We start from the raw sequence: 284,751 nt of genomic DNA on the forward strand, positions 1-284,751 counted from the left end.
TCGCAGTGAGAAGTCCGCAGGCTCTGTTTGAATGCCTCCAGCGACAGAGCTCACTGACTCCTAACAGGAGGGTCTTCTCAGTGGCCCTTGGGAAAATGTCTGCCCAGAGAACCAATTTTAGCCAGGTCAGGCAACCTCTCTTCCACTCACTCCATGCCAGTCTCAGGGCCAGGCACTGTGCATGCATTAACTTCCAAAAGCTCCATTTTCCAGAGGAGAAAACTGAGGCCCAGAGAGATCATGTGACTTCTCAGTAAGGTTGGAGCCAGAACTGGGGCCTGGTGCCAGAAACCAAGAATGTCTTTGTATTTATTTTTGTTTCTTTTGTATTTTTGGTTGATACTGTTTATTTAGAGGCGTGACATAGGTTCCCTTTTCAGATAAGTTTATGTTTTTTAAAAGTGAGTCAAAATATTGAGTAAATACTATTTATTTATGTATTTCATGGGTTGGGTGATACGGCAAAAATCATGGAGGTAGCAAATGAATGGAGTTTAGGAAATGCCATCCTCTGTAAGAAATTGCAGGTGAAAGCACCCAGCACTGGGCCTAAAACATGGGAGGGGCTCAATACTTGCTCACAAATGCCAAGGAAGGGTTTAAGGATTCCAGGAAACTTAAGATGGTATCATCATCAGTGAGCCAGGGGCAAGTCCCCAGGCATGGAAAATCTGCCTGTTGCTTGGACAGAGGCTGGGAGGCAGAGCCAGAGGGAATTGGAGGCACCCATTGCACCTATCATGGGGCCAGCACCCCTGACTTTTTTTTTTTTTTTTTTTTTTTGAGACAGGGTCCCACTCTATTGCCTAGGCTGGAATGCAGTAGCATGATGTCAGCTCACTGCAGCCTCGACCTCCCGGGCTCAAGTGATCTTCCCACCTCAGCCTCCCCAGCAGCCAGGACTACAGGTGTGCACCACCACGCCCGGCTAATTTTTGTATTTTTTTGTAAAGAACAGGGTTTTGCTATGTTGCTCAGGCTGGTCTCGAACTCCTGAGCTCAAGCGATCCCCCTGCCTCCTTATCCCAAAGTGATGGGATTACAGGCATGAGCCACCACACCCGACCCTATCCCTGACTTCTGATCTCCCCAAAGCTATGAGGGACGGGCACTTCCGGTTGAGCCACATGGCCAGCATTAGGTCCCCTGTGTCTATGATTTGCCCTCAAGTCCCTCCACCTCGGGATTTCAGGGATTGGTTATCAGCAGCAGGGACTATACTGCTTGGCCAGCCCTGCCACCTTCCACCCTCAAACCCTCTTACTCTGCTCCTGGGCTGGGTCCCTCAAGGAGAATTCAACTGAGATGGGGCATCCAGCAGCCCTTGCCTCCCCTGCTCCCCGGGTGCCCCTCCTCCTGGCTCTGTCAACACAGTGGAAAGGAGTCCTGGACCTCGAACCAGGAGACTCCAGTCCATCCTCCAGCTCTGCCCTGGCTTGCTGGGGAGCTGAGCAAGTCACTTTTCCCATCGAGGTTCAGATTCCTTCTGGCCTTTTGAACTGGACAATCTCTAAGTGCAACCCAGATGCCACGATTTCAGGACCACTCAGCTGGTGGCAACAGCTCATTACATTCGATTTCTCTCCATCATTGTCCCTGGGGCACCACTTCCTTGTTGAAAACTAAGCATATTGGATTTAACCTCCAAGCTCCCTGTGCCTAAGAGCTAATGATGTCTTTTGAGTCTCACAGCAGTATCATAAGGTGGGCAGGGCAGGTGTTTACAATCCCCACTATAGATGGGGTACGCCAAGGCCAGAGATAGTAGTTACTTACGGGTCAGGGTCAGAGCTGGGTTTGGTTACCAGGTTTACTATTCCCAGTCCAGGGCTTTTTCCATTCATCCATTTATTCCGTATTTGTTAAGTGCATGCCATGAGCCTGTGCCGCAAGCTAGACCTTCAAGTTCACTAGGCAGGCCAGGCATGGTGGCTCACGCCTGTAATCCCAGCACTTTGGGAGGCCAAGATGGGAGGGTCTCTTGTGTCCAGGAGTTAGAGGCTGCAGTGAGCTATGATCACACCACTGCACTCCAGCCTGGCCGACAGAGTGAGACTTTGTCTTGGGAAAAAAACATTTAAGAGGTTCACCAGACATTAGAATTAGAAGCTAAGTTAGGCTGGGCGTGGTGGCTCATGCCTGTAATCCCAGCACTTTGGGAGGCTGAGGCAGGTGGATCACCTGAGGTCCGGACTTTGAGACCAGCCTGGCCAACACGGTGAAACCCCATCTCTACTGAAAACATAAAAATTAGCCCAGCAAGGTGGCGCACACCTGTAGTCCCAGCTACTTGGGAGGCTGAGGCACGAGAATCGCTTGAACCCTGGAGGCAGAGGTTTCAGTGAGCTGAGATCACGCCACTACACTCCAGCCTGGGTGACAGAGTGAGACTCTGTTTCAAAAAAAGAAAGGAAAAGAAGAGAAAAAATTAGAAGCTAAGTTAGAGATGAGGCCAGAAGCCCAAGAGCATAGGGTAGGGTGGGGCAAGGGGACAGCCAGGACCTCAGTAGACAGAGATAAAGGAGAAAGAAAGGAGAGAGACAGAGAAAACAAAACTCTGAGGTCTGTTCGTGGAGAGGCAGTGAGGAGTCAGCTGTGGCCTAGGGCTGGAGAAAATAATCCCTGAAATCTATTTAAAGGCAAGGGAGCCTGGAAACCTTGGTCTGTTTTGATGCTTGGACTAAAGGGGTCATTTTATCTCAAGCCCAGGCCTGAGCACAAGTTCAGCCATTTGATTCCCAGTGCCACCTACAGCCCCACCTTTAACTCAGTTAAAAAATGAACCAAAAGGCATGAGGTGGAAGAGACTACGACAGCCGAAGCAGCATCATTAAACCGACAATGCTGCCGTGGCCAGGGCAATTGGACGCTAATAAAAGTAGGGACTTTTATTCTCTCTTCACGGATGAGGAAACTGAAGCATATATGAGCTATTGTTGCTGGGGACTCCCTCTGTGTCTGCAGCCTGATGGAAAGATCTTTATAGGTGAGATTTAACTTGCTCCTCCCTGCAACACCAAAGCACCATCACTGTTGTCATCGTCACCTTTCCAGTGAGCAGGCTGTTATCCCAGGCAGACTTGGCAACCTTATTCATTCAACAAATGTTTATTGGATGCCTGCTCTGCACCAGGCACCCTTCTAGGAACTGGACATACCAGTGAACAAAACAGAATGTTTATCCTCACGGAACTGACACTTTAGTTGGGAAGGTAGATAATAAACAACAAACATTAATAAGTAAGTTACTAAGATAACAGGGGCCGGGCACAGTGGCGCACGCCTGTAATCCCAGTACTTTGGGAGGCCAAGGTGGGCAGATCACTTGAGGTCAGGAGTTCGAGACCAGCCTGGCCAACATAGAGAAACCCCGTATCTACTAAAAATACCAAAAAAAAAAAAAAAAATTAGCTGGGGTTGGTGGTGCACACCTCTATTCTCAGCTACTCAGGAGGCTGAGGTGGGAGAATCTCTTGAACCTGGGAGGCAGAGGTTGCAGTGAGCCGAGATGGTGCCACTACACTCCAGCCTGGGCAACAGAGGGAGACTCTGTCTCTAAATAAATAAATAAATAGGCCGGGCGAGGGGGTTCACGCCTGTAATCCCAGCACTTTTGGAGACCGAGGCGGGCGGATCACGAGGTCAAGAGATCCAGATCATCCTGGCTAACATGGTGAAACCCCGTCTCTACTAAAAATACAAAAAAATTAGCTGGGCATGGTGGCGCGCCCCTGTAGTCCCAGCTACTCGGGAGTCTGAGGCAGGAGAATTGCTTGAACTGAGGAGGTGGAGGTTGCAGTGAGCTGAGATTGTGCCACTGCACTCCAGCCTGGGCAACAGAGCGAGACTCTGTTGTCTTAAAAGTAAACAAATAAATAAATAAATAAATTTAAAAAGACAATAGGAGTATGGATAAGGAGTTGGAGCAGATAAGGGGGACAGGAGCACCAAAGCGGAGCAGACTGTGGCATTAAATAGGGTGTTCAATGGAGGGAAGCTGAGGGGATTGAAGATGAGGGAAGTAGGGGCTGAGGTGAAGACCACCCAGATAGCCAGGGAAGAAGGAGGGATGGAACCCGGGCCGCCTGTGTCTGACGCCTGGGCTCCTGAGCAGTGTGTGACATGCCCCCCCAGGACCAGTTCTGACCCTCAAGCCTTCCCCCAGTCCCGGGCTTGTTCCTCTAATCCTGCCCCAGCTCCTGACCTCATCCTATCTTGACTCCAGTCTTTGCTCCAGCCTCATCTTTTCTATCTCAGTCAGTCTCCTGTTCCAATCCACCGTGTCCCTTCACACCCACAGCTCCATCCCCAGGCCCCAGGTCCCTCCTAGCAGTCAGCTCTGAGCTCGGTACCCTAACAGCCGGCCAGCCCCTGGCCCGGGTTGTCTTCCAGCTCCAGCTGCCCTTAAAGGAAGTCCTCCTAACAAAGGCCTGCGGAGCCTGCCCTGTGAGAAAACCCCATTGTCTGGCAAACAGTGTCCTCATTTTGTCTCTTATTTCTAAAGGGACTTGTGAAGAAGTGCCAAGCTCACAGAGAGCATGTTGCTTCCTATTCTCAGCCCTGGAGAAGGCAGCAAGCCAAGAGGAAGGGTCAAGGCAATGTGCTGGGGGCTGGATTCCAGAGGCCAAAACAGATTCAGGCAGGCCCCAGCCTTAGCAGTCCATGGTATTTTCCAGAACGGAGGCAGGAAAGAAGCTATCCCTGCCAGGTGTAGTGGCACATGCATGTAATTCGAGCTACTCAGGAGGCTGATGATGTGAGAGTATTGCTTTTGATCCCAGGAGTTTGAGACCAGCCTGGGCAACATAGTGAGACCCCATTTCAAAAAAAACAAAAAAAGCCCTTGCCCTCCCCCTCCCCCTCCCTCTCCCCACGGTCTCCCTCTCCCTCTCTTTCCACGGTCACCCTCTGATGCCGAGCCGAAGCTGGACAGTACTGCTGCCATCTCGGCTCACTGCAACCTCCCTGCCTGATTCTCCCGCCTCAGCCTGCCGAGTGCCTGCGATTGCAGGCGCGCGCCGCCACACCTGACTGGTTTTCGTATTTTTTTGGTGGAGACGGGGTTTCGCTGTGTTGGCCGGGCTGGTCTCCAGCTCCCAACTGCGAGTGATCCGGCAGCCTCGGCCTCCTGAGGTGCTGGGATTGCAGACGGAGTCTCGTTCACTCAGTGCTCAATGGTGCCCAGGCTGGAGTGCAGTGGCGTGATCTCGGCTCCCTACAACCTCCACCTCCCAGCCGCCTGCCTTGGCCTCCCAAAGTGCCGAGATTGTAGCCTCAGCCCGACCGCCACCCCGTCTGGGAAGTGAGGAGCGTCTCTGCCTGGCTGCCCATCGTCTGGGATGTGAGGAGCCCCTCTGCCCAGCTGCCCAGTCTGGGAAGTGAGGAGCGTCTCTGCCCGGCCGCCATCCCGTCTAGGAAGTGAGGAGCGTCTCTGCCCGGCCGCCATCCCGTCTAGGAAGTGAGGAGCGTCTCTGCCCGGCCACCCATCGTCTGAGATGTGGGGAGCGCCTTTGCCCCGCCGTGACCCCGTCTGGGAGGTGAGGAGCGTCTCTGCCCAGCCGCCCCGTCTGAGAAGTGAGGAGACCCTCTGCCGGGCAGCCTCCCCGTCCGGGAGGGAGGTGGGGGGGGGTCAGCCCCCGCCAGGCCAGCCGCCCCGTCCGAGAGGGAGATGGGGGGCGCCTCTGCCCGGCCACCCCTTCTGGGAAGTGAGGAGCCCCTCTGCCCGGCCACCACCCTGTCTGGGAGGTGTACCCAACAGCTCATTGAGAACGGGCCATGATGACGATGGTGGTTTTGAGGAATAGAAAAGGGGGAAAGGTGGGGAAAAGATAGAGAAATCAGATTGTTGCTGTGTCTGTGTAGAAAGAAGTAGACATGGGAGACTTCATTTTGTTCTGTACTGGGAGGGGTTCTTCTGCCTTGGGATGCTGTTGATCTGTGACCTTGCCCCCAGCCCTGTGCTCTCTGGGGCATGTGCGGTGTCCACTCAGGGTTAAATGGATTAAGGGCGGTGCAAGATGTGCTTTGTTAAACAGATGCTTGAAGGCAGCATGCTCGTTAAGAGTCATCACCACTCCCTAATCTCAAGTACCCAGGGACACAAACACTGCGGAAGGCCGCAGGGTCCTCTACCTAGGAAAACCAGAGACCTTTGTTCACTTGTTTATCTGCTGACCTTCCCTCCACTATTGTCCTATGACCCTGCCAAATCCCCCTCTGCGAGAAACACCCAAGAATGATCAATTTAAAAAAAAAAAAAGTATGGATAACACAATCCTAAAACGAAGGGCAGTCCTCCCAATTAACCAATTAACGTAGATAAATGACCTTCATTGAAAAAATGGCTATCATGAAATGACACTATTTGAGGACAAGCATTTGGGAAGAACTGGTACCAGTGTAAACAGATTTCCAAGGACAAACACCCAGGGAATGCTCATCTTTAAGTGCTCATCGGAGAAGAAGAGTCTACCAAAGAGACTTAAAAGCAGTAAATGGAGAAGTAGAAAGTAAATCTAGGGAAGTATGACATCCTAAAGCCAGAAAAATGTTTCAAGAAGCATGCAGTCAACAATTCAGATGTCACTGAAAGCCAACAGACATATTAACAGAGAGTCTGCTGATATCCTAAGTAAGAATAGTTTTATACTAAAATAATATGATGTGAAGACTTCACTTCTGGGCTGACTCAGGCAATACAACAAATTTTGTTGAGACTTCTAAATTCAGATCAATAAGTATTTGCTGAGCACTTAGTGTGCCCTGAACTATTTAACAAAGCCCCTGAGCAGTTCAAAGATTAGTGACATATTTCCTGTCCTCAAGAAACTTGTAGTCTCAGGAGAGAGATAAGAAAGTAACTCCATGAGCTTGTCCTTAAGGTACTTCATATAAATGAAATCACACAATGTTTGCCCTTTTGAAATTGATTCATAATAGATATGCATATTTTGGGGTAAAAACAAAACAAAACAAAACAAAAAAAACAGAAAAGAAGCCATCCTTAGTAAGTAGGACAAAAGCTTGGCTACACCCAGGACGTCAGAGAGATCTCCTTCACCTCTGACACAGGGCTTTCATCAACTCTGATAAAATCTTCTTAAAGATTCATCCATCTTCCTGCCTGTACCTCAGCCTGCCTGTCCATTTCTTTGTCTTCTTCTTCTTTTTTTTTGTTTTTTATTTTTTAAGACCCAGTCTCGCTCTGTCTCCCAGGCTGGAATGCAGTGGTGTGATCTCGGCTCACTGCAACCTCTGCCTCCTGGTGATTCTCCTGTCTCAGCCTCCGGAGTAGCTGGGATTACAGGTGCGCACCACCATGCCCAGCTAATTTTTGTATTTTTAGTAGAGATGGGGTTTTGCCATGTTGACCAGGCTGGTCTCGAACTCCTGACTTCAAGAGATCCACCCACCTTGGCCTCCCAAAGTGCTGGATTACAGGCATGAGCCACTGAGCCCAGCCATCATCTCCCTGTCTTCTGTGGATACAGCTGATATAAGCCTTGGAGATGCTTCCCCTGGGATGCTGTACCATTTTAGCATCCCGCTTCCTGTTAGACGCAAATTCAGGGACCTAAGGAGGCTTTAGGGCCTGGGCAATGGCAGGCTGGTGTTGGCCACATTGGGGATTCTTTTAGCAATATTCTTTTTTTGTTTGTTTGTTTGTTTTTGAGATGGAGTCTCGCTCTGTAGCCTGGGCTGGAGTGCAGTGGCATGATCTCAGCTCACTGCAACCTCTGCCTCCAGGTTCAAGCAATTCTCCTGCCTCCTTCTCCCGGTAGCTAGGATTACAGGTGCATGCCACCACGTCCAGGTAATTTTTTTTTTTTTTTTTTTTTTGTATTTTTAGTAGAGACAGTGTTTCGCCATGTTGGCCAGGCTGGTCTCAAACTCCTGACCTCAAGTGATCTGCCTGCCTCGGCCTCCCAAAATGCTGGGACTACAGGTATGACCCACCACACCAAGCCAACAATATTTTTAAAGGCTTACTCTTTGTCCTGTCTATTTGCTTCCACTGAAATGCACGGACAAGTAGCCCAACCCAGAGACCTTCGACGTCTCTGTGTCCAGAACACAACCTGGAAGTACGTATCTCCTGACAACTGACCTTGAGCTCTATGCATTCCTCCAGGCCTTGTTTTAATGGATGACCTCTATCTTGGCAGGTTAAAGCCATGGACAGGGGCAGAGAGGTACCAGTAATTGGCCTCTTGTTTACCGTCTACATCCCAGCAAGAACATGAGAAGAGGAGCTGGGTCTGCTTGTCAAACAAAGAATACTTAACAGGCTGTGTTTAGGGGGGGCCTGAAGATTCTTCAGTTTTATCTCCTGCTCTCTCCTACCTCCTGGCCTCCCCTTACACTAAACATGGCTTGAAGTAGAGAATTAAGCTTTTTGGCTGGACTCCTGGACTCTCCATCAACTTGAATGGCAGGACTCAAGTCCAAAGGGCCTCTCTTAGCAAAGCTGTAGTTCTTCCCTCTCTTCTTTCAAGCAGCCCTGTTTCAAAAGAAGTATATTTCTTTCTTGTAGGAATTTACTAAAAACCACAAGAAGTGGCCAGCCAAACGTTTCAAAATGCTAAAATTTTCCCACAAGTCTCCTAAAGAAGTAGCCTTATGTAGGCACATGGTTTAAATTCCAAGATTCAGCAGGCTGTGGAGTAACCAATTCTTTAATTACCAACTATTTGAGAGTTGCCACCTTCCCAGCCAAGAGCCTCGGGTCCAGGTCTCCTGCACCTACCTTGTCAGCTCTACAAGTCCCACAGTGCAGGGCCTGTTACTTGCAACATCCCACTTCTGGTACCAGTTTCATCACCAGTTAGAAAGCTCCAAGTAACAGAAAATACAACTTCTCAAACTGGTTTTGAAAATAATGGAATGTATGGGCTCACTAAAATGAAAAGTCTATAACCAGAGGCAGGGCACGATGGCTCATGCCTGTAATCCTAGCACTTTGGGAGGCCAAGGCAGGAGGATGGCTTGAGCCCAGGACTTGGAGACCAGCCTGGGCAATGTGGCAAAATCCCATCTCTACAAAAAAACAAACACTACAACAACAACAACAAAACCCCACAAAAAGTAGTTGAGCATTAAGGCACGTACCTGTAGTCCCAGCTACTTTGGAGGCTGAGGTGGGAGGATGGCTTGAGCTGGTGGTGGAGGGGGTATGGGGGTGTCGAGGCTGCAGCGGGTAGTGATCACACCACTGCATTCCAGCCTGGATGACAGAGTGAGATCCTGTCTCAAAAAAAAAAAAAAAAAAAAAAAAAAGTCTACATCCAGAGCGTCTTCCCAGTGGTTCAGTGATACAATCAGGACCTTGCTTTTCTGTCTTTCCATTCTCAGCTCCTCTTCCTCCCTCTTGGGCCCATTCTCACCCAAGCAGAGGTTCCCAGGTGATATATGGAAGTCACTGTTAATATATTAAAAAAAAAAAAAGAAGAAGAAAGAAAGAAAGAAAAGAAAGAAAGAAAGAAAATCTATTTCCCCAAACAAACACAAGTCTTGGAATTGCATCTCCTGGACCCAGCCTCCACGACGAGCTCCCTAAGCCTGTCACAACAGTGATTGATTTAAGCCAATCCAGGCCCACCCTTGGAGATGGAGTGGAGTTCAACCCACCCAATCTGCCCTGAAAAGAGAAGAGGGGAGTGGGTGCTGGAGAGGCAACTCACAAATGTCCCACACACAATGGCTTTAGGATTTAGGCAAGCACTTGAAGTAAATAATAATAAAAATATTGTATATGTGTAAAGTCCAATATATTTTAAAATATATAAATCATCTAGGTTCATGCTAGAAAGTGTAAATGCAAAAAGTCAAGTAAACTAAAATGCCTGGTAGTCTTATCACACAGAGATATCCCATTTAACACCTTGGTTTTTATCTTTCCAAATCTAATTTTTAAAAAAACCTTAAAAGGATAGGCGCGTAGGATGATACATATTGAGAGTCCCTGCTTTTCTCCCATCATACGCCAACATTTTCCTAATCCTGTCCAAGTTTTTAAGCCCTTTGGATGCATTATCTCATTTACTCCTCTGGGTAGGGGTTATTATGATCCCCGTTCAACAGAGAATGAAAACGGAGGCTTGGAGGCTAAACCAAGATCAGGCACCCAGCATGTGGCTCCCAGCCTAGGCCCCTAACCACGGGGCCTCACAGTCTGTCAGGGGAGAGAGAGGGCATGCCCACAGGCCCTTCTGGAAGGTGAGAGTGACTGTGTGGCACACCTCCAGGACAGTCTAGTCTCCTTGACAGCCTCCTTCTACGTGGTCCCAGGTGTTTCTGGGCACTCAGAGTAAGGAAGACCAGTGGGTTTAATGTTTATCACCTCAAAGTGCAGTGTCAGGAATCCCAGGGATTCTGGACTCTTCACCTACCTCCAGGGGGCGGGAGTGGTTAGGGCAGCGGGGGACAGAGGGCAAACGTCCCTCCTCAGATTTCAACTCCTCCAGTTTTCTGTGTGCGTGCAGGGCTAGAGTGAGCGCGTGATGGGGTGGGCTCCGAAGGCCTGAGCCCTCATCTCCTAGCAGTTGCAAATGAAAAGGTCTATAGTGATGGACTCTGGCCCAGGCTCTGAAGTCAGACTACCTGGGCCCAAATCTGGCTCCAGTAGCTGCTTGACCTTGAGCAAGTGAGCCTCTCCGTGCCTCAGTTCTTCATCTGTGAAATGGGAATGTTAACAACTTCCACAGAGGGTTGTTGGGAAGTTTATGTAAAATAATACCTGTAAGTCCCTTGGAAGAGATATACCTGCTCTTACGAGCATTATTTTATTGGATATCTATATTAATGAAAAATTTAGTTGCAGGTAATGGAAAACCTCTCCACTGGCATAACCAAAGAGAATAGTTTATTAAAAGGGGGGTTCGTCCATGACAGCCAAGGGCAGGAAGGCAGCCAGTACTCCAGAAGAGACTGGAAGCAGAGATTTGATCAGTTACCAGTCCAACCCATTTCCTATCTCTGAGTTTCTTCTCTCTGTGCCTGCTTTGTTCTTCTCTACTTGTAGACCCATTTTCTCCTCCTCCTTGTTGTTGCAGCAGGACCTTGCCTCCCCAGGGCTCCCCAAGCAAGTGCATTGCAATCCCAGTGCCCAGGAGACACAATTGGATTGGCCCAGCTGGGTCCTCTCCTGGTCCAATCAACCATGGATGGGGGCTGAATCATGCGATGCCAACATGGCAGCTCCCAAAGACATTGGATTGGCCCAGCTTGGTCCACTCCTGGTCCAATCAACCATGGATAGGGGCGGGATCATGCAGTGCCAACATGGCAGCTCCCAAAGACATTGGATTGGCCCAGCTTGGTCCACTCCTGGTCTAGTCAACCATGGATAGGGGCGGGATCATGCAGTGCCAACATGGCAGCTCCCAAAGAAGAGGGGACTGGCCTGTGAATGGGATGAGACACCCCCAATCCCCCGCCCCCAGATGATGAAATTCAGTTATCCTACTTCCCTCTGCCACAAACTACTTTTGCTCCTTGGTTCTACAACTAAGAGGACACACGCTGCTCTGGTTTGAATGTCCCCTCCAAGATTAAGGTTGACAATCCTGCATGTGGCAGTATTGAGGGGTGGTGCCTTTAAGAAGTGCTCATAAGGGGCTCTGCTCTCGTGAACAGATTAATCCATTTATGGATTAATGAGTTATCATACAAGTGGAACTGATGTCTTTATAAGAAGAAGAAGATGAATTCAGATGTAGTTGTCAGCTCCTGTAGTCTCAGCTACTTGGGAGGCTGAGGCAGAAGGATCTCTAGAGCCCAGGAGTTTGAGGCTACAGTGAGCTATGATCACACCACTGCACTCCAACTTGGGTGACAGAGCGAGACTCTGTCTCTTAAAGAAGAGAAGAGGAAAGAGAGACTTGAACTAGCATGCTCAGCCCCCTCGCCGTGTGATACCCTGCACTGCCTCAGGATTCCACCAGCAAGAAGGCCCTTACCAGATGCAACCCCGTGACCTTGCACTTCTCAGCCTCCATAACTGTAAGGTATAAATTATTTTTCCTTATAAATTACTCAGCTTCAGATATTCTATTACAAGCAACAAAAAACAAACTTAGACCCACCTAGAGGGCCTGCTTGCAGGTTCCCTGATGCTGGGGAAGCTACCACAACACCTGTTGCACTAAGCAGCCATCCCAGGACACCACACACACACATACACACACACACACACACACACACTCCTCTAGCCACAGCTGACTAGATGGGGTTCAGCCAATCCCTGGTCTTGTCTCCTGATTCAAAAGGAGGAGCTGAGCCAATCAGATTCACAATCAGAATCTGAACTAAGAAAGTCAGGGAAGGGCAGTTGTTGGCCATGAGGGATGAAAGATCAGATTCTCCTGGGTCTTGAGGGTCAAGGTTAGCTGGTGGAATCTGAGGAGCTGAGAGAGGAGAAGAGAGCAGTTACTGAGAGAGAAACTGAGGTAAGAGACACCTGCAGCCCAAGACACCAGGCAAATAGCTTCAGTCTCTGACTTTCCAGTTCCCACTTCCAGTACGGGAGAAGCCTGACCGAATGGAGCTTTCCTAAGCCAATGGAGATCCCCGGAATTTCCAGTCATAGTCTCACAATTTCCCCCATCCAAATGTTAGTTTCGTGTTGCTAAAAAATGTTCTACCCCAAAAATTCACTTCCTTATTTCTCTGTAACATGAGCCACAATCATCCAACTTTTTTATTTCTCCATGGAGAGAAGACACAACCCACCCACCCCCATACCTCTCCTGCTTCAAGCCCTGTGGGCATGTGGGCGGGCATGTGCCCATGTGTGCGCCTGCAGCGTGCACAGAATCATCTCCATTTAAGGATGGTTCACACTCAAATATTCTCCGTGTCCCAGTATCACCTGACCTCCCCCTAGGAGAGAGGGGACAGAAAGCAACTTGCTCAACATGGTCTGTAGAGACAACCATTATGGCCACCAGCTCCAGAGTGTGGGCACTGCATCCCTGAGGGCAGAAGGGGACATTCCCCAGAATTGGGCAGGCAGAAGGGAGCTCTCTCCAGGCCTCAGAGCTGGGCTGGTCACGGCACGTCAAAATATTTCCTCCAAAGGAGTACCAATCTTAGTGCTTCTGTACTTGCTTAGATAGAGGCTGCTCATAGACCAAGCAGCCATTTGCATGAACAGAGGTGGGTCAGAATCCACCACAGGTACCCCCTCCCCAGCTCTTTCCACCCCACGGTCTCTGCACCATGCCTAAGTAGCTCAACCAGACCTGGTTCCAACCTCTTCTCTGCTCCAGCAAACTTACAACAAAGTTCTATTCTGATTCAATGAAGATTTTTTCATCCGTAATTAAATGACACATGCACACACACTCCGGCCCTCCTTTGTGTGAGCCACTAGTAACACTGAACTCTTACTTCCTTATTTGTAAAATGACAAGGTTGAAGGAGGCATGGTCTGGGGCCCAGCCCTGCTCTGCCAGTCTAGGAATGTGTCTTTCATTGCTACTGTGTGTCATGACAATGGATGAGATACTTTTTTTTTTTTTTTTTTTTTGAGATGGAATCTTGCTTTGTCACCCAGGCTGGAGGGCAGAGGCGCAATCTTGGCTCACTGCAACCTCCACCTCCTGGGTTCAAGCAATTCTCCTGTCTCAGCCTCCTGAGTAGCTGGGACTACAGGCACGTGCCACCATGCCAGGCTAATTTTTGTATTTTTAGTAGAGACAGGGTTTCACCATATTGGCCAGGCCGGTCTCGAACTCCTGACCTCAGGTGATCCGTCCGTCTTGGCCTCCCAAAGTGCTGGGATTACAGATGTGAGCCAGCATGCCCAGCCGATGAGAGACTACTTTGTTCCCTATTATTGGGCCATTTTCTGCACCTGTGAGGGCAGTCACTGTTTCCTGATCTCCCAGTATCCCCAGTGCAGGGGGTCTGTGGGGAGAAAACTCTGATGATTATTGCCTGCCTGGGAATCTACCTGGTGCCAAAGAGACGGGACAGGCTCCTGACTGACTGGCTAACAGACCAGCAGGGGACTGACAGCAGAGTGATCCTGCAGTTGATACGTTCACACTCTGAGCCTGGGTACAGCGGCAGCCCCTGAGCTGGGCCAGGTCATAGCCCCACCCTTCCTTAGGAACCAGTGTTTACTATAAAAAGTGAGGGCAGGAAAGTGGGAGAACCCCCAAATCTATACAAAACCCAAGAACAAAAGTCCATTCAACCATCTTATGCAAAATTTTGCATTCAGTAAGTTAGCAATCCCGAAGTATAAACTACTTTCAATGTTGGCATACATGTTAGGGTTTGTGGGTGAGTGTCGTTGACATTTCTAATTACATAGAAGAGGTGGGTGATGGGGTCTCACCATGCTCTGGGAGTCTAAGGTCTCAAGCGGACCTTGGTGCTGGGAGTTGAGTCTTCAACAATGGAACTGGTGGCCCCAAGTCCTCACCTCTCTCTCTTTCTCTTTCTCTCTCTCTCTCTCTCTCTGGGTAGAAGACCTTTTCTGTTTTACCACTGCCCCTTGAATTATCTTAAAACTTAGTTTCGGCGGGGTGCAGTGGCTCACACCTGTAATCTTAGCACTTTGGGAGACTGAGGCAGGTGGATCATGAGGTCAGAAATTCGAGACCAGCCTGACCAATATGGTGAAACCCCGTATCTACTAAAAATACAAAAATTAGCTGGGCATGGTGGCACGCGCCTGTAATCCCAGCTACTCGGGAGGCTGAGGCAGGAGAATCACTTGAACCCAGGAGGTGGAGGTTGCAGTGAGTTGAGATCAAACCATTGCACTCCAGCCTGGGTGACAGAGCGAGACTCTGTCTCAAAAAAACAAAACAAAACAAAACAAAACTTTAGTTTCGAAACAATGTTCAGCTCACCCAGTGTTAACTGAATCCAAGTGCTTTTGTTTATGTTAATTTTTTTCCCAGGGAGTGGAGTTGGTGGAGGGAGGGAAGCATCCTCATGGAAAACAATACCAAACTTGTTCATGGCTCTCCTATCCCAAGGAGGTCTTTTACCAGTTGATCCTGGGCCAAAACAAAAGTCCTCGAATCTTTAGCATATTTTGGAAATACGTGGGACAGGGATTCCACAGGATACTTGTGAGTCGCTGGTGCTAGGTGGGGGCAGAGTGTTCCCCTTCTAGAGAGTTCTCTCAAATTCTAGATAGCTGCTTACCTCTTTCTTAGTTGTTGGCACGTCCAAAGGTCACCACTTGTACTATTACTTAGTGGGTATACTTCTTCAGTTGGATGCACCTTTTCTCCCCTTCCCCTTCCCTTCCCCTTCCATTCCCTTCTCTTCTCTTTTTGAGACGGAGTCTTGTTCTGTTGCCCAGGCTGGAGTGCAGTGGCACAATCACAGCTCACTGCAGCCTTGACCTCCCAGGCTCAAGCCAATCTCCTGCCTCAGCCTCCTAAGTAGCTAAGACTACAGGTGTGCACCACCACACCTAGCTAATTTTTTTTTTTCTTGTAGAGATAGGGTGTCACTATATTGCCCAGGCTAGTCTCAAACTCCTGGGCTCAAGCAATCCTCCTGCCTCAGCCTCCCAAAATGCTGGGATTACAGAAGTGAGCTGCAGCATCCAGCCACCTTTTCTTTTTTTAACTGCAATAGATTTATTTTATAATTAAATCGCCATTATAAATGGAAAACCAATCTCGTTTGCCTGCCACAGACTTTTAGCCAGTGGTAGGGAAGTGTTGAAGATGTAGTGGCTCTGATAGATGGAAACAAAACTGAAAAAGGAAAACCTTCCTAATCTGTGGTTGGGGTTATTTAAGACCACGTCGGATTACCACCCTGGAGAGTTTTCTACTCTGGGCAAGGAGTAGAGCTTCTATGAGGCTGTGAGCTCCCTGGGGACAAGAGATGGATCTAACCTCTGTTCCCTGCAAAGCACTAGCAGAATGTCTTCCACATATTAAGTGCTCAGTAAACCTTTCCTGCAGCCAGGTGTCCTATACCCAATGGCAGCCTGCTGTGGACACAGCAACCCAGGGACCAACAGGCTCTCTTGGGCCACGACCGGTGAGGTTTAGGGAGCCTGTGGATAGAATTGTCGCAGGCAGAACCTCACTGATGTGAACTGCTACTGGGTCCTAGGGTCCTAACAGCAGGGATGGGAGATGGCGAAGGGCCTCACTGGCATCACTCTCATCAACCTAGAGGGCTCTGGAGAGGAAGGCAAGGCAGACCTCTTCTCTGGAAGAAAACCGCTGCTGTTGAAACTCGCAGTTCTAAACAATAATCTGTTGCCACTTCTCCCAGGGGCCCTACTCAGCCTTTGCTCTCCCCTATTTTCAGCATTCAATGCTAATTACCCTCTGGGGCAGGTTGCCAAGTATTTGAATGAAATGTAATCACTTCCCCCTGCTTGGGAATTTTGTCTCCTCCCCACTCTCAAGGGGTGCAGCAGGGAGGTGCTTAGGAAATTGAAATTGAACTCTGCCAGTTACACCAGCATCAATTTTACTTTTCCAAATTTCTGAACCCTGGGGAGCTTCAGAACCAACCTTGACCTCTTTGACCCAATACTTAGTTCTTGTCCTGCCTGCAGCAGAAAGGGTTCGAGCTGAGGAGTTGGACAGACAGGAGTAGGAACCTCACCCCTGTCACTTGCTGCCTGTGTCCACTCGACCAAAAGTATTCCCCTCTGAACCTCAGTTTCCTTATCTATAAAAATGGGAATGTGACTCATGCCTGTAATCCCGGCATGCTGGGAAGCCAAGATAGGAGGATTGCTTGAGGTCAGGAGTTCAAGACCAGCCCAGGCAACATAGTGAGACTCCCATCTCTACAAAAAGTCAAAAAACTTAGCTGGGCATGATGGTGAGCACTTGTAGTCCCAGTTACTCAGCAGGCTGATGTGGGAGGGGGATCGCTGGAGCCCGGGAGGTCGAGACTGCAGTGAGCTATTGGCGCAGGATTTTTCTTGCTCCCTTTGTCAGGCTCACAGCAGGAGATGCCCAGTCAACTTGGCCCGCTGGGCTGTGCCTGAAGGCAAGCTTCCAGTGTGGATCCTGTGGCCCCTGCGACTGTGCACTCAGTCCCAGGAGGGAGGGGGTGTGTGAGTAAGTGATTGTGGGGTCTGGCTGGCTGTTCTGAGCGCTGAGCCTCAACACAGGAGCAGGCTCCATGCAAGGCTGGTGGCTGGACCAGGCGTGTTGCCCAGAAGGGAACACAGTGGTGCCCAGGCAGGGGTGTTTTCAACCCCAAAGCCCCAGAGGGGGTGTTACAGTGTGCTAATTAGCTCTCAGTTCCACCATCTGCAGCCTGATGGACAGCAGTGTGTTAGCAGCTCAGTCAGCTCCTTGCCCTGCTCTGGCCCAGGGCTCCAGGACTGGCTCAGCCTCACCACTGCTTCTGTCAGATGGAGCAGCTGCCCTCCACCAGCAGAGGGCAGAGGGCCACAGTGCCACAGCCTTCTGGGTACTCACATTCGGTAGGTCCCTAGCTCTTGTCCCTCGTCCAAGAAAAATGAAGTCATGCCGACGATTGAAGGGTGATGAGGGCTGAGAATGTTATTGAGCTACAAAACAGCTCTCGGAGGAAAGGGGATGGGTAGGTGGTGTCTCACCCAAAGTCAGGTCATCTCCCTCAGTGTGGCTGAGTCTGCGATTTTTACAGGCATAGGATCAGGGAGGGGCAGGCTGTAAGTAGTATTGAAAAAGGCAACATTTGATTGGTTAAAGAGCATTATTCAGAAAGAGCCAGTCAGTAAAGAGTAGGCAAACAGGAACAGAAGTTCTCACTCCTCTGGAACCAGCAGTCCAGCTGTTTTTGGCTTGAAGCTGGGGTTTCACCGGGGACCCGCCCCTATCTACCTAGGCATTTGTCTGCCTCCTGCTGCTATCAATATGATCGCACCACTGCACTCCAGCCTGGGTGACAGAACAAGACCCTGTCTCTAAAAAAATAAAAATAAAAAGTAAATGGAAATTAATTTACTCTTAAATCAATCTAGTAATTAAATCTTCAGAATAGGTGTAAAGACTAGCATTGTCCCTGTCATGCAGTAAGTTTTCTTTTTCTTTTTTTTTTTTTGAGACAGAGTCTTACTCTGTCACCCAGGCTAGAGTGCAGTGTCCTGATCTTAGCTCAGTGCAACCTCCATCTCTGAGATTCAAGTGATTCTTGTGCCTCAGCCTCCCAAGTAGCTGGGATTACAGGCGTGTGTCACCATGCCCAGCTAATTTTTTTTGTATTTTTAGTTGATACGGGGTTTCACCATTTTGACCAGGCTGGTCTCGAGCTCCTGAACTCAAGTGATCTGCCCACCTTAGCCTCCCAAAGTATTGGGATTACAGGCATGAGCCACTGTGCCCAGCCATAGGTTTTCAAAAACATTCGCCCTCTCTTTTTTTGTCCTAGCACCTGGGCTTTCCAGGTAGGGGAAGGGGTTACTATTCTTTTTTTTTTTTTTTTTTTTTTTTTTTTTTTTGAAACGGAGTCTCGCTCTATTGCCCAGACTGGAGTGCAGTGGCACGATCTCGGCTCACTGCAAGCTCCACCTCCTGGGTTCACGCCATTCTCCTGCCTCAGCCTCCCGACTAGCTGGGATTGCAGGCACCCACCACCATGCCCGGCTAATTTTTTGTATTTTTAGCAGAGACGGGGTTTCACCATGTTAGCCAGGATGGTCTCGATCTCCTGAACTCGTGATCTGCCTGCCTCGGCCTCCCAGAGTGCTGGGATTACAGGCGTGAGCCACCGCACCCGGCCAGGGGTTACTATTCTTGATTGACCCCGAAATCTGAGGTAGCCAAGAGGTGGGTGAGAAGGAGTGGGCAGAGCAGTCGCCCTAACGGCCCCTAGGCTTCAGGTGCTGGGCCAGCCTCAGCAGAGTGTCATGGGCCATTGAGCGCCTACTGTGTGCCACGTACCACGTGCTGTTAGTGGGGCAGCTGCTGCCCAGGATATTTTTGTGCTCCCAGGAAATGGTTTCTTGGCTCCATTCTTGCTAGCTCTGTCTTCCATATGAGGTGCGAAGTTTTCTTCCAGAATGCCCAGACGTGGATGATCCCAGACCTTCAGCAACAGAGCATTTCTTACCACCACCCCCGTTCCCCGGCTGGAAGTCCCAGAGCAGCAGGTGTTCACAACAGCATCATTGCCACCATCCCCGGCCCCCTCGAACTCTCTGGCCATGTTCAGTCTTTTTACCTCACAGAACCTTGGCTTTTTCAACTCAAGAGGAGGATAATGGTACCCAACTCCTCTCCAGCCCTCAGTCCTTCTCCAACTGTAACTCCTCACACCTGAGACTTGGTCCTCCTCCTTGTCCCTTCCTTCCTGTGTCCAGACCATCTCCAAGTCCTGTGAGTTTTACCAATGATCCCTAAATATTTCCAAAATCTGACCATCTCCTCGTCTCCATCACTACCATCCTGGTCCAGGCAACTAGTTCCTCCCCAGGATGGCTGCAAGGCGTCCCCGTGGTCTCAGGAAGTGACACTGCTTTCTCTTCCCAGGGCAGGTCTGATCACGTCACACCCCTAACCACACCCCTGCTGAAAAACCACCCACAGCGCCTCCTTGCTGTTGTGTGACCTGATTTCCAACTAGGGTTGGCTGGGCCCTGCAAAGCTTGGTCCTTACCAGCTTCAGCCACATCTTGCTTCTTGCTGTAGCTACCTGAGCCTTTTAGTTCTTTGAATGCACCATACTCTCTCCTGCCACAGGACATTTGCACACCCTGTCTCATCTTCCTGGAGAGCCCTGCTCTACTCTTTAAAAGCTTTGCCTCATTCTATCCTGTTTCCTTTGTTCTCTGATAAGGGTTCACCTCCTCCTGGATGCCATGCCCTTCCTGATCAGCAGCCCTGAGAGAGTCAGAACCCCCATTATACCCTCTAAGGGCACTGGGTACTTCCGTTTTGTTTTTTGTTTGTTTGTTCATTTTGTATACTTTATTTTTTTGAGACAGTGTCTTGCTCTGTTGCCCAGGCTGGAGTGCAGTGGTGTGCTCACAGCAGCTTCAACCTCTTGGGCTCAAGAAATCCTCCCACCTCAGCTTCCTGAGTAGCTGGGACCACAGGCATGTGCCACCATGCCTGGATAATTTTTTTTTTTTTTTTTTGAGGCACAGTCTCGCTCTGTCGCCCAGGCTGGAGTGCAATGGCGCTATCTCGGCTCACTGCAAGCTCCGCCTCCCGGGTTCACACCATTCTCCTGCTTCAGCCTCCCGAGTAGCTGGGGCTACAGGCGTCCGCCACTACACCCAGCTAATTTTCTTTTGTATTTTTAGTAGAGATGGGGTTTCACCGTGTTAGCCAGGATGGTCTCGATCTCCTGACCTCGTGATCCACCTGTCTCAGCCTCCCAAAGTGCTGGGATTATAGGCATGAGCCACTGCGCCCGGCCTGGATAATTTTTTAATTTTTGTAGAGACAGGGTCTCCCTATGTTGCCCAGGCTGATCTCAAACTCCTGGGTTTAAGTGGTCCTCCCACCTCGGCCTCCCAAAGTGCTGGGATTACAGGCACGAGCCACAGGGCCTGCCTAACAAATTCTTATTGAGTATCTACTGTATGTCAGATGCTTAGCTCACAAGAAACAATATGAGTAAAAATAGCCACAGGCCAGGTGTGGGTGGCTCATGCCTATAATCCCAGCACTTTGGGAGGCTCAGGTGGGAGGATCACTTGAACTCAGGAGTTTGAGACCAGCCTGGGCAACACAGGGGGACCCTGTCTCTACAAAAAAAAAAAAAAAAAAAATTGGGCATGGTGGCACATGCCTGTGGTCCCAGCAACTCAGAAGGCTGAGGGAAGATCACTTGAGCCTGGGAGGTCGAGGCTGCAGTGAGCCATGATTGTGCCACTGCACTCCAGCCTGAGCGACAGAGTGAGACCCTGCCTCAAAAAAAAAAAAAAAAGAATTTGTTGCATAAATGATTGAATGAAGATTATTTTGAGTATCAAATAAAGAGAAAGAGGGAAATGGGGAGGGAATCAATGTTTGGTGAGTTCTCACGTGCTTGAGATATGTTGTGCTAATTTTTGCAAATGACCCATTTTACATGTGGAAAAAAACTGAAATTCAGAGATGTTAGGTAACCTGTCCATAGTACACAGCTAATAAGGTAAAATTAGGATAAGAGCAGAGTCTGGGCTGGGTGCAGTGGCTCACACCTATAATCCCAACATTTTCGGAGGCCGAGGCAGGCGGATCACTTGAAGTCAGGAGTTTGAGACCAGCCTGGCCAACATGGTGAAACCCCATCTCTACTAAAAATACAAAAAAAAGTACCCGGATGCGGTAGCACATGCCTGTAATCCCAGCTACTCGGGAGGCTGAGGCTGGAGAATCGCTTGGACCTGGGAGACGGAGGTTGCAGTGAACTGAGATCGCGCCATTGCACTCCAGCATGGCGACAGAGCGAGACTCCGTCTCGGGGGGAAGAAAAGGCAGGGTCTGTTTAGCTCCAGCACTCACCATATCCCCCTTTCTCCAGTCTACCTCCATTTAAAAAGGTGAAGGGGATATGTTTTGCAAATTCTAAAGTTGTAGATGAATCAATCATCCCCAGAACTACTTACCACAATAATAAAAGATGTTGAGGGGAAAGGGGAGGGAATGGAAGGAGAAACTTTTGGGGCAATGGAAATGTCCTATATCAACATATAGAGATGATGGTAGAAGAGTATATATTTAGTGCAAGTCATTGAAATGTACACCTAAGATCTATGAATTTCACTGTGTGCAAAGTTTCTCCTTTGAAAATTTTCCCTTTCAAAAACAGCTATACAAGGCATTATTGGTACAACTGGGGAAATTTGAATATATCTACATTGGATAATATTATTGTATTAGTGCTAAATTCTTGGATGTCAAATTCTTGGATGTTACAGAGAGTGTTTCGCATATGATTAACATCAGGATGGGCAGACTAAGTGAAGCAGATTGCCCCCCTTAACGGGGGTGGGACTCATACAATCAATCAAAGGTCAGGAGAGAATTAAGAGGCCTAACAGGAAACAAATGCTTTCCTGGGTATCCATCCAGCTTTCCTTCCATCTTGGGAATTTCAGCCTCCATAATCTCAGAAGCAAATTCACATATGTATACACACACATATACATTTCATAGGTATGTGGCTAAGATTGTATTTTTAAAAGTTCAGCCATGAGATGATTGGTGAAGCCAGCCAATGAATAAAGGTGTGTTCTGTTATATGACTCGGTCTTCTTTTGTACATGATTGAAGTTCTGCATTTGAAGTAGGAGGATAGGAGAGAGCAAGTCCACCTAGGATGATAACAGCTGAATTTCTCAACAGACACTTCAAAGCCCTAGGGGTTAACTTAGAGAGTCAAAAATCCCACCCATAACCCTGCCCCTAAACGCCAGGGCTAGGGAACACTGTGGCCCTCAGGTGATTTTCTTTCACTGGGTCTGCAAGCCACACAAGGGCAGAGGGAGCAGGAAACACTATGCAAATAGAGGCCAGGACAGCAGGGAGGGCCTGTTCATGACAGAACACAGGTAAAACTATCCTCAGAAAGAGCATGTGGAGAAACACAGATCATGCCTGAGACCTGGTGGATTAGAGCACTGGCTACTGGGGAATTGAAAGGAAAGGGCTTCACCATGCAGAGGACCAGAGGTGCCAGTCTTGGAAATGCAGAATTGCTGGGAGATGGGGAGTCATGGACAAAGGAAGCATCCTCTGGAGACTCATGGTGGAGAACAAACAAATGAAGTAACTGGCAGAAATTATAGGTCCTGGTAGAACAAAATAGAATCCCACAACGAGAACATACACCATGTATGTCCCGCAATGAAGACAATAGCTCCTAAAAATGCAAGAAAAATCATTTTGGGCAAACACCTTATATCCAGTAATGTGATCCATGTATCAAGACCATGAGGAAGACTATTAAACATGCTAAACTCAGCGAGACCTGATTCCCTCATGAGGACTCTGTTAAGGATGAGTACCACTCAGCAAGTGATGACTGTGACATTCACTTTTGAACAGCTCATGAGCATTAATATATTTAATTGTGGATCTAAACCAAAAACCAAGGTGTGGGCAAGATGACAACCACAGAATGTCACTGGTATATGTTTAGGTTCAAATACGATTATGAGAAGTGGCAGGTAAAGGAGGTAGGAAAAAGAAAACACATCACGTAATTGACTGTCATATGGAAATATTTGATGTTGAAAGTCATAATTTAAAGTGTATAAACCAAATATTAGAAGTGTGTCTAGTTCAAAGGGGGGAAAACTATGAAACATTTTTAGTCAGTATCAAACATGAGCTACACAACCCTTCCTAAATGCCAGAGGCACACACAGACACACACACACACACTCTCACAAAGAATATAAATATCTAGAACCAAGAAATGGAGTAAATGCATTCTGCTACATATGGTAAACATAGCCTACAAGGTGGAAGAGATTAGAAAATAAACAGGGAAATGAAAATGTTTTTATTAATTCGCATCAGTACCCACCAAAACCAATCAGCATAACAAAAGATTATAACACTGAATGTAAAAAACAATCCAACAGTCCAGAGTGATAGGCAAAAGTTTTTAATTGTATAGATTAAAATAACTTTGGACAAAAATTAAAACTCAGGCAGAGAATGTTTTTTTTTCAACAACACACACTAGCAAAAACAAAGGCACAGTAAACATTGAGGCAGAAAGTTTCCAGCGTAGAGATATGAATATAATAATAGACACAGGCAGGGATGATTAATAAATGATAAAATGTTTAGAGGATGGTCACTGGAATACAGGACATTTCTACTTTTAAAAACCACTCTCCCAAATACTTCATCATAAGTAAGGTGTCTCTAAAAGGGACAGATCTCCTAGACCCCTCCTTAACTAACCAGTCCTGATATCATGATAATGCTGATGGACAAACTAGACCTTCTCTGCCCACAGATGGGCTGAGGTTGGAAACTCACAGTATCGACTCTGTAGTGTTCTTGATGAAACGTTTAGGCTGAATTTAATCATGAAGACATTTTCAGACAACTTCAGAATGTAGACCATTGAGCCAGACAGCTGACCTGTCCTCTACAAATAAGTCCATGTCACCACAATCAATGACAACAACAAAAAGATGAGGAAATATTTGGGGTTCAAAATAACTAAAGAAATGCAGCTACATTATCATTTACTTCTTCTGAACCCAAAATATCTCTCCTCCTTTTTGTTGTGTGATTCGTGGTGACGTGGACTGTGTGAAGGAGACAGGTCAGTTGTCCTGCTCAGTGTTCTACATTCTGCAGTTGTCTGGTGATTACCTCCTATGAAACTCAGGCTAAGCATTTTCTGCAAGAACATGGCATTGTTCATATTCTGCACCGGCAGAGTCCCGGGTGACATGCTGTCTCTTGCCAGCGGCTCCTGACTCCTGTTCTTTACAGGATGGAATTGAAAGCAGCAGGGCTAAGGCCTCCCAATGCTGTTTGTCCGTCTAGCTGTGGTCTTCCTAAGTATTGATATCAATTGGAGGCTGAAGGACTATGGCTTCTCTACTCAAAGGAGCCTAGTGGGTTAACAACTGTCAAGAGCAGTCAGTGGTTCTGAAATACAATCCTCAGCCAAGGATCCCTCCTGTGTTACAGATGGATCAGCTAAAACAAACCAACACTGAAGATACAAAGAATGAGGTTAGGTTCATTGAAACCAGGGTAACACCTTTGGATGAGCTAAACACAAAGATGACACTGACCTTGAGCAGGTATAGAAGCTCAGAGACATGCCTGCAAAATGAAACCCCTGAGGAACTTTGTAGCTACCCAGAGATATCTGGTTCAAATTAGAATGTCTGGCAAATCACTCCCAGCATGTGCTACATAGTCGTGTGAACGTGTCACACCTAACTTGGGTCCAATGTCTTCAGACTGAGCACAGGTGGCCACTGGCATGGTCTAAGAATAGGAATAGAGCCATGCCCACTTTCCCATCCTATGACTGGGCTTCCAAAGGGAACTACAGTTTCATTCAAACCTACATGTGCCTATAGGTCCTGCCTGCAGCAATGACATCTCTCAGCTTAGTAAGGGCTGCTTAGTGTGGGAATATGACTCCCATATGGAAGGCCAGGTGGTGCCTTATCACTGTCAAAGTAAAAAACCTATTGTCCATGTCAAAGGCCAAGCTGATGTCCTGTTCCTCAAATGAGTAAAAGGCACTTCTGTACTGCTGGAATGAGTCAGGTAGTTGAAAGTAAGTTGAAGTAGTCGAATAACATCTATCCAGTGAGTCCTGCAAGACTTCAGGCTCTTCTGCTTCCATCAGCACCTCGTTGAGCCTGGAAAAGGAGACAAAACTAAAGAAGCAGCCAGGGAAAATCAGACACCACAGAGCCCCAACTAGATTTCATGGGTAGCATTAGGAAGTGGTCGAAAAAGGAAAAGGATAGGTCCATTAATGAGGTAAAAAAACTATTGCCTTTATGTTGGGATAGAACAGGGCCAAGTAGAAAACAATGAAAGAGAAAGACAGAGAGTGAGAGAGAGAGACAGACAGAGAAAGTGAGCTCAGTGAATTGGCCAGGTGACACATTGATGAGGGAGTAAAAGGACACTGTGAGTTAGTGCTCTCAGGACACACAGCAAACAGTGATCATGAGAAGAGTGAGCTCAATAGTTTTCCATCAAGTGTGCTTAAAATTCCATGCAGTTGCCATAAGGGTACAACTTCTGAGGTATGGTCAACCTATGGTACATTAGTAAATGATAAGGGGAGGAAGAAATGGAAACCTAAACGTTTACTGCAATGAAAACCAACAGCAATGTCAGCAGGAGTAATTCAGCCTTCATTGAAAACATGAAATCAAACGCACTGTTTTCCCTGGATCTGTCGTCTCCAGGTGTTAACACAGAATTAAGCGACCACAGTTGCTGAAAGTTACCTGGGGCATGGTGGGTTTTGATCTTCTTCCCCTTCTTGGTACTTTTCAATTTCTGCAATAAATTCAGACATGGACAGACACATTAAGCTGATTCCCTTACACACATAACATTCCACTGTCTAATCCTCACACAGGGACCTCAGGCTCCTCAGCATAAGAATAGGACACTGTGAGAGATATATTTCAGGAGGCCTGAAGGATGGTCATGATAGAGATTCCTTGGTTTTTGTCCCAGAAACTAAGGGTAAAATGTCCCTATTCTGGTAGATCATTATCCCAATATCATTTGTCCCAAGTTTGTGCAAACGGTTATGCCATATCTTTCCAATCAATTTAAAGCAAATGCCCTCAAACGATTTCTAGGAGAAAAACTGCAATATTCAGCCCTGTCTCATCAAATACTCAGATTGTTCATGGTTGTGAGGATTTTAGACACTGAAATTAGAGTGAGAAAGGAAATCTACAAACCCTTGAGTCAAAATCATAGTTCTCTGAATTTGTCCCATCTGCCCAGGTCCAATGCCTTGAGAGTAGAATCACAGTGCCACAGGCATGGCCTGAGACTAGGAAGAGAGCCACGCTCACTGACCCATCCCATGTCTGGGCTTCCAGTTAGAACTAGAGTTTCGTTCAACCTATATGTGCCTATAGGTCCTCAGTGCAGCAATGACATCTCTCAGCTCAGTAACAGCCTCTTAGAGCAGGAATATGATCTCTATACGGAAAACTCAGTGGATCCTTATCACCTTCATAGAAAGGTACTCACCATCCACGTCAAGAGAAAAGCCAACGTGTTCTTCCTCCAATGAGTGAAAGCAACTTCCGTAGGGCTGGCATGAATCAGGCAGTTCTGGATAACTGAAAGGAGTCGAATACCATCTATCCAGTGAGTCCTGCAAGTCCTCAGGCTCTACTACCTCCGGCAGCTCTCTGCTGAGCCTGGAAAAGTAGAAAAAGTAAAGAATAAGCCAGGGGAAATCACACCACGGAGCCCCAACTAGATTTCATGGGTAGCATTAGGAAGTGGTTAAAAAAGAAAAAGGATACATCCATTAATGAGGTAACATATTATTGCCCTCAGTTGGGATGGCACAGGGCCAAACAGAAAAGAATGAAAGAGAAAGACAGAGAGACAGAGAGACAGAGGCAGAGAGAGAGAGAGCGAGCGCTCACTGAATTGTCCAGGTGACACACTGAGGAGGGAGTACGGGACACTCTGAGTTAGTGCCCTCAGGACACACAGCATACAGTGATCATGAAAAGACTGTGCTCAATAATTTTCCATAAAATGTGCTCAAGTTTCCATGCAGTCACCATGAGGATACAGCTTTTGAAGTATGGTCGACCTACAGTAGGTTAGTAAGTGATAAGGGGAGGAAGAAACGGAAACCTAAATATCTACTGCAATGAAAACCAATAGCAATGTGAGTAGGAATAATTCAGGCTTGGTTGAAAACACGTAATCGATAATGTCGGCCTGCTCTGCTTTCCCTGAACCAGGAGTCACCAGGTGTCAACACAGAATTAGCTGTTGACAATTGCTCAAACTTACCTGGGGCATGGTGGGCCTTGGTCTTCTTCCTCTTCTTGGTCCTTTTTAATTCCTGCAATAAATTCAGACAGGGACAGACAAGATAAGCCAATTCACCTACACCCATAACAGTCCACTGTCTAATCCCCACACAGGGACCTCAGGCTCCTCAGCATGAGAACAGGACAATGTGAGAGATATACTTCAGGAGGCCTCAAAGCCGGTCATGATAGAGATTCTTTGGTTTGCATCTCAGAACCAAGGGTGAAATGTCCCTATTCTGGTAGATCGTTATCCCAAAATCATTTATCCCAAGTTTGTGCAAACAGTTATGCCTTACTGCTCCCATCAATTCAAAGAAAATGCCCCAGATGATTTCTAGGAGGAAAACTGCAGTATTCAGCCCTGTCTCATCAAATGCCCAGCTCATTCATGGTTGCAAGACACTGAAATTTGAATGAAGGAGGAAATCTACAAACCCTTGAGTCCAAATCAGAGTTCTGTGAATTTTTTACATCTGCCTGGGTCCAATGTGCTGAGAGTGGGCTCAGGTTGCCACAGGCATGGCTGGAGACTAGGAATAGAGCCATGCTCACTGACCCATTTCATGTCTGGGCTTCCAACTGAAACTACAATTTCATTACAACCTCTATGCGCCCACGGGTCCTGCCTGCGGCAATGACATCTCTCGGGTCAATAAGGGCCACTTGGAACAGGAATATCACCCATATCTGGAGGACCAGGTGGAGTCTTATCACCTTCATAGTAAGGTACTCACTGTCCACGTCAAGAGCCAAGCCAAGGTGTTGTTCCTGCAATGAGGAAAAGTCACTTCTGTAGGGCTGGCATAAGTCAGGCAGTTCCAGGTACGCAAAAGGAGTCGAATAACATCTATCCAGTGAGTCCTGCCAGACTTCAGGCTCTTTCTCAACCAGCAGCTCCCTGCTGAGCCTGGAACAGTGGGAAAAAGTAAAGAATAAGCCAGGGGGAATCAGAAACCACACAGCCCCAGCTAGATTTCATGGCTAACATAAGGAACTGTTTGAAAAGAAAAAGGACAGATCTATTAATGAGGTAACAAATTATTGCCTTCATGTTGGGACAGACCAGGGCCAGGTAGAAAAGGATGAAAGAGAAAGACATACACACACACACACACACACACAGACACACACACACACACACACACAGAGAGATTGAGAGAGAGAGAGAGAGAGTGAGCTCAGTGAATTGGCCAGGTGACACACTGATGAGAGAGTCAAAGAACACTCTATATTTGTGCCTTCAGGACACACAATGAACAGTGATCATGAAAAGAGTGGGCTCAATAATTTTGCATAAAATGTGCTCAAGCTTCCCTGCAGTCACCATGAGAATACAGTTTTTGAAGTATGGTCAACCTTCACTAGGTTAGTAAATGAGAAGGATAGGAAGAAATGGAAACCTAAACATTTACTGTAATGAGAACCAAAAGCAATGTTAGTAGACATAATTCAGACTTGTCTGACAAGATGAAATCATTATTTTCAGCATGTACTGTTTTCCCCGGACTTGGCATCTCCAGGTGTCAACATCAAATTAACTGTCCATAATTTCTCAGACTCACCTGGGACTTGTGGCCTCTTGGTCCTCCTTTTTCACTTGATCACACCAATGTCCTGCAAATAAATTCACACAGGGCCTCTTACATGAAGCAGTTCTTCCTTGCACACGGAAACATTCCTCTGTCCAATCCTAACACAGGGACATCAGTCTTCTCAGTGTGAGAACAGGAGACTTTGAGAGAAATATACCAGGAGGCCTGAGGGCAAGTCTTGAGAGAACTGACTTGGTTCCTTTCATGAGCCTTGGGCAAAATGCCCCTGTTTTGGAATGTGATCTTCCCAGTGTGCTCTGTCCTAGGTTTGCGTACACAAATGAGCAATGTTTTTCCCAATAGATTTGAGGCAAATCGTTCTAACGCCTCATAGGAGAGATACTGCAATATTCAGGCTTCTCTCATCAAATACCCAGATTTGATAGTTTATGAGACTGTGGACACTGAGATTTGATGGAGGGGTGCAATGTACCAGCTCTTAAGTCAAAGTGACACTTGGTTCTACACAGAAGCATCAGCTATCATGGCTTTTGTGGGTGAAAAGTCAGCCATTTATCTAGAAAACATACCAGCAAGATGATGGACAGATGAGCTACGACAAGCCAACTTAGAAGACACAGAAAGGGGGAAAAATTCAGTGAAACCTGGGTCACATCTTCCACGGAGAGGTAGACAAGGGTGACACTGGCCTTGGGCAGGTAAAGCACTGCACAGACATGCTTTGGGAACAAAACTCATAAAGAACTTTGTAGCTGGCAAGAGACATTTAACTCAGGTGAGCTGATCTGACAGACAACTGGACATGTGCTACACAGCTTGGTGTGAGTTTGCCACGCCCGCCTTGTGTTCAATGTCCTGACAGTCAGTCCAGGGTGGCACAGGCATGGCCTGAGACTAGGAAGAGAGCAAAGCTCACTGATCCACCCCACGCCTGTGCTTCAGACTCGATTCCAGAGTGATTGAAATCTACATTGATATATAGGTTCCACCCACAGTGATGGCAACTCTCAGCCCAACCAGGGGCACAAGGCCCAAAGATTATGGGGTCTACCTGGGACATGAACTGGAGCTTTATCACCTTCACAATGGAGTACTCACTGCCTATGTCAAGAGCCAAGCCGACTTGCTGTTGCTCTACTGAGTGAAAGGTGCTCCTGTCAGACTGGTATGAGGCAGACATGTCAGCAGGAATTGAGAGAGTCCAATCACCTTCATCCCAGGACTCCTGGGGGGCTTCCTCCTCTTCAGACTCCTGCAGATTCCTGATGAGCCAGGCAGGACAGGGATGACAGAAGATATAACCAACAGAGATTAGACAACAAAACCTTCCAGATGATCTGATGGCAGACAGAATGGAGTGCTCACAGAAACCAAAGGCATTTTTCCTTCAAGAGAAATAAAACTATCCTTCTAAATGCAGGCTGGAGGGTGACTGCTCTGAGGACCGAACAAAAATGGGCAGCACATGCTCAGTACATTTGCCACAGATCAGCCAATGCAGGGCACCCAGACTCTCCTGTAAACTACCATCATGACTTGCAGCACAGAGAACTAACACAGGGCTTCAACTACTTCGTCTAAATTGGGATGAATTTTACATGCAGCATTCAAGTGAACAGAGCTCTTGAGGCAGTGCAGACACAGATCTTGTGTATTAAGGGTCCCCTTTTTACAATATTTTGATATAATATGTTTATTTTTTCAATTTCTTTGCTTACACAAATACTAGCAAACACACTAACAAAAAATAAGCAGAAAGCATTTATACATTCTCTCCCTGGATTTAAACACATGGGAGAGAACAGGTGACACCAAGAAATCCCTGTTTGAAGGTCTGGAGTGGAACTCCAGCAAACTCCATCAGACCTGCAGCTGAGGGACCTCACTGTTAAAAGGAAAACTAACAAACAGAAAGGAATCAACGTCAACAAAAGGACATCCACACCAAAACCCCATCTGTAGGTCACCAGCATCAAAGACCAAAGGTAGATAAAACCACGAAGATGTGGACAAACTGGAGCAGAAAAGCTGAAAATTCTAAAAACCAGAGCACCCCATTCTCCTCCAAAGGATCACAGCTCCTCACCAGCAATGGAACAAAGCAGGACGGAGAATAACTTTGATGAGCTGACAGAAGTAGGCTTCAGAAGTCGGTAATAACAAACTTCTCCGAGCTAAAGGAGGATGTGCAAACCCATCACAAGGAAGCTAAAAACCTTGAACAAAGATTGGACGAATGGCTAACTAGAATAAACAATGTAGAGGAGACCTGAAATGACCTGATGGAGCTGAAAACCATGGCACGAGAACTACGTGACACATGCACAAGCTTCAGTAGCCGATTCGATCAAGTGGAAGAAAGGGTATTAGTGATTGAAGATCAAATTAATGAAATGAAGTGAGAAGAGCAGTTTAGAGAAAAAAGAGTAAAAAGAAATGAACAAAGCCTCCAATAAATATGGGACTATGTGAAAAGACCAAATCTACATTTGATTGGTGTACCTGAAAGTGACGGGGAGAATGGAACCAAGTTGGAAAACACTCTTCAGGATATTATCCAGGAGAACTTCCCCAACCTAGCAAAGCAGGCCAACATTCAAATTCAGGAAATACAGAGAACACCACAAAGATACTCTTCGAGAAGAGCAACTCCAAGGCACATAATTGTCAGATTCACCAAGGTTGAAAGAAGGAAAAAATGTTAGGGGCAGCCAGAGAGAATGGTCGAGTTACCCACTAAGGGAAGCCCACCAGACTAACAGTGGATCTCTCTGCAGAAACCCTACAAGCCAGAAGAGAGTGGGGGCCAATATTCGACATTCATAAGCAAAAGAATTTTCAACCCAGAATTTCATACTCAGCCAAACTAAGCTTCAAAAGTGAAGGAGAAATAAAATCCTTTACAGACAAGCAAATGCTGAGAGATTTTGTCACCACCAGGCCTGCCTTGCAAGAGCTCCTGAAGGAAGCACTAAACATGGAAAGGAACAACCAGTACCAGCCAGCCACTGCAAAAACGTGCCAAATTGTAAAGACCATCGATGCTAGGAAGAAAGTGCATCAACTAACAGGCAAAATAACCAGCTCACATCATCATGACAGGATCAAATTCACACATAACAATAGTAACCTGAAATGTAAATAGGCTAAATGCCCCAATAAAAAGACACAGACTGGCAAATTGGATAAGGAGTCAAGATCCATCAGTGTGCTGTTGCAGGAGACCCATCTCACATGCAGAGACACACATAGGCTCAAAATAAAGGGATGCAGGAAGATCTACCAAGCAAATGGAGAGCAAAAAAAAGCAGGGGTTGCAATCCTAGTCTTTGATAAAACAGACTTTAAACCAAGAAAGATCAAAAGAGACAAAGAAGGCCATTACATAATCGCAAAGGGATCAATTCAACATGAAAAGCTAACTATCCTAAATGTACATATATCCAATACAGGAGCACCCAGATTCATAAAGCAAGTCCTGAGAGACCTAAAAAGAGACTTAGACTCCCATACAATAATCATGGGGGACTTTAACACCCCACTGTCAATATTTGACAGATCAATGAGACAGAAGGTTCACAAGGATATCCAGGACTTGAACTCAGCTCTGCACCAAGCAGACCTAATAGACATCTACGAACTCTCCACCCCTAACCAACAGAATATTCATTCTTCTCAGCATCACATCACACTTATTCCAAAATTGACCATATAGTTGGAGGTAAAGCACTCCTCAGCAAATGTAAAAGAACAGAAATCACAACAAACTGTCTCTCAGACCACAGTGCTATCAAATTAGAGCTCAGGATTAAGAAACTCACTCAAAACTGCACAACTACATGGAAACTGAACAACCTGCTCCTGAATGACTACTGGGTAAATAACAAAATGAAGGCAGAAATTAAGATGTTCTTTGAAACCAATGAGAACAAAGACACAACATACCAGAATCTCTGGGACACATTTAAAGCAGTGTGGAGAGGGAAATTTCTAGCACTAAATGCCCACAAGGAAAGGAAAGATCTAAAATCAATACCTTAACATCACAATTAAAAGAACTAGAGAAGCAAGAGCAAACAAATTCAAAAGCTAGCAGAAGGCAAGAAATAACTAAGATCAGAGCAGAACTGAAGGAGATAGAGACACAAAAAACCCTTCAAAAAAATCAGTGAATCCAGGAGCTGGTTTTTTGAAAAGATCAACAAGAAATCCCTGTTTGGCTAGTTCACCTGGCTCATCTGATTGCAAGTTCCTATCTTGAGAGGACTATGAAATTAAAACCAACACAAGGGCCACAAATAATGTACAACATTGTTAATAAGGACAACTTGTAGCTGGGTGAATGGAATAAAAAGATCTATTCATTGCTTCCTCATTTTCTCTAAATCTACAAACTCCAGCTGCCACTATTGAATTAACAGCCCACAATTCCATGGCATTACCTGGGAGACACTGGCCCTTTTTCTTCCTCTTGCTCATGATCACTTTCATTTTCTGGAAATAAATTCAGAGAAGCAGGTCACATTAAGCAATTCACCCTTCACATATGACCAAATCAGTGTCCAGTCATAGGACAAGGACATAACTATTCTCAGTGCAAGAATATGGATTCTGACAGGAGCACTCTAGGGTGCCCTAGATTAACTCTGGTGAGAAATAGATGACCCTGCTTTCCAGACCCACAGGCCAAAATTTCCCTCTATGGGTAGACCATAATGCCATATTCCCTGCCTGAGTCTATGTAAAGTTAAACAAAAATTTCCCCCCAAAATCGCCAATAATTGGTCAAACAATTTTCTAGGAGTGTTGTTGCAATACTGACTTATATCACCAGGTAACATGGACATTAAATGTTTAGAGGGATCTACACATGAAACTCGACTGATAGATAAATTCTAACAACTCTTGCATTAAAAAGAATCTGTGATTTGGGAGGTCAAGGAAGGTGAATCATTTGAGGTCATGAGTTCAAGACCAGCCTGGCCAACATGGGGGAACCCCGTCTCTAATAAAAATACAAAAATTAGCCAGATGTGGTGCTGAGCACCTGTGGTACCAGTGACTCAGGAGGCTGAGGCAGGAGAATCACTTCAACCTGGGAGGTGGAAGTTGCAGCAAGCCAAAATGGAGCCACTGCACTCCAGCCTGGGTGACAGAGCCAGACTCCATCACAAAAAAAAAAAAAAAAAAAAAAAGAAAGAGAAGAAAAAGAGAGAGAGAATCTATGATGCTACAAAACATTGCATCAGCCATTGCATTGATGGGGTGGAGAACCAGGGTCCAGCCTTGCTTTATGGAACTATATCAGCAAAGTAAAAAAGAAAAGTTTCTGTCCTGATTTCAAGGTGACTGTGCAGCTAACCAAGCAGACTTAAAGGAGATCAAGATTAAAGCTGAGAGCAGTGAAGCCTGGGGAACAATATTTCCAAACACAAAGGCAAGGCTGCCAGTCGCCTTAAAAAGGCAGAAAAATTTCATGGACATTGTTCAGGGACAGACGACTTAATCACAGGTGACAAGAGATACTGAATCAAAGGTACGAGGCCTCACAGATACTTCCTGTGTACCTCCTGCACTCAGGTGACTATGAGATTGTCATACTTGTCTGGGGTCCAGTAACTTGACACTGGGGACTGTGAGACAAAGGCATGACATGAGCTGAGAAGGACAGAAAACCTCCCTGATATCTCTGTTAAGAATCCCATAATAGATTTTATTAAAACCAATCTGTGTGTATAGAGCCTGTCTTCAGAGTTTATATTCCTCAGCATAGGAAAAGGTGTGAGACACAGGAAAATAGAGGCTACCTGGGATAATGCATACAGCATCCAACCATTCATCATGGGAGGATGAGTCAATGAGAGTTGAGTCGACTTGGTCTTCCTCAAATGTGATTCTGGTGTTCCCGTAAGGCTGGTTGGACTCACAAGGGTGGTGGCTATTTGAACAAGTGATGGCACACTCCTCCAGTGAGTCCTCAGGGACTTCCTTTTCTTCAGCCTTCTGCACCTCCCTGATGAGCCAGGTGGGATAGAGATGACAGAAGACTAAACACAGAGGGATTGGACACCAGGGAGTGCTAGCTGGTTTTGACAGGAGGCATTAAGAGAGTGGTCCAAGAAAGCAAATAGGAGGATCCCTTTAAGCGGGAACAGGCAATCCTCTTCTCTCTGCAACAGAGCATGGCAGCCATGGGAGCCAGAGAGGAAGAGAGCAACTGGTGTTCATTGCACTGGACAGATAGGAGCCGAGGAGGATGAAGACTCAGCTATCCCTGTATGGTACAGACATGACACCCGCCACACACAGAGAAACACAACAGCTGCCACACCCTGTGTCCAAGCTGGCTTGAGTTTCTCATACTGTGGCCAAGGGAATGCAGGCTTTCGGCCCATCATAGATGCCAGAGAGGGTGTGCCTCCTAGACCTTTTTCATATGTTAACACCCATTACTTGCTCCCGATTATTCAGTGTTACCTGGGGGCATATAATTCCTGTACTTTCTCAGCCTCCTCAACTTTAACATCTTCATCCTCATCTTCATCATTTTCTGTAAATACAGAAGTGTTCGTTCAGATATTTCCCACTTCACACTCTGCAAGCACAGTCAGCCCAATGTGCACACAGACATGAACATCTAGGCATGGTCACTGTTCAACTGAAAGCTCTCATGTTTTATCGTTAACAAAATGCCCTGGCATGGTTTCCCGATCCATCAGGCAATGCATTTCTGATCTGGAGGGCCACCATCAAGATGTGGCCAAATACTGAAAAGAGCTTTTGCTCCCCATATCATGGAGGCTTCTACAGCCTCTCTATGAACTTTGGCAGCTGTCTCCCCCATCTGGCTACAGGTCTGATTCCCAGGCACAGGCTTGGTGTCCTGTCACAGTTCACATTTCAAACCTAATTCTTTCTCTTAGGAGAGGACAAACTTGCCCTACAGTCCTCTATGCATCAGGAGACTGCACAGGCCCTCCATGTGGTTTCTGCCCTGTTATTCAGGGACATTCTCTCCACGGGGAGTGCTCCAGTCTCAAGCACTTCCTACCACCAAATGCCCCCACATCAAGTGCCTTCTCCAACACCACACGGCGAGGGGCTTTATCTCATTTTGAAAAGCAGTCCTAAGTGTTCCCACATTTGGATGCTTCAGACCCTTGCAACAGACAATTTTCCTGCCTTTGCAGATGGAGACAGAGAAACTCAGGAAGGATAAATCACTCACTCACCGACAGTTACTAAGAACATTGCCAAAGAGACAACCTGGGAACCTGCCTTCTGAGTCCAGAGCTCTTTTCACTCTAACAAGCGCCCACCCGTCACAGCCTCCTTCCTCTCCTTCAAAACTAGAAACGTGCTGCTTCTTGCTCCAAAGACCACCTTCCATCAAGGGAGGAGAGACATTTGCAATACTGTGACCTCCAACCCAATCGGTTTCCCACCTCTGCTCTTACCCAGGAAGTCCTGGTAATGTCACGGCCACATATGTTTAGTGGGAAAAAACACCACCGAAATGTCATTGTGAAAGTATGGAGGTCTGGAGTCTCTCACAAGCCTGGGATTTTGGGTCATCAGGGCCTATGGACACCTTACCTGGGCTGAGCTTTTGGATGAGGTGCTGTGCCAGCCTACATCCCTCAGCCAGCTGTTCTCGAAGGTCCCGTCCCTGGGAGTTGTCCGGCTCATCCGGAGTGAGGAGGGCCTGGAGATGCTGATTCAATGAGCGGGAGGCATCTCTCCCTTCCCGTAACTTCTCCCTTAACTGGGTCAGCTCTCGTTCCTGAGAGTGAACCAGGACTTTATATTGCCTAAGGTGAGATAGTAGAGAAAATTTAACAGTGGAAAGGGATGAGTGATCGGTTCTAGTATTTTGCAACACAGATTTCTGAGACAATGTCCTCAAGGAGACCTCCAAGCAGAAGGTCAGCACGTGTTTAAAGAAATGTCTGTGCCCAAGAGAAAGAATAAAAAATGGTTCACAGGCTTCCTCTGTATGAGAGAGGGCTCCTGGAAGACCCTCCACGATGTTCCATTCATCTTTCTCTTCTCTCAACAAAAGTAGGTGTCTTCCTCATTCAGTTTCAAAAAGACATCCATCCTTTCAGTTCCTCACTCTGGCCATGGACATTTCCACGTGCATATACACATAGTGCATCTTGCAGCGACTAGATACAAAGCCATGGACAGAAATGAGGCCAGGTGCAGATGGGGCCAATTGAAAAGATGAAAGAAAAGAATGACAGGCTCGAGAAGGTAACATTGAGTGAAAGCATGAGAAGCCGCAGTCAGTCAGGAGCTGATTCTGACTAAGGGTGAGTGGGGTGGTGATGGCACATCATTTTGAGTATGCCGAATGCTGCTCGGTGGTTCCCACTCCTTCGGTTAATTTTGTGTTATGCGCATTTCACCTCAACAATTACTTGTTTGAAAAACAGAAAATAAGGCTCTGAGAAACAACTGCAACCCATAACTTATTATTATCCTTGTTCTCTGCTTGATAAATCTTTGTGTGTCGTGAGCCTGCCATGGCAATTCCTGCCCTTCCCCTGACCCAGTTCAGCTCTTTAGTTCTCCCTGCCGAGCTGCTGTACTTCAGAGATTTACACACCTGCCCACCTGCCTGACCCCAGGGGGCCCACTCACCTGAGCTCCTCAGCTTGCCCGAGCTCCTCTGCAAGCTTCTCTTCTGTGAACAGCCGCTCATCCCTCAGCATAGCTTTTATGAGGTCTTTGCAGTCTTCATAGTCTGAGAAAAGACACACACGCCTGCCTCAGTGAAAGGCTGGACATGCTGCTCTGGTCACTGCCTACAGGGCAGGAGTCAGGTCCATCCCAAGGACAAAACTGTCCCCACTGCCAGGCTCTACGTAGGGATTTCCACATCTTTACTCTTCAGTCTCCCGACTTACTGGCAGCTGATCCTCCAAAATTTAGAGACGAAGAGAAACTCAAGGCACATCAAGGAAGTTGACAAGATGATTCAACCACAATGAAGTGGAGTCAGAATTCACAGCCCCTGAGGTCTGACTGTGAATGCGGGGCCACTTTCCCAAGCCTTGCAGCCTCTCCTCTAAAGCACTGCACTGGGGCATGAAGTAGTGATTTCTTGTACAGTCGGGAAGGCCCCTAGGACTATGGGACTGATGGTTTCCCTTTTACTGGGAATTTCAAGGACAAATATGTCAAAGATCTTAAACATCTTTGATTTTTACATCATATCTTTAGATGTGATTTTAAGAATCACATCTGAAGCATAAAGGATGAGACATAAGACCATAAGGCCATGAAGGAAATCTGCCCAAATACTAAGGTTTGTGTTAATTTAGAAACAGTAGAATGAAGAACTAACAGAGAGTGTTCACTCTGTGCCAATAAAAGTTCTAGGAGATTGACAAGAAACAGCTCATGTAATTCATTGCAGCAATTTACAGAGGTAGGTATTTCTGTAGTACCCTATGTACAGATGAGGAAACTGAGGGACAGACAAGACAAGCAACTTGGATGGAGCCCAGGAGACAGGCCCAGAGTCCCTGCTCTGCACACTGCACTGCTACTTCCACACATTCTCGGGTGCGATCTTTCTTCCTGTTTAGGAACAAGAGCCTGTGCCCCAGGAAGCAGGACTTCCCTCTCACCGGGTACTCTCTGCTTTTCTTTCAATGAGTCTTGCCCTGTCGCCCAGGCTGGAGTGCAATGGCGTGTTCTTGGCTCACTGCAACCTCTGCCTCCTGGGTGCAAAGGATTCTCCTGCCTCAGCCTCCCGAGTAGCTGGGATTACAGGCGCCCGCCACCACGCCCAGCCAATGTTTGTATTTTTAGAAGAGATGGGGTTTCTCCATGTTGCCCAGGCTGGTCTCAAACTCCTGACCTCGTGATCCGCTCGCCTCAGCCTCCCAAAGTGCTGGGATTACAGGAGTGAGCCACCGTGCATGGCCCCTACTCCCTGCTCTTGATGCTGTCACTTACAGATACCACAGGTTCTATTAGGAGCAGACTCCTCTTGAAGCCCCTCAGAGCGGGTACTGTGTACTATCACCAAGTTTTCCTCAGGGTCCCCAGAACAGAGCTTTTCCTATTGGGCCTCAACAGAAGCTTGAACACAATAAGGGTTCACTAGTCCCACACATTTAGAACAACAGACTAGATGTTATTTGTCTGCCGGATCTTATATGGTACAGAGAGGATTCTTGAAAACATGATTTAGCCTCTTGGAGAAAACAGGTCGTTCTGTGCCTGTGTCCCAAATGAATAACTGCGAGTTTAACTCTAGGCCCACCCCCACCTGACTGCAAACATGGAAACTTGCTAAATACTTTGGTACCTCTGACTTCCAAATTTAACAAAATGTGAAAATGCCCATTTCTATTTTCCTAGAAGTATGGGAGGGTTGAACTTATTTTTGATGGAGAGAGCATTTAGTTTCTCAGTGAGAAGACAGGACATCATTCATCACTTTTGTGATGGTGAGCCTATAGAACTTACCATAATTATTCTGCCGGTTGGCCAGGAAGTAGGCCACTTGAGTTACAAGACATTTCTGTTTGAGGTTTCTGAACTGCTGTTTGTTCTCTGCCAGCTGGGGGCGCGATTTCTTGTTGATTTCTAGAATGTTCATCTCTGACTTCTGACTGGACCAAGGGCCGGCAGATACCACCATGCTGACGTTTGTGGCAGAAGAGGTGGGGCCAGGGACTGGGGAGAAGACACCCAAACACACGATGGGTTAAAAACTGGTGAAATCAAATAGGTTTAATCAGGACTGAGGGATGTCAGTAACTGAAATTCTTAACTTACTGTTGAGAAAAATGTGATCAGTCCCCGCAGCACTTTAGGATCCTTAACGACAAAAACAATGTTCGAGGTGCCTGAACTCAGAGCTGAAGGCACTGCCAATAGCTCAGTCTCCGACAAGAGTGAGGCCAGTGTGCCAGGTAACGGTCTGCAGTTGCAATAACAGAATTAGAAGGTGGGGGTGTCATGGAATCTTAGGAGCCCTGCATTCCAATTGCCCAGGCTTTGCTGAAACACAGGCACCCTCGTCTCACCTGAGGGTCACCACCAATGGGGATCATTCCTCTAAAATTCACTCTTAGTACTCGTGTACCCTTGTGACAATGCCACAGACCCATCTCTTTCCCAATACATCTAAGCACATTCCTCATTGTTTATCGCTTGTCTGTACAACATCATCCAGGCAGAAACAGTTTCCCAACAGGTTATATTTTCTTAACGGTAGTCATGAAGTCACCCCACCTGCTCTAAGTTAAAACAGATCTTAAGGCTTTTCCACAAGTGTAAGATATCAAACTTTTAGCCTGCCCTGATTTCCTCTGGGTCTTCTGCAGTTTTGTCTGTATCCACTAGAAAGTGAATGAATAATTCATTTGTAAAAAATGTTGTCTTTCCTGTCTCAGTATTCTTCTTGCTGATTCCCATTGTTATGTTGATTTCTTTTTTCTCACTGGGGCACCATCTTTGCTTTTCATTACACTCTAGACCAGTTTGACATCCCTATGTCCAGAGCTCTTCCTCTATGTGGGTTGATTTGGTTTTTGATGTCACTGAGCGCTACATTTTATACTTGTCACTTATGGATGTCATTCTAGTGTCACAAGAGCTCTTTTCAAGGTATCAAGTGACCAAAATCATTTATATAGAGATCTCCTGAAAACATGTGTGACCATCTATCTTGGGAAGTTTCATAAACCTGATGCTATTTTGTTGTTTCCATTTTGTTTTCCCATATACTGAAAAGAACAGGGCCATGAGCGGTTCTTATGGAATGTGGTTTGATATCTATTTCATTGGGTTGGACTAACACCATTGATTTTTGGTTTCATTCCACTAACAGAACATGGCAAGATCAAGGTTATGGTCACGGTTGGTTCGTGATCCTCAGTGTTGCAGTAGAAGGTGAGTTTGAGATGAGAGGAATGAGTAGGAAAGAGTGATCCCCTGAACCACCTCTTCACTTTCTCAGCTTTCATCCCCACCTAGGTTTTGTGAGCCTGGAACTTGGGAGACTGTTCTGTAGCCCAGGTCTCCTAAGATTGGCTGCTGGACTTGCCTGAGTTGAGGGTGCAGTGAGTGTGATCCTGGGCTGCCCAGCATTCATGTGGTAGTGAAGGAAGGAGGACTGGATCAATCCCATTTCAAAGCATGTCTCTCTGCACTCCACGCTGTCCTCCAATGACACTGTAAGGAAACCGCTTTAAGACGTATCAACGGCTTTAAGTAAATGTATTTTCTGGCATCTGGGAGACCTGACATTCTGTGTCATAATGAAAATCTGTCATGTTTCTTTATTTTAAAAATGATAAAACTGCAGGTTCACAGAGTTACGTGGCTTACTTGAGGTCACACAGGGATGAGTTTTCAGCACTGCCAATAAAAGCAATCACAGTAATTATTCAGTAATTATTCATAGGATCCACATAATTCAGTAAATATTCACATAATTACTAGTTGTTCATTGACCAATTCGTACAAGGCATTTTGCTCAAAACTGTGCTTATATTTGGACATTGTATCTTCATCATAATCCTGTGGTAATGCTATTATCCGTAAGTAACAGGTAAGAAACCTGAAGAGGAGGGATAGCAAATCATGTATTTGGACATATTTTCATTTTTTTTTTTTGGTTTTTGTGATGCTGGAAGAATGACCAGAATGAGTCATAGGAAGAGTATACATTCCTGTAGTATTGTCCAGGACAGAGGTGTGACCTCCTAGAGTACTGGGACCAAAATTCCCAAGTGTCTGCAACCTTGCTTTAACAGTATGGGAGATAACCTCTATCACCTGGAATTCCCCTGGAACTCTGGAATATACAAGAGAAGTATGAGACTTGGGTCTTCCCTTGGCTGTGTTTAATTCAGTCTTCTATGGAATACCAATGATTCTCACTAAGACTTTGGCCTTTTCATAAGCACAATGTGCATTTTATGGAGAAGATTTTACACTTTGCTCTATTTAGAAAGAATAAATATGAGCAGTGGTTTAGGTTTTATGCCCTGGACTTAATATATTTCTGATTCCTGTTTTGAGATTAAATTCTCATGTAAATAGAAAAATACTTATTATTTCTCATAAGGCCAAGTGTGTTATTAGTTTGAGTTTTTGAAGATGAAGCACAAACTTTTGATTTTATCTTTGTCTGTCTCTGTCAGCGCCACTCGTTGTCTCTCAGTATGACCTGGACTTGCCCCTGCACTTACCCTTGTCCTGCTGAACCATCTCCATGCACTGTCCGATTCCATCAGTGATTCGGGCTCCTCCCAAGGCTCCCTGAAAAGGGCACAGAGATCAGGACGTTAGGCACATTCCGTACACAAAGGCAACCCATACTGTAGAGTGGGCAGCTGTGTTTCCACTTCCCTAATATTCCAGTGATGTCCTAAAAAATAAAACTGAAAGGAACACTTTCCCTTCTTAGGGGTCTGTTCTTCATGTCTCAGTGCCTCTGATCTAGTGAACACAACTGTCCTGAATGTGAAAGAACTTGCTAAATTTCTAGTTTCTTGTTAGGTGGCTAAAACACATTTATAAGACTTCCTTACTTACCCATGACTGCTGAAGTTTGAATTCTTAGCAGTACGATTCTTTTTCTTGTAAGGTCAGCAGCTTAGGAAAGACTGGCCATCTTCCTGTGCAAAAAGAGGCAAACTTCATTTCTACTCAAAGCATGCTTGAATTTGGAATTAGGGCTTCCACTCTTCCGAAGTTGGAGTGTCACTGTGACAGGCATGTGTCCCGAAGGGCTCGTGTCTCTGCTATACTCAAAGTTTAAATGGAGCCCAGCAAGCCAGATGTCCTTTACTTCTAGCTTCCCTCAACAGTTTCTCCTCTGCTTCAGAGACTGCATTGAAAATATTCTTGTTCTGCTGTTGTGTTTTGGCTTTGGAATGATGTGATGCAGCTCAATGGGTCCCACCCCCAAGTTGATCAAAGTAAGAAACAGCTGGAAAAGTCAGTGCAAATACAAGTTCATTGTCCTCCTTGCAGGGATTCTGATTCAGAGGGCTCAGGTGGGGCCTGGAATGTGTTTGTTAACATGACTCAGATGTGCAGTCAATTTGGGGACTCACTGACAGCATTGACCTTACAGTTTATGGGATGATTCTTTCTGTTTTGCTGATGAAGGAACGGAGGCACACAGAGTCTGTAACTTGCCCAAGTTCCCCTTGTTGTAAGTCCTGGAGCCAGATCTCAGGTGGACCAGTGCTTCTCTCCCCTATACCTCATTTCTGAAAAAAGGAAATCTTCTGGAATTTAACTTCTTTCATCTAACACATTTCCTCACAACATGCAGCCAGCATCATATTTTGGCCACTTACTATTAAAGTGAGATGCTTTTTTTTTTTTTTTTTTTTTTTTTTGAGACAGGGTCTTATTCTGTCACCCAGGCTGGAGTGCACTGGTGATTATAGATCATGGCAACCTTGAACTTCTGGGCTCAAGCGATCCTCCTGCCTCAGCTTTCCAAGTAGTTGGAACTCTAGGCACACATCACCATTTCTGGCTAATTTTTTATTTTTCATAGAGACAAGGTCTTGCTATGTTGCTCAGGCTGGTTTTGAACTTCTGGCCTCAAGCGATCCTCCCACCTAGGCCTCCAAAAGTGCTGGGATTACAGAAGTTAGCCACTGAACCTGGCCCTGAAATGCTTTTACTTTCTTTCTTTTTTTTTTTTAATGAAAATACTGGACATGGAGATGTGGAAAGACACCTTGCTTTATTACTTTTGTTGTTATTATAAATTCTACAGTAGAATTTATACATCACAAAATTCACCATTTTTAAGCATACATTTCAGTGTCTTTTACCATATTCCAAAACTTTCACAACCATCACCACTACATAATTCCAGAATATTTTCATAATGCCAAAAAGCATGCCTGTACCTATGGGCAGACACTCTCCAATTGCCCCCTTCTTGCGCTCTCTGACAACCACTAATCTACCTTCTCTATATATTGATGTACTTGTTCTGGGCACTTCCTCTATATGGAATAACAAAGTGTGGTATTTTCTATCTGCTTCTTAGAATATTGTTCTCAAGTTTCATCCTTTCTAGCCTGCATCAGTACTTCAACTTTTTATGGCCAAATAATATTCCACTATATGGTTATACCACATTTTGTTTATTCATCAACTGATGGTGGTTTAAGATGTTTCCACTTTTTAACTATTATGAATAATGCTGCTGTGAACAGCTTTGTACAGGTTTTTGAGTGAACACCTGTTTTTCATTTTCTTGGTTATAAACCTAGGAGTGCAATTGCTGCATCATATGTCACTTTATGTTTAACTTTTTTTATGTTTAACTTTTTGAGGAACTCACACACTGTTTACTAACTTCAGTAGCTACATCATTTTAGATTCCCAATAGTACTATATGAGAATTCGATATTCTCCATCACTTTTGAAACATGTGTTGTCTTTATTTTTTTCTTAAGTCATACTGCTGGGTGTGAAGTGGTATCTCATTTTGGTTTAAATTTACATTTCCTAATGATGAAAAACATTGAACATCTTTGCATGTGCTTCTTGGCCATTTGAGTGTTTCCTTTAGAGAAACCTCTACTCACAGCTTTTTTCCCCATTGTTAAATGTGGTTATCGTTTATTGCTCAGTTACATGAATTCCTTATATACTCTAGGTACTAGACCTGTGTCAAACATATAATTTGGAAATAGTTCTCCCATTATGTGGATTATCTTTTCACTTCCTTGACAGTGTCCTTTGAAGCATATAAGTTTTTTATTTTAATGAAGTCCATTTATCTATTTTTCGGTTGTTTGTGCCTACTTAAAAAATGTCTAATCCAAAGTCACAAAGATTTGTACCTATGTTTCCTTCAAGACATCGTCTTTTGAATGAGAACTTTCCTGGGTTTTAGAGGAGGGTGGACATTGTTTATTTATGCCTCCTGTCCATTACCGATGTTTCTCCTGATTCTTATTCATATGCTCACCACCCCTCCATGGAGCATCCATGGCCTGTGACAGAGCTCTGGGGACTGATATCCTTCCACTGACTTTGGCACTGGTGAGAGCCCTGGTCATGTGATTCAGCTTGGCCTTAACCCGACCCAGTTGCACATATTCCTCAGGCCCTTTAGAGTTGAAGTCGAGACCTCTCTGAGAACGCTTGCCAGCCCATGCTGTTCTAAGGCTGGAGCAAACTTCCTCCATCTATTCCAGACAGAGGGGACTGCAGGGGTTGGACTCACTCAAGATACCTCTGGTGTTAGAAAGAAGACCTGTTTCAGGGTTTGGGGAAGATTGCTCAATATGAACTAGGTCCTCTCTAATTATTTTTACTGTATGTGTGACTTCTTTCTAGAAACAAGGGAAGAATATTTATGTTAGAATATTTTGTCTATTCTTTGTCAATTGTTGTTTATCTACAATTTTAACATGGATAAAGAAGAGCTCAGTGTCAATATATTCTTAGCAACTAATTATGGCTCATGTCCACTGCCATGCGATCATATTTAAATCTATCAACTATCCTGTTACTTAGGTAGTATCCTGTTCCTGATGAGAAAACAAACTCAGAAAGATTGCAAAATTGCCCTAGGTCACAAAACTAGTGAGGAGAGGAATAAGAATTAGAAACCAGTTCCTTTTGGCCTTCAAAGCTAACCTCATACCATTAGATCAAACTGATTCACATACTTTTGCTGGAATTAGTCTCAGAGTTGTGGTTCTCACTTGATTTTCCCAAGGAAACAGTATGTCACTTGAATATCATTTCAAACTTTGAAATTTAAAACTCTTTTTATTATACTTTTTTGTCTTTGTTCTATTCCATTGCTTTTGGTTTCTTCTCAATGGATCCCTCTTATTTCTAGGCTAAATATTTATTATCTACTTTCCATCAATTTTCAATTTTTGAGTGTTTGTTATCTCTCTGTTGTATGCTAACAGTTCTTTGCTGAGGTAAAATTTGCATAGAGTATACTGCAAAAAACCTAAAGGCACAGCTTAAAAAATTTTAATATAATTATAATTGTAAAGTAACACCCAGTTAAAGACAGAGAACATTTTCCCCCATGCCACAAAGTTCTGATGTGGTCCTTGCCAGTCAATACTCATTCCCCAAATGAAGAATATATTCTGAATGTTGTCACTGCCTTAGCCCCTTTGTGTTGCTGGAAAGGAATACCGGCGGCTGCGTAATTTATCAAGACAAGAGGTGCCTTTTGCTCATAGTTCTGCAGGCTGTACAAGAAGCATGGCCCCCGCATCTGCTCCTAATGAGGGCCTGAGGCTGCTTCCACTTGCAGCAGAAGGTGAAAAGGAACCAGGGTGTGCAGAGATCATATGGCGAGAGAGGAAGCAAAAGAGAGCAAGGAAAGGTGAGAGGCGCTTTTTAATAACCAGCTCCTACAGGAACTGAGAGAGTGAGAATTCACTCACTACCTTCTCCCAGGGTGGGGATTCATCTATTCATGAGGGATCCACTCCCATGACCCAAACACCTCCCATTTACTCCCACCTCCGACACTGGGGACCACATTTGAACATGTGATTTGGAGGGGACCAATATTTAAACTTAGCAGCCACCATAGATTCATTTTGCTTGATCATGTGCTTCATAAAAATGGAATCATTTTGGCTGGGCCTGGTGGCTCATGCCTGTAATCCCAAGACTTTGCAAGGCTGAGGTGGGCAGATCACCTGAGGTCAGGCGTTCAAGACCAGCCTGGCCAACATGGTAAAACCCTGCCTCTACTGAAAATACAAAAAATTAGCCAGGCATGGTGGCAGGTGCCTGTAATCCCAGCTACTTGGAAGGCTGAGGCAGGGAAAATTTTTTGAACCTGGGAGGCAGAGCCGAGATCGTGCCACTGCACTCCAGACTGGGGGACAGAGTGAGACTCCATCTCAAAAAAATTTAAAAAAGGAATCATTTAGTACTTCCTCTTGTTTTGACTTCTCCTACTCAGGTGCTTATATATGCCACTAATTTGTTTGACTGTGTTTTTCCCTTGTTTCATTTTGTTTTGGCCCAGTAATATCCTATTGTTTGTATGATTATCACACAATTTGATATCCATTTTTCTGACGGGAGACAGGTTTACTTGTTGGCTACTGTGCATAACTGTGAATATTCTCATACAATTATTTCTGTGAAGGGACATACTTATTTTCCTGGGTCTCTATAGCTACGGATGGAGTTGCTTGGTGAATGGGAAGAAAATGGACACACAGCTTTGCAAAGTCATTGTATTATTTTACATTTCTATGAAAGATGTAGGCCATTTCCAGTTGCTCTACATTCCCAGACACTTAATATTTTCAGTCTTTTAAATTATAGCCATTCTACTAGGTGGGCAGTGATATCCTGTTTTGGTTTTCTCATGCCTAATGTTCAGTAAGATATCTTCTTATGGAAAATATCTTCTCAAAATTTTATGTTCATTGAAACACTGGTGTGTTTGTCATTTTCTTGTAACCTATAGGAGTTCTTTATATATTTTGAATGCATCCATTTATATATACACATTTTTTGCTATATTATATAGCAAATAATTATTTGCTATTCCTGGTCTACAGATAGCTTTTAAGTTGTTAAACAACAACATAATAAGCAGAAGGTTTTTAAAAATGAAGGGCAATTTGCTTGATTTCTTATTGTGGTGAGTGTTACAGTATCTAGTCTAAGAAACATTTTCCTGTGTCAAGTCCACGAAATTAGTTCCTATTTTTCCTTTACAAGGTTTCTAATTTTAACTTTCACATCTTAAGTTAATTTCAGTGTATGATGAAGAGTGGTTAATATTAACTTTTTAAAACAACAAATATTATTTCACTCAAAATCGTTTTACTTAAAAGTCTTCCATTTCCCCAATGAAGAGCATTGGTGTCTTTGTTTTTAAAACATTTAGAAGTACCGGCGTGAGCACGTTCTCACTCATGGATGGGAATTGAACAATGAGAACACTTGGACACAGGGCGGGGAACATCACACACCACGGCCTGTCCCTGGGGTTGGGGGGCTGGGGGAGGGATAGCATTAGGAGAAATACCGAATGTAAATGACGAGTTAATGGGTGCAGCAAACCAACATGGCACATGTACACCTAAGTAACAAACCTGCACGTTGTGCACATGTACCCTAGAACTTAAAGTATAATAAATATATATATATATGGCGGTGCGAGGGCCACTGCACAGCCAGCAGAACCGTGGTGAGGACGGCAGTGCCTGCACGCAGCTCTCCGCCTCCCCTGCCCGCCAGCCCAGGCAGCCCCAGCAGCAGCGACCAGAGGAGCCCCCGCAGCCGCACAATGGCCAGGTGGACGCCTCTATCTACAGCCTCGTGGCGGATGGGACCTGTTAGGTTCGCGGCCATCGTGGGCAACAAGGATTCACCCTCCATCTGGGCCGCCGTCCCAGGGAAAAACCTTCGTGAACATCACGCCAGCTAAGGTTGGTGTCCTGGTTGGCAAAGACTGGTCAAGCTTTTTCGTGAATGGGCTGACACTGCGGGGCCAGAAATGTACTGTGGTCCCGGACTCACTGCTGCAGGATGGGGAATTGACCGTGCATCTTCAAACGAAGAGCATCGGTGGAGCCCCCACCTTCAATGTCACTGTCACCATGATTGCCAAGACGCTGGGCCTGCTGATGAGCAAAGAAGCTGTCCATGGCAGTTTCATCAACAAGAAATGTTATGAAATGGCCTCCCACCTTCAGCGTTCCCAGTACTGACCTCCTTTGTTCCTTCCCCTCAACCGTTCCCCACAGCTTTGCCCCCCTTTCCTTCTCATACACACATATGCCATTTTAATTTTGGGGGACATTACCCCACACCCCTATTGCTGCCAAAACCACATGGGCTGGGGGCCAGGGATAGATGGACAGACACCTTCCTCTACCCATAGCCCTCCTGTGTGTTCTTGGAAAACGTTTTGGAGGGATTTTTTATGAATAAAAAAGATTCTACTACTAAAATAAATAACTACATATGTGGTCATATTGTTTGAATCTGTATTCTTTTACTTTGATATGTTTATGAATACTTACACCAGTACTACCATTTTAAATTACTGCAGCTTTAAAATCAGGTTTGAAGTCTAGCAGAGTAAGTCCTTCAACTTACTGCTTCTTCAAGACCGACTTGCCTATTCTAGGTTCTTGGATTTTCAAATATATTTTGAAATTAGCTTTTACATTTCTCTAAAATCTCCTACTAGAAATATTAATCAGAATTCTGTTGAGGTAATATGCTAACAAAATTGAATCTTCCAATCAATGAACATGATATATATTTCTCTATTTAGTCTTCTTTAATTTTTCTCACCAATTGCTTTTACGGGCCTTGTACCTGCTTCATTGCATGTATTCTTATGCATGTAATGATTCTGACTATTAATCTCTATTATGTTTTACTGAATTTCATTTTCTAGCTGCTAATTGCTAGTATGGAGAAATTAAGATGACGAAATCAATGTTATACAGGCATCATTTAGGTACAACAGACTGCACCACTTTAAAATGTGTAATTCAATGCATGTTTACAAATGTACACATTAATGGGACTACTGCCACAACCAAGATAGAGGAATTTCCCTATGCCCCAAAGTTTCTTGTACCCCTTTGCAGTTCATCAGTCTTTCAGCCCTCGGCCTCAAGGAGCCGCTGTCACTTCAGGTCTGTTTCCATTTTTAACCATTTTCTATAAATGAAATTATACCCGTATTCTTTTGTGTCTGCCTTCTTTCATGCATCAACATAATTTTAAAATCCATCCATATGAGTATTTGCATCAACGGTTAATGCCTTGTAATTGCTGAGTAGTATTCCTTTGTGTGGCTATACCGTGTTTGTTCATACTTTCACTTGTTATTGGACATTTCTATCATTCCACGTTTGGGCTATTATGAAGAAACTATCATGAGCATCCATACGTGGCAGGCCAGGTCTCACTAACACAGGCCTCCCTAACAACTGTTTCAGTACCGACTGAGTGGTTCAGTTAAATATTAAGAGGAAAAAAAAAAAAAAAAGCCCATGCCCTTATTACAAAGGCTGGAATGTAACCAAAGCCCACCAAGAGCTTTGCCTGGGCTTTTCCTGGGCCTTAAAGCATGACAAAATAACGAAGACATTCTTAACAGGAGTCATTTAGTATTAAACAAGTTTTATTGGGGGTCTGAAGAAACTCCCCAGGCCTCCACAAACAAGTTTATTGGAGGTCTGAAGGAACTCCCCAAACCTCTGTGATTTAGCAGGAGACAAGATAAGGGTGCCCAGCACCTAGACCCATTTAGATTAAGTGAATTTACTGAGGCTCCAGAGGAAGGTCTTCAGGACTCAGACCTTAGTTATAGATTAGAAGAAGTTAATCACTTCTGTATTTAGATGAATGCACACTTCCACATACACATATAGCTTAGAAGGTATATAAGCTCAGGAAAACTTTGTAATTTTGACTTGGTCTGGTGATAATTTCCAGGCCTTTTCCCTGTAATCAGTTGCAGAAGTAAAAACTCTCTTCCTCCCCAGTTCATCTGCATCTCGTTACTGGGCCACAAGAAATAGCAGTCCACCCCTCAGTCTGGTCTGGAAATACACATACAGATCATGTGCACACATAGTGTGTACATTCCTAGGAATGGAAGACTGTCCATCTGATTTGCATATGTTTAACCTTTAAGAAATTGTTAGATTTTCAAAGGAGTCCTACCGTTTTTCATTCCTACAAGTATAAGACTTCCAAGTGCTTTATATCCTCACCAACATGTGCTATTTTCAGCCTTTTTAATTTTAGCCATTCTCTTGGATATGTACTGCTATCTCGTTGTATTGATTGATCTCCCTGATGACTAAACAGTAGAGCATCTTTTCCTATGCTAATTGACCATTTATGTATCTTCTTTACTGAAGTATCTATTCAAGTCTTTTGAGAAATTGTTTCATTGTGCTGTTTATCTTATTAGACATATATACACACATATATATACACATGCATATATATACATACATATATATATACATATATACACACACTCTAAAAACCCTTTGTTGGAAATAAATATGATATCTCCTATATTGTGGTTTCTTTTTATGTTCTCTTAATGTTCCCTGTTTGGAGATAACGATAGATAATCTTCAAAAAGGTGAATATACACACCCACACCCACCCACACACATACACACACACACACGTGAGCCACCAGACCCAGCCTGTTGAATTTATTTATAAGCACATGTATTTAGATGTTACTTGAAATGAAATTGTATTTTTATTTCATTTTCCAAATGCTCATTGCTGATACACAGAAATACAAAAGACTACTTCTATTGAGCTTATATTCTGCAACATTACCAAACTCACTAATTAGTTTTGGCAGATTTTTGCAGATTTCTAGGATTATTAACATACACAGTCATTATCTGTGAATAAAGACAGCTTCAATTCTTTCTTTTCAATCTTTTCAATACTTTTATTTTTCTTACTTTATTGCACTGATTTAGATCTCTAGTATAATGCTGAATTGAAAGAATAACAACAGATATTCTACTTTTTTTATCTGATTTAATAGAAAAGCATTCAATCCCATGCCATTTAATATAATGTTACCTGTGAGTTTTTTTCAAATCTACCCTTAATAGAGTTGGAAGTGTTGCCTTCTCTTCTTATCATGCTGAGTTTTCTGGGGTTTGTTTTTATAAATCATGAAAAAAGTTTTCAATTTTGCCAAATGCTTTTACTGTGTATGACAAGGTAATCATACGGTTTTTCTCTTTTGCCCTGATAATATATAACATTACATTTTTTAAAATATAAAAAAGATTTCTGGAATCAAGCTAGGACAGTTTTTTTAATTATAAACTTTTAACAAATATATTGAAATATAACTTACATGCAATTGAGATGCATGAAAGTGTATAATCATTAAAGTGTATAATTAAAGTGTATAATTTTAAGAGTTTGAGCACAGTATACATGAGTCAAAGAGAAAGGACAGAAAATACTAAGGATGGCTCAGCATATGTGGTCTATCTTGGTGAATGCTCTATGTGAGTTTGAGGAGAGTTATTTGTTAGCTGTTCTTAGATGTATTTTGCTTAAATGTCGACTTGGCTAACTTGTGTCATTGATTGTGTGAATTAATTTTGCTCTAGTGGGCGTAAAATTACTGTCTGATCGATCACTTTGGACTTATGTGGACTGGTTTATGTTTTATTACAACGGATTCATGGAAAGCCCACAGAATTTCCCAAGACCCTCTAATTTGGCAGGACTCAATCACCAATCCACCCCTTTGTGGATTTTGTCAGGGTTTGGCTTTAGGCTTTACCAGGTTGGTGAACAATAGGCCTTATTGAAAAGTGTGACACTTATTCCTAAAGCACATCCATTCTAGTGTCTCAGTTGGATACCTGGGTGCTAATGAGGTGTGCATGAGTTCTTCCCACCATGGATGGCAGAAACTCCATCATACATTCCCCAACCCTCCTCCACCTCAAGTACCTCTGGTCCAAACTCAATTTTATAGCAGCCACCCCTCTGTTAAATCTGTTAGTCTTTTCCTTGTGCAGGTAGAGTCCACTCCTTGATAAGTATGCACATGGAACCCCACATAGACTTTGACAGCTGCATCTTTGATCAGCTATCTCCTCATTGGTGCCCTGCCCTGCTGATTGCAGTTGCTTCAATGGTCTTGAACTCTGATCTCTGCCTTCTCAGCTCAGTGGGCTGCCCTGCCCTGAGTGGACTCTAGCCCACTATGCAGCTGCTGAGAAATTCTCCCCAAAGAACTAGGAAATCATGGGGCTTCCCCCTTAAGTTTTCTCTTGGACTGCCTGTCGTACACTGCTGAAAACAATTTTACAGTTGTTTATGGAGGCAGGGTTAGTCTGATATGATTTATTCTAACAGACAGAAGCAGAAATCTGTTATACTCTTTTAATTACTGTGTCTTTATAATATTATGGTAGACAGAATCCTAAGATGACCCCCAGTGATCTTTGCTCTTATATAATCACTTCTTCCTGAGTGTAGACAAAGCCACTGAGGAGATGTCACTCCTGCGATTGTGTTACAATTTATGGCAAAAACAAGTTAACAGATGTAATCGAGATCCCAAATCGGTCAAATTTAAGATAGACAGATTATCTGATGAGCTTGACCTAGTGAAGGTGAGTTCCTTGGAGGGACCGAGGACTTCCTGGAGAGATGTGAAGTGCAGGAGGGTTTCCATGCAGGGCGATCCTCCTCTGCTGGCTGGAGGAAGCATGCAGTGGGAACATGGGAGGCCTCTAGGAGCAGCGAGAGGCCCCTGGCTGACAGCCAGCAAGAAAACAGAGATCTCAGTCCTACAGTCACAAGGAACTGAACTCAGCTGACAACCTGAGGAAACTTGAGAGGAAGTTCTTCCCCAGAACCTCCAGAAAGAAACCCAGCCTAATTTCAGCCTGTGAGGCCCTGAGAAGAAGACCCAGCGAATCCAGGCCTGAACTTCTGATCTGTGGACACTGCAAGAAAATAAATCATTCTTATTTTACGCCGCTAATGCTTGCAGTAATTTAGTATGCAGCAATAGAAAATTAATACAAATAAAATGAAGGCTTTGGAGTGGGGACAAGAAGGAAAGGGTGGGAGAGGGATGCCTGTATGCTGATATGGTTGATGCCTGTATGGTTGAATTGGGTCTACCATTCCTCATCTAATTAGCTATGGTCTATTACGGTGCATAGCTACACACAAATATTGGTACTACGTTCAGTTCAGAGGAAGAAGATATTGCATTCTTGAGAGTAGACAAGAACACCCTGAATTTGGGGTCACTGTATCATAAGTCATGTTATCAGGTCTCTCTAGGAAGGCTTAGAGGAAGATTTCCAGGATACACTTGTGACAACATTGAAGGCTTCTTTCTTCCCCAAAGGGACCCGATCTCCCCTCAGTCAAGAAGCTCCAAGTCTCTGAACTGGATGCCAGGTTATAAATTCCCCCTATACTGACTCCATCAGGCTTCTGTCCTCAGAACTATTGAGTTTATCAGTAAAAGATAGACTCATGGGAGTCTAGGCATTTATTCTCTTATTTGACATAAATCAGTTAATGTGCAGGAACAAAACAGACTTTGAAGAAAGAAAGTCACAGTTGCCACAGGAAAACACCTTCAACATCCTCATGAGTCATCATGGGTGTTCTGCTGGGAGGACTTGATAGGAGGCTTTCCTCCTCATGGGCTAGTGCAGATCCAGGGGAAATGTCATCAAGTCCTCCATTCGGAGGGTAGCAGCTGGGGCTGCTGATTCGTTAGGCCTCCTGCAGCTGGAGATGCAAGTAGTGCAGTTTCATGGCCACCACAGGTGCCCTTAGTTTAGCATTCTTCAGAGCCAGAATCCAACAAGCCACAGAAGCTCTGAGTATTTCCCTTTCCTCAGTCACCCACATAAATGGCTTCAGGGCCTTCTGGGGAAGGCCTGGAGGAAGATTTACAGCATACACTGGTGGCAGCATTGAAGGCTTCACTCTTCCTCAAGGGATCCAATCTTCCCTCACTCAAGAAGCTCCAGGTATCTGAACTGGATGCCAGGTCATAAATTCCCACTATGGTGACTCGATCGGGTCTCTGTCCTCAGAACTAGAGCTTTTCTAATTATTACTAAGTTGATTTCTTAGTAGATTTCCCATCCATTACATTCCCAAACACCTCACAATGATTCGAATGATTAGTAACCACCACATATCCCTGCCTCTCAAGGAAATCCCTCCCGCCTTATCTCTAGATGGCCAAGTCCCATGGCCTGTCCTCTACTCTTCCAGAACCCTGTTGTTCTCACTGACAGCAGGGAGGGCAAATCCATGCAGCAGCTCCCGCCATGACCTCCAGCCTGCAGAGGATGGGCGCCACAGGACCTTTACACGCATGCCGCTGTTCCCCTCACCTGTGCATTTCTTAACGTCTTGGTGAGGAGAATGTCTCTGGATCTTCCTTGATGGGAGCTAAAGGAACAAAGGTAAATAATGCTATGGGACCCACTGAGAACTGGGGCTGTGGAAGAGTGGCCACTGAAGTAATAGACAGATGCAGCTATTGCCAGATACTCAGTGCCAGAGCAGGGAGAGACAGGGAAGAAATACGGACCTCACCTTCCTCTCACTTCCAGGCTCCATCAGGTGCCCTCCATTGCTAAACCTAACTAGAAGTGTGCACGCAGGGGAGCCAGGAATGCATTCTAGAAGGGACGAGCCCCGAGTGGCATGAGACAGGATGGAAATGAGTGGACAGTGGATCTGTGGGAAGAAGGAGGGGATGTTATGGGGAAACAAAAGGAGAATACTAGCTAATAACGCTAGGTGACACTAATATTCCAAAGTCTGTGCTCATATTCAGAAAAAAAAGTTCAGCATAAAGCACTAACCCAGGAGTCAAGATATTGTACTTTCAACTGTGGTTCCAACAGCTGTATTATAAAGGGCCAGTTTATTTCATGCCTTCCTAATTTGACCTAAAGTGCCAGGTGGCATTGGGCCTGGCACAGCCTTGCTCAATTATGTGTTGAAGATTATACAGAGACTGCCAGGCTGAGGGAAGATGCAAGAGAATAGAAGAGATGCTCTCAGGGAACAAGAGACCACATGGCCCCAGAGTCAGGGGCAGCATCAGCCACTGTCAGCTGCTCATTTTCCCAGAGCCCACAAGCCTCAGCCACGCTTTGCTTCTGCAAGACGCTTCTTCACCTTTTCAATAAACCTGCCTGAATTTAAACTGACGGGGGTTTAATTCTCCTTCATCATAAATGAAATTCTTCACCACAACCATCTCCAATGAATTTTGGGCACAGCAGGCAGGCCCATTTCTGCTTCTGTTCCACTATCTCCCCTGTAGGTTGAAAAGGAGGAGGTACTGAATTACCTCCAAATGTTCCTCTGGCTCTGATATTCTGTTATTCTGGTTCCTTTTCAGCTACTTTGTTTTTGGTAGCGTGTATCCTAAGGCATCCAGTTGAACAACCTTTGTCTACTGTGTCCAGGCATTCCTGGTGGTATTTCAGATAAGACACTCTTGGGTTGCTGAACTCACAACCACTGAACCAATTCTATGACCATCTGTTTCATGGCCACATGTTTGCTCATTTTATATGTATATAAAGGGAGGGGACAGACAGCAAACTTGCATGTTATAAATTATATCATCTTAAAAAGGAAACAAGGCAACACTTTGCAATAAAACCTTAAGATGCATGAAATTTAAGCCTAATGCAATAAAGAATGCCCATTAAATTTTTATCTAAAGAATGTTTCGAAAATTGTTGTACAAGGACATCATCATTTAAAGTGATATGAAGAAACCTTCTCAGCTAGCATATGGGCTAGATTAGAGAGAGAAATAAACAACCCATCTCTGCCCTGGAAAAACTACTGGTGGCATCTTTCAAAAAAGCTCTCTGTGTTTGAGTATGCACCTTGATCCATAGGCTCACATTTGATCCCAGCTGGCGGCTGCTTCATGGCATTAACATTGGATTCCCAACTAGTAAATCTTACCAAGATCTGAGTTTTTGCAGATATAATATTATTTTATTTGACCATCCTTATCTACAAGGGCTACCAAGAAGGAACCAAGAATTTATTTACCTCCCCAAGGGAAAAGGTTTTACCAATGAGACACTTTCTCACCATGACCCCAGGACCCCCTATGCCCTGTTCACTTGAGTGCCCTTTGTGGCCTGACAGAAGCTCATGCTGGTCACAGGATTCCTTATATGATTAACCTCCTTCCTGAATCCCAACTTCATGGTGGTGGTGATGACAGGTGTCCTGTATCCCATGTTCATGTCCCTGAAGTCATCAGCCTGTCTCCAGTTAGAAAAAATTACATGTATATAGACAGGCCTCTTTGGAAGGAGCAAAAGCTTTCTCACCTTCGTACATTAATGCATGGAATGTACAATAGTATAAACACTTTGGGGAAAATATCTGGCATATTCTTACAGAACCAAACAACTGCCTATTCTATGACTCAGTAATTCCTAAGCATTTATCCAAGAGAAACTAAAACATATGTCCAGAAAATGATTTATACAAGAATGTTCATAGCAGTTTTATTCATAATACAAAAAACTGGAAACATTCAAGTATCTGTCAATACAAGAATGGATCAATAAACTGTGATACATTCATTCCATGGAATGGCTAAAGGAACAAACTGTTGACACATAAAACAACATGGATGAATCTCAAAAACATTTTGAGTGCAACAGAAGCCATATGCAAAAGAGTGTGAGAAAAAAGATAAATAATAATGGTTTCAAGAAATGCAGAGCAGGGAGCCCAGAGGCAAAGATCCATAGGACGGCGGGCCGGTCCCAGGCTGTCGATCCTAATTAAGAAACTTCTGCTGGATTTTGCCCAGCTCCATTTCCAAACTATTTTGGGTCAGTGACTTCTTTATCCCTTCCATGTTCCCTCATTTTGAACTAGAATCACTGTAGCTGTTATTCTATGTCTGTCCCATCATTTCACGTTAGGGGCAGATAAGCTGTTCAGTTTCACAGGTCGACGGAGGTAAGGGAATTATGTCAAAGACCTGTACTTTGTGGACACCCTCAGAAGCCTCATCCACACCTGGTGTGGATGTTTTAGATGGAATTTTAAACTTTTGATCTGATGTGATCTACATGACATTTTTCATGTTGAACTAATGCTTTAAATGACATGAAATTTGGGAACCTTAGGGGAGACGGTGAATGCATTTTGCAGTTGGGGGAATGTGAGTGTCCTACTGTGGTAGGTGGAATTTCTGAAATGGTCCCCACATATGTCACACCCTTGTCTCTAAAGCCTGTTAAGGTGATGAGACACCATTCCTGTGATTATGATGTTATATGCCAGTTATAAGACTTTGAGCTGGTGAGGTTACCTGCATGAACTGGATCTAATCACACCACTCCATACATGACAGAGCTTTCTGTGGCTGGTTGGAGAAGATGAAGCCACAGAAGGCAGGAGCTTGAGAAGGACTCCATGAGTTGTTATTGGTTGATGATGGAAAAGACAGGTAAGGAGGAAAGCAGGTTGCCTCTGGAGTCAGAGTGTCTCCTGGCTGACAGTCAGCAAAGACAAAGGGCCCTCAGTCCCCCACAAACAAGAATAGGAACTCTTTCAGTATCTGTAGTGAACTTGGAAAAATAGCTTGAGCTCTAGAAAAAAAACACAGCCAGCCCATTTCTGGATTTTAGCCTCACATGACTCTGGATCAGAGAACCCAGCCGCTTCATTCCAGACTTCTGTGGTTTCAAACCACTGGTTTGTGGTAATGTGATAATTGGCAGCAAGAGAAAACTAGTACAGGTGCCTGTCTCTCCTCTTGAATTTCAATTTCAGATACATGGATGCTAATCCCTCTAAGAGAAAAAATCAATCAATCCATCAATCAATCAATCAATGAAAGAACTACAGTAAAAATATTGCCCTCAACTTTATGTGGCTGTTTCAGAGCCCTTGCCACCTGAAGAAGACAATGAGGGGTATTTCAGGCATGCGAGGAGTGTGGCTTTACTGTTATCAATCACATTTCTGCAAGAATAAAAATGGTTCAGGTCGGGCCGTGGTTCATGTCTGTAATCCTAGCACTTTGGGAGGCTAAGGCAGGTGGATCACTTGAGGTCAAGAGTTAGAGACCAACCTGGCCAACATGGAGAAACCATGTCTCTACTAAAAATACAAAAATTAGCCAGGCGTGGTGGCAGGTGCCTGTAATCGCAGCTACTCAGGAGGCTGAGGCAGGAGAATCACTTGAACTCAGGAGGTGGAGGTTGCAGTGAGCTAGATCACGCCATTACATTCCAGCCTGAGGAACAGAGCAAAATCTCCATCTCAAAAAATAAATAAATAAATAAATAAAGATGGTTCATTACTTAACTCCACATATTATTATGTGAAAATGTATCATCTCGATTTTCATAGCAGATTTTTAAAAATTCATTTTCTTGTGCTCACCAGACAAGGTTTGGTAGCAAATACCAGTCACCAGCACAGATGAACCAATTCAAGGAGAGCCATAAACAAGACTACTGTTATGTTCCCCAAAAAACATCCCTAGAATGCACTCTCTTCTCTGCTTGTCACAAAACAAACACAATAGTCCACTATATAAAGTCCCAAACACATGAAAATGTAAATATAATGAAGTCTGCTTTCCAAATATTTATTCTATTCAGACCCAGTCATGGGGACCAGGGATTAGGAAATGACTACAAAGAGGTTCAAGGGAATTGGGGGAAGCGATAAAATGTGCTAAAGTAGAACTCTGCTGATGGCTGCACAATTCTATATATCACCTTAAGTCATTGAGTTGTACGTGGACAATGGCTGACTTTTATAACAAGTAATTCTTTAAACGAACTTTTGGGTTTCTATTCCAACATGGAAAGAGCTAGGCAGTCATCACTTGTCCTCACAGCTAGAAAAAAGCTGAACAAACTGAAAGTCAACCCTTCTAGGGTGGACCAGAGAATTGAGGTCACAGGGAAAACGGCCACCCTAAAAATGAGAAAGACAGGCTAACACACAAGGAGTCAGAGCTCACAGGGAAGAGAAGCTACTGGGGACAGCAAGTGGGAGGAGCACTTAAATGGTATTGACAGATTACTAGAAGCTGAGGGTGGCCTGGCTAGAGCATTAAAAACTCCTTGAAAACCAGACTAAGGGGGAATCTCACACGTTTCCAAGTTTTACTACAATGGTCTCAACCAGGTTCTCATGATGAAGTTCAGAAAACCCCCCTGACGTCTGGCACTATCAACTTCAGGACTTACCTTAAGCTACAGTAACCCAAATAGTGTGAAGTTGGTGAAAAGAGAAAACACACACAAATAGATTCATGGAAAAGAATACAGAGCCCAGAAACAGGCCTACATACAGTCCACTGATCTTCCATGAAGGTTTAGAGACAATTTAAAACAGCAAAGACAGCCTTTCCAACTAGTGGTGCTAGAACAGCTGGACAAACACATGCAAAAAAATAATAATAATAAATCCAGGTATGCATGTTATACCCTTTATAAGATGCAAAACCATAAGAATCCTAGGAGATAACATAAGAGAAAATCTTGGGGATCTTGGGTTGGATGATGGCTTCTTAGACACAAAACCAAAAGCACAATCTACTAATGAAAAAAATTAAGTTGAGCCTCATTAAAATTAAAAACTTCTGCTCTGTGAAAGACACTGTCAAGAGAATGGAAAAAGCAAGTCACAGACTGGCAGAAAATATTTACAAAATAATCTGATGGAAAAACTGCTGTCCAAAATATATGAAGAATTCTGAGAACTAAACAACACAAAGAAAAAAAAATAGGTGAAAGATCTGAACACCTCATTAATAAGATATACAGATGGCAAATATGCATATGAAAAAGACACTCAAAATCATTTGTCGTTAGGGAATTGCATATTAAAACAACAATGAGATATCACTGTATTAGAATGGCTAAAATTCAAAAAGGTGAACACACCAAATGCTGTCAAAGATGAGGAGCAACCAGAACTTTCCATCGCTAGTGGAAATCAAAAGGGTACTGTCACTTTGGAAAACAAGTTCACTCAAAATCCTGCACAGAAGTACTTACAGCAATTTTATTCATCATTGCCAAAACTTGGAAGTACCCAAGATGTCTTTCACCAAGTGAATGAATAAAGAAACTGTTGTAGCCATACAACGAAATATGATTCACTGATTTTAAAAAACAAGTTATCAAGCCATGAAAAGACATGGAGGAACTTAAAGTACATAATGCTAGAAAGAAGCCAGTCTGGAAACCCACATCCTGTACCATTCCAACTCTAGGACATTCTTGGAAAGTCAAAAAGATAGAAGCAGTAAAATGATGAGTGGTTGTCAGGGGTGGAGGAGAGGAGGACGCATGAAATGGTGACGCACAGGGAATTTTCAGCAGTGAAACTATTTCGCATGACGCTGTATTGGGGATTTAGGACATTATGTAATTGCCAAAACCCATAATCTGTGAAACTCAAAGAATGAACTCTAATGTAAACTATGGACTTTAGTGGATAATGATGTATCAACAGTGGTTCATCAATTGTAACCAATGGACCACACTCATAAAACATACTAATAGGAGAAATTGTGTGGAGGACAGGGGAGCCTAGGAGAACCCTCTGTACTATCCACTCAAGTTTTCCACAAACCTAGAACTGTTCTAAAAAAAATTCTATTAATTTGTTTTAATTAGGATGCAGCAGCCCCATATCAAGGTTTTGGTGGCATCCTGTAACTGTGTGGTTAGTACTTGGCATTGAAGTGCACCAACCTGGAGTCAGAGCAGTTGGAGATTTCAAGGCCTGTGCCATTTACCTCTAACCCTGGGGTGCCCCTGGAATACAGATAGCAGATCGGTTAAGGAGAAGCAGCCTCAGCAATCTAGACAGTGCAGGTTTCTGGTAAGGACAGGTAGAAACCATCTGGGTGGGCAGAACTTGGTGAAGACTAGAAACCACTGAGACTCAGCAGCTGCCCCAGTGGCACCCACAAATCAAAGGAGGGGGCTGGGAAGAGCTAAGGGCTACTGGATGAGCTCTCTGCCTCCAAGACAGAAGCAGATCTGGAGATTTTGGTAAATAATGTAGGTTTCAGTACAGTGTGATCTCTTCAAAAAAGTAGAGAGAACAAAAAGGAAAGAAAAAGAGCATGAGAGAGAAAGGAAAAGAAGAAAGGAAGAAAGGAAAGAAGGGAGGGAGGGAAGGAGGAAGAAAGGGAGGGAGGGTGGGTGGGAGGGAGGCAGGGAAAGAATAAAGAGAAAGAGAGTTGGAGGGAAGTAGGGAAGGAAGGAAGGAAGGAAGGAAGGAAGGAAGGAAGGAAGGAAGGAAGGAAGGAAATGAACAAATTTACATGAAGATGAGAACAGTGGGGAAACTTACACCACCAATATTTTCCATTAACAGGAACACGCTAATCAGTTATTAGAGAAAGATGCACTACTGTAAAACCACATACTGTTTCCATGGGGTACAACCCCTTCCTCCTCCTCTGAAATTCACACATTCTGTCTCTGGCCCACTGTTGCCAGAGACACTGAGTCTTGTCTTTGGATAAGTTCTGGTGCTCACAAGAATGAGATAAGACAATGCATCCCAGAACACCAGGCCACGAACTTCCCTGTTGCTCCTTGTCCACTCCAGAAGCTACCCAGCTGCAGCTGGGGACCTCAGCCCCTGGGTCTGATGTCATCCATTTGTCTTTCTCACTGGACTTCTCTCCTTGCACTGGCTCCTACTCCCCCAGGACCTGTGGGCGACCACATGAGAAGAACACAAACGGGCCATGCCCCTTTCTTTCTCCCCCTCTCAATGCCTGCAGTGGTGGGTTCCATGGGGTACTGACCTGAGATTTACTCATTGTGGGGCCTCTAGCCCAGAGCAGGGCCTGGTACCTAATAGTCACCCCATGAATGCTCAGTGAAAGAAGGTGTCCACCACAAGGTCCTGGGAAACCAAGAATTCCACTGTGGCCCATAAATTCTAAGTCCTACAGGATTCTGGAATGGGAGATGGGAAAGGCCTTCAAAAGTGGCCACTTTTAACCCATTATACTGGCAACTGAGCCATGTTTCCCCATCCTGGACACATCCAGAGGGCACTGCCTAAAACCAGACACATCTCCCCACCCAGGACAGTGTAGGGGCCTTAGCCTGGGGGATGCAGGTGGACAGGGAAGGGGGTGGGCCACCAAAGCTGAAGAGCAGAAAGCAGGTGAAAGGGGACAGTAGGGTGGAAACAGAGAGAAATGGGGGCAGAGAATGGGGGGTGAGAGGGGAAGAGCGAGGAGAGGGATGCAGATCTAGCTAGTAAGGAAAAGTCCTGGAGAGAACACTGTCCTCTCCTGAAGTAAAATCACTTCCACCTGACCACGGCACTGCAGGCCATGGGCGGCACAGGCTGTGGATATTTGTTCATTCATTTAACAAATATGTATTTAATATCTGTTTCATGCCAGGCAAGGCCCTGCAATGTTTAGGGACCTTGACATCTTCCCTTCACATCTGAGTTATAATAGAAAGAGGACTCTCTGACCCCACCGAGCTGGCAATGCCTCGGGATTTTTACCTGTTGGATCTGGCAGCTCTTGATGTCGGCCCACACCATGTGAGGCTGCTCTTGGTGCACCCAATGGGGAAGTTTCTACATCAGGGCCTCGGAGAGTCCACTGGAAGCCCTGGACAGTGGGAGTCAGTGGCATCCCCAGTGTGGAGGCCAAGAGCACACAGCACTGAAGCTCCAGACGCCCTCAGGAGGACGGCAAGGGACAATTGGCTGGTGAGAGCCTGGGTCACCAGGAACCTTCGCCTGGGTCTAAACAGGATTTGCCTTCAGATTGCCTGTGAGATAAAAGAGAGAAATCAAGGTTAACATTGAGATTTGGGGCTTCGGCAACTTCAAGGATGGAGCTGCCATTTACGGAGACTGGGAAGACCCAGGGAAGAGCAGGTTGAAAGGTGGTGGGAACTAGAGGTGGCTGGGTTTCTGTCATATGTAATCAACAGTCCTGACCAGCCTGGGCAACATAGTAAGACCCCGTCTCGGAAAATAAAAAATGAAAAATAAGCTGAGCATGGTGGTGCACACTTGTAGTCTCAGCTACTTGGGAGGCTGAGACAGGAGGATTCCTTGAGCCTTCAGTTAGCAGTTAATGAGCTATGATGGCACCACTGTACTCCAGTCTGGGGGGAAAAAAATAAACAGTCCTGACTAAATACTAGAGTAGCCAGGGAAGTTTTCACAAAGTAAGTAATATTTGAGGCAGATCTTAGTGAACAAGAATTCCATTATTTCTGTTAGGGAATTAAGAGAGTGTGGGTGTCGTTAGTTAATGCTTATTGAAGTATCTTTGGAATCTCATCTACTGGTCTAGCTGGTCTATCTGTACACGTATATTGTATATGCTGTCTCACTGAGCTTTTGCTAGGTTATGCTACGGTAACAAAAGCCCCAAAATCTTAGCAGCTACACATACGAAGGTTTATTTTTCATCGACATGTCCTTTTATGGCAGGTTGACTGTGACTCTACTCTATACAAGCTATTTTATTTGTTAGATGGTGAAAACTGTGATACTCGGAGATTGTTGAATATGGTATTAGTATGTTCATTCATTCATTCATTTAAGAAATATTTATTCAATATCTGTTTCATGCCAGGCAAGGTCAAGTACTGAGAATACACTGGTGAATCAAAGAGACAAAATCTCTAATTGCCAGGAGCTTATATTGAAAATCAGATTAAACACATACAAAATCATCATAATAACAACAATGAATACTATATTCATAAATAATAGCTGTAAGAGATTTTAGTAAATCTTTTAAATTAGAAAAATATAAAAATTATTAAAACTAAAATGGCCAGGTGTGATGGCTCATGCCTGTGATCCCAACACTTTGGGATGCCAAGGTGGGAGGATCATTTCAGCCCAGGAGTTTGAAACCAGTCTGGGCACTACAGGAAAACCCTGTCTACAAAAAGGAGAAAATTAGCCGGGCATAGTGGTGCATGCCTGTAGACCCAGCTACTAAGGAGGCTGAGGTGGGAGGAGTGCTTGAGCCTGAGAGATCAAGGCTGCAGAGAGCCATGATCATACCACTGCACTCCAGCCTGGGCGACAGAGCGAGACACTGTCTCAAGAAAAAAAAAAAAATTATTTGATGTAGTCCTAAAACTATTATGTAGAACAGTATTGTTTATATCACATCACGTGAGCCCTTTAAATGGCTTAACACTTATTTAGGTATGATCCATAAAGCTTTTCTGGTAATTAAGTATACCTAAGAACAATTAAGTATAAAAGAGTTACTGCCTTGACAGGAAGATTGTAAAAATTTTAAAAAGACAAATAAATAAAAGAGTCAAAACTGTAGCTCTGTGAGGCTCAAATAACATCTAATTCAAGTCACAATGAACATCTAGCAATCATTCTGAACACCATATAATTCACTTAATACGTTTTGCCTGAACACCCAACACATCTGAATTACCAACACCCATATGTAGCCAAGAAACTGGCAATCATTTATAAATTATCACCTATGACTCCATCTGCTCTACGCACTTATTTTTAAAATTTTATTCACTTATTTATTATTTTTATTTTTTGTAGAGATGGAATCTCACTATGTTACCCAGGTTGGTCCAGAAACAGAAACAGACCCACACTAATTTCATAAATCAGATGACCATACAGTCATTCGATTTATGAAAAAAAGTGCCACATGGTGCGGAAGGAAAAGGATGGTCTTTTCAATAAATGGTGCTGGATTGAGCAGACACATCCATGTAGTAAAAAGTGAATCACAGCCAGGTGGGGTGGCTCACACCTGTAATTCCAGCACTCTGGGAGGCTGAAGCGGGCAGATTACTTGAGCCCAGGAGTTCGAGACCAACCTGGGAAACATGTTGAATCCCCATCTCTACAAAAAATATGAAAATTAGCCAGGCATGGTGGCACATGCCTATAGTCGCAGCTACTCAGGAGGCTGAGGTGGGAGGATCACTTGAGCCAGGAGATGGAAGTTGAGTGAGCTGAGATCCTGCCACCACACTCTAGCCTGGGCAATAGACTGAGGCCCTGTCTGAAAAAAAAATGCAAAAACTAAAATAAAATCGTTATAAGGTTAACACAGAAAAATGTGTTCATACTCTTAGGTTAGGCATTGATTTCTTAAACAGGACACAAAAAGCAGTAACCATAAAGGAAAAGATTGATAAAGTATAATTTAATTAAAATTAAGAATCTCAGGCCGGGTGCAGTGGCTCATGCCTGTAATCCCAACCCTTTGGGAGGCCGAGGCAGGTGTATCACTTGAGCCTAGGAATTCCACACCAGCCTATGCAACGTGGCAAAACCCATCTCTACTAAAAATACAGAAAACAGCTGAGTGTGGTGGTACTGCCCTGTAGGTCCCAGCTACTTGGGGGCTGAGGCAGGGGGATCACCTGAGCCTTGTGAGGTCAAGGTTGCGGTGAGCTGTGATTGTGCCACTGCACTCCAGCCTGGGCAATGGAGTGAGATCCTGTCTCAAAAAGAAAAAAAAAAACAGAATCTCCCTTCATGAAAAAACACCATAAAAGAGTGAAAACGCAAGCTACAGATTGAAAAAAGGGAAATGCAATACATATAAATCCTAGAAAGGAGGCATATCCAGAATAAAGTATTACAAATCAACAGGAAAACAAGCATATCAATGAAAACTGGATAAAAAGATTTAACAGGCACGTCACAAAAGAGGACATATAAATGGCAATAAAAGATACTCAATCTCAATGAAACCACACTGATATATTACTGCACCCCTACTAGAATGGCAAAATAATTTTTAACTGACAGGTATCAGCGAGGATGTGGGGTAACCAGCATATCCCTGCTAAATGGTACAACTACTTTGGGAAAATGTTCAACAATATGTAATACTAAAGTTTTATCATTCATATACCTCTAAAACCAACAATGCCACCCCTACAAATATACCCCAGACTAGTAATGTTCAATTTCTTGATCTGTGGTGGTTCACTTGGTAAAAATTCATTACTTTTTTTTTTTTTTTTTGAGACAGGGTCTCACTCTGCCATCCAGGTCGGAGTGCACTGCCATGATCACGGCTCACTGCAATCTCAACCTCCCGGGCTCTGGTGATCCTCCCAACTCAGCCTACCGGGTAGCTGGGACTACAGGCACACACCACCACACACAGCTAACTTTTGTATTTTTAGTAGAGAAAGGGTTTTGCCACATTGCCCAGGCTGGTCTGGAAATCCTGGGCTCAAGTGATCTACCCACCTTGGCGTCCCAAAGTGCTGGGATTACAGGTGTGATCTACTGCGCCCGGGCCACCTGCACATGTAAAATTGTGAACTTCTCTATACTTCAGTAACTTTTCCAAGATTTCTTTGACGCAAAGTTCTCAGAAATCTTAAAGCTAGCATTTCAGAATAGAAAAAAATAGCTTCTGGTTCACTAGTGAAATTTTACTAATAGAATTTAAAAACAAAAAGCCACGAACGCATATCAGCTCAGAACAAAGATTAAACACTACCAGCAGATCTTTTCTTTAACTTCCTGAAGCACTGGGATTCATTCTTTTGGCAAAGAAAGGATGAATAACACTGTAACCCAAAGAAAACATACCACTGCCAGAAAAGACTTCTTTTCGAAAGCAGCTCTAGCAGCAAAAGACAGGAGGAAAGCAAGGAAGCCAGGCCAAACGTCTTGGTTAACTCTCCGCTGAAAGGACGCCACATGAGATGATCTAAGAAGCCAGCCAGCCAGCCAGACACAGGGAAATCACAGCAACTCTTTGGAGTGCAAACAGCAACCCCACAATCCAATCTACCCAAAATCCTGCGGTTCATTTGAGGCTTGCCCCGCTAGTCAGGAGGTGATTCAGTGATGGCTACAAACGCTGCTCACGTGCATCCTGGACCTGGCACACCTGGCTTGCCCATCACCAGCCTGGAGACACCGCCAGGAGCAGACGCCCGGAAGCCAGTAAAGACCCCAACTTTGCAAGTCAGGGGCGCGAGCGCGCTCGCCTCTCAGGTCCGCAGAGGGAACGGATTTCTGGCCTGGAGGGTGGGGTGCGGGGTCAGTGTCCTCTACAGGATATAGGAGGACGTGCCCCCGAAGCTGCTCCGTCCCTCCACCCCCTGGGATGCCACAGAACACCCGCCAGCGAGTTTCTTCCCCAGCGCCCACGAGAGTTGCGGTGCGGGCGGCAGCGGCAGGCGAAGAATCCAGCGCGGGGAACTCAGGCCCCGGCGGTGCACGACCCCCCACCCGCCCCCGCGCTCGCGCAACAAAATTTGCGACGGCCGCGCCTCTACCCAGCTGTGCGCCCGCGGGTCCCGGATTCACCGCCCGCCCAGCCTGGCGCGGCGCCCTCACCTCAGAAACGCTGGGTGGACTTCGCGTACCTTCCCATTCAGAGGGCAGCCGGCAGCCGCGCCACCACGCCTCGGCCCAGCTCCTGGCGCCGCAGGTCGCCCGTCCCGCGTTCCCAAAAGCACCGCGCTCGCTCAGAAGCTCAGAAGCAGCCTCGCGACCCTCACCTACGCCTCCCAGTACCGCCGCTGTCTCAACCGCCACCCAGCCCCTCGCCTGCGCCTGCGGCCCATTGGCTCCTCAGGGTCCCGATGGGCGTGTCAGGATAACCCAAGGCGCAGGCGCGGCGGGGCCTTAAAGGGACCCTGCGGCCTCCTCTGCACAATGGTTTCGAGCAGGTTAGGGGCCGCGCAGGCCGAGAAAAGGAGTAACCCAGGGGAAGGACCGAGTGCAGCGGGAACGGGGAAATCCCTCTCTCCCCTCCGCCTGTCTTTCAAAGCACCAGCCCTCGACCCTCCAAATCGCTGGTTTCCCCGGCCACTTGAACAGCCCCTGGTTGAAGAGGCAGGAGACACACCCCCTCGGGGGCTGGAGCGACCCCGCGCTTAGGACTGCAGGCCTCGCGCTGCCGTACCGCCCCCGAGTCTGACTTCCAGGCACGGGCACGCGGTGCAGTCGGGCAGGCTTCAGAAGAGCCCCCAGCTCTCCCAGAGATGGCCTTAGGTCACTCGCAAAAACAATAACCAACGTGTCAATGGCACTGGTAGTTATTTTCTAATTTAAATTTATAACAGATTTTGCAGATGGGCTTCCACTGAAATAAGCCTTTGAGAAAAAGAAAAACTTTTTTTCCCAACAGGATTAGAATACCAAGAAATAGGAAGTAAAGCCATGCCGTCCACCCAGCTAAAAACTTTGAAAACTTGATATTTTATCTAAGGCAAATGTTTGCATAACTTTTGGTCATGCCATTATTTAAAGTCAATTTCAATTAACAATTTCATTGCAACTGAATCTATCTTGTATAAGAAAACTAAGATACATCCCTGATAATCTACCTCTCCCCTCCTATACTCCATCCGTCAGCAAATCCTACTGGTTTTTACCTTCCAAATTTTCCTTGAATCTGTCCTCTTCTATCTCCTCCATCACCACCCTAGTCTAGGCTACCTTCACCTGGGGAGTGAGGGTCGAGGGACTACTGACCTAGTCTTCTTGTGGTTTACCCATATCCCCTTTATCGCCTCTCTAATCTCAACACAACAGGCAGAGTGGCTTTTTCAAAATATAATGTGACCGTGTCACTTCCCAGCCTAAAGCACTTAAACACCTTCCCATTCTCTTAGACAAAACCTCCTAACTAACCAAGCCCCGAATGGCCAGGTGCCTTGCCCACTTCTTCATCTCTTCTCACTACTCAGACCAATTCCATTCTGCTCTCTCTGCTCCAGCCAAACTGGCCTCTTTTATTCCCTATTTACCAGCTTCCTGGCCTCCACAGAGCTTTTGCTCATGCTTTGCTCTGTGCCTGGAAGTTTCTTCTAACTCCTATTCTTCTGAGAACAGCTGTAGTCTCCACCTCTGAAAAGCACCTTCTGACCTCCCTGTGGTGGTCCCTTACTCCTATCACATTGCATGAAACTGTAATCGGGTGGTTATTTTGGTGAATTTTTTACTATCGGCTACGTAAGCCCAGGATTTGATTTTGTTTGGCTCATGATTTGTATTTCCACATTTGTTAAATACATATTTGTTCATAAATGAGAATGATAGATGCTAGAAGTTGAAGTAAATTTGGCATAAAGTCAGAGAAAGATAAAATGTCACAATCTGACAGTTGGAGTCAGAATGTAGAAACTTCAGTTATATTAAAACTGATTTTATATCGTTTTAGGCTGAGTTGTCATAGGATGCTCTGGGTAACCTTTAAAACTGAGTTCTCAAAGAGCCTTGTATAAACACCTGAATTAATAATGATAAGCCATGGGATGGCCCACATAAAACTAATAACATTGGTTGCTTCAAGAGAGGAAGACTGAGCCAGGCACAGTGGCTCATACCTGTAATCCAAGCACTTTGGGAGGCTAAGGCCCGCAGATCATTTGAGCTCAGAAGTTTGAGACTAACCTGGGCAACTTGGTGAGACCCTGTCTCTACATAAAATACAAGCAAAATTAGCCAGGCGTGGTGGCGGGCACCTGTAGTCCCAGCTATTTGGGAGGCTGAGGTGGGAGGATTGCTTGAGCTCAGAAGGTTGAGGCTGCAGTGAGCCATGATCATGCCACTGCACTCCAGCCTGGATGGCAGAGCAAGATCTTGTCTCAGAGAGAGAGAGAGAGAAATGAAGACTGGTGACTGGTGGCTACTGGTGGGAAGGAGATTTTTACTAAATGCCCAAAAGGTTTAAAATTGTAACTTTTATTTTAAAGTCTGTGAAGATAAATGACACAAAAGAGCACATACCTTCCCATTTATTTGAAATTCTAGAAAGGGGAAAATTAATCTGTGGTGAAAAAATCATAACAGTGGTTCCCTCTGGCAGGGGATTGACTGGGAAGTTACATGAGAGAAATTTCTGGGTGGTAAAAATGGTCTCTGTCTTGATAGGGATATGAGTTATATAAGTGTATTCATTTGTCAAAAAACATACAGTTAACATTTCAATGAATGTAAATTTTACCTTAAAAACTATACGAATAAATGCAAATTTAAAATCTACTAGCTAACACCTAGTTGAGTACTCAGTGTCTATGGGCATTGGCCGAGGCTACACATACACGATTTTGTTTAGTCCTCATACCGTCCTCATGGGGTAGGTATTATTATCATAACCCCCTTGCATATGAAGAAGCCAAAATGCAGTAAATACCAAATAACTTGCCTCGATTTATACCCCTGGAAAATGCGGGAAGAGCTTTAAACACCATCAGTCAAGTGCCAGAAGTTGTTAAACATTAGACTCTATAGCACTTCTCTGAAATTATAGTATTTTTGGTATATGTATATATATATATCTCATCTACTAGATCAAGAGCTTCACAATGATTGAAATCATAGTTTGTCTTTTTGTTTGAGGTTTATGTTTTTATTTTACTTCATTATTTTAAAGACTGAGTCTCGGCCGGGCACGGTGGCTCATGCCTGTAATCCCAACACTTTGGGAGGCCAAGGTGGGTGGATCACTTGAGGTCAGGAGTTCGAGACCAGCCTGGCCAACATGGTGAAACCCCATCTCTACTAAAAATACAAAATTAGCCAGGTGTGGTGGCACGCGCCTGTAATCCCAGTTAGGAGGCTAAGGCAGAATCGCTTGAACCTGGGAGGTGGAGGTTGCAGTGAGCCAAAATTGTGCCACTGCACTCCAGCCTGGGTGACAGAGTGAGACTCCATCTCAGAAAAAAAAAAAAAGACTGAGTCTCACTATGCTGCCCAGGCTGGACTTGGACTCCTTAATTCAAGCCATCCTCCTGCCTAGGCTTCACCTGGGACTACAGGCCCAATATTTTTGTCTTAAGTTTCTAAGCAGTCCCAAGACTTTGCACAGTAGCTGTTCAATGTATTTTGAGTGAATGATTAAAAACAAGCTTGATGTCGACTTTATTCGTACAATTTATATTTACATACGTAATATTTATATGCTTTTATATATTTATGTGTGTATGTATATAATTGGTACTAACTTAGCACTGCTGTGCCTAAGTGCCTGAGATGCATCTCAAATGAATAGGCCTGAGGAGAGAAGCTTGTGTCATTAGCTCTGACCCTGCAGCACTAATCCTGGTTTACCCCTTTCTTTCAGTCTCCCTGAGCACAATTTATTTGCTGAAAGGCCACATCTCACTATGGAGTGAGGATCAAGAAGTAAAGGTCTGAAAGAGAGAAGCTGCGGGGCTGGGGAGACTGTTGGTCGGAGAGGCGTCGGGGGCCCAAGGAAAAGGGAGGATGGTGGGGAGGAATCGGCGTAGAGATGAGAGGAGCAGCAGAGACAGAGTCTCACGCAGAGGTGTGCCCAGACACCCTGAACCAAGTTACTTAACCTCGTCAACCACCGTGGCACCCGTGGGGTCCGTGGGCCCGTCGGTCTTCCAGGAGGGATTCTGTGTCCCTGTTATTGTGTGTCAACATGTGTTAGCCTGATATTTATATTTTTAATGAGAGAAAACGAACTCCGGAATTTGCGAACTGTTTTTTCGGTTTTGCTTTATACCTCTTGGACACTCCTTCCGAAGGATTGGGTCTCAAGGGCATTGGGGTGTGACTATGGTAGACAGGGGTGATTAATTTTCATCCAAAACTCTTTGGCGGATTCCCCTGCTCTCCGATTCTCCAGTCTAACAGTAGTTTAAAACAGAAGATCAGCAACATTTGGAGAGTTTTTTCTTTGCATTTTAATGATAAACCTGATTTATTCAATTCCAAAACTTTTCTTATTCTGAGGTTGTCTTTCTATATTTTGAGTATAAAACAATGGCCATACTATGTTGGAACCACCAAGGTTCTTCTCTTCACTTGTTGATTTGTAATGTCTCTTTATAATCTGAGAATTTCCTGAGTAAACTGGAACTGTTATACATAATTCCTTGTTTTTCAACATTCTTTGTAAACAGGAATCAGGATTGGGGATGGGGAGGGAGGGAGGAGTAGGAGTCCTGATTTGTGGAACAGAAAATCATGGATTACTTATGTGATGGAGCAAAGGGTTTAAAAACTCTTAGCATCCCCAGATTTCCCCTTTTACTGTTTGCTGAAGAAAATTCTGTCTTTGACTCCCTTCCTTACCCTCTCCGGGCCTGTGAGAAGCTTCCTCCCTTTTCAGTTTATTTCCTCCTCTGCTCCCCGACCCACCCCCCACAGCCCCTTCCTCTTTTTCAGTGAAGCCGCTGGAGGAAAGTCGGGTTTGGGAGAAGACCCACACAGGCAAGGACAGCAGGAGAACACTGACATAGTTACACTCTTGTCACCAGCACTTTTATTAAGACGTGAAAAGACAAAGACAACAGAGAAGAGTAGAGAATAATATCTCTGTTTCAGCTATTCCAGGATGTTATGCCAATTATCCAGAGTCCTTGATCTGATGTAGTAAAGAGCTAGGGACATTTTCCCTGAAGGCTTTGATTGCTGGCAAAATCTCATTAAACGTGTATACATTCATAGGTTGGCCATAGGATGGATAAAAGAAGAGCCTCTGGCCTACATCTGCCACGATACATGTGCAAAAATGCTCTCTGCAGCATTATTTTTTATTGTAAAATAGCAGAACGAATTTATTATTCAATAATTATAAAATGGTCAAATGTATGTGACTATATTTGGACAATGAAAAATGCAGCCGTTAAAAACAGACAATACTGATGATTCAGATGATGTTACTGATGAAAATAATAACAGATGACAATTATTGAGCATTTATGGCATTCTTACATGCATTACCTTATTTAAAGTTCAGAACTACCAAGGAAAAGAGTAACTTGTGGCAGGCGTGAGAGGTTCCGAGGCACAAAAGGAAGATAGGCATTCAAGGAACACCAGGATAGAAGACCCAGAGTAGGAGAAGAGCGAGGAAGAGGAGTCCGCCAGATGGGATGCTGGAAACCGCGGGATAGCTCGGTGGAGAGAGGGCGCTCCTGCTCCGCAAGCCTCCCTACGACGGCAGGCCTACCCGGTCCTGCTCCTCCCGGCTCTGGGCATCTCGTTTCTGCCGCTCCATCTCCAGGGAGATGGTGGCCAGGCTGTGCCGTGTACCCATCAACTTCTCTGACAGCGCCATCTTCTCAGACTCCTTCAGAGACAAGGCCTGGGCAGAGGCAGGGGACAAAGGGCTTGGGGGATGGGCTGGTCCTGGGGGCATGCTCAGGCTTCTTGCTGCCTAGGAAATGTGCCCACTGGGGGCTTAGAGGCCTGAGTGTGCCACTGCAGGTGGACCCAGGGCAGACATGCAGCCCTGGAAAAGGGCACAACGGCAGTCACAAGAATCCTGGACGTGGATACCACTCATAGAGCTCACTAACCCACCACAGCACCCTGACTGCAGAGTCTTTCTTTCTACCCATCTTACAGATGAGGAAACTGAGGCTCAAGGAGGTAAAGCGACTCGCCCAGGTACACAGCTGGTGAGGAGAGGAGATGGGCACAGTCTGCCCTGTCTCCGTTACATTATAGGAAAGTTAGGGATTTGTTATTTGGGGGGACAGGTCAGCTGATGCCTGTGGGCATCGTGGGGACTGCTCAGAAGGCAGCCAGGAGGATTCATGCCCAGCGTGGGGTGGGACGAGGCATGGGAGAATACGGAACAGCTTTCCTGGTGTCACGACTGTCACTGTCACTCAGTAAGTGCTCACTGTGTGCCAGGCATGGAGCACAGCAAAGCCTCACGAACCCCCTTCTAATCCTCCCGTCCTGCAGGTAAGGAAACTGAGGCCCCCAAGAGGGCAGTGGCCTGCCCCAGGGCTCCTAGCTGCCAAGTGGCAGAGCAGGGCCCGGCCCCAGAACTGGAGCAGCTCAGAGAGCAGCAGAGGCCACGCCAGGGCTCACGAACCTGCTGCTTCTCGCTCTTGGCCAGGAGGAGGCCCTCGTCATGCTCCTGCTGCAGGGCAGCAATCTCCTCACTCAGCTGTTCCTTCTCAGCCTTCAGCCAGGCCAGCAGCTCCTCCTGCTCACGCTGCAGCTGACTCTGCAGCTGGGCCCGCTCGGCCTCCAGCTCCCGCCATGCTGCCTCCTAGGGGGCCAGGACCGGACGCGTGTGACACACCAGGAGGGGCCCAGGCAGACCCCCCAAAACATCAGGGCAGCAAGAGCCATCTGGCCCCCATACCCTCAGAGACAGGGAGGGTGACCAGGTAAATACAAGGGAGTGATAAGGGCTATGACGGGGACACGCCAGGGCCGTGAAAGTGCCAAGGAGCAGCAGTGGGCTGGCCTGGAGGTCCGAACATGATCCCCTGAGGAGGGACAAGTAACTATCAGCCAGGTAAGGAGAGAAAAGACCACCCCAGGCCAAGAGCACAGTCCCTGGAAAGGACTACAGGATGCAGGGTGCAGAGGGAAACAGGGCGCGGTGAGTCACAGTGCCAGAGCCCCAGGCAGTGGCTGGGCCAGGACAGGCCGTGTGGGCCATGGGGATTCTAAGGAGAGTGAGGGGAGTGGGAGAGAGGACTCGAGCCAAGGTGACAAGGAGCAATCTGATTTTTAGCTTAGGGGATGTTCCGACAGCTGTGGAAGAGGGATTGGGGTTGGGATGGAGGGGAGTTAGGACTGGCTGTGAGGAATGAAGGGGGTCAGGGGTTGCCAGAGGAGCTGGAGAGAAGAACACAGATTTGGGGACATTAATGAGGCCAAGCCAGGCAATGCAAAGGGCAAGAAGAGCAAGGGGGAGGTCACAGTTCAGATCCCTGGGGACTGGACAGGCGGGCAGGCAGAGCCCACAGGCAAATAGCAGCCCACCCGGGGAGCCCGAGGGCAGGTGCCTGCCTCAGCAGTTGCCCCTAGCAACTCTGTGAGAAGCAGACAGAGCTGCCACTTCTTTTTTTTTTTTTTTTTAGACGGAGTCTCGCTCTGTCACCCAGGCTGGAGTGCAGTGGCGTGATTTTGGCTCACTGCAACCTCTGCCTCCCAGGTTGAAGAGATTCTTCTGCCTTACCCTCCCAAGTATCTGGGACTACAGGCGCGTGCCACCATGCCCAGCTAATTTTTTGTGATTTTAGGAGAGATACGGTTTCACTGTGTTAGCTAGGATGGTCTCGATCTCCTGACCTCGTGATCCGCCCACCTCCGCCTCCCAAAGTGCTGGGATTACAGGCATGAGTCAGCACGCCCGGCCAAGCCACCCCTTCTTTAAGAGCTTCACCATAGCTCATGCCTGGAATCCCAGCACTTTCGGAAAGAGCTTTACCGCCCCCTGATGGAGAAGCGTGATAACCACCACCCAAGGCCATGGGGACTGCAGGGTGAGTGGCATGCCCTGGAGCCATGTAGTCATAGCCTGCACCTCTGTCAGAGGCAGCCCTGTCTAGGATTTGGTGGCTGAGGGCCCCTGTCCTGAGGGCCACTCTGGAGAGCATGCCAGTGCCAGCAATCATAACTCATGGAGCATTTGCTAAGTACCAGTCACTATGTTAAGCCCTCTATGCAGATGGTCTCAGCTCATCCTCAATACCTTCCACTATCCTATCCCTATTTCTACAGGTGGGGAAATGAAGGCACAGACACCTTGGGTAGCATCACCAGTAAGCGACCAAGATTAGATTCAAACCCAGGCAATATAACCCCAGAGTCAGTGTTCTAGTAACTTCCCTGGCCCCTTGCCTTTCTACATGCTCAGGTCTGCGTGGCCCTTCATATGGAAACTTCTTAGCAAATGAAAGTGCTTTCCTGCTGTACATTAGGTCAGCATTTCCCAAATGTGGTTGTGGACCCTCTGCATCAGGATTACCAGGGCTGGACCAGATTTGGGACCTGGGTATCTGCATGTCTAATAAGGACCACAACCTCCCCACCACCCCTCCAGTCCTCCCAGCTGTCCCCAGGGCCTCCACAACAGAGAGGAAGTCCCATTTCACAGATGTAGAGACTGAGGCAGAGCAAGAACGATGATGAAACACTGGCTCAGAGTCCTGCCCACCCCTCCCCAGCTGCCTGAACCTTTTCACGCTGGAGTCACTGTAAGTCCTCCTCGTGGGCTGCCCGCTGCTCCCGCAGAGAGGCCTGGGCCTCCCGCTCAGCCTGCACCAGCTTCTGGGCCATCAGCTCCTTGTCTAGACTGGCTTTCTCCTGCGTAGCTATTATTTGCTGCCGCAGGCCCGCCAACTCCCCTGCACGAGAGGAATGGGGGAAAGGGCAGGGTTGGGTTGAAACTTTTCCTTGGGCCAGCAGACTTAGGCCAGTTGAGCCATATGGGCAAAATCCCAGAGGCAGAGGGCCTGCCTGGCATCCAGTTTGGGTCCTCTTGAAGAAGTGGCTTGCCCTCTCTGGGCCTCAGTTTCCCTATCTGCTACATGGGCCCACTGGCCCTGACCCCTTTCCTGCCTACCTAGAATGGCATTAAAGGCATAAAATGACTGATGAGAAGGCCTCCCAAATGGGATGGATGTCAAACATATAACAACCCTAGACCAGGTGCCATGGCTCACTCATGTAATCCCAGCATTTTGGGAAGCTGGGGCAGGTGGATCACCTTAGGTAAGGAGTTCAAGACCAGCCTGGCCAACATGGTGAAACCCTGTCTCTACTAAAAATACAACAATTAGCTGGGCGTGGTGGCGGACGTATGTAGTCCTAGCTACTTGGGAGGCTGAGGCAGGAGAATCGCTTGAACCCAAGAGGCAGAAGTTGCAGTGAGCTCAGATCGCACCACTGCACTCCAACCTGGGCGACAAAAGTGAGACTCTGTCTCAAAAAAATCAAACAGGCTGGGCGCGGTGGCTCATGCCTGTAATCCCAGCACTTTGGGAGGCCGAAGCGGGCAGATCACCTGAGGTCGAGAGTTCGAGACCAGCTTGACCACCATGGTGAAACCCCGTCTCTACTAAAAATACAAAATTAGCCAGGCATGGTGGCGCGTGCCTGTAATCCCAGCTACCTGGGAGGCTGAGGCAGGAGAATCGCTTGAACCTGGGAGGCGGAGGTTGAGGTGAGCCAAAATCGTGCCATTGCACTCCAGCCTGGGCAACAAGAGTGAAACTCCATCTCAAAACAAACAAACAAAAACAAACAAACAAACAAAAACCCTATTACTGACTCAGCACTTACTATGCGTCAAGCACCCAGCTAAGTATTTTAGACATAACCTCATTTTGTCTTCATAACATGCCTAGGTAGTTTATCCTCATCCCCATTTAACAGATGATGAAATGGAGGCTCAGAGGAGATCAGCAGCAACTTCCCACAGCTGCACAGCTACACATAAAGCATCTCCTTTAATGACTGACATGAACATACCTGTCAAGCGTTAACTATCAGCATTAATGGAAACGACTACAGGGAATGGAAATGGTATAGCCATCATCTAAAAACCATCTCCCGGGTTGGAAACCCACCAGCATTTCCCTTCCTGGTTCTGTCTGGCTCAGGTGTACATGGACAGGAAAATTAATTTCCATGACCCAAGTAGGTGCTTAGTTAATGTTAGATGAGCAGAAAGAAGCCCTGAGTTCAGAGACTGGATGGGGAACGGTGCAGGGAAGTGGGGCTCGGATTCTGGAGCCAAGAGAGTCATCTGAAAACCACAGAGAACTCAGACTAACAGGCCTGATGACCGATGAACAGCAGTTACTGTTGACTCAGCCAGGCACCCTGCCACGGCCTTACACGCTTTTCCCATGTCATCCTGGCAACAGGCTTAGAAGGTGGGCATTGCCACCTCCAATCATCAGCTGAGGAATCTGCAGCCCAGAGAGGAAAGGGGCTTGCTCAAGGGAAGGTGAGATCTAAGTGGTGGCACAGGACTGGAACCCAGGCCAGCCAGACTCCTACTCCAGTGCTCCCAACTTCTGTGAGACTACAGACATTGGGAGGTTGCAGTCTGGGCTGGAACCTGGTGTTCCCCCCAAGTCCCCAGCCACTCGTACCAGTCAGGGTCTCCTTGGCCAGCAGCAGGGCCTGCCCCTCGGCTTCCAGCTGCTCCCGGCGGGCCTCAAGCTGGGCCAGCTGCCATTGCACCTCAAACAGGCTGCCCTCCAGGGCTTCCTTCTCCAAGCTGCAGCACATACAGTCCGTGAGGCCCTGGGACTCAGCCTCCCTGGCCCCAGGAAACTGTGGATCCCAGGGAGTGGCCAGGCATGGGCCAAGTGCCAATCTACCTGCCTGGCCAGGCCCACACTCCGTGGGGAAGCCTGAGCCACAGCTAGGACGAGTTGGCAAGCCAGACTCCTTAGTAACTGCCCCTGGAGGCCCGTGCCTGGGTGAGGCTGGTCATGGTGTGGCCCCAGGAGGACCGCCCAGGGCGGGTTGGGCAGAGCCCAAGGCCTTACTGCAGGTGTGTGGCCTCCTCTGACACGGTCCTGCCTTCACGCTCCGCAGGCCGCCAGCTGCACAGCCAGGCCAGCGCGCTCCTTGGCTAGCGCCTCCTTTTCTTGGGCCACTCGCCCCAGCGTCTCCACCTGCCACTGGGCCTCCCACCGGGCCTGCTCCAGCTCCTGCTCCCGCCTGCTCAGCTGCCAAGAGAGCTGGCTCCCACCCAGAGACTGAGCAGCACTCCCAGCATCCCCCAGCTTGTTCATCGTGCAGCACCCCAACTCTGGGCCTAACCCAGTCCTGGCAGAAGGCCTGGGTTCGAGCCCAGGGTCTGCCCTGATGTGCTATATGTACTTGGGCAAGTCATGACCTTCTCTAGATCTGCAATGCACGTGTGTACAAAAACCAGGGCCCGGCCGGACACGGTGGCTCACGCCTATAATCCCAGCACTTTGGCAGGTGGATCACTTGAGGTCAAGAGTTCAAGACCAGCCTGGCCAACGTGGTGAAACCCTGTCTCTACTAAAAATACAAAAATTAGCCGGGCATGGTGGTGCACGCCTGTAGTCCCTGCTACTTGGGACGCTGAGGCAGGCGAACAGCTTAAACCGCGGAGGCAGAGGTTGCAGTGAGCCCAGATCATGCCACTGCACTCCAGCCTGGGCAACAGAGCAAGACTGTCAAAAAAAAAAAAAAGAAAAGAAAAGAAAAGAAAAGAAAAATGAGGGTCCTCACTCAGCTTTGGAAGTAACAGAACCCTTGTATTACTCTAAGCAGAGAAGCTGAATATATAAACCAGACCCAAATGCAGCTGCTCAGCAGGCCTCAAGGTGGAGACTTGCACCCTGCTTCCTGCACCCCCTACCCCATCCTCTAGAGGCACCTCCCAGAAACCCAGGCCCTCCAGGATGGACCTTGCATGAAGGTCCCTGGATCCCTGAAACATTAAGGTCTCTTCCAGATGTGATGTTCCCAAAAGTCTAAGATTCCAATTCTAAAAAGTCTCCACCTATTATTAATCTGTAGCATTATTATTATTATTATTGAGACGGAGTCTTGCTCTGTTGCCCAGGCTGCAGTGCAGTGGCACGATCTTGGCTCACTGCAACCTCTGCCTCCTGGGTTCAAGCAATTCTCCTGCCTCAGCCTCCTGAGTAGCTGCGACTACAGGCGCGTGCCACCACACCCGGCTAATTTTTTGTAGAGATAGGGTTTCACCGTGTTAGCCAGGATGGTCTTGATCTCCGTACCTCAGGTGATCCACCCGCCTCGGCTTCCCCAACTGCTGGGATTACAGGCGTGAGCCACTGCGCCCGGCTAGCCCCACGTTATAAATGGGGCAACTGAGGTATGGGAGGTTGGGCAGCTTGTCCAAGGTCCCCAGCTAGGAGAAGTGGGACTGGATTTAACCCAGAAGCAGGCTCCAGTGCCTGTGACTTAACCCAGGACTGGATGCAGGGGGCTGCGAGCCCGGCCTGCCCCACATGCTCTCCAGACCACCCCACACACAGTTTGGCCCACCTGTGCTAGCTGCTCCTGCAGCCAGTTGAGCTCATGGTGCAGTGTGGGGAGCTGTTGCTCCAGCGCCTCCTGGGCCTGCTCCGCCACTCACAGGGAGCCCTCCAGGCCCTGCCGTGCCACCTCCTGCTCCAACCACAGCTCCTCCAGCCACTCCTGCTCTGCCGGCGCCACTGTGGCCTCCTGCTCCGCCTGCCGCTGCCGGCCCTGCAGGGTGGCCTTTTCTTCCTCCAGCTGTGGGCCGGAAAGGAGTGGGGCCTCATGAGCAGGGCATCCCTCCCAGGACCAGGACGCCTCCTCCACCCACCCACCAGCCACGATAGCCCAGGGGAGGCTCCCAGGGAATGAGGGACAGTGCCCTTGGGTGTGTGGGACACTGGGGAGGGGGAGATGAGGAGGGCCCATGGAGCGTCGGTGCTTTGACGCCTAGAGAGGATAGACAGACAGACGGAGATAGACAGAGAACCAGAGACAGAAAGGGAGGCAGGGGCCAAGACAAGTGCAGGGCTGGGCCCAGGGTGCCTCACTGAGTGGGGAGGACGGGTGGGCAAGGTAGGTGGGCCCGCAGGTGCACAGTGTACCTGGGTGACAAGGCAGTTCAGATCCAACTTGTCCTGAGCAAGGCTCTCGTTGAGGGCGCTCAGCTTGGACAGGGAGTCCTGCAGGGAGGCCTCCTCTGCCCTCAGCTTGGTCACGGAGAGCTCGAGCTCCATGCGGCCAGCCTCAGCCTGCAGGGTCAGGCCCCAAGAGATGAGGAAAGGCAGAAAGGTCGGGAGGAGGTGAGGAGAGACAAGAAGAGACCCAGAGAGATGGACCCTCGGAGACAGGGGAGGGGAGACAAGGAGGGGACACGGCGTGAGATAGAAAAAAAAATCACCACAGAAAGCCTGCTGCTTATGGAGCCATTTAAAAGCCACGCACCGCAAAGCTGTGCAAAAATGGCTCAAGCTGCAGGGCAGGGCCAGAGTTCAGAGGATCCCCTGAGTAGGGTCTAGGGATAGCACTGCTCAGAGCCCAGGCTGCAGCGGACAGCGCAGGCCCCCCCGCCAAGGACCCTCTGTGCTGTGGCCACAACTCTCAGACTCCAGGAGCTGAATCTCAGGATGACCCTGAGCTATAGGCACTGCCCCCAGGAGCATCCAGAAGAGCAGGGATACGGCCATAAAGAGAGGTCAGTCCACTTATGGCTGGGACCAGAGGTCCAGAGGTCTGTGGCCTGTGACAAAGATCAGCCTGTATCCAGAAGGAAGGGGTCAGTCTGTGACCAGGCTCAGAGGTCTGCCTGACACTGGGACCAGTCTGTGCCAGAGTGACAAGGCTTGGGGCTGGGGGTCAGAGGTAGGTTTGTGGTTGTGCAGCAGACAGGGACCCACCTTGGTCAGCGCCTCGGCTACCTCGGTCTTCTCGGCCTGCAGCATGTCCCGTTGCAGCGTGGCGCGGCTCAGTGCCTCCCTCACCTCCACCAGCTCCTTGGCCAGGACTGAGCGCTTCCCTTCCAGCTGCTCTAGTTGTCTATGGCTGTGGGACAAAGGGTGGGTGGGTGGCCCATGTCACTTTCCTGCCCCGAACCTCCTGTAGCCAGCAAGATGCTGGGCCGGGGACCAGGCCTGAGGCAGGAGTTTGGAGAGAAACAGCCTGAGCCACAGGGCAACCAAGCCCACTACCGCTTAGCTCCATGACCCTGGGCCTCCGTTTTCACATCTGCAAAATGAGGTAACACTTGCCTCGTGACATTGTTTGTTTTTTTGAGACAGAGTCTTGCTCTGTCGCCCAGTCTGGAGTACAGTGGTGCGATCCTGGGTGACTGCAACCTCTGCCTCCCAGGTTCAAGCAATTCTCCTGCCTCAGCCTCCCTAGTAGCTGGGATTACAGGTGCTCACCACCACACCTGACTAATTTTTGTAGTTTTAGTAGAGACGGGGTTTCCCCATGTTGGTCAGGCTGGTCTTGAACTCCTGACCTCAGGCGATTCGCCTGCCTCGGCCTCCCAAAGTGCTGGGATTACAGGCGTGAGCCACCGTGCCCAGCCTGTTTTAAGGATACAAACTTCACATGTGCTTAAAATAGTGCCTGACACATCTCCCCAAGGACCTTCAGAAACAAGAATAACATGCTCCACCACAGTCTACTAAACATCATCATCCATCACGTCCCTGAGAGGTAAGCAGCGCAGTGGTGAAGAGGTTAACTCTGAAGGCAGAATGTCTGGGTTCAAATCCTGGCTCTTCTGCTAACTGTGTGACCTGGGGCAAGTGACATGGCTTCTCTGTGCCTCAGTTTACCATCCACAAAATGGAGATAACAGCTTCTATGTCACAGAGTTATCATGGAGTTAAATGAGAGAACTGAATTGCTTAAAATGGTATCTGGCACTTATTGAAATTAGTAAGGATATTATTATTCTTCTAACTAAATTTTTAAAATACTACTACTAATATTACTACTGTTATTTTAATTATTCTTGTTATTATCATCCAAGTTCTACCTTTTAACTAATTCTCTGACTCCAGGTAAGTGACTATACCTCCCTGAGCCCCAGTTTCCTGAAATGGGTCTGGTTAGAAAACCCGACATCAGAGGGGTCCAGACGGTAGGAGGCCCAGGACCCAGTGGGTGTCACCTAACCCCAAGGGGGGCACTGTCAGGGGACCCGAGGCACATTTGAAGGGTCCTGGCAGGGAGGTGAGATGCTGCTCAACTGCGCTCAAGCTCCCGGCGAACCCGTGCGCCATTCTGCACCGCCTCTTCCTGCTCTTCCTCCAGCCGGTCCCGCTGGCGCCGCAGCTCCTCCTGGGCAGCCTGCAGCTTCTCCCGCTCCTGCGGCAGCTCCTCGGCCTGCTGCTGGGCCACCTGCAGGCTGTGGGCCAGGTTGCTCTTCTCCCTTCAGGACAAGGGGAGGGGGAGCAGAGGGGATGCTGGGGCTGCTCTCTCCAGGGAAGGTGGCTGGCTGCTCCTCTAGCCATGAGCTACATCCTCCCGTCTTCCAAGGCACCTGCCTCCAGGAAGCCTTCCCTGACCCTGCCCATAGCAGACTCATTTCACTCACACACTCCAGCAGAAGAACCTGGCTTTCCTTCTCCCCAGCCCGCCCACTTGGAGTGGATGGAGGTGCTGGCGTGATCTCTAAGCACTCTACCACGTAGAAGAGGCCAGGCTAGGCTCCTGGGACACACGGGCAATTGTGCCACCAGTTCTGCTAGGCCATGTGACCAGGAAATGTCCCCTAGAACACCCCATGCCCCTCAATTCTGGGAAGCCTGATAGAGCTGAGTCTGCAGATCCCACAGCTTCCTGCTACACAGGCACATGGTGGCCACGGCAGGGGAGGAAGGAGAAGGGAACAACTAGGACCCCAAAGACTTGCTGTGAGCTGCCACTTTCCCCACTGGTGGTAGGTGCAAAAAAACTTCAAGACGTGATTTTTTTTTTTTTTTTTTTTTTTGAGATGGAGTCTCGCTCTGTTGCCCAGGCTGGAGTGCAGTGGCACGATCTCTCCTCACTGCAAGCTCCGCCTTCTGGGTTCACGCCATTCTCTTGCCTCAGCCTCCCGAGTATCTGGGAATACAGGCGCCCGCCACCACGCCTGGCTAATTTTTTTTTTTTTTTTTTTTGAGACGGAGTCTCGCTTTGTCACGCAGGCTGGAGTGCAGTGGTGCCATCTCGGCTTACTGCAACCTCTGCCTCCCGAGTTCATGCCATTCTCCTGCCTCAGCCTCCCGAGTAGCTGGAACTACAGGCACTCGCCACGATGCCCGGCTAATTTTTTATATTTTTAGTACAGACGGGGTTTCACCGTGTTAGCCAGGTTGGTCTCAATCTCCTGACCTCGTGATCCACCCGCCTCGGCCTCCCAAAGTGTTGGGATTACAGGCGTGAGCCACCGCGTCCAGCAATTTTTTTGTTTTTACACACAGTCTCACTCTTGCCTAGGCTGGAGTGCAGTGACACAATCTCACTGCACTCCACACAGCTTGCTGCAATCTCCACCTCCAGAGTTCAAGCGATTCTCCTGCCTCAGCCTCCCGAGTAGCTGGGATTGCAAGCGCCTATCACCACTCCCAGCTAATTTTTGCATTTTTATTTAGAAGTGGGGTTTCACCATGTTGGCCAGGCTGGTCTCAAATTCCTGACCTCAAGTGATCTGCACGCCTCGGCCTCCCAAAGTGCTGGGATTACAGGTGTTAGCCACTGTGCCTGGGCAATTTTTTTTATTTTTAGTAGAGATGGGGTTTCGCCATGTTGGCCAGTGCCTGCGGGACAAGACCCACGGCGCCATGCAGGTGTTCCTCTAGGGCCCGCCGCTCACTCTCGCTGTCGCTAAGCTGCTTCCGCAGGGTGCCCAGCAGGTCCTGGCTTGCCTCATAGCGCCCACGCATGTTCTGGGGCGTGGGGATCACAGAGTCTATCGGGGGTCCTTTGAGGCCTCCAGAGCCCACCTACTCTCTTCTGGTTCCAGGGATACACACTAGCCTACGCTAGGCGGGGTCCAGGGCCTGGACCTGCCCTGGGGCAGGATAGGGGCCTAGGCCTGAGAGCCAGGCTTCCACTCCCCTCCTATGTGCCCTCACCACCCTCTGAACCCTCATCTCCCTGGGGTCCCGGACAACTGCTATCAAAGCCCCCCGGATGCCAGACAAAACCCCAGGCACACTAGTCTCCTGGGTTCTGATCCCACCCCCAGGTCTCCCAGGCTCCTCCCCCTTGCATCCTGGTTCCACTCTCAAGACTCCTCCCTACCCTGGCTCTGCTCCTAGTTTCCAAGCTCTCATCCTAGGCTGTGATTTCCCTTGCTAGACCTTTTCCCAGGGTCCTGGCTCTGTATGACCAGGGACCTGTCTCCCTCTCTACCAGGACCCTAACACTGCCGCAGCCTCCTCCCTCCACCGGCTGCCCAAGCACCCACCCCCAGCTGCCCAAGCACCCACCCCCAGCTGCCCAAGCACCCCCACTTCTGGGCTGGCTTCACCGCAGAGCCCTCGGCCACCTCCTTGGGGGTCCTGACACCCTCAGAAACTATTTCTCAGGGCTCTGGCTGCACCCCAGGGCGCTCAGACTCCTCGCCCAGACACGCCCCCGCCCCGCCCCCACCTGGAGGGCGCGAGCCCCTCCCCCTGGGCCTCTGGCTGCGCCCAGAAAACTCAAGCCCCTTCCTACCTGGACCTTCAACTGGCACTTTTGCAGGGCGGAGAGAATCAGGGCAAGCGAGCGTGGAGTCGTCTGAGCAGACCGGGGAGGGGCCTCGGCGGGGCGAACGGCCTCGGCCCGGCGAGGAGCGCCGCGGTGGAGACGGGGTCCGCTGGCCCGAGAGCCCCCGCAGGCTGCGGTCGGACGCTGTTGGACGCAGGCTGCCGCTCTCAGCGTCAGGCAGGACGGCCTGAGGGTAAGGAAGGGAAGCAGGAGGCCGCAGAGTTAGGAACCTCGGGGTTAGCTGGCAAAAACGACCAGGGGAGGCTGGGGGCCGCCTCATCCCAAATGCTCCCGCTTACAAGAAGCCTTCCTGATTTCACCTCCTCCACTAGCTCAGTCCTCAGCTCGCCGCTGAGGCATCCCATTTATCGCGAAGACATCATTTGGCATTGCTCACAGGTGGGCTCCGAAAGGGCCGTGCCTCCCCTCTGAGACTGGGGGCTCCCCAGGGCAGAGGCCGGGTGAGCTAGCAGGGGTGCTGAGCAGCTACAGCCTGGGTCCCAGGGCCCCACCCATCTGCAGTTCAATCCGAAGCCACCGAAAGGCGAGGCGGGGGAGCCCAGGACTGCCTGGCAGGGCCCTGTCTTCCTGCCTTTCTGGGCTCACACCTGTGCCAGGTCCCTTAGGCTCTGCTGTAGCCCCTCTCCGTCCTCTGTTTCCAGGGCCGCCTGCTCCTGTAGCCGCAGGGATTCCTGGAGTGCGGTGAGGGAGACAAAGGGTGGTCGGGGTTCTGTCTTATCTGAAACCTCCCCTTTCCCTCCCTCCCTGGCCCACCACTGATCAGGTGGCCTCTGAAGCCATGTCCATAGGCCAGCCACCTGGTAGACCCCACAGCAGGCCCGAGGCCCTCACTGAACAGACCAGGCCCAGAGAAGAGCTGTGTTCTGCCCCAGGTCACACAGTCGATTGGAGGAGAGCTGGACCTAGAACCCAGGCCAGGCCCCACACAGAGGGGTGACCAAACCAGGCTGTACCCTGGAGGAGTGAGTGTCCCACTGGTGGGGGTGGGCAGTTGGGATTCCAAAGGCAGCATCTGGACCTGGAGAGCGTGGATGGGAGTTCAAGTCCCAACTCTCCTGCTTACTGGCTCTGAGACTGGACAAGCATTTCCCCTCTTGGGCCTCAGTTTCCCCATCCGTGTCATTAGTATTACCCTACAGGGCTGCTGGGAGGAAGAAATGGGATGGAGGAAGTGAGTGTGCTTCCCACAAAGCCTGCACACCTGTGTGGGCTGAACCTGAGTGTGAGTGGGATGCTGGGGGCAGCCCAGGCAGCCCAGCCCTAAGCCTGTGTCCATGCATCTGGCCGGTACCCCATCCCACCCTGCCCCATCTCAGGGGCAGCTGAAGCTCACCAGGGCCTCAAGCTTCTCGATGAGGTCCTTGTCAACCTGATCCTTCTCCAGATTCTGCTTCTGAAGACGCTTCACTGCCAGGCTCAGCTCTGTCACTCTGGAGTTGGGGGAGCAACAGAGGTGAATACGGGACCACCCCAGCCTCTCAAATCCACTAGCTCTGTGTCCATCATGCTTCTCCAAACCTGAGGCAGGGACCCTAACATCCACCTCCCTGGCTGTGTGACCTTAAACAAGTTGCGGCTCCTCTCCAGACCTCACACTTCTCATCTGTGAAATGGGAATGAGGTTCCCACCAGCTTTATCTCATGGGAAAGCACTGGAGGACTTGTCCAGGTGGCAGGAGTAAGGGGCACAAGTTGTTTTTTTGTTGTTTTCTTTTGAGACAGAGTTTCGCTGTGTCATCCAGGCCGGAATACAGTGATGTGATCTTGGCTCACTGCAACCTCCCCATCCTGGGTTCAAGCGATTCTCTTGTCTCAGCCTCCCTCATAGCTGGGATTAGAGGCACACAACACCACACCCGGCTAAGTTTTATATTTTTAGTAGAGACAGGGTTTCGCCTGTTGGGCAGGCTGGTCTTGAGCTCCTGACCTCAGGTAATCTCCCACCTTGGCCTCCCAAAGTGCTGGGATTACAGGTGTGAGCCACCGCACCCGGCCACAAGTTCTGTCATAGGAGGCTAAGCTGTTTATGATAAACACTGGGCAACTGCCTTCGGAACCTCAGTGGGGTGCCTGGGAAGACTGGCTGAGCTCACAGAGGAAGGCCCTGCTCCTAGTGAACAGATGCTCCCTTCTCCCCAACTCTCCAGTTTTACCTTCTGCAGTGACGCCTGCCTCGTGCAGCACCCACCAGGGACCCTCCTGGCACTGAGTTCAGCCTTGTCCAGGTCGCTTTGCATCTGCTGCCGGGACAGGTCCTTCTCGTGGAGCACCTTGTCCCGCAGCTGCTCCTCCAGCTGGGCCTGCAGCAGGGCCTGCTTCTCCAGGGCTGGCTCGACCGGGCTCTCTGCCAGCCGCAGGCCTGTGCTCATTCCCAGGCCAGCCTCCTGGACAGCTCCGCTCCCAGCTGCAGCAGGTCCCTTGGGAAGAGAGCACAGGATGGGGATGGGATGGGGCTCACTCCCAACTACAAATTAAAACTAGTCTGGGGCTGGGTATGGTGGCCCACACCTATAATCCCAGCACTTTGGGAGGCCGAGGCGGGCAGATCACCTGAGGTCAGGAGTTCGAGACCAGCCTGGCCAACATGGTGAAACCCCATCTCTACCAAAAATACAAAAAATTAGCCAGGTGTGGTGGCGCACTCCTGTATTCCCAGCTACTTGGGAGGCTGAGGCAGGAGAATTGCTTGAACCTAGGAGGAGGAGGTTGCAGTAAGCTGAGATCATGCCACTGCACTCCAGTCTGGGCGACACAGCCAGACTGCGTCTCAAAAAAATAAATAAATAAAATAAAAATAAAACTACACTGGGCTGGGTGCGGTGGCATGCACCTGCAGTCCCAGCTATGCGGGAAGCTGAGGCAGGATTGCTTGAGCCCAGGAATTTGAGGCCAGCATGGGAAACATAGTGAGACTCCATCTCAAAAACTAAAGAGGAAGGAAAAAAAAAAACAACCCTACCCTGGGATGCCATTTGTCCACTATCAGATTGGGGAAAAAAAAAAAAAAAGGGACACATAATACACAAAGAGAGGCTCTGGGGCAACAGGCCCTCCCCTACACAGCTGGTGGGAGGGTGAGTACAATCACAATGGAGGGCACTGAGGGAGATCTTCGAAAACTATGCATGCATAGAACCTTCCCCACCGGCTACTCCTCTAAGAATGGATCCTACAGATATACCCCAGCACAGAGGAGATGGCTTGTGGACAAGGAGGTTCACTGCAGCATTGCTCATGGAAGATATCCTGGTGACAACCTAAATGTCTATCAAAAGGGGACTGCTACTAAGTACACAATGGTACATCCTTTAAGTGGAAAACTGTGGCCAAGAAAAACCAGTGGAGAAGTTCTTCCAGGCCTGATCCAGAGCCACCTCCCAGTTATAACTAGTAGGTGAAGAAAGCATCTTCAAGGACTGTGAAGATGAAATTTTACCAGGCATATATACAAAAAAGTGTGTGTGTGTGATCTGATTTGCCCATATAAAATAACCCTGGAAGGTCACTTAAGAAACTGATAGGCCAGGCACGGTGGCTCATGCCTGTAATCCCAGCACTGTAGGAGGCCGAGGCGGGAGGGTCACCTGAGGTCAGGAGTTCAAGACCAGCCTGGCCAATATGGCGAAATCCCGCCTCTATTAAAAATACAAAAATTAGCCGGGTGTGGTGGCTCATTCCTGTAATCCCAGCTACTTGGGAGGCGGAGGTGGGAGAATCGCTTGAACCCGGGAGGCAGAGGTTGCAGTGAGTCAAGATCGTGCCACTGCACTGCAGCCTGGAAGACACAGCGAGACTCCATCTCAAAAAAAAAAAGAAAAAGAAAAAACAAAAAGAAACTGACAATGCTTCTCATGGTAACTTGGTGGCCAAAAAAAAAAAAAAAAAGAAAGAAAATAATTGTATATATAAAAAGAAAAAGAAGCTGATAATGCTGCTTGCCTCCAAGGAAGGAATGGGAATATCTGGGGTCAGAGGTTGGAGGGAGCCATTTTACTGTGTACCCTTTTGAAATGTGAATAGGTGACTTAATCAAAAGTAAAATATAAAAATTTGCAAGGCTACTTACAAAATTTTTTTTTGTTTTTGTTTCTTTTTCAGATGGAGTGTCGCTCTGTTGGCCAGGCTGGAGTGCACTGGTTTGACCTCGGCTCACTGCAACGTCCGCCTCTCCGGTTCAAGCGATTCTCCTGCCTCAGCCTCCCGAGTAACTGGAATTACAGATGTACATCACAACACCCAGCTAATTTTTGTATTTTTAGAAGAGACGGGGATTCACCATGCTGGCCAGGTTGGTCTTGAACTCCTGACCTCAGGTGATCCACCCGCCTCAGCCTCCCAAAGTGCTGGGATTACAGGCATGAGCCACGACGCCTGGCCTTAAAATACATTAAAACTTATTTGTATTTTAAAAAATTAAAATGTATTTTAAGGCCAGGCGTGGTGGCCCATTTCTTGAGACATAGCAAGACCCTGTCTCAAAAAAAAAAAAAAAAAATTAGCTGGGTGTAGTGGTGAACACTTATAGTCCCAGCTATTTGGGAGGCTGAGGTGGGAGGATCACTTGAGCCTGGGAGGTCAAGCCTAACATGAGTTGTGATTGTGCCACTGCACTCCAGCCTGGGCGACAGAGAGAGACTGTCTCAAAAAAAAGAAGTATTTTAAGTCCATAATACAGGTTAAATCCTTTCCTTTCCTTTCCTGAATGAACTGTACCACTGGTTATCCAATAGTAAGGAGGGAAAGTGCCTCATTATAGAATTCTAATTAATATACACAGGAGTGACTAAATGAGAAGCTCACAGTTTTGCAGCCTTTGATGAGTGGGTTGGATCTTGAAAAGAGAGACAGCTGGCATAGGGACATCCTGATGGAAGAACACATTCTACTTATGGAGTCTTGATCAAACGAAAAAGCAAGCAGAAGAGCCTGAATCTGACCTAGCTTTAGATCCAACATCCAATTTACAGGAAATACATGGGATAAAGAAATGTGTTAATTGACACCATAAGGATGCAACCAGCAAAATCCAGACCATGAGAATCTCCAAGGACAACTAGCCCAGTTTCCTGAACAAATAAGTTAAAAGGGACTTCAAAGACAAAGCATGGGCCGGGCACAGTGGCTCACTCTTGTAATCCCAGCACTTTGGGAGACCAAGGTAGGTGGATCACCTGAGGTCAAGACCAGCCTGGCCAACATGGTGAAGCCCCCATGTCTACTAAAAATACAAAAGTTAGCTGGGCGTGGTGGCGCACTCCTGTAATCCCAGCTACTCAAGAGGCTGAAGCCATAGAATCGCTGAACCCAGGAGGCAGAGGTTGTAGTGAGCCAAGATCCTGCCACTGCACTCCAGCCTGGGCAACAAAGCGAGACTCCATCTCAAACAAACAAACAAACAAAACAAAGCAACCATTCGCACTTTGTGAATGTCTATGGATCCGGATTCAAACAAATTGTAAAGAAAAAACTAAAGCAAGACTATCTGTGACTTTTTATTTACTTATTTATTTTGAGACAGAGTTTCACTCTGTCACCCAGGCTGGAGTGCAGTGGTGTGATCTCGACTCACTGAAACCTCTGCCTCCTGGGTTCAAGCGAGTCTGGTGCCTCAGCCTCCCCAGTAGCTGGGATTACAGGCATGTGTCACCACACCTGGATAATTTTTGTATTTTTAGTAGAGATGGGGGTTTCACCATGTTGGCCAGGCTGGTCCCGAACTCCAGACCTCAGATGATCTGCCCGCCTTGGCCTCCCGAAGTACTGGGATTATAGGCGTGAGCCACTGCACCTGGCCTATCTGTGGCATTTATGAGACATATGGAAAATTTAGACGCTGGCTATTTGATGATATTAAGAAAAGATTATTAAACCAGGTGTAGTTTCTCATGCCTGTAATCCCAGCAGCTTGGGAGGCCAAGGCAGGAGGATCACTTGGGCACAGGAGTTCAAGACCAGTCTGGGCAACAAAGTGAGAACTCGACTCTACAAGAAATAAAAAAAATCAGCAAGCTTGGTGGCATGGACCCATGGTCCCAACTGCACAGGACCTGAGGTAGGAGGATTGCTTCAGAGCAGGAGGCCGAGGCTGTAGTGAGCCATAAAGAAAAGAAAAGATTACTAACTAAAAGTAAGTCCTTGAAATCAGCCAGATGACACTAAATCCCATCCATTCCCCTGAGCTCACAGGGGGGCTGCCTAGACTCCAGAAAAAAGGCTGTGCCTAGTCCTAGACTCTGGCATGCAGGAGGTCAGAAGGCTGAATTCTCCACTAAACTCAAAAGTATAACCAGTCCAGGCCGGGTGTGGTGGCCCATGCCTGTAATCCCAGCACTTTGGGAGGCCGAGGCGGGCAGATCACCTGAGGTCAGGAGTTCGAGACCAGCCTGGCCACATGGTGAAACCCCATCCCTACTAAAAATACAAAAATTAGCTGGGTGTGGTGGCGCATTCGTATAATCCCAGCTACTCGGGAGGCAGAGGCAGGAGAATCGCTTGAACCTTGGTGGGGCAGAGGTTGTAGTAAGCCGAGATCGTGTCATTGTACTTCAGCCCGGGCAACAAGAGTAAGACTCTGTCTCAAAAAAAAAAAAGTATGTGGCCGGGTGCAGTGGCTCACGCCTGTAATCCCAGCACTTTGGGAGGCTGAGGCGGGCAGATCACGAGGTCAGTAGTTCAAGACCAGCCTGGCCAACATGGTGAAATCGCGACTCTACTAAAAATACAAAAAGTAGCTGGGTGTGGTGGCATGTGCCTGTAATACCAGCTACTTGGGAGGCGGAGGCAGGAGAATTGCTTGAACCTGGGAGGCGGAGGTTGCAGTGAGCCATGATCGCACCACTGCACTCTAGTCTGGGTGACAGAGCAAAACTCCATCTCGGAAAAAAAAAAAAAAAAAAAAAAAAAGTAGCCCTCTCTAAGTCTTAATTCCTTCATCTGTAAAAACAGAATAATGACTTATGTTAGAGATGCTGTGAAGAGCCCAGGGAATAACAAGTGCTGTCTGCATACCACATAACCTGTCCGCTCTCAAAGGTGGCTGGGCTGATGATGTCTGGAAGAAGAAGGCTGGGAGAAATGCTGGTTCCCAAAGTGGTCAGTACCAAGGCCACCTAGTCCAACCCTTGCCCCTAGGCCTGTGGTTCCTTTGGGGCAGATTCCAGTCTCGCCACCACCCAGCCAGGGGAGTCTATGTTGAATGGGACATGTCCTGGAAGTATGAAAGGCTCAGCCCTCTGAGCTGCTGGATGGCTCTGTCCTGTACCCACCAGTCCATAAATGGTCAGCAGAGCACATGGCCCACCTACCCGAGCCAAAGGAGTTGGGAAAAATCTGTCTGGGTGGCCCCCTCATCCTCTCAACACACAGGCCTAGAGGGAAAAGGGTACTGTCTAATGCCAGTCAGGGCTGTCCTGAGCTCAGCTGCTAAGAATAGCAGGGAGTGAGGTGGTGGTAACCAGCAGGACTCAGGCAGAACAGAGGCCCATTACACACCTGGCTGCCCACAGGCTGCCACCACCTGCTCTTCCACCTTTCATGCCAGTTCCTACCCTACTCATCCACACAGACAGAAAGCTCTGGAAGGGGATGAAGGTGGCACAAAGCACCCTGACAAAGTAGCCACTACCCAGGCTCAGGGATCACATATTCCCCCAGTGTAAGCCACTCCCAGCCCTGAGCTGTAGGAGCAGAGATGCACAAAGGCCCCTCCCCACTGCTGCTCTGTCCCAGGCCAAGGCCAGGTGGTGGCTATGCAGTCGGGGTGCTCAGCTAGTAGCATAGAAGGCTAAAGCCAACCCCATCTCTGAATACCCCAGTGGACCAAGGATAAAGGAGCCTTTCTCAAAAGCAGTTACAGGCCAAGCATGGTGGCTCACACCTGTAGTCTCAGCACTTTGGGAGGCTGAGGTGGGAGAATCACTTGAGCCCAGGGGTTTGAGACCAGCCTGGGTGACACAGTAAGACCCTGTCTCTTAAAAAAAAAAAAAAAAATTAGCTGGGTGCTGTGGCATGTGCTTGTGGTCCCAGCTATGTGGGAGGCTGAGGTGGGAGGATTCCTTGAGCCTGGAACTTTGAGGTTGCAGTGAGCTATGACTGTGACATAGCGAGACCCTGTCTCAAAAGAAAACAGTTCTTAACAAGCCCACACTTGGAGCGGCTACTCTTGTACCTGACCCCCAAAGTCGTGTGCCTGATCCTGAGAGCAGACTGCACATATCTGTGGGCAGTCGGCCTGAGACAGCCACCACTGAGTGCCTACAGCACTGCCCATTTGGCCAAGACCAGCAACTTCCCTGACCTTTTTGGATCTCCTAGGTCCCAGTTCAGGGCCCTGAATCCCCACAACCACTGACTGACGGCCCTACCACCTGCTGTCTCTCCTGGCGGCCACAGCAGCAGCAGCAGCAGCAGCAGCAGGACCATCTCTGGTATCACATGAGGTAGGGATCAGATGGCTCTGAGAACAGGCCAGGACTGAATATGGGGTGGGGGTGGGCAGGAACTCTCTGCAAGCAGGCCCTTTCTGACCACCACAATTGCTTAAATAGAACAGGTAATGATGCTGCCTTTTGGACCTGCCTAAAGAGCAGAAGTCGTAAAAGACAGAACAGCTAAGGCTGATAAGGGGGTGAGAGACAGGGACAACCGTGCCTCACTGCAGGGAGGGAGAACCTACTTGATCCTTTGAAGAAGTAATCTGGCAACAGTCTTAAAAGTGACTGCAGTTCAAACAGTCTAGCCACACGACTCCAGCCCTGGGCATCCTCACAGCCTTGTTTACAAAAGCAAAAGTCCTTCCAAACTAGGGCACTTGTATGGGCCACAGCAGACCCCCTGGCCCTAAAGATGCTCAGTAAGATAAATTGATAATGTGGAAAAATACTCACAGGATAACATTTGATAATAAAAAAAGGATGCAAACTTCTATAAACTTTTGGAAGTGAGGGACATGTCCATTACCTTGATGGTAGTGATGGTTTCACGGGTTTTATATATATGTTAACACTTATCAAATTGCACACTTTAAGTATGTGTAGTTTATTGTATACTAATCTTAGCTCAATAAAAATGTTTTAAGAAAAGAACTGAAGGTGAGAAATTTTTTTAAAGTTTTCTATACAGCAAAATCTGAACTACATACATTATAAGATAAACAGACATGAAGTTAAAAAGCTTCTGCATAGCAAAGTAAACGATCAACAAAGTGAAGAGACAGCCCACAAGTGGGAGAAAATATTTGTAAACTACCCATCTGACAAGGGATTAATAACCAGAATATATAAAGAACGCAAACAACTATATAGGAAAAATACTAATAATTCCATCAAAAGATGGGCAAAAGATATGAACAGACATTTCTCAAAAGAAGACATACAAATGGCAAACAGGCATATGGAAAGGTATTCAACGTCACTGGTCATCAGAGAAATGCAAATCAAAACTACAATGAGATATCATCTCACCCCAGTTAAAATGGCTTTTATCCAAAAGACAGGCAATAACAAATGCTGGCGAGGTTGTGGAACCCCTGTACGCTGTTAGTGGGAATGTAAATTATAATAGTGCAATCACTATCGAGAACAGTTTGGAGGTTCCTCAAAAAACTAAAAATTGGTCAGGTGTGGTGGCTCATGCCTGTAATCTCAGCACTTTGGGACGTCGAGGTGGGAGGATCACCTGAGGCTAGGAGTTCGAGACCAGCCTGGCCAACATGGCGAAACCCCATCTCTACTAAAAATACCAAAATTAACTGGGTGTGGTGGTGTGTGCCTGTAATCCCAGCTACACGGGAGGCTGAGGCAGGAGAATTGCTAGAACTCGGGAGGCAGAGGTTGCAGTGAGCCAAGATCATGCCACTGCACTCCAGCCTGGGCAACAAGAGCAAAACTCCATCTCAAAAAAAAAAAAAAAGCCCAGGCACACTGGCTCACGCCTGTAATCCCAGCACTTTGGGAGGCCGAGGCGGGTGGATTACGAGCTCAGGAGATCAAGACCATCCTGGCTAACACGGTGAAACCCCGTCTCTACTAAAAAGACAAAAAATTAGCTGGACCTGGTGGCGGGAGCCTGTAGTCCCAGCTACTTGGGAGGCTGAGGCCCAAGAATGGCGTGAACCTGGGAGGCGGAGCTTGCAGTGAGCTGAGATTGCGCCCCTGCGCTCCAGCCTGTGCAACAGAGCAAGACTCCGTCTCAAAAAAAAAAAAAATTTTTTTTCAAAAAGAAAAAACTAAACTAAAAATTGAGCTACCATATGATCCAGCAATCCCACTGCTGGGTATATACCTGAAAGAAGGGAAATCAGTATATCGAAGAGATATCTGCATTCCCATGTTTGTTGCAGCACTGTTCACAATAGCCAAGATTTGGAAGCAATCTAAGTGTCCATCAACAGATGAATAAATAAAGAAAACACGGTACATATACACAACGGAGTACTATTCAGCCATAAAAAAGAATGAGATCCTGTAATTCGCAACAACATGGATGGAACTGGAGGTCATTATGTTAAGTGAAATGAGCCAGGCAGAAAAAGACAAACATTGCATGTTATCACTTATTTGTGAGAGCTAAAAATTAAAACAATTGAACTCATAGAGGCAAAGTACTGGATGGTTACCAGAGGCTTGGAAGGGTAGTGTAGGGCTTGTGGGGAGATGGGGATGGCTAATGTGTACAAAAAAATCGAATTAATAAGACCTATCTGGTAGCAGAACAGAGTGACTGTAGTAAATAATAATTGTACATTTAAAAATAACTAAAAGAGTATAACTAGATTGTTTATAACACAAAAGATAAATGCTTGAGGGGATGGATACCCCATTTACCATGATGTGATTATTACGCATTGCATGCCTGTATCAAAGTATCTCATGTACCCTATAAAAAAATATACCTACTACATACCTACAAAAATTAAAAATTAAAAATGTAACACAAAGAAAGAAAACAGAAAAGAATCACATTTGAATAGTCATGTTAAAATAACAAGATAGCACGTGCTTTTCCTTCTTTGTTTAGAGACAGGGTCTTGCTCTGTCACCCAGGCTAGAGTGCAGTGGCATGCAGAGGCCAGCTCACTGCAGCCTCAACCTCCTAGGCTCAAGTGATCCTCCCACATTAGCCTCCCTAACAGCTGGGACTACAGGTGCACACCACCATGCCCAGGTAATTTCTATATTTTATTGTAGAGATGGGGTCTGGCCATGTTGCTCAGGCTGGTCTTGAACTCCTGGACTCAAGCAATCTACCCACCTTGGCCTCCCAAAGTGCTGGGATTACAGGTGTGAACCACTGTGCCTGGCCCTCTAAGTTTCTGCTAAAATGTACTTGTAACTTTTATACTGACTACACTCAAAAGTATTAAACTTGTAAAGAAAAGGCCCTGGAGGAGTTTGTTCTTTACAAGGTCAGTCAGAAGCTACAAGGGGCCAGGCTGGGGCCAAGGTGAGGGCAGGTACATGCAGGGGCAGATGCTGGGTGTGGAGTAGGTGCCAGGTGCTAGCTGGGCATGAATGTGCACCCGCTCCCTGACCTCTGCTCCCTGACTCTCACAAGGAACTAGCACTGCCTGGAGACAGGAAGAAGCAGAGTACGGAAGGCAGACTCTCTGGCCAGAGATCTCGCAGCCAGGAGCACAGTGAGAATAGAGCCTAGGCCTATCTGTCCAGAGCCCAGGCTCCCTTTCCCTACAACTGCAGCCTCCTTATTCTGGTCTGGCCCAGCAGAGTGAGGAGGGGCCACCCACCCAGCCATACCTGCCGGTGGCTGCTGGGGGTGCATGGTCAGAAGAGGAAAGATGCGGTTCAGGTAGTCATTCAGCAGCTTCTCCTGCACAATGCCTGAGCCACAAGTCAGAAGGGAGAAAAGGGCCACATGATCAGTGCAGCTCCTGGCCCCTGCTGGCCCCAGAGACTTCTGGTCCTAGGCCAGCCACAGGTGCAGCAAGGCCTGAGGCCTTTGTCCCTTCCTTCTCCTCCCAACAAGAGGAGCCTCCTTCCTTCTCTGCCAGCCCTTACCTGTGACCCTGGATTTCTCAGCATCTGAGGTCAGCCTATAGCTCTTGCGGGAGAAAGACACGCCGGCCCCCTTGGATGCCATCCTTCATCTCTCATGGGCAGCCAGTGGTCCTGGAGGCTGAGCCAGACACAGAGCCTGTCTACTCAGGGCCAGCCAGGGGCCCCCACACCTGACCTCAGTCCTGCCATGGCAGGAAGTCTTGGGAGCAGGTGAGGCCAGGGGCATGCACACTAACACATAGGACAGGGGAATGCAGGGGCTCCCAGCTTCCTACACAGGCAGGGTAGCCAGGGTCTAGGCCCATGTAACAGGGACCACTTCTTGTTCTCCAGTGTCCCTGTGCCCAGCACAGGGCTGGGCAGAGAGCAGGTACCAGATATATTTTTGCCAAACCATAACAAAATGTCTCAGCTCTGTGGAAATCAGACCAAAATGTCCAAAGTGAGGTGTCCTAGGGGCAGAGCCCCTGTATTCATCTCGGTTGTAAGCCATACTGAGTCCAGCTCACAACCAGAAGCGACAATCCTACACATTCCCCCAAGTGCAGACCACCACTGGTCTGGTCATCTCTAGCCATAAGTCCCACTTACTCCCCACAAGGCTGGAGCCTCTTTCCTCAGCCCTGGGTTCCTCCCTTCTTTTATCCATGGTCCTGATAGTTTCACTGTTCCCACTCACACATGTGGCCTCCCACCTCATCCAAGCACCACCCTTGCCCAGCCCTCATGGCAAACTCCATTGGTCCTCCTAGTGCATCTATCCCTCACATCATGTTGCTGCTGCAGCTGCTCCAAAACCTGCACTGAGTCCCTGGTGCTGGCCTCACTGATGTGTAGCTGTGCTGTCCAACACAGCAGCCGTCATCCACATGAGGTTACTTAAATTTAAAGTTTTAAAAATTAACAATTCGATTTCTCAGTTGCCTCAGCCACATTTCAAGAGTTCAATGACCACATGTGGCTAACGGTTACTCTATTGGACAGCACAAAGGTAGAACATTCCCACCATCATATAAAGTGCTATTAGACAGCGCAGGTCTAGAGTTTCGCTCTGCAGCACTGCCTTAGCCAGCACTCCCTACTCTGCAGTTCAGTCTCTTATCTCACCCCAAACAGACCCTCTACTCCCGCCACAAATCCTTGTGAGTCTGCACCACGCCTGCTCCTCGGGAAGGTGATTTTCCCGACCTCGGGCCCTTGGTGGGCGTCCATGATCGGTGCCCCTTCACTACCAGAGTAGCTGAAGATCTGATTAAATGCAGTCATTCATTTGATGAGCAGACCTTCCAGACACCCACTCCGGGTGTCAGTTGCTGAGGACCCAGGTGAGAGGCGGACCTTGTCCCCGCCCGGGGACTCCCTGTCACGGCTATCCCATCCAACCCCGCAGTGGTATCCGGGCTCAGAACTGAACCTACTCCGTCTGGGAGCCCAAGGATGGCTCCCCCAAGTCGCCCCCGCCTGGCCCCAAGCTCCAGAGGACCTGCCAGACCACCTTCCGCTCGGACTTTCGCACTCAGATCCCTGCGCTGCAGGTGCCCTCGCACGGGACTAAACTGGACCGCGAAGAGAATAGCCGGAACCCGCCAGGCTCAGAGCCCTGCCGCCCCTCACTCACCCCGAGCCTCGGCCGCCACGACCCGGTTCACAATATCCACCCAACCTCTTGGCTACGGCGTCCGTTCAGGGCCAAATCACGCGCATGCTCGCGCGCTGAGCCTCCAGCCGCGCACGCGCACCGGCCCGCGCCCAGCCTCCGCTAGGGGACCCCCTCCGTGGCTTCCCACCGGGTTGTTCCAGGCCTCAGCTTCGCCGAAAGGCCTCACCACCTCCGACCTCCGCCTGCCCTGGGGATGCTCCCAGCCCTGCTGCGGCAGAACGCGACGTGCTAACCGGAATCCCTAGGCCGCCTGTCTCCTACCCATACTTGGAGGCCCCGCTCAGACGGTCCTGAAAACGTCTGAAAGGCGGTTCCTGCCAGAGTCCCTGCTACCTGTTACCTCCACCCCTATTTAGTCCTAGTGGACAGCCTCGCTCACCTTCCCTGGGATGACACTTCTGGCGGCTGAGATGAGCGAGCCTCTCTGGGCTCTGCCGCCGGGCGTGGGCTGACCTGCCTACAGCTGGGGCCTGATAAGGCAGCAGCAAAAGGGTGGAGGGGAGGCAGTGTTGAAGCTGGGGCAAGTAATTTTCCCCAATTTACAGGGAAAAACCGAAATTCAGAAAAGTTTAATGTCAGCCAGGGGCTGGAACCCAGACCTCTGGCAGCTCTCACTTTCACAATGCCCTTGGGCTGACTAGGCTGCAGAGGGGTTTCACCCCAACCCCAGGGCACCTCAAGTGTCCCCACCAAACCTTCCTAACACCTGACCACTAAGTAGGGAGGCCTCTCAGGGGGCTAGCTCTGCTAGGCCCTTGCAACTGACCTGTGGGACCTGAGGCCTGGCCCCTCATGGCTCCTGTCACCAGGTCTCAGGTCAGGGTCCAGCAGGCCCTGAGCTGACGTGTGGAGCCAGAGCCACCCAATCCCGTAGGGACAGGTTTCACAACTTCCCGGATGGGGCTGTGGTGGGTCACAGTGCAGCCTCCAGCCGGAAGGATGGGGTGGCTCCCACTCCTGCTGCTTCTGACTCAATGCTTAGGGGTCCCTGGTGAGTGCCCCCAACCCTGATCCCCATCTGCCTTCAGGAGGGGGTTGGCCCCATTCTCCTATTCTGGGATGAGAAAAAAGTCGGGGAGCCAGAGGCTCAGTGGGCATGGGGCAGTGACCTTGGCCTCTTGAGCACAGCTGGGAAGCCCTAGGAACACATAGACACGGCCCACTTAGGCCTCTATTAGCACGTCTGCTCTAGCACTGAAGCAGTGTTAGGACCACACAGATGCACGCACACAGCAGGCAGTGACCCCTCCTGAGCCTGATCTACCCCTCTAACCTAGCGTGTGACTTTGTGCAGGTGAGAGCCCAGATTTGGAGTCTGAATGCCTAGCCAGGGCCCCTGGCTGGGTAATGTGATGGCTCTGAGCCTTAGCATTCTCATTTGAGAGATGAGATGGGGCAAGCTCCATCACCCACTGCTCTCACAGAGCGTATGTGTTAGATCTGAGCCCGGTGCCTGGGCCACTACACAGAGGCACCGGTGAGAACTACCAAGTCTGGGCCTGCTTCCCAGGGGAAATTTTTTTGACAAGTATCTGTGCAGGGGGGCTAGACTGGCCCTTGAAAGTGCATACAGGGTCCATCCCAGAAGCCTTGTAGCTTTGATCCCCTGAATGAACAAAGTGTGGACATGCCAATACACATTACTGACATGTATGCCCACCTGACCTGCACCCACTCATGCCCACTCTGCAGGGCAGCGCTCGCCATTGAATGACTTCCAGGTGCTCTGGGGCACAGAGCTACAGCACCTGCTACATGCGGTGGTGCCCGGGCCTTGGCAGGAGGATGTGGCAGATGCTGAAGAGTGTGCTGGTCGCTGTGGGCCCTTAATGGACTGCTGGTGAGTGGCCACTGGGCCTAGATAAGACTGGGGGCAGGGGAGCCTGGGCCGTGGCGTTACCCTGTGCCTTCTTCTCTCCAGGGCCTTCCACTACAATGTGAGCAGCCATGGTTGCCAACTGCTGCCATGGACTCAACACTCGCCCCACTCAAGGCTGTGGCATTGTGGGCGCTGTGACCTCTTCCAGAAGAAAGGCGAGTGGGGGTGGAGAGGGGCAGGGTGGGAGACAGGGGACCTCAGCCCAAGTTGATCTTCTGTCTCTTGCTCCCAGACTACATACGGACCTGCATCATGAACAATGGGGTTGGGTACCGGGGCACCATGGCCACGACCGTGGATGGCCTGTCCTGCCAGGCTTGGAGCCACAAGTTCCCGAACGATCACAAGTGAGACAAACACCTTCCCTCCGTCCCAGCCTGGGACCTTCCCCCAGCACACACTATAGTGATGCTCTGGGCCCTCAGGTACATGCCCACGCTCCGGAATGGCCTGGAAGAGAACTTCTGCCGTAACCCTGATGGCGACCCCGGAGGTCCTTGGTGCTACACAACAGACCCTGCCGTGCGCTTCCAGAGCTGCGGCATCAAATCCTGCCGGGTGGGTAAGTGGCGCCGGGTCAAGCTGGGAGAGTGGAGGGACAAGCCCACGCCCATCCACGAACCCACTGGCTCTTTGTCTCCAGCCGCGTGTGTCTGGTGCAATGGCGAGGAATACCGCGGCGCGGTAGACCGCACGGAGTCAGGGCGCGAGTGCCAGCGCTGGGATCTTCAGCACCCGCACCAGCACCCCTTCGAGCCGGGCAAGTACGCGTAGGCGGTATCGGCGCCCTGGGGGCCGGGCTAGGGAAGGTCCAGGACTCCAGGGGCAGGGCTCCGTGTAGGGCAACTGGGCGGGGCCAGATAAGCCAGAGTCCCAGGGTCTTCTTCACGCCCCATTACCGCCCCCAGGTTCCTCGACCAAGGTCTGGACGACAACTATTGCCGGAATCCTGATGGCTCCGAGCGGCCATGGTGCTACACTACGGGTCCGCAGATCGAGCGAGAGTTCTGTGACCTCCTCCGCTGCGGTAGGCGGCGGGGACCAGGCCTGGGAGGGTACCTGGGAACCTTGGGGAGGGGCGTGGCTTGGCCGGGGAGGTAAGAGGGGCTGGGCGTGACCTGAGAGCATATCCCGTGGAGTACCGTACACCTGGGAAAGGGGGGTTTGGTCCCAGCCCCAGAGGGATCTCAGCTGTCGCTCGGGGCCCGACCTATCTCGGTCCATCTAAGGGTCGGAGGCACAGCCCCGCCAAGAGGCCGCAAGTGTCAGCTGCTTCCGCGGGAAGGGTGAGGGCTACCGGGGCACAGCGAATACCACCACCGCGGGCGTACCTTGCCAGCGTTGGGACGCGCAAATCCCGCATCAGCACCGATTTACGCCAGAAAAATACGCTTGCAAGTGAGGTGGGCGGGGGGGCGGGCGTTGGGACGTGCTGCTGCGGGTGAGACGGGAGGAGGGTAGTCACGGGCTTAGGGCTGGAGGCTGGCGGGCTAGGGCTGAGTGGAGCGCCTGCTTAGAGACCTTCGGGAGAACTTCTGCCGGAACCTCGACGGCTCAGAGGCGCCCTGGTGCTTCACACTGCGGCCCGGCATGCGCGTGGGCTTTTGCTACCAGATCCGGCGTTGTACAGACGACGTGCGGCCCCAGGGTGAGGCCCAAGCTTGGGGGCTACAGAGCCCGGGCTGGAAGCCTGGAACCGGAGGGCCGGGGCGAGGTCTCGGCCTGATGGCTGCCCGCACCGGCCGCAGACTGCTACCACGGCGCGGGGGAGCAGTACGGCGGCACGGTCAGCAAGACCCGCAAGGGTGTCCAGTGCCAGCGCTGGTCCGCTGAGACGCCGCACCAGCCGCAGTGAGTCCCTGGTGCTCCCGGCACCGCCAGGGCCCTAACCCTGGGGCGGCATGCTTTGGTGTCTGGGACCAGAGCCTGGAAATGGTTGAGACTACCCTGCCACGATTTTGCTCCCGCTCCCGCCTCAGTTCACGTTTACCTCCGAACCGCATGCACAACTGGAGGAGAACTTCTGCCAGACCCAGATGGGGATAGCCATGGGCCCTGGTGCTACACGACGGACCCAAGGACCCCATTCGACTACTGTGCCCTGCGACGCTGCGGTGAGCACTAGTGACGCTTGCCCCATGACCTTGCCTCAGCCCCCACCACCAAAGGCTGGCTCCCTTAACCCCAGTGAACTTTGTCTTTCAGCTGATGACCAGCCGCCATCAATCCTGGACCCCCCCAGGTTAGGAGTTGGGCCAGTTATGGGTCAGGCCCTTTAGCCCACGACATCCACACAGTCTGGGTTTCATCCAGCCCACCCCATCCTACAGACCAGGTGCAGTTTGAGAAGTGTGGCAAGAGGGTGGATCGGCTGGATCAGCGTCGTTCCAAGCTGCGCGTGGCTGGGGGCCATCCGGGCAACTCACCCTGGACAGTCAGCTTGCGGAATCGGTGAGGCACAACTGCCTGTCTCCCACAGAGAGGAGCTGAGGTTGTGTCCTCTGTGGTTATCCCACTGGGGGCTGCGAATCTATCCCTGCCCCCAGAGGTCCTAGCCAGAAGATGGCAGGTCTAGCATCTGTCTCAGGAGTCTGTTGCCTGTCCTAATTCCCCACTCCTCTAGGCAGGGCCGGCATTTCTGCGGGGGGTCTCTAGTGAAGGAGCAGTGGATACTGACTGCCCGGCAGTGCTTCTCCTCCTGGTGAGCCTCCCTTGTGTTTGGGGACCCAGTCTCATCCCACCTTCCCCCTTCCCCAGGCAAGCTAACAAGTGAGCCTTGGGGCAACGGACTGAGAGTCACAAATGACCTAGCAGAGCTTCTCTCCCAGCCATATACCTCTCACGGGCTATGAGGTATGGTTGGGCACCCTGTTCCAGAACCCACAACATGGAGAGCCAGGCCTACAGCGGGTCCCAGTAGCCAAGATGGTGTGTGGGCCCTCAGGCTCCCAGCTTGTCCTGCTCAAGCTGGAGAGGTATGTGGACAACCTGGGAGGGTGTGAGGTGGGGCTGAGCCTTGTGGCCTCAGACCCTGAGTGCCCCCATTCTTGCTAAAGATCTGTGACCCTGAACCAGCGTGTGGCCCTGATCTGCCTGCCGCCTGAATGGTATGTGGTGCTTCCAGGGACCAAGTGTGAGATTGCAGGCTGGGGTGAGACCAAAGGTAAGAGCATAGTGCACAGGACTGCTGGTGGCCAGGAGGCCCAGCCCTGGATCTTCCTCCAGGACCCTCTCCTTCTCCCCATTCCCCTCACTGCAGGTACGGGTAATGACACAGTCCTAAATGTGGCCTTGCTGAACGTCATCTCCAACCAGGAGTGTAACATCAAGCACCGAGGACATGTGCGGGAGAGCGAGATGTGCACTGAGGGACTGTTGGCCCCTGTGGGGGCCTGTGAGGTTGGTGGCAGGGCCCTGGGCCAGCCCTGGAAGGGTATGGGGGGCTAGAAATGAACTATTTTATCATGAAGCAGGCTAGTCATTGCTGTGGCCCGGGGCCCTCATCAGTTCTCCTACCTGCCAGGGTGACTACGGGGGCCCACTTGCCTGCTTTACCCACAACTGCTGGGTCCTGGAAGGAATTAGAATCCCCAACCGAGTATGCGCAAGGTCGCTCTGGCCAGCCGTCTTCACGCGTGTCTCTGTGTTTGTGGACTGGATTCACAAGGTCATGAGACTGGGTTAGGCCCAGCCTTGACGCCATATGCTTTGGGGAGGACAAAACTTGTAAGTACAGTCAAGGACAAGACTTGTACTCAAGGTTGAGATTTAATAAAATTTATATTTTTACTACTTCACCAAGGACTTTCTTAAACGAAAATGGTTTTTCCCCCTGCAAGTAAACAGTAATGAAGAAGAGAATTATTCCTAGTGCAGTTTGTTTTCATGGTCTTAATTTTTGCTAAGACTCCACTGTTTTTGCCTTATCAATACAAGTGCCAACACAGTGAAAAGGCAAATATCATCTTAGTATTACTCTGAAAATAGTTCTGAGCTAATGGCCTACTGAAAGGAAAAGAGTGGCTCCTGCTATTCTATTAGACTTATTACAATTATCTTAAGTATTCTTTCTACCCTCCTTTAATTGAATGGAAACAGGGATGGATTGGAAGAGCTGTTTTTCTCCTTTCTTTCCCCCGGCAATATTTACTATTTAATGCCACTTACTAACACTCAAAGAAACAAAACCAAACTTCTCAATTGACAGTGCAGTGACCCAACAAAGACACGGGTTCTTGAATTCAAAGTGGAGCAGGAGAGACGGTAAATACACATTTACTTTAATATATATATATTTATTATTTATGTGTCTAAAGCACAAATTAGTTTGGTAAAAAACATCTCATGTCTGTTTTATTTCCACATCCCTGAGACTGACAATGGGATGCCTATCAATTAATTCATTTAGAGAGCCATACACCCCAAGAAATAAATTATTTGTCCTCTGGAGCTTGTCACAGGGGGACTTTAAAAAAACCATTAAACAGAAAGACAACTGTGCATCTTAGAAAGATAAAAGGCCAATTCTTCCTCTCCGGCTGATAGGTTCTTAATAATAGTGATATCTACTAATAAGGTGTTTTACATAGTGTAAAGCATGTTCACATACAAATTACTTAGCCTCTTTGAGCCTCAGTTTTCTTATATGTAAAACTGGATTAATAGTACATTTTGTGTTTAAAAAGATAATGTATATGAAGTGTTTACCATTTTTGCTTGGCATCTAGTTCAGTTCTCAGTAACTGATGTGGTGGTGGTGGTGGTCATAGTAGCAGTAAGATCCGTAGTAATAGTAGCAGCAGTTGTTTTAGAAATTAGTAACTGAGGCCTGGCAAAGTTAAAGGCTCTTTCATTAACACCCAGAGGGGAAGAAATGAAGCTGGTCTTCAGAGGCAGGCTATTTTCACTCTGTCTCCCAAATTTTTCCCCCTAGACCGTTTTTATACTTCTGGGGCTCTCAGAAAATATTCTCAGCTATTCTGTTAGCTTGATCTCCTACCATCTGAGAGTGGGCTTCCTTCAAACAACCAAATTTCCAGGTATTTCTAAACTGCCCTTCCCCTACACCATTCTTTGGTTCAGTATTTCGAGACCCCTAAGAGAAATGGTACATTTACGTGTAAGCACAGGATAGTGAAGTATTTACAACAAGTGCTTTGGAGCCAGCAAATATGAATCAGAATGCAGCTTTCCTTTCCTACATACATGACATTGGGCAGCTAATTTCTAAGATTTTACTTCTTTATCTATGAAAGTGGAGTACTAGTACTTGCTCTGTGCAACTGTGATGGTTGTTACATGAGGTAGCATCTGGAAACAGCTTGCACATTGCCAGACACCCAGTGGAAGGTCAATGAATGACTATTTGAGGACTAACTATTACAGAAATGTTTACTCTTCTGAGTCCTGATTTCTAGTCTCCTGGACTAAATAGGTTCACTGTTTTCCTCCCGGTTCAGTTTCCAGACACATCACAGAATTATAAGAATATTAAAAACTCAGGCTTATACCTACACAGGATTTTCTATAACCCTCTTTCTGCTTTGAGCTCCTAAAGCTATTTCATAGAAAAATGACCTTATTTTTAAATAGAAGGGGCAGTTGAAAATCAGTGAACGGACCTACCCCCTAATGATTTTTTTCTCAGACATAATTATAATAATTAGCATTATAAAGTGCTAATTATCTTTGGACACAGAGGACCTGCACACCAGAGACAGAGGTCCGCATTAAGTAAAGTGGATTTCACTTTCTTCAGTTGCGAGATTTTTCTTTTTTCTTCTTTGTAATGATGCAAAGATATATCGTCTACCAAGCCTCATTTAAAAGCTTTTTCCAGTTAAGGAAACTATCTCTTGGCCATCCACAGCCAGACTCCATATTGAGATTATGGATATTCAAAGAAATTGTCTTTCCCTTGTATATTGTCATGACTTTTTGTGAAATGTTCGTTTTATAGTTCCAGGCCAGCACCTAGAACCTGGCTAGAATAAAAAACTGCAGAAATCATGAGTTTCTTGTTTGGATGAAAGAGCACACCTATTAACAAATGATAGACGGCTATCCTACTGTGAGTCCTGAAAACTGGTGGTGTGATTGTTGAATAGGTTAGGGGTATAGCAGAGAAACTCAGTGTGGGGTACATACAATTTCAGCTTGAATCACACTTAATAGATCCTCTGTTCCAACCATTTAAATTTACACAGAAGAAACTAAGGCACAGAACTACTTGAGAAGAGAAGCAGAATTGAAAACTAGAGCTCCTGATTGTTCTCAAAATAATTTTTATCATACTGCATCGGGTTCTAAGTGAGAGGGCTTCTTATTTAGTAATGCCAAGGTCATGTGTTAACATGTAAAAAAAAATTAGACGAGGAATGGGGCATTGGTGTAAGATTATACAGAGTGTAAAGTTGGGCTTTCTCTTATCATCTGTTGTCAACAACAGGATGATTGTTACCCACTCCTCACCATCACTAACACAGAGACATTGGATATTGAGGAGAGACTTTAAAACAGAATATTAGTAATGCAGAGCTATAAAGAGCCACGATCATATTAATACAATCCTCCATACACATAGTGACCTGTCTGCAGCTCCAGCCTAGAGAAACCCAGTTATTCACTTGTACGGGGCAGCCCCATTATCAGAAAGCGCTATTCAATTGGAAGTGCTCATCTGTGTTAGGTCAAAAACGACTTCCTCTAAATATCCATTCTGTGTATTGAAGTACAAATGAGTCCCACTTAAGAAAAAACAAAACAAACCAACTTCCAATGATTTAAAAATACTAACGTGACCCTCTTACGTTTACCTAAAGCTAGTGTTTCTCAAACATCAGCTGTATCAGAATCCCTGAAGGACTTGTTAAAACAAATTGCTGGTCTCTACTCTGAGCTTCTGATTCATTAAATGTGGGATGGTACCTGAGAATCTGCATTTCTAACACGTTCCCAGGTGACCCTGATGCTGTTGCTCTGAGAACCACTTTGAGATCCACATCTCTAAGCTCATCAGTCTGTCCGTTACACCTTACAAGACATACTTTCCTAATCTGACACCCTTCTATTTGTCTTTTTTTGAATGCTTTAGAAATTTAGCTGTTATCTTTTTTATGTATTTTACATTTGTTACAGCTTTCCTTGGTGGACATATATGACTTTTCTACTTGAAAATAAACACATTTTTCTTTAAAATATCATTAAATAATAGTGTAATTAGTGATATAAAGCAAGATGACTAAAAAGAATCTCTCATTATTATGTTTGCACAGCCTGTATACAAATTATTTGAACTAGAAAGGATTTGCTAAGTAAATTATTTCTATTTCCATCACGTAATATTAAATATTATGGTGATTAGAGGAAAAAATAAGCTTTCTTTTTTCTTTTGAGATGGAGTCTCACTCTGTCACCCAGGCTGGAGTGCAGTGGCGTGATGTCGGCTCACTCTGTCACCCAGGCTGTAGTGCAGTGGCGCCATCTCGGATCACTAAGCCATCTCAGCCTCCCCAGCTCAAGCGATTCTACTGCCTCAGCCTCCCAAGTAGCTGGAATTACAGGTGCCCGCCACCATGCCCAGCTAATTTTTGTATTTTTAGTAGAGATCACCATGTTGGCCAGGCTGGTCTCGAACTCCCGACCTCAAGGAATCTGCTTGTCTTGGCCTCCCAATGTGCTGCGATTACGGGCATGAGCCACCACGCCCAGCTAAAAGAAGCTTTTCTGATAGTAACTTTGTTTTGCCATTCTGGAGTTTATGGCAGTATGAAAAAGACTGAATTTATAAGCAGAAGATCTGTTTTTGAAATCCGGAGACCTGTATTTCACAATGGCTTTGATGTGTTTTGATTGTGCACCTTTAGACAACTTATCAGTTTCCTCATTTTTATACAACAATAAAATAGTAACAGCTACCCATTAAATTCTGTACAGAAGCTAGGGACAGACGCAGTAACACTTGCATATCTATAAAGGCTTTGTAAATGTGGGTATTATATCTAATGTTTATGCACATGCTGTTTGATTATTTTCATTTGGAATTCCACTCCATTAAAGGAAAAGTAACATACGAATTCAGATTCTTGTAAGTCTTCAGGCACAAGGCCTCCATTGACTAAGTACATTGCCTACATAATTTCTCCTAACCCAAATGAATCTCCAGTTAAACCAAGTTGGTGGTTATGTACTGTCTCCAGAGGATGCCAAGCATAAAGTCCTTGAGTATATTCATCTTGGATCCTCTGATTGGACAACTGTGGTATTGAGACTTCAAGTTCCCCCTTGAGGGCCCCAGATGGTACCTGTAATTTTACTCAAGTTTTAAATGTACACTCTTTGTTAAGAAAGAGTGACAATGATTTGATTTATTTTCCGTGACTGGGGTTAGGGATGGGGGAGACTCTAGGAATGTGACTTACCAGTGAGGTTCTAGTTTTGTAAATCATAGGACAAGTTTTGATAGGCAAATGTTGGACTATAGGGCTGAGGTTGTTTTCCACCACAACATATAGACTTCTACTAGCCCTTGAAGGAAAAAACACGAGAAAATCAGCTGGGTCAGCTGAGTATTCCTTTATGAGTATGGAACAGACTTACATAACAATTCTGCAGGTAATGGCTCTGGAAAGTTCAACCACTTAGTTTTGGACAACTCTTTTCTATTCTGTATAAGCACTTTTTCACCAAAATGATACTAAATAAATATGCTATAGGAAGCTATATTTTGACATGACTGTTTTAGGCAAAGATACACTCACCAACTTACTCCACAAGAGTTTCTAATCAGAGAATATGATATGGATCTATTTGAATTGCTCCCATGCTTGGCTGAGCCCAAAATAATTTACTGTGCGTATGTACACCAAGTGAGAAGGTTGAGGAGGTGTCACTTGTACATCTCTTTATTCTTTTTTTTTTGTATGTGTGTGCTATTTTCATGTGTTTTGAAAGGCTCTCTTGCTTAGCTTTTATTTTGCCATTAAAGATTTTTTTCTGTGCTATAACTGTATTTTTAAGTCTGGTTTGAGTTCAAGAAATCCACAAATTCACAAAAGATTAAGAATAATTTGTGAACAAAATGATGCAGAAATAAAAAATGCATTTTCCAAATAACTCCCTTGCAGTCCTTCTCCCCCAACTACCACTTTCTATTAAGTTTCTTCTTCCTACTCTATGAAGTGCCATGAGCTTTCAATTCATTGTATTTTAAGTATAAGCTATACTTACTAACCTTCACGTTATTCTTTGCTACTTAAATAAGCTTGCTTTCATAGTTCAATTGATGTATTGTTTAACTGATATTTTTAATTGGTATATTTTGATATATATAGATAATTGATAGCTATATAATTCATTTGAGATATTTTGGGTATGGAGGGTTGGAAGGAATCCTTTCATAATTTTTCTACTTAAAAGAAATATTTTTTCATTTAACAGCTTTTCCCATGGGGATAGAGTTTTCATGAATAAATCAAAGTCATTAAATGAGGTATATTGTACATCTTTTAAGAGTCACAGAAAGAAGCAACAACAATTTACCCAGGCAGAGGGTATAAGTTTAGACCTTGGTTGCCTGATTTGTGGGACAAATTCTTTAATTTTTTTTCTTTATATTTTGACTTTTTTTTGGACTCTCTCCTCCCCTTCCAGGCTCCAGGTCAAATACTTGACACCTGAATGATGTTCAATTATTTAAAAGATGGATTGGCCAGCTCAGCTCCTGTCTCAGACAGACTGTCTTTAAATGTATTTTCAACATGTCTTCAGACAGTTATTTTTCCTCTGTTCAATTTTGTTCATCTTCTTACTTAACTGTTCAAGTGCTACTATTTCCTTTTTAAATGTAGTATTGAGAAGTGCAAACATTATTGGAAAAGAGAGTCTCACTAGCATAATTGTGCATTATCTTCCTCTTATATTGCTGGCCTCCCTGCACCCCCATGCCCACCTCCTCCTCGCGCCTCCATGCCGCCTCCCACCACTCCAGCTCCTTGCAGCTGCGAGCCCAGTCACTGGTCACCTTTCGTATCTCCTCACTCAGAGCCTGGTTGGCCAAACCTGCCTGGTCCAGCTTTTCTCAGAGCATGGCATTCACCTGGGCCAGGCTGGCACTCCTGAATGGGGCACAGGGGATCAGTAGGCACTCGCCCAGGGGGCCATGCTGCCAGCCCTGGCCCTCCCTGCTGCTCCTCCTCCAGCCAGATGAGGGCACTCTCCAGGTCTTGGCTGTGCTCTGTGTCCTGGGTGTCAGAGAGGTTAAAGCATCAGGCTGGGCAGGTGGAGGGCAGGGCCTGCCTCTGCTCCACCCTGGCACCCATCCTCAGCTGCTGCTGCTCCAGCTCTCCGGATCTCTCCAACAGCTGCTCCAGCTCTGAGAACCTCTTCTTGTACTGGAGAATCTGGGGATTGGGAGCTGATGGTGAGCCCCAGGGGTGGGGGCAGGGCAAAGTGAACACGTGGGAGGGAAAGAGCAGGAATGGGTGGCCCTGACCTTGCCCTGCAGCCGCTGCACAAGCTGGGCCTGCCGCTGCTGGCCCTCCAGGTAGGCCTGCAGCTTGCGCCACTAGGAGGCCTGCTCCTCCTGCAGCTGCCTCCGCAACTCCACGCTCTGGGGTACCAGCCCCCTGGGCTCTTGGGTCTCCAGCTCACCAGATTCCAGCCACAGAGCCTGCTCCAGCTGCAGAGAAGGGCCCTGGGTGAGAGTCCTGGGCCTCCTGGGAAGGCAGGCTCAGGTCTCTGTAGGGGGTGGCAGGCTGGGCCCAGACCCACAATGCCTTGTAGGCTGATAGCCTGGCACCCTGGGGAGCAGCACATGTGGGCAAGCCCAGGGGCAGTGCACGTGTGCATGGGGTGATGCAGCCATGCACGGGCACGCAGATGGGGCATGCATGGACACATGCAGGTGAGCCCACAAACCCAAACCATGCAAGCAAAGCTCAAAGGTGCACCTGGGGTCTACCTCAGGGGCCTCAGTACACCATGTGCCTCTCCTCCAGAACACTTAGCCCTGTCGTGGTTTCTGTTTATTACATGGATGCCTGTGTCTTCCCACCATGCCCCCACCCCAGTGTGAGCTCAGAAAGCCTGGATTTTTTGTTCCTCATTGTATCTTAGTACTATAATGGTGGCTGTGAAATGGCATGGCTCACGCTCAGTAAATATTTCTTGTGATGGTGAATTAATGGCATGAGCTCATGGGAATACATTCAAACAGAGGTGTCAATCCGCCTATGCATATCTGAGCTTAAAAATATGCACACACATAACACATACAGGCAACCTCAAACATCCCCAGGGGGACACGAAGGAACCCCCTCATATACACAGCATTAAGATTTGTAAGAGGTGCACACAGATGTTGCCCTATACGGCGCCTGCCTATTAATGCCCACTTCTGGCTGGGTGCAGTGGCTCATGCCTGTAATCCCAGCACTTTGGGAGGTCAAGGCGGGTGGATCACTTGAAGTCAGGGGTTCGAGACCAGCCTGGCCAACGTGATGAAATCCCGTCTCTACTAAAAATCGAAAAATTAGCCGGGTGTGGTGGCATGCACCTGTAATCCCAGTTACTCAGGAGGCTGAGGCAGGAGAATCACTTGAACCTGGGAGGCAGAGGTTGAAGTGAGCCGAGATCGCACCACTGCACTCCACCCTGGGCGACAGAGCAAGACTCCATCTTTTATTTATTTATTTATTTATTTATTTATTTATTTATTTATTCATTTATTTGTCTCATGGGCTGAGCGAGGGGACCCCGGCTGGTGGAGGGACAGCTGCGCCCTGCAGGCTGCTGCGTCCGGGCAGGCCCTGGCCTCTTGTCGTGCCCCCGGCCCGCGACAACCCGGGCAGGATGGGCAGCAGGACGCGGCGGGGCATCCGCGGAGCCCGTCGGGAACGCTCTCTTGGCCTCCGGTGCCGGGCAGCGGTGGGTGCAGCACCCACAGTGCCCCCAGCGCCCCCAGCCCTGGGACGTGGCTCCAGCCCGCCCCCAGGCAGGCGGCCTCCTTCGCCGGGAGCACGTCGCCTGGGCAACATGGAGAAACTTCAACTCTTAAAAAAACAAAACAGCCACCACAACAACAAAAACAAGAACAGAAATTAGCCGGCTGCGGTGACGCGTGCCTCTGCTACTCCAGAGGCTGAGGTGGGAGGATCGATTCAACCAAGATGCCACCAGATACAGTGACACTGTCTCTCAGAGAATAAGTCAAACAAACAAAAAAAGAGGCTGTGTAAGAGGTGACTCTTGGGACAGTGGAAAAACACTAAGGTTTTCAAGTGGTGTTAAAAGCCACTAGGCCTTGGGGACCATTGAGCAATCTACAAAGCACGGAAGCCTAGATCCCTGAGTTCTGCCTGCCAAGTACCACCACAGCTAACATGGGAGACCTCCCCCACAGAGACTGAAATTTGCCTCCCGAGGAAACAAGTGACGACAGACATCTGTCCCAGGACAGTAAACAAGAAAACAAGGTCTCACAAAAACAAAAACAGCTGACCACAGCATACAATCACTGAGACCGAGCCTGCGACTATAGGCGAAAAAAAAAATGCTGTCCATTATTCATACCATGAAAGAGCAAGGGAAAGTGCGAACGCAGTCCCCCACTGCTGTTGTGGGAATCAGGAGAACAGAGAGACCAATGGGTGGAACAGGAGGATTTATTGACTGCACTGAGGCCCAGCAGATTAAAATCCAAAGGCTGAGCCCCGAACAAAGACAGGGCTTGACTTTATACACACTTCTGAAAGGGGGTTGGCTAGTTTGAATGGCGCGGCGGGAATTTGATGGCATGAAACTCGGGGGCAGGCAAGAGGGCTTATAGAAGCAGAAGAAAGGCAGCTAATCAAACTGTCACAGGTCTTGCAATGCAAGTATAGCTGGTGACCTTGCAGCTGCACTGAAGGGAAATCGGGAACTTAACAAAACTTGAATAATTAGAAATGGAAAGGGGGAAAGAGAAGGTAGTAAAGGCATTTGTTGTTTTTTTCTCTTATCTTTGCTAGGGGCTGACTGTGTTGAGAGAGTCTCCGGAATTCATTCCTCGGGGCTCTGACTTTTCAGATCGTGTTACCGAGGATCTGCTAGGGCTCTATCTATGGCAGGTCTTGGAGTCAGCCAAGTACAGGAAAACTTGTCTTTTCCTTTTAACTTCTGCCTTATTACTACAAGTTGTGCAGCACACCATGCCTGGTTTTCATCAGCAATGTTTCCTGAGGTTACAGAAAGATTTCTAATCCTGGGAGGAAACACTCCCTTGAAGCAAAAGTGTTCTCCTCCAAAAAATGCAAGGAGCTATCTTCTTGATAGCCAGGCAGATAATTCTCAGGTTTTGCCCCACAGAATCTCTATCTAAAATAGAGCAATGGTCATGCCTAGTGAAAAGTTTGAGGGAACTCGCCCAATGTTGGGTTTCTTCAGAACCATATATATAGATATAACCAAATATCCTAAAAGACACTGCCCTTCATCATTCCATGCTGTTAGACATTTACAGGACCATGGATGGTGATCTCCTCCAGACAAAAATAAATGCTGGTGCAGAATAGGTAAGTGTATTATAATTTGAGTACATCAGCTTTTGGGCATTTTAAACCATGGGTCAGACATGTTAAAGAAAGAGCCAGGTTGATAGTAAGAGGGAGGGTTTTTCTTTTAATTTGCCAATAGCAAAGTGATGTTTGCCACTGTCATTTCAGAGTGAGGTGGCAATTTGTTGTTGTTTGGTTTGGGGGTTTTTGTTTGTTTGTTTGTTTTTGAGACAAGGTCTCACTGTCACCCAGGCTGGAGTGCAGTGGCATGATCAGGGTTTACTCCTGCCTTGACCTCATGAATTCAAGCAAACCTCCTTACTAATCCTCCCGAGTAGCTGGGACTACAGGCACGTGACCCCACACCCTGGGGTGTGAACTGGGATTTGATGTTTTCAGTTGGCTCTCTAATGGAATAGGTTCCCTTACTCTTCTAGAATCAGATTGTCTTCATGATTATCATTCTTGTGTGCATTATATTTCTACTACCCTGCTGGTTTTTTTTTCTATTTTTCTTTTTTCTTTTTATTTTTTTCTTTGTGAGACAGAGTCTCGCTCTGTCTCCCAGGCTGTATTGCAGTGGCAGGATCTCAGCTCACTGCAACCTCCACTTCCTGGGTTCAAGCAATTCTTTTGCTTCAGCCTCCTGAGTAGCCACCTGGCTAATTTTTGTATTTTTAGTGGAGACAGGGTTTCACCATGTTGGCAGGCTGGTCTTGAACTCCTGACCTCAAGTGATTCACCCGCCTCAGCCTCCCAAAGTGCTGGGATTACAGGCATGAACTACCACACCTGGCTCTCAAACCATTTTAGTTAAGCAAAGACAGATTTGTCTGGCTTTTTAGTACAATGCTGAATTATCCTCCAATCTATATTTTTAGGAAGGACCTGGGGAATGGCAACTTGGAGATATTTGGTGAAAATGTGAACCTTTCATGTTCTGCTTCAGTCCCTTTTTGAAAATCCTTCCAATTTACCTTTTGCAACCAGTTAGTGGCCTTCCCTTCTTCACCAGCATGTGAATTAATTGATAAAGATCAGAATATTTGGGCTCAAAGGTTTCAACAGTTAAGTCAAATTTTCTGCCAAAGCCTACAGGATCTTGGAGCCTGCTTTAGAAACAGAAGAGTGAAATGTATTTAAGTTTAGATCAGGGAAGTCCTTTATAATATTCTTAATTCACGTTTTGGTGAAGTGGTATACACAACGGTAGGCTCCCCTCTTCCTGTGGGTTTGGGTTTTACCTTGAAAGGGGCTGTCAGAACAGAAGTTTCAGGGAAGGCACCAGATCCCTGGGGACTTTCCTTAGGTGATGGTGATGGAAGAAGAGGCAAGGCAGGACAGGAAGGCTCAGGTAAGAAAGACTATGCAGGTGCAGGGGCAGGAGGAGAAGGAGCAGTTGGAAGTGAAAGAGACAAAGCCTCCTCAATATTTCTCAAATCAGAAAACATGACAGTCTACCTCCTTCAGCTTACTTCCTCAATGGAGGCAATTTTCTCAGTTCTTTTAGAAATTTTAGAAATTTAGACATTTCTAGGTCTCATTGCAATTAAGTCTCCTATTTAATTTGTCTGGTTCGAAAACCAAATTTCTCTCTCTCTCTCTTTTTTTTTTTTTTTTTTTGAGACAGGGTCACCCAGACTGGAGTGCAGTGGTGTGATCTCCACTTACTGCACTCACTGCTTGCTGCATGACAGCCAATAAGTCGAGGGTTGAGGTGTAGGGGCAGGGAAGGTGACTTTATTCCAGAGAGCCACCAAACTGAACAGATGGTGAACTAATATCCTAAAGAACCATCTTAAATTAATATGATTTTCAGGCTCCTTGTACGTTAGGGAAGGGAGGAAGAAGGAGGCGGTTGAGGTGAAGAGGTCTGACAATGACAGACATGGGCTGCAGTGAGAGCCCAAGGGGATGGTGAAAATTCTTCATCCTTTGTCAGGTCACACTGCTTTTATAAATCTTCAGCATAACACTGTTACTTGTATATACAACCTCTCTATCTTCTCAGGAGTTAGTTTGGGGAAGGGATTATTATCATCTGTGCTTTAAAGTTAAACTGTAAGCTAAATCCCTCCCATAGATAGCTTGGCCTATGTGCAGAAATAAGAAAAAGCAGTTAGCCTGGAAGATGTCACCACAGGGTAGGAAGGGTTAGGAGCAAAATGCAGACAGTCATGCTAGGCCTCCTTTTCATTGCCATATATTTAATGTATTTGAACACATAATTTTAATTTTTTATACTTTATTTTTATTTATTTATTAGTTTTTTGAGACAGAGTCTCACTCTGTTGCCCCCCCAGGCTGGAGGGCAATGGCATGATCTTGGCTCTCTGCGACCTCTGCCTCCTGAGTTCAAGCAATTCTCCTGCCTCAGCCTTCTGAGTAGCTGGGATTACAGGAGCCCCCCACCATGCCCGGCTAATTTTTGTATTTTTAGTAGAGACAGGGTTTCACCATGTTGGCCAGGCTGGTCTCAAACTCCTGACCTCGGGCTCCCAAAGTGCTGGGACTACAGGCATGAGCCACCATGCCCAGCCTAACCAAGATTATTAAACCATTCTAATTTGTCAAAAGAGTCACACTGATTTTTAAAAAATAATGTAATGGGCCAGGTGCAGTGGCTCATGCCTGTAACCCCAGCACTTTGGGAAGCCATAGCAGGAGGATCATGAGGTCAGGAGTTCAAGACCAGCCTGACCAACATGGTGAAACCCCGTGTCTACTAAAAATACAAAAATTAGCCAGGTGTGGTGGTGTGCGCCTGTAATCCCAGCTACTCAGGAGGCTGAGACAGGAGAATTGCTTGAACCTGGGAAGCAGAGGTTGCAGTGAGCCAAGATTGCACCACTGCACTCTAGCTTAGGCGACAGAGTGAGACTACATCTCAAAATAAATAAATAAATAAATAAATAAATAAATAAATAAATAAAATAATAATGTAATGAACTTTTTCATGTCTTTATATAATAAATATTACATTATTTAAATTGTTCAAAAGCATCAAAGATTCCTCTCTGCTATCAATTTCATTTCATTTATTTTATTGTACCAAACTACCAGGACCATTAATTTAATCTACAGCTAAATCTATCATTTTTTCATGTTAGAAATTCAACAAGAAAATTTTTCCCTAATGAAACCTCACATTTCGAGCATAAGGAGCCTGGGCGAGGTGGCTCACACCTGTAATCCCAGCACTTTGGGAGGCCGAGACAGGTGCATCACTTGAGGTCAGGAGTTTGAGACTAGCCTGGCAAACATGATGAAACCCTGTCTCTACTAAACATATAAAAATTAGCTGGGCGTGCTGGCGTGCGCCTGTAATCCCAGCTACTCTGGAGGCTGAGGCAGGGAAATAGCTTCAACCTGGGAGGCAGAGCTTGCAGTGAGCTGAGATGGCACCACTGCACTCTAGCCTGGGCTACAGAGCAAGACTCTGTCTCAAAAATAAATAAATAGATAAATAAGCATAAGTAGTAAAAAAATAACATAAATTTAAAAATAAGGCACAGGGTCTTGCTCTGTTATCCAGGCTAGAGTGCAGCGGGGCAATCATAGCTGACCAACTTGGAACTTCTGGGCTCAGGCAATCCTCCTGGCTCAGCTTGCCTTGTATTTTTTTAGAGATGAGGTCTTGCCCTGTTCCCCAGGCTGGTCTCCAACTGCTGGCCTAAAGCAATCCTTCCGCCTCAGCCTGTTGAGTTGCTGGGAGTACAGGTGCAAGACATGCAGCCTAGCATTGTAGTAAAACAATTTTCAACAAATTCTTAATTTTCTTTCTTTTTCTTTTTTTTTTTTTTTTTTTTGAGTTGGGAGTCTCACTCTGTCACCCAGGCTGGAGGGCAGTGGCACAATCATAGCTCACTGCAGCCTGAGATTACAGTCATGCATTATCATGCCCGGCCAACTTTAAAAAATTAGCTAATACTTAAAAATTTGTAGAGACGGGGGTTTCACTATGTTGCCCAGGCTGGTCTCCAACTCTTAAAGTGCTGGGACTGTAGCTATGAGCCACCATACCTGGCTTAATTTTCTTATTTTAATTTTATATAAGTGATTATTATTGTTCCTAAGATAATTGGGGCAGTGACTCCTTTACAATTGTAGAGATCTAATTTGTCTATTCACTTCACTGAAAGAGTATGCCAATTTGTTTCATGAGAAAATATCCTATATTTATAAAGCAGGAAAATTCCTTCCACCAAACTAGGGTGCATTCTAAAGAAACGAATTGTGCTAAGTAACATCACTTAAAGTGAAAACAGAGGCAATGGTATCTATTAACAATGTTTATCAGTGAAGGAAATAAACTGAAAATATGAACATCATTAGATCCTTGGAGGGCCTTCATTGCTGAAAATCTCAGTAATATTGTGATACTCTTTTGAGTCCGGCAGGACATTCTCTTTCCAGGGCATGTAACAGCGGGTGAATAATTTCTTTTCATTCATTTCCATTAAGGGCTGAACTTCCTTAATGTTCTGGAGATTATTAAATTTGATTTGTATAGTTGTGAAAAGTACTCATATTGCTGATTCCATTGCTTATATGTGATCATATAAATCTGTTCTCTTTTTGTAGTGTGGTTTAAACTTAATCCTTAAAGGGCACGTATTTGAATTTTTCAGCTGGCTAGAAACCTGAATATACCAATCAAATAAAACTGCTCCTTACATGCTACAGATTTAGTTTTCTTCTTGTACTAAGATGTCTTTTAGATACAGTAAATTCGTTAAAGCCAAGAGCCCCTAGGAAACGAAGTTGGGTGGGAGGGGGGACATTGAGTAGTAAGATCACTCTTGTAATAGAGATGCCACTCTTGCAGATATTGACAACAATTGGGCCTATAAAATTTTTACCAAACATTGGAAAGACAAGATCGGAACAACTTATCATTGCTGCAGTCTCAAATATCAGGAAATACCATTATTCTCAGGACAATAAATAGACAATAAAGAAGACTCACAGACCAGATTAGCTGTCATGTATCACCAAACAGGGACTGGATCCTTGTCAACACGACCCAACAGAGATTGTCCCCAGAAATTCACTTCATAACCTCAAAACCAAAAACCCACACTGATGGCAAAAAATAATGATGCAAAGAATGAGAGAGAAAGAGAGAGAGAGAGAGAGAGAGAGAGAGAGAGAGAGAGACCTGTCCTATAGCCATACTCAGTGGGTAAAAGCCAAAGAGCTCAATTTCTGCTCATGATACTTAATAGAACATAGGGAACATGAGCCAATAGCTCAATGGGTTCAGATCTGCACCAAGTGCCTGTTGGACGCAGGATTCTACTGTCTCCAATAATATGTCTCAGATGCACTAATTTCTTTTCTTTTTTTGAGACAGAGTCTTACTCTGTTGCCCAGGCTGGGGTGCAATGGCGCCATCTCGGCTCACTGTAACCTCCACCTCCCCGGTTCAAGCGATTCTCCTGCCTCAGCCTCCCGAGTAGTTGGGATTACAGACACACACCACTGCGCCCGGCAGTTATTATTATTATTATTATTATTATTATTATTGTGCGTGTGTATGTGTTTTTAGTAGAGACGGAGTTTTGCCATGTTGGTCAGGCTGGTCTTGAACTCCTGACCTCAGTTGATCAAAAGTAGGTGAGGTCAGAAAACATACCCTGGGAGAGGCTGGCACAATGCCCAGAACCGCCATCGCTAGGCCTGGGGTTTTCCTCTGTAGTGGAATACTAGTATTCATGTAGTGCAGGGACAAAACCAATTAGATAGTTCTGGGAGTTAAAAAGAGATGATTTACAGTGCTATTTGAGAAGGGGTATTAAGGAATTTGCCAGGGCACTGACGCGTGTCAGGTGTAAACCTCAGGTTGAGAGAGAGCTCAGTATTTTCTGTCCATGAAGGTGATAAGCGAGGGCCTGAAGAAAGAGGGACTGGGGAGGACACTGGCCCCAGAAATAGGAAAGGGCTTCTTGGGGGTGGGAAGGATGGGTCAGGGTGCTATCTAGAAAGTTGCCTGGCAGTGGATGTAGGATGTGGGAGTGAGACATCAAACATGAAGCAGTCGCTTAAAGTCTGAAGAAAGACTAGATATATAAACGGCAGGAGATAGTAGGGAAACGGGACCGGCTCCTCATAAAACTTCCCGCCTTCTATCTCCGGGAGGATCGCAGGGCATTTCCGCCAAGACAGGTGAGACTGCGGTTCTGACCTGCGGGCCTCCATGAATATGCGCGAGGGCACCTGGGGGCCGGCAGAGCCGTTCCCCTACGCAAAGTAAGCGTGTTATGTCTACAACCCAACGGGGACACTGAGAGCCCCAAAGGCCCTGCTTTCTTCCCAGAGAACAGCGCCCATCTGCGTAGTTTCTACCTGGCTCTATGAGGTGAGAACACACTCCCCGCTAGCACAGAAATCCTACAAACTCCTGTGGGGGCTACGCTTCGAAGCAGAGGCTGTGTAAGAGGTGACTGGGGGGTAGGGAAAAACACGAAGATTTTCACACAGGGTGAGAAGAGAACCCAAGAGACTGGAGACCACGGACCAATCCCTGCCAAAAGCAGCCAGGGTAGAAAGGGAGGAGCTGAGCGGACTTCACGATAGTTAACTTGTGTTACAAAGCCGATGCGGCTGATGCTCGCTTTTTCTCCTGTGGCGAGCACGCGACAGCTCTCCACTATACGATTAACACCTAAAACACCAACCGAAACACAAACCAATTCAAAAAAATATGTGAGCCTTGACGCACAAGTCTATTTTTGAAACTTCAGAAAGTCAGGGGAAAGCGCGAACGCAGTCCCCCACTACCACAAATTATGCAGTCGAGTTTCCCACATTTGGGGAAATCGCAGGGGTCAGCACATCCGGAGTGCAATGGATAAGCCTCGCCCTGGGAAAACCACCTTCGTGATCATGGTATCTCCCCTGCCAGGTAAGTATGACATTTTCTGCCTCTGCCCCGACACAGCCTCATACGCCTCACTCTTTACACACACGGTCACTTGCCCCGCGCACTCCCGAGCCCTTTCCAGCCCTGACACACAGCTGGGATTCTCACTTCCGATCAGCGGTCCTGAATCCGCTCCCAGGGCACGGGAACTCCTTCGTGGCGAAGCAGCAAGTGGCGAAGCAGCAGCCTCTGCGCTGCCTCATCTACATAGAAGTCGCCCTATCCGTGATGTCACCGACAGTGCCTTGCCCAGTCCCCGTCTGCCTTTCTGCCACTCAACCGACCAATCTGCTGCCAGAGCCGCCAAGGGGAAGTGACGTCTGCCTCTCCCTTTTTCTCTCCCGCCCCTGCGTCTGTTCTCTCCCAAAGAAGCTGGTCCTTACCCTGTGTTAAGGAGCAACCTTTCGGTGGCCAGATGGGGCCGGGGCATCCTTCTTCAAATAATGGCTTTTAATTCGCAGACTAGAATGTTTCGGATTACAAAAGAAACCGGTTCTCTTCACATCCTTATCCTTGTGATGCAGCATTCCGCTTGCAATTGGAAGCCGTTTAATATCAGAGAGAAACCATATTTATGAGAGTAAAGAGGCTGCTCAGATGACTGCAAACCAGTCTTCCTTACTGGTTTTATCACTGGTAATGTTATAAAGACAGTTGTCCAGTTTCATGAATCTTGTAGGTTTTTTTTTTTGATGTTGTTGTTTTTTTTCAAAAATCTGTATTGTAGAAAAATATGCTGTCCCAGAAGAGATGATTGGACACTCTCAAGCGTGGTGCCGGACTTTGTCATCTCTTGCACAGCCATCTCCACACCTTAGTGCTTACCTCATGTTAGTTTTTTATATTCTGCAAAGACGAAACCAAAATAATCCAAATTTGACACAAATACCTGGGCTACATCTTATTTGAGATGTTTAACAATTGTCTGGATCATCTTTTCTTATATATTACGCAGGAAACACTGTGAAGTAAGCAAAGTTGGAATGCCCAAGTGAAAGACCATTTGAATATTTACAAGTAGATTTCAGACAGGAATACTACAGGGTGGTCACAGGGTAACAAATTCTAGGCAGCAGATTTACATGACTTGAGGCTGTGGGCTGTTAAGACGCTGAAAAACCAGGGTGTGGACCAAGCTGGCTAAGGCTGAGTGGACCCAACGTGGTGCTGGATTTGATGGAGGTTTTACCTAGGCCCTCATTATATGCTCATTAACATACTAAATCACACACCCGCCAGTGCCATGACAGTTCTGAGACCAGTGTTTGATGTAAAAATGGCACCACAGTTCCAAGAAATCTCCACCTTTACCCAGGAATTTTCGTGAATATTCCAATTCTTGGTTAAAGAAACCCATCAAGATGAAACCCCAGAACCCATTATTCTCTCTTGGGTATGCCCGAGCTCCCCTTTCTTGAGTGTGTACTTTTTGCTTTGAAATAAAGCTCTTCTTTCACTATTTGCTGACTCATCTTTGACTTTGTTCTCGCGATGGTGTCAACAGCCTGGACACCACGGCTGGGGTCGAGATCCCACCAGTGTCCAGGGACCTCCCGCAGCCCACCAGTATCAGATTCTATTCCATTGCTCAAATCACAAAACATCGAGTGGAGAGTTCTCCTTGGAGACGATAAAGTAAAGATTCTGTGGCATGGTGGCCAGTTAGGCCACTGGAAGGCATGGCAAAATATTGAAAATGAGGGATTAGGTGACAGTGTAGTAACTGCTGAATACTAAATACTTGATCCAGGCCCCATTCCCTGGAGATTGACAGGGAGACACATTGTCCAGGTAGTAGTGGAGAAATGCTTTCTGGGTGTCTGACCAGCCTTTGTGGAAAGAACTGGCACCATCCTGCAGATGTAACCGCCTGATGGGTTCTTCCTGCCCAATGTACACAAAAACTCAATTCATGGAGACCATGGCACTGCAGGAAAGAGTTTCATTGACACAGGCCAGCCACGACATGTGGGAGACAGAGTTATTACTCAAACCAATCTCACTGAAGGCTTGGAGGTAAGGGGTTTTTCAAAGATAGTTTGTTGGGGAGGGGGCTAGGGCTTGCGCGGTGCTGATCGTTGGGGATGAAATCACAGGGGCATGGAAAATGGCCCTCCTGCATGGAGTCAGCTTCTGGGTGGGGGCTAAGGGACTGGTTGATTTTTGGGCCAGATGGTGCCTTCCAGCAGTCAGAAATGCAAAAGCCTGAAAAGACATCTCAAGAGGCCAATCTTAGGTTCTACAATAGTGATGTTCTTCACAGCAGTAATTGGGGAAGCTCCCAATCTTGTGACTTGTGAATAATGGCTGGTAATTATTTAACAAGGCATATATCTTAGTAGAAATCAGGCCCCTTTCATCCTTCTAACTTGGTGGCCTTTCATTCATTTTACAGGGGTAATTTAGTTTTGGGGAAGGTTATCATTTAAAGCAGCCTTTTTGGCTGTCCTCAACCTTTTTGTCACCAGGGACTGGTTTCATGGAAGACAATTTTTCCATGGAAGGGGGTGGTGGATGTTTTCCAGATGAAACTGTTCCACCTCAGGTCATCAGGCATCAGTTACAGTCTCATAAGGAGTGCGCAATCTGGATCACTCACATGAGCTGTATCACCACTCAGCTCTCACTCCAGCCTCAGGTATCAGCAAGACCTCACCAAAGATTACTGTTTAATTGTCTGTGTGTTGTTTTTTGTTTGTTTCAGGTAACAACTAATGTTGGAACTATGAAAAGCTCTTCTCTACTTTTAACAAAGCTTAGTCACAAACAGTTCCCCAGTTGATGAGAAAAACTAAAACAACAGAACAATTGAAAGTCCGAATCTGCAAGTTCATCTCTGAGAACCGAATTTTACAGCCACTCCAGATTTGTACTCCAAATGGATAGTTTGATTGTAGAAATCACATCCCTTCAGTCTGCCAATGTGATAACTGCCCAAGAGAAAGTGATGCCTACATTCATAGATAATCCCCTTTCCCCCATCCTATATATAACTGGAGTCAACAGCAGCTGGAGGAAAATGGCAAGAACTTGGAATCAAGATTAGGTTAGAATAACACTGCTGTAGACAGTTTATCAGCTCTTCAGCATATGTCCATTTTCCTTGAAGGATGAGCCTTTAGAAACCTCTGACAATAAAGTTTATTTTACATCCATTCCCTTGCCTATGATTGTTTCATACAAATCACAATTATAAAACTTTCTTGCTCCAGCTAAAAGCAGGAAACTCAATCATGAATGTGTTCACTAAATATATACCACAGAATGATAGCAACCAGTCTGAATGCATCACTTGATTCCAAAATTAAATGTTAGCCCTCAGTGGTGCAACTACATGTATCTCCAACTCTGGAAGCCACAGCAACATATTCCTGTTTCCTTGCAGGGAAACAGATCTATAAGCAGGGCGGCAGTCTCACACATGTACATTCCTGGGAAACCCAAGGAAACAATGATAGTGACGCAGGGCAGGCAAGCCCCCAAACTGAAAGAGTTTTGCTAATGTCGCCATTGGCTTTCTATGTTATTTGAAGACTGAGATCTCCATGAGGAATGAAGATAGGTAATGCCTAAGGCTGAGGCATGACCTCACTGGGTCACCTTAGCTGTGAAGTGAGGTCAGTTGTCGCCTTGCAAACCTTTTGGTAATCCAAATCTTGGAATGATTTCTTTAAGAATTTAGACACTTCCAGTACTTTTCCTGTCTTTGTGGGGAAAGCTTCTATCCACCTGTTGAAAGTGTCTATAAATACTAGCAAATCTTGTAGTCCCCTGTAAGGTGGCATCTGGGTTAAGTCTGTCTGCCAGTCTTCACCATGGTATGTTCCTTGGTGTTGTACAGGTTTAAGCAGGGATCGGGGTATGGGGTGGCTTCCTGAGTGGTAACCCTTTTGATAGTTTAGAACAGTCCCTTCCCCAAGAATATTTAGGAAACTAATTTGAATGGAAAATCCCGTCCCAAATGTGAGGAATCATGAAAATGTTTAATTATTTCCCATCTGTCAGCCTCAGGAATAGAGTTTGTTCTTTTCTAGCAACCATCCAGAGGGTCTCCCTGGAAGCCTTTTACTCAGTCCCTTTAATTTCCTTAGGAGTATAGTATGATGTCACTGGCACGGATGCAGTACCTGGTAGTAGCGCAGCAGCTTGAAATACCAGGGTTTCCTTAGCTGTGGCCTTAGCTGCTCTTTCCACCAGGGAATTTCCTCTAATAATAAAAGTGTCTCCCTTCTGGTGTCCCCTGCAGTGAGTAATTGTTATTTCTTTTGGAGTTGGACAGCATCTAAAAGTTCCAAGATCTGAGTAAAGTTGTATGGGGCATCCCTTGGCTTTTGATAGTCCCCTTTCCTTCCCTATGGCTGCATGAGCATGGAGCACCAGGAACCCACATTTAGAGTCGTCAGTCAACACATTGACTCTTGAGGGTTTTGGTTTTCTTCTTCTTTTTTTGAAACGGAGTCTTGCTGTGTCGCCCAGGCTGGAGTGCAGTGGCACGATCTCAGCTCACTGCAATCTCAGCTCACTGCAAACTCGGGGATTCTCATGTCCCAGCCTCCCAAGTAGCTAGGATTACAGGCGCCCCCCACCACACCCGGCTAATTTTTGTATTTTTAGTAGAGACGGGGTTTCGCCATGTTGGCTACGCCGGTCTCGAACTCCCAACCTCAGGTGATCCACCCACCTTGGCCTCCCAAAGTGCTGGGATTACAGGGGTGAGCCACCGTGCCCAGCTTAAGTCTTTTCATGGTTGGAAGGCCCTAATTAGAGCAGCTAATTCTGCTTTTGGAGCAGAAGTCTGAGAAGGTAAACCCTTGGCCTCAATGACTTCTTGTTGGCTAAGCTTCCTTTCTTACTCCCTCATGAATATAGCTATTTCCATCTCTAAACCACTCAACATTTGGGTTAGACAAGAGCTTGTCTTCAAGGTTGGGCCTTCTAGAGTAGAGCTCTTCCGTGGTTTCCACACAGCAGTCAATGAATTGGGGATCTGTTTCTTGAGACGTGAGGTGCAGCAACAGAGTAGCAGGGTTTAAAAATCAGCATACTTTCAGGGTAACATCTGGGGTGTCAAGCAGAAGGGTCCGATATTTAAGTAACTGGCCCCCTGTTAGCCATTGGTGTACTTTTGCCTCTAGGACCCTCTGTACTGTACTTCATGGGGTGGCAGGGGGTGCGGGTGGGGTGGTATGGCATCTAATTGTTGTCCCAAGGTAAACTTAGTGGTTTCTTCTAACAATAGAGTGATGGTAGCCACAGATCTCAAGCTTCCTGGTCACCCAGCTGCCACCTGGTCTAGCTGTTTAGAGAAATAAGCCACTGGTCCAAAGTCATTCCTCAGTCTTTGAGTTAGAAAATCCAAAGCTGTCCCTTGTTATTCATCCACATAGAGGGTGAAAGGTTTTTCTAAGTCCGAGAGTCCTGAGGCAAGGGATGTCCCTGGCTTTTCTTTTAAGGCTAAGAATGCCTTTTGACATGTTCCAAGCTCCGACTCCTGGGTTCACACCATTCTCCCACCTCAGCCTCCTGAGTAGCTGGGACTACAGGCGCCCACAACCACAGCCAGCTAATTTTTTGTATTCTTAGTAGAGACGGGGTTTCACTGTGTTAGCCAGGATGGTCTGGATCTCCTGACCTCCTGATCCACCCGCCTCGGCCTCCCAAATTGCTGGGATTACAGACGTGAGCCACCGCACCCGGCCAACAATTTTTTTTTTTCTTTAATGAACAGAGCATCAGTGAATGATAGTGCAAGTTTAAGACACCTAATAGACAAGTTAAAGGAGTCCTCCAGGCAGAAGGAAACTGACACGGGATGAAAATCTGGATGAAACAAAAAAAAAAGACACTAGAAATGACATCTACAAAGGCAAATATGTAATTTTAACATCTGACTGTTTAGCCGGGCACGATGGCTCACGCCTGGAATCCCGGCACTTTGGGAGGCCGAGGAAGGCGGATCACTTGAGGTCAGGAGTTCGAGACCAGCCTGGCCAATATGGTGAACCTTCCTCTCTACGAAAAATTCAAAAATTAGTCAGATGTGGTGGCCCAAGCCTGTAATCTCTGCTACTCAGGAGTCTGAGTCAGAAGAATGACTCGAATCCGGAAAGCAGAGGTTGCGGTAAGCCAAGACTGTGCCACTGCCCTCCAGCCTGTCCGATAGAGTAAGACTCGTCTTAAAAACACCACCACCAACAACAACAAAAAAAACAAAAACAAACAAACAAAAACACATCTGACTCTTGAAACAAAAGTAATAGAGATGGATTGTAAGGTTTATAACAGGTGTAAAGTAAAATGCATGACACTAGCATAAAGGCAGGGAGAGGAGTCATGTGAAGAGGTATGATGCCACTTGAAGGCAGACTGTGATGGGTTAATTTTTGTGGAAAGCAAGGCAGAATTTTTGAAGTTTGTTTCTTCAAATACTTTGTTTCCCATACATACAAGCTAGTTTGTGCTGCAGAGATCTTATTTTCTAGGAGGCTCGGAGGGGGACCTTCTGCTGTCTGTCCTCATAGGATGCACAAGACACAAGGGAACAGTCTTTCACTTTTAAATACAGTGATAGGTCTGAGGAGATAGATACAGCTGCAATTTTTTTTTTTTTTAATGAGATGGGATTCTCACTGGTCTTGAACTTCTGAGCTCAGTGGAGGATTCCCCTACGTCGGCCTATCAAAGTGTTGGGATTAATAGGCGTGAGGCACTGCACCCGGCCACAACCACCAACATTTAAAATCACGTCCTTGGGTGGTCTCAAACCACCAACCTTACGGTTAACAGCCGAACGCGCTAACCGACTGCGCCACAGAGACAACGTCCATTGTCTACTTTCATGTCTATATACATTAAGCAATCACAAAACCCTAGGGGTTGCCATTCGCTTTCTGCGGGACAACTGTGCAGACTACAACGCTTCGGAAAACCGGAGAGGCTGAGTCGACTAATCGTCTTGCTGCACGTTAGAAACGCGTGCATTGCGTGACTCTGAAGCCAGAAGGGCGGCCGAATGGCCTTCACCCTGCGTTCACCCTCGCCTGCTTCAGAAGCCAGTGCCTCTGGAAATGACTGGATCTGCGACCCCAGCCTGAGCCAAGTGGGGCCCAAGGGAAGCTGAACTCCCCGACGGCTCTCACGGTAGCTCTTTCTGTTTTTTTGCGCCGCCTTCAGGCAGTCATCTGCTCCGCTTGCTCTCCCTTCACTCAACTCGGCTTCAGTAGATGGGGTCGGTGGGGCGGGAGCGGGAAAGAGGCAGGGGAGTCAAAAGGGAAAACGTGAAAAGGAGGAGGGAGAAGCAGGGGAGACCAGGACTAGCCAATGGGACAGCCCAGGATGCCCGTGCAGAGGGCACCGGCTGGATGCAGAGAAGATGGGACATGTATCAGAATGGAGAGGGGGAAATGGGGAGAAGATGTGAGAGAAAATCACAAGAACCTGTAGCTGCCCAAGAATAAAGAAGTAAAAATCGCATAATGTTTTTACATTAATAAAAATAAAATCGGGGGACCAGGGGCAGTGGCTCACGCCTGTAATCCCAGCACTTTGGGAGGCCGAGGTGGGTGGATCACTCACTTGAAGTCAGGAGTTCGAGACCAGCCGGGCCAACATGGTGAAAGCCCGTCTCTACTACAAATACAAAAATTAGCTGGGCGTGGTGGCGCACGCTTGTAGTCTCAGCTACTCAGGAGGCTGAGACAGGAGAATCGCTTGAACCTAAGAGGCGGAGGTAGCAGTGAGCCGAGATCGTGCCACTGCCCTCCAGCCTGGGCGACAAAGCGATATTCTGTCTCTCAAAAAAATATATAAATAAATAATAGAGGGGTGGGGAAGCAAAACGATGGGCAGTAGGTGTGGGGCACCTTGGGATTCTCTAGTGGTTGGTAGTCTGCATTGTGCCTTCAGCAACCTCTGTTCTAATCCGAATCCTGGTACAGTCAGACTCTATCTTGGACCCACTGGGGCGAACCCACGTGTCTTTTGGTTTGCTTTTGATTCCTGCAGCAGCTGCGGCCTTTATCTGCAGCCAGAAAGCCGGAAAGCAGGGTTTACCGCTGGCCCCACAGCGCCATACTGTCTGGGGAAAAGAAGGAAACCCAAGAGTACACAAACAACGGCCCAAAGAGAAACCTTCCAAGTGCTCTATGCCTCACCGTTTAGCAGAAAATATCAAGCAACTCTCAACCTAGCTGGTCTGTAGCTTCCACGAATGAAATAATGTATTTATTGCAGTCTTGCTGGTTGAGATATTTCAAATATTTGGTGGAGCTTTTAATGAGAGAGAGAGACACTCTCGAGTGTGGAAGAAAAAATGAGGGGATGTGAAGATGAGGCGACTTTAGGACAGAAAAAAAAAGAGACAAGCCATGTAAACGTTTTCGGGTGGGCGTGAGGCGATGTCAGTCTTGAACCCCGTTATGTCAGGTAAAGAGCGCAGCCTCTTCTAGCACAAACACCGTTTCCCACATGGAGGAAATCACAGGAATCAGCAATTCTAGAGTGCGATGAAGAAGCTTCACTCTGGGAGAACCCCCTTCGTGACCACGGTCTCTCCCCTGCCAGGTAAAGTGGAAATGAGCACATGGCCTGCAGGGACAGCACACCCTCCTCGCCCTGGCCGGTCGCTCAGAGTCACCACCCTCCCCACTGCCGCCCCTCGCCATTCTTCCAAACCACTCTCCACCAAAGATTCCACCGACAGTCACCCCACAAGACAACCCAGGCCGCCTCTCAGCAGCGGCTCCCGCCCCGCAGCCACCGCGCCCTCTCACCGCCCCCGCGGTTCTGCACGCCGCCTCTGCCGAGTCTGTGCACTTCACCTCCCTGGCTCCCGCTCTCCCCTGAGCTTACAGTGGACTCGGGGTTCTTCCGAACCCCTCTTGGGAGTACTGAATGGAAAAGGGGGAGCGTGCGCAAGTGCTTGGTAAGTGTAGACATCGTGGGATTGGACTGTGGTACCATCGCTTCGACGTCCTAGTGCTGATTTTTCCTCCTGCCTTCTGCTTAGGGCACCGGCAGCAGTTTTCCATCTGTGCCTACTCCACCTGCTGTCCTTGTTGGGTCAGCGAACATCGCCTCCCTCTACCGCTCAATCAGCAAACGGGACCGCCCTCGAGGACCTCACCCGCCGCTTACCCCCTAACAAATTCGCGGGCATCGCCTCCGGTCGCCTCTTCCGAAGGCCTAACGAGCGCCTTCGCTGGCAACGGAGGTGAGGAGGCTCCGCTGACTGGCTGGTGCCCGTGTCCGGGGCTGCCACAAATGCCACGACTTGGCTTGGCCTCTCTCTTAGTTATTCGCAGCTCAGCGCGATAGGCGCCTCCGGGGTTGCGACGGGAAAGAGTGTGGGCTTATTGGGTGCAGCTCCATGGGGGCTGGCATCTCTGCCCGGCTGTGTACACCGGAGCGAGACGCTCCGTCGCTCTCTAAAGCTGCTTCCGCGGATGACGGACACGGAGATAAATAGGAACGGTGTGTCGTGAGAGGTGGTCCACCAGGACTTGCCCTCCTTCGCCCGGCTTTGCCCCTCCCTGCGGAGACTGTTCTGCTTCTGGCCCTTGGAGCAGGCCGGCTGACAGCGTAGTGAAGGAAGATTCCTGCGGGAGGGCGGCCAGTGTAAAACAATTCCCTGACCGGGAATCGAACCCGGGCCGCGGCGGTGAAAGCGCCGAATCCTAGCCACTAGACCACCAGGGACACACAGGAGGGAGCTTTCTCTCCCTTCTTCCGTCAGAAGCGACAGCTTCCCTGAGCTCTGGGAGGACTTGGGCCTTGTGAGGGTCGCTCTTTGCTCCTGGAGTCTCTCACAAGGCCATTCCCTCCCTGCTTTCTTCAAAAAAAGAGCCTGCAGGCGACACACCGAGGGCTCCGCGAGGGACACCAAGGCCACGAGTCCCGAGTCCTGGAGCGAGTTGCAGCGACCCGGCCGCAGCTCACCACTGGACTAGAGATGCGCCTTTGCGAGGCGGCAGCAAGTGACCAGCCGGTCGTGGGTCGCCGGGTCCGGAGCCGCGCACCAGGTTGCCAGGAGGAGGCGGGAGCGCGGAGGCGCCCGGGGTGAGACGGGGGCACCCTCTGCATCATAAAGGACCCAGACGCCAGCACCCTCAACGTCATAAGGAATCCGACGGATGCGGAAACCGAGACGGGCTGGATGGGAAACTCTTTCCAGGAAGGCTCCGGGGCCCTCAGCTGGTCTCCGACCTTCCCCTGCAACCTGTGACACCTGCCATTTTCCCATCTTAGGCGATGGCAACGCCACCCTTCCGTTTGCTCCGGGCAAAACTTCGAGAGTTCCCTCTGACGCTGGAGATTTTTCCTCAGATCCAAGAGCCAACTGGTCATCAATTCGTGATTTCCCATCGGCTAAGTGCGTGGGCATTGAGCTACACGCGAGTCTCTCCACCTCTGCGGAATGGCTACTTCGGGGTAGGGGAGGGGCCCTCCCGTGGATTGTAAGGTGTTTAGCAGCAGCCGTCGCCTCCGCTGACTAGATACATGCCAGGGGGTTAACATTCTCCCTCCCCGCTTCCCCCATTCGTGACCTAGTGTCCCAGCGGGGATGGGAGAGGCGTGTAAGGGCGAAGTTGCCCCCTCTTGAGAACCATTGATGCGCGTTGTCCTGCTCTGACCTTGCGCAGAGGACTCTCCAGATGAAGGCTGAGGGGTCGATCCAGCTTGAGACCCCCTCGCTCCCCCGCACAGTCGGACCTTAGGATTGGAGGTTTTTAACATCTCTACGTCATGAGATTCGAAACCTTTAGGTCTTTTCTTCCGTTCTGTCCTCCAAATCGGCCTCTTCCGAGCCTGTTGACCAGGGCCAGCCAGGCAGAGGGCTGGGTTCGCTCAACGAGGCTCCTCTTGGCCCTCCTGGAGCTTCAGGCCTCTTTCGGTTGCAGAGAAGCTTTATGGGCCACTTCCTTCGGCATCCCCGGGGGCAGGTGCGCGGTGCCCCTGGAAGAAGAGGGTTTGACCGCGGTTCTCGACCCCCAGCGCCCAACTTCCACCTCGGTGCGCGCGCTCTTCCAGGCTCCTGCTGGTCCCACTCGCCGGAGTTAGGTGTCAGGTCAGCCTGAGTTCCCGAGACGCCCAGGCCCGGAAGGACACGTAGGGGAAACCAGCTGCTCACTTTGGTCTTGTCCGCAACGGACCCCTTTCTGCCGGGAAAGAAAGGCGGCGAGTCCTGTCCTGTTGGGTAGGTGGAAGAGAGATCAAAGGGAAGACAAGAAAAATCCTGGGAGGTTTCCGGATCTAAAGTTACCATGAAGTCGACCTAACCTCCTCTGGAGGTCCTCCCAGTCCTCCCGTGGCTGGCGATGGTGAATCGAGTTTCCGTCTCCAGTTTGCCAAGGCGGACAAAGCCGACACAATGGGCCTGTCCACTATCTTCTTTCATATACACAAAATGTCAGCTCTTCCTGTTTCTGACTGGCAATATGCCGCCTGATGACCAGCTTAGCAAATTAGAGACCCTGCACGGGACTTCATCTCTGTCTTAGTTCGGGCTTCTACAACAATGTACCATAAACTGGGTGGCTGATTCACAACAGAAATTGATTTCTCACAGTTCTGGAGGTTGGAAGTCCGAGATCAAGGTGCCGACGTGGTAGGGTTATGGTGAGGACCTTTGGTCTGGTTGTAGACTGCCACCTTCTCATTGTATCCTCAGGGGGCAGAAAGAGGGCGAGAGAGCTCCCCAGGGTCCCTTTTATAAGGGCATTAGTCCCATTCAGACTAATGGGACTAAATCCAGACTCTGTGCTGAGTGTTGTGGATTTTTTGCATGTTCATCCTCCCCGCAGGCAACTGGAGATGTATTGTCCCCAGAGGGTACAATAGAGAATCTTCCGTCACAAGTCAGCAACCAGCATATGTGAGTGACAGCATGTGTCCCACTCAGAAATGAGAGTGTATTAGTCCGTTTTCATGCTGCTGACAAATACATCACAGAGTCCAGGACCAAAAAGAGGTTTAATTGGACTTACATTCCCATATGACTGGGGAGGCCTCAGAATCATGGCGGGAGGCAAAAGGCACTTCTTACAAGGCAGCAGCAAGAGAAAATGAGGAAGAAGCCAAAGCAGAAACCCCTGAGAAACCCAGCAGATAGTGAGACTTACTCGCTATCAGGAGAATAGCACAGGAAAGACCCGCCCCCATGATTCAATTACCTCCTCCTAAGTCCCTCCCACAACACATGGGAATTCTGGGAGATACAATTCAAGTTGAGATTTGGGTGAGGGCACGGCCAAACCATATCAGAAAGGGATGAAGTGACAGCATATCCTGATGTGTGTGATGGTTTCATGAGTTATTATCTATTTCAAAATTTATTGCAATGTGTGGAAAAGAACAAGGACTTGTACTATCTGACTTTAAGGTTTACTATAAGCTATTAGACACAAGGCATCAGGAGTGACAAACGGATAAACAGCCTGAGTTAGAAGACCTGAAATTGATCCACAGCTATACGGTCAATAAATGGGTTTTCAATAAAAGCAGTTCAATAAAAGAAAATAAATCATTTTAATTAATGAACTTCTATATGGATGTGGGGAGACCAACAATGTTATTCTCCCTCACACTACACACAAAAGTAATTTCAGCCGCATTACACACCAAAACTTAAAAGTTAAAGATATAAAGCATTTCAAGGATACTTTGTGACTTGTTGGCAGGCAAAGATTAGCCTACCAACAAGCAGGACACAGAAAAAATACATATATAAGAAAGACATGATAAATGAGACTTCATCAACATTAGCCACACCTTCTCATCAAAAGATACCACTAAGAAAGCAAAAAGGCAAGCAAGCCACAGACAGAGAGAAAATAGCCACAAAACGTATCTGACCTCCACACCCTGCAGTTATAATTATAGTGGTCTGGTACACTGCACCCAGTTTCTGCTGGATGGAGTATTTTCTGGGTGTCTCTAATGAGTAAGAGAGGGCCCCATGGGATATTCCTTCAGTTCCCAGATGAACAGTGGGAAAGACTCCACATTGACCATCCTCGGGGGTCTGAAAACCCAGGTCCTCAAGGAGGGTAGAGTATACCTGGACCCTGACCCAGACCCCTGGATGGGCTGTGCCAAGAGACCCAGCAAGGGAAGGGATTTCCTCCTGCCTCAGGTTCTCTGTTCTTCTGTGGTTAGACCACCTGAACCCAACTCCCTCCCCAAGCACTAGAGATGGGCTTTTCCAAGGGCTGGGGATCTTGCTGTCCTGAGGACAGCTGAGCAAGGGGGTCGAGGAGGAGCTTGGGTTGTGGAGGAGAGGAAACCGGGTAAGATGCGTGAAGCAGTTGGCTATACCAGGCACAGAGAGGACCCGCTGGGACCCAAGAGCCTGCATGTGAAGCCAGGCCTTGGGCCACCTTGTCTGTCAAGGGGGTGCCTACTTCCATGGTGTCTTCAAAGGGACTGTGGAAAGAGAGGCCTTCAGCCCACACCTCTGAATGCTTTTCCACCACAGCATGCCCTGTGGCCTTTATCCTGCTGGTGTGGAACAGTCAGACCCCTGCAGGGCTGCAGAGCCTCTGTACTGGGCGGCATCCCAGCCTGAGTGCCAGAGCTCAGAGGGCAGGCCCCCGAGCAAGCAGAGAGGAGGGCACCTTTTGGACAGAACGTGTGGGACAAGAGCGATGGCTCATCCGTTCAGGTTCCTCACAAAATGAGAGTCAGGAAGATCAGGGCGCCGGCCTGATTTCCCAGGCAGGGCTGAAAGCAGACAACCGGAGGGAGAGCAGCACCTGGGCCAATGAGGTAGAAGACAGAAGACCACAGTGTACTCCTGCCCTCAACCTCACCCCCTCCCACCCACATCCTCCACACTCCCTGACCACCTTCCTCAGAAGTGTAATAGGAATCCAGATTCCCCCTGGCCTGGTTGCTGCAGGAGGCACAGTAGCCTGATGGAGCCTGAGGCAGGTGTGGGAAGATGTGGATTGTCTAACTGGAGGTTGGGAGTCCAGGGTGTAGAAGCAGCTTGGAGTGCAGGATTTGGTGGTACGTGTGTGGCAGTAGGCAAAAGAAAGAGACAACTGGCCGGGCGCGGTGGCTCACGCCTGTAATCCCAACACTTTGGGAGACCGAGGCGGGCGGATCACGAGGTCAGATGAAGACCACGGTAAAACCCCGTCTCTACTAAAAATACAAAAAAGTAGCCGGGCGTGATGGCGGGTGCCTGTAGTCCCAGCTACTGGGGAGGCAGAGGCAGGAGAATGGCGTGAACCCGGGAGGCGGAGCTTGCAGTGATCTGAGATCGCGCCACTGCACTCCAGCCTGGGTGACAGAGCAAGACTCTGACTCAAAAAAAAAAAAAAAAAGAAAAAGAAAAAAAGAAAAGAAAAGAAAAGAAAGAGACAACTGAGCCACTTGAAATACCATGAGAATTCAAATTTAGAAAATTCCCGGGGAACTATGCATGCAGGCACTCACCAGATCCACAAAACAGCTGCTGCATAACTGCATGTTGCAAGCAAGCCCTAAATTGCTGATTTTGAAACAGCCTGATGGGTTCACAAAGACAATTTCTGAATAGTCTTAAGAGCAGAGGTGCACTAAAGCCACTGTGCCCTGCAGGCCCGGATCCCAGTAAGTTCTTTAAGGAGTAAGTCTTACTTCCATTTATGGAAGATTTTTGGAGTTGTCCTTGGTCACCCCCAGGAATGTTTTGGTTAGGAGTAGAATTTTAGATGTCATCAATTTAAAAATTAAAACTAAAACGCTGGAACTCATAGAGAGATAAAATTAAGAGAATACATTCACTATCCTGAGTAGAAAGATTTCTTATAGAACATAACAGGCTTTAAAAATAAAGAAAAAATATGGCAAAATTTCATCAAATTAAATGCTTTGAGAACTAAAATTAAAATCCAAAGCCACTCAACCAACTGGACAGACTGCTTCTTGGCCAAGGAGACCCCAGAGAAGTCTTAAATACTGAGTTCCTGCCCAGTATTTGGAATCTCAGACACCTCTCCTTATACTCTCTCCCTTTGTGGTTTAGACACAACTGACCAGCATTATTGTTAAAATAGAGATCCTAAGACTGACAGAACAGACTCCTTGCAGTAGTAAGATACGGTATCATAAACGAGACCTAAGGCCACGCCAGGCAAGGTGGAGTCATGCGCCCCTCAACTTAAAGAATAAACTATGTTCTAATTGCCGCAGGTTTTTTTCTTCTTCTTTTTTTTCTCTGGCTAAACAAGCACTGGCCTTGAGATAAGCAATGCTGAAGCACTTGCAGCTCACCCATTACCATAAACTGACTGAGCCCTCCCTACACAAGCCATAACTATAGCTTTGATTGGACAAGAGACTGATTTCAGTAACTTTCCCTTGATAAGAGAGCACTGGCTGTGGACTGGTTCTGGACAGTTTACAGAGGCTGTGCACTTGACTGCCTTTGTGTCCCTGCTTCCCCTTTTGAAGCATAGGGCCTAATTATAATGTATTTAAATGTTGTCTCCACTCCAAAGTGAACATGGGTTGCATGTAACAGGCATGTTTACTCAGCATGCATGCAGCAGGATCCCTTCATGAATATTCAGAGCTCCTCCTATTCCCTGTTGAATATGTATATGTGGCCCACCACATCAACATAAATCCCTGTTCCCCCCTCCCCTCCCTGGAAACATACTTTTCAGGTTTCAGCAAGAGGGTATGCCTCCCTGTCTGTCGGAATGGCCACCTTGCAGGCTGTAACCCTTCATAAAAAATAAAATCTCCCTTCTAAATTTATAAATTGTGTGATTTTTCAGTTGACAGCTTTCAGTCAGACTTTTCACTGACTGGGAAAATTCATTTGCAATATATTTATTTTAAAAATGACTCCTCAGGATACAAAATTCTTGTGCAAAAATCACAAGCATTCTTATGCACCAATAACAGACAAACAGAGAGCCAAATCATGAGTGAACTCCCATTCACAATTGCTTCAAAGAGAATAAAATACCTAGGAATCCAACTTACAAGGGATGTGAAGGACCTCTTCAAGGAGAACTACAAAACACTGCTCAACAAAATAAAAGAGGATACAAACAAATGGAAGAACATTCCACGCTCATGGGTAGGAAGAATCACTATCGGGAAAATGGTCATACTGCCCAAGGTAATTTATAGATTCCATGCCATCCCCATCAAGCTACCAATGACTTTCTTCACAGAATTGGAAAAAACTACTTTAAAGTTCATATGGAACCAAAAAAGAGCCCGCATTGCCATGTCAATCCTAAGCCAAAAGAACAAAGCTGGAGGCATCACGCTACCTGACTTCAAACTATACTACAAGGCTACAGTAACCAAAACAGCATGGTACTGGTACCAAAACAGAGATATAGACCAATGGAGGAGAACAGAGCCCTCAGAAATAATGCCACACATCTACAACTATCTGATCTTTGACAAACCTGACAAAAACAAGAAATGGGGAAAGGATTCCCTATTTAATAAATGGTGCTGGGAAAACTGGCTAGCCATATGTTGAAAGCTGAAACTGGATCCTTTCCTTACACCTTATACAAAAATTAATTCAAGATGGATTAAAGACTTAAATGTCAGACCTAAAACCATAAAAAGCCTAGAAGAAAACCTAGGCAATACCATTCAGGACATAGGCATGGGCAAGTACTTCATGTCTAAAACACCGAAAGCAATGGCAACAAAAGCCAAAATTGACAAATGGGATCTAATTAAACTTAAGGGCTTCTGCACAGCAAAAGAAACTGTCATTAGAGTGAACAGGCAACCTACAGAATGGGAGAAAATTTTTGCAATCTACTCATCTGTAGTTTCATCAGAATCTACAAAGAACTCAAACAAACTTACAAGAAAAGAACAAACAACCCCATCAACAAGTGGGCGAAGGATATGAACAGACACTTCTCAAAAGAAGACATTTATGCAGCCAAAAGATACATGAAAAAATCCTCATCATCAGTGGCCATCAGGGAAATGCAAATCAAAACCACAGTGAGATACCATCTCACACCTGTTAGAATGGTGATCATTAAAAAGTCAGGAAGCAACAGGTGTTGGGGAGGATGTGGAGAAATAGGAACACTTTTACACTGTTGGTGGGACTGTAAACTAGTTCAACCATTGTGGAAGTCAGTATGGTGATTCCTCAGGGATCTAGAACTAGAAATACCATTTGACCCAGCCATCCCATTACTGGGTATATACCCAAAGGATTATAAATCATGCTGCTATAAAGACACATGCACACGTATGTTTATTGCGGCACTATTCACAATAGCATAGACTTGGAACCAACCCAATGTCCCACAATGATAGACTGGATTAAGAAAATGTGGCACATATACACCATGGAATACTATGCAGCCATAAAAAATGATGAGTTCATGTCCTTTGTAGGGACAGGGATGAAGCTGGAAACCATCATTCTCAGCAAACTATCGCAAGGACAAAAAACCAAACACCGCATGTTCTCACTCATAGGTGGGAATTGAACAATGAGAACACTTGGACACAGGAAGGGGAACATCACACACTGGGGACTGTTGTGGGGTGGGGGGAGGGGGAGGGATAGCATCAGGAGATATACCTAATGTAAATGACGAGTTAATGGGTGCAGCACACCAACATGGCACATGTATACATATGTAACAAACCTGCACGTTGTGCACATGTACCTTAAAACTTAAAGTATAATTTTAAAAAAGTCAAAACAAGACTCAATTCTTGAATATATAAGAGAACTTTTGTAAGTCAGTAATATAGAGCTAAGCCAAATAAAATAGGGCAAAATATTCGAATAGGCCTTTGCAAAGGAGAGTTTCTTATATGCTGGAAGCCATAAGAAAATATGCTTCATAGGATTGCTCATTAGGCAAATACAAATTAATTCCACACTGAGATAGCACTAACCACTCACCAGTGTATGGCTACTTTTTTTTTTTTTTTTCTGAGACAGGGTCTCATTCTGTCACCCAAGCTGGAGTGCAATGGTGCGATCTTGACTCACTGCAACATCCCCCTCCGGAGTAGCTGGGACTACAGGTGCATGCCACCATGCCCGGCTAATTTTTGTATTTTGAGTAGAGACAGGGTTTTGCCATGTTGGCCAGCCTGGTCTGAGAGCATAGCTACATTTAACAAAGTTAGTACATCAAATGCTGACAAGAATTTGGTGCCACTTCAACTGTCATCGCTGGCAAAAAAACATTCTAGAAGACTGGCAATTTATACTGATGTTAAACTTATACTTAGGTCATGACCCAGCAATTGAAGGACTTCCATGAATCTCAAGTGCACACAAAGACTGTTATAAGAATATTCAGCACAAGAAATCAATAACCCCAAAATTGAGAAGTGATCTATGAAACTACATGGATATATCTCATGAGTATAATGAATGTAACTGGAGAAAAAAGGCCAGACACAAAACATATGTACATTCATTCATGTGAACTTTAAGAACAGGCAATTGTAACCTATGGGAATAGACATCAGAATAGTGATTAACTAAGAGGACACAGGGTGGGAATCACCTGGACAGGGGCTCTAACAGGCCTTTCTCAGATGATGGCAATTTTCTATAACTTGAGCTGGGTGGTGATAACATTGATCAAAACTAAACAAATTGCACTAAAGATTTGTGCACTTTATGTGAACTGTAGTTTCTTTACTGTTCTCATTGCTTGAACCTCGGAGACACAGGTTGCAGTGAGCCGAGACTGAGCCACGGCACTCCAGCCTAGGTGACAGAACAAGACTACATCTCAAAAACAATAATAATAGTAATAATTAACTATTCTCATAAAAATTAACGCATGGGGAATGGAGGCAAGCTGGTGCAGACCATGACAACTAGTTTAGATTTTATTGTAAACTCATTAAAAACTCGTTCTCGTTTTGTGTTTTTAAAAAATTCCACTGATACAGCCGTTTTCTCTACCGAAAAAGACTATAACCGCATTATTTCATCAGTGGAAGCTACAGACAAAGGGCCCTTGAGAGGCGGCATCTTCACCTACGGGAATGTTTCCTGCTCAATTGTGAGACAAAGAGCATGTCCAAGTTTTCCTATCGGCCAGGCCGCCCCTTAGTTTCTGCGCTGTGGGCTAAACTCCAGAAGCTGGCGCCCTTCAGGGCCAGAGGTTTACTCTGCTCTCTGGAGGCTGCTAGGATTAAAGGCAAAGAAAACGACAGGTCTATTAGCCACAATCGCAGGATAGAAAACACTGCTGTGACTCAGATTAGAACCGAGGTTGTGGCAACCACAACTACAAGTATTAACCACTACACGACCACAAAGCCTGCTGACAAGCATTGCACTTCTTCTATTTTTTAATGTAAAAACACTCACACTATTTTATCTGCTTTATTCTTGGACGCCGCCGATTTTCGTGCTTTTCTCTCTTTCATGCGCTTCTCCGTTTCTCTCCCCATTCTGCTACATAATTTTTAAAAAATCTCATCTCCCAGGATCCACCGACTGCCTCTACAACAAGCCTCCTGGGAGGTTTCTTTGTCCCATTGACATCTCTGCCTTCTTTCGCTGCTTTTTTTTTTTTTTTTTTTTTTTTTTTTTTGACGGAGTCTCGCTCTGTCGCCCAGGTGGAGTGCAGTAGCGCAATCTTGGCTCACTGCAACCTCTGCCTCCTGGGTTCAAGCGATTCTCCTGCCTCGGCCTCCCAAGTAGCTGGAATAGCAGGTGCATGCCACCACATTCGGCTAATTTTTGTATTTTTAGTAGAGACGGGATTTTTCCATGTTAGCCAGGCTGGTCTTGAACTCTTGACCTCAAGCGATCCATCCGCCTCGGCCTCACACAGTGCTGGGATTACAGGCGTGAGCCAACGTGCCCGGCCAAATTTCAGGCCAACACCTGTTGACACACATTGCCAGACACACGGAATCCCTCGCAGAACGCCGATGGGCCCACAAAGCACGCGGAGGCCGCGGCCGCTGACGATGTGAGCAAATTCGGTTCACGGTGTCTGGGGTACAGCCCTGAGGGTCCACTGGCCACCTCTGCGCAAGGACCAGTCCCCGCCGCTCCCCTCATCTCCACGCAGATTCTTCCCCACACACCTTCCCTTTCTTTGGGCCGCTGAAACCTCTTGGACCTCTGACGTGACTGTCCTGCCCGCAGCTTCTCTCCTTCCAAGAGCGTCATTTCTTGATCCTCTCTACAGTGGCTCAGCAGTAAGCCCAAGGTCCAGCACGCGAATCAGGAACCTGATGATTCTTCGGGTTTGCAGGGATCCGTCGTAAGTAATGTTGTCACTTTACCTTGTGGTGGCCAAGCCCCTAAATGCACTATTAGGTTATGCAGTATAATTTTGCAGCGTAAAAGACGGGTGAAGTGAAAAAGCCCCTGCTGCATTGGCCGGGAATTGAACCCAGGTCTCCCGCGTGGGAGGCGAGAATTCTACCACTGAACCACCAATGCCTCTCCACAGGTGGGGCCTGGAGGATAAGAGAAAAGAGTATCCAAAAAGACTTAGAAACTTCCAACCGCCTTTTTCAAGTGTCGACTAAAAGCTAACAAAGACATCCAAACCAAATGTTTTTATAGGAAACTTTTACTAGACAAAGTTATAAATATCAAAATAGCTCATTTGGTGGATCAAACTCTTAACTCTGAAAAAGGTCTTTCTACCTGCATTATAAACCCCTATAATAAAACATCAGAAATTCATTCATGTTTCTTTTTTCTAATCTTAAATCTTCCATTGGCAATCTCAAACTGCTGCCTTAGAGGTTCTGAGAAGGTAACCTAACTGGTAGTTTAGGTAAATAAAGTTCAAATCCAGGGAGGAAATAAGAAGCAGAAGCAGAATTAGAAGAAAGAGGAAATAAAAGGACAGAACCAAGGTAGAGATAATGAAGAAACAAAGGTTGGTCCACTAAGTTAGTCTTTTGTCGCTGGTTTTTTTGGCAAAAGAGTAATGATCGGTCTCGTAATCATTATAATACTATTATTTGTCTGCTTGAAGATGTATAAAGCATTTGAAGGAAATGTGATGTGAAAAGATTAAGAACCCTTGCCGTCAATGTTTCATTGTTTGGGAGATTCCCATTTCCTAAGTTAATATGCTTTGATGTATTAGCTATGAAAGGAGTAGACTAGTTTAAGGAAATATTGACGGTCAAAATATTAACATATTAGTCTTTTGATGAAGTTCAAATATTAGAGAGATTTCTTTCCTCAATTTTCAATGGAGACATTCAACTGAAGAGACAAATCCAGAGTTTTCCCCACATGTTGGGTCTGGGAGTCATTATGACTTTTTCAAAGACAGGAGCTGTGACATGGAATCATGCTTCTTCTCTAGCTGAGAAGCCAAGCTAGGTCCAGGCTGCGTCATAAACTTGAGCCCACCAAGGAAATCACCCTTCACATTGACCTCGCAGAGCTTTGGCTGTTCTCTGTTCTTTGCCCAACACCCAAGACACACACCAGCTCTGGCCAACAAACCTTAACATATGATCTATATCAACCAGAGCTACATTTATTCCCAAATCTCCTTCTAAAATACAAACCTGTACTTTCTACTCTCAACTTCTAAATTTACAAAGGCCTCATATGCATCTCAGAGTCACAGATGCTAAAACTTAACCGGTTTTCTGAGGATTATTTGGGGAAGGGGTATGCATTCAAAATATTTTGTATGTAAATAATTCGTGTGGTTTCAGATTATTGACTCTACGAGTTCCAGATGCAGATTTAGAACCTTTTAAAAAAATATTTTGTTTTTGTCTCGCAAATCAGCCAGATCTGCAACTTATCAGAGTAAAGCGAAGCCAAGCGGGACACTTAGGAAATGCACTAAGATGTCATCCACTTTCAGTGTCAGCCTGTGAAAATTCAGGCGACAGAAGAGAATGAAGAGAATCTTAAGGAATTAAGCAAGGCCTCTTGCTGGCAGACCAGTGGAAACTGTAGCCTGGTCAACAATCTGTCTAGATTGAGGAGGTCTAAAGTGTAGCCACAGGTTCAAGTACTTTTCTGTTTGTTTCCCAACCTCGATTAAACTCACTAAATTTAGGGACAAAAAGAAAAACCAAAAAACCATGTTTCCCTCCAGTCTCAAGCCAAGGGTCTTTCACATGTGAGGCAAACATGATAACCACTATACTACAGAAACTGCACATACACTGGAAAAGGCAAAACATAATCATGAAAATCTTAGGTCAGCCATTTCTATTATCGTTTCCAAAGTAAGAAATTCAACTGCATTTTGAAATTCGACTGAAAAAAGCCCAATAAGCACCAGCCATCAAGAAGACTATGGCTCCCAATAGGCCCAGGCTTAGCGTTCCGCGCCTACCCTCAACACGAAGACCACGGGGACCCACACCCGGGCTTCGGGCTCCCGCATCCTCCCCCGGGTATCCAGTTCCAGAACTAAGCGCCGTGTGCGGGATCCTTCCGGCTGACACTCTTGGCTCCCAGAAGCTGCAGAAGCCGGCGGGCTTTGAGTTTCCGAGCCCCGGGCGCCCCGTGCCTCGCAGGAGTGTGGACGCCGCCTCGGGGCCTTTTCCCCGGCGCCAGCTGTCAGAGCTCTTGGCTCTTCGCGTCCTCCCAGGAACCGTAGGACCCTCCTTGCCCTCCCTTCCGCAGGCCGAGGGGCGCGAGCTGCGGGCTCTTTCCTCACGGACCCTTTGGCCTCAGCGCCTCGACGTCTTTCTCCCAAAGGGCATCCTTCACTGCTGCTGTCTCTTAGTCTGCCCCACTCAATTTAAGTAATAGTTAATCACACTTCCAAATTTCAGCAGGTACCGTAGCAAAAGCTGTGTCTCAGGGCACTTGGCTGTTTGAAAATATGGGCACATCAACTCAGGCCAAGCCACCGAGTACAAAACCCTGGAAGACCCGGGGGCAGCCCACTTAGATTTCACGATCGCTCCTCTCTCCCTCGTCGGCCTTCTGATTCTTCTTGAAGGGCAGTTTCATTTTACCCTTTACAAAACTGAAACGTCTTATATGTGCTTTTTGTAATTTTTCTGTTCAATAAGGTTTTGGAGTGCGGATTTTAACCTAAGAGGGACAAAGAGATAAAGGCGGTTTTCACAGAAAGCGTCTCGATGGATTTTCACGTTCACCTGGCAGCAGATGGCCAACAGGCAGAAAGAGTCTCTTTTTGCTTGAAGACATTAAAATCAATCTCTCTCTCCCCCCCTTTCCTCTCTCTCTCTATGCCAAAAATTAGCTTCTTGGGAGGCCGAGGCAGGAGAATCGCTTGAACCCGGGAGGCAGAGGTCGCAGTGAGCCGAGATCGCGCCACTGCACTCCAGCCTGGACGACAGAGCAAGAGTGTCTCAAAAGTTTGGAGAAGAAGGTGCCATTTTCCCTAGTTGCTTTTCTTATTGCAGTGGTGACCGCATTGCCTTCAAACCTGAAGTCCGAGTGCTTCCACCCTGGGGAATATGCAGACCGCTGGGTCACTGGACGCCAGGCCGCAGTGCTGGCCTAGTTCTGCTTTTGGCTTTCAATGCAGTCGGCGGAGGCGACTGGACCTCACCAGCGACTGGAGGGCCGAGCTCCCAAAGAGGCCTACTTCATGATAGCCTTGAATCAGGAAATTTCATGAAATCCCACCCCTCTACTGCCCCCATTCCCATATTCTATCTCCTCCCCATATTCTATCTCCTCCCCTGCCCACTCTGAGAGGATTCGCCGCCTTTCTGTCGCGTCTGGACCCTTTGGAGTCCCACATGGACAAGACAAAAGGGGCACTGCCTTTTCCTACAGGAGCGGGAGGAGCCCTCACGGCGGAGGAAACACAGGCTCACAGAGCGCATCCCCACACACCTGAGCCCTGCCGGGTTCCAGAAAACCCAACAAAGCATTCTCTGAAGCTTCTCTTGGATATGTACCCAGAAATAGGGTTCCTGGATCATAGGGTAGATTCTATTTTTAGTTTTTTGAGGAAACTCCATACTGTTTTCCACACCAGCTGTACTAATTTACATACCTATTCACAATGTGTGTGTTCCCTTTTCTCTGCATTATGTCTAACACATCATTCACCTTTTTGATAAATGCCACTCTAACAGGTGTGAGATGATATTCATTATGGTTTTAATTTGCATTTCCCTAATGATTAATGATGCTGAGCATTTGAGAAAAGCTAATTTTTAATGCCTTAATGTTGAGAACTGACAACATTGTTGTGAAAGATAGGAAGCAATAAGGTAAAAACAAAACAATGTCATTCAAACAGGATATCAGATTTGCACATAGGCCTTTGTGGGGCAAATGGGAACCTAGCGCACAAAAAGTTGAATTATATGGAAGCAATATCACAAATGAGTTAGGAAATGTGAAAAAAATAACCAATAAGAGAGATATAATTAAAAATAGACCTAATGGATTCACACTATCACTACAAATACTGGAAGCCCGGGGGTTTCATTTGGGGGAAAGAAATATTTGCTTTCATACATGATCAAAACTAATGAAAAAGCTAGATCCTGAGTTACTTTTCAGGCCTTTACGTTTAAAACTTAAAGTTAGCCAAAGAAAGTCCCCTTTGAGATGGAAATATGAAAACCCGAATTAGCCTGGGGAAAAATCAGACCCCTAGGCACTGTTTGATTTTCTCACTTTAAAGTGGGAAATTAGATCAGATGTACCTTAAGGTTTTTCTGGTGTTAACACTCATGGTTCATAATTTTTTCTTTTTAAAGAAAATAGGTATATTGAAACCAATAGAACAAGATAATATATATTCAGAAGGCACCTTAATAATGGGTAAACTTCATGAAAGTTGGACATTATTTTTAAGCAGAAGGAACCCTTAAGGCCCAGAAAAGAATAATGCTGTGCCCACACTCAAGACTAATGGCAAAGTGTGTTTTAGTTAAGTTACTTGGAAAGAGTTTATATAGAATGACAACATCACATAGTTTAAATGAGGGGTGGGATCATAAGCTTTCAGAAGTAGCTTTATTGGGTCCCCCTTCCTTTATTTTGTCACAAATGCTGGGGGGGCACATATGGAGATGGCCACCAGCCTGATTAAGCCTGCCAACAGAGTCTTAGAGACAGACATTTCCAAGAGCCTGTCAAATCTCAGGTTCACAAAGCCCAAGGAAGATTGGGTGCCTGGGAATTGAGCGGCTTTGTCTAAGGATCTTTCTTCTTTGACCTGGGTGCACATGTCTTCACAACCTCAACTGCTATGCTACTGAACGCCATTGCACATGTATACTGTGAATCAACCCTACCACAAACCTGTGACCTAGATTTGAACATACTTTGTTATGGGGAATAGCAAAAGTCAGTGGCTTTGCAGCAACCCCATCAGCTCTGTCAGTTGTTGATCCATATAAGCTGTTCAGGGCCCTGCTCTGTTTAATGTATTGGTGACCCGAATGGAGATGTAAAGCATATAATTAATTCTACAAATCATCCCCAATCAGGGGGCCACTACATGATTTGTGGAAATGCACATCGAATATTTGGATGACTTGGATAATTGGGGAATGATTCAGTATAGCCAGAATGAATTTATAAGTGACAATTACAAGTCACAATATTTATAGAGATAAAAGGAAACAACATGACCCAGCAACAGCTGTGGGGGAGGGGTGGAAAATTCAGCGGTCGAAATTGACCCCAAGTTAAGTAAAAGCTCCAAATGCTGCCACTGAGAAGGAAAAGAAGCCAATGTGACATTGGGACGTAGTAAGATTAATATTGGACAGACAGGCAGGAACTCCTTGTACTGAAGTAATTAGTCATATGATAAGTGGATTATCATACTCAGATTTTGATTTGCACCCTTTTAAGAGCACAGGAAAAGACCAAAGATAAGCCCAAAATGAACAATAACAAAGTCTAAAAGTGAACAAGTTCCCATTTGAGGAAAAGCGATAAGATCTGCTTTAATTAAAACATTGATGAATAACTTCAAGAGTGTCCTCGAGAAATAGAAAGGTGCTGGGCAATTGTTCCTGCCTCTGTTTCTTCCACATGCTGAGATTTGTAGAGAGAGTTTGTCTGGCAGCATCGGCACAAGGATAATAACCAAAAAGTGAGGTTGGCTGCTTGGCAGGGTGGCTTCACCTCCACCTCTCAGTAGCTGCAGAGTGTGATTCTTCTACTGCCAATGAAATAGTTGGTGTTGGCAGGGCGCGGTGGCTCACGCCTGTGATCTCAGCACTTTGGGAGGCTGAGGCGGGCAGATCATGAGGTCAGGAGATCGAGACCATCCTGGCTAACATGGTGAAACCCCGTCTCTACTAAAAATACAAAAAAAAAAAAAAAAAAAACTATCCGGGCGCGGTGGCAGGTGCCTGTAGTCCCAGCTACTCGGGAGGCTGAGGCAGGAGAAAGGTGTGAACCCAGGAGGTGGAGCTTGCAGTGAGCCAAGATCGCACCACTTCACTCCAGCCTGGGCGACAGAGCGAGACTCCATCTCAAAAAAAAAATAAATAAATAAAATAAAATAAAATAAGAAAAAGGAAATAGTTGGTGTTGTCTTCCCTGCGTAGCTCCACCTTATTCTAATTCTGTGACTGGGTCTGCTGACTTTCCCCAGTGCCCTGAGTCCTCCCTCTCAGCTGCCCTTGAGGGAGTCGGAGTGACAGGCAGGGCCTCAGGCTTTGCACCCAGATATCTTAAGCCATCATCTCCCGCCATCCAGGGCTCAGGTGTTGCAGAGCTGATGAAGCTTCCTGACTTGTGATAAAACTCGCAGGACCCTGTCTCCTCAGGAAGAGAAGAATCACCACATTCACACCCTCCAGCCCTGTTTCAACCTCGTTTGTTTGCATTTGTTTTTAATTTCTTATGTGCTTTTCTCCCTCACCATCTCTGGATTCTCTTCGCCTCTATGGGGAAATTCCTCCTGCTCATTTGGTGTGTCCTTCCCACCCAAACCAGTCCCCAGGGCCCTTATTGCCTGACTAAGGCACTGAGGTTGGGTTGCTGGAGGCGCACCAAGGTGGAGGTCTCTGTTCCCACGTGACACCTAGGAAGGGTGGAGAGAGAGGGGGCAAGTGTTGGATGCAGGGGCTGCCCCCCAATCCTGATGCTAGCTTGTTACAGCCCCACAGCCCCCCTTCCTGGCCCTGCTCAGCCCAGTAACCCTGTGTCACTCCTTCAGGCATTCCCTGAGCCCCTGGGAGTCAGGGCTGTGGCCCTGTGCCTGGAGCCAGTCTCCTGCCATGACAACCAGGTGCCTGTCGTGTAGGCAGCTCGCAGTCAGGACCTGCAGCCTCTGAAAACCCTGCACGGTGCTGCCTATTGGCTAAGTACGGTTCAGAGAGGGCCAATTAGTTGCCCAAGGACAGAAGCAGGACTCAAACCCAGGATCCGCTTGACCCAAAAAAACCATTGCTGAGTGAGGCCTGGCCAATTCTTCCAGGGAAGACAGAGAGCACAGAGCTACCTTCCAGGCCTGTGGGAGTCTGGGAGCGGCCCAAGCCAGGGGTGGGGCAGCAACAGGCTTTAGGACTTGAACCCGCTCTCCTCCCACAGGACAAAGACAATTCTGGTCCCACAGTCTTGCATCTGACTGCCCGCTTCGGCCACCCCGAGGTGGTGAACTGGCTCTTGCATCATGGCAGTGGGGATCCCACCGCGGCCACAGACATGGGCGCCCTGCCTATCCACTACGCTGCAGCCAAAGGGGACTTCCCCTCCCTGAGGCTTCTCGTCGGGCACTATCCTGAGTAAGATCACTCCTCTTAAGGGGTCCTCTGGGTGGGCCGGGCCAGGGCTTTGGGGGATGCCTGGGATTTTCCACACTTCTCTGGCACTCCAGGGCAATGATCCCTCCAGTAGCCATCCTGGGGCCAGAGGGCCAGGCCAGAGAAATGGCTCCCACTCAACATGAAATTTTCCCCTCCTGGAAAACCCCTTCTGGGGCTGCCCCCAGAGCCCTGCAAGCAGGTGCTCCCAGCATCCTCAGCTGCCCGGCCGCACGCAGCTGGACCTGGGAGGCTGGGCACACAGGCCAAGGTCACCTGTTCCCCTTGGGCTGCTTCCGCCGCAGGGGCTCTCTCTGGCTCAGGCTGTGCTCATTTGCAAGACTGTTCAGAATGGAGTTGGGGGCAGCAAGGGCAGGAGCGCCTCCTAGGCCCTAGTCAAATGGGCAGAAAGGGAACCCCATTAGTTACCAAGCAGTTAAGGGAGAAAGGCCCCTCCCCAACCCCCACCCCACCTCCTGACCCCAGAGCCCCTGGCTGGAGGCCATCCAGAAAGCAACTTGTTATCTCCTGTGGCCCCTCAGCCCGTTCCCACTATCAAGGGAAGCATGGGGATCCCAAACCTCCTGGGGAGTGTTCTGGGAGCTCCCCCGGGTGGGGTGGGGGGTCGTACAGAGCAGGTGGCATGTGTGAGTCTTGGGGAGGGAGGAAGAGACTCAGGTCTTAGGTGCGCCTGGGGAGGCAGGGATCCTGGGAAAAGCCACCCAGGCCCTGTCTGAGAGGGTAGGGTGCCAGATGCCACAGGGGTCTGAGCGGGGAGTGGGTTACTCTGATGGGTGACCCTCGTTAGTCTAAGTGGGAGCCTGAGATGGAAATGTGAATGTGGACCCAGCCTCAGGATGAGAGCAGCTACGAGGTGAGAGGGTCTGGCCTGTCCCCACCACTGGTCAGTTTCTGGGTGTGCCTGCAGGGCCCCTGGCCACCAGGGAGCAAGCTGGAGGCCAGTTCTGGCCATATGGCCATGTGGCAAGGTAGCCACAGCTGCAGCCTCTTGGGCCCAGGCACACTGGCGTGGATGTAGGGTGGCCCTAGGACCCACCAGGCCGGGCTCCAGTGGTCCCCTTGGCCCAGGACAAGGGAGCTGGGCCTGGTTCCATCCTTGCTAAGAAGGGGCTCCCTGGTTTGGTTAGTGGGAGACCCAACAGGCAGCACACAGAGGAAGGGGTGCTTCACAACCAGCCCTGCCAGGCCTTTTTGGTGGCTGCTTTGGTATGAATTCACTGCTTCCAAACAAACTAGGGTTTGGATCATGTCAAAGTCAGTGGGATTTAGACTAGGAGGGACCCAGGGACCCTTGAGTAGAGGGTTCCAACTGGCTCCTGTCAACACCTCTTGGAGGCTGTCCCAGATTCCTGAGTTAGACTCTCCAGGTTGGGGCCTGGGAGCCACACCTGGGACATGTCCCCATCCTCATGGCGGTGATTCTGATGCACCCGTCCCACCCCCTCACTTCAAGCAGAGGAGAAGGACAGGTCTTGAGAGGGGCAGGTGCCCCTGATGGCGGGACCAATATGGCCCAAGTGTGAACTGGAAGACGCTGAGCCCACCTTATGCAAGTGCTGGTGGGGACCGCCAGCCCCTAAGCCTTCCTCACTGAGAAGCCACGATCCCTCCGTGGGCTGGATCCCAGGTGTTAGGAAGACTGGCTGTGCTGTGGAACGCCCTCCAGGGCTCCGGGGCTGGGGAACCCTGACCCCCTCCCAGGCCATGCCAGGTGCTGTGTGTGATTGGGCGCTGGTGCCGACTCAGTGGCCAGATGGCCTGGACTGATGAGCTGCCAGCCCCCCAGGAGTCACCATGAATCTCAGGGAGGTGGACAGAGGGCTTGGGCTCTGTTCCCCACAGCAGCATGTGACTCGACTGATAAGAAGCTGTCTTTCTGTGGTTGCCAGGCTGGGCTCAAGCAGGAAGGGCAGCTGGGAATTGGGGTTGGGGGCTGGGGTACCCACTTAACCTCCTATCTTGGGGGTAGGGATTCCTGCTCACCGAGGCTGTGGATATGAAGGCTGGGAGCTGGGTAGGGCAGAGGCTTGAGCTGCCCCAGGCCACAGGGCCCAATCAGGGTACCCAGGTGGCTCAGCTTCATGCTCTTGCGAGCCTCTGGGGCCTGCTGTGAATTGCTGTGAATTATTCACAAGGCTCAGCTCTCTCGCTGGCGCGTGGGTGAGTGCTGAGGGAGGAAGGGCTCCCGGGCCTGCGGGTGGGAAACTCGATCCTGCCCAGGGAGGCTGTGGGTGGCCACGGGACAAGGAAGTGACACGCTGCAGAGGAGCTGGGAGGCTGTGGGTGGCCACGGGACATGGAAGTGACACGCTGCAGAGGAGCTGGGAGGCTGTGGGTGGCCACGGGACAAGGAAGTGACACGCTGCAGAGGAGCTGGGAGGCTGTGGGTGGCCACGGGACATGGAAGTGACACGCTGCAGAGGAGCTGGGAGGCTGTGGGTGGCCACGGGACAAGGAAGTGACACGCTGCAGAGGAGCTGGGAGGCTGTGGGTGGCCATGGGACATGGAAGTGACACGCTGCAGAGGAGCTGGGAGGCTGTGGGTGGCCACGGGACATGGAAGTGACACGCTGCAGAGGAGCTGGGAGGCTGTGGGTGGCCACGGGACAAGGAAGTGACACGCTGCAGAGGAGCTGGGAGGCTGTGGGTGGCCACGGGACATGGAAGTGACACGCTGCAGAGGAGCTGGGAGGCTGTGGGTGGCCACGGGACAAGGAAGTGACACGCTGCAGAGGAGCTGGGAGGCTGTGGGTGGCCATGGGACATGGAAGTGACACGCTGCAGAGGAGCTGGGAGGCTGTGGGTGGCCATGGGACATGGAAGTGACACGCTGCAGAGGAGCTGGAAGGCTGGACAGCCTCGGGGAGGCTCAGCTAATTCCAGGGCTACACCTTGGGGTGTTATAATAGAAAGTGCTTGAGATTGCAGGAATGTCCTGCACGTCCCCCACACCTCCCTGTCTGTCCCGTTCATGGGGCCAAGTCTTCCCAGAAGCAGAGGACTTGTCACAGTGACCTCGGGGCTGCTGCCACGTGGGACCCTCCCTCTGAGCCCTTGTAGAAAAGGGATCTCTCATACAAAATTAGCCGGGCGTGGTGGCGCGTGCCTGTAATCCCAGCTACTCAGGAGGCTGAGGCAGGAGAATCGCTTGAACCCGGCAGACGGAGGTTGCAGTGAGCCAAGATGGCGCCATTGCACTCCAACCTGGGCAACAAGAGTGAAACTCCATCTCAAGGTGGGGAAAAAAAAGAAAAAGAAAAAGGACCTCTCAGTTGGGAGGTACGGGGCTGGCAGGAGCTGGGCTGGGCAAGTCCCAGGCTCTGGGTCTCAGGGAGATTGAGTTGGGAGGGTTGGCCCTCCCAGCAGGAGCTCCAATGGCTGATGGAGGGGAACAAGGGGTCCAGACCCCCATTCAGGGCAGAGTGAGGAGGGGCGAAGAGCAGGTGGCCCCAAGGCCAGTGGCAGGCAGGGTCCTGGAGCCCAGGAGCTCACTCTGCCACCCTCACACCTGCTTCTGGCTGCCCCAGGGCCTGAGCAGCTGGGCAGGGCTGTGGGGGTCGGGGAGCTGGGGATCAGCTGGGACCCTGAGGCTTGAGCTTCCAGGCTGGGGAGTGAGGAGGCTCCAGTCTCTTCCCCTGGGCTCGTGGGTGCTGCCAGTCACAGCAAGCTGGAAAACCAGTTAGCCCAGAGATGTTATCAACTTCAGCAGGTGCCTCCTTCCCCCAAAGCCTCCCCTACCCCTGACCAGACTAGACTGGAATGGGATTGGAAAGTACCTGGGGCTGGGTATGGTGGCTCACGCCTGTAATCCCAGCACTTTGGGAGGCTGAGGCAGGTGGATCACCGGAGGTCAAGAGTTCAAGACCAGCCTGACCAACATGGTGAAACCCCGTCTCTACCAAAAATACAAAAATTAGCTGGGTGTGTGGCTGGGCTATGCCTGTACAGGTGGCACATGCTTGTAATCCCAGCTACTTGGGAGGCTGAGGCAGGAGAATCGCTTGAACCAGGGAGGCGGAGGTTGCAGTGAGCCCAGATCATGCTATTGCATTCCAGCCTGGGCAACAGAGCAAGACTCTGTCAAAAAAAAAAAAAAAAAAAAAAAAGGGAACGAATGAAAGAAAGGAAGGAAAGGAAAGAAAGAAAAGAAAAAGAACCTGGTGCTGAGTATCTTCTAGGGGTCTGGCACCACCCAGTGTCATCTGAGTCACACAACCACCCCGAGCAGTAGCTATGTAATCAGCCCATTTTACAGATGGACTCATTCAACTAATGTTTATTGAGCATCTTCTATGTGCCAGGCAATATTCTAAATGCCAGTGATATGCTGGTGAACCAGACAAGCGTCCCTGCCTCGTGGAGCTGACAGGTACAGAAATGGTGTTTTAGAGAGGCTGATTCACCAGCTGTGGTCATCACTGGCTTGCTGTGTGGCCTTGAGCAGGCTGTACCTCCTCTCTGGGTCTCTCTCCCACTCCTGGTCCAGGTCCTAATCACTCAGGGCCTTTCAAGTCCACTGCAGACTTCCCCTTTTCCCTTCCTTTGTGCAAAGCTTCACGGAGTCTGGCTGCTCCCACGGCCCAGGGGTTCAGGCAGCCCCCACCTGGGACAGAAAGGGAGTTTGTTGGGAAGCCCCAGCAACTCTCAGCTTAGAGAGCCCCAGGGCCCAGGGCTCAACTCTCCCCCTTAGAAGGCTGGAGGCTCTGCCTGGGGTGGTCCCTGATTCTGCCACAGGCCGTGGGGGCTCATTCCTTTTTTATCACCAGCCCCAGATCTACCCCTGGTGTCTGTCAGTTGACCTGGCTGCAGGGCGTTGGGGCGGGGCCTGTGTCCACACTGAGGAGGTGGCTGCCATCCTTGACTCCCTGACCCACGTGGAGGCTCTGGGAAAGGAAGGGCCTGGTGGAGTCCGGAGAAGCCCCTCACAGCAGGAGACCATCTCGTGTCTCCACCAGCAGCTCCTGGTCCCAGCTGTCATCTAACCGGGGCTAGTGCTCCTGCCCTACCCTTCTAAGGGGGAGAGCTGAGCCTTGGACCCTGGGGCTCTGTAAGCAGCACGCTGCTGGGGCGTCCCAGGGCTTCTGAGAAACCCCCTTTCTGCCTCACGTGGGGGCTACCTGAACCCCTTGGGCTCAGCTGGGCCCAAGGCTCTGTGAGGCTGTGCACTACAGAACGGAAAAGGGGAAGTCCTCAGTAAGCCTGAAAGGCCCTGGCCTTCACCCGTCCATGTCCACCCGCAGCCTTTGAAAACACAAGTCCTGCTGGGTGTGGTGGCTCACACCTGTAATCCCAGCACTTTGGGAGGCTGAGGCGGGCGGAACACGAGGTCAGGAGTTCGAGACCAGCCTGGCCAACATGGAGAAACCCCGTCTCTACTAAAAAATACAAAAATTAGCCGGGTGTGGTGGCACGTGCCTGTAGTCCCAGCAACTCGGGAGGCTGAGGCAGGAGAATTGCTGGAACCCGGGAGGCGTAGCTTGCAGTGAGCCAAGATCGAGCCACTGTACTCCGGCCTGGGCGACAGAGCAAGACTCCGTCTCAAAAAAGAAAAAGAAAAGAAAAGAAAAGACAATGCAAGTCGTGGTCTGGTGCAGTGGCTCATGCCTGTAATCCCAGCGCTTTGGGAAGCTGAGGCGGGCGGATCACGAGGTCAGGAATTTGAGACCAGCCGGGCCAATATGGTGAAACCCCATCTCTACTAAAAAATACAAAAATTAGCTGGGCATGGTGGTGGGTGTCTGTAATCCCAGCTACTCAGGAGGCTGAGGCAGGAGAATTGCTTGAACCTGGAAGGCGGAGGTTGCAGTGAACCAAGATTGCGCCACTGCACTCAAGCCTGGGCGACAGAGCAAGACTCCATCTCAGGGGGAAAAAAAGTTAGCCGGGTGTGGTGGCTCCCGCCTGTAGTCCCAGCTGCTTGGGAGGCTGAGGCATAAGAATCACTTGAACCTGGGAGGCAGCGGTTACAGTGAGCTGAGATTGCGCCACTGCATTCCAGCCTGGGCAACAGAGCAAGACTCCGTTTCAAAAAAAAAAAAAGAGCACGTCCCGTCACAGGCTTCTGGCCACTGACAGGGAATGCTGCTCACTTCCTTACAATGGCCCAGAGGCTGTCCCTCCTCCGGGCTGTGGTCCCCTCCAACAGGCCAGCACCCCTGCCTTCACAGAGGCTGATCCCTCTGCAGGGATCAGAGATCCCCGCCTGCTCCCTGCCTTCCTCCAGGTCTTTGCCCAGACCTCACCTCAGCGAGGCCAACCCTGAGCCTCGCTGAAACTGTCACCCGCGCCCATGATGCCCACTCACTTTCCCGCTGGCCTTGTTCCCTGCTGCCCTTTTCCTTGAGACTTGACTCTTGCTCTATTGCCCAGGCTTGAGTGCAGTGGCACAGCTCTCTGTAACCTCCACCTCCCAGGTTCAGGTGATTCTCCTGCCTTAGCCTCCTGAGTAGCCAGGATTATAGGTGCATATGGCACCGCACCTGGCTAATTTTTGTATTATTAGTAGAGATGGGGTTTCACCATGTTGGCCAGGCTGGTCTCGAACTCCTGAACTCAGGTGATCCGCCCACCTCGGCCTCCCAAAGTGCTGGGATTACAGGCATGAGCCACTGCACCTGGCCTCCCAGCCGCCCTATGGTTGCCTGGCTTTGCGTTCTGTGTGCATCCTGCATGACAGCCGAAAGCTAACCCCTAGGAGAAGCCCCTGAGACACATTCCATCTCTTCACTCCCTGCATGCCCGGATTTCTGGCTGGGCCCTGCATCACACAGACAGATGTGTGTTTTCATCCCGTCTGTCCCTGACTAATGAGGCCAGGGGCTTTGTCTTCCCGGCTCTGTATGCCCAGAGCCTGACTCCAGTAAACATCTGCTGAATGAGTGGGGCATGGAATCCCAGGGACTTGTCCACTCTGCCTACAGCTCATTGCATGTGACCCTAGACAAAACTCCCCTCTGGGCATTTCCGAGCCTATCTGGCAAGTGGATCTAACCTGCTCTACCAGGCTGCGGCCATGAGTGAAGAGACATCCCCTACTCCTGGCCTGGATGTCCCTTCTCATATTTATTCATTCAACAAACAGCAAGTGGGTGCACTCAACTGCCCGGCCTGTCATCACGTCAGCCACACATTCTTCTATCCACGCATGTATGGGTCTGAGGAATAGGAGAACAAGATAATTCAGGAGTGGCAAGTGCTATATAGTGAAATGAGGAGTTTGGTAGGAAGCGATGGGGATGGTTCTTTAAGTTGAGGGGTCAGGGAAGCCAGGCATCTTTGAGGGGAGGAGAGCTGAGAACCTAATGAAAAGAGGGTCGGCCTCACAGCCCTGCCATGATGGAACTGGCAGTGATGTGGGGAGGTGTAGAGGCCTCAGGTGGGGTCAAATTTCGCCTAATTACGGGCCAGGAGGAAGACCTGGGAGGCTGGGAGAGTTGCAGGCAACTGTAGGCTTCTGGAACTATTCCATGCTAGCTGACAGGCTGGGGTGTAGAACCTTTCTCAAATCGGGGCTGCATTTCTTCCCTGGGCCAGGCCTACTTGGGAATCTTTTAACATAGGCCGGGAAGTTTGACTGGAGGACACCGAGAGCCGTAGATCCACCAAAGGCTCCGTGAATTTCAATTGAAAGCAGTCACGGGCCACAACCAGACTGATCCTCAGAGGGACAGCCTCTTCCTGGCCTCCCTCTGGGGAGGCGTGACTGGCAGTGGGGCGGGCCGCGGGAATCATTCTGCAGCCCGACTCTGGCTCCATGGGCAGCTCACTCCCTGCGGCGGCGCTGGCAGTCAGCTGGCACCAGTCTCCGCCAGAGATTCCCACAGCCCACACGGGGGACCCATGTTTCTTTTGTGTAATCAGAGGTGACTTGATGAATAGTTACAGTTCATCCATAGCATCTTTGTTCCCAGGAGAAAGAAAACAAATAATGATTTATATGATCATCGCCAGGGCGCCTCTGACCTACAAAGAGGGTTTGGGTCAAAGCCGGGGCAAAGGGCAAGGGCTTGGTCTGGGAGCACTTTTCTGCAGCTGTCACTGTGGTCGGGGCTAGAGCTGGCAAGGGTCTGGGAGTCAGAGGTCTCCCCCAAGACCCATCCTCTCCCCTCTAGGTAGTGTTCCCCACAGCAGAAATGATGCCCAGCCTGGCCCGTACTTGGCAGGACCTGGACACGCCAGGCCAGCCATAGACCCCCCTGGTGGCTGGTCCTCCCAGGCACAGGGAAGGATCCTAAAGTTCAGCAATGGCTGTGCGCCAGGCACCAGGCCTGTGCTCAGGGCTCTGCAGGCACTTCTCAGGCACTCTGCACGAGGTCAGGATGACAACTCTTGCCCCCGTTTCACGGATGGGTTTGGGAACACAAAGAGACAAGAAGCAAGACTGTGGCACAGCTCAAAGTCACGGGACTCGAGCCAGGTCCTCCTGCGGGGCTGTGCCCCAGCAGCTGTCAAAGAGTGTTCCTGAGTTCCCAGCAGTGAGGTCTGTGGGGAAGGGCAGTGGTCTGTGCGGTGGGAGGGAGGGAGGCAGAGGGACAGACCGACCAAGAGCAGAAGGGGTGTAGACGTGGCACATTTGGAGTCAGAAGCAGGCTCTGCATCAGACACAGCCTCAAATCGGGGCTCTGCCTCTTTCTCACAGAGTGATCTTAGCTCTCTGTGCCTCAGTTTCCTCATCTGTACCGGAAGAACAATGCTAACACCTGTCCTGTGGGGTTGTTACAAAGACCAGCTGAGAGAACGTGTGTGTTGTACTCATCACAGTGCTTGAGACAGAGTAATCATTCAGTAAATGGTGGCTGCTATCACTATTATTATTATTTACTATTATTACTTTTATTAATTCCTCTCTCCAGTGATGGGAATTTTATTTTCTTATTTATTGATTTATTTTAGAGACAGGCTCTTGCTCTGACACCCAGGCTGGAGTGCAGTGGTATGATCATAGTTCCCTGCAGCCTCAACTTCTTGGACTCAAGTGATCCTCCCTCCTCAGCCTCCTGAGTGGCTGGGACTACAGATGTGCACCAACACACCTGGCTCATTTTTGTATTGTTTGTAGAGATGGAGGTCTCTCTATGTTGCCCAGGCTGGTCTCGAACTCCTAGGCTCAGGCAGTCCTCCTGCTTTGGCCTCCCGAGGTGCTTGGATTCCAGGTGTGTGATGGGAATTTCATTTTGGTCCTTATGCTCATCCATATCTTTGTAATACTCCCCAGTGACTGTGAGAGTGCCCATTGTTCTTCTTGTCCTCAGGCCAAGGTGGAAGGGGATGTTGAGCCAGGACCCCTTCCCACCCAGCCCAACAGCATATCTGCCTCATGTTCTGGGGTATTCCAAGCTGGAGGCTCTGACTCCATAATGGGGCGCATGAGTGCAGATGGTGGAATACTAATGAGAATGGTGATGAGCTCCAGCACTTACTGAGGGCTCATTCCGTGCCAGGAACTTGGGCTGGGAGTGCCAGCCAGCGGCCCTGCAGGAGGCCGTGGGTACCACTTCCCCCTGCTGCTCAGATCCTGCTTGATGCCAGCTTCTCAGACCTTCTCTGGCTGGCTGGGCACCCCTGGGTCATGGATCTCTGCCAAGTAGGGAGTGCTGAGAGAGCAGAGCTCACTGCAGGTCTGGCCCCCCACCAGCTGTGCACACCGCCGTGGGCCTCTGCAGAAAGAACCCAGTGGGCCCCCACCAGCCCCTGATCCCCAAGACCCCGGCACTCACCGTGCCTTGGTTACGGGGTGAATAATTTAGGCCGCCGAGCGTCGGTCATGAAATATTCAACAGCCTGTTCTGATGCAGCAGTATGTGAGTGTGTGTGGGGGTGACGCTGGTGCTGGGGTGTGGAGGCTGGCAGCCACGAGCCAGCATGTTTCTGAAGATAGATACGTAGCTGGGTCTTCTGTCTCCCTCATCTGTGTTGACGGGACCCCCTCTGGATCACCAGGCATGGTGCCTGCTCCCCGAACCATCATGAAGTGCCCGGCTCAGCATCAGCCCCAGCAAATGGCAGCCCTGTGTCTAGGGAGTGGGGAGGGAGCAGAAATCAGTGAGTGGGGGTCCATGGGGGCTGCAGAGTCAGGGGTCTCAGTCAGAGTCAGCCTTGGGGTCTCAGGAGTCAGGGAAGTGGACAGAGAACCAGGGCTTTAGGGACAGGGAGATGCCAGCTGGGAGGGGCTCAGGATGTGTGTGAGAGGGAGGGAGAGGGCACACGTGACAGGGGTCAGAAGAGGGGCTGAGTCGTGTTGGGAACAAGAGGGTGGGTGGGCAAAGGGGGGTAGCCTGGTGCATGTTGATGGGCCGGCAACAAGTGGATGGGCAGTTGGATGGGTGAGCGAGGGATGAATGTGGGGTGGAGCATGTGGTTGATCTACGGGGTAAAAGGCTGGGGGAGGTAGATGGGCAGGATGTGAAGTCCTGTGAGGAATTGGCCTCCTAGGCACAAAAGGTGAACTGGAACCCAATAGGTCGTGGCCCCCAACCTGGAACTTCTCCTGGGTCTGGGGGTAGGTTGTGGCTCCACCTAGTGTCCTTCGGTGGCAACTGCACCCTGGGCTGTTCACACCCAGCAGCCCAGCAGTCAGGACAGCCCTGCTGTTCCCCAGGTAGGCCCCCTCTGGGCTGGCAGAGCAAGGATAAGGGACAGTGACAGCTGAAAACTAGGCCCTAGGAGAAGCCCCTGAGACACATTCCATCTCTTCACTCCCTGCATGCCCATATTGCCAGCCAGGCCCTGCATGCACAGACAGATGGGTGTTCAAATGCCACTTACCAACTGTGTGACCGAGGAGAGAGCTGAATCTGTGCCTCTGTTGTGGGACTATGGGTGATGGCACAGAGTCCCAGCCCCACCTGTGAGCCTCCCCAGCTGTAGCTGCACCATTGACTGAATTCTGATTCTGGCAGGTCCCCTGCTAGGTGCCTTACCGGTGTAATCTCAGTTGATGGTCACAGTAATAGTTGATGGCCGGGCACAGTGGCTCACACCTGTAATCCCAGCACTTTGGGAGGCCGAGACAGGCGGATCACTTGAGCTCAGGAGTTTGAGATCAGCCTGGCCAAGATGGCAAAACTGGGTTTCTACTAAAAATACAAAAATTAGCCAGGCGTGGTGGCACATGCCTATAGTCCCAGCTGTTTGGGAGGCTCAGGCAGGAGAATGGCTTGAACCCAGGAGGCAGAGGGTGCAGTGAGCTGAGACTGCGCCATTGCATTCCAGCCTGGATGACAGAGAAAGACTCCGTCTCAAAAATAAAAATAAAAAAAGAAGAACCTGCTTGCTAGTGCCGTAACCCAGAGCTAGCACAGCAGAAGCATTCAGTACATAGTGGACATCCCGAGGGCTGCCAGATTAACAAAAACAGCAACAACAAAACCCGGGATGTTTGACTAGCTTTGAATCTCAGATAAAAAAGTTGTATTTTAGTATAAGTATGTCCCACGCAATATTTGGGATATAGAATACTAAAGCATTATCTGTTTATCCGAAATTCCGATTGAACTGTGTGAACTGCATTTTGTCTGGCAACCCTTACCACCCTGCCCGCTGGGAACTCAGTCTTCTGGGGGAGGCAAAGGTCAAAATCAGTTATGGTCAACCAAGCATGACAGGTCATGCTCATAGTGGCCCTGGGCAGTGTGGGGCGGAGGCCAGCAAGGGGGAAATAAATCAGGGTGGCCCTCATGGAGGAGGGATGGGTACTGAGTCTTCAAGAGGGAGGAGGATGGAAGGACATTCCAGATGGAGGGGGCACACGATGAAAGGGATAGAGGTCAGACACAGCAGTTGTGGGGACTCATGGTGACAGTGGGCGAGAGGGGAGGAAAGGCCAGCTCACCACATCTTTGTAGACCTCGGTTAAAAAGTGGGACTGAGGCTGGGCGCGGTGGCTCTGTAATCCCAGCACTTTGGGAGGCTGAGGCGGGCGGATCACGAGGTCAGGAGTTCGAGACCAGCCTGGTCAACATGGTGAAACCCCGTCTCTACTAAAAATACAAAAGATTAGCGGGGCGTGGTGGCGCATGCCTGTAATCCCAGCTACTCAGGAGGCTGAAGCAGAAGAATCGCTTGAACCCGGGAGGCAGAGATTGCAGTGAGCCAAGATCCAGCCACTGCACTCCAGCCTGGGCGACAGAGCTAGACTTCTTCTCAAAAAAAAAAAAAAAAAAAAAAAAAAAATGGGACTGAGGGCAGGGCAGTGCTGGGTGGGACGCCCTCAGGGGCCTCTGAGGGAGGGTGGCTCAGGACTCAGTCCAGGGGGAGCCCCCCGGGCGGCAGCGGGCCGGTGACAGGGCCCTCTCCCGCCCACTCTCCCTGCCGTCCAGGGCTCCCCGGGAGGGGAGGGGGGCGGGTAAGGAGGCCTCGGAGGGGGTGAGGCGCTGAAAGCCCACGGTGGGCGCTGTGTCTCCGCAGGGGAGTGAATGCCCAAACCAAGAACGATGCCACGCCCCTGTACCTGGCGTGCCAGGAGGGCCACCTGGAGGTGACGCAGTACCTGGTGCAGGAATGCGGCGCGGACCCGCACGCGCGCGCCCACGACGGCATGACCCCACCGCACGCCGCGGCGCAGATGGGCCACAGCCCGGTCATCGTGTGGTTGGTGAGCTCCGGGCCCGGGCGGTGCGGAGGGGAGACGGGGCGGAGCCGGTAGGGCGGGGAGTGGAGTGAGCGGGGCCATCAGGAGTGGGGCGGAGGACCGTGGGCGGGGCCTGCAGGGGCCTGGCCCCCATCCCCCGCCCCTCTTTCCCCGCCCCTCCCGCCCAGGTGAGCTGCACCGACGTGAGCCTGTCGGAGCAGGACAAAGACGCCGCCACCGCCATGCACTTCGCGGCGAGCCGCGGCCACACCAAGGTGCTCAGCTGGCTGCTGCTGCACGGCGGGGAGATCTCGGCTGACCTGTGGGGCGGGACCGCGCTGTACGACGCCGCCGAGAACGGGGAGCTAGGGGTCAGCGCGGGCCCGGGGTGGGGGCGCGCGCCCTCTGCTGGCACCGCGCTCTCCGCACGGCCCTGCCCGGGCGCGGGGGTCCCAGCTCATGGCCGCGGCCGGGTCCTCACTGCGTGCCCCCACAGTGCTGCCAGATCCTGGTAGTGAACGGCGCGGAGCTGGAAGTCCGCGACCGCGACGGGTACACGGCCGCTGACCTATCGGACTTCAACGGCCACAGCCACTGCACCCACTACCTGCGCACGGTGGAGAACCTGGTACAATCCCTGCGCTGCTCCTGTCGCATTCTCTCTTCTCGCCCCTCCACCCCAGTGGTGGGTGTCGTCACCCCTTTTACCAAGGAGGAAGCTGAGGTTCAGAGACGTGAAGCCCGCTACCCCACACGACCTGTCAGCCCAGAACCACTGCCTGCTGGGGACTGAGGGAGTAGAGGCACAAAGGTTAACGGAAAGAGGACAGGGAAGAACAGGATCACCCCAAGGGGTAAGGCTGAAGAAATCACAAGACAGGCCCCATTGGGAACAGGCAGGCTCATTCACCTACCCATAGACATTAGCTTGGGTATAACTCACAGCCACCCTCTGCAGAAGAGAGTGTAAGTGTCCTGTTCTACATATGGGTAAAGGGAGTCTGCGGGGCACCAGGATCGCATCACCAGTAAGTGGTAGAGTGGAGAACCTACCTTGATGGCCTGACCAGGAGCCACCTCTCTGCCCTGACCAGGAGCCACCTCTCTGCCCCTGCACCATATATTTGCTGACTTCATGGCTGAGTCATAACTGGAAACCCATGCTACTCTTTTTAAATTATGTTATTATGGCGAGACAGCCATGAAGTGACCTACTGGGACTTGAACTCAGCTGTGGATGTCTCCAAGTGAGGGCTCTGCACCATCTGGTACAATGCCTGCTTTGAGGCAATAGGCAGGGAAGAGAGTGGGCCTCGCAGCCAACCCCAAAAGGATGCGGACCAACTCCATGGGGCAGCCTGGCCATGGAGGGGCTGTGAAATGAGGCCCAGAGGGAAGAAGGCAGATGGTCTGTGCCCTGAGCACCGTCTGTCCATCTGTTGTCCCTGCCAGCACAGGGGGATGGTCCTGGCTCTGGGGGCTGCAGAACACAGCAAGGCCCAGAGGCCAGAGGCTGCAGGCGGGCCTGAGGATGAACTTCCCCCCGAGAAAGAGTCTCTGGAAGAGAATGAATGGCCCAGCAGGTAGTGAGCACTCTGTCACTAGGGTATATAAGCCGGGATGGACACAGGGAAGGACATTTCTGCATCAGTGGTGGGTCCCCATCAGTTAAGAGAGCCTGTGACTCTGTCGAGGGACCATGGGGGGTGGCACCAGAGCCCAGGGCACCTGAGGGCCTGTCTGGATGCAGCTGCTAGTGGTCATAGGACAGCAAACACTATTCATTGGATTCTGACTTAGGCAGGTACCCTGCCGAGTGCCTTAAAGGTGTAATCTCAGTTACTCTTCACAGTACATTAAAAAAATAGTTGGCTGGGTGCAGTGGCTCAGGACAGGCGCGGTGGCTCATGACTGTAATCCCAGCACTTTGGGAGGCCGAGGCGGGCAGATCACGAGGTCAGTAGATCAAGACCATCCTGGCCAACATGGTGAAACCCCGTATCTACTAAAACTACAAAAAAAAAAAAAAAAAATTAGCCAGGTGTGGTAGCACACGCCTGTAGTCCCAGCTACTCGGGAGGCTGAGGCAGGAGAATCGCTTGAACCCAGGAGGCGGAGGTTGCAGTAAGCCAAGACCGCGCCACTGCCCTCCAGCCTGGTGACAGAGCAAGACTCCGTCTAAAAATAAAATAAAATTAAATTAAATTAAAAAGTTGACAGGCCGGGTGTGGTGGCTCATGCCTGCACTTTGAGAAGCTGAGGCGGGTGGATCACCTGAAGTCAGGGTTCGAGACCAGCCTGGTCAACATGATGAAACCCCATCTCTACTAAAAATACAAAAATTAGCTGGGTATGGTGGCGGGTGCCTTTAATTCCAACTACTTGGGAGGCTGAGGCAGGAGAATTGCTTGAACTCAGGAGGTGGAGGTTGCACTGAGCCAAGACCGCGCCACTGTACTCCAGCCTGGGCAACAACAACGAAACTCCGTCTAAAAAAAAAAAAAAAAAAATGACAGTATGGCATTTACTGGGCGCCATGTCGTGGAGCTCAGCAGAGCAAGTAGTGCTGTTACCCCCATTTGCAGATAAAGAAACTTAGGCACAAAAAGCACAGGTGACTCACCCGAAATAGCTAGTAAGTCGGGGAGGGGAAGTTTGAAGCCACAGTCCCAGACTGCAGAGCTGGGTGGCTCAGGCCAGGCGCAGTACACCTGCTGTGGCCCAGCCTCTTATCTGCTGCCTACAGGGGTCAGGGCTTGGTGGCCTCAGCACCCACTGCTGTTGCCCAGGTAAAGAGCACCTTTGGGTGCTGCCCACGCCACCTCCTATGGCTCCCCTGACTCCTGCGGTAGGTAGCGGGGCCTGGTCCCCTGGAATGGGTGGGGTGTATGTGCCCTGGTCCCCTCACTCAAGCAGGCCCAGCTGAGGCAGGGACAGACCCAAGCCACAGAAGACGCTGGCCCAGAAAAGGCAAACACTCCAGCAGAGCCCCTAATTACGGGGCCAATGAGCGCGGCTGCTGAGCCGTTACCTGGTGCCAGGCCTGCCTCTCTCCCAGGGTGCCTGTGACACTTCTTAGGCAGGGAGGGGGCACGGGGCAAGGAGGAGCAGGCCTGGGCAGGAGGCAGCGGAGCAAGCAGGCTTGCCGGCAGCAGGGTCAGCATGGGCAATGTAAGCAGGGCCCCTACCACAGCCCCCTCTGCACCGGGAGGGGACAGGCCTGTGGTCAGACGCACAGACCGGGCGGGGCGGGGGAATGGCAGGCCTGGCAGCCTGAGCTCTGGCTGCCCATCACTGCTCAGCTGGCCATCCAGGCCCTACCCTTACCCCAAGGGCCCCATCAGGAGACAGGCCGGGCTGGTGTTGGGAGTCTGCTCCAGGTCCCAGGTCTGGCAAGGAGAGCTGGCTTGCCAGCCAGGTCACTAGGGATGGGCCTGTGCTGTGCCCCTCCCCATGGAGCCTGTGCCGATCTGTGAGGGAGAAGGCTGATCTCCTGGCAGTTCTCCCCTTGGGATGCGGCTCAAGGCCCCCTCCTCGTCGATCTCTCCACCCTCCTAATCAGGGAGGAGCCAGGGGAGGGAGTTTCCCAGGAACCTTGGTCCTGCTGCCTGGCGGGGCTGGGCTTGAATCTTAACCTGGAGGAACCTGAAAGACCCTCTAGCGATGGGGAAGAGACCCCAGAGAGGGGTGTGGCTTGGCCAAGATCCCACGGCAAAGGCATGGCTGAGTAGGACCCTGGCCTGGAGAGCAACGCATCTTGGGGTGCAGTTGCCTTCATGGCCTCCCTGCCTCCCCTTCAGAGCATGGAGCACTGCGTGCTCTCCCGGGATCCATCCGTGGAGCTGGAGGCGAAGCAGCCGGATTCAGGCATGTCCTCACCCAACACCACGGTGTCGGTCCAGCCTCTGAACTTTGACCTCAGCTCGCCCACCAGCACCCTCTCCAACTACGACTCCTGCTCCTCCAGCCACTCCAGCATCAAGGGCCAGCACCCTCCACGTGGTGAGTGTGCCCAGGAGGAAGAGGGGGAGGGAGAGCAGACTGAAGCCAGACTGCTGGGCTGTGAGGGTTGGCCTTGGGCCAGCCTGCCACAGCCAATATCGGAGACTACTCTCATCACTTGCTTTTAAACATGGGGAGGCGACACCCTTTCTGGCGAGAGACAGATGTCACTCATACTTGTGTGTGCTCATCACAAACATACATGTACATCCACATGTACTCTCCCCACCCACAAAATCCACGTGTGCCGCCCACCATTCATTATTCTTAGCTACTCACACACAAAAGCACACACTTGTACATGTGTACACACAGCATACAGATATGAACACACATACAGAGCCATGCTAATATCTGCACACACCCACCTTACACACAAGCACACAATGCTCTATTTCCATACTACAGATATGCACACACACACACCATGTCCACAGAGCAATGCACACACATTCATCAATACAAAGAAGCATGTGCACAAATGCGTACACACTCAAACATACACAAATTCACAATCGCCTCGGCAGACTGCAGGCTTGTGTGTACACACACCCTGACCATGCCCTGAGCATGGGCGTCCATCCACTTGCAATGCCTGCTTCACGCCGCCAGATGGTGGCCTCCAGACCTGGCAGGGTGCCCTGCAAAGATTGGATGTGGCCATCTGTACTTCCAAGGAGTAGACCCTCCCCTTCCAGGTGACCCTGCCCTCTAGACACACCAAAGCCTCCAGTGCTTCCCCTCCAAACCGGAGTGCCTGGTCTTCCCCCAATAAGTGCTGGGCTGGGGCAGGGCAGGGCCAGGGAGAGGAAGCCCAGCAACGCCAGGGGCCACAACAGGTGTACCAAGTGGTGCCCGGAGCCCACCTTGGCCCTTGGCAAGTTGTTTCCAGGTGGTGGAGAGTCTCAGTCTTGGGGGAAAGCCTGTCTGCATGCTCCCAAATCTGGCCCTTCCTTCTGCCTCCCCAGGGCTTTCCAGCACTAGAGCTGCAGACATACAGAGCTACATGAACATGCTGAACCCAGAGCTGGGCCTGCCTTGGGGCACGATTGGGAAGCCCATACCCCCACCACCCCCACCCAGCTTCCCCCCGCCACCCCCGCCCCCAGGCACCCAACTGCCCCCACCCCCACCTAGCTACCCATCTCCCAAGCCTCCTGTGGGACCACAGGCAGCTGACATCTACATGCAGACCAAGAACAAACTCCGCCACGTGGAGACAGAGGCCCTCAAGAAGGAGGTAGTGAGCCCTCACCCACTGCCTGCCTCCCAGCAGGGGTACTGGGCTGATGGGGGCCAGTCAGGCCAAAGGCCTGGCCTCACTAGTGGGCACAGGGTGGGGGTCCCTGGGCCCATGGCATATTCAAGAGTCAAAGCTCCTGGCGAGTCCCACGAGGGGTCAGGGCTGGACACTGGACTGGGAGGAGAGTAAGAGCAGGTCACTGCGCTCCATGGGAGCTGGGGGATGAAGGACGCAGGTCCAGACAGCTGTTCCTCACCAGGAACTGGGCCTGTGCCACCTCTTGCACAGAGTGGCCGGGTTGTCATGGAGTTGACAGAGAATGCATGGAGACTGCCCCTCCCCAAGCATGCCCCCCCGCCCCCACAGCACCAGGCTCAGTCGGAGAGTGTCACCCAAGGGAGGTGGCTGCCAGGTGGAAGGTGCCAGTGGCATGGCTGTAGAGGTAAGGGCTGGAAGGAGGGAGGGAGGAAGGTGAGCAGGCACTAGCAGGGCTGGGCGCCCACCGGCAGTGGGGGCTAGGAGGAAGTGAAGCTGTGGCTGGTTCCAGTTTAGGGCTTGAGCTCCTGGGGGAAAGGGCCAGGCCTGAGCTGGGAGCCCTGGAGGGAAGCGAGCCTGTGTGGAGAGGATGAGGCCAGGGTGGGTAGGTGAAGTGTGAGGCGCCTAAGGATGTCTGGGGCCTGCAGGCGCCTGGCTGAGGCTCTGGAGCAGGGATTGGGGCAGAGGTCTGGTCTGAGCAATTCCGGGTATCCTTGGCAGGGTGCCCTGGGGAACACTGGCGTTCTGGCCACAGGAACAGAGCAAGGATGGTCTAAGAGGTGAGGGGACAGCCTGAGGTCACAGGTGGCCAGATGTGGTGTGGCGGCTCCCTGGGGTCCTGCTGGAGCCTGGGACCTTGCAGTTCTCTCTTAAGCCCAAGGCAAAGCCACCCCAGGGCCAATTCATACAAGGTGACTCAGGTCACAAGGCCAGTGGGCAAGGGAGGCATGGGAGGGACACCAAACCTGCAGGCCAGTTCCAGTAGCTGCCCTCTTCACGCCACCTTAGACCAAGCTCCCACAGTGGCTTTCCCCTTTCATCTCTGGGAGGCAGAGGGGGCCGGGTGGGTAGAGCTGCAGGGGCCCTGGAATCGTTGAGCTCCCGGCGCAGACTGTGGGCCCCGCCCAAATCCACAGGACAGGTGGCCCAGCCAGTGCCCCCTCTCCACCGCTGAGCCCAAGTGCCAGGTCTGTGAGGTCACCTCCTGGCTGTGCGAGCCCCCTCCCGGCTGTGTGCGTCCCTCCCGGCTGTGTGTGCCCCTCCCGGCTGTGTGTGCCCCTCCCGGCTGTGTGCGTCCCTCCCGGCTGTGTGCGTCCCTCCCGGCTGTGTGCGTGCTGGGCCGCAGACGCCAGGGCCCAGGCCGGGAAGCTCTACAAAGGGCTCTTTGTGTCGCCGCGGCGCCTCCCGCGCGGGTGCCTGACCGCAGGTGGGAGCAGGGTCGTGGCGTCGGAGCCTCCGGGCTGCAGGGGGCGCGGAGCCGGCGGGCTGGCCCAGAAAACGAATCCTGCGGTGTCGCGTTTCCTGCAACGTGAGCCAGGTCGGGCGGGGTGAAGGGTCTGAGGCCACCGCAGGGACGCATGGGCTGGAGACTGGGGCAGGGGACAGCCCCCACCCGGTCACTCAGTCTTTGGCCCGGCCGCCTCACTCTCCCTCACTGAGCTGGGCCTAGTTGGGGGCAGCTGCGACGGGGCGGGAAGCCGCGCTGTCACCCGACCCCGCCTTACGGCCCCTGAAATCCGAGGCTTGAGCGCGGGTGTCGGTGTCGCTTTCGTGGATGGCGATGGTTTCCAGATGCAGGAGGGAAACGGTGGGGACGCGACCCGGAGCCGGCAGCCAAATATGAGAGGCCCCCTCTGCCCACGGTCAGCCCTCTCTCCTCTCGGGCGGGGATGAAGGTGGGGGCTCAGCTCCCAGCTTAGGGAGAGGCGCAGGGGGCGGGGTCACATCTGGCCGGGGGCGGGTGCAGAGCCGCGGCCAGGTGTGGCAGAGTAGTTGGCGCCCCCGTGGCATCCGCGACGGCTGGGGGGGTTCGGCCTGGGATTGGCGGGCCCCGGGTGATGTCAGGCCGTCGGAGCCCATAGGCTGGCCGTGCGCGGGCGTCTGTAACCTGAGAGGAAGTATCAGGTAAAGCAGGTGTCGGGTCCTGCCGCCCCCGCCGCCAGGTGCACAGCAGGACCACCAGCACCGTGGCAGGTTGGAGCAGCCCCTAGACGGACAAGCGGGGTCCGGGGCAAGCCGGAGCCTCGGAGAGCACAGGCTCTGGAGGGGGCTCCCTCCGGCCCGGGACCCCCGAAAAACAGGGCTCCGCGGAGCCCTGGGGACCCGCAGTTCTTCTGACAGCCGAGAGCGGAGTACGGCCGAGGGCCTAGTGAAGGCTAAGCTGGGAGGTGCCCCTTCTCTAGCTCCCCCTGGCGTCGGGGCTGGGCCACCCCGCCCCTGGGCCCGCCCCTTCTGGCCTCGGTGGGGGACCCTGTGCCCCTTGGCCGGTGCCCAGAACCCCTCCCTGTAAGGCGGGCGGAGCCTGCCCTTCCACCGAGGCCCCCATGAACCTCGCCCGCTGCCCACCGTGAGAACAGGGGGTCTAGGAAGTCGGCTGCTGCACCCCCCGACGGCCGCTGGCCGCGAGTTCCCAGGAGGTGAAGAGCTGGGTGGGGAGGCGTGGGGGGCGCCTACCGGGCAGTTGCCCGAGCCCCACCGGTCACTGTCTTCCCGCACCCAAGCTCCTGCGACGGCCACGACGGGCTACGGAGGCAGGACTCCAGCCGCAAGCCCCGCGCTTTCAGCAAGCAGCCCAGCACGGGGGACTACTACCGGCAGCTGGGCCGCTGCCCCGGCGAGACGCTGGTCGCACGCCCGGGCATGGCGCACAGCGAGGAGGTGCGTGCCCGCCAGCCCGCGCCCGCCGGCTGCCCGCGCCTCGGCCCTGCCGCCCGCGGCTCACTCGAAGGCCCCTCCGCTCCCCCGCAGGCGGCGCAGCCGTCGCGGATGCTACGTGGGCGCCAACTACTCTTCCACACCTGACCGCGGCTCTGCACGCGCCCCCGCCCAGATGTGACCCAGACCCCTCAGCCTCTCCCTAAGCTGGGAGGTAAGCCCCCACCTTCATCCCCGCAGGCGGAACTCCCTGGGAACCACGTGCCTAACGGTTGCGCCGCGGACCCCAAGGCGTCCAGGGAGCAGCAGCGGCTGCTGCTGCTGCCGCCGCCGCCGCCGCCGCCGCCCCTGCCCGAGGCCGCGAGTTCGCCGCCGCCGGTCCCGCCTCTGCCCCTCGAGGGCGCTGGCCCTGGCTGCGGGCAGCGCCGCTCCTCCTCGCCCACCGGCAGTGAGTAGGGGCAGGTTGAGGGGTGGGGGGCGGTGCTAGCCCTGAAAGGGGAGGGAAATCTAGACACCGCCCCCTCCCCAGCTGTCACTGCCCGGGTCCTTCCTCTTCTACATGGTCTTCCGGCCACCCCTACCCCATTGAGTACTTGACCCTAAGAGAGGGCTCTGGGTTGCTTGAGGTCCTGCCAAAGCAGGACCGGGCTGCACAGCCTGGGGCAAGTCCCTTCCCCAATCTGGGCCTGCCTCCCACCCTCTAGCTGTGTGGCCTGGACAAGTCCCCTCCCCTCTCTGGGCCTGCCTCCCACGGGCTAGAAAGGGCCTTCCAGCTCTGGCGCTGGTGTTTCCCATGAGCTGGTGCTGGTGTTTCTGATGAGCTGGTACTGGAGGGACACTTGAAGTCGAACCAGCTTCAGAGAGGCCCCGCAGCTGGCCACCCTGCCCCCTGCCCCTGTCTATCCTGAGCCTCTCTTCCTCTCTCCACGTCTTTCTCTTGTCTTTCCAAGCAGCACAGACCTGAAGCCTTCTTAGATATGCCAGGAACTCTTCCTAGCCAGTTCCTGCCAGGGGCCCTGGGCCAGCCAGAGCCTGGCTATGGGGGCAAAGCTGTGACCCACCATGTTTCCCCCTCCCTCCCCGGTGACTTCCTTAGGCATCCTTTTTTAAGAGCTAGACTGGCGCAGGATTCCTGGGCTTCTTTTCTGTAGGGTGGGACTGTGTCCCCCTGCCAGGACACCTAGAAGGCCCAGGACAGGGTGCCTAGATGTGGTGCTCCCATCCCAGCCTGGCTGGGGTGCCTTCCTCACCCAGCCACTCAGGGCAGAGATCATGTTTAGTGGCACCCCTCAAAGCTTCATCTCCCTGACTAGGAGTGCAGAGCAGAGCTTGTCCCCCTATGGTTCCTATGGAGCCCCAGCTCCTGCAGACCAGAGCCCATGGAAGCATGTCCAGCACCTGCCGAGCCTCCTTCTCCTTCCCTCCACAGTCTGCAGCAGGGCTGAAGCTAAGGGCAGAGAAAAATATACTCTGGGCTTCCCCAGACACCCCCACCCAGCACAGCCAGGGCTGGGTGCCCTACCCCAACCCAGTGCCAAGGTGGAGGCCCTTGCTGGGGGCTAGAGCCACTGGTGGCCCTGCCCTGCCCAGCCCTCAGGGGCACCAGCCAAACCAGGAACTCAATGGACCACCCTCATGGGGCCCCAGAGCAGCCTGAGCCAGGGTCAGATGGGCAGAAATGCTCCTCCTCTCTTCTCCACTTCCCCCCTCCTGCTCTCCCTGGCCCGCTCCCTGTCCCCTGCTATCCCAGTCTCATCCTGGCCCCCTTTCCCTCCTAACTCCGCTGTCACTTCTCTCCTCTTGGTCCCTAGAAGTGAGAGTCCTGAGGCACAGGAAGAGTGAGTAGCTGCGTGCGCGGCTCCTGGCTGAGGCTGAGGCGCGGGGTGGGGGGAAGAGGCAGGAAAAGCAAGGGAGGAGGGGCCCAGCCTTGAGGAAAGGGCAGGGGCAGGGGCTGGCAGGCGAGAGAACCTCGATGCATGGGTGGGGCCTTGCACCTCATACCTACCCTCATACCCACATATGCACCCAAGCATTCTGCGCCTGGCTGATGGTTTTGCCTAAATAAATGAGTAAGCTACACCAATTTTCCCTTTCTCCTACTCTTCTCCTCCCGGTGACTGCACTCTGGGATCCCCAGCCTGGGAATCCAAGAGCTGTCGGCCCATTTTATTCCTCCCTCCCAGACCTGACCCCTTCGTCGGGGCTCAAGAGAACTCTCTCTCCAAATCTCCATTTGCCTCCTCCGGCTAAGCCAGAAAATGCACCCTCTGCCCTGGGTGTTTGCATATTACCTGCCTGCCCTTCTTCCTGGGTGCCTCCCGTGGCCTTAGTAAGGGCTCTGCTTTCCCCTAGAGCTGAGCCGTGCTTTGCCATAAATGTGCTCCCGGCTTGCAACCAATGTGTCTGCTTGTGCGTCTGTCTGTGGGTGTGGTGGCGAGGGAGGGGAGCAGGTGGTACTGGCACTCTGGGGTCCGGACTCTGTATGTCCATGGAGGCCCCAATTGACTCAGTTCAAGGGTCACTGAGGCTTTGCTGATGTAGGGAGAGGGCCAAAGGGAGGCTCCACCCAGCCAGGCTGAGCCAGGAAACCTGGGACAAAAGTCCGGTGGCTGATTCCAGGTAGTGTTTTGGAGCTGGGCAGTCAGTGGCTGGGCAGGAATATATGCCCAAGAGCCACCATGAACTCCCAGGGGTCTCCAGGCAGGGGCCCTCCATCCCGTGAGTAGGGTGGGGGAGGATGGTGGGGTTGCCACAGTCGGGGAACCAAGGGCCTGCCTCTGGGGGCCCTGAAAGCTGCCTGCGGGACCTGGGATCTGGAGAGCTGCCCGCTGGCCCTGAGGATGGGCACCCATCCAATCTTGGCTTGGGAAGGGGGCTGCAGAGGGGCGGGTGAGGGGTGGCAGGGATGCAGCCCCACCCTGGCCAGTGCCTCATCTCCTGCCTCCGCACAGGCACCAAGTCTTTCAACATGATGTTCCCGATGGGCGACAACTCGGAGCTACTGGCTGAGATTAAGGCAGGCAAGAGCATGAAGCCGATGCCGCAGAGCAAGGGGCTGACCACAGTGTTCTCAGGCAGCGGGCAGCCGGCCTTCCAGGTAGGCGGGCCCAGCAGGAGCCTGCGACCCGGCTTCCCCGGCCCTAGGCCACCAGGCGCTCAGCCCCACCGCTTTTCCCTGCAGCCCAATTCGCCGCTGCCGTCTGTGTCACCTGCACCGTCACCAGTCCGGAGCCCCACACCGCCAGCTGCGGGGTTTCAGCCGCTGCTCAACGGAAGCTTGGTTCCGGTGCCGCCCACTACTCCTGAGCTGGGGGTGCAGCTGGACGTGGAGGCGCTCATCCCCACGCACGATGAGCAGGGCCGTCCCAAGCCCGAGTGGAAGCGCCAGGTGATGGTGGACAAGATGCAGCTGAAGATGTAGGAGGAGGAGCAGAGGTGGAAAGTGGGTGGGGCGGGGTGCCCAGGGAGCCCTGGGGTCTGCATCTGGATGCACAGCCCATCCCCCACGCCACCCCCAACACCAACCTCGGGACCTCCTATTTTCCTTCTTTCTTTCTTTTTCTTTTTTTCTTTTTCGTGAGACAGAGTCTTGCTCTGTCGCCCAGGCTGGAGTGCAGTGGCGCGATCTCGGCTCACTGCAATCTTTGTCTCCTGGGTTCAAATGATTCTCCTGCCTCAGCCTCTCAGGTAGCTGGGATTACAGGCGCATGCCACCACGCCCAGCTAATTTTTTTGTATTTTTATTAGAGACGGGGTTTCACCATGTTGGCCAGGGCTGGGATTACAGGCATGAGCCACCGTGCCCGGCCATTTTCCTTAGGGAAAGCAGGGTGGCACGACCCCTTTTGGGGCTTGTCCCAGTCTCCACACACACCCCCAGCAGCTTGTCCTTGGAAGTGAGACAGCAGCCTTTCTCAGACTCTCCTTCACCTGCCCAGCACCTGGGATCTGGTTAAAAGGCCTGTTCGGATTCAGGAGGTCTGGGCAGGGCTGAGGTTCTGCATTTCTAGCCAGCTCCTGGGTGAGGCTGCTGATGATGCTGGTCCAAGGACCACACTGAGTAGCCAAGAGAGCTTTGGTCTCAGTCTTAGGGACCTGGGCTCCATTGCTGCGCTGCCGCCTCCCAGCTGCCGATACTGAGCCTCGTCCAGCCTCAGTTTCCTTCTCTGTAAGGTGGGCTGATCAGCACCAGCTGGCAGGATGAGTTGCCTTCCATTCATCCAACAACTATTCCCCGAATGCCATTTATTTTTATTTTTATTTTTTTTTTTTTATTTTTTTGAGACAGGGTCTCACTCTGTCACTGAGGCTGGAGTACAGTGGTGCGATCTTGACTCACTGCAACCTCCACCTCCTGGGTTCAAGTGATTCTCCCGTCTCAGCCTCCCGAGTAGCTGGGACTACAGATGCCTGCCAACCATGCCCGGCTAATTTTTGTATTCTTAGTAGAGATGGGGTTTCACCATGTTGGCCAGGCTGGTCTCAAACTCCTGGCTTCAAGTGATCTGCCCGCCTCGGCCTCCCAAAGTGCTGGGATTACAGGCGTGAGCCACCACGCCTGGCCCCCGAGTGCCATTTATGTGCCCCACACGCTTGTAGCCTCTGGGGATTCATGGTGAACATATCAAGGCCTGCTCTAAGGTGGCTGCGGACATGTGTGCGAGTCACCAAGCACACAAAATGGGGCAGTGTGAGAGAGTGGGTGGCAGTGGAGAGAAGTATCTGGGCTGATGCAACACAGCCAGCTGCAATGGGGAATGCAGGGGACTGGGGCAGCCCTAACCGGCCACCTTATATGTGGGCTGGGGGGTGTGTTAGGGAAGGAGGAGGTGATGTCTAAGGTGACACTTGGAAGACGAGTGAGCGGTGGCCAGGAGGAGAGGGGGCTGAAGAGCCGCAGGTGGGACAGGGCAGTCTGGAAGTGAGAGTGGATGTGGCCCTGACTGTCCTGGAGGAAGGGGGTCGCTGAGCTGGAGAGACCTCAGTGGGGGCCAGGTTACCAAGACCTGGCCAGAGGCCCAGAAGAGAACGGACTTTCTCCTGGAGCACTGGGGAGCCGGGTGCGGGGAGTGTTAAGCAAGGAAGAGGCTGCTTCCTATTTGTGTGTGGGGAGTGGATCCCATAGGGTCAAGATGAATCAGGGACCTCTGTGGAGGCAATGGCAGGCCCAGGGGGGAAAACTGGACATCAGAGGTGGAGAAAAGTGATCAAATGAGAATATTACGGTGCCCAGCTGTCCAGCAGGACGAAGGGAGGGGAAGGGTGGGCAGCTCAGTGGAAGCTGCAGCTGCAGCCTCTTTAAGAGCGGAGTGGCCTCTCATTCTGCACATAAAACATTGACCACAGGGAGCGGAAGGCTTGGGCCACAGGGGAGCTGGAGAAGGGGTCATGAGTCTGGGAGGAGAGGCCTCACAATAGCCGCCCTCGGATGGGTTGGGGCGGGCCACCGCACCTCTCAGCTTCAAGGCCTTTCGCAAGTTCCTTGGGTGGTGTAATGAGCGAACAAGCCAGGCATGGAGACCCCGTCTGCTGGCCTGTTCTTGCCGCCGCAGCAGCGACCAGCAACCGGCCGTGCCCCCCGCCAGCGACCAAAGTGGACACTGCCCAGAGCCTGGAGCGGCGGCTCAGGCCGAAGCCTCACCCCAGCGTCACCCCCCGCCGGCCAGACGCGGTCCCTCCCTGCAGACGTAGCCCCGCGGAGCCATTACACCACCCAGAACATGCAAAAGGTTCCTGGTGCCACGGCGGGAGCTGAGCCAGAGGGAGACGCGCCTCCCTCCCCTCTCTTGTCTTTCCCGCCTTAGCTGACGGCCGCCAGCTCCTGCTGCTACCCCCGCGAGGGCTGGAGGTACTCCCACGAGCACAACGCCATCCTCTGGCCCTTTGGCGAGCTCATGACCGAGGCCGACATCCCCCTCATCGAGCAGCAATCGAGAACCTGCAGGTGCTGCACAAGGCGCAGAAGCTGTAGGCGCGCCTGGAGCAACTGGAGCTGGAGCTGAGCAGCTGCTGCCCATCTCGGCCGCCCTGTGGAGCCGCGCTTCACCGTCGACCCGCGCCGAATGCATGGCCGCGCCGCCAGCCTGCCCGCCTGGTGCAGCAAGATCTCCACGCTGCTCAAGAGCATGGCCACGCTGCTAGCCGCGCTGGGCGGCCGGCCTGCGCACCTGGCGGAGCTGCCGACCGCTGACACGGGCCAGCCGCTGGCGCCGCTGCCGGGGCCGCTTTGCCTGGGCCGCTCGCACTGGCTCAACTGGTGCCGCGAGGCTGTGGCGCGCGAGATCCTCGAGTGCGGCGTCTCCGTGCAGCATCACCGCGCCACCTACGAGCTGCGCGCACTGGACGCGGCGCCCCCGCGCTGTCCGCGCCGCAAGTCCCCACAGTCCGCTGGCGCCCCGGTCCGCGAGCCCATCCTGTAGGAGGACTACGTGGCGGCCGGCTCTGGCCAGCCCAGCGCCGCCGCCGCCCACGGCCCGCTGGCCGACTGGGAGCCCCTGGACACCCTGGGCCCGCCTGAGGCACAGGATTGTCAGGCGGCGCTACCTGAGCCCGAGCAGCTGGCGCGCCGGCCGCCCCTCTGCACGGAACTGCGCGGCGTCCAGGACTACCTCGACCTGCGCAAGGAGCGCATCGTTTACCTCTTCCTGGAGCACTGGCGCCGCTGGGCCTTCCGCGGACCAGGCCGCCGCGCACAGGCGCGCCTAGGCAGACTGCTGCCTCGCGTGACGGCCGCCGGTGCTGGCCGGAGCTGGAGGCCACGGACGCCCCCCGGCTGCCGGCGAGCAAGGGCGAGGCCCACAGCCCCGACGAACGGCTGCGGTAGCTACTGAGGCAGCGGCAGGCAGTGGGCAAGCTGCTGCACCACTGGCGGAGCCTGCTGCGGCACGTGCCGGCAAGACCGGGCCTGGCGCACGGCGTGTACTGGCCCCAGCACTTCCTGTCGCCCCTAGACGGCGGCGCAACCCCGCGCTACGAAAGCCTCACGCTCGACCTCTTCATGCTCGGCTACTTCCAGCTACCGGAGATGGGCCTGAGCTGCGAGGATCGCAAGTTCCGCCACCTACTGTGCTACGAGATGTTCCACCGGCTGGACAGCCACCCCTGGGAGCGCATCCGCCTCTTCCACCGCGTGGTGCTGGAGGAGGTGGAGGCCGGCCGGCGCGGCTGGAGCGACGGCTTCGAGGACCTCAGGCACAGGTTCTTCGGAAACGGCCTGGAGGCTGAGCCGGCCCCCGAAGAACAGGCGAAGAAAAAGGAAGAGAAGGGGAAAGAACAGGAGCGTACCGAAGAGGCCGCTCCGGTTCAGAAGGGGGACCCGCCCGAGGGGCAGCGCGAGGCCCTGGCCCCTGCGCCGCAGCCGCCGCCCCCGCCCGCCCGCCCGCCCGCCGCGCCCGCCGCGCCTCCCCCGACCTCAGACTCTCCGGGTTCCGAAGCCCCCGCCGAAGACCCTTTGGAACTGGTGTCTGAGATGGGCGAATTCAGCAACGAGGACATCTGCCGCTACATCGACCGCAGCTTCTCCTTCTGGAAGGAGAAGGAGGCAGAGCTGTTTGACATCTGAGCAGCGGAATTCGGAATTCGCAGTTCACCCTCGAGCGTCTTAACGTGGGCCTGGACGCCTGTCTGACGCCCTCCAGAGGCGTGAAGCAGCGGGAAGAACCCAGGACTGTGGCCTTGAGCAGCCCGGAGGGCCCAGGACCAGGCTGCCTCAGCCTCTGAGGTCCCATCGTGAGCAGGCTGTGTGGGGCGTTGGTCGGATAGGCAGGGCAGGCACAGAACAAACCAGGTGTCCCCCTCTGGCCCCGTGGTCTTGCTGAGCTCTGTGTGGAGCCAGGCAGCAGAAGAAGCCCCTCTGAGTGAGGGGCTGCGGCTCCTCCCTGGGGCAGTGTGGCCTGCTCTCTGGTTTTCCACTGGAGTTCACAGCTACCTCCTTGGCTGAGGTCAAGGGAGCCACGTGTGCAGTGTTCTGTGTGAAGTGTGCGGTGTACAGACCCTTTCTCCTCTGTAATATTCAGGAAATAAAACTCTTTGCTGTAAACTGCCTATGTTGGACACCACACCTGCCCCTGATGTCATTGCAGCCCCACGATTGTAGAGCACGTATCCACTCTGTTGGGAAGAGGGCAACCATGGGCTGAAGGTCCTTCTCAGGGGAGCCAGGGGCAGCCTGAATCTCCCTGAGCCAAGAGGCTGGGTGGGGGCCCGCATCTGCGTCTGCCCAGAGATCTTGGACCTGTGGCCATTGGCCACCTGCCCCTGTGGGGAATCAGGCTCAGGACCTCTGGGTCCCGGCTACTTGTTCTCTGCTTCTGTCCCACTCAGCTCTGATCTCTCTGGTGCCTCCTGTAGGACACAAGGGTCTGGGTTACTAGGGGAAAGGAGGCCAGCTCTGAGGGGGTGTGACCAGGCACCTCCATCCACTTGTCCCACAGAAATGCATCCAAAGGGTCACTTCCTGTGACCCTGACTCCTTCAGGTCCCCAGGTTGAGGGTGCCCCCTATCTCCCAGCCCCTGCAGGCCCTGAAGCTTTGTGGTTGTGTTTCAGGAGGAGGAGGAGGCCCGGCTGGCCAGCATGCCCGCCTGGAGGCGGGTCCTCCTGCGGAAGAAGCTGGAAGAAGAGAGGTGAGCCGGCGGTCAGGCAGAGGCTGGCCTGGCAGCGTGTCTTGACTGCGCCCCTGAGGTGGAGGTACCAAGTGACACTGTTTCTCCTTCTAGGAAGCAGAAGCGGTGAGTGCAGGGCTGGCCCCAACCTGCCACCCTTACCCCCACCCAAGTCGCAGAGGGTCGTCCCTTCATCCAGGCCAACTTGAGTGCATCCTCCTGTCTCTTGGCCCTTGTAGCACAGTCTCCTTCCTCCCTATAATATCCCAGACGGCTGACCCCCAGAATCTCTCTCTCATGCTCTGATAACTTTGTTCCCGGTTTCTCAGTCCCTGCCTCCTATTAACCTGGCCTTTTCTACCCTTCAGTTAACCTAACCCCAGTATCAATCACCTTGATTGTCTGGCCCTCAGAATGTACTTTCTGCCCCTAGTAATCTCACCCAGCCCAGTGCTGTCCAATAGAAATATAATGAGAGCCACAGATGTAATTTAAAATTTTCTAGTAGCCACAGTGAAAATGTAGAAGGATATAGGTGAGCTTAATTTTAGTACTGTTTTATTTGACACAAAATATCAAAAATATTATTTTGACACATAATCAATTATGAAAATTACTAATGAGATGTTTTCTACTCCTCCTGTAAAAGTAAGTCTTTGGCCAGGCATGGTGGCTTACACATGTAATCCCAGCACTTTGAGAGGCCAAGGCAGGGGGACCACTTGAGTCCAGAAGTTTGAGACCAGCCTGGGCAATGCAGTGAGACCTCATTCTGAAAAAAAAAAAAAAATTTTTTTTTCTTTTTTTGAGATGGGGTTTCACTCTTGTCACCCAGTCTGGAGTGCAGTGGCGATCTGGGCTCATGCAACCTCTGCCTCCTGGGTTCAAGTGATTCTCCTGCCTCAGCCTCCCAAGTAGCTGGGATTACAAGCATGTGCCACTGCACCCAGCTAATTTTGTATTTTTAGTAGAGATGGGTTTCACCATGTTGGCCAAACTGGTCTCAAACTCCTGACCTCAAGTGATCCACCCGCCTCGGCCTCCCAAAGTTGTGGGATTATAGGCATGAGCCATCAAGCCTGGCCTTTTTTTTAAATTTAATTTAATTTTTTTTTGAGACAGAGTTTTGCTCTTGTTGCCCAGGCTGGAGTGCAATGGCACCATCTTGGCTCACTGCAACCTCTACCTCCTGGGTTCAAGTGATTCTCCTGCCTCAGCCTCCCAGGTAGTTGGGATTACAGGCGCCTGCCACCACGCCTGGCTAATTTTTGTATTTTTAGTAGAGGCTGGGTTTTGCCATGTTGGTCATGCTGGTCTCGAACCCCTGACCTCAGGTGATCCACCCGCCTCAGCCTCCCAAAGTGCTGGGATTACAGGCATGAGCTTTCACACCAGGCCTACGAAAAAAAATTTTTTTTAATTAGCTGCACGGGGCTGCGCACAGTGGATCATACCTGTAATCCCAGCACTTTGGGAGGCTGAAGCGGGTGGATCACCTGAAGTCAGGAGTTCAAGACCAGCCTGGCCAACATGGTGAAACCCCGTCTCTACTAAAAATATAAAAATTAGGTGGGTGTGATGGCACATGCCTGTAATCCCAGCTACTCGGGAGGCTGAGGCAGGAGAATCACTTGAATCTGGGAGGCGGAGGTTGCAGTTAGCCGGGATCACGCCATTTTGTACTCCAGCCTGGGCAACAGAGTGAGACTACATTTCAAAAAAAAAAAATTAGCTGGGTGGGCCGGGCTCGGTGGCTCACGCCTGTAATCCCAGCACTTTGGGAGGCTGAGGCAGAATGATCACCTGAGGTCAGGAGTTCGAGACCAGCCTGACCAACATGGTGAAACCCCGTCTCTACTAAAAATACAAAAATTAGCTGGGCATGGTGGCACGCTCCTATAATCCCAGCTACTCAGAAGGCTGAGGCAGGAAAATCACTTGAACCTGGGAGGCAGAGGTTGCAGTGAGCCGAGATCGTGCCACTGCACTCCAGCCTGGGTGACAGAGCGAGACTCCATCTCGATAAAAAAAAAAAAATTAGCTGGGTGTAGTGGCACCCACCTGTGGTTCCAGCTACTTGGGAGGCTGAGGTGGGAGGATTACGTGAGCCCAGGAGGTCGTGGCTGCGGTGAGCCATGATCTCACCACTGCGCTCCACCCTGGCAACAGAGCGAGACCCTGTCTCAAATAATAATAATAATAAAACTTAGTCTTGAGATCTTATTGCTTTTATTGCCTGACTAAGGAGGTTCTGGGTAGGGAGTTCATTTTAGATCTGCTTTTTTGGTTTGTTTTTGTTCTCATCAAAAACTACCTTTGCAATCTCATGTTTCTCTTGGGCCCTCTTTAATGGCCTAACTTCAAAGCATGATTTTCTTTTAGTTCCTCAAGGTGGCTTTGGAGAAAAGTCTGGCAACTGTGGAGACCCAGAACCCATCTTTGCCTTGAGAACGCAGAGCTGAAAGAGCAGATGGGAGAAGAAATGTCTGAGGGATGGGAGATTGAGGAAGACAAGGAGAAGGGCAAGGTGGTGGTTGAGACTGTGGTTGCCAAAGAGGGTCTGAGCGAGAGTAGTCTTCAGGCTGAGTTCAGAAAGCTCCAGGGAAAACTGAAGAATGCCCACAATATCATCAACCTCCTCAAGAACAACTTGTGCTGAGTAGCAAAGAAGGGAATAGTAAACTTACTCCAGAGCTCCTTGTGCATCTGACCAGCACCATCGACAGAATAAACACAGAACTGGTTGGTTCTCCTGGGAAGCACCAACACCAAGAGGAGGGGAATGTGACTGTGAGGCCTTGCCCCAGACCCCAGAGCCTTGACCTTGGGGCTACCTTCACGGTGGATGCCGACCAAGTCAGTGTAGGCTTAGATGGAATGAAAAACCACTGGAGAAGGGCTCGAGATGACAGTGTTTACTTTAAAACGTTCTCCCATGTGAATCAGGAGGTACCAAGAGAAAGGTCTCTTTGTACCACAAACAACAGTAATAATATTCTGCCTCCATTCAGCCTTTAGAAAGCCTTTTACAACATAAATATTTCTTGAGTACTTAATTTTTCAGATAACACACTAGGCATTGGCATGGGGCAATAAAACCAATGGCTGCCCTTGAGATACTTAATATGGTAAGGAAAGATGGCACATAAGCAGGTAATTTTAATAGGAGGGGGTAACTGCTGTAACATAGGGATGCATCAAGTTATGAGGCAGCCCAGACAAGTAGTATGTAATGACATCCCTTCCTTATCAATGCCATTTTTTTTTTTTTTTGGTCACAGCTCATCACAGGTGTCTGTTCCTGGACCTCAGATGGGTTATTTGGATCCTGTTTAGGGGAGGAGCCATGCTGAAGATTCAGTAAAATGGGGAATACAGGGGATTCTGAGAGAATCAATGGCACAGAATGTGAGGGGAGATGAGTGGAGGGTTCCACCCCTTCTCTTTTTGACCACTGAGAAAACGTTTCCTAAGAGTTCCTCTGTAGACTTGATTGGCGCTGTGCTGTGTGCTGTGGATACAGATATGAAGAAAACATTATCCCAGCACTCCAGGAGCTCCATCTGGAAAGCAAGTCACTGCCAAATGGCATGAGAAGTGCTGTGACAGACTTGAGTAAAGTCCACGGGGTTCACAACGGGCCTTGGTCATCACTGCATGGGGGTGGCCTCGGACTGTCCTGATCCTTGTCTTGGCCCCTTTCGCAGTTGGAGAACCAGTCCCAGCCTCGTGACACTGGGCCCAATCAGCGTTTAGCCCACCAGGGTCCACCCAGCACCTGCGCTCCCAGCTGTCACAATGCAAACAACGCTATCAAGATCTCCAGGAGAAGCTGCTGCTATCAGAAGCCACTGTCTTTGCTCAGGCGAACGAGCTGGAGAAATACAGAGTTATACTTAGTAGGTAACTATGACTTACTAGTAAATAACTAGCCTGTCTGTCTTATAAGCTCTGTATGTTCTATACAGACATAACGTGGTTATTGAGCACATGAAGTGTGGCTAGTGCAACTTGGACATTTGGTTTTATTTAATTTTAGTTAATTTACTATAAACTGGCCATATGTGGCTACTAACTACCTTATTGGACAGTACAGGTCTAGGTGTCTTGGGACTCTAAATTAGTTCAGCTCCATTCAACATTTATTGAACCCTTGCTGATAAAGCACTCGCCAGCTTCAATGGGGCTGCTAGAGATGAGAGTACACAATCCCTGACTTACAGATACCTTGTCCCAACTAAGGCCTAGGTTATCTGAAGGGGAGATTATCAATGGCAAATGCAGGCTCCTCCTGTGGAAAGAAATTCTGCTTCCTGGAGCTGGTGGTCTCTTCTCCCACCAGTTCAAAGAAGCTTCTCTCGCACTGTGGATCTGCCCTCCCTGCCCCACAAGGTTAGGGTATGTGCCATTGAGGCTCAGGGCATATGTGGGAAATTCAGACATTCTGTAACACCTGCTGTCTCTTCCCATGCAGGTGAACCCTTGCTGAAGCAGGACAGTAAACAGGTCCAGGTGGACCTCCAGGACCTGGGCTATGAGACTTGTGGCCAAAGCAAGAATGAGGCTGAACAGGAGGAAACCACCAGTCCCGGTAAGAGCACAGGGTGTGGGGCTCACCTTCCCTCCCTGGAGTCAGCTGTCACATTTGGGTGCTGTTGGCCAATTCCACACCTGACAAGTAGTGGGGAAGAGGAGGACAGGAGGTTAATAGGAGAACTCTTACCCAAAATGAGTCTGAGTATAAGTTTGAATTTCTACAATTAGTTTGTGGCACACTGCTAATAATAATAATAATAATAATATAAAGTTCTAGCCAACTGATTATTATAGAAATACTAAGGCCTACTTAGAGACCACATGAGGTTTTGGAAACATGCAAACCGTAAGTTAAAAATAATTTTGTTTTGCATTATAAAAGGACTACAACCATAGGGCCACCCACCACATTGAAAACCAGAAGAGAAGAAAAACACAGTCTCTCTCATTCTTGAGGAAGTGTAGTGTGGCAGTTAAGAGAAAAGATCCTGGGGCCAGACTGGTTGGTTCAAATCCCAATTTGTAAACTTTCCTATGCCCCAGTTTCTTCATATGTTAAAATAGTAATAAAGGAACTACCTACCCCATCAGGTACTAATGTGAATTAAATGAGTAAATTCTTATAAAATGCTTTAGAACAATGTCTGGCATCAGGTAAAATGCTGTGGATTAGTTCTCATTCTGACTACCACTGCCCCAATACACTGATGTTAACATGCTGATATATTTATTCGAAGTCTTATTTTCCTATGCCTATTTTTCACACAGTGGTAACCCAATAAACTTTTAAATTATAGTAAAATTTAGAGAGCATTAAACTTGCAGCATGCAGAAATAGCTTGTCCTATATTCTTGTGGCTATCCTAACTAGATAAGGGCATGTTAATGTCTTGAGAAACATCAGTGTGTGTGGAATGAACACAGGACATTGGAGGATTTGAATTCTGGCTCTGCCATGTGCTAGTTTGAGTGATCTAGAACAAGCTGGTTTACCACCTCTCTTTGAGTTTTGGTTTCCCCAGTCAGTAAAATAGAGAGTGGTGAAACCTAACTTATGGGTATAAGGAGGATAAGAAATACTGTATTTGAATGCCTAGCACAGTGTCAGGGTTGAATAAAGTACGACTTCACCTTTTTCCGTAGTAATTATTGTCCTCATGACCAAACCTGCCTCCTCTCAAAGGCAGTGGCCACAACAGCACATACAACTTTTATTTAGGAAGACATCTTTGTCTTTTTTCAGAGCGTGAGGAGCACAACAGCCTCAAGGAAATGGTCCTGATGGAGGGGCTGTGCTCTGAGCAGGGGTGCCAGGGCTGAACGCTGGCTAGTTCCTCTGAGAGGAAGCCCTTGGAGAATGAACTAGGGAAGCAGGAAGAGTTCTGGGTATTTGGAAAGTCAGAAAACATCTGGGTCCTATGAAAGGACATCAGAGATCTGAAGGCCCAGCTGCAGAATGCCAACAAGGTCATTCAAAACCTCAGGAACCGGGTCCGGTCCCTCTTAGTTACAAGTGATTATTCGTCTAGTCTGGAAAGACCCTGGAAGCTGAGAGCTCTTGACACCCTGGAGGGGTCTTCACCTCATAGTGTCACTGATGAGGATGAGGTGTGGCTGTCTGATGGCACTGGGGCTTTCTACTCTCCAGGACTTCAGGCCAAAAAGGACCTGAAGAGTCTCCTCCAGAGAGTATCCCAGCTGGAGGCCCAGCTCCCAAAAAATTTATCTAGGGACATATAATTAACATATATATAACAGTTGAAGAACAGTGGCATGGTAAATTTTTGTTTTGTTTTGTTTTGATACAGAGTCTCACTCTGTCACCCAGGCTGGAGTGCAGTGGTGCCATCTCAGCTCACTGCAACCTCTACCTCCCAGGTTCAAGCAATTCTCCTCCCTCAGCCTCCCAAGTAGCTGGGATTACAGGCATGCGCCACCATGCCCAGCTAATTTTTGTGTGTGTTTTTAGTAGAGGAGGGGTTTCACCATATTGGCCAGGCTGGTCTCGAACTCTTGACCTTGTGATCTGCCTGCCTCAGCCTCCCAAAGTGCTGGGATTACAGGCATGAGCCACCACGCCCGGCCCATACTAAATTTTTTAGTGCAATACTTTATCAGGGTAGAATTTACTGTTAAATGCCTCCTATGGCTTATGTGCCAGAATTCAGTTTGGGGGAGTTCCTTAGAGATGTTCTCGTAGAAATCTCTACAGAAGCCCCATAACTTATCATCCACTCTTTCCTCTTCTGTCCTGCATTAGGAAATATGATTCCCTGATTCAGGATCAGGCCCGGGAACTGTCTTACCTACGGCAAAAAATACGAGAAGGGAGAGGTGTTTGTTATCTTCTCACCCAGCATGCAAAAGATACAGTAAAATCTTTTGAGGATCTCCTAAGGAGCAATGACATTGACTACCACCTGGGACAGAGCTTCCGGGAGCAACTGGCCTGGGGAAGCCAGCTGACAGAGAGGCTCACCAGCACACTCAGCACCAGTAAGTTGGCCACAGGGCTTTGGAATACTCTCAGTCACCCCACAGTTCCAGCCCCTGGTGGCCACCACATCTCCACTGCAACTTTTTAACGTAGGGTCCTGTTTCTATTTCATTTCCTGGGGCTAATACAGGATCAAGACTGCTCAATGGGGAGCATGGAGAGGAACACACAGGGCTGGAGATGCCATGGTTACAACTCTAGAAACGTCACCACTCATGGAATGTGACCTGTGGGGCAGGGGAGACATCTCTCTGGTGCTAAGAGGGAGTAGGGGACATGAGATGGAACGGCCTTGTTATAGGAGGAAGAGCCGTGAACTAAGAATTGCAAGACGTCAAGGCGCTGAGGCCAAAGGATCCGTGAGGAAACAGGCGCAGCTCACGCCCCTCGGCCTACGGAAGGGAGGGCAAGGAGGGTTCTACGGTTCCTGGGAGGACGCGAAGAGCCAAGAGCCCCGACGGCCGGCGCCGGGGAAAAGGCCCCGACGCGGGGTCCGCATCCCTGGAAGGGCGGCGTCCACATTCCTGAGAGGCACGGGGCGCCCAGGGCTCGGACGCTCAAAGCCCGCCGGCTCCTGCAGCTTCTGGCAGCCGAAGAGTGTCAGCCGGGAGGATCCCGCACACGGCGCTTAGTTTTGGAACTGCATACCCAGGGGAGGATGCGGGAGCCCGAAGCCCGGGTATGGGTCCCCGAAGCCCGGGTGTGGGTCCCCATGGTTTTCGTGTTGGGGGTAGGCGCGGAACGCTAAGCCTGGGCCTATTGGGAGCCATAGTCTTCTTGATGGCTGGTGCTTATTGGGCTTTTTTCAGTCAAATCTCGAAATGCAGTTGAATTTCTTACTTTGGAAACGATAATAGAAATGGCTGATCTAAGATTTTCATGATGATATTTTGCCTTTTTTGGTGCATATGCAGTTTCTGTGGTGTAGTGGTTATCATGTTCGCCTCACGCGAGAAAAGTCCCTGGTTCGAGACTGGGTGGGAACGTCGTGGGTTTTTTTTTTTTTTTTTTTTTTGGTCCCTAAATTTAGTGAGTTTAATCGAGGTTGGGAAACAAACAGAAAAGTAGTTGAACCTGTGGCTACATTTTAGACCTCCTCAATCTAGATAGATTGTTGACCAGGTACAATTTCCACTGGTCTGCCAGCAAGAGGCCTGCTTAATATTAGCTTTGGTTCCAGAAATTCCTTAAGATTCTCTTTATTCTCTTCTGTCGCCTGAATTTTCACAGGCTGACACTGAAAGTGGATGACATCTTAGCGCATTTCCTAAGGGTCCCGCTTGGTTTCGCTTTACTCTGGTTAAGTTGCAGATATGGCTGATTTGCAAGACAACAAAAACAAAATATTTTTTAAAAAGGTTCTAAATCTGCATCTGGAAGTCATAGAGTCAATATTCCTAAATCACATGAATTATGTATATACATGTGCATGCATACCCCTTCCTCAAATAATCCTCAGAAAACCAGTTAAGTTTTAGCATCTGTGACTCAGATGCATATGAGGCCTTGGTAGATTTAGAAGTTGAGAGTAGAAAGTACAGGTTTGTATTTTAGAAGGAGATTTAGGAATAAGTGTAGCTTTGGTTGATATAGATCATATGTTAAGGTTTGTTGGCCAGAGCTGGTGTGTGTCTTGGGTGTTGGGCAAAGAACAGAGAACAGCCAAAGCTCTGCGAGGTCAATGTGAAGGATGATTTCCTTGGTGGGCTCAAGTTTATGACTCAGTCTGGACCTAGCTTGGCTTCTCAGCTAGAGAAGAAGCATGATTCCATGTCACAGCTCCTGTCTTTGAAAAAGTCATAATGACTCCCAGACCCAACATATGGAGAAAACTCTGGATTTGTCTCTTCAGTTGAATGTCTCCATTGAAAATTGAGGAAAGAAATCTCTCTAATATTTGAACTTCATCAAAAGACTAATATGTTAATATTTGACCGTCAATATTTCCTTAAACTAGTCTACTGCTTACATAGCTAACACATCAAAGCATATTAACTTAGGAAATGGGATTCTCCCAAACAATGAAACATTGACGGCAAGGGTTCTTAATCTTTTCACATCACATTTCCTTCAAATGCTTTATACATTTTCAAGCAGACAAATAATAGTATTATAATGATTACGAGACCGATCATTACTCTTTTGCCAAAAAAAAACCAACGACAAAAGACTAACTTAGTGGACCAACCTTTGTTTCTTCATTATCTCTACCTTGGTTCTGTCCTTTTATTTCCTCTTTCTTCTAATTCTGCTTCTGCTTCTTATTTCCTCCCTGGATTTGAACTTTACTTACCTAAACTACCAGTTAGGTTACCTTCTCAGAACCTCTAAGGCAGCAGTTTGAGGTTGACGATGGAAGATTTAGGATTAGAAAAAAGAAACATGAATGAATTTCTGATGTTTTATTATAGGGGTTTGTAATGCAGGTAGAAAGACCTTTTTCAGAGTTAAGAGTTTGATCCGACAAATGAGCTATTTTGATATTTATAACGTTGTCTAATAAAAGTTTCCTATAAAAACACATTTGGTTTGGATGTCTTTGTTAGCTTTTAGTCGACACTTGAAAAAACCGCTTGGAACAGTTTCTAAGTCTTTGTGGTTACTCTTTTCTGTTATCCTCCAGGAGAAGGCTGCAGAGAGGCAGTGGTGGTTCAGGGGTAGAATTATCGCCTCCCACGCGGGAGACCCGGGTTCAATTCCCGGCCAATGCAAGTGGGTCTTTTTCACTTCGCTATGGTTCTTTACTTGTCTTTTACGCTGAAAATTATACTGCATAACCCAAGAGTGCATTTAGGGGCTTGGCCACCACAAGGTAAAGTGACAACAACACTCACCAAAGTAGCAGCAGGAGACTAACCCAGGACCCCATGCAGTTGTTGGACTCAAACAGCTTAGCAAGCTGGCAAGCATGAAGTGTCTCTGGTGAGTCACTGCAGTTTTGATACTGGTACCTGTTACTTTCATCTATTCACTGGAAGGATCCCTGCAAACCCTAAGAACCATCAGTTTCCTGATTCGCGTGCTGGACCTTGGGCTTACCGTTGAGCCACTATGGAGAGGATCAAGAAATGACGCTCTTGGAAGGAGAGAAGCTGCAGGCAGGACAGTCACGTCAGAGGTCCAAGAGGCGTCATCGGCCCAAAGAAAGGGGAGGTGTGTGGGCAAGAATCTGCGTGGAGATGAGGGGAGCGGCGGAGACTGGTCCTTGCGCAGAGGTGGCCAGTGAACCCTCAGGGCTGTACCCCAGACACCGTGAACCGAATTTGCTCACATCATCAGCGACCGCGGCCTCCGCGTGTTCTGTGGGCCCATCGGTGTTCCGCGAGGGATTCCGTGTGTCTGGCAATGTGTGTCAACAGGTGTTGGCCTGAAATTTGGCCGGGCACGTTGGCACACGCCTGTAATCCCAGCATTTTGTGAGGCCGAGGCGGATGGATCGCTTGAGGTCAAGAGTTCAAGACCAGCCTGGCTAACATGGAGAAATCCCGTCTCTACTAAAAATACAAAAATTAGCCAAATGTGGTGGCATGCACCTGCTATTCCGCCTATTTGGGAGGCTGAGGCAGGAGAATCGCTTGAACCCAGGAGGCGGAGGTTGCAGTGAGCCAAGATCGCGCTACTGCAGTCCAGCCTGGGCGACAGAGCGAGACTCCGTCAAAAAAAAAAAAAAAAGAAAAAAAAGAAAAAAAGAAAAAAAAGAAGAAAAAGAAGGAGCGAAATAAGGCAGAGATGTCAATGGGACAAAGAGACCTCCCAGGAGGCTTGTTGTAGAGGCAGTGGCTGGATCCTGAGAGATGAGATTTTTTTAAAATTATGTAGCAGAATGGGGAGAGAAAGGGAGAAGCACATGAAAGACAGAAAAGCACGAAAATCTGCGGACGTCCTAGAATAAACCAGATAAAATAGTGTGAGTGTTTTTACATTAAAAAAATAGAAGAAGTGCAATGCTTGTCAGCAGACTTTGTGGTCGTGTAGTGGTTAATACTTGTAGTTGTGGTTGCCACAACCTCTGTTCTAATCTGAGTCACAGTAGTGTTTTCTATCCTGCAACTGTGGCTAATAGACCTGTCGTTTGCTTTGCCTTTAATCCTAGCAGCCTCCAGAGAGCACAGGAAACCTCTGGCCCTGAAGGCCGCCAGCTTCTGGAGTTTAGCCCACAGCGCAGAAACTAGGGGGCGGCCTGGCCAATAGGAAAACGTGGACATGCTCTTTGTCTCACAATTGAGCAGGAAACATTCCCGTAGGTGAAGATGCCGCCTCTCAAGGGCCCTTTGTCTGTAGCTTCCACTGATGAAATAATGCGGTTATAGTCTTTTTCGGTAGAGAAAACGGCTGTATCAGTGGAATTTTTTAAAAACACAAAATGAGAACGAGTTTTTCATGAGTTGACAATAAAATCTAAACTAGTTGTCATGGTTTGCACCGGCTTGCCTCCATTCTCCATCCGCTAATTTTTATGAGAACAGTAAATTATTACTATTATTATTATTTTTGAGATGTAGTCTCGTTCTGTCACCCAGGCTGGAGTGCCATGGCTCAATCTCAGCTCACTGCAACCTGTGTCTCCCAGGTGCAAGCAATGAGAACAGGGATCCAGTTTCAGCTTTCAACATATGGCTAGCCAGTTTTCCCAGCACCATTTATTAAATAAGGAATCCTTTCCCCATTTCTTGTTTTTGTCAGGTTTGTCAAAGATCAGATAGTTGTAGATGTGTGGCATTATTTCTGAGGGCTCTGTTCTCCTCCATTGGTCTATATCTCTGTTTTGGTACCAGTACCATGCTGTTTTGGTTACTGTAGCCTTGTAGTATCATTTGAAGTCAGGTAGCGTGATGCCTCCAGCTTTGTTCTTTTGGCTTAGGATTGACATGGCGATGCAGGCTCTCTTTTGGTTCCATATGAACTTTAAAGTAGTTTTTTCCAATTCTGTGAAGAAAGTCATTGGTAGCTTGATGGGGATGGCATGGAATCTATAAATTACCTTGGGCAGTATGACCATTTTCCCGATAGTGATTCTTCCTACCCATGAGCGTGGAATGTTCTTCCATTTGTTTGTATCCTCTTTTATTTTGTTGAGCAGTGTTTTATAGTTCTCCTTGAAGAGGTCCTTCACATCCCTTGTAAGTTGGATTCCTAGGTATTTTATTCTCTTTGAAGCAATTGTGAATGGGAGTTCACTCATGATTTGGCTCTCTGTTTGTCTGTTATTGGTGTATAAGAATGCTTGTGATTTTTGCACAAGAATTTTGTATCCTGAGGAGTCATTTTTAAAATAAATATATTGCAAATGAATTTTCCCAGTCAGTGAAAAGTCTGACTGAAAGCTGTCAACTGAAAAATCACACAATTTATAAATTTAGAAGGGAGATTTTATTTTTTATGAAGGGTTACAGCCTGCAAGGTGGCCATTCCGACAGACAGGGAGGCATACCCTCTTGCTGAAACCTGAAAAGTATGTTTCCAGGGAGGGGAGGGGGGAACAGAGATTTATGTTGATGTGGTGGGCCACATATACATATTCAACAGGGAATAGGAGGAGCTCTGAATATTCATGAAGGGATCCTGCTGCATGCATGCTGAGTAAACATGCCTGTTACATGCAACCCATGTTCACTTTGGGGTGGAGACAACATTTAAATACATTATAATTAGGCCCTATGCTTCAAAAGGGGAAGCAGGGACACAAAGGCAATCAAGTGCACAGCCTCTGTAAACTGTCTAGAACCAGTCCACAGCCAGTGCTCTCTTATCAAGGGGAAGTTACTGAAATCAGTCTCTTGTCCAATCAAAGCTGTAGTTATGGCTTGTGTAGGGAGGGCTCAGTCAGTTTATGGTAATGGGTGAGCTGCAAGTGCTTCAGCATTGCTTATCTCAAGGCCAGTGCTTGTTTAGCCAGAGAAAAAAAGGAAGAAGAAAAAAACCTGTGGTAATTAGAACATAGTTTATTCTTTAAGTCGAGGGGCGCATGACTCCACCTTGCCTGGCGTGGCCTTAGGTCTCGTTTATCATACCGTATCTTACTACTGCAAGGAGTCTGTTCTGTCAGTCTTAGGATCTCTATTTTAACAATAATGCTGGTCAGTTGTGTCTAAACCACAAAGGGAGAGAGTATAAGGAGAGGTGTCTGAGATTCCAAATACTGGGCAGGAACTCAGTATTTAAGACTTCTCTGGGGTCTCCTTGGCCAAGAAGCAGTCTGTCCAGTTGGTTGAGTGGCTTTGGATTTTAATTTTAGTTCTCAAAGCATTTAATTTGATGAAATTTTGCCATATTTTTTCTTTATTTTTAAAGCCTGTTATGTTCTATAAGAAATCTTTCTACTCAGGATAGTGAATGTATTCTCTTAATTTTATCTCTCTATGAGTTCCAGCGTTTTAGTTTTAATTTTTAAATTGATGACATCTAAAATTCTACTCCTAACCAAAACATTCCTGGGGGTGACCAAGGACAACTCCAAAAATCTTCCATAAATGGAAGTAAGACTTACTCCTTAAAGAACTTACTGGGATCCGGGCCTGCAGGGCACAGTGGCTTTAGTGCACCTCTGCTCTTAAGACTATTCAGAAATTGTCTTTGTGAACCCATCAGGCTGCTTCAAAATCAGCAATTTAGGGCTTGCTTGCAACATGCAGTTATGCAGCAGCTGTTTTGTGGATCTGGTGAGTGCCTGCATGCATAGTTCCCCGGGAATTTTCTAAATTTGAATTCTCATGGTATTTCAAGTGGCTCAGTTGTCTCTTTCTTTTCTTTTCTTTTCTTTTTTTCTTTTTCTTTTTTTTTTTTTTTTTGAGTCAGAGTCTTGCTCTGTCACCCAGGCTGGAGTGCAGTGGCGCGATCTCAGATCACTGCAAGCTCCGCCTCCCGGGTTCACGCCATTCTCCTGCCTCTGCCTCCCCAGTAGCTGGGACTACAGGCACCCGCCATCACGCCCGGCTACTTTTTTGTATTTTTAGTAGAGACGGGGTTTTACCGTGGTCTTCATCTGACCTCGTGATCCGCCCGCCTCGGTCTCCCAAAGTGTTGGGATTACAGGCGTGAGCCACCGCGCCCGGCCAGTTGTCTCTTTCTTTTGCCTACTGCCACACACGTACCACCAAATCCTGCACTCCAAGCTGCTTCTACACCCTGGACTCCCAACCTCCAGTTAGACAATCCACATCTTCCCACACCTGCCTCAGGCTCCATCAGGCTACTGTGCCTCCTGCAGCAACCAGGCCAGGGGGAATCTGGATTCCTATTACACTTCTGAGGAAGGTGGTCAGGGAGTGTGGAGGATGTGGGTGGGAGGGGGTGAGGTTGAGGGCAGGAGTACACTGTGGTCTTCTGTCTTCTACCTCATTGGCCCAGGTGCTGCTCTCCCTCCGGTTGTCTGCTTTCAGCCCTGCCTGGGAAATCAGGCCGGCGCCCTGATCTTCCTGACTCTCATTTTGTGAGGAACCTGAACGGATGAGCCATCGCTCTTGTCCCACACGTTCTGTCCAAAAGGTGCCCTCCTCTCTGCTTGCTCGGGGGCCTGCCCTCTGAGCTCTGGCACTCAGGCTGGGATGCCGCCCAGTACAGAGGCTCTGCAGCCCTGCAGGGGTCTGACTGTTCCACACCAGCAGGATAAAGGCCACAGGGCATGCTGTGGTGGAAAAGCATTCAGAGGTGTGGGCTGAAGGCCTCTCTTTCCACAGTCCCTTTGAAGACACCATGGAAGTAGGCACCCCCTTGACAGACAAGGTGGCCCAAGGCCTGGCTTCACATGCAGGCTCTTGGGTCCCAGCGGGTCCTCTCTGTGCCTGGTATAGCCAACTGCTTCACGCATCTTACCCGGTTTCCTCTCCTCCACAACCCAAGCTCCTCCTCGACCCCCTTGCTCAGCTGTCCTCAGGACAGCAAGATCCCCAGCCCTTGGAAAAGCCCATCTCTAGTGCTTGGGGAGGGAGTTGGGTTCAGGTGGTCTAACCACAGAAGAACAGAGAACCTGAGGCAGGAGGAAATCCCTTCCCTTGCTGGGTCTCTTGGCACAGCCCATCCAGGGGTCTGGGTCAGGGTCCAGGTATACTCTACCCTCCTTGAGGACCTGGGTTTTCAGACCCCCGAGGATGGTCAATGTGGAGTCTTTCCCACTGTTCATCTGGGAACTGAAGGAATATCCCATGGGGCCCTCTCTTACTCATTAGAGACACCCAGAAAATACTCCATCCAGCAGAAACTGGGTGCAGTGTACCAGACCACTATAATTATAACTGCAGGGTGTGGAGGTCAGATACGTTTTGTGGCTATTTTCTCTCTGTCTGTGGCTTGCTTGCCTTTTTGCTTTCTTAGTGGTATCTTTTGATGAGAAGGTGTGGCTAATGTTGATGAAGTCTCATTTATCATGTCTTTCTTATATATGTATTTTTTCTGTGTCCTGCTTGTTGGTAGGCTAATCTTTGCCTGCCAACAAGTCACAAAGTATCCTTGAAATGCTTTATATCTTTAACTTTTAAGTTTTGGTGTGTAATGCGGCTGAAATTACTTTTGTGTGTAGTGTGAGGGAGAATAACATTGTTGGTCTCCCCACATCCATATAGAAGTTCATTAATTAAAATGATTTATTTTCTTTTATTGAACTGCTTTTATTGAAAACCCATTTATTGACCGTATAGCTGTGGATCAATTTCAGGTCTTCTAACTCAGGCTGTTTATCCGTTTGTCACTCCTGATGCCTTGTGTCTAATAGCTTATAGTAAACCTTAAAGTCAGATAGTACAAGTCCTTGTTCTTTTCCACACATTGCAATAAATTTTGAAATAGATAATAACTCATGAAACCATCACACACATCAGGATATGCTGTCACTTCATCCCTTTCTGATATGGTTTGGCCGTGCCCTCACCCAAATCTCAACTTGAATTGTATCTCCCAGAATTCCCATGTGTTGTGGGAGGGACTTAGGAGGAGGTAATTGAATCATGGGGGCGGGTCTTTCCTGTGCTATTCTCCTGATAGCGAGTAAGTCTCACTATCTGCTGGGTTTCTCAGGGGTTTCTGCTTTGGCTTCTTCCTCATTTTCTCTTGCTGCTGCCTTGTAAGAAGTGCCTTTTGCCTCCCGCCATGATTCTGAGGCCTCCCCAGTCATATGGGAATGTAAGTCCAATTAAACCTCTTTTTGGTCCTGGACTCTGTGATGTATTTGTCAGCAGCATGAAAACGGACTAATACACTCTCATTTCTGAGTGGGACACATGCTGTCACTCACATATGCTGGTTGCTGACTTGTGACGGAAGATTCTCTATTGTACCCTCTGGGGACAATACATCTCCAGTTGCCTGCGGGGAGGATGAACATGCAAAAAATCCACAACACTCAGCACAGAGTCTGGATTTAGTCCCATTAGTCTGAATGGGACTAATGCCCTTATAAAAGGGACCCTGGGGAGCTCTCTCGCCCTCTTTCTGCCCCCTGAGGATACAATGAGAAGGTGGCAGTCTACAACCAGACCAAAGGTCCTCACCATAACCCTACCACGTCGGCACCTTGATCTCGGACTTCCAACCTCCAGAACTGTGAGAAATCAATTTCTGTTGTGAATCAGCCACCCAGTTTATGGTACATTGTTGTAGAAGCCCGAACTAAGACAGAGATGAAGTCCCGTGCAGGGTCTCTAATTTGCTAAGCTGGTCATCAGGCGGCATATTGCCAGTCAGAAACAGGAAGAGCTGACATTTTGTGTATATGAAAGAAGATAGTGGACAGGCCCATTGTGTCGGCTTTGTCCGCCTTGGCAAACTGGAGACGGAAACTCGATTCACCATCGCCAGCCACGGGAGGACTGGGAGGACCTCCAGAGGAGGTTAGGTCGACTTCATGGTAACTTTAGATCCGGAAACCTCCCAGGATTTTTCTTGTCTTCCCTTTGATCTCTCTTCCACCTACCCAACAGGACAGGACTCGCCGCCTTTCTTTCCCGGCAGAAAGGGGTCCGTTGCGGACAAGACCAAAGTGAGCAGCTGGTTTCCCCTACGTGTCCTTCCGGGCCTGGGCGTCTCGGGAACTCAGGCTGACCTGACACCTAACTCCGGCGAGTGGGACCAGCAGGAGCCTGGAAGAGCGCGCGCACCGAGGTGGAAGTTGGGCGCTGGGGGTCGAGAACCGCGGTCAAACCCTCTTCTTCCAGGGGCACCGCGCACCTGCCCCCGGGGATGCCGAAGGAAGTGGCCCATAAAGCTTCTCTGCAACCGAAAGAGGCCTGAAGCTCCAGGAGGGCCAAGAGGAGCCTCGTTGAGCGAACCCAGCCCTCTGCCTGGCTGGCCCTGGTCAACAGGCTCGGAAGAGGCCGATTTGGAGGACAGAACGGAAGAAAAGACCTAAAGGTTTCGAATCTCATGACGTAGAGATGTTAAAAACCTCCAATCCTAAGGTCCGACTGTGCGGGGGAGCGAGGGGGTCTCAAGCTGGATCGACCCCTCAGCCTTCATCTGGAGAGTCCTCTGCGCAAGGTCAGAGCAGGACAACGCGCATCAATGGTTCTCAAGAGGGGGCAACTTCGCCCTTACACGCCTCTCCCATCCCCGCTGGGACACTAGGTCACGAATGGGGGAAGCGGGGAGGGAGAATGTTAACCCCCTGGCATGTATCTAGTCAGCGGAGGCGACGGCTGCTGCTAAACACCTTACAATCCACGGGAGGGCCCCTCCCCTACCCCGAAGTAGCCATTCCGCAGAGGTGGAGAGACTCGCGTGTAGCTCAATGCCCACGCACTTAGCCGATGGGAAATCACGAATTGATGACCAGTTGGCTCTTGGATCTGAGGAAAAATCTCCAGCGTCAGAGGGAACTCTCGAAGTTTTGCCCGGAGCAAACGGAAGGGTGGCGTTGCCATCGCCTAAGATGGGAAAATGGCAGGTGTCACAGGTTGCAGGGGAAGGTCGGAGACCAGCTGAGGGCCCCGGAGCCTTCCTGGAAAGAGTTTCCCATCCAGCCCGTCTCGGTTTCCGCATCCGTCGGATTCCTTATGACGTTGAGGGTGCTGGCGTCTGGGTCCTTTATGATGCAGAGGGTGCCCCCGTCTCACCCCGGGCGCCTCCGCGCTCCCGCCTCCTCCTGGCAACCTGGTGCGCGGCTCCGGACCCGGCGACCCACGACCGGCTGGTCACTTGCTGCCGCCTCGCAAAGGCGCATCTCTAGTCCAGTGGTGAGCTGCGGCCGGGTCGCTGCAACTCGCTCCAGGACTCGGGACTCGTGGCCTTGGTGTCCCTCGCGGAGCCCTCGGTGTGTCGCCTGCAGGCTCTTTTTTTGAAGAAAGCAGGGAGGGAATGGCCTTGTGAGAGACTCCAGGAGCAAAGAGCGACCCTCACGAGGCCCAAGTCCTCCCAGAGCTCAGGGAAGCTGTCGCTTCTGACGGAAGAAGGGAGAGAAAGCTCCCTCCTGTGTGTCCCTGGTGGTCTAGTGGCTAGGATTCGGCGCTTTCACCGCCGCGGCCCGGGTTCGATTCCCGGTCAGGGAATTGTTTTACACTGGCCGCCCTCCCGCAGGAATCTTCCTTCACTACGCTGTCAGCCGGCCTGCTCCAAGGGCCAGAAGCAGAACAGTCTCCGCAGGGAGGGGCAAAGCCGGGCGAAGGAGGGCAAGTCCTGGTGGACCACCTCTCACGACACACCGTTCCTATTTATCTCCGTGTCCGTCATCCGCGGAAGCAGCTTTAGAGAGCGACGGAGCGTCTGGCTCCGGTGTACACAGCCGGGCAGAGATGCCAGCCCCCATGGAGCTGCACCCAATAAGCCCACACTCTTTCCCGTCGCAACCCCGGAGGCGCCTATCGCGCTGAGCTGCGAATAACTAAGAGAGAGGCCAAGCCAAGTCGTGGCATTTGTGGCAGCCCCGGACACGGGCACCAGCCAGTCAGCGGAGCCTCCTCACCTCCGTTGCCAGCGAAGGCGCTCGTTAGGCCTTCGGAAGAGGCGACCGGAGGCGATGCCCGCGAATTTGTTAGGGGGTAAGCGGCGGGTGAGGTCCTCGAGGGCGGTCCCGTTTGCTGATTGAGCGGTAGAGGGAGGCGATGTTCGCTGACCCAACAAGGACAGCAGGTGGAGTAGGCACAGATGGAAAACTGCTGCCGGTGCCCTAAGCAGAAGGCAGGAGGAAAAATCAGCACTAGGACGTCGAAGCGATGGTACCACAGTCCAATCCCACGATGTCTACACTTACCAAGCACTTGCGCACGCTCCCCCTTTTCCATTCAGTACTCCCAAGAGGGGTTCGGAAGAACCCCGAGTCCACTGTAAGCTCAGGGGAGAGCGGGAGCCAGGGAGGTGAAGTGCACAGACTCGGCAGAGGCGGCGTGCAGAACCGCGGGGGGGGGGGGTGAGAGGGCGCGGTGGCTGCGGGGCGGGAGCCGCTGCTGAGAGGCGGCCTGGGTTGTCTTGTGGGGTGACTGTCGGTGGAATCTTTGGTGGAGAGTGGTTTGGAAGAATGGCGAGGGGCGGCAGTGGGGAGGGTGGTGACTCTGAGCGACCGGCCAGGGCGAGGAGGGTGTGCTGTCCCTGCAGGCCATGTGCTCATTTCCACTTTACCTGGCAGGGGAGAGACCGTGGTCACGAAGGGGGTTCTCCCAGAGTGAAGCTTCTTCATCGCACTCTAGAATTGCTGATTCCTGTGATTTCCTCCATGTGGGAAACGGTGTTTGTGCTAGAAGAGGCTGCGCTCTTTACCTGACATAACGGGGTTCAAGACTGACATCGCCTCACGCCCACCCGAAAACGTTTACATGGCTTGTCTCTTTTTTTTTCTGTCCTAAAGTCGCCTCATCTTCACATCCCCTCATTTTTTCTTCCACACTCGAGAGTGTCTCTCTCTCTCATTAAAAGCTCCACCAAATATTTGAAATATCTCAACCAGCAAGACTGCAATAAATACATTATTTCATTCGTGGAAGCTACAGACCAGCTAGGTTGAGAGTTGCTTGATATTTTCTGCTAAACGGTGAGGCATAGAGCACTTGGAAGGTTTCTCTTTGGGCCGTTGTTTGTGTACTCTTGGGTTTCCTTCTTTTCCCCAGACAGTATGGCGCTGTGGGGCCAGCGGTAAACCCTGCTTTCCGGCTTTCTGGCTGCAGATAAAGGCCGCAGCTGCTGCAGGAATCAAAAGCAAACCAAAAGACACGTGGGTTCGCCCCAGTGGGTCCAAGATAGAGTCTGACTGTACCAGGATTCGGATTAGAACAGAGGTTGCTGAAGGCACAATGCAGACTACCAACCACTAGAGAATCCCAAGGTGCCCCACACCTACTGCCCATCGTTTTGCTTCCCCACCCCTCTATTATTTATTTATATATTTTTTTGAGAGACAGAATATCGCTTTGTCGCCCAGGCTGGAGGGCAGTGGCACGATCTCGGCTCACTGCTACCTCCGCCTCTTAGGTTCAAGCGATTCTCCTGTCTCAGCCTCCTGAGTAGCTGAGACTACAAGCGTGCGCCACCACGCCCAGCTAATTTTTGTATTTGTAGTAGAGACGGGCTTTCACCATGTTGGCCCGGCTGGTCTCGAACTCCTGACTTCAAGTGAGTGATCCACCCACCTCGGCCTCCCAAAGTGCTGGGATTACAGGCGTGAGCCACTGCCCCTGGTCCCCCGATTTTATTTTTATTAATGTAAAAACATTATGCGATTTTTACTTCTTTATTCTTGGGCAGCTACAGGTTCTTGTGATTTTCTCTCACATCTTCTCCCCATTTCCCCCTCTCCATTCTGATACATGTCCCATCTTCTCTGCATCCAGCCGGTGCCCTCTGCACGGGCATCCTGGGCTGTCCCATTGGCTAGTCCTGGTCTCCCCTGCTTCTCCCTCCTCCTTTTCACGTTTTCCCTTTTGACTCCCCTGCCTCTTTCCCGCTCCCGCCCCACCGACCCCATCTACTGAAGCCGAGTTGAGTGAAGGGAGAGCAAGCGGAGCAGATGACTGCCTGAAGGCGGCGCAAAAAAACAGAAAGAGCTACCGTGAGAGCCGTCGGGGAGTTCAGCTTCCCTTGGGCCCCACTTGGCTCAGGCTGGGGTCGCAGATCCAGTCATTTCCAGAGGCACTGGCTTCTGAAGCAGGCGAGGGTGAACGCAGGGTGAAGGCCATTCGGCCGCCCTTCTGGCTTCAGAGTCACGCAATGCACGCGTTTCTAACGTGCAGCAAGACGATTAGTCGACTCAGCCTCTCCGGTTTTCCGAAGCGTTGTAGTCTGCACAGTTGTCCCGCAGAAAGCGAATGGCAACCCCTAGGGTTTTGTGATTGCTTAATGTATATAGACATGAAAGTAGACAATGGACGTTGTCTCTGTGGCGCAGTCGGTTAGCGCGTTCGGCTGTTAACCGTAAGGTTGGTGGTTCGAGACCACCCAAGGACGTGATTTTAAATGTTGGTGGTTGTGGCCGGGTGCAGTGCCTCACGCCTATTAATCCCAACACTTTGATAGGCCGACGTAGGGGAATCCTCCACTGAGCTCAGAAGTTCAAGACCAGTGAGAATCCCATCTCATTAAAAAAAAAAAAATTGCAGCTGTATCTATCTCCTCAGACCTATCACTGTATTTAAAAGTGAAAGACTGTTCCCTTGTGTCTTGTGCATCCTATGAGGACAGACAGCAGAAGGTCCCCCTCCGAGCCTCCTAGAAAATAAGATCTCTGCAGCACAAACTAGCTTGTATGTATGGGAAACAAAGTATTTGAAGAAACAAACTTCAAAAATTCTGCCTTGCTTTCCACAAAAATTAACCCATCACAGTCTGCCTTCAAGTGGCATCATACCTCTTCACATGACTCCTCTCCCTGCCTTTATGCTAGTGTCATGCATTTTACTTTACACCTGTTATAAACCTTACAATCCATCTCTATTACTTTTGTTTCAAGAGTCAGATGTGTTTTTGTTTGTTTGTTTTTGTTTTTTTTGTTGTTGGTGGTGGTGGTGTTTTTAAGACGAGTCTTACTCTATCGGACAGGCTGGAGGGCAGTGGCACAGTCTTGGCTTACCGCAACCTCTGCTTTCCGGATTCGAGTCATTCTTCTGACTCAGACTCCTGAGTAGCAGAGATTACAGGCTTGGGCCACCACATCTGACTAATTTTTGAATTTTTCGTAGAGAGGAAGGTTCACCATATTGGCCAGGCTGGTCTCGAACTCCTGACCTCAAGTGATCCGCCTTCCTCGGCCTCCCAAAGTGCCGGGATTCCAGGCGTGAGCCATCGTGCCCGGCTAAACAGTCAGATGTTAAAATTACATATTTGCCTTTGTAGATGTCATTTCTAGTGTCTTTTTTTTTTTTTTTCATCCAGATTTTCATCCCGTGTCAGTTTCCTTCTGCCTGGAGGACTCCTTTAACTTGTCTATTAGGTGTCTTAAACTTGCACTATCATTCACTGATGCTCTGTTCATTAAAGAAAAAAAAAAATTGTTGGCCGGGTGCGGTGGCTCACGTCTGTAATCCCAGCAATTTGGGAGGCCGAGGCGGGTGGATCAGGAGGTCAGGAGATCCAGACCATCCTGGCTAACACAGTGAAACCCCGTCTCTACTAAGAATACAAAAAATTAGCTGGCTGTGGTTGTGGGCGCCTGTAGTCCCAGCTACTCAGGAGGCTGAGGTGGGAGAATGGTGTGAACCCAGGAGTCGGAGCTTGGAACATGTCAAAAGGCATTCTTAGCCTTAAAAGAAAAGCCAGGGACATCCCTTGCCTCAGGACTCTCGGACTTAGAAAAACCTTTCACCCTCTATGTGGATGAATAACAAGGGACAGCTTTGGATTTTCTAACTCAAAGACTGAGGAATGACTTTGGACCAGTGGCTTATTTCTCTAAACAGCTAGACCAGGTGGCAGCTGGGTGACCAGGAAGCTTGAGATCTGTGGCTACCATCACTCTATTGTTAGAAGAAACCACTAAGTTTACCTTGGGACAACAATTAGATGCCATACCACCCCACCCCCACCCCCTGCCACCCCATGAAGTACAGTACAGAGGGTCCTAGAGGCAAAAGTACACCAATGGCTAACAGGGGGCCAGTTACTTAAATATCAGACCCTTCTGCTTGACACCCCAGATGTTACCCTGAAAGTATGCTGATTTTTAAACCCTGCTACTCTGTTGCTGCACCTCACGTCTCAAGAAACAGATCCCCAATTCATTGACTGCTGTGTGGAAACCACGGAAGAGCTCTACTCTAGAAGGCCCAACCTTGAAGACAAGCTCTTGTCTAACCCAAATGTTGAGTGGTTTAGAGATGGAAATAGCTATATTCATGAGGGAGTAAGAAAGGAAGCTTAGCCAACAAGAAGTCATTGAGGCCAAGGGTTTACCTTCTCAGACTTCTGCTCCAAAAGCAGAATTAGCTGCTCTAATTAGGGCCTTCCAACCATGAAAAGACTTAAGCTGGGCACGGTGGCTCACCCCTGTAATCCCAGCACTTTGGGAGGCCAAGGTGGGTGGATCACCTGAGGTTGGGAGTTCGAGACCGGCCTAGCCAACATGGCGAAACCCCGTCTCTACTAAAAATACAAAAATTAGCCGGGTGTGGTGGGGGGCGCCTGTAATCCTAGCTACTTGGGAGGCTGGGACATGAGAATCCCCGAGTTTGCAGTGAGCTGAGATTGCAGTGAGCTGAGATCGTGCCACTGCACTCCAGCCTGGGCGACACAGCAAGACTCCGTTTCAAAAAAAGAAGAAGAAAACCAAAACCCTCAAGAGTCAATGTGTTGACTGACGACTCTAAATGTGGGTTCCTGGTGCTCCATGCTCATGCAGCCATAGGGAAGGAAAGGGGACTATCAAAAGCCAAGGGATGCCCCATACAACTTTACTCAGATCTTGGAACTTTTAGATGCTGTCCAACTCCAAAAGAAATAACAATTACTCACTGCAGGGGACACCAGAAGGGAGACACTTTTATTATTAGAGGAAATTCCCTGGTGGAAAGAGCAGCTAAGGCCACAGCTAAGGAAACCCTGGTATTTCAAGCTGCTGCGCTACTACCAGGTACTGCATCCGTGCCAGTGACATCATACTATACTCCTAAGGAAATTAAAGGGACTGAGTAAAAGGCTTCCAGGGAGACCCTCTGGATGGTTGCTAGAAAAGAACAAACTCTATTCCTGAGGCTGACAGATGGGAAATAATTAAACATTTTCATGATTCCTCACATTTGGGACGGGATTTTCCATTCAAATTAGTTTCCTAAATATTCTTGGGGAAGGGACTGTTCTAAACTATCAAAAGGGTTACCACTCAGGAAGCCACCCCATACCCCGATCCCTGCTTAAACCTGTACAACACCAAGGAACATACCATGGTGAAGACTGGCAGACAGACTTAACAGAGATGCCACCTTACAGGGAACTACAAGATTTGCTAGTATTTATAGACACTTTCAACAGGTGGATAGAAGCTTTCCCCACAAGGACAGGAAAAGTACTGGAAGTGTCTAAATTCTTAAAGAAATCATTCCAAGATTTGGATTACCAAAAGGTTTGCAAGGTGACAACTGACCTCACTTCACAGCTAAGGTGACCCAGTGAGGTCATGCCTCAGCCTTAGGCATTACCTATCTTCATTCCTCATGGAGATCTCAGTCTTCAAATAACATAGAAAGCCAATGGCGACATTAGCAAAACTCTTTCAGTTTGGGGGCTTGCCTGCCCTGCGTCACTATCATTGTTTCCTTGAGTTTCCCAGGAATGTACATGTGTGAGACTGCCGCCCTGCTTATAGATCTGTTTCCCTGCAAGGAAACAGGAATATGTTGCTGTGGCTTCCAGAGTTGGAGATACATGTAGTTGCACCACTGAGGGCTAACATTTAATTTTGGAATCAAGTGATGCATTCAGACTGGTTGCTATCATTCTGTGGTATATATTTAGTGAACACATTCATGATTGAGTTTCCTGCTTTTAGCTGGAGCAAGAAAGTTTTATAATTGTGATTTGTATGAAACAATCATAGGCAAGGGAATGGATGTAAAATAAACTTTATTGTCAGAGGTTTCTAAAGGCTCATCCTTCAAGGAAAATGGACATATGCTGAAGAGCTGATAAACTGTCTACAGCAGTGTTATTCTAACCTAATCTTGATTCCAAGTTCTTGCCATTTTCCTCCAGCTGCTGTTGACTCCAGTTATATATAGGATGGGGGAAAGGGGATTATCTATGAATGTAGGCATCACTTTCTCTTGGGCAGTTATCACATTGGCAGACTGAAGGGATGTGATTTCTACAATCAAACTATCCATTTGGAGTACAAATCTGGAGTGGCTGTAAAATTCGGTTCTCAGAGATGAACTTGCAGATTCGGACTTTCAATTGTTCTGTTGTTTTAGTTTTTCTCATCAACTGGGGAACTGTTTGTGACTAAGCTTTGTTAAAAGTAGAGAAGAGCTTTTCATAGTTCCAACATTAGTTGTTACCTGAAAGAAACAAAAACACACACACAGACAATTAAACAGTAATCTTTGGTGAGGTCTTGCTGATACCTGAGGCTGGAGTGAGAGCTGAGTGGTGATACAGCTCATGTGAGTGATCCAGATTGCGCACTCCTTATGAGACTGTAACTGATGCCTGATGACCTGAGGTGGAACAGTTTCATCTGGAAAACATCCACCACCCCCTTCCATGGAAAAATTGTCTTCCATGAAACCAGTCCCTGGTGACAAAAAGGTTGAGGACAGCCAAAAAGGCTGCTTTAAATGATAACCTTCCCCAAAACTAAATTACCCCTGTAAAATGAATGAAAGGCCACCAAGTTAGAAGGATGAAAGGGGCCTGATTTCTGCTAAGATGTATGCCTTGTTAAATAATTACCAGCCATTATTCACAAGTCACAAGATTGGGAGCTTCCCCAATTACTGCTGTGAAGAACATCACTATTGTAGAACCTAAGATTGGCCTCTTGAGATGTCTTTTCAGGCTTTTGCATTTCTGACTGCTGGAAGGCACCATCTGGCCCAAAAATCAACCAGTCCCTTAGCCCCCACCCAGAAGCTGACTCCGTGCAGGAGGGCCATTTTCCATGCCCCTGTGATTTCATCCCCAACGATCAGCACCGCGCAAGCCCTAGCCCCCTCCCCAACAAACTATCTTTGAAAAACCCCTTACCTCCAAGCCTTCAGTGAGATTGGTTTGAGTAATAACTCTGTCTCCCACATGTCGTGGCTGGCCTGTGTCAATGAAACTCTTTCCTGCAGTGCCATGGTCTCCATGAATTGAGTTTTTGTGTACATTGGGCAGGAAGAACCCATCAGGCGGTTACATCTGCAGGATGGTGCCAGTTCTTTCCACAAAGGCTGGTCAGATACCCAGAAAGCATTTCTCCACTACTACCTGGACAATGTGTCTCCCTGTCAATCTCCAGGGAATGGGGCCTGGATCAAGTATTTAGTATTCAGCAGTTACTACACTGTCACCTAATCCCTCATTTTCAATATTTTGCCATGCCTTCCAGTGGCCTAACTGGCCACCATGCCACAGAATCTTTACTTTATCGTCTCCAAGGAGAACTCTCCACTCGATGTTTTGTGATTTGAGCAATGGAATAGAATCTGATACTGGTGGGCTGGGGGAGGTCCCTGGACACTGGTGGGATCTCGACCCCAGCCGTGGTGTCCAGGCTGTTGACACCATCGCGAGAACAAAGTCAAAGATGAGTCAGCAAATAGTGAAAGAAGAGCTTTATTTCAAAGCAAAAAGTACACACTCAAGAAAGGGGAGCTCGGGCATACCCAAGAGAGAATAATGGGTTCTGGGGTTTCATCTTGATGGGTTTCTTTAACCAAGAATTGGAATATTCACGAAAATTCCTGGGTAAAGGTGGAGATTTCTTGGAACTGTGGTGCCATTTTTACATCAAACACTGGTCTCAGAACTGTCATGGCACTGGCGGGTGTGTGATTTAGTATGTTAATGAGCATATAATGAGGGCCTAGGTAAAACCTCCATCAAATCCAGCACCACGTTGGGTCCACTCAGCCTTAGCCAGCTTGGTCCACACCCTGGTTTTTCAGCGTCTTAACAGCCCACAGCCTCAAGTCATGTAAATCTGCTGCCTAGAATTTGTTATCCTGTGACCACCCTGTAGTATTCCTGTCTGAAATCTACTTGTAAATATTCAAATGGTCTTTCACTTGGGCATTCCAACTTTGCTTACTTCACAGTGTTTCCTGCGTAATATATAAGAAAAGATGATCCAGACAATTGTTAAACATCTCAAATAAGATGTAGCCCAGGTATTTGTGTCAAATTTGGATTATTTTGGTTTCGTCTTTGCAGAATATAAAAAACTAACATGAGGTAAGCACTAAGGTGTGGAGATGGCTGTGCAAGAGATGACAAAGTCCGGCACCACGCTTGAGAGTGTCCAATCATCTCTTCTGGGACAGCATATTTTTCTACAATACAGATTTTTGAAAAAAAAACAACAACATCAAAAAAAAAAACCTACAAGATTCATGAAACTGGACAACTGTCTTTATAACATTACCAGTGATAAAACCAGTAAGGAAGACTGGTTTGCAGTCATCTGAGCAGCCTCTTTACTCTCATAAATATGGTTTCTCTCTGATATTAAACGGCTTCCAATTGCAAGCGGAATGCTGCATCACAAGGATAAGGATGTGAAGAGAACCGGTTTCTTTTGTAATCCGAAACATTCTAGTCTGCGAATTAAAAGCCATTATTTGAAGAAGGATGCCCCGGCCCCATCTGGCCACCGAAAGGTTGCTCCTTAACACAGGGTAAGGACCAGCTTCTTTGGGAGAGAACAGACGCAGGGGCGGGAGAGAAAAAGGGAGAGGCAGACGTCACTTCCCCTTGGCGGCTCTGGCAGCAGATTGGTCGGTTGAGTGGCAGAAAGGCAGACGGGGACTGGGCAAGGCACTGTCGGTGACATCACGGATAGGGCGACTTCTATGTAGATGAGGCAGCGCAGAGGCTGCTGCTTCGCCACTTGCTGCTTCGCCACGAAGGAGTTCCCGTGCCCTGGGAGCGGATTCAGGACCGCTGATCGGAAGTGAGAATCCCAGCTGTGTGTCAGGGCTGGAAAGGGCTCGGGAGTGCGCGGGGCAAGTGACCGTGTGTGTAAAGAGTGAGGCGTATGAGGCTGTGTCGGGGCAGAGGCAGAAAATGTCATACTTACCTGGCAGGGGAGATACCATGATCACGAAGGTGGTTTTCCCAGGGCGAGGCTTATCCATTGCACTCCGGATGTGCTGACCCCTGCGATTTCCCCAAATGTGGGAAACTCGACTGCATAATTTGTGGTAGTGGGGGACTGCGTTCGCGCTTTCCCCTGACTTTCTGAAGTTTCAAAAATAGACTTGTGCGTCAAGGCTCACATATTTTTTTGAATTGGTTTGTGTTTCGGTTGGTGTTTTAGGTGTTAATCGTATAGTGGAGAGCTGTCGCGTGCTCGCCACAGGAGAAAAAGCGAGCATCAGCCGCATCGGCTTTGTAACACAAGTTAACTATCGTGAAGTCCGCTCAGCTCCTCCCTTTCTACCCTGGCTGCTTTTGGCAGGGATTGGTCCGTGGTCTCCAGTCTCTTGGGTTCTCTTCTCACCCTGTGTGAAAATCTTCGTGTTTTTCCCTACCCCCCAGTCACCTCTTACACAGCCTCTGCTTCGAAGCGTAGCCCCCACAGGAGTTTGTAGGATTTCTGTGCTAGCGGGGAGTGTGTTCTCACCTCATAGAGCCAGGTAGAAACTACGCAGATGGGCGCTGTTCTCTGGGAAGAAAGCAGGGCCTTTGGGGCTCTCAGTGTCCCCGTTGGGTTGTAGACATAACACGCTTACTTTGCGTAGGGGAACGGCTCTGCCGGCCCCCAGGTGCCCTCGCGCATATTCATGGAGGCCCGCAGGTCAGAACCGCAGTCTCACCTGTCTTGGCGGAAATGCCCTGCGATCCTCCCGGAGATAGAAGGCGGGAAGTTTTATGAGGAGCCGGTCCCGTTTCCCTACTATCTCCTGCCGTTTATATATCTAGTCTTTCTTCAGACTTTAAGCGACTGCTTCATGTTTGATGTCTCACTCCCACATCCTACATCCACTGCCAGGCAACTTTCTAGATAGCACCCTGACCCATCCTTCCCACCCCCAAGAAGCCCTTTCCTATTTCTGGGGCCAGTGTCCTCCCCAGTCCCTCTTTCTTCAGGCCCTCGCTTATCACCTTCATGGACAGAAAATACTTAGCTCTCTCTCAACCTGAGGTTTACACCTGACACGCGTCAGTGCCCTGGCAAATTCCTTAATACCCCTTCTCAAATAGCACTGTAAATCATCTCTTTTTAACTCCCAGAACTATCTAATGGGTTTTGTCCCTGCACTACATGAATACTAGTATTCCACTACAGAGGAAAACCCCAGGCCTAGCGATGGCGGTTCTGGGCATTGTGCCAGCCTCTCCCAGGGTATGTTTTCTGACCTCACCTACTTTTGATCAACTGAGGTCAGGAGTTCAAGACCAGCCTGACCAACATGGCAAAACTCCGTCTCTACTAAAAACACATACACACGCACAATAATAATAATAATAATAATAATAATAATAATAATAATAACTGCCGGGCGCAGTGGTGTGTGTCTGTAATCCCAACTACTCGGGAGGCTGAGGCAGGAGAATCGCTTGAACCGGGGAGGTGGAGGTTACAGTGAGCCGAGATGGCGCCATTGCACCCCAGCCTGGGCAACAGAGTAAGACTCTGTCTCAAAAAAAGAAAAGAAATTAGTGCATCTGAGACATATTATTGGAGACAGTAGAATCCTGCGTCCAACAGGCACTTGGTGCAGATCTGAACCCATTGAGCTATTGGCTCATGTTCCCTATGTTCTATTAAGTATCATGAGCAGAAATTGAGCTCTTTGGCTTTTACCCACTGAGTATGGCTATAGGACAGGTCTCTCTCTCTCTCTCTCTCTCTCTCTCTTTCTCTCTCATTCTTTGCATCATTATTTTTTGCCATCAGTGTGGGTTTTTGGTTTTGAGGTTATGAAGTGAATTTCTGGGGACAATCTCTGTTGGGTCGTGTTGACAAGGATCCAGTCCCTGTTTGGTGATACATGACAGCTAATCTGGTCTGTGAGTCTTCTTTATTGTCTATTTATTGTCCTGAGAATAATGGTATTTCCTGATATTTGAGACTGCAGCAATGATAAGTTGTTCCGATCTTGTCTTTCCAATGTTTGGTAAAAATTTTATAGGCCCAATTGTTGTCAATATCTGCAAGAGTGGCATCTCTATTACAAGAGTGATCTTACTACTCAATGTCCCCCCTCCCACCCAACTTCGTTTCCTAGGGGCTCTTGGCTTTAACGAATTTACTGTATCTAAAAGACATCTTAGTACAAGAAGAAAACTAAATCTGTAGCATGTAAGGAGCAGTTTTATTTGATTGGTATATTCAGGTTTCTAGCCAGCTGAAAAATTCAAATACGTGCCCTTTAAGGATTAAGTTTAAACCACACTACAAAAAGAGAACAGATTTATATGATCACATATAAGCAATGGAATCAGCAATATGAGTACTTTTCACAACTATACAAATCAAATTTAATAATCTCCAGAACATTAAGGAAGTTCAGCCCTTAATGGAAATGAATGAAAAGAAATTATTCACCCGCTGTTACATGCCCTGGAAAGAGAATGTCCTGCCGGACTCAAAAGAGTATCACAATATTACTGAGATTTTCAGCAATGAAGGCCCTCCAAGGATCTAATGATGTTCATATTTTCAGTTTATTTCCTTCACTGATAAACATTGTTAATAGATACCATTGCCTCTGTTTTCACTTTAAGTGATGTTACTTAGCACAATTCGTTTCTTTAGAATGCACCCTAGTTTGGTGGAAGGAATTTTCCTGCTTTATAAATATAGGATATTTTCTCATGAAACAAATTGGCATACTCTTTCAGTGAAGTGAATAGACAAATTAGATCTCTACAATTGTAAAGGAGTCACTGCCCCAATTATCTTAGGAACAATAATAATCACTTATATAAAATTAAAATAAGAAAATTAAGCCAGGTATGGTGGCTCATAGCTACAGTCCCAGCACTTTAAGAGTTGGAGACCAGCCTGGGCAACATAGTGAAACCCCCGTCTCTACAAATTTTTAAGTATTAGCTAATTTTTTAAAGTTGGCCGGGCATGATAATGCATGACTGTAATCTCAGGCTGCAGTGAGCTATGATTGTGCCACTGCCCTCCAGCCTGGGTGACAGAGTGAGACTCCCAACTCAAAAAAAAAAAAAAAAAAAAAGAAAAAGAAAGAAAATTAAGAATTTGTTGAAAATTGTTTTACTACAATGCTAGGCTGCATGTCTTGCACCTGTACTCCCAGCAACTCAACAGGCTGAGGCGGAAGGATTGCTTTAGGCCAGCAGTTGGAGACCAGCCTGGGGAACAGGGCAAGACCTCATCTCTAAAAAAATACAAGGCAAGCTGAGCCAGGAGGATTGCCTGAGCCCAGAAGTTCCAAGTTGGTCAGCTATGATTGCCCCGCTGCACTCTAGCCTGGATAACAGAGCAAGACCCTGTGCCTTATTTTTAAATTTATGTTATTTTTTTACTACTTATGCTTATTTATCTATTTATTTATTTTTGAGACAGAGTCTTGCTCTGTAGCCCAGGCTAGAGTGCAGTGGTGCCATCTCAGCTCACTGCAAGCTCTGCCTCCCAGGTTGAAGCTATTTCCCTGCCTCAGCCTCCAGAGTAGCTGGGATTACAGGCGCACGGCAGCACGCCCAGCTAATTTTTATATGTTTAGTAGAGACAGGGTTTCATCATGTTTGCCAGGCTAGTCTCAAACTCCTGACCTCAAGTGATGCACCTGTCTCGGCCTCCCAAAGTGCTGGGATTACAGGTGTGAGCCACCTCGCCCAGGCTCCTTATGCTCGAAATGTGAGGTTTCATTAGGGAAAAATTTTCTTGTTGAATTTCTAACATGAAAAAATGATAGATTTAGCTGTAGATTAAATTAATGGTCCTGGTAGTTTGGTACAATAAAATAAATGAAATGAAATTGATAGCAGAGAGGAATCTTTGATGCTTTTGAACAATTTAAATAATGTAATATTTATTATATAAAGACATGAAAAAGTTCATTACATTATTATTTTATTTATTTATTTATTTATTTATTTATTTATTTATTTTGAGATGTAGTCTCACTCTGTCGCCTAAGCTAGAGTGCAGTGGTGCAATCTCGGCTCACTGCAACCTCTGCTTCCCAGGTTCAAGCAATTCTCCTGTCTCAGCCTCCTGAGTAGCTGGGATTACAGGCGCACACCACCACACCTGGCTAATTTTTGTATTTTTAGTAGACACGGGGTTTCACCATGTTGGTCAGGCTGGTCTTGAACTCCTGACCTCATGATCCTCCTGCTATGGCTTCCCAAAGTGCTGGGGTTACAGGCATGAGCCACTGCACCTGGCCCATTACATTATTTTTTAAAAATCAGTGTGACTCTTTTGACAAATTAGAATGGTTTAATAATCTTGGTTAGGCTGGGCATGGTGGCTCATGCCTGTAGTCCCAGCACTTTGGGAGCCCGAGGTCAGGAGTTTGAGACCAGCCTGGCCAACATGGTGAAACCCTGTCTCTACTAAAAATACAAAAATTAGCCGGGCATGGTGGGGGGCTCCTGTAATCCCAGCTACTCAGAAGGCTGAGGCAGGAGAATTGCTTGAACTCAGGAGGCAGAGGTCGCAGTGAGCCAAGATCACGCCATTGCCCTCCAGCCTGGGGGGGCAACAGAGTGAGACTCTGTCTCAAAAAACTAATAAATAAATAAAAATAAAGTATAAAAAATTAAAATTATGTGTTCAAATACATTAAATATATGGCAATGAAAAGGAGGCCTAGCATGACTGTCTGCATTTTGCTCCTAACCCTTCCTACCCTGTGGTGACATCTTCCAGGCTAACTGCTTTTTCTTATTTCTGCACATAGGCCAAGCTATCTATGGGAGGGATTTAGCTTACAGTTTAACTTTAAAGCACAGATGATAATAATCCCTTCCCCAAACTAACTCCTGAGAAGATAGAGAGGTTGTATATACAAGTAACAGTGTTATGCTGAAGATTTATAAAAGCAGTGTGACCTGACAAAGGATGAAGAATTTTCACCATCCCCTTGGGCTCTCACTGCAGCCCATGTCTGTCATTGTCAGACCTCTTCACCTCAAGCGCCTCCTTCTTCCTCCCTTCCCTAACGTACAAGGAGCCTGAAAATCATATTAATTTAAGATGGTTCTTTAGGATATTAGTTCACCATCTGTTCAGTTTGGTGGCTCTCTGGAATAAAGTCACCTTCCCTGCCCCTACACCTCAACCCTCGACTTATTGGCTGTCATGCAGCAAGCAGTGAGTGCAGTAAGTGGAGATCACACCACTGCACTCCAGTCTGGGTGACCCTGTCTCAAAAAAAAAAAAAAAAAAGAGAGAGAGAGAGAAATTTGGTTTTCGAACCAGACAAATTAAATAGGAGACTTAATTGCAATGAGACCTAGAAATGTCTAAATTTCTAAAATTTCTAAAAGAACTGAGAAAATTGCCTCCATTGAGGAAGTAAGCTGAAGGAGGTAGACTGTCATGTTTTCTGATTTGAGAAATATTGAGGAGGCTTTGTCTCTTTCACTTCCAACTGCTCCTTCTCCTCCTGCCCCTGCACCTGCATAGTCTTTCTTACCTGAGCCTTCCTGTCCTGCCTTGCCTCTTCTTCCATCACCATCACCTAAGGAAAGTCCCCAGGGATCTGGTGCCTTCCCTGAAACTTCTGTTCTGACAGCCCCTTTCAAGGTAAAACCCAAACCCACAGGAAGAGGGGAGCCTACCGTTGTGTATACCACTTCACCAAAACGTGAATTAAGAATATTATAAAGGACTTCCCTGATCTAAACTTAAATACATTTCACTCTTCTGTTTCTAAAGCAGGCTCCAAGATCCTGTAGGCTTTGGCAGAAAATTTGACTTAACTGTTGAAACCTTTGAGCCCAAATATTCTGATCTTTATCAATTATTTCACATGCTGGTGAAGAAGGGAAGGCCACTAACTGGTTGCAAAAGGTAAATTGGAAGGATTTTCAAAAAGGGACTGAAGCAGAACATGAAAGGTTCACATTTTCACCAAATATCTCCAAGTTGCCATTCCCCAGGTCCTTCCTAAAAATATAGATTGGAGGATAATTCAGCATTGTACTAAAAAGCCAGACAAATCTGTCTTTGCTTAACTAAAATGGTTTGAGAGCCAGGTGTGGTAGTTCATGCCTGTAATCCCAGCACTTTGGGAGGCTGAGGCGGGTGAATCACTTGAGGTCAGGAGTTCAAGACCAGCCTGCCAACATGGTGAAACCCTGTCTCCACTAAAAATACAAAAATTAGCCAGGTGGCTACTCAGGAGGCTGAAGCAAAAGAATTGCTTGAACCCAGGAAGTGGAGGTTGCAGTGAGATGAGATCCTGCCACTGCAATACAGCCTGGGAGACAGAGCGAGACTCTGTCTCACAAAGAAAAAAATAAAAAGAAAAAAGAAAAATAGAAAAAAAAACCAGCAGGGTAGTAGAAATATAATGCACACAAGAATGATAATCATGAAGACAATCTGATTCTAGAAGAGTAAGGGAACCTATTCCATTAGAGAGCCAACTGAAAACATCAAATCCCAGTTCACACCCCAGGGTGTGGGGTCACGTGCCTGTAGTCCCAGCTACTCGGGAGGATTAGTAAGGAGGTTTGCTTGAATTCATGAGGTCAAGGCAGGAGTAAACCCTGATCATGCCACTGCACTCCAGCCTGGGTGACAGTGAGACCTTGTCTCAAAAACAAACAAACAAAAACCCCCAAACCAAACAACAACAAATTGCCACCTCACTCTGAAATGACAGTGGCAAACATCACTTTGCTATTGGCAAATTAAAAGAAAAACACTCCCTCTTACTATCAACCTGGCTCTTTCTTTAACATGTCTGACCCATGGTTTAAAATGCCCAAAAGCTGATGTACTCAAATTATAATACACTTACCTATTCTGCACCAGCATTTATTTTTGTCTGGAGGAGATCACCATCCATGGTCCTGTAAATGTCTAACAGCATGGAATGATGAAGGGCAGTGTCTTTTAGGATATTTGGTTATATCTATATATATGGTTCTGAAGAAACCCAACATTGGGCGAGTTCCCTCAAACTTTTCACTAGGCATGACCATTGCTCTATTTTAGATAGAGATTCTGTGGGGCAAAACCTGAGAATTATCTGCCTGGCTATCAAGAAGATAGCTCCTTGCATTTTTTGGGGGAGAACACTTTTGCTTCAAGGGAGTGTTTCCTCCCAGGATTAGAAATCTTTCTGTAACCTCAGGAAACATTGCTGATGAAAACCAGGCATGGTGTGCTGCACAACTTGTAGTAATAAGGCAGAAGTTAAAAGGAAAAGACAAGTTTTCCTGTACTTGGCTGACTCCAAGACCTGCCATAGATAGAGCCCTAGCAGATCCTCGGTAACACGATCTGAAAAGTCAGAGCCCCGAGGAATGAATTCCGGAGACTCTCTCAACACAGTCAGCCCCTAGCAAAGATAAGAGAAAAAAACAACAAATGCCTTTACTACCTTCTCTTTCCCCCTTTCCATTTCTAATTATTCAAGTTTTGTTAAGTTCCCGATTTCCCTTCAGTGCAGCTGCAAGGTCACCAGCTATACTTGCATTGCAAGACCTGTGACAGTTTGATTAGCTGCCTTTCTTCTGCTTCTATAAGCCCTCTTGCCTGCCCCCGAGTTTCATGCCATCAAATTCCCGCCGCGCCATTCAAACTAGCCAACCCCCTTTCAGAAGTGTGTATAAAGTCAAGCCCTGTCTTTGTTCGGGGCTCAGCCTTTGGATTTTAATCTGCTGGGCCTCAGTGCAGTCAATAAATCCTCCTGTTCCACCCATTGGTCTCTCTGTTCTCCTGATTCCCACAACAGCAGTGGGGGACTGCGTTCGCACTTTCCCTTGCTCTTTCATGGTATGAATAATGGACAGCATTTTTTTTTTCGCCTATAGTCGCAGGCTCGGTCTCAGTGATTGTATGCTGTGGTCAGCTGTTTTTGTTTTTGTGAGACCTTGTTTTCTTGTTTACTGTCCTGGGACAGATGTCTGTCGTCACTTGTTTCCTCGGGAGGCAAATTTCAGTCTCTGTGGGGGAGGTCTCCCATGTTAGCTGTGGTGGTACTTGGCAGGCAGAACTCAGGGATCTAGGCTTCCGTGCTTTGTAGATTGCTCAATGGTCCCCAAGGCCTAGTGGCTTTTAACACCACTTGAAAACCTTAGTGTTTTTCCACTGTCCCAAGAGTCACCTCTTACACAGCCTCTTTTTTTGTTTGTTTGACTTATTCTCTGAGAGACAGTGTCACTGTATCTGGTGGCATCTTGGTTGAATCGATCCTCCCACCTCAGCCTCTGAAGTAGCAGAGGCACGAGTCACCGCAGCCGGCTAATTTCTGTTCTTGTTTTTGTTGTTGTGGTGGCTGTTTTGTTTTTTTAAGAGTTGAAGTTTCTCCATGTTGCCCAGGCGACGTGCTCCCGGTGAAGGAGGCCGCCTGCCTGGGAGCGGGCTGGAGCCACGTCCCAGGGCTGGGGGCGCTGGGGGCACTGTGGGTGCCGCACCCACCGCTGCCCGGCACCGGAGGCCAAGAGAGCGTTCCCGACGGGCTCCGCAGATGCCCCGCCGCGTCCTGCTGCCCATCCTGCCCGGGTTGTCGCGGGCCGGGGGCACGACAAGAGGCCAGGGCCTGCCCGGACGCAGCGGCCTGCAGGGCGCAGCTGTCCCTCCACCAGCCGGGGTCCCCTCGCTCAGCCCATGAGACAAATAAATGAATAAATAAATAAATAAATAAATAAATAAATAAATAAAAGATGGAGTCTTGCTCTGTCGCCCAGGGTGGAGTGCAGTGGTGCGATCTCGGCTCACTTCAACCTCTGCCTCCCAGGTTCAAGTGATTCTCCTGCCTCAGCCTCCTGAGTAACTGGGATTACAGGTGCATGCCACCACACCCGGCTAATTTTTCGATTTTTAGTAGAGACGGGATTTCATCACGTTGGCCAGGCTGGTCTCGAACCCCTGACTTCAAGTGATCCACCCGCCTTGACCTCCCAAAGTGCTGGGATTACAGGCATGAGCCACTGCACCCAGCCAGAAGTGGGCATTAATAGGCAGGCGCCGTATAGGGCAACATCTGTGTGCACCTCTTACAAATCTTAATGCTGTGTATATGAGGGGGTTCCTTCGTGTCCCCCTGGGGATGTTTGAGGTTGCCTGTATGTGTTATGTGTGTGCATATTTTTAAGCTCAGATATGCATAGGCGGATTGACACCTCTGTTTGAATGTATTCCCATGAGCTCATGCCATTAATTCACCATCACAAGAAATATTTACTGAGCGTGAGCCATGCCATTTCACAGCCACCATTATAGTACTAAGATACAATGAGGAACAAAAAATCCAGGCTTTCTGAGCTCACACTGGGGTGGGGGCATGGTGGGAAGACACAGGCATCAATGTAATAAACAGAAACCACGACAGGGCTAAGTGTTCTGGAGGAGAGGCACATGGTGTACTGAGGCCCCTGAGGTAGACCCCAGGTGCACCTTTGAGCTTTGCTTGCATGGTTTGGGTTTGTGGGCTCACCTGCATGTGTCCATGCATGCCCCATCTGCGTGCCCGTGCATGGCTGCATCACCCCATGCACATGTGCACTGCCCCTGGGCTTGCCCACATGTGCTGCTCCCCAGGGTGCCAGGCTATCAGCCTACAAGGCATTGTGGGTCTGGGCCCAGCCTGCCACCCCCTACAGAGACCTGAGCCTGCCTTCCCAGGAGGCCCAGGACTCTCACCCAGGGCCCTTCTCTGCAGCTGGAGCAGGCTCTGTGGCTGGAATCTGGTGAGCTGGAGACGCAAGAGCCCAGGGGGCTGGTACCCCAGAGCGTGGAGTTGCGGAGGCAGCTGCAGGAGGAGCAGGCCTCCTAGTGGCGCAAGCTGCAGGCCTACCTGGAGGGCCAGCAGCGGCAGGCCCAGCTTGTGCAGCGGCTGCAGGGCAAGGTCAGGGCCACCCATTCCTGCTCTTTCCCTCCCACGTGTTCACTTTGCCCTGCCCCCACCCCTGGGGCTCACCATCAGCTCCCAATCCCCAGATTCTCCAGTACAAGAAGAGGTTCTCAGAGCTGGAGCAGCTTTTGGAGAGATCCGGAGAGCTGGAGCAGCAGCAGCTGAGGATGGGTGCCAGGGTGGAGCAGAGGCAGGCCCTGCCCTCCACCTGCCCAGCCTGATGCTTTAACCTCTCTGACACCCAGGACACAGAGCACAGCCAAGACCTGGAGAGTGCCCTCATCTGGCTGGAGGAGGAGCAGCAGGGAGGGCCAGGGCTGGCAGCATGGCCCCCTGGGCGAGTGCCTACTGATCCCCTGTGCCCCATTCAGGAGTGCCAGCCTGGCCCAGGTGAATGCCATGCTCTGAGAAAAGCTGGACCAGGCAGGTTTGGCCAACCAGGCTCTGAGTGAGGAGATACGAAAGGTGACCAGTGACTGGGCTCGCAGCTGCAAGGAGCTGGAGCGGTGGGAGGCGGCATGGAGGCGCGAGGAGGAGGTGGGCATGGGGGTGCAGGGAGGCCAGCAATATAAGAGGAAGATAATGCACAATTATGCTAGTGAGACTCTCTTTTCCAATAATGTTTGCACTTCTCAATACTACATTTAAAAAGGAAATAGTAGCACTTGAACAGTTAAGTAAGAAGATGAACAAAATTGAACAGAGGAAAAATAACTGTCTGAAGACATGTTGAAAATACATTTAAAGACAGTCTGTCTGAGACAGGAGCTGAGCTGGCCAATCCATCTTTTAAATAATTGAACATCATTCAGGTGTCAAGTATTTGACCTGGAGCCTGGAAGGGGAGGAGAGAGTCCAAAAAAAAGTCAAAATATAAAGAAAAAAAATTAAAGAATTTGTCCCACAAATCAGGCAACCAAGGTCTAAACTTATACCCTCTGCCTGGGTAAATTGTTGTTGCTTCTTTCTGTGACTCTTAAAAGATGTACAATATACCTCATTTAATGACTTTGATTTATTCATGAAAACTCTATCCCCATGGGAAAAGCTGTTAAATGAAAAAATATTTCTTTTAAGTAGAAAAATTATGAAAGGATTCCTTCCAACCCTCCATACCCAAAATATCTCAAATGAATTATATAGCTATCAATTATCTATATATATCAAAATATACCAATTAAAAATATCAGTTAAACAATACATCAATTGAACTATGAAAGCAAGCTTATTTAAGTAGCAAAGAATAACGTGAAGGTTAGTAAGTATAGCTTATACTTAAAATACAATGAATTGAAAGCTCATGGCACTTCATAGAGTAGGAAGAAGAAACTTAATAGAAAGTGGTAGTTGGGGGAGAAGGACTGCAAGGGAGTTATTTGGAAAATGCATTTTTTATTTCTGCATCATTTTGTTCACAAATTATTCTTAATCTTTTGTGAATTTGTGGATTTCTTGAACTCAAACCAGACTTAAAAATACAGTTATAGCACAGAAAAAAATCTTTAATGGCAAAATAAAAGCTAAGCAAGAGAGCCTTTCAAAACACATGAAAATAGCACACACATACAAAAAAAAAAAGAATAAAGAGATGTACAAGTGACACCTCCTCAACCTTCTCACTTGGTGTACATACGCACAGTAAATTATTTTGGGCTCAGCCAAGCATGGGAGCAATTCAAATAGATCCATATGATATTCTCTGATTAGAAACTCTTGTGGAGTAAGTTGGTGAGTGTATCTTTGCCTAAAACAGTCATGTCAAAATATAGCTTCCTATAGCATATTTATTTAGTATCATTTTGGTGAAAAAGTGCTTATACAGAATAGAAAAGAGTTGTCCAAAACTAAGTGGTTGAACTTTCCAGAGCCATTACCTGCAGAATTGTTATGTAAGTCTGTTCCATACTCATAAAGGAATACTCAGCTGACCCAGCTGATTTTCTCGTGTTTTTTCCTTCAAGGGCTAGTAGAAGTCTATATGTTGTGGTGGAAAACAACCTCAGCCCTATAGTCCAACATTTGCCTATCAAAACTTGTCCTATGATTTACAAAACTAGAACCTCACTGGTAAGTCACATTCCTAGAGTCTCCCCCATCCCTAACCCCAGTCACGGAAAATAAATCAAATCATTGTCACTCTTTCTTAACAAAGAGTGTACATTTAAAACTTGAGTAAAATTACAGGTACCGTCTGGGGCCCTCAAGGGGGAACTTGAAGTCTCAATACCACAGTTGTCCAATCAGAGGATCCAAGATGAATATACTCAAGGACTTTATGCTTGGCATCCTCTGGAGACAGTACATAACCACCAGCTTGGTTTAACTGGAGATTCATTTGGGTTAGGAGAAATTATGTAGGCAATGTACTTAGTCAATGGAGGCCTTGTGCCTGAAGACTTACAAGAATCTGAATTCGTATGTTACTTTTCCTTTAATGGAGTGGAATTCCAAATGAAAATAATCAAACAGCATGTGCATAAACATTAGATATAATACCCACATTTACAAAGCCTTTATAGATATGCAAGTGTTACTGCGTCTGTCCCTAGCTTCTGTACAGAATTTAATGGGTAGCTGTTACTATTTTATTGTTGTATAAAAATGAGGAAACTGATAAGTTGTCTAAAGGTGCACAATCAAAACACATCAAAGCCATTGTGAAATACAGGTCTCCGGATTTCAAAAACAGATCTTCTGCTTATAAATTCAGTCTTTTTCATACTGCCATAAACTCCAGAATGGCAAAACAAAGTTACTATCAGAAAAGCTTCTTTTAGCTGGGCGTGGTGGCTCATGCCCGTAATCGCAGCACATTGGGAGGCCAAGACAAGCAGATTCCTTGAGGTCGGGAGTTCGAGACCAGCCTGGCCAACATGGTGATCTCTACTAAAAATACAAAAATTAGCTGGGCATGGTGGCGGGCACCTGTAATTCCAGCTACTTGGGAGGCTGAGGCAGTAGAATCGCTTGAGCTGGGGAGGCTGAGATGGCTTAGTGATCCGAGATGGCGCCACTGCACTACAGCCTGGGTGACAGAGTGAGCCGACATCACGCCACTGCACTCCAGCCTGGGTGACAGAGTGAGACTCCATCTCAAAAGAAAAAAGAAAGCTTATTTTTTCCTCTAATCACCATAATATTTAATATTACGTGATGGAAATAGAAATAATTTACTTAGCAAATCCTTTCTAGTTCAAATAATTTGTATACAGGCTGTGCAAACATAATAATGAGAGATTCTTTTTAGTCATCTTGCTTTATATCACTAATTACACTATTATTTAATGATATTTTAAAGAAAAATGTGTTTATTTTCAAGTAGAAAAGTCATATATGTCCACCAAGGAAAGCTGTAACAAATGTAAAATACATAAAAAAGATAACAGCTAAATTTCTAAAGCATTCAAAAAAAGACAAATAGAAGGGTGTCAGATTAGGAAAGTATGTCTTGTAAGGTGTAACGGACAGACTGATGAGCTTAGAGATGTGGATCTCAAAGTGGTTCTCAGAGCAACAGCATCAGGGTCACCTGGGAACGTGTTAGAAATGCAGATTCTCAGGTACCATCCCACATTTAATGAATCAGAAGCTCAGAGTAGAGACCAGCAATTTGTTTTAACAAGTCCTTCAGGGATTCTGATACAGCTGATGTTTGAGAAACACTAGCTTTAGGTAAACGTAAGAGGGTCACGTTAGTATTTTTAAATCATTGGAAGTTGGTTTGTTTTGTTTTTTCTTAAGTGGGACTCATTTGTACTTCAATACACAGAATGGATATTTAGAGGAAGTCGTTTTTGACCTAACACAGATGAGCACTTCCAATTGAATAGCGCTTTCTGATAATGGGGCTGCCCCGTACAAGTGAATAACTGGGTTTCTCTAGGCTGGAGCTGCAGACAGGTCACTATGTGTATGGAGGATTGTATTAATATGATCGTGGCTCTTTATAGCTCTGCATTACTAATATTCTGTTTTAAAGTCTCTCCTCAATATCCAATGTCTCTGTGTTAGTGATGGTGAGGAGTGGGTAACAATCATCCTGTTGTTGACAACAGATGATAAGAGAAAGCCCAACTTTACACTCTGTATAATCTTACACCAATGCCCCATTCCTCGTCTAATTTTTTTTTACATGTTAACACATGACCTTGGCATTACTAAATAAGAAGCCCTCTCACTTAGAACCCGATGCAGTATGATAAAAATTATTTTGAGAACAATCAGGAGCTCTAGTTTTCAATTCTGCTTCTCTTCTCAAGTAGTTCTGTGCCTTAGTTTCTTCTGTGTAAATTTAAATGGTTGGAACAGAGGATCTATTAAGTGTGATTCAAGCTGAAATTGTATGTACCCCACACTGAGTTTCTCTGCTATACCCCTAACCTATTCAACAATCACACCACCAGTTTTCAGGACTCACAGTAGGATAGCCGTCTATCATTTGTTAATAGGTGTGCTCTTTCATCCAAACAAGAAACTCATGATTTCTGCAGTTTTTTATTCTAGCCAGGTTCTAGGTGCTGGCCTGGAACTATAAAACGAACATTTCACAAAAAGTCATGACAATATACAAGGGAAAGACAATTTCTTTGAATATCCATAATCTCAATATGGAGTCTGGCTGTGGATGGCCAAGAGATAGTTTCCTTAACTGGAAAAAGCTTTTAAATGAGGCTTGGTAGACGATATATCTTTGCATCATTACAAAGAAGAAAAAAGAAAAATCTCGCAACTGAAGAAAGTGAAATCCACTTTACTTAATGCGGACCTCTGTCTCTGGTGTGCAGGTCCTCTGTGTCCAAAGATAATTAGCACTTTATAATGCTAATTATTATAATTATGTCTGAGAAAAAAATCATTAGGGGGTAGGTCCGTTCACTGATTTTCAACTGCCCCTTCTATTTAAAAATAAGGTCATTTTTCTATGAAATAGCTTTAGGAGCTCAAAGCAGAAAGAGGGTTATAGAAAATCCTGTGTAGGTATAAGCCTGAGTTTTTAATATTCTTATAATTCTGTGATGTGTCTGGAAACTGAACCGGGAGGAAAACAGTGAACCTATTTAGTCCAGGAGACTAGAAATCAGGACTCAGAAGAGTAAACATTTCTGTAATAGTTAGTCCTCAAATAGTCATTCATTGACCTTCCACTGGGTGTCTGGCAATGTGCAAGCTGTTTCCAGATGCTACCTCATGTAACAACCATCACAGTTGCACAGAGCAAGTACTAGTACTCCACTTTCATAGATAAAGAAGTAAAATCTTAGAAATTAGCTGCCCAATGTCATGTATGTAGGAAAGGAAAGCTGCATTCTGATTCATATTTGCTGGCTCCAAAGCACTTGTTGTAAATACTTCACTATCCTGTGCTTACACGTAAATGTACCATTTCTCTTAGGGGTCTCGAAATACTGAACCAAAGAATGGTGTAGGGGAAGGGCAGTTTAGAAATACCTGGAAATTTGGTTGTTTGAAGGAAGCCCACTCTCAGATGGTAGGAGATCAAGCTAACAGAATAGCTGAGAATATTTTCTGAGAGCCCCAGAAGTATAAAAACGGTCTAGGGGGAAAAATTTGGGAGACAGAGTGAAAATAGCCTGCCTCTGAAGACCAGCTTCATTTCTTCCCCTCTGGGTGTTAATGAAAGAGCCTTTAACTTTGCCAGGCCTCAGTTACTAATTTCTAAAACAACTGCTGCTACTATTACTACGGATCTTACTGCTACTATGACCACCACCACCACCACATCAGTTACTGAGAACTGAACTAGATGCCAAGCAAAAATGGTAAACACTTCATATACATTATCTTTTTAAACACAAAATGTACTATTAATCCAGTTTTACATATAAGAAAACTGAGGCTCAAAGAGGCTAAGTAATTTGTATGTGAACATGCTTTACACTATGTAAAACACCTTATTAGTAGATATCACTATTATTAAGAACCTATCAGCCGGAGAGGAAGAATTGGCCTTTTATCTTTCTAAGATGCACAGTTGTCTTTCTGTTTAATGGTTTTTTTAAAGTCCCCCTGTGACAAGCTCCAGAGGACAAATAATTTATTTCTTGGGGTGTATGGCTCTCTAAATGAATTAATTGATAGGCATCCCATTGTCAGTCTCAGGGATGTGGAAATAAAACAGACATGAGATGTTTTTTACCAAACTAATTTGTGCTTTAGACACATAAATAATAAATATATATATATTAAAGTAAATGTGTATTTACCGTCTCTCCTGCTCCACTTTGAATTCAAGAACCCGTGTCTTTGTTGGGTCACTGCACTGTCAATTGAGAAGTTTGGTTTTGTTTCTTTGAGTGTTAGTAAGTGGCATTAAATAGTAAATATTGCCGGGGGAAAGAAAGGAGAAAAACAGCTCTTCCAATCCATCCCTGTTTCCATTCAATTAAAGGAGGGTAGAAAGAATACTTAAGATAATTGTAATAAGTCTAATAGAATAGCAGGAGCCACTCTTTTCCTTTCAGTAGGCCATTAGCTCAGAACTATTTTCAGAGTAATACTAAGATGATATTTGCCTTTTCACTGTGTTGGCACTTGTATTGATAAGGCAAAAACAGTGGAGTCTTAGCAAAAATTAAGACCATGAAAACAAACTGCACTAGGAATAATTCTCTTCTTCATTACTGTTTACTTGCAGGGGGAAAAACCATTTTCGTTTAAGAAAGTCCTTGGTGAAGTAGTAAAAATATAAATTTTATTAAATCTCAACCTTGAGTACAAGTCTTGTCCTTGACTGTACTTACAAGTTTTGTCCTCCCCAAAGCATATGGCGTCAAGGCTGGGCCTAACCCAGTCTCATGACCTTGTGAATCCAGTCCACAAACACAGAGACACGCGTGAAGACGGCTGGCCAGAGCGACCTTGCGCATACTCGGTTGGGGATTCTAATTCCTTCCAGGACCCAGCAGTTGTGGGTAAAGCAGGCAAGTGGGCCCCCGTAGTCACCCTGGCAGGTAGGAGAACTGATGAGGGCCCCGGGCCACAGCAATGACTAGCCTGCTTCATGATAAAATAGTTCATTTCTAGCCCCCCATACCCTTCCAGGGCTGGCCCAGGGCCCTGCCACCAACCTCACAGGCCCCCACAGGGGCCAACAGTCCCTCAGTGCACATCTCGCTCTCCCGCACATGTCCTCGGTGCTTGATGTTACACTCCTGGTTGGAGATGACGTTCAGCAAGGCCACATTTAGGACTGTGTCATTACCCGTACCTGCAGTGAGGGGAATGGGGAGAAGGAGAGGGTCCTGGAGGAAGATCCAGGGCTGGGCCTCCTGGCCACCAGCAGTCCTGTGCACTATGCTCTTACCTTTGGTCTCACCCCAGCCTGCAATCTCACACTTGGTCCCTGGAAGCACCACATACCATTCAGGCGGCAGGCAGATCAGGGCCACACGCTGGTTCAGGGTCACAGATCTTTAGCAAGAATGGGGGCACTCAGGGTCTGAGGCCACAAGGCTCAGCCCCACCTCACACCCTCCCAGGTTGTCCACATACCTCTCCAGCTTGAGCAGGACAAGCTGGGAGCCTGAGGGCCCACACACCATCTTGGCTACTGGGACCCGCTGTAGGCCTGGCTCTCCATGTTGTGGGTTCTGGAACAGGGTGCCCAACCATACCTCATAGCCCGTGAGAGGTATATGGCTGGGAGAGAAGCTCTGCTAGGTCATTTGTGACTCTCAGTCCGTTGCCCCAAGGCTCACTTGTTAGCTTGCCTGGGGAAGGGGGAAGGTGGGATGAGACTGGGTCCCCAAACACAAGGGAGGCTCACCAGGAGGAGAAGCACTGCCGGGCAGTCAGTATCCACTGCTCCTTCACTAGAGACCCCCCGCAGAAATGCCGGCCCTGCCTAGAGGAGTGGGGAATTAGGACAGGCAACAGACTCCTGAGACAGATGCTAGACCTGCCATCTTCTGGCTAGGACCTCTGGGGGCAGGGATAGATTCGCAGCCCCCAGTGGGATAACCACAGAGGACACAACCTCAGCTCCTCTCTGTGGGAGACAGGCAGTTGTGCCTCACCGATTCCGCAAGCTGACTGTCCAGGGTGAGTTGCCCGGATGGCCCCCAGCCACGCGCAGCTTGGAACGACGCTGATCCAGCCGATCCACCCTCTTGCCACACTTCTCAAACTGCACCTGGTCTGTAGGATGGGGTGGGCTGGATGAAACCCAGACTGTGTGGATGTCGTGGGCTAAAGGGCCTGACCCATAACTGGCCCAACTCCTAACCTGGGGGGGTCCAGGATTGATGGCGGCTGGTCATCAGCTGAAAGACAAAGTTCACTGGGGTTAAGGGAGCCAGCCTTTGGTGGTGGGGGCTGAGGCAAGGTCATGGGGCAAGCGTCACTAGTGCTCACCGCAGCGTCGCAGGGCACAGTAGTCGAATGGGGTCCTTGGGTCCGTCGTGTAGCACCAGGGCCCATGGCTATCCCCATCTGGGTCTGGCAGAAGTTCTCCTCCAGTTGTGCATGCGGTTCGGAGGTAAACGTGAACTGAGGCGGGAGCGGGAGCAAAATCGTGGCAGGGTAGTCTCAACCATTTCCAGGCTCTGGTCCCAGACACCAAAGCATGCCGCCCCAGGGTTAGGGCCCTGGCGGTGCCGGGAGCACCAGGGACTCACTGCGGCTGGTGCGGCGTCTCAGCGGACCAGCGCTGGCACTGGACACCCTTGCGGGTCTTGCTGACCGTGCCGCCGTACTGCTCCCCCGCGCCGTGGTAGCAGTCTGCGGCCGGTGCGGGCAGCCATCAGGCCGAGACCTCGCCCCGGCCCTCCGGTTCCAGGCTTCCAGCCCGGGCTCTGTAGCCCCCAAGCTTGGGCCTCACCCTGGGGCCGCACGTCGTCTGTACAACGCCGGATCTGGTAGCAAAAGCCCACGCGCATGCCGGGCCGCAGTGTGAAGCACCAGGGCGCCTCTGAGCCGTCGAGGTTCCGGCAGAAGTTCTCCCGAAGGTCTCTAAGCAGGCGCTCCACTCAGCCCTAGCCCGCCAGCCTCCAGCCCTAAGCCCGTGACTACCCTCCTCCCGTCTCACCCGCAGCAGCACGTCCCAACGCCCGCCCCCCCGCCCACCTCACTTGCAAGCGTATTTTTCTGGCGTAAATCGGTGCTGATGCGGGATTTGCGCGTCCCAACGCTGGCAAGGTACGCCCGCGGTGGTGGTATTCGCTGTGCCCCGGTAGCCCTCACCCTTCCCGCGGAAGCAGCTGACACTTGCGGCCTCTTGGCGGGGCTGTGCCTCCGACCCTTAGATGGACCGAGATAGGTCGGGCCCCGAGCGACAGCTGAGATCCCTCTGGGGCTGGGACCAAACCCCCCTTTCCCAGGTGTACGGTACTCCACGGGATATGCTCTCAGGTCACGCCCAGCCCCTCTTACCTCCCCGGCCAAGCCACGCCCCTCCCCAAGGTTCCCAGGTACCCTCCCAGGCCTGGTCCCCGCCGCCTACCGCAGCGGAGGAGGTCACAGAACTCTCGCTCGATCTGCGGATCCGTAGTGTAGCACCATGGCCGCTCGGAGCCATCAGGATTCCGGCAATAGTTGTCGTCCAGACCTTGGTCGAGGAACCTGGGGGCGGTAATGGGGCGTGAAGAAGACCCTGGGACTCTGGCTTATCTGGCCCCGCCCAGTTGCCCTACACGGAGCCCTGCCCCTGGAGTCCTGGACCTTCCCTAGCCCGGCCCCCAGGGCGCCGATACCGCCTACGCGTACTTGCCCGGCTCGAAGGGGTGCTGGTGCGGGTGCTGAAGATCCCAGCGCTGGCACTCGCGCCCTGACTCCGTGCGGTCTACCGCGCCGCGGTATTCCTCGCCATTGCACCAGACACACGCGGCTGGAGACAAAGAGCCAGTGGGTTCGTGGATGGGCGTGGGCTTGTCCCTCCACTCTCCCAGCTTGACCCGGCGCCACTTACCCACCCGGCAGGATTTGATGCCGCAGCTCTGGAAGCGCACGGCAGGGTCTGTTGTGTAGCACCAAGGACCTCCGGGGTCGCCATCAGGGTTACGGCAGAAGTTCTCTTCCAGGCCATTCCGGAGCGTGGGCATGTACCTGAGGGCCCAGAGCATCACTATAGTGTGTGCTGGGGGAAGGTCCCAGGCTGGGACGGAGGGAAGGTGTTTGTCTCACTTGTGATCGTTCGGGAACTTGTGGCTCCAAGCCTGGCAGGACAGGCCATCCACGGTCGTGGCCATGGTGCCCCGGTACCCAACCCCATTGTTCATGATGCAGGTCCGTATGTAGTCTGGGAGCAAGAGACAGAAGATCAACTTGGGCTGAGGTCCCCTGTCTCCCACCCTGCCCCTCTCCACCCCCACTCGCCTTTCTTCTGGAAGAGGTCACAGCGCCCACAATGCCACAGCCTTGAGTGGGGCGAGTGTTGAGTCCATGGCAGCAGTTGGCAACCATGGCTGCTCACATTGTAGTGGAAGGCCCTGGAGAGAAGAAGGCACAGGGTAACGCCACGGCCCAGGCTCCCCTGCCCCCAGTCTTATCTAGGCCCAGTGGCCACTCACCAGCAGTCCATTAAGGGCCCACAGCGACCAGCACACTCTTCAGCATCTGCCACATCCTCCTGCCAAGGCCCGGGCACCACCGCATGTAGCAGGTGCTGTAGCTCTGTGCCCCGGAGCACCTGGAAGTCATTCAATGGCGAGCGCTGCCCTGCAGAGTGGGCATGAGTGGGTGCAGGTCAGGTGGGCATACATGTCAGTAATGTGTATTGGCATGTCCACACTTTGTTCATTCAGGGGATCAAAGCTACAAGGCTTCTGGGATGGACCCTGTATGCACTTTCAAGGGCCAGTCTAGCCCCCCTGCACAGATACTTGTCAAAAAAATTTCCCCTGGGAAGCAGGCCCAGACTTGGTAGTTCTCACCGGTGCCTCTGTGTAGTGGCCCAGGCACCGGGCTCAGATCTAACACATACGCTCTGTGAGAGCAGTGGGTGATGGAGCTTGCCCCATCTCATCTCTCAAATGAGAATGCTAAGGCTCAGAGCCATCACATTACCCAGCCAGGGGCCCTGGCTAGGCATTCAGACTCCAAATCTGGGCTCTCACCTGCACAAAGTCACACGCTAGGTTAGAGGGGTAGATCAGGCTCAGGAGGGGTCACTGCCTGCTGTGTGCGTGCATCTGTGTGGTCCTAACACTGCTTCAGTGCTAGAGCAGACGTGCTAATAGAGGCCTAAGTGGGCCGTGTCTATGTGTTCCTAGGGCTTCCCAGCTGTGCTCAAGAGGCCAAGGTCACTGCCCCATGCCCACTGAGCCTCTGGCTCCCCGACTTTTTTCTCATCCCAGAATAGGAGAATGGGGCCAACCCCCTCCTGAAGGCAGATGGGGATCAGGGTTGGGGGCACTCACCAGGGACCCCTAAGCATTGAGTCACAAGCAGCAGGAGTGGGAGCCACCCCATCCTTCCGGCTGGAGGCTGCACTGTGACCCACCACAGCCCCATCCGGGAAGTTGTGAAACCTGTCCCTACGGGATTGGGTGGCTCTGGCTCCACACGTCAGCTCAGGGCCTGCTGGACCCTGACCTGAGACCTGGTGACAGGAGCCATGAGGGGCCAGGCCTCAGGTCCCACAGGTCAGTTGCAAGGGCCTAGCAGAGCTAGCCCCCTGAGAGGCCTCCCTACTTAGTGGTCAGGTGTTAGGAAGGTTTGGTGGGGACACTTGAGGTGCCCTGGGGTTGGGGTGAAACCCCTCTGCAGCCTAGTCAGCCCAAGGGCATTGTGAAAGTGAGAGCTGCCAGAGGTCTGGGTTCCAGCCCCTGGCTGACATTAAACTTTTCTGAATTTCGGTTTTTCCCTGTAAATTGGGGAAAATTACTTGCCCCAGCTTCAACACTGCCTCCCCTCCACCCTTTTGCTGCTGCCTTATCAGGCCCCAGCTGTAGGCAGGTCAGCCCACGCCCGGCGGCAGAGCCCAGAGAGGCTCGCTCATCTCAGCCGCCAGAAGTGTCATCCCAGGGAAGGTGAGCGAGGCTGTCCACTAGGACTAAATAGGGGTGGAGGTAACAGGTAGCAGGGACTCTGGCAGGAACCGCCTTTCAGACGTTTTCAGGACCGTCTGAGCGGGGCCTCCAAGTATGGGTAGGAGACAGGCGGCCTAGGGATTCCGGTTAGCACGTCGCGTTCTGCCGCAGCAGGGCTGGGAGCATCCCCAGGGCAGGCGGAGGTCGGAGGTGGTGAGGCCTTTCGGCGAAGCTGAGGCCTGGAACAACCCGGTGGGAAGCCACGGAGGGGGTCCCCTAGCGGAGGCTGGGCGCGGGCCGGTGCGCGTGCGCGGCTGGAGGCTCAGCGCGCGAGCATGCGCGTGATTTGGCCCTGAACGGACGCCGTAGCCAAGAGGTTGGGTGGATATTGTGAACCGGGTCGCGGCGGCCGAGGCTCGGGGTGAGTGAGGGGCGGCAGGGCTCTGAGCCTGGCGGGTTCCGGCTATTCCCTTCGCGGTCCAGTTTAGTCCCGTGCGAGGGCACCTGCAGCGCAGGGATCTGAGTGCGAAAGTCCGAGCGGAAGGTGGTCTGGCAGGTCCTCTGGAGCTTGGGGCCAGGCGGGGGCGACTTGGGGGAGCCATCCTTGGGCTCCCAGACGGAGTAGGTTCAGTTCTGAGCCCGGATACCACTGCGGGGTTGGATGGGATAGCCGTGACAGGGAGTCCCCGGGCGGGGACAAGGTCCGCCTCTCACCTGGGTCCTCAGCAACTGACACCCGGAGTGGGTGTCTGGAAGGTCTGCTCATCAAATGAATGACTGCATTTAATCAGATCTTCAGCTACTCTGGTAGTGAAGGGGCACCGATCATGGACGCCCACCAAGGGCCCGAGGTCGGGAAAATCACCTTCCCGAGGAGCAGGCGTGGTGCAGACTCACAAGGATTTGTGGCGGGAGTAGAGGGTCTGTTTGGGGTGAGATAAGAGACTGAACTGCAGAGTAGGGAGTGCTGGCTAAGGCAGTGCTGCAGAGCGAAACTCTAGACCTGCGCTGTCTAATAGCACTTTATATGATGGTGGGAATGTTCTACCTTTGTGCTGTCCAATAGAGTAACCGTTAGCCACATGTGGTCATTGAACTCTTGAAATGTGGCTGAGGCAACTGAGAAATCGAATTGTTAATTTTTAAAACTTTAAATTTAAGTAACCTCATGTGGATGACGGCTGCTGTGTTGGACAGCACAGCTACACATCAGTGAGGCCAGCACCAGGGACTCAGTGCAGGTTTTGGAGCAGCTGCAGCAGCAACATGATGTGAGGGATAGATGCACTAGGAGGACCAATGGAGTTTGCCATGAGGGCTGGGCAAGGGTGGTGCTTGGATGAGGTGGGAGGCCACATGTGTGAGTGGGAACAGTGAAACTATCAGGACCATGGATAAAAGAAGGGAGGAACCCAGGGCTGAGGAAAGAGGCTCCAGCCTTGTGGGGAGTAAGTGGGACTTATGGCTAGAGATGACCAGACCAGTGGTGGTCTGCACTTGGGGGAATGTGTAGGATTGTCGCTTCTGGTTGTGAGCTGGACTCAGTATGGCTTACAACCGAGATGAATACAGGGGCTCTGCCCCTAGGACACCTCACTTTGGACATTTTGGTCTGATTTCCACAGAGCTGAGACATTTTGTTATGGTTTGGCAAAAATATATCTGGTACCTGCTCTCTGCCCAGCCCTGTGCTGGGCACAGGGACACTGGAGAACAAGAAGTGGTCCCTGTTACATGGGCCTAGACCCTGGCTACCCTGCCTGTGTAGGAAGCTGGGAGCCCCTGCATTCCCCTGTCCTATGTGTTAGTGTGCATGCCCCTGGCCTCACCTGCTCCCAAGACTTCCTGCCATGGCAGGACTGAGGTCAGGTGTGGGGGCCCCTGGCTGGCCCTGAGTACACAGGCTCTGTGTCTGGCTCAGCCTCCAGGACCACTGGCTGCCCATGAGAGATGAAGGATGGCATCCAAGGGGGCCGGCGTGTCTTTCTCCCGCAAGAGCTATAGGCTGACCTCAGATGCTGAGAAATCCAGGGTCACAGGTAAGGGCTGGCAGAGAAGGAAGGAGGCTCCTCTTGTTGGGAGGAGAAGGAAGGGACAAAGGCCTCAGGCCTTGCTGCACCTGTGGCTGGCCTAGGACCAGAAGTCTCTGGGGCCAGCAGGGGCCAGGAGCTGCACTGATCATGTGGCCCTTTTCTCCCTTCTGACTTGTGGCTCAGGCATTGTGCAGGAGAAGCTGCTGAATGACTACCTGAACCGCATCTTTCCTCTTCTGACCATGCACCCCCAGCAGCCACCGGCAGGTATGGCTGGGTGGGTGGCCCCTCCTCACTCTGCTGGGCCAGACCAGAATAAGGAGGCTGCAGTTGTAGGGAAAGGGAGCCTGGGCTCTGGACAGATAGGCCTAGGCTCTATTCTCACTGTGCTCCTGGCTGCGAGATCTCTGGCCAGAGAGTCTGCCTTCCGTACTCTGCTTCTTCCTGTCTCCAGGCAGTGCTAGTTCCTTGTGAGAGTCAGGGAGCAGAGGTCAGGGAGCGGGTGCACATTCATGCTCAGCTAGCACCTGGCACCTACTCCACACCCAGCATCTGCCCCTGCATGTACCTGCCCTCACCTTGGCCCCAGCCTGGCCCCTTGTAGCTTCTGACTGACCTTGTAAAGAACAAACTCCTCCAGGGACTTTTCTTTACAAGTTTAATACTTTTGAGTGTAGTCAGTATAAAAGTTACAAGTACATTTTAGCAGAAACTTAGAGGGCCAGGCACAGTGGTTCACACCTGTAATCCCAGCACTTTGGGAGGCCAAGGTGGGTAGATTGCCTGAGTCCAGGAGTTCAAGACCAGCCTGAGCAACATGGCCAGACCCCATCTCTACAATAAAATACAGAAATTACCTGGGCATGGTGGTGTGCACCTGTAGTCCCAGCTGTTAGGGAGGCTGATGTGGGAGGATCACTTGAGCCTAGGAGGTTGAGGCTGCAGTGAGCTGGCCTCTGCATGCCACTGCACTCTAGCCTGGGTGACAGAGCAAGACCCTGTCTCTAAACAAAGAAGGAAAAGCACGTGCTATCTTGTTATTTTAACATGACTATTCAAATGTGATTCTTTTCTGTTTTCTTTCTTTGTGTTACATTTTTAATTTTTAATTTTTGTAGGTATGTAGTAGGTATATTTTTTTATAGGGTACATGAGATACTTTGATACAGGCATGCAATGCGTAATAATCACATCATGGTAAATGGGGTATCCATCCCCTCAAGCATTTATCTTTTGTGTTATAAACAATCTAGTTATACTCTTTTAGTTATTTTTAAATGTACAATTATTATTTACTACAGTCACTCTGTTCTGCTACCAGATAGGTCTTATTAATTCGATTTTTTTGTACACATTAGCCATCCCCATCTCCCCACAAGCCCTACACTACCCTTCCAAGCCTCTGGTAACCATCCAGTACTTTGCCTCTATGAGTTCAATTGTTTTAATTTTTAGCTCTCACAAATAAGTGATAACATGCAATGTTTGTCTTTTTCTGCCTGGCTCATTTCACTTAACATAATGACCTCCAGTTCCATCCATGTTGTTGCAAATTACAGGATCTCATTCTTTTTTATGGCTGAATAGTACTCCGTTGTGTATATGTACCGTGTTTTCTTTATTTATTCATCTGTTGATGGACACTTAGATTGCTTCCAAATCTTGGCTATTGTGAACAGTGCTGCAACAAACATGGGAATGCAGATATCTCTTCGATATACTGATTTCCCTTCTTTCAGGTATATACCCAGCAGTGGGATTGCTGGATCATATGGTAGCTCAATTTTTAGTTTAGTTTTTTCTTTTTGAAAAAAAATTTTTTTTTTTTTTGAGACGGAGTCTTGCTCTGTTGCACAGGCTGGAGCGCAGGGGCGCAATCTCAGCTCACTGCAAGCTCCGCCTCCCAGGTTCACGCCATTCTTGGGCCTCAGCCTCCCAAGTAGCTGGGACTACAGGCTCCCGCCACCAGGTCCAGCTAATTTTTTGTCTTTTTAGTAGAGACGGGGTTTCACCGTGTTAGCCAGGATGGTCTTGATCTCCTGAGCTCGTAATCCACCCGCCTCGGCCTCCCAAAGTGCTGGGATTACAGGCGTGAGCCAGTGTGCCTGGGCTTTTTTTTTTTTTTTGAGATGGAGTTTTGCTCTTGTTGCCCAGGCTGGAGTGCAGTGGCATGATCTTGGCTCACTGCAACCTCTGCCTCCCGAGTTCTAGCAATTCTCCTGCCTCAGCCTCCCGTGTAGCTGGGATTACAGGCACACACCACCACACCCAGTTAATTTTGGTATTTTTAGTAGAGATGGGGTTTCGCCATGTTGGCCAGGCTGGTCTCGAACTCCTAGCCTCAGGTGATCCTCCCACCTCGACGTCCCAAAGTGCTGAGATTACAGGCATGAGCCACCACACCTGACCAATTTTTAGTTTTCTGAGGAACCTCCAAACTGTTCTCGATAGTGATTGCACTATTATAATTTACATTCCCACTAACAGCGTACAGGGGTTCCACAACCTCGCCAGCATTTGTTATTGCCTGTCTTTTGGATAAAAGCCATTTTAACTGGGGTGAGATGATATCTCATTGTAGTTTTGATTTGCATTTCTCTGATGACCAGTGACGTTGAATACCTTTCCATATGCCTGTTTGCCATTTGTATGTCTTCTTTTGAGAAATGTCTGTTCATATCTTTTGCCCATCTTTTGATGGAATTATTAGTATTTTTCCTATATAGTTGTTTGCGTTCTTTATATATTCTGGTTATTAATCCCTTGTCAGATGGGTAGTTTACAAATATTTTCTCCCACTTGTGGGCTGTCTCTTCACTTTGTTGATCGTTTACTTTGCTATGCAGAAGCTTTTTAACTTCATGTCTGTTTATCTTATAATGTATGTAGTTCAGATTTTGCTGTATAGAAAACTTTAAAAAAATTTCTCACCTTCAGTTCTTTTCTTAAAACATTTTTATTGAGCTAAGATTAGTATACAATAAACTACACATACTTAAAGTGTGCAATTTGATAAGTGTTAACATATATATAAAACCCGTGAAACCATCACTACCATCAAGGTAATGGACATGTCCCTCACTTCCAAAAGTTTATAGAAGTTTGCATCCTTTTTTTATTATCAAATGTTATCCTGTGAGTATTTTTCCACATTATCAATTTATCTTACTGAGCATCTTTAGGGCCAGGGGGTCTGCTGTGGCCCATACAAGTGCCCTAGTTTGGAAGGACTTTTGCTTTTGTAAACAAGGCTGTGAGGATGCCCAGGGCTGGAGTCGTGTGGCTAGACTGTTTGAACTGCAGTCACTTTTAAGACTGTTGCCAGATTACTTCTTCAAAGGATCAAGTAGGTTCTCCCTCCCTGCAGTGAGGCACGGTTGTCCCTGTCTCTCACCCCCTTATCAGCCTTAGCTGTTCTGTCTTTTACGACTTCTGCTCTTTAGGCAGGTCCAAAAGGCAGCATCATTACCTGTTCTATTTAAGCAATTGTGGTGGTCAGAAAGTGCCTGCTTGCAGAGAGTTCCTGCCCACCCCCACCCCATATTCAGTCCTGGCCTGTTCTCAGAGCCATCTGATCCCTACCTCATGTGATACCAGAGATGGTCCTGCTGCTGCTGCTGCTGCTGCTGCTGTGGCCGCCAGGAGAGACAGCAGGTGGTAGGGCCGTCAGTCAGTGGTTGTGGGGATTCAGGGCCCTGAACTGGGACCTAGGAGATCCAAAAAGGTCAGGGAAGTTGCTGGTCTTGGCCAAATGGGCAGTGCTGTAGGCACTCAGTGGTGGCTGTCTCAGGCCGACTGCCCACAGATATGTGCAGTCTGCTCTCAGGATCAGGCACACGACTTTGGGGGTCAGGTACAAGAGTAGCCGCTCCAAGTGTGGGCTTGTTAAGAACTGTTTTCTTTTGAGACAGGGTCTCGCTATGTCACAGTCATAGCTCACTGCAACCTCAAAGTTCCAGGCTCAAGGAATCCTCCCACCTCAGCCTCCCACATAGCTGGGACCACAAGCACATGCCACAGCACCCAGCTAATTTTTTTTTTTTTTTTTAAGAGACAGGGTCTTACTGTGTCACCCAGGCTGGTCTCAAACCCCTGGGCTCAAGTGATTCTCCCACCTCAGCCTCCCAAAGTGCTGAGACTACAGGTGTGAGCCACCATGCTTGGCCTGTAACTGCTTTTGAGAAAGGCTCCTTTATCCTTGGTCCACTGGGGTATTCAGAGATGGGGTTGGCTTTAGCCTTCTATGCTACTAGCTGAGCACCCCGACTGCATAGCCACCACCTGGCCTTGGCCTGGGACAGAGCAGCAGTGGGGAGGGGCCTTTGTGCATCTCTGCTCCTACAGCTCAGGGCTGGGAGTGGCTTACACTGGGGGAATATGTGATCCCTGAGCCTGGGTAGTGGCTACTTTGTCAGGGTGCTTTGTGCCACCTTCATCCCCTTCCAGAGCTTTCTGTCTGTGTGGATGAGTAGGGTAGGAACTGGCATGAAAGGTGGAAGAGCAGGTGGTGGCAGCCTGTGGGCAGCCAGGTGTGTAATGGGCCTCTGTTCTGCCTGAGTCCTGCTGGTTACCACCACCTCACTCCCTGCTATTCTTAGCAGCTGAGCTCAGGACAGCCCTGACTGGCATTAGACAGTACCCTTTTCCCTCTAGGCCTGTGTGTTGAGAGGATGAGGGGGCCACCCAGACAGATTTTTCCCAACTCCTTTGGCTCGGGTAGGTGGGCCATGTGCTCTGCTGACCATTTATGGACTGGTGGGTACAGGACAGAGCCATCCAGCAGCTCAGAGGGCTGAGCCTTTCATACTTCCAGGACATGTCCCATTCAACATAGACTCCCCTGGCTGGGTGGTGGCGAGACTGGAATCTGCCCCAAAGGAACCACAGGCCTAGGGGCAAGGGTTGGACTAGGTGGCCTTGGTACTGACCACTTTGGGAACCAGCATTTCTCCCAGCCTTCTTCTTCCAGACATCATCAGCCCAGCCACCTTTGAGAGCGGACAGGTTATGTGGTATGCAGACAGCACTTGTTATTCCCTGGGCTCTTCACAGCATCTCTAACATAAGTCATTATTCTGTTTTTACAGATGAAGGAATTAAGACTTAGAGAGGGCTACTTTTTTTTTTTTTTTTTTTTTTTTTCCGAGATGGAGTTTTGCTCTGTCACCCAGACTAGAGTGCAGTGGTGCGATCATGGCTCACTGCAACCTCCGCCTCCCAGGTTCAAGCAATTCTCCTGCCTCCGCCTCCCAAGTAGCTGGTATTACAGGCACATGCCACCACACCCAGCTACTTTTTGTATTTTTAGTAGAGTCGCGATTTCACCATGTTGGCCAGGCTGGTCTTGAACTACTGACCTCGTGATCTGCCCGCCTCAGCCTCCCAAAGTGCTGGGATTACAGGCGTGAGCCACTGCACCCGGCCACATACTTTTTTTTTTTTGAGACAGAGTCTTACTCTTGTTGCCCGGGCTGAAGTACAATGACACGATCTCGGCTTACTACAACCTCTGCCCCACCAAGGTTCAAGCGATTCTCCTGCCTCTGCCTCCCGAGTAGCTGGGATTATACGAATGCGCCACCACACCCAGCTAATTTTTGTATTTTTAGTAGGGATGGGGTTTCACCATGTGGCCAGGCTGGTCTCGAACTCCTGACCTCAGGTGATCTGCCCGCCTCGGCCTCCCAAAGTGCTGGGATTACAGGCATGGGCCACCACACCCGGCCTGGACTGGTTATACTTTTGAGTTTAGTGGAGAATTCAGCCTTCTGACCTCCTGCATGCCAGAGTCTAGGACTAGGCACAGCCTTTTTTCTGGAGTCTAGGCAGCCCCCCTGTGAGCTCAGGGGAATGGATGGGATTTAGTGTCATCTGGCTGATTTCAAGGACTTACTTTTAGTTAGTAATCTTTTCTTTTCTTTATGGCTCACTACAGCCTCGGCCTCCTGCTCTGAAGCAATCCTCCTACCTCAGGTCCTGTGCAGTTGGGACCATGGGTCCATGCCACCAAGCTTGCTGATTTTTTTTATTTCTTGTAGAGTCGAGTTCTCACTTTGTTGCCCAGACTGGTCTTGAACTCCTGTGCCCAAGTGATCCTCCTGCCTTGGCCTCCCAAGCTGCTGGGATTACAGGCATGAGAAACTACACCTGGTTTAATAATCTTTTCTTAATATCATCAAATAGCCAGCGTCTAAATTTTCCATATGTCTCATAAATGCCACAGATAGGCCAGGTGCAGTGGCTCATGCCTATAATCCCAGTACTTCGGGAGGCCAAGGCGGGCAGATCATCTGAGGTCTGGAGTTCGGGACCAGCCTGGCCAACATGGTGAAACCCCCATCTCTACTAAAAATACAAAAATTATCCAGGTGTGGTGACACATGCCTGTAATCCCAGCTACTGGGGAGGCTGAGGCACCAGACTCGCTTGAACCCAGGAGGCAGAGGTTTCAGTGAGTCGAGATCACACCACTGCACTCCAGCCTGGGTGACAGAGTGAAACTCTGTCTCAAAATAAATAAATAAATAAAAAGTCACAGATAGTCTTGCTTTAGTTTTTTCTTTACAATTTGTTTGAATCCGGATCCATAGACATTCACAAAGTGCGAATGGTTGCTTTGTTTTGTTTGTTTGTTTGTTTGAGATGGAGTCTCGCTTTGTTGCCCAGGCTGGAGTGCAGTGGCAGGATCTTGGCTCACTACAACCTCTGCCTCCTGGGTTCAGCGATTCTATGGCTTCAGCCTCTTGAGTAGCTGGGATTACAGGAGTGCGCCACCACGCCCAGCTAACTTTTGTATTTTTAGTAGACATGGGGGCTTCACCATGTTGGCCAGGCTGGTCTTGACCTCAGGTGATCCACCTACCTTGGTCTCCCAAAGTGCTGGGATTACAAGAGTGAGCCACTGTGCCCGGCCCATGCTTTGTCTTTGAAGTCCCTTTTAACTTATTTGTTCAGGAAACTGGGCTAGTTGTCCTTGGAGATTCTCATGGTCTGGATTTTGCTGGTTGCATCCTTATGGTGTCAATTAACACGTTTCTTTATCCCATGTATTTCCTGTAAATTGGATGTTGGATCTAAAGCTAGGTCAGATTCAGGCTCTTCTGCTTGCTTTTTCGTTTGATCAAGACTCCATAAGTAGAGTGTGTTCTTCCATCAGGATGTCCCTATGCCAGCTGTCTCTCTTTTCAAGATCCAACCCACTCATCAAAGGCTGCAAAACTGTGAGCTTCTCATTTAGTCACTCCTATGTATATTAATTAGAATTCTATAATGAGGCACTTTCCCTCCTTACTATTGGATAACCAGTGGTACAGTTCATTCAGGAAAGGAAAGGAAAGGATTTAACCTGTATTATGGACTTAAAATACTTTTTTTTTTTGAGACAGTCTCTCTCTGTCGCCCAGGCTGGAGTGCAGTGGCACAATCACAACTCATGATGTGGCTTGTTAGGCTTGACCTCCCAGGCTCAAGTGATCCTCCCACCTCAGACTCCCAAATAGCTGGGACTATAAGTGTTCACCACTATACCCAGCTAATTTTTTTTTTTTTTTTGAGACAGGGTCTTGCTATGTCTCAAGAAATGGGCCACCACGCCTGGCCTTAAAATACATTTTAATTTTTTAAAATACAAATAAGTTTTAATGTATTTTAAGGCCAGGCGTCGTGGCTCATGCCTGTAATCCCAGCACTTTGGGAGGCTGAGGCGGGTGGATCACCTGAGGTCAGGAGTTCAAGACCAACCTGGCCAGCATGGTGAATCCCCGTCTCTTCTAAAAATACAAAAATTAGCTGGGTGTTGTGACGTACATCTGTAATTCCAGTTACTCGGGAGGCTGAGGCAGGAGAATCGCTTGAACTGGAGAGGCGGACGTTGCAGTGAGCCGAGGTCAAACCAGTGCACTCCAGCCTGGCCAACAGAGCGACACTCCATCTGAAAAAGAAACAAAAACAAAAAAAATTTTGTAAGTAGCCTTTCAAATTTTTATATTTTACTTTTGATTAAGTCACCTATTCACATTTCAAAAGGGTACACAGTAAAATGGCTCCCTCCCACCTCTGACCCCAGATATTCCCATTCCTTCCTTGGAGGCAAGCAGCATTATCAGCTTCTTTTTCTTTTTATATATACAATTATTTTCTTTCTTTTTTTTTTTTTTTTTTTTTTTTTTTGGCCACCAAGTTACCATGAGAAGCATTGTCAGTTTCTTTTTGTTTTTTCTTTTTTTTTTTTTTTTTGAGATGGAGTCTCGCTGTGTCTTCCAGGCTGCAGTGCAGTGGCACGATCTTGGCTCACTGCAACCTCTGCCTCCCGGGTTCAAGCGATTCTCTCCACCTCCGCCTCCCAACTAGCTGGGATTACAGGAATAAGCCACCACACCCGGCTAATTTTTGTATTTTTAATAGAGGCGGGATTTCGCCATATTGGCCAGGCTGGTCTTGAACTCCTGACCTCAGGTGACCCTCCCGCCTCGGCCTCCCACAGTGCTGGGATTACAGGCATGAGCCACCGTGCCCGGCCGAGACTCAGTCTTTAACATAATGAAGTAAAATAAAAACATAAACCTCAAACAAAAAGACAAACTATGATTTCAATCATTGTGAAGCTCTTGATCTAGTAGATGAGATATATATATGCATATACAAAGAATACTATAATTTCAGAGAAGTGCTATAGAGTCTAATGTTTAACAACTTCTGGCATTTGACTGATGGTGTTTAAAGCTCTTCCCCCATTTTCCAGGGGTATAAATCGAGGCAAGTTATTTGGTATTTACTGCATTTTGGCTTCTTCATATGCAAGGCGGTTATGATAATAATACCTACCCCATGAGGACGGTATGAGGACTAAACAAAATCGTGTACGTATAGCCTCGGCCAATGCCCATAGACACTGAGTACTCAACTAGGTGTTAGCTAGTAGATTTTAAATTTGCATTTATTCGTATAGTTTTTAAGGTAAAATTTACATTCATTGAAATGTTAACTGTATGTTTTTTGACAAATGAATACACTTATATAACTCATATCCCTATCAAGACAGAAACCATTTTTACCACCCAGAAATTTCTCTCATGTAACTTCCCAGTCAATCCCCTGCCAGAGGGAACCACTGTTATGATTTTTTCACCACAGATTAATTTTCCCCTTTCTAGAATTTCAAATAAATGGGAAGGTATGTGCTCTTTTGTGTCATTTATCTTCACAGACTTTAAAATAAAAAAGTTAACAATTTTAAACCTTTTGGGCATTTAGTAAAAATCTCCTTCCCACCAGTAGCCACCAGTCACCAGTCTTCATTTCTCTCTCTCTCTCTTTGAGACAAGATCTTGCTCTGTCATCCAGGCTGGAGTGCAGTGGCATGATCATGGCTCACTGCAGCCTCAACCTTCTGAGCTCAAGCAATCCTCCCACCTCAGCCTCCCAAATAGCTGGGACTACAGGTGCCCGCCACCATGCCTGGCTAATTTTGCTTGTATTTTATGTAGAGACAGGGTCTCACCAACTTGCCCAGGTTAGTCTCAAACTTCTGAGCTCAAATGATCTGTGGGCCTTGGCCTCCCAAAGTGCTTGGATTACAGGTATGAGCCACTGTGCCTGGCTCAGTCTTCCTCTCTTGAAGCAACCAATGTTATTAGTTTTATGTGGGCCACCCCATGGCTTATCATTATTAATTCAGATGTTTATACAAGGCTCTTTGAAAACTCAGTTTTAAAGGTTACCCAAAGCATCCTAAGACAACTCAGCCTAAAACGATATAAAATCAGTTTTAATATAACTGAAGTTTCTACATTCTGACTCCAACTGTCAGATTGTGACATTTTATCTTTCTCTGACTTTATGCCAAATTTACTTCAACTTCTAGCATCCATCATTCACATTTATGAACAAATATGTATTTAACAAATGTGGAAATACAAATCACGAGCCAAACAAAACCAAATCCTGGGCTTATGTAGCCGATAGTAAAAAATTCACCAAAATAACCACCCGATTACAGTTTCATGCAATGTGATAGGAGTAAGGGACCACCATAGGGAGGTCAGAAGGTGCTTTTCAGAGGTGGAGACTACAGCTGTTCTCAGAAGAATAGGGGTTAGAAGAACCTTCCAGGCACAGAGCAAAGCATGAGCAAAAGCTCTGTGGAGGCCAGGAAGCTGGTAAACAGGGAATAAAAGAGGCCAGTTTGGCTGGAGCAGAGAGAGCAGAATGGAATTGGTCTGAGTAGTGAGAAGAGATGAAGAAGTGGGCAAGGCACCTGGCCATTCGGGGCTTGGTTAGTTAGGTTTTGTCTAAGAGAATGGGAAGGTGTTTAAGTGCTTTAGGCTGGGAAGCGACACGGTCACATTATATTTTGGAAAAGCCACTCTGCCTGTTGTGTTGAGATTAGAGAGGCGATAAAGGGGATATGGGTAAACCACAAGAAGACTAGGTCAGTAGTCCCTCGACGCTCACTCCCCAGGTGAAGGTAGCCTAGACTAGGGCGGTGATGGAGGAGATAGAAGAGGACAGATTCAAGGAAAATTTGGAAGGTAAAAACCAGTAGGATTTGCTGACGGATGAGTATAGGAGGGGAGAGGTAGATTATCAGGGATGTATCTTAGTTTTCTTATACAAGATAGATTCAGTTGCAATGAAATTGTTAATTGAAATTGACTTTAAATAATGGCATGACCTAAAGTTATGCAAACATTTGCCTTAGATAAAATATCAAGTTTTCAAAGTTTTTAGCTGGGTGGACGGCATGGCTTTACTTCCTATTTCTTGGTGTTCTAATCCTGTTGAAAAAAAAAGTTTTTCTTTTTCTCAAAGGCTTATTTCAGTGGAAGCCCATCTGCAAAATCTGTTAATAAATTTAAATTAGAAAATAACTACAAGTGCCATTGACACGTTGGTTATTCTTTTTGAGAGTGACCTAAGGCCACCTCTGGGAGAGCTGGGGGCTCTTCTGAAGCCTGCCCGACTGCACCGCGTGCCCGTGCCTGGAAGTCAGACTCGGGGGCGGTGCGGCAGCGCGAGGCCTGCAGTCCTAAGCGCGGGGTCCTAAGGCAGCCCCTGAGGGGGTGTGTCTCCTGCCTCTTCAACCTGGCAGGGGCTGTTCAAGTGGCCGGGGAAACCAGCGATTTGGAGGGTCGAGGGCTGGTGCTTTGAAAGACAGGCGGAGGGGAGAGAGGGATTTCCCCGTCCCCGCTGCACTCGGTCCTTCCCCTGGGTTACTCCTTTTCTCGGCCTGTGCAGCCCCTAACCTGCTCGAACCCGTTGTGCGGAAGAGGCCGCTGGGTCCCTTTAAGGCCCCGCCGCGCCTGCGCCTTGGGTTATCCTGACACGCCCATCGGGACCCTGAAGAGCCAGTGGGCCGCAGGCGCAGGCGCAGGCGAGGGGCTGGGTGGCGGTTGAGACAGCGGCGGTACTGGGAGGCGTAGGTGAGGGTCGCGAGGCTGCTTCTGAGCTTCTGAGCGAGCGCGGTGCTTTTGGGAACGCGGGACGGGCGATCTGCGGCGCCAGGAGCTGGGCCGAGGCGCGGCGGCGCGGCTGCCGGCTGCCCTGTGAATGGGAAGTTACGCGAAGTCCACCCAGCGTTTCTGAGGTGAGGGCGCCGCGCCAGGCTGGGCGGGCGGTGAATCCGGGACCCGCGGGCGCACAGCTGGGTAGAGGCGCGGCCGTCGCAAGTTTTGTTGCGCGAGCGCGGGGGCGGGTGGGGGGTCGTGCACCGCCGAGGCCTGAGTTCCCCGCGCTGGATTCTTCGCCTGCCGCTGCCGCCCGCACCGCAACTCTCGTGGGCGCTGGGGAAGAAACTCGCTGGCGGGTGTTCTGTGGCATCCCAGGGGGTGGAGGGACGGAGCAGCTTCGGGGGCACGTCCTCCTATATCCTGTAGAGGACACTGACCCCGCACCCCACCCTCCAGGCCAGAAATCCGTTCCCTCTGCGGACCTGAGAGGCGAGCGCGCTCGCGCCCCTGACTTGCAAAGTTGGGGTCTTTACTGGCCTCCGGGCTTCTGCTCCTGGCGGTGTCTCCAGGCTGGTGATGGGCAAGCCAGGTGTGCCAGGTCCAGGATGCACGTGAGCAGCGTTTGTAGCCATCACTGAATCACCTCCTGACTAGCGGGGCAAGCCTCAAATGAAACCCAGGATTTTGGGTAGATTGGATTGTGGGGTTGCTGTTTGCACTCCAAAGAGTTGCTGTGATTTCCCTGTGTCTGGCTGGCTGGCTGGCTTCTTAGATCATCTCATGTGGCGTCCTTTCAGCGGAGAGTTAACCAAGACGTTTGGCCTGGCTTCCTTGCTTTCCTCCTGTCTTTTGCTGCTAGAGCTGCTTTCGAAAAGAAGTCTTTTCTGGCAGTGGTATCTTTTCCTTGGGTTACAGTGTTGTTCATCCTTTCTTTGCCAAAAGAATGAATCCCAGTGCTTCAGGAAGTTAAAGAAAAGATCTGCTGGTAGTGTTTAATCTTTGTTCTCAGCTGATATGCGTTAGTAGCTTTTTGTTTTTAAATTCTATTAGTAAAATTTCACTAATGAACCAGAAGCTATTTTTTTCTATTCTGAAATGCTAGCTTTAAGATTTCTGAGAACTTTGCGTCAAAGAAATCTTGGAAAAGTTACTGAAGTATAGAGAAGTTCACAATTTTACATGTGCAGGTGGCCCGGGCGCAGTAGATCACACCTGTAATCCCAGCACTTTGGGACGCCAAGGTGGGTAGATCACTTGAGCCCAGGATTTCCAGACCAGCCTGGGCAATGTGGCAAAACCCTTTCTCTACTAAAAATACAAAAGTTAGCTGTGTGTGGTGGTGTGTGCCTGTAGTCCCAGCTACCCGGTAGGCTGAGTTGGGAGGATCACCAGAGCCCGGGAGGTTGAGATTGCAGTGAGCCGTGATCATGGCAGTGCACTCCGACCTGGATGGCAGAGTGAGACCCTGTCTCAAAAAAAAAAAAAAAAAGTAATGAATTTTTACCAAGTGAACCACCACAGATCAAGAAATTGAACATTACTAGTCTGGGGTATATTTGTAGGGGTGGCATTGTTGGTTTTAGAGGTATATGAATGATAAAACTTTAGTATTACATATTGTTGAACATTTTCCCAAAGTAGTTGTACCATTTAGCAGGGATATGCTGGTTACCCCACATCCTCGCTGATACCTGTCAGTTAAAAATTATTTTGCCATTCTAGTAGGGGTGCAGTAATATATCAGTGTGGTTTCATTGAGATTGAGTATCTTTTATTGCCATTTATATGTCCTCTTTTGTGACGTGCCTGTTAAATCTTTTTATCCAGTTTTCATTGATATGCTTGTTTTCCTGTTGATTTGTAATACTTTATTCTGGATATGCCTCCTTTCTAGGATTTATATGTATTGCATTTCCCTTTTTTCAATCTGTAGCTTGCGTTTTCACTCTTTTATGGTGTTTTTTCATGAAGGGAGATTCTGTTTTTTTTTTTCTTTTTGAGACAGGATCTCACTCCATTGCCCAGGCTGGAGTGCAGTGGCACAATCACAGCTCACCGCAACCTTGACCTCACAAGGCTCAGGTGATCCCCCTGCCTCAGCCCCCAAGTAGCTGGGACCTACAGGGCAGTACCACCACACTCAGCTGTTTTCTGTATTTTTAGTAGAGATGGGTTTTGCCACGTTGCATAGGCTGGTGTGGAATTCCTAGGCTCAAGTGATACACCTGCCTCGGCCTCCCAAAGGGTTGGGATTACAGGCATGAGCCACTGCACCCGGCCTGAGATTCTTAATTTTAATTAAATTATACTTTATCAATCTTTTCCTTTATGGTTACTGCTTTTTGTGTCCTGTTTAAGAAATCAATGCCTAACCTAAGAGTATGAACACATTTTTCTGTGTTAACCTTATAACGATTTTATTTTAGTTTTTGCATTTTTTTTTTTTTCAGACAGGGCCTCAGTCTATTGCCCAGGCTAGAGTGTGGTGGCAGGATCTCAGCTCACTCAACCTCCATCTCCTGGCTCAAGTGATCCTCCCACCTCAGCCTCCTGAGTAGCTGCGACTATAGGCATGTGCCACCATGCCTGGCTAATTTTCATATTTTTTGTAGAGATGGGGATTCAACATGTTTCCCAGGTTAGTCTCGAACTCCTGGGCTCAAGTAATCTGCCCGCTTCAGCCTCCCAGAGTGCTGGAATTACAGGTGTGAGCCACCCCACCTGGCTATGATTCACTTTTTACTACATGAATGTGTCTGCTGGATCCAGCACCATTTATTGAAAAGACCATCCTTTTCCTTCCGCACCATGTGGCACTTTTTTTCGTAAATCGAATGACTGTATGGTCATCTGATTTATGAAATTAGTGTGGGTCTGTTTCTGTTTCTGGACCAACCTGGGTAACATAGTGAGATCCCATCTCTACAAAAAATAAAAATAATAAATAATGAATAAAATTTAAAAAATAAGTGCATAGAGCAGATGGAGTCATAGGTGATAATTTATAAATGATTACCAGTTTCTTGGCTACATATGGGTGTTGGTAATTCAGATGTGTTGGGTGTTCAGGCAAAACGTATTAAGTGAATTATATGGTGTTCAGAATGATTGCTAGATGTTCATTGTGACTTGAATTAGATGTTATTTGAGCCTCACAGAGCTACAGTTTTGACTCTTTTATTTATTTGTCTTTTTAAAATTTTTACAATCTTCCTGTCAAGGCAGTAACTCTTTTACACTTAATTGTTCTTAGGTATACTTAATTACCAGAAAAGCTTTATGGATCATACCTAAATAAGTGTTAAGCCATTTAAAGGGCTCACGTGATGTGATATAAACAATACTATTCTACATAATAGTTTTAGGACTACATCAAATAATTTTTTTTTTTTTCTTGAGACAGTGTCTCGCTCTGTCGCCCAGGCTGGAGTGCAGTGGTATGATCATGGCTCTCTGCAGCCTTGATCTCTCAGGCTCAAGCACTCCTCCCACCTCAGCCTCCTTAGTAGCTGGGTCTACAGGCATGCACCACTATGCCCGGCTAATTTTCTCCTTTTTGTAGACAGGGTTTTCCTGTAGTGCCCAGACTGGTTTCAAACTCCTGGGCTGAAATGATCCTCCCACCTTGGCATCCCAAAGTGTTGGGATCACAGGCATGAGCCATGATCCCAACACACCTCGCCATTTTAGTTTTAATAATTTTTATATTTTTCTAATTTAAAAGATTTACTAAAATCTCTTACAGCTATTATTTATGAATATGGTATTCATTGTTGTTATTATGATGATTTTGTATGTGTTTAATCTGATTTTCAATATAAGCTCCTGGCAATTAGAGATTTTGTCACTTTGATTCACCAGTGTATTCTCAGTACTTGACCTTGCCTGGCATGAAACAGATATTGAATAAATATTTCTTAAATGAATGAATGAATGAACATACTAATACCATATTCAACAATCTCCGAGTATCACAGTTTTCACCATCTAACAAATAAAATAGCTTGTATAGAGTAGAGTCACAGTCAACCTGCCATAAAAGGACATGTCAATGAAAAATAAACCTTCGTATGTGTAGCTGCTAAGATTTTGGGGCTTTTCTTACCGTAGCATAACCTAGCGAAAGCTCAGCGAGACAGCATATACAATATACGTGTACAGATAGACCAGCTAGACCAGTAGATGAGATTCCAAAGATACTTCAATAAGCATTAACTAACGACACCCACACTCTCTTAATTCCCTAACAGAAATAATGGAATTCTTGTTCACTAAGATCTGCCTCAAATATTACTTACTTTGTGAAAACTTCCCTGGCTACTCTAGTATTTAGTCAGGACTCTTTATTTGTTTTACCCCCAGGCTGGAGTACAGTGGTGCCATCATAGCTCACTAACCGCTAACTGAAGGCTCAAGGAATCCTCCTGCCTCAGCCTCCCAAGTAGCTGAGACTACAAGTGTGCACCACCATGCTCAGCTTATTTTTCATTTTTTATTTTCCGAGACGGGGTCTTACTATGTTGCCCAGGCTGGTCAGGACTGTTGATTACATATGACAGAAACCCAGCCACCTCTAGTTCCCACCACCTTTCAACCTGCTCTTCCCTGGGTCTTCCCAGTCTCCGTAAATGGCAGCTCCATCCTTCAAGTTGCCGAAGCCCCAAATCTCAACGTTAACCTTGATTTCTCTCTTTTATCTCACAGGCAATCTGAAGGCAAATCCTGTTTAGACCCAGGCGAAGGTTCCTGGTGACCCGGGCTCTCACCAGCCAATTGTCCCTTGCCGTCCTCCTGAGGGTGCCTGTAGCTTAAGCACTGTGTGCTCTTGGCCTCCACACTGGGGATGCCACTGACTCCCACTGTCCAGGGCTTCCAGTGGATTCTCCGAGGCCCTGATGTAGAAACGTCCCCATTGGGTGCACCAAGAGCAGCCTCACATGGTGTGGGCTGACATCAAGAGCTGCCAGATCCAACAGGTAAAAATCCCGAGGCATTGCCAGCTCGGTGGGGTCAGAGAGTCCTCTTTCTATTATAACTCAGATGTGAAGGGAAGATGTCAAGGTCCCTAAACATCTCAGGGCCTTGCTTGGCATGCAACAGATATTAAATAAATATTTGTTGAATGAATGAACAAATATCCACAGCATGTGCCGCCCATGAGCTGCAGTGCCGTGGTCAGGTAGAAGTGATTTTACTTCAAGAGAGGACAGTGTTCTCTCCAGGACTTTTCCTTACTAGCTAGATCTGCATCCCTCTCCTCGCTCTTCCCCTCTCACCCCCCATTCTCTGCCCCCATTTCTCTCTGTTTCCACCCTACTGTCCCCTTTCACCTGCTTTCTGCTCTTCAGCTTTGGTGGCTCACCCCCTCCCTGTCCACCTGCATCCCCCAGGCTAAGGCTCCTACACTGTCCTGGGTGGGGAGGTGTGTCTGGTTTTAGGCAGTGCCCTCTGGATGTGTCCAGGATGGGGAAACATGGCTCAGTTGCCAGTATAATGGGTTAAAAGTGGCCACTTTTGAAGGCCTTTCCCATCTCCCATTCCAGAATCCTGTAGGACTTAGAATTTATGGGCCACAGTGGAATTCTTGGTTCCCCAGGACCTTGTGGTGGACACCTTCTTTCACTGAGCATTCATGGGGTGACTGTTAGGTTGTAGGCCCTGCTCTGGGCTAGAGGCCCCACAAGGAGTAAATCTCAGGTCAGTACCCCACGGAACCCACCACTGCAGGCATTGAGAGGGGGAGAAAGAAAGGGGCATGGCCTGCTTGTGTTCTTCTCATGTGGTCGCCCACAGGTCCTGGGGGAGTAGGAGTCAGTGCAAGGAGAGAAGTCCAGTGAGAAAGGCAAATGGATGACATCAGACCCAGGGGCTGAGGTCCCCAGCTGCAGCCGGGTAGCTTCCGGAGTGGACAAGGAGCAACAGGGAAGTTCGTGTCCTGGTGTTCTGGGATCCACTGTCTCATCTCATTCTTGTGGGCACCAGAACGTATCCAAAGACAAGACTCAGTGTCTCTGGCAACAGTGTGCCAGAGAATGTGTTTCAGAGGAGGAGGAAGGGGTTGTACCCCATGGAAACAGTATGTTGTTTTACAGTAGCGCCTCTTTCTCTAATAACTACTTAGCGTGTTCCTGTTAATGGAAAATATTGGTGGTGTAAGTTTCTCCACTGTTCTCATCTTCATGTAAATTTGTTCATTTCCTTCCTTCCTTCCTTCCTTCCTCCCCTACTTCCCTCCAACTCTCTTTCTCTTTTTATTCTTTCCCTCCTTCCCACCCGCCCTCCATCCCTCCCTTCCTTCCTCCTTCCCTCCCTCCCTTCTTTCCTTTCTTCCTTTCTTCCTTTCTTCTTTTCTTCTTCTTTCTCTCTCATGCTCTCTCTTTTTCTTTCCTTTTCATTCTCTCTACTTTTTTGAAGAGATCACACTGTACTGAAACCTACATTATTTTCCAAAATCTCTGGATCTGCTTCTGTCTTGCAGGCAGAGAGCTCATCCAGTAGCCCTTAGCTCTTCCCAGCCCCCTCCTTTGATTTGTGGGTGCCACTGGGGCAGCTGCTGAGTCTCAGTGGTTTCTAGTCTTCACCAAGTTCTGCCCACCCGGATGGTTTTTACCTGTCCTTACCAGAAACCTGCACTGTCTAGATTGCTGAGGCTGCTTCTCCTTAACCGATCTGCTATCTGTATTCCGGGGGCACCCCAGGGTTAGAGGTAAATGGCACAGGCCTTGAAATCTCCAACTGCTCTGACTCCAGGTTGGTGCACTTCAATGCCAAGTACTAACCACACAATTACAGGATGCCACCAAAACCTTGATATGGGGCTGCTGCATCCTAATTTTAAAAAAGTTAATAGACATTATTTTTTAGAACAGTTCTAGGTTTACAGAAAACTTGAGTGGATAATACAGAGAGTTCTCCTAGGCTCCCCTGTCCTCCAGCACACAATTTTCCCTACTAGCATGTTGTATTAGTGTGGTCCATTCATTACAATTGATGAACCACTGTTGATATGTCATTATCAACTAAAGTCCATAGTTTACATTAGAGTTCATTCTTTGAGTTTCACAGATTATGGGTTTTGGCAATTGCATAATGTCCTAAATCCCCAATACAGCGTCATGCGAAAGAGTTCCACTGCTGAAAATTCCCTGTGCTTCACCATTTCACGCATCCTCCTCTCCTCCACCCCTGACAACCACTCATCATTTTACTACTTCTATCTTTTTGACTTTCCAAGAATGTCCTAGAGTTGGAATGGTACAGTATGTGGGTTTCCAGACTGGCTTCTTTCTAGCATTATGTACTTTAAGTTCCTCCATGTCTTTTCATGGCTTGATAACTTGTTTTTTAAAATCAGTGAATCAGATTTCCTCATATGGCTACAACAGTTTGTTTATTCTTTCGCTTGGTGAAAGACATCTTGGGTACTTCCAAGTTTTGGCAATGATGAATAAAATTGCTGTAAGTACTTCTGTGCAGGATTTTGAGTGAACTTAAGTTTTCCAAAGTGACTGTACCCTTTTGATTTCCACTAGCGATGGAAAGTTCTGGTTGCTCCTCATCTTTGACAGCATTTGGTGTGTTCACCTTTTTGAATTTTAGCCATTCTAAACAGCTTATCTGCCCCTACTGTGGAATGATGTGACAGACATAGAATAACACTTACAGTGATTCTAGTTCAAAATGAGGCAACATGGAAGGGATAAAGAAGTCACTGACCCAAAATAGTTTGGAAATGGAGCTGGGCAAAATCCAGCAGAAGTTTCTTAATTAGGATCGACAGCCTGGGACCGGCCCGCCGTCCTGTGGGTCTTTGCCTCTGGGCTGTCTGCTGTGCATTTCTTGGAACCATTATTATTTATCTTTTTTTCTCACACTCTTTTGGGTATGGCTTCTATTGCACTCAAAATGTTTTTGAGATTCATCCATGTTGTTTTGTGTGTCAACAGTTTGTTCCTTTAGCCATTCCATGGAATGGGTGTATCACAGTTTATTGATCCATTCTTGTATTGACAGATACTTGAATGTTTCCAGTTTTTTGTATTATGAATAAAACTGCTATGAACATTCTTGTATAAGTCATTTTCTGGACATACGTTTTAGTTTCTCTTGGATAAATGCTTAGGAATTACTGAGTCATAGAATAGGTAGTTGTTTGTTTCTGTAAGAATATGCCAGATATTTTTTCCCAAAGTGCATATGCTGTTGTACATTCCAACCATTAGTGTACGAAGGTGAGAAAGCTTTTGCTCCTTCCAAAGAGGCCTCTCTATATACATGTAATTTTTTCTAACTGGAGATAGGCTGATGACTTCAGGGACATGAGCATGGGATACAGGACAGCTGTCATCATCACCACCATGAAATTGGGATTCAGGAAGGAGGCTAGTCATATAAGGAATCCTGTGACCAGCATGAGCTTCTGTCAGGCCACAAAGGGCACTCAAGTGAACAGGGCATATGGGGTCCTGGGGTCATGGTGAGAAAGTGTCTCATTGGTAAAACCTTTTCCCTTGGGGAGGTACATAAATTCTTGGTTCCTTCTTGGTAGCCCTTGAAGATAAGGATGGTCAAACAAAATAATATTATATCTGCAGAAAGTCAGATCTTGGTAAGATTTACTAGTTGGGAGTCCAATGTTAATGCCAAGAAGCAGCTGCCAGTTGGGATCAAATGTGAGCCTATGGATCAAGGTGCATACTCAAACACAGAGAACTTTTTTGAAAGATGCCACCAGCAGTTTTTCCAGGGCATAGATGGGTCCTTTATTTTTCTCTCTAATCTAGCCCATATGCTAGCTGAGGTTTCTTCATATCACTTTAAATGATGATGTCCTTGTACAACAATTTTCGAAACATTCTTTAGATAAGAATTTAATGGGCATTCTTTATTGCATTAGGCTTCAATTTCATGCATCTTAAGGTTTTATTGCAAAGTGTTGCCCTGTTTCCTTTTTAAGATGATACAATTTGTAACATGCAAGTTTGCTGTCTGTCCCCTCCCTTTATGTACATATAAAATGAGCAAACATGTGGCCATGAAACAGATGGTCATAGAATTGGTTCAGTGGTTGTGAGTTCAGCAACCCAAGAGTGTCTTATCTGAAATACCACCAGGAATGCCTGGACACAGTAGACAATGGTTGTTCAACTGGACACCTTAGGATACATGCTACCAAAAACAAAGTAGCCAAAAAGGAACCAGAATAACAGAATATCAGAGCCAGAGGAACATTTGGAGGTAATTCAGTACCTCCTCCTTTTCAACCTACAGGGGAGATAGTGGAACAGAAGCAGAAATGGCCCTGCCTGCTGTGCCCAAAATTCATTGGAGATGGTTGCGGTGAAGAATTTCATTTATGATGAAGGAGAAATAAACCCCCGTCAGCTTAAATTCAGGCAGGTTTATTGAAAAGGTGAAGAAGCGTCTTGCAGAAGCAAAGCGTGGCTGAGGCTTGTGGGCTCTGGGAAAATGAGCAGCTGACAGTGGCTGATGCTGCCCCTGACTCTGGGGCCATGTGGTCTCTTGTTCCCTGAGAGCATCTCTTCTATTCTCTTGCATCTTCCCTCAGCCTGGCAGTCTCTGTATAATCTTCAACACATAATTGAGCAAGGCTGTGCCAGGCCCAATGCCACCTGGCACTTTAGGTCAAATTAGGAAGGCATGAAATAAACTGGCCCTTTATAATACAGCTGTTGGAACCACAGTTGAAAGTACAATATCTTGACTCCTGGGTTAGTGCTTTATGCTGAATTTTCTTTTCTGAATATGAGCACAGACTTTGGAATATTAGTGTCACCTAGCGTTATTAGCTAGTATTCTCCTTTTGTTTCCCCATGACATCCCCTCCTCCTTCCCACAGATCCACTGTCCACTCATTTCCATCCTGTCTCATGCCACTCGGGGCTCGTCCCTTCTAGAATGCATTCCTGGCTCCCCTGCGTGCACACTTCTAGTTAGGTTTAGCAATGGAGGGCACCTGATGGAGCCTGGAAGTGAGAGGAAGGTGAGGTCCGTATTTCTTCCCTGTCTCTCCCTGCTCTGGCACTGAGTATCTGGCAATAGCTGCATCTGTCTATTACTTCAGTGGCCACTCTTCCACAGCCCCAGTTCTCAGTGGGTCCCATAGCATTATTTACCTTTGTTCCTTTAGCTCCCATCAAGGAAGATCCAGAGACATTCTCCTCACCAAGACGTTAAGAAATGCACAGGTGAGGGGAACAGCGGCATGCGTGTAAAGGTCCTGTGGCGCCCATCCTCTGCAGGCTGGAGGTCATGGCGGGAGCTGCTGCATGGATTTGCCCTCCCTGCTGTCAGTGAGAACAACAGGGTTCTGGAAGAGTAGAGGACAGGCCGTGGGACTTGGCCATCTAGAGACAAGGCGGGAGGGATTTCCCTGAGAGGCAGGGATATGTGGTGGTTACTAATCATTCGAATGATTGTGAGGTGTCTGGGAATGTAATGGGTGGGAAATCTACTAAGAAATCAACTTACGTTACACTTAGAAAAGCTCTAGTTCTGAGGACAGAGACCTGATGGAGTCACCATAGTGGGAATTTATGACCTGGCATCCAGTTCAGATACCTGGAGCTTCTTGACTGAGGGGAGATTGGATCCCTTGAGGAAGAGTGAAGCCTTCAATGCTGCCACAAGTGTATGCTGTAAATCTTCCTCCAGGCCTTCCCCAGAAGGCCCTGAAGCCATTTATGTGGGTGACTGAGGAAAGGGAAATACTCAGAGCTTCTGTGGCTTGTTGGATTCTGGCTCTGAAGAATGCTAAACTAAGGGCACCTGTGGTGGCCATGAAACTGCACTACTTGCATCTCCAGCTGCAGGAGGCCTAACGAATCAGCAGCCCCAGCTGCTACCCTCCGAATGGAGGACTTGATGACATTTCCCCTGGATCTGCACTAGCCCATGAGGAGGAAAGCCTCCTATCAAGTCCTCCCAGCAGAACACCCATGATGACTCATGAGGATGTTGAAGGTGTTTTCCTGTGGCAACTGTGACTTTCTTTCTTCAAAGTCTGTTTTGTTCCTGCACATTAACTGATTTATGTCAAATAAGAGAATAAATGCCTAGACTCCCATGAGTCTATCTTTTACTGATAAACTCAATAGTTCTGAGGACAGAAGCCTGATGGAGTCAGTATAGGGGGAATTTATAACCTGGCATCCAGTTCAGAGACTCGGAGCTTCTCGACTGAGGGGAGATTGGGTCCCTTTGGGGAAGAAAGAAGCCTTCAATGTTGTCACAAGTGTATCCTGGAAATCTTCCTCTAAGCCTTCCTAGAGGGACCTGATAACATGACTTATGATACAGTGACCCCAAATTCAGGGTGTTCTTGTCTACTCTCAAGAATGCAATATCTTCTTCCTCTGAATTGAACGTAGTACCAATATTTGTGTGTAGCTATGCACCTTAATAGACCATAGCTAATTAGATGAGGAATGGTAGACCCAATTCAACCATACAGGCATCAACCATATCAGCATACAGGCATCCCTCTCCCACCGTTTCCTTCTTGTCCCCACTCCAAAGCCTTCTCCATTTTATTTGTATTAATTTTCTATTGCTGCATACTAAATTACTGCAAGCATTAGCGGCGTAAAATAAGAATGATTTATTTTCTTGCAGTGTCCACAGATCAGAAGTTCAGGCCTGGATTCGCTGGGTCTTCTTCTCAGGGCCTCACAGGCTGAAATTAGGCTGGGTTTCTTTCTGGAGGTTCTGGGGAAGAACTTCCTCTCAAGTTTCCTCAGGTTGTCAGCTGAGTTCAGTTCCTTGTGACTGTAGGACTGAGATCTCTGTTTTCTTGCTGGCTGTCAGCCAGGGGCCTCTCGCTGCTCCTAGAGGCCTCCCATGTTCCCACTGCATGCTTCCTCCAGCCAGCAGAGGAGGATCGCCCTGCATGGAAACCCTCCTGCACTTCACATCTCTCCAGGAAGTCCTCGGTCCCTCCAAGGAACTCACCTTCACTAGGTCAAGCTCATCAGATAATCTGTCTATCTTAAAATTGACCGATTTGGGATCTCGATTACATCTGTTAACTTGTTTTTGCCAGGAATTGTAACACAATCACAGGAGTGACATCTCCTCAGTAGCTTTGTCTACACTCAGGAAGAAGTGATTATATAATAGCAAAGATCACTGGGGGTCATCTTAGGATTCTGTCTACCATAATATTATAAAGACACAGTAATTAAAAGAGTATAACAGATTTCTGCTTCTGTCTGTTAGAATAAATCATATCAGACCCTGCCTCCATAAACAAACATAAAATTGTTTTCAGCAGTGTACAACTGGCAGTCCAAGAGAAAACTTAAGGGGCAAGCCCCATGATTTCCTAGTTCTTTGGGGAGAATTTCTCAGCAGCTGCATAGTGAGCTAGAGTCCACTCAGGGCAGGGCAGCTCACTGAGCTGAGAAGGCAGAGATCAGAGTTCAAGACCGCTGAAGCAACTGCAATCTGCAGGGCAGGGCACCAATGAGGAGACAACTGATCAAAGGTGCAGCTCTCAACGTCTATGTGGGGTTCCATGTGCATACTTATCAAGGAGTGGACTCTACCTGCACAAGGAAAAGACTAACAGATTTAACAGAGGGGTGGCTGCTATGAAATTGAGTTTGGACCAGAGGTACTTGAGGTGGAGGAGGGTTGGGGAATGTATGATGGAGTTTCTGCCATCCACGGTGGGAAGAACTCATGCACACCTCATTAGCACCCAGGTATCCAACTGAGACACTAGAATGGATGTGCTTTAGGAATAAGTGTCACACTTTTCAATAAGGCCTATTGTAGACCAACCTGCTAAAGCCTAAAAGCAAACCCTGACAAATTCACAAAGGGGTGGATTGGTGATTGAGTCCTGCCAAATTAGAGGGTCTTGGGAAATGCTGTGGGCTTTCCATGAATCCGTTGTAATAAAACATAAACCAGTCCACATAAGTCCAAAGTGATCAGACAGTAATTTTACTGCCCACTAGAACAAAATTAATTCACACAATCAATGACACATGTTAGCCAGGTCGACATTTAAGCAAAATACATCTAACAACAGCTAACAAATAACTCTTCTCAAACTCACATAGAGCATTCAGCAAGATAGACCACATGTGCTGAGCCATCCTTAGTATTTTCTTTCCTTTCTCTTTGACTCGTGTATAGTGTGCTCAGACTCTTAAAATTATACAGTTTAATGATTATACACTTTCATGCATCTCAATTGCATGTAAGTTATATTTCAATATATTTGTTAAAAGTTTATAATTAAAAAAACTGTCCTAGCTTGATTCAAGAAATCTTTTTTATATTTAAGAAAATGTAATGTTATATATTATCAGGGCAAAAGAGAAAAACCATATGATTACCTTGTCATACACAGTAAAAGCATTTGGCAAAATTGAAAACTTTTTTCATGATTTATGAAAACAAACCCCAGAAAACTCTCAGCATGATAAGAAGAGAAGGCAACACTTTCAACCCTATTAAGGGTAGATTTGAAAAAAACTCACAGGTAACATTATATTAAATGGCATAGGATTGAATGCTTTTCTATTAAATCAGAGAAAAAAGTAGAATATCTGTTGTTATTCTTTCAATTCAGCATTATACTGGAGATCTAAATCAATGCAATAAAGTAAGAAAAATAAATAAAAGTATTGAAAAGATTGAAAAGAAAGAATTGAAGCTGTCTTTATTCACAGATAATGACTGTGTATGTTAATAATCCTAGAAATCTACAAAAATCTGCCAAAACTAATTAGTGAGTTCGGTAATGTTGCAGAATATAAGCTCAATAGAAGTAGTCTTTTGTATTTCTGTGTATTAGCAATGAGCATTTGGAAAATGAAATAAAAATACAATTTCATTTCAAGTAACATCTAAATACATGTTGTGCTTAGAAATAAATTCAACAGGCTGGATCCGGTGGCTCACGTGTGTGTGTGTGTGTGTGTGTATGTGTGTGGGTGGGTGTGTATATTCACCTTTTTGAAGATTATCTATCGTTATCTCCAAACAGGGAACATTAAGAGAACATTAAAAGAAACCACAATATAGGAGATATATTTATTTCCAACAAAGGGGTTTTTTAGAGTGTATTTGTATATATATATGTATGTATATATATATAAGTCTAATAAGATAAACAGCACAATGAAACAATTTCTCAAAAGACTTGAATAGGTACTTAAGAAAAGAAGATACATGAATGGTCAATTAGCATAGGAAAAGATGCTCTACTGTTTAGCCATCAGGGACATCAATCAATACAACAATGAGATACCGGTACATATCCTGTACATATGAGATATGTACATATGAGATACCAGTACATATCCGGTGCCTGGGATTACAGGCACCGGCCACCATGCCTGGCTAATTTTTTGTATTTTCAGTAGAGGCAGGGTTTTACCATGTTGGCCAGGCTGGTCTTGAACACCTGACCTCAGGTGATCTGCCCGCCTCAGCCTTGCAAATTCTTGGGATTACAGGCATGAGCCACCAGGCCCAGCCAAAATGATTCCATTTTTATGAAGCACATGATCAAGCAAAATGAATCTATGGTGGCTGCTAAGTTTAAATATTGGTCCCGTCCAAATCACATGTTCAAATGTGGTCCCCAGTGTTGGAGGTGGGGGTAAATGGGAGGTGTTTGGGTCATGGGAGTGGATCCCTCATGAATAGATGAATCCCCACCCTGGGAGAAGGTAGTGAGTGAATTCTCACTCTCTCAGTTCCTGTAGGAGCTGGTTATTAAAAAGTGCCTCTCACCTTTCCTTGCTCTCTTTTGCTTCCTCTCTCGCCATATGATCTCTGCACACCCTGGTTCCTTTTCACCTTCTGCTGCAAGTGGAAGCAGCCTCAGGCCCTCATTAGGAGCAGATGCGGGGGCCATGCTTCTTGTACAGCCTGCAGAACTATGAGCAAAAGGCACCTCTTGTCTTGATAACTTACCCAGCCTCTGGTATTCCTTTCCAGCAACACAAAGGGGCTAAGGCAGTGACAACATTCAGAATATATTCTTCATTTGGGGGATGAGTATTGACTGGCAAGGACCACATCAGAACTTTGTGGCATGGGGGAAAATGTTCTCTGTCTTTAACTGGGTGTTACTTTACAATTATAATTATATTAAAATTTATTAAGCTGTGCCTTTAGGTTTTTTTGCAGTATACTCTACGCAAATTTTACCTCAGTGAAGAACTGTTAGCATACAACAGACAGATAACAAACACTCAAAAATGTGAAAATTGACAGAAAATAGGTAACAAATATTTAGCATATAAATAAGAGGGATCCGTTGAGAAGAAACCAAAAGCAACGGAATAGAACAAAGACAAAAAGGTATAATAAAAAGAGTTTTAAATTTCAAAGTTTGAAATGATATTAAAGTGGCACACTGTTTCCTTGGGAAAATTAAGTGAGAACCACAACTCTGAGACTAATTCCAGCAAAAGTATGTAAATCAGTTTGATCTAATGGTACAAGGTTAGCTTTGAAGGCCAAAAGGAACAGATATCTAATTCTTACTCCTCTCCTCACTAGTTTTGTGACCTAGGGAAATTTTGCAATCTTTCTGAGTTTGTTTTCTCATCAGGAACAGGATAATACCTAAGTAACAGGATAGTTGACAGATTTAAATATGATCGCATGGCGGTGGACATGAGCCATAATTAGTTGTTAAGAATATATTGACACTGAACTCTCCTTTATCCATGTTAAAATTGTAGATAAACAACAATTGACAAAGAATAGACAAAATGTTCTAACATAAATATTCTTCCCTTGTTTCTAGAAAGAAGTCACACATACGGTAAAAATAATTAGAGAGGACCTAGTTCATATTGAACAATCTTCCCCAAACCCTGAAACAGGTCTTCTTTCTAACACCAGAGATATCTTGAGTGAGTCCAACCCCTGCAGTCCCCTCTGTCTGGAATAGATGGAGGAAGTTTGCTCCAGCCTTAGAACAGCATGGGCTGGCAAGCGTTCTCAGAGAGGTCTCGACTTCAACTCTAAAGGGCCTGAGGAATATGTGCAACTGGGTCGGGTTAAGGCCTCACATGACCAGGGCTCTCACCAGCGCCAAAGTCAGTGGAAGGATATCAGTCCCCAGAGCTCTGTCACAGGCCATGGATGCTCCATGGAGGGGTGGTGAGCATATGAATAACAATCAGGAGAAACATTGGTAATGGACAGGAGGCATAAATAAACAATGTCCACCCTCCTCTAAAACCCAGGAAAGTCCTCATTCAAAAGACGATGTCTTGAAGGAAACCTAGGTACAAATCTTTGTGACTTTGGATTAGACATTTTTTAAGTAGGCACAAACAACCGAAAAATAGATAGATAAATGGACTTCATTAAAATAAAAAACTTATATGCTTCAAAGGACACTGTCAAGGAAGTGAAAAGATAATCCACATAATGGGAGAACTATTTCCAAATTATATGTTTGACACAGGTCTAGTACCTAGAGTATATAAAGAATTCATATAACTGAGCAATAAACGACAACCACATTTAACAATGGGGAAAAAAGCTGTGAGTAGAGGTTTCTCTAAAGGAAACACACAAATGGCCAAGAAGCACATGCAAAGATGTTCAATGTTTTTCGTCATTAGGAAAATGTAAATTTAAACCAAAATGAGATACCACTTCACACCCAGCAGTATGACTTAAGAAAAAAATAAAGACAACACATGTTTCAAAAGTGATGGAGAATATGGAATTCTCATATAGTACTATTGGGAATCTAAAATGATGTAGCTACTGAAGTTAGTAAACAGTGTGTGAGTTCCTCAAAAAGTTAAACATAAAAAAAGTTAAACATAAAGTGACATATGATGCAGCAATTGCACTCCTAGGTTTATAACCAAGAAAATGAAAAACAGATGTTCACTCAAAAACCTGTACAAAGCTGTTCACAGCAGCATTATTCATAATAGTTAAAAAGTGGAAACATCTTAAACCACCATGAGTTGATGAATAAGCAAAATGTGGTATAACCATATAGTGGAATATTATCTGGCCATAAAAAGTTGAAGTACTGACGCAGGCTAGAAAGGATGAAACTTGAGAACAATATTCTAAGAAGCAGATAGAAAATACCACACTTTGTTATTCCATATAGAGGAAGTGCCCAGAACAAGTACATCAATATATAGAGAAGGTAGATTAGTGGTTGTCAGAGAGCGCAAGAAGAGGGGAATTGGAGAGTGTCTGCCCATAGGTACAGGCATGCTTTTTGGCATTATGAAAATATTCTGGAATTAGGTAGTGGCAATGGTTGTGAAAGTTTTGGAATATGGTACAAGACACTGAAATGTATGCTTAAAAATGGTGAATTTTGTGATGTATAAATTCTACTGTAGAAATAATAATAACAACAAAAGTAATAAAGCAAGGTGTCTTTCCACATCTCCATGTCCAGTATTTTCATTAAAAAAAAAAAAAAAGAAAGTAAAAGCATTTCAGGGCCAGGTTCAGTGGCTAACTTCTGTAATCCCAGCACTTTTGGAGGTCTAGGTGGGAGGATCGCTTGAGGCCAGAAGTTCAAAACCAGCCTGAGCAACATAGCAAGACCTTGTCTCTATGAAAAATATAAAATTAGCCAGAAATGGTGATGTGTGCCTAGAGTTCCAACTACTTGGAAAGCTGAGGCAGGAGGATCACTTGAGCCCAGAAGTTCAAGGTTGCCATGATCTATAATCACCAGTGCACTCCAGCCTGGGTGACAGAATAAGACCCTGTCTCAAAAAAAAAAAAAAAAGCATCTCACTTTAATAGTAAGTGGCCAAAATATGATGCTGGCTGCATGTTGTGAGGAAATGTGTTAGATGAAAGAAGTCAAATTCCAGAAGATTTCCTTTTTTCAGAAATGAGGTATAGGGGAGAGAAGCACTGGTCCACCTGAGATCTGGCTCCAGGACTTACAACAAGGGGAACTTGGGCAAGTTACAGACTCTGTGTGCCTCCGTTTCTTCATCAGCAAAACAGAAAGAATCATCCCATAAACTGTAAGGTCAATGCTGTCAGTGAGTCCCCAAATTGACTGCACATCTGAGTCATGTTAACAAACACATTCCAGGCCCCACCTGAGCCCTCTGAATCAGAATCCCTGCAAGGAGGACAATGAACTTGTATTTGCACTGACTTTCCCAGCTGTTTCTTACTTTGATCAACTTGGGGGTGGGACCCATTGAGCTGCATCACATCATTCCAAAGCCAAAACACAACAGCAGAACAAGAATATTTTCAATGCAGTCTCTGAAGCAGAGGAGAAACTGTTGAGGGAACCTAGAAGTAAAGGACATCTGGCTTGCTGGGCTCCATTTAAACTTTGAGTATAGCAGAGACACGAGCCCTTCGGGACACATGCCTGTCACAGTGACACTCCAACTTCGGAAGAGTGGAAGCCCTAATTCCAAATTCAAGCATGCTTTGAGTAGAAATGAAGTTTGCCTCTTTTTGCACAGGAAGATGGCCAATCTTTCCTAAGCTGCTGACCTTACAAGAAAAAGAATCGTACTGCTAAGAATTCAGACTTCAGCAGTCATGGGTAAGTAAGGAAGTCTTATAAATCTATTTTAGCCACCTAACAAGAAACTAGAAATTTAGCAAGTTCTTTCACATTCAGGACAGTTGTGTTCACTAGATCAGAGGCACTGAGACATGAAGAACAGACCCCTAAAAAGGGAAAGTGTTCCTTTCAGTTTGAGGACATCACTGGAATATTAGGGAAGTGGAAACACAGCTGCCCACTCTACAGTATGGGTTGCCTTTGTGTCCGGAATGTGCCTAACGTCCTGATCTCTGTGCCCTTTTCAGGGAGCCTTGGGAGGAGCCCGAATCACTGATGGAATTGGACAGTGCATGGAGATGGTTCAGCAGGACGAGGGTAAGTGCAGGGGCAAGTCCAGGTCATACTGAGAGACAACGAGTGGCGCTGACAGAGACAGACAAAGATAAAATCAAAAGTTTGTGCTTCATCTTCAAAAACTCAAACTAATAACAAACTTGGCCTTATGAGAAATAATAAGTATTTTTCTATTTACATGAGAATTTAATCTCAAAACAGGAATCAGAAACATATTAAGTCCAGGGCATAAAACCTAAACCACTGCTCATATTTATTCTTTCTAAATAGAGCAAAGTGTAAAATCTTCTCCATAAAATGCACATTGTGCTTATGAAAAGGCCAAAGTCTTAGTGAGAATCATTGGTATTCCATAGAAGAGTGAATTAAACACAGCCAAGGGAAGACCCAAGTCTCATACTTCTCTTGTATATTCCAGAGTTCCAGGGGAATTCCAGGTGATAGAGGTTATCTCCCATACTGTTAAAGCAAGGTTGCAGACACTTGGGAATTTTGGTCCCAGTACTCTAGGAGGTCACACCTCTGTCCTGGACAATACTACAGGAATGTATACTCTTCCTATGACTCATTCTGGTCATTCTTCCAGCATCACAAAAACCAAAAAAAAAAAAATGGAAATATGTCCAAATACATGATTTGCTATCCCTCCTCTTCAGGTTTCTTACCTGTTACTTACGGATAATAGCATTACCACAGGATTATGATGAAGATACAATGTCCAAATATAAGCACAGTTTTGAGCAAAATGCCTTGTACGAATTGGTCAATGAACAACTAGTAAATAATTATGTGAATATTTACTGAATTATATGGATCCTAAGAATAATTAATGTGATTGCTTTTATTGGCAGTGCTGAAAACTCATCCCCGTGTGACCTCAAGTAAGCCATGTAACTCTGTGAACCTGCAGTTTTATCATTTTTAAAATAAAGAAACATGACAGATTTTCATTATGACACAGAATGTCAGGTCTCCCAGATGCCAGAAAATACATTTACTTAAAGCCGTTGATACGTCTTAAAGCAGTTTCCTTACAGTGTCATTGGAGGACAGCGTGGAGTGCAGAGAGACATGCTTTGAAATGGGATTGATCCAGTCCTCCTTCCTTCACTACCACATGAATGCTGGGCAGCCCAGGGTCAACCCACTGCACCCTCAACTCAGGCAAGTCCAGCAGCCAATCTTAGGAGACCTGGGCTACAGAACAGTCTCCCAAGTTCCAGGCTCACAAAACCTAGGTGGGGATGAAAGCTGAGAAAGCGAGGAGGTGGTTCAGGGGATCACTCTTTCCTACTCATTCCTCTCATCTCAAACTCACCTTCTACTGCAACACTGAGGATCACCAACCAACCATGACCATAACCTTGATCTTGCCATGTTCTGTTAGTGGAATGCAACCCAAAATCAATGGTGTTAGGTCATCTGAACAAAATATATATCAAACCATATTCCATAAGAACCGCTCATGGCCCTGTTCTTTTCAGTATATGGGAAAACAAAATGGAAACAACAAAATAGCATCAGGTTTATGAAACTTCCCAAGATAGATGGTCACACATGTTTTCAGGAGATCTCTATATAAATGATTTTGATCACTTGATACCTTGAAAAGAGCTCTTGTGACACTAGAATGACATCCATAAGTGACGAGTATAAAATGTAGCGCTCAGTGACATCAAAAACCAAATCAACCCACATAGAGGAAGAGCTCTAGACATAGGGACGTCAAACTGGTCCAGAGTGTAATGAAAAGCAAAGATGGTGCCCCAGTGAGAAAAAAGAAATCAATATAACAATGGGAAACAGCAAGAAGAATACTGAGACAGGAAAGACAACATTTTTTACAAATGAATTATTCATTCACTTTCTAGTGGATACAGACAAAACTGCAGAAGACCCAGAGGAAATCAGGGCAGGCTAAAAGTTTGATATCTTACACCTGTGGAAAAGCCTTAAGCTCTGTTTTAACTGAGAGCAGGTGGGGTGACTTCATGACTACCATTAAGAAAATATAACCTGTTGGGAAACTGTTTCTGCCTTGATGATGTTGTACAGACAGATAAACAGTGAGGAATATGCTTAGATGTATTGGGAAAGACACGGGTCTGTGGCATTGTCACAAGGGTACACGAATACTGAGAGTGAATGCTGAAGGAATGATCCCCATTGGTGGTGACCCTCAGGTGAGACTAGGGTGCCTGTGTTTCAGCAAAGCCTGGGCAATTGGAATGCAGGGCTCCTAAGATTCCATGACACCCCCACCTTCTAATTCTGTTATTGCAACTGCAGACGGTTACCTGGCACGCTGGCCACAGTCTACCTCACTCTTATCAGAGTCTGAGCTACTGGCAGTGCTTTCAGCTCTGAGTTCAGGCACCTCGAACCTTGTTTTTGTGGTGAAGGATCCTAAAGTGCTGTGGGGAGTGATCACATTTTTCACAACAGTAAGTTAAGAATTTCAGTTACTGACATCCCTCAGTCCTGATTAAACCTATTTGATTTCACCAGTTTTTAACCCATCATATGTTTGGGTTTCTTCTCCCCAGTCCCTGGCTCCACCTCTTCTGCCACAAACGTCAGCATGGTGCTATCAGCCGGCCCTTGGTCCAGCGAGAAGGCAGAGATGAACATTCTAGAAATCAACGAGAAATTGTGCCCCCAGCTAGCAGAGAAGAAACAGCAGTTCAGAAACCTCAAAGAGAAATTTTTTGTAACTCAAGTGGCCTGCTTCCTGGCCAACCAGCAGAACAAATACAGTAAGATCTATAGGCTCACCATCACGAAAGTAATGAATGATGTCCTGTCTTCTCTCTGAGACACTAAATGCTCTCTCCATCAAAAATAATTTCATTCTTCCCGTACTTCTAGGAAAACAGAAATGGGTATTTTAACATTTTGTTAAAGTTGGAAGAGAGAGGTACCAAAGTATTTAGCAACTTTCCATGTTTGCAATCAGGTGGGGGTGGGACTAGAGTTAAACTCACAGTTATTGATTTCTAACACAGGCACAGAACGACCTGTTTTCTCCAAGAGGCTCAATCATGTTTTCAAGAATCCTCTCTGTACCATGTAAGATCCTGCAGACAAATAACATCTAGTCTGTTGTTCTAAATGTCTGAGACTAGTGAACTTTTATTCAGTTCAAGTTTCTGTTGAGGCCCAACAGGCAAAGCTCTGTTCTAGTGACTCTGAGGGGAACTTGGTGATAGTAGCCAGTACCCGCTCTGAGGGGCTTCAAGAGGAGTCTGCTCCTAATAGAACCTGTGCTATCTGTAAGTGACAGCATCAAGAGCAGGGAGTAGGGGCCGTGCATGGTGGCTCACTCCTGTAATCCCAGTCCTTTGGGAGACTGAGGCGGGCAGATCACGAGGTCAGGAGTTTGAGACCAGCCTGGGCAACATGGAGAAACCCCATCTCCACTAAAAATACAAAAAGTAGATGGGCATGGTGGCAGGTGACTGTAATCACCCCTGCTCAGGAGGCTGAGGCAGGAGAATCCTTTGAACCCAGGAGGCTGAGGTTGCAGTGAGCCAAGATTTTGCCATTGCACTCCAGTCTGGGTGACAGGGCAAGACTGGTAAAAATAATAATAATAATGATAAATAAAAATAAGAATAAGAAGCAGAGAGTAGCTTGGTGAGAGTGAAGTCCTGCTTCCTGGGACACAGAGTCTTGTTCCTAAAGAGGAAGAAAGATCGCACCTGAGAATGTGTGGAGGTAGCAGTGCAGTGTGCAAAGCAGGGACCGTGGGCCTGTCTCCTGGGCTCCATCCAAGTTGCTTGTTTTGTCTGTCCCTCAGTTTCCTCACCTGTTCAGAGGGTACTACAATAATACCTACCTCTGTAAATTGCTGCAGTGAATTACATGAGCTATTTCTTGTCAATCTCCTAGAACATTTATTGGCACGGAGTAAACACTATCTATTAGTTCTTCATTCTGCTGTTTCTAAATTAACACAAACTTTATTAGCATTTGGGCATATTTCCTTCATGGCCTTATGGTGTTATGTGTCACACTTTATGCTTCAGATATGATTCTTAAAATCATAACTGAAGATATGATTTAAAAATCAAAGATTTTTAAAATCTTTCGCATACTTGTCCTTGAAATTCCCAGTAAAAGGGAAACCATCCGTCCCGTAGTCCTAGGGGCCTTCCCGACTCTACAAGAAATCACTACTTCATGCCCCAGTGCAGTGTTTTAGAGGAGAGGCTGCAAGGCTTGGGAAAGTGGCCCCGCATTCAGAGTCAGACCTCAGGGACTGTGAGTTCTGACTCCACTTCATTGTGGTTGAATCATCTTGTCAACTTCCTTGATGTGCCCTTGAGGTTCTCTTTCTTCATCTCTAAATTTTGGAGGATCAGATGCCAGAAAGTCAGGAGACTGAAGAGTAAAGATGTGGAAATCCCTGTCTAGACCCTGGTACTGGGGAGAGTTTTGTCCTTGGGATGGACCTGGCTCCTGCCCTGTAGGCAATGACCACAGCAGCATGTCCAGCCTTCCACTGAGGCAGGTGTGTCTGTCTTTTCTCAGAATATGAAGAGTGCAAAGACCTCATAAAATCTATGCTGAGGAATGAGCGACAGTTCAGGGAGGAGAAGCTTGCAGAGCAGCTCAAGCAAGCTGAGGAGCTCAGGTGAGGGGACCCCATGGGGGCAGGCAGGGGAGCAGGTGTGTAAATCTCTGAAGTACAGCAGCTTGGTGGGGAGACGTAAGAGCTAAGCTGGGCCAGGGGAAGGGCAGGAATTGCCATGGCAGGCTCGCAACACACAAGTATTTATCAAGCAGAGAAGTATAATAAAAATTTATGGGTTGCAGTTGTTTCTCAGAGCCTTGTTTTCTCTTTTTCAAACAAGTAATTGTTGATGTGAAATTTACATAACACAAAATTAACCAAAGGAGTGGGAACCACCCAGCAGCATTCAGTATACTCAAAATGGTGTGCCATCACCACCCCACTTACCCTTAGTGAGAATCACCTCCTGACTGACTGCGGCTTCTCATTCTTTCACTCAATCAATGTTGCCTTCTCGACCCTGTCATTCTTTTCTTCTTTCGTCTTTTCAATTCGCCCCATCTGCACCTGGCCTCATTTCTGTCCATGGCTTTGTATCTAGTGGCTGCAAGATGCACTATGTGTATTTTCACATGGAAATGTCCATGGCCAGAGTGAGGAACTGAAAGGATGTCTTTTTGAAACGGAATTAGGAAGACACCTACTTTTGTTTACAGAAGAGAAAGATGAATGGAACATCATTGAGGATCTTGCAGGAGCCCTCTCTGATACAGAGGAAGCCTGTAAACCATTTTCTATTCTTTCTCTTGGCCACAGTCATTCCTTTCAACATGTGCTGACCTTCTGCTTGGAGGTCTTTCCACTCTTAAATTTTCTCTACCGTCTCACCTTAGGCAATATAAAGTCCTGGTTCACTCTCAGGAACGAGAGCTGACCCAGTTAAGGGAGAAGTTACGGGAAGGGAGAGATGCCTCCCGCTCATTGAATCAGCATCTCCAGGCCCTCCTCACTCCGGATGAGCCGGACAAGTCCCAGGGGCAGGACCTCCAAGAACAGCTGGCTGAGGGATGTAGACTGACACAGCACCTTGTCCAAAAGCTCAGCCCAGGTAAGGTGTCCATAGGCCCTGATGACCCAAAACCCCAGGCTTATGAGAGACTCCAGACCTCCATACTTTCACAATGACAGTTGTATCAGTGGTGTTTTTTTCCACTAAGCTTATGTGGCCATGACATGACCAGGACTTCCTGGGTAAGAACAGAGATGGGAAACCCATGGGGTTGGAGGTCACAGTATTGCAAGTGTCCCTCCTCCCTTGATGGAAGGTGGTCTTTGGAGTAAGAGGCAGCATCTGTCTAGTTTTAAAGGACAGGAAGGAGGCTGCGATGGGAGCAGGCTTGTTAGAGTGAAAAGAGCTCTGGACTAAGAATGAAGGTTCCCAGGCTGTCTTTTCAGCAATGTTCTTAGTAACTGTCAGTGAGTGAATGACTTGTCCTTCCTGAGTTTCTCTCTCTCCGTGGCAGACAAATTGTCTTTTGCAAGGGTCTGAAGCATTCAAATGTGGGAACACTTAAAACTGCTTTCCAAAATGAGATGAAGCCCCTCGCCGTGTGATGTTGGAGAAGGCACTTTATGTGGGGGCGTTTCGTGGTAGGAAGTGCTTCAGACTGGAGCACTCCCCATGGATAGAATGTCCCTGAATAACACAGCAGAAGCCACTTGGAGGCTTGAAATCTTCTGATGCATAGAGGACTGTGGGACAAGTTTGTCTGCTTCTAAGAGAAAGAATGAGGTTTGAAATGCGAACTGTGACAGGACACCAAGCCTGTGCCTGGGAATCACATCTGGCAGGATGGGGGAGACAGCTGCCAACGTCCAGAGAGAGGCTGCACAAGCCTCCAGTGATATGGGAAGCAAAAGGTCTTTTCAGTATTTGGCCACATCTTGATGGTGGCCCTCCACATCAGAAATGCATTGCCTCATGGATCAGGAAACCATGCCAGGGCATTCTGTTAAAGATAAAACATGAGAGTTTTCAATTGAACGGTGACCCATGCCTAGATGTTCATGTCTCTGTTGCACATTGGGCTGACTGTGCTTGCAGACTGTGAAGTGGGAAATATCTGAACGAACACTTCTGTATTTACAGAAAATGACAACGATGACGATGAAGATGTTCAAGTTGAGGTGGCTGAGAAAGTGCAGAAATCGTCTGCCCCCAGGTAACACTGAATACTCAGGAACAATTAATGGATGGTAACATATGAAGAATATCTAGGAGGCACACCCTCTCTGGCATCTATGATGGGCCAAAAACCCGCATTCGCTTGGCCACAGTATGTGAAATATAACCCACCCTAGACACAGGGTGCGGCAGCTGTCATGTTTCTCTGTGTGCCGAGTGTCATGTCTGTACCGTACAGGGTTAGCTGAGTCTTCATCCTCCTCAGCTCCTATCTGTCCAGTGCAATGAACACCAGCTGCTCTCTTCCTCTCTGGTTCCCATGGCAGCCATGCTCTGTTGCAGAGAGAACAGGATTGCATGTTCCCTCTTAATGGGAACCTCCATTTTGCTTTCTGGGACCACTCTCTTAATGCTGCCTGTCAAAACCAGCTAGGACTCCCTGGGGTCCAATCCCTCTGTGTTTAATCTTCTGTCATCTGTGTCCCACCTGGCTCATCAGGGAGTTGCAGAAGGCTGAAGAAAAGGAAGTCCCTGAGGACTCACTGGAGGAATGTGCCATCACTTGTTCAAATAGCCATGGCCCTTATGACTCCAACCAGCCACATAGGAAAACCAAAATCACATTTGAGGAAGACAAAGTCGACTCAACTCTCATTGGCTCATCCTCTCATGTTGAATGGGAGGATGCTGTACACATTATCCCAGGTAGCCTCTGTTTTCCTTGTGTCTCATACCTCTCTCTAGGCTGAGGAAGATAAACTCTGAAGACAGGCTCTATAAACACAAATTCATTTGAATAAAAAACTATGATGGGTTTCTAAACAGATATCAGGGAGTTTTCTTGTCCTTCTCAGCTAATGTCATGCCTTTGTCTGCCAGTCCCCAGTATCAAGTTACTCGACCCCAGGCAAGTGTGACAATCTCATAGTCACCTGAGTGCAGGAGGTGCACAGGCAGTATCTGTCAGGCCTCCTAGCTTCGATTCAGTATCTCTTGTCATCTGTGATTAAGTCATCTGTCCCTGAACAATGTCCATGGAGTTTCTATGCCTGTTTAAGGAAGCTGGCAGCCTTGCCTTTGTATTTGGAAATATTGTTCCCCAGGCTTCACTGCTCTCAGCTTTCATCTGGATCTCCTTTAAGTCAGCTTGCTTAGCTGCACAGTCACCCTGAAATCAGGACGGAAACTTTTCTTCTTTACTTTGCTGATATATTTCCATAAAGCAAGGCTGGACCCTGGTTCTCCACCCTGTCAATGCAATGGCTGATCCAATGTTTCTTTGTAGCATCATGGATTTTTTTTTTTTTTTTGTGATGGAGTCTTGCTCTGTCACCCAGGCTGGAGTGCAGTGGCACCATCTTGGCTTGGTGCAACCTCTGCCTCCCAGATTCAAGTGATTCTCCTGCCTCAGCCTCCTGAGTTGCTGGGACCACAGGTGCACAACATCACGTCTGGCTAATTTTTGTATTTTTAGTAGAGACAGGGTTTCCCCATATTGGCCAGGGTAGTCCTGAACTCATGACCTCAAATGATTCACCTGTCTTGGCCTCCCAAATCACAGATTCTTTTTAAAGCAAGAGTTGTTCAAATTTATCTATCAGTCGTGTTTCATGTATAGATGCCTCTAAACATTTAATGTCCATGTTATCTGGTGATATAAGTCCGTATTGCAGCAACACTCTTAGAAAATTGACCAATTTTTGGAGATTTTTTTGGGGAAAAAATTTTGTTTAACTTTGACTCAGGCAGGGAATATGGCATTATGGTCTACACGTAGAGGGAGATTTTGGCCTGTGGGTCTGGAAAGCAGGGTCATCTAATTCTCACCAAAGTTAATCTAGGGCACCCTAGAATATTCCTGTCAGAATCCTTATTCTTGCACTGAGAATAGTTATGTCCTTGTGCTATGACTGGACAGTGATTTGGTCATATGTGAAGTATGAATTGCTTAATGTGACCTGCTTCTCTGAATTTATTTACAGAAAATGAAAGTGATGAGGAAGAGGAAGAAAAAGGGCCAGTGTCTCCCAGGTAATGTTGTGGAATTGTTGGCTGTTAATTCAGTAGTGACATCTGGAGATTGTAGATTTAGGGAAAATGAGGAAGTGATGAATAGAACTATTTCTTCCATTCACCCAGCTACAAATTGTGCTGATTTACAATGTTGTATGTTATTTGTGGCACTTGTATTGGTTTTAATTTCATAGTCCTCTCAAGATAGGAACTTGCCATCAGATGAGCCAGGCGAACTAGCCAAACAGGGTTTTCTTGTTGATCTTTTCAAAAAACCAGCCCTGGATTCATTGATTTTTTTGAAGGGTTTTTTGTGTCTCTATCTCCTTTAGTTCTGCTCTGATCTTAGTTACTTCTTGTCTTCTGCTAGCTTTTGAATTTGTTTGCTTTGCTTCTCTAGTTATTTTAATTGTGATGTTAGGGTGTCAATTTTAGATCTTTTCTGCTTTCTCTTGTGGGCATTTAGTGCTATAATTTTCCCTCTACACATTGCTTTAAATGTGTCCCAGAGATTCTGGTATGTTGTGTCTTTGTTCTCATTGGTTTCAAAGAACATCTTAATTTCTGCCTTCATTTTGTTATTTACCCAGTAGTAATTCAGGAGCAGGTTGTTCAGTTTCCATGTAGTTGTGCGGTTTTGAGTGAGTTTCTTAATCCTGAGTTCTAATTTGATTGCACTGTGGTCTGACAGTTTGTTGTGGTTTCCATTCTTTTACGTTTGCTGACGAGTGCTTTACCTCCAACTATGTGGTCAATTTTGGAATAAGTGTGATGTGGTGCTGAGAAGAATGTATATTCTGTTGATTTGGGGTGGAGAGTTCTGTAGATGTCTTTTAGGTCTGCTTGGTGGAGAGCTGAGTTCAAGTCCTGGATATCCTTGTTAAGCTTCTGTCTCATTGATCTGTCTAATATTGACAGTGGGGTGTTAAAGTCTCCCATTATGATTGTGTGGAGTCTAAATCTCTTTGTAGGTCTCTCAGGACTTGCTTTATGAATCTGGGTGCTCCTGTATAGGGTGCATATATATTTAGGATAGTTAACTCTTCTTGTTGAATTGATCCCTTTACCATTATGTAGTGGCCTTCTTTGTCTCTTTTGATCTTTGTTGGTTTAAAGTCTGTTTTATCAGAGACTAGGATTGCAACCCCTGCATTTTTTTGCTTTCCATTTGCTTGGTAGATCTTCCTCCGTCCCTTTATTTTGAGCCTATGTGTGTCTCTGCATGTGAGATGGGTTTCCTGAGTACAGCACACTGATGGGTCTTGACTCTTTGTCCAATTTGCCATTCTGTGTTTTTTAACTGGGGCATTTAGCCCATTTACATTTAAGGTTAATATTGTTATGTGTGAATTTGATCCTGTCGTTATGATGTTAGCTGGTTATTTCGCCCGTTAGTTGATGCGGTTTCTTCCTAGTGTCAATGGTCTTTACAGTTTGGCATGTTTTTGCAGTGGCTGGTACCGGTTGTTCCTTTCCATGTTTAGTGCTTCCTTTAGGAGCTCTTGTAAGGCAGGCCTGGTGGTGACAAAATCTCTCAGCATTTGCTTCTCTGTAAAGGATTTATTTCTCCTTCACTTATGAAGCTTTGTTTGGCTGGATATGAAATTCTGGGTTGAAAATTCTTTTCTTTAAGAATGTTGAAGATGCTGGAGAGGATGTGGAGAAATAGGAACACTTTTACACTGTTGGTGGGAGTGTAAACTAGTTCAACGATTGTGGAAGGCAGTGTGGCAATTCCTCAGGGATCGAGAACTAGAAATACCATTTGACCCAGCCATCCCATTACTGGGTGTATACCCAAAGGATTATAAATCATGCTGCTGTAAAGACACATGCACACATATGTTTATTGCGGCACTATTCTCAATAGCAAAGACTTGGAACCAAGCCAAATATCCAGCAATGATAGACTGGATTAAGAAAATGTGGCACATATACACCATGGAATACTATGCAGCTATAAAAAATGATGAGTTCATGTCCTTTATAGGGGCATGGATGAAGCTGGAAACCATCATTCTCAGCAAACTTCTGCAAGGACAAAAAACCAAATACCGCATGTTCTTACTCACAGGTGGGAATTGAACAATGAGAACACATGGACACAGGAAGGGGAACATCACACACTGGGGCCTGTTGTAGGGTGGGGGGAGGGAGGAGGGGTAGCATTAGGAGATATACCTAATGTTAAATGATGAGTTAATGGGTGAAGCACACCAATGTGGACATGTATACATATGTAACTAACCTGCACATTGTGCACATGTACCCTAAGACTTAAAGTATTAAAAAAAAATATATATATATATATATATACACATACACACAAAAAATAATAAAGGAAGACTATACATATCGAAAAAAAAAGAATGTTGAATATTGCTCCCACTCTCTTCTGGCTTGTAGGGTTTGTGCCAAGAGATCTGCCGCTAGTCTGATGGGCTTCCCTTTGTGGGTAATCCGACCTTTCTCTCTGGCTGCCCTTAGCATTTTTTCCTTCATTTCAACCTTGGTGAATCTGACAGTTACGTGTTTTGGGGTTGCTCTTCTCGAGGAGTATCTTTATGGTGTTCTCTGTGTTTCCTGAATTTGAATGTTGGCCTGCCTTGCTAGGTTGGGGAAGTTCTCCTGGATAATATCCTGAAGAATGTTTCCCAGCTTGGTTCCATTCTCCCCGTCACTTTCAGTACACCAATCAAACGTAGATTTGGTCTTTCCACATAGTCCCATATTTATTGGAGGCTTGTTCATTTCTTTTTACTCTTTTTTCTCTAAACTTCTCTTCTCGCTTCATTTCACTAATTTGATCTTGAATCACTGATACCGTTTCTTGCACTTGATCGAATTGGCTACTGAAGCTTGTGCATGCATCACGTAGTTCTCGTGCCATGGTTTTCAGCTCCATCAGGTCATTTAAGGTCTTCTCTACACTGTTCATTCTGGTTAGCCATTCATCTAATCTTTTTTCAAGGTTTTTAGCTTCCTTGAGATGAGTTCGCACATCCTCCTTTAGCTCAGAGAAGTTTGTTATTACCGACTTTCTGAAGCCTACTTCTGTCAGCTCATCAAAGTCATTCTCCATCCTGCTTTGTTCCATTGCTGGCGAGGAGCTGCGATCCTTTGGAGGAGAAGGGATGTCAGGTTTTTGGAATTTTCAGCTTTTGTGCTCTGATTTCTCCCCACCTTTGTGGTTTTATCTACTTTTGGTCTTTGATGATGGCGACCTACAGATGGGGTTTTGGGGTGGATGTCTTTTTTGTTGATGTTGATGCTATTCCTTTCTGTGTGTTAGTTTTCCTTCTAACAGTCAGGTCCCTCAGCTTCAGGTCTGTTGGAGTTTGCTGGAAGTCCACTCCAGACCCTCAAACAGGGATTTCTTGGTGTTGCCTATTCTCTCCCATGTGTTTAAATCCAGGAAGAGGTGTATATATGCTTTCTTCCTATTTGTTGGTAGTATGTTGGCTAGTATTATTGCAAGAAAAGAAATTGAAAAAGTAAATATATTATATCAAAATATTGGGAAAATGGGGCCCTTAATACACAAGATCCGTGTCTGCACTGCGTCAAGAACTCTCTTCACTTGAATGCTGCATGTAAAATTCAACCCAATTTATGCAAAGTAGTTGAAGCCCTGTGTCAGTTCTCTGTGCTGCAAGTCATGATGGTAGTTTACAGGGAGAGTCTAGGTGCCCTGAGTTGGCTCATCTGTGGCAAATGTACTGAGCACATGCTGCCCATTTTTGCTCTGTCCCCAGAGCAGTCACCCTCCACCCTGTATTTGGAAGGATAGTTTTATTTCTCTTGAAGGAAAAATGCCTTTGGTTTCTGTGACCACTCCATTCTGTCTCCCATCAGATCATCTGGGAGGTTTTGTTGTCTAATGTCTGTTGGTTAAATCTTCTATCATCCCTGTCCTGCCTGGCTCATCAGGAATCTGCAGGAGTCTGAAGAGGAGGAAGCCCCCCAGGAGTCCTGGGATGAAGGTTATTCGACTCTCTCAATTCCTCCTGAAATGTTGGCCTCGTACCAGTCTTACAGCAGCACATTTCACTCATTAGAGGAACAGCAAGTCTGCATGGCTGTTGACATAGGCAGTGAGTACTCCATTGTGAAGGTGATAAAGCTCCAGTTCATGGCCCAGGTAGACCCCATAATCTTTGGGCCTTGTGCCCCTCGTTGGGCTGAGATTTGCCATCACTGTGGGCTGAACCTATATATCAATGTAGATTTCAATCACTCTGGAGTCGAGTCTGAAGCACAGGCATGGGGTGGGTGAGTGAGCTTTGCTCTCTTCCTAGTCTCAGGCCATGCCCGTGCCAACCTGGACTGACTGTCACGACATTGAACTCAAGGCAGGTGTGGCAAACTCACACCAAACTATGCAGCACATGACCAGGAGTTGTCTGTCAGATCAGCTCATCTGAATTAAATGTCTCTTGCCAGCTACAAAATTCCGTATGAGTTTTGTTCCCAAAGCATGTCTGTGTGGTTCTTTACCTGCCCAAGGCCAGTGTCACCCTTGTCTACCTCTCAGTGAAAGATGTGACCCAGGTTTCACTGAATTTATTCCCATTTTCTGTGTCTTCTAAGTTCGCTTGTTTTAGCTTATCTGTCCGTCATGTTCCTGGTATGTTTTCTAGATAAATGGCTGACTTTTCACCCACAAAAGCCATAATAGCTGATGCTTCTGTGTAGAACCAAGTTTCATTTTGACTCAAGAGCTGGTACATTGCACCCCTTCATCAAATCTCTGTGTCCACAATCTCATAAACTATCAAATTCTGGGTATTTGATGAGAGAAAGCTTAATATTGAAGTATCTCTCCTATGAGGTGTTAGAACTATTTGCCTACAATTTATTGGGGAAAAAATTGCTCATTTGTGTACACAAACTTAGGACAGAGCACATAGGGAAGATAACATTCCAAAACAGGGTAATTTTGCCCAAGGCTCATGAAAGAACCCAAGCCAGTTTTCTCAAGACTTGACCTCAGGCCTACTGGAATATTTATCTCAAAGTCTCCTGTTCTCACACTGACAAGACTGATGTCCCTGTGTTAGGATTGCACAGAGGAATGTTTCTGTGTGCAAGGAAGAACTGCTTAATGTAAGAGGCCCCATCTGAATTTATTTGCAGGACATCGGTGGGATCAAGTGAAAAAGGAGGACCAAGAGGCAACAGGTCCCAGGTGAGTCTGAGAAATTGTGGACAGTTAATTTGATGTTGACATGTGGAGATGCCAAGTCCAGGGAAAACAGTACATGCTGAAAATAATGATTTTGTCTTGTCAGACAAGTCTGAATTATGCCTACTACATTGCTTTTTGGTTCTCATTAGAGTAAATGTTTAGGTTTCCATTTCTTCCTACCCTTATCATTTACTAACCTAGTGAAGGTTGACCATACCTCAAAAGCTGTATTCTCATGGTGACTGCAGGGAAACTTGAGCACATTTTATGCAAAATTATTGAGGCCATGCTTTTCATGATCACTGTTCACTGTGTGTCCTGAGAGCACAAATACAGAGTGTCCTTTGACTCCCTCATCAGTGTGTCACCTGGCCAATTCACTGAGCTCACTCTGTGTGTGTGTGTGTGTGTGTGTGTGTGTGTGTGTGTGTGTGTGTGTGTGTGTCTTTCTCTTTCATCCTTTTCTACCTGACCCTAGTCTATGCCAACATAAAGGCAATAATTTGTTACCTCATTAATGGATCTGTCCTTTTTCTTTTCAAACAGTTCCTTATGTTAGCCATGAAATCTAGCTGGGGCTGTGTGGTTTCTGATTCCCCCTGGCTTATTCTTTACTTTTTCCCACTGTTCCAGGCTCAGCAGGGAGCTGCTGGTTGAGAAAGAGCCTGAAGTCTGGCAGGACTCACTGGATAGATGTTATTCAACTCCTTCAGGTTATCTTGAACTGCCTGACTCATGCCAGCCCTACAGAAGTGCCTTTTACGTATTGGAGCAACAGCGTGTTGGCTTGGCTCTTGACATGGATGGTGAGTACCTTTCTATGAAGGTGATAAGGATCCACTGAGTCTTCTGGTTAGGGTCATATTCCTACTGCAAGTGGCCCTTACTGAGCTGAGAGATGTCATTGCCACAGGGAGGACCTATAGGCACATGTAGGTTGAATTAAACTCTAGTTCCACTTGGAAGCCCAGACAAGGGATGGGTCAGTGAGCAGGGCTCTCTTCCTAGTCTCAGGCCATGCCTGTGGCACCCTAATCCTACTCTCAAGATGTTGGATCTGGGCAGATGTGACAAATTCACACAACTCTGATTTTGTCTCAATTTTGTAGATCTTGTAGATTTCATCCTTCACTCTAATTTCAGCGTCTAAAATCCTCGCTACCATGAACAATCTGAGTACTTGATGAGACAGGGCTGAATATTGCAGTTTTTCTCCCAGCAACCATTTGGGGGCATTTGCTTTAAATCGATTGGAAAAATATGGCATAACCATTTGCACAAACTTGGGACAAATGATATTGGGATAACGATCTACCAGAATAGGGAATTTTACCCACAGTTTCTGGGACAAAAACCAAGGAATCTCTATCATGATCGGCCTTCAGGCCTCCTGAAGAATATCTCTCACAGTGTCCTATTCTCATGCTGAGGAGCCTGAAGTCCCTGTGTGAGGATTAGACAGTGGATTGTTATGTGTGTAGGAGAACCAGCTTAATATGTCTGTCCATGTCTGAACTTATTGCAGAAATTGAAAAGTACCAAGAAGTGGAAGAAGACCAAGACCCATCATGCCCCAGGTAACTTTGAGCAATTATGGATGCTTAATTCTGTGTTGACACCTGGAGATGCCAGGTCCAGGGAAAACAAGAGTGTGTTCAATTTCATGTTTTCAACGAAGGTTGAATGACTCCTGCTAACATTGCTGTTGGTTTTCATTGCAGTAGATGTTTCGGTTTCCATTTCTTCCTCCCCTTATCATTTACTAACGTACCATAGGATGACCATACTTCAAAAGCTGTACTCTCATGGCCACTGCATCGAATTTTGAGCATATTTTATGGAAAACTATTGCGCTCACTCTTTTCATGATCGCAGTTTGCTGTGTGTCATGAGGGCACTAACTCAGAGTGTCCTTTTACTCCCTTACCAGTATGTCACCTGGCCAATTCACTAGCTCACTTTCTCTCTGTCTCTGTCTCTCTCTCTCTCTGTCTTTCTCTTTCATTGTTTTCTACCTGGCCCTGTTCTATCCCAACATAAAGGCAATAATTTTTTTTTTTTTTTACCTCATTAATGGATCTATCCTTTTTCTTTTCTAACCACTTCCTTATGTTACTTCTGAAATCTAGTGGGGCTCTGTGGTGTCTGATTTTCCCTGGCTGCTTCTTTAGTTTTGTCTTCTTTTCCAGGCTCAGCGGTGTGCTGATGGAAGTGGAAGAGCCTGAAGTCTTACAGGACTCACTGGATAGATGTTATTCGACTCCGTCAATGTACTTTGAACTACCTGACTCATTCCAGCACTACAGAAGTGTGTTTTACTCATTTGAGGAGCAGCACATCAGCTTCGCACTTGACGTGGACAATAGGTTTTTTACTTTGATGGTGACAAGTCTCTACCTGGTCTTCCAGATGGGAGTCATATTCCCACAATAAGCAGCCCTTACTAAGCCAAGAGATGTCATTCCTGCAGGCAGGACCTATAGGCACGTGAAGATTTGAATGAAACTATAGTTCCATTTGGAAGCCCAGACATAGGATGGGTCAGTGGGCATGGCTCTATTCCTATTCTCAGACCATGCGAGTGGCAACCTGTGCTCAGTCTGAAGACAATGGACCCAAGTTAGGTGTGACACGTTCACATAACTGTGCAGCACATGCCGGGAGTGATCAGTCAGACATTTTAATTTGAACCACGTATCTCTGGGTAGCTACAAAGTTCCTCAGGGGTTTCATTTTGCAGGCATGTCTCTGAGCTTCTATACCTGCTCAAGGTCAGTGTCATCTTTGTGTTTAGCTCATCCAAAGGTGTTACCCTGGTTTCAATGAACCTAACCTCATTCTTTGTATCTTCAGTGTTGAATTGTTTTAGCTGATCCATCTGTAACACAGGAGGGATCCTTGGCTGAGGATTGTATTTCAGAACCACCAACTGCTCTTGACAATTGTTAACCCGCTAGGCTTCTTTGGTTAGAGAAGCCACAGTCCTTCAGCCTCCAATTGGTGTCAGTACTTAGGAAGACCACAGCTAGATGGACAAACAGCATTGGGAGGCCTTAGCCCTGCTCCTCTCGATTCCATCCTGTAGAGAACAGGAGTCAGGAGCCGCTGGCAGGAGACAGCATGTCATCCAGGACTCTGCCAGTGCAGGATATGAACGATGCCATGTTCTTGCAGAAAACGCTTAGCCTGAGTTTCATAGGAGGTAATCACCAGACAACTGCAGAATGTAAAACACTGAGCAGGACAACTGACCTGTCTCCTTCACACAGTCCATATCACCACAAATCACACAACAAAAAGGAGGAGAGATATTTTGGGTTCAAAAAAAGTAAAAAGATAATGTAGCTGCATTTCTTTAGTTATTTTGAACCCCAAATATTTCCTCATCTTTTTGTTGTTGTCATTGATGGTGGTGACATGGACTTGTTTATAGAGGACAGATCAGCTGTCTGGCTCAATGATCTACATTCTGAAGTTGTCTGAAAATGTCTTCATGATTAAATTCAGCCTAAACGTTTTGCCGGGAACACTGCAGAGACAATGCTGTGAGTTTCCAACCTCAGCCCATCTGCAGGCAGAGAAGGTCTAGTTTGTCCATCAGCATTATCATGATATCAGGACTGGTTACTTGGTTAAGGAGGGGTCTAGGAGATCTGTCCCTTTTAGAGACACCTTACTTATAATGAAGTATTTGGGAAAGTGGTTTTCAAAAGTAGAAATGTCCTGTATTCCGATGATCATCCTGTAAACATTTTATCATTTATTAATCATCCCTGCCTATGTCTATTATTATATTCATATCTCTACGCTGGAAACTTTCTGCCTCAATGTTTACTGTGCCTTTGTTTTTGCTAGTGTGTGTTGTTGAAAAAAAAAACATTCTCTGCCTGAGTTTTAATTTTTGTCCAAAGTTATTTTAATCTATACAATTAAAAGCTTTTGCCTATCACTCTGGACTGTTGGATTGTTTTTTACATTCAGTGTTATAATCTTTTGTTATGCTGATTGGTTTTGGTGGGTACTGATGTGAATTAATAAAAACATTTACATTTCCCTGTTTATTTTCTAATCTCTTCCACCTTGTAGGCTATGTTTACCATATGTAGCAGAATGCATTTACTCCATTTCTTGGTTCTAGATATTTATATTCTTTGTGAGAGTGTGTGTGTGTGTGTCTGTGTGTGCCTCTGGCATTTAGGAAGGGTTGTGTAGCTCATGTTTGATATTGACTAAAAATGTTTCATAGTTTTCCCCCCTTTGAACTAGACACACTTCTAATATTTGGTTTATACATTTTAAATTATGACTTTCAACGTCAAATATTTCCATATGACAGTCAGTTACATGATGTGTTTTCTTTTTCCTACCTCCTTTACCTGCCACTTCTCATAATGGTATTTGAACCTAAACATATACCAGTGACATTCTGTGGTTGTCATCTTGCCCACACCTTGGTTTTTGGTTTAGATCCACAATTAAATATATTAATGCTCATGAGCTGCTCGAAAGTGAATGTCACAGTCATCACTTGCTGAGTGGTACTCATCCTTAACAGAGTCCTCATGAGGGAATCAGGTCTCGCTGAGTTTAGCATGTTTAATAGTCTTCCTCGTGGTCTTGATACATGGATCGCATTACTGGATATAAGGTGTTTGCCCAAAATGATTTTTCTTGCATTTTTAGGAGCTATTGTCTTCTTTGCGGGACATACATGGTGTATGTTCTCGTTGTGGGATTCTATTTTGTTCTACCAGGACCTATAATTTCTGCCAGTTACTTCATTTGTTCTCTTCACCATGAGTCTCCAGAGGATGCTTCCTTTGTCCATGCCTCCCCATCTCCCAGCAATTCTGCGTTTCCAAGACTGGCACCTCTGGTCCTCTGCATCGTGAAGCCCTTTCCTTTCAATTCCCCAGTAGCCAGTGCCCTAATCCACCAGGTCTCAGGCATGATCTGTGTTTCTCCACATGCTCTTTCTGAGGATAGTTTTACCTGTGTTCTGTCATGAACAGGCCCTCCCTGCTGTCCTGGCCTCGATTTGCATAGTGTTTCCTGCTCCCTCTGCCCTTGTGTGGCTCCCAGACCCAGTGAAAGAAAATCACCTGAGGGCCACAGTGTTCCCTAGCCCTGGTATTTAGGGGCAGGGTTATAGGTGGGATTTTTGACTCTCTAAGTTAACCCCTAGGGCTTTGAAGTGTCTGTTGAGAAATTCAGCTGTTATCATCCTAGGTGGACTTGCTCTCTCCTGTCCTCCTACTTCAAATGCAGAAGTTCAATTGTGTACAAAAGAAGACTGAGTCATATAATAGAACACACCCTTATTCATTGGCTGGCTTCACCAATCATCTCATGGCTGAACTTTTAAAAATACACTCTTAGCCACATACCTATGAAATGTATATGTGTGTGTATACATATGTAAATTTGCTTCTGAGATTATGGAGGCTGAAATTCCCAAGATGGAAGGAAAGCTGGATACCCAGGAAAGCATTTGTTTCCCATTAGGCCTCTTAATTCTCTCCTGACCTTTGATTGATTGCATGAGTCCCACCCCCGTTAAGGGGGGCAATCTGCTTCACTTAGTCTGCCCATCCCGATGTTAATCATATGTGAAACACTCTCTGGAACACAACCAGAATCACATTTGGCCGAATGTCCCGGCACCCCGGTGCTCGGTCACAGTGACACGTGCAAGTAACTATCACACTTGCCCTTTGTCACATTTGTCATTTCCCCTGTTTTTCTCCCAATCTGCAGCTTATATTGTTCTCTTAATACTGTCTCGTGTTGAGCAAAAACTTCTAATTTTTATAAAGTTGAATTTATCAATGTTTTCTTTAATGGTTTGTGTTTCTTGATAACAAAGAACACTTTGCCTAACTGTGTCGTGAAGATTTTGTCTTATATTTTCTGCTATACTTTTTCTAGTTTTATAGTTTATATTTAGTTGCATAATCCATTTTGAGTTAGTTTTTGAGTCAGTATTGAGGTTCAGGTGAATCTTTTTCCTTTGGGGATATGCATGTCCAGTTGTTTCTACACAATTTGTTGACAAGAGAATGCCTTCTCCACTGAATCATATTTGGACCTTTGTCAATCCGTTGGGTGGTTGAGACTGGTCTGAGGGCTGTCCTGGTGTTTGGACAGAGAGACAGGGCATGAAGTAGGGTGGTTCTTATGGGAAAAATTAAGGAAGGCGCATTTTTCTATGAGGCACAGGAAGCCCCAAGCACAATTGGGGTACCCTCTACCAGCATGTTGTAGCGCATTCATCTCTGCTGTCTCTACCTCTCCTGTTGCAAAAGCTTGGGTGTGCATAGACACTGAGGTCGAGTGGTGTCTTTGGGCACTTTTGAGCATTAACACCAAAGCTCCAGCATCAAATCTTAGAATATCAAGCAGCCGGGTGGGTCACCTGAGGTCAGGAGTTCACGACCAGCCTGACTAGCATGGTGAAGCCCCGTCTCTACTAAACACAAAAAATTTAGCTGGGCATGGTGGTGCATGCCTGTAATCTGAGCTGCTCGGGAGGCTGAGACAGGAGAATCGCTTGTGTACTTGGGAGGCAGAGGTCGCAGTGAGCTGAGATCACACAATTGCACTCCAGCCTGGGCAATGAGAGTGAAACTCCATCCCCCCAAAAACAAATAAATAAAAATAAAAGAATATCAAGCAGCCAAAGAAGCAGGAAAACATGACACATAATGAAGAATCTGATAATCTGGTTGAAATTGACACACAAGTTGGAAATAGAAGAAAAGGACATTACAGCAATTAGTATAATTGTATTTTAATTAAATGGAGAGGTTGAAGATTTTTTAAATATCAAGTTCTGTAGATAAAAACTATGATTTACAGTGTGAAATGGAAGAAGGCACTGCATTAAACATTGCAGAAGAGAAGATTATTGAACTAGAAGGAATAGAAGTTGAAACTAACATAAATGGAACACACATTAACAAATGACTTGAAAACATAAAAAGACCATCAGCATAAAAACTTTAAGCACCCTAGTAAAGGGCTAAATGGAATCCCTGAAGGGCAGGTAGTGGAGAAGAGAGACAAAGATATTTAAAACATACTGGATGAAAGATTTAGAAGCTCCATGGAAACCATAAACTTCAAATATTACAGAAATATGATTATCCTAAGAACAAGAAACATGCAGAAAACTTCACCAAGGAACACCTTAATCGAATCCATCAAAACCAGTGATAAAAAGGAAATCCTAAAAGTAATAAAAGGGAAAAGAACATGTTACATACAGAGCACTAAATATAAGGATGGCATAAGATTTCTCATAGGAAACTTTACAAACAAGAAGTTTGCAATAAAGTACTTAAAAAAAGAAAAACTGTCCCCTACAATTCTACACCTGGCCAAATTATCTTTCAAAAATAAACATGAGAAAAAATATTTTTGAACAGAAAACAAAATGATCTCAATTTGCAGATGGTGTGATCCTATGTATAGAAAATCCCAAATAATACATACAAATGCAAACACACACACATGCACACAGACACCAGACACACACACACAGACACACACACACACTATCAGAGTTAATAAGCGAATTCAGCAAACTTTCAGCAAACAATCCATTGTGATGGCAATGAACTATCTGAGAAGAAAACTGACACAATGATTTCATTTATAATAGCACCTGTAAGGATAATATGCCTGGGAATAAATTTGTTCAAGAAGGTGCAGTACTTGTACACAGACAACTACAGAACATTGCTCGAGGAGACTAAGGAAGACCTAAATCAATGGAAAGACATCTTGTGTCCATGGGTTGGAAGTTGTAACATGGTTAAGATAAAAATACAACTCAAAGCAATCCACAGACTCAATACAATCCTATCAAAAAGTGGCCTTTTTTACAGGAATGCCTGAGAAGAACTTCATGTTCCTAAAAAATAGCAAGTGTCCCCCCAAAACAAAAGCAATCTTGAAATGCAAGAAGGAACGTTCTCTATTCCAAACGTCTTTAACTGCTCTTAGCAATACTTGGTAGTCTTCAATATATAGGCTTTCGCCCCTTTTTTTTTTCTTCTTCTTTTGTTTCTAGACATGATCTCACTCTTTCACTCAGGCTGGAGTACAGTGGCAAGATCACAGCTCACTGCAGCATGGAATTCTCAGGCCGATGACATTCTAGGGTCTCATCCACTGAGCACCTGGGACTACAGGCTCACACCACCACACCCGGATAATTTTTCTGATTTTCAGTAGAGATGAGGTCTCACTATGTTGCCTAAGCTAGTTTCAAGCTTCTGAGCTCAAGCGACCCTCCTGCCACGGCCTTCCTAAGTGCTAGGATTTGAAGCTGAGCCTCGCTGGCTTTCACATCTTTGCTATGTAGTTTATATTTCTTGGTGTTATTGTAAATGTTTATGAAAGGAATCTTTTAAAAATTTTGTATTAAAATTATATATTTAAGGAATTACATATATTATATATATTTAAGGAATACAACTTGAGGACTACATATACATATACACATACATATGCACATACACATACACATACATATACATATACATATACATATACATATACTATACATAATGAACTAATGCCTACTAGGTGAGGGGCTGCCTTGTGAGCAAACCCAAGGTCCTTGGCTCACAAAGCCTTGTCTAGAAGGATGGAGGGATCAGCAAGGTGGGCACACAGCAGGTTCTGTCTTTAGTGCGGGCACCTGCCCACTTGGGTCTCTGGCAATCCTGACCAGGCTTCACGATGGGTGAGGTGAGCTAGGAATGGGAAAGTGGATGACCTCAGATCCAGGGACTGCAGTTGTCACCTGGGGACCTGGCATGTGCATGGAGGAGTCTCCCACTGATTTGGCCCTGGGCCAATGCCCAAATGTGCACAAGGACAGGACTCTTGGCCTCAATGTTTTAGGAGCCCCCAGTCTTCTAAAGAGGGTTTGTGGTGGGGAAGAATGTTCAACAAAACAGAAGAGTTATGGGTACTCTAGCTTGGCAACAGAGAATACTTCCTTGTGCTACTAAATGACAATATTTGACAATTATGGATGACACAATTGAGCAACAGCTTTCACTGTTTAACAAGCAGTGTCTCTGGAACACTAGGTTAGTGCTGTTGGAAGTTGAATGAAAAGTCGGTGGTTTGAGCCCATCCAGTCGCATTAGTGTTTCTAGCTGATGTGACCTTCCCTCTGAAGAGTCTCTTCCTTGGACCAAATATATCTTAAAGCGTCTCCTCTTCTTGTCCCTTGTCTATTTTCCAAGGTGCCTCTTTGTTGCTTGGGGCAAAAAAAGTTCATTATTAATCCACACCCAGCAAACATCTACCCTTACTTATCCCGGTTTTTAGGGTTTTGAGTTTGTTTGTTTTCTCAGCTTCTCATATTTGGAATACTGGGAATTCCTAAAGTGGAGAACAACAGAACCTGAATCACACCTATGGTGAAGCCACAGGCCCTGGGTGAAAAACCTCATCTGCTCGCGTTTAAAGATAAACACATTAATTTTCTGTGCTTCCATTTCTATCTGTCTAATGGGCTAAATCAGAACACTTAATTTGTCCAACGTTTAAATGAGCAGCGCAGGAAAAGCGTGGAGCCAATGCCTGTCACATAGCAATTGGTCAACACGCATGAGCTCCTATCAGCATCACGGCCTCCAGCATTTCCATCAGGCTTTGATCTTTGAAACGTCCTTCCTGATATGAATGGGTCATTCTTCAAACATTCTCTAACCGATGGCCATGAAATTGCTCCAATGTGTATTATTACAAATACAACTGTAGGGACCAGACTGACACATGTATCTGTCGTGCATCACTTGTCTAT

General features: G+C 48.0%; 7 protein-coding genes, 2 long non-coding RNA genes, 8 other non-coding genes and 2 pseudogenes across 29 annotated transcripts; 10 read left to right on the forward strand and 9 right to left on the reverse strand.

The window, feature by feature from the left end:
* Positions 1-23,522: 23,522 nt before the first annotated feature.
* Positions 23,523-68,088, reverse strand: LOC100987188 (NBPF member 3). Of its 2 annotated transcripts, XM_008966537.5 has the most exons (18): positions 67,939-68,088; positions 63,112-63,383; positions 42,228-42,297; positions 41,078-41,391; positions 39,805-39,949; positions 39,493-39,702; positions 37,654-37,756; positions 36,604-36,818; positions 35,485-35,557; positions 34,815-35,020; positions 33,450-33,501; positions 30,106-30,269; positions 29,017-29,068; positions 28,189-28,361; positions 27,432-27,483; positions 26,646-26,818; positions 25,880-25,931; positions 23,523-25,276 (listed from the first exon to the last, which is right to left on the reverse strand). In XM_008966537.5, the coding sequence occupies exons 6-18, from the start codon at positions 39,665-39,667 to the stop codon at positions 25,033-25,035; spliced, it is 1,734 nt and encodes a 577-aa protein (XP_008964785.4). In that variant the 5' UTR covers positions 39,668-39,702; positions 39,805-39,949; positions 41,078-41,391; positions 42,228-42,297; positions 63,112-63,383; positions 67,939-68,088; the 3' UTR covers positions 23,523-25,032. The 2 variants fall into 2 exon arrangements, with proteins under 2 accessions (XP_008964785.4, XP_054952952.2); XM_055096977.2 differs by lacking the exons at positions 41,078-41,391; positions 42,228-42,297; positions 63,112-63,383; positions 67,939-68,088 and having other exon boundaries at positions 30,217-30,269; positions 39,805-39,943.
* LOC103785304 (profilin-1-like) lies at positions 48,311-48,757 on the forward strand (annotated as a pseudogene).
* Positions 68,089-72,821: 4,733 nt separating the features above from the next.
* Positions 72,822-98,968, reverse strand: LOC100968681 (rootletin-like; annotated as a pseudogene).
* A 318-nt stretch (positions 98,969-99,286) lies between these two features.
* LOC117979789 (hepatocyte growth factor-like protein) lies at positions 99,287-109,287 on the forward strand. The gene is given in 20 exon segments (XM_063601657.1): positions 99,287-100,213; positions 100,915-101,062; positions 101,144-101,256; positions 101,334-101,448; positions 101,527-101,663; positions 101,745-101,865; positions 102,010-102,128; positions 102,331-102,499; positions 102,619-102,749; positions 102,850-102,956; positions 103,081-103,126; positions 103,129-103,215; positions 103,307-103,343; positions 103,415-103,552; positions 103,725-103,802; positions 103,930-104,076; positions 104,158-104,264; positions 104,361-104,500; positions 104,625-104,827; positions 108,497-109,287. Coding segments are annotated over 19 exon segments (2,196 nt in total). The 5' UTR covers positions 99,287-100,119; the 3' UTR covers positions 104,787-104,827; positions 108,497-109,287.
* Positions 109,288-109,509: 222 nt separating this feature from the next.
* Positions 109,510-123,002, reverse strand: LOC129393659 (uncharacterized). The gene is made up of 3 exons (XR_008620694.2): positions 121,667-123,002; positions 111,198-111,342; positions 109,510-109,627 (listed from the first exon to the last, which is right to left on the reverse strand). It is a non-coding gene; the product is annotated as an uncharacterized LOC129393659 (long non-coding RNA).
* Positions 121,385-121,548, reverse strand: LOC112438746 (U1 spliceosomal RNA). Its single transcript, XR_003027106.1, has one exon. It is a non-coding gene; the product is annotated as a U1 spliceosomal RNA (small nuclear RNA).
* Positions 123,003-128,302: 5,300 nt separating the features above from the next.
* TRNAN-GUU (transfer RNA asparagine (anticodon GUU)) lies at positions 128,303-128,376 on the reverse strand. The gene has a single exon. It is a non-coding gene; the product is annotated as a tRNA-Asn (tRNA).
* Positions 128,377-131,182: 2,806 nt separating this feature from the next.
* TRNAE-UUC (transfer RNA glutamic acid (anticodon UUC)) lies at positions 131,183-131,254 on the reverse strand. The gene has a single exon. It is a non-coding gene; the product is annotated as a tRNA-Glu (tRNA).
* Positions 131,255-134,357: 3,103 nt separating this feature from the next.
* LOC117979780 (FAM231A/C-like protein) lies at positions 134,358-137,178 on the forward strand. The gene has a single exon (XM_034957549.3). It carries the CDS (start codon positions 134,963-134,965, stop codon positions 135,470-135,472), a length of 510 nt encoding a protein of 169 aa, XP_034813440.1. The 5' UTR covers positions 134,358-134,962; the 3' UTR covers positions 135,473-137,178.
* A 4,734-nt stretch (positions 137,179-141,912) lies between these two features.
* On the reverse strand, positions 141,913-141,983 carry TRNAG-CCC (transfer RNA glycine (anticodon CCC)). The gene has a single exon. It is a non-coding gene; the product is annotated as a tRNA-Gly (tRNA).
* A 1,842-nt stretch (positions 141,984-143,825) lies between these two features.
* Positions 143,826-175,982, forward strand: LOC100976949 (espin-like). Its single transcript, XM_063606635.1, is given in 16 exon segments — positions 143,826-144,128; positions 148,738-148,798; positions 148,912-149,218; positions 161,663-161,849; positions 162,014-162,196; positions 162,322-162,453; positions 165,626-165,827; positions 166,796-167,070; positions 167,511-167,512; positions 169,827-169,983; positions 170,221-170,428; positions 171,792-171,818; positions 172,932-173,077; positions 173,162-173,422; positions 175,533-175,709; positions 175,785-175,982. Coding segments are annotated over 16 exon segments (2,826 nt in total).
* Positions 175,983-185,383: 9,401 nt separating this feature from the next.
* Positions 185,384-193,318, reverse strand: LOC129393675 (FAM231A/C-like protein). Its single transcript, XM_055097016.2, has one exon. It carries the CDS (start codon positions 193,307-193,309, stop codon positions 192,800-192,802), a length of 510 nt encoding a protein of 169 aa, XP_054952991.1. The 5' UTR covers positions 193,310-193,318; the 3' UTR covers positions 185,384-192,799.
* TRNAG-CCC (transfer RNA glycine (anticodon CCC)) lies at positions 188,256-188,326 on the forward strand. The gene has a single exon. It is a non-coding gene; the product is annotated as a tRNA-Gly (tRNA).
* Positions 193,319-197,017: 3,699 nt separating the features above from the next.
* On the forward strand, positions 197,018-197,089 carry TRNAE-UUC (transfer RNA glutamic acid (anticodon UUC)). The gene has a single exon. It is a non-coding gene; the product is annotated as a tRNA-Glu (tRNA).
* A 2,810-nt stretch (positions 197,090-199,899) lies between these two features.
* On the forward strand, positions 199,900-199,973 carry TRNAN-GUU (transfer RNA asparagine (anticodon GUU)). Its single transcript has one exon. It is a non-coding gene; the product is annotated as a tRNA-Asn (tRNA).
* A 5,107-nt stretch (positions 199,974-205,080) lies between these two features.
* Positions 205,081-219,964, forward strand: LOC129393676 (uncharacterized). The gene is made up of 3 exons (XR_008620716.2): positions 205,081-206,610; positions 216,922-217,066; positions 218,638-219,964. It is a non-coding gene; the product is annotated as an uncharacterized LOC129393676 (long non-coding RNA).
* On the forward strand, positions 206,729-206,892 carry LOC117978864 (U1 spliceosomal RNA). Its single transcript, XR_004669530.1, has one exon. It is a non-coding gene; the product is annotated as a U1 spliceosomal RNA (small nuclear RNA).
* Positions 219,965-223,367: 3,403 nt separating the features above from the next.
* On the reverse strand, positions 223,368-228,978 carry LOC100971481 (hepatocyte growth factor-like protein). The gene is given in 19 exon segments (XM_063601664.1): positions 223,368-223,640; positions 223,765-223,904; positions 224,001-224,107; positions 224,189-224,335; positions 224,463-224,540; positions 224,713-224,833; positions 224,922-224,958; positions 225,050-225,135; positions 225,138-225,184; positions 225,313-225,415; positions 225,516-225,646; positions 225,766-225,934; positions 226,137-226,255; positions 226,400-226,520; positions 226,602-226,738; positions 226,817-226,931; positions 227,009-227,121; positions 227,203-227,350; positions 228,052-228,978. Coding segments are annotated over 19 exon segments (2,175 nt in total). The 5' UTR covers positions 228,146-228,978; the 3' UTR covers positions 223,368-223,478.
* On the forward strand, positions 228,973-278,874 carry LOC117979769 (neuroblastoma breakpoint family member 15-like). Of its 12 annotated transcripts, none has more exons than XM_063601665.1 (19): positions 229,022-229,084; positions 230,585-230,702; positions 230,880-230,963; positions 238,517-238,657; positions 246,848-247,119; positions 260,623-260,705; positions 260,975-261,044; positions 261,875-263,467; positions 263,570-263,779; positions 265,557-265,659; positions 266,433-266,647; positions 267,689-267,761; positions 268,224-268,429; positions 269,707-269,755; positions 273,668-273,831; positions 274,874-274,925; positions 275,559-275,731; positions 276,451-276,502; positions 277,115-278,874. In XM_063601665.1, the coding sequence occupies exons 9-19, from the start codon at positions 263,605-263,607 to the stop codon at positions 277,356-277,358; spliced, it is 1,506 nt and encodes a 501-aa protein (XP_063457735.1). In that variant the 5' UTR covers positions 229,022-229,084; positions 230,585-230,702; positions 230,880-230,963; positions 238,517-238,657; positions 246,848-247,119; positions 260,623-260,705; positions 260,975-261,044; positions 261,875-263,467; positions 263,570-263,604; the 3' UTR covers positions 277,359-278,874. The 12 variants fall into 12 exon arrangements, with proteins under 12 accessions (XP_063457737.1, XP_063457738.1, XP_063457745.1 ...); XM_063601666.1 differs by having other exon boundaries at positions 262,061-263,467; XM_063601678.1 differs by having other exon boundaries at positions 260,975-263,467; positions 273,668-273,720.
* Positions 278,875-284,751: the final 5,877 nt, after the last annotated feature.

This window comes from Pan paniscus, chromosome 1 (genome assembly GCF_029289425.2).
Source record: "Pan paniscus chromosome 1, NHGRI_mPanPan1-v2.0_pri, whole genome shotgun sequence".
NCBI classification, from domain to species: Eukaryota; Metazoa; Chordata; class Mammalia; order Primates; family Hominidae; genus Pan; species Pan paniscus.

Bases quoted from the DNA above. Each gene is read 5' to 3' on its own strand.
- LOC100987188 (XM_008966537.5), bottom strand. From the start codon at position 39,667: ATGGTGGTATCTGCCGGCCCTTGGTCCAGTCAGAAGTCAGAGATGAAC. The intron at 35,021-35,484 runs GTAACACTGAAT...CTGGCTCATCAG, and splicing joins CAGGAATTATATGCCCCCAG to GGAGGTGCAGAAGGCTGAAG. The intron at 33,502-34,814 runs GTAGCCTCTATT...ATTTATTTCCAG, and splicing joins TGCTGTATGCATTATCCCAG to AAAATGAAAGTGATCATGAG.
- LOC117979780 (XM_034957549.3), top strand. From the start codon at position 134,963: ATGGTGTCTTCAAAGGGACTGTGGAAAGAGAGGCCTTCAGCCCACACC.
- LOC129393675 (XM_055097016.2), bottom strand. From the start codon at position 193,309: ATGGTGTCTTCAAAGGGACTGTGGAAAGAGAGGCCTTCAGCCCACACC.
- LOC117979769 (XM_063601667.1), top strand. From the start codon at position 263,605: ATGGTGCTATCAGCCGGCCCTTGGTCCAGCGAGAAGGCAGAGATGAAC. The intron at 263,780-265,556 runs GTAAGATCTATA...GTCTTTTCTCAG, and splicing joins CAACCAGCAGAACAAATACA to AATATGAAGAGTGCAAAGAC. The intron at 274,926-275,558 runs GTGAGTCTGAGA...CCACTGTTCCAG, and splicing joins CAAGAGGCAACAGGTCCCAG to GCTCAGCAGGGAGCTGCTGG.